This window comes from Rhamphochromis longiceps, linkage group LG14, assembly GCF_057381845.1.
Source record: "Rhamphochromis longiceps isolate RC_006_pf linkage group LG14, R_longiceps_female_GT1.1, whole genome shotgun sequence".
NCBI lineage: Eukaryota > Metazoa > Chordata > Actinopteri > Cichliformes > Cichlidae > Rhamphochromis > Rhamphochromis longiceps.
The window spans coordinates 6,597,335-6,877,983 of NC_140570.1; the positions used below are offsets into that span (position 1 = coordinate 6,597,335).

The following is a 280,649-nucleotide window of genomic DNA, read 5'->3' on the forward strand; positions in this document are numbered from 1 at the left end:
AGACTCAGAAATACATATTTATGGCTTTATCTTATAGAATTCAATATCCCCGTGCTGGGCAAACAGGTTTTGCAGCTGTTTGAGCTAAGATTTTCAAGTTATTCACATAATGAAAACCTATACTTTGTTTGGTGCGAGTTCCCCATTCAAATGCATGTAATCGTCAGAAACGCACTGTCTTGGCGAAATAAAGCGTTTTTGCACAACTTCATATAAATCGGTGTAACTTTTGATAGAAGATTCAGATATACGTTTTCATGGCTTTATCTTATAGAATTCAATATCCCCGTGCTGTGCAAACAGGTTTTGCAGCTATTTGAGCTAAGATTTTCAAGTTATTCACATAATGAAAACCTATACTTTGTTTCGTGCGAGTTCCCCATTCAAATGCATGTAATCGTCAGAAACGCACTGTCTTGGCGAAATAAAGCGTTTTTGCACAACTTCATATAAATCGGTGTAACTTTTGATAGAAGACTCAGATATACGTATGCATGGCTTTATCTTGTAGAATTCAATATCCCCGTGCTATGCAAACAGGTTTTGCAGCTATTTGAGCTAAGATTTTCAAGTTACATAATGAAAACCTATACTTTCTTTCAGGCGAGAACTCCATTCAAATGCATGTAATAGCGAGAAACGCACTAACGTGGTGAAATAAAGCCTTTTTCATGGTCTTCATAAAGACAGCTGTAACTTTTGATAGAAGACTCAGAAATACATATTTATGGCTTTATCTTATAGAATTCAATATCCCCGTGCTGGGCAAACAGGTTTTGCAGCTGTTTGAGCTAAGATTTTCAAGTTATTCACATAATAAAAACCTATACTTTGTTTCGTGCGAGTTCCCCATTCAAATGCATGTAATCGTCAGAAACGCACTGTCTTGGCGAAATAAAGCGTTTTTGCACAACTTCATATAAATCGGTGTAACTTTTGATAGAAGATTCAGATATACGTATTCATGGCTTTATCTTATAGAATTCAATATCCCCGTGCTGGGCAAACAGGTTTTGCAGCTATTTGAGCTAAGATTTTCAAGTTACATAATGAAAACCTATACTTTGTTTCGGGCGAGAACTCCATTCAAATGCATGTAATAGCGAGAAACGCACTAACGTGGTGAAATAAAGCCTTTTTCATGGTCTTCATAAAGACAGCTGTAACTTTTGATAGAAGACTCAGAAATACATATTTATGGCTTTATCTTATAGAATTCAATATCCCCCTGCTGGGCAAACAGGTTTTGCATCTGTGTGAGCTAAGATTTTCAAGTTATTCACATAATGAAAACCTATACTTTGTTTCGTGCGAGTTCCCCATTCAAATGCATGTAATCGTCAGAAACGCACTGTCTTGGCGAAATAAAGCGTTTTTGCACAACTTCATATAAATCGGTGTAACTTTTGATAGAAGACTCAGATATATGTATGCATGGCTTTATCTTGTAGAATTCAAAATCCCCGTGCTATGCAAACAGGTTTTGCAGCTATTTGAGCTAAGATTTTCAAGTTACATAATGAAAACCTATACTTTGTTTCAGGCGAGAACTCCATTCAAATGCATGTAATAGCGAGAAACGCACTAACGTGGTGAAATAAAGCCTTTTTCATGGTCTTCATAAAGACAGCTGTAACTTTTGATAGAAGACTCAGAAATGCATATTTATGGCTTTATCTTATAAAATTCAATATCCCCGTGCAGGGCAAACAGGTTTTGCAGCTGTGTGAGCTAAGATTTTCAAGTTATACACATAATGAAAACCTATACTTTGTTTCGGGCGAGTTACCCATTCAAATGCATGTAATCGTCAGAAACGCACTGTCTTGGCGAAATAAAGCGTTTTTGCACAACTTCATATAAATCGGTATAACTTTTGATAGAAGATTCAGATATACGTATTCATGGCTTTATCTTATAGAATTCAATATCCCCGTGCTATGCAAACAGGTTTTGCAGCTATTTGAGCTAAGATTTTCAAGTTACATAATGAAAACCTATACTTTGTTTCGGGCGAGAACTCCATTCAAATACATGTAATAGCGAGAAACGCACTAACGTGGTGAAATAAAGCCTTTTTCATGGTCTTCATAAAGACAGCTGTAACTTTTGATAGAAGACTCAGAAATACATATTTATGGCTTTATCTTATAGAATTCAATATCCCCGTGCTGGGCAAACAGGTTTTGCAGCTGTTTGAGCTAAGATTTTCAAGTTATACACATAATGAAAACCTATACTTTGTTTCGTGCGAGTTCCCCATTCAAATGCATGTAATCGTCAGAAACGCACTGTCTTGGCAAAATAAAGCGTTTTTGCACAACTTCATATAAATCGGTGTAACTTTTGATAGAAGATTCAGATATACGTTTTCATGGCTTTATCTTATAGAATTCAATATCCCCGTGCTATGCAAACAGGTTTTGCAGCTATTTGAGCTAAGATTTTCAAGTTATTCACATAATGAAAACCTATACTTTGTTTCGTGCGAGTTCCCCATTCAAATGCATGTAATCGTCAGAAACGCACTGTCTTGGCGAAATAAAGCGTTTTTGCACAACTTCATATAAATCGGTGTAACTTTTGATAGAAGACTCAGATATACGTATGCATGGCTTTATCTTGTAGAATTCAATATCCCCGTGCTATGCAAACAGGTTTTGCAGCTATTTGAGCTAAGATTTTCAAGTTACATAATGAAAACCTATACTTTCTTTCAGGCGAGAACTCCATTCAAATGCATGTAATAGCGAGAAACGCACTAACGTGGTGAAATAAAGCCTTTTTCATGGTCTTCATAAAGACAGCTGTAACTTTTGATAGAAGACTCAGAAATACATATTTATGGCTTTATCTTATAGAATTCAATATCCCCGTGCTGGGCAAACAGGTTTTGCAGCTGTTTGAGCTAAGATTTTCAAGTTATACACATAATGAAAACCTATACTTTGTGTCGTGCGGGTTCCCCATTCAAATGCATGTAATCGTCAGAAACGCACTGTCTTGGCGAAATAAAGCGTTTTTGCACAACTTCATATAAATCGGTGTAACTTTTGATAGAAGATTCAGATATACGTATTCATGGCTTTATCTTGTAGAATTCAATATCCCCGTGCTATGCAAACAGGTTTTGCAGCTATTTGAGCTAAGATTTTCAAGTTACATAATGAAAACCTATACTTTGTTTCAGGCGAGAACTCCATTCAAATGCATGTAATAGCGAGAAACGCACTAACGTGGTGAAATAAAGCCTTTTTCATGGTCTTCATAAAGACAGCTGTAACTTTTGATAGAAGACTCAGAAATACATATTTATGGCTTTATCTTATAGAATTCAATATCCCCGTGCTGGGCAAACAGGTTTTGCAGCTGTTTGAGCTAAGATTTTCAAGTTATACACATAATGAAAACCTATACTTTGTGTCGTGCGGGTTCCCCATTCAAATGCATGTAATCGTCAGAAACGCACTGTCTTGGCGAAATAAAGCGTTTTTGCACAACTTCATATAAATCGGTGTAACTTTTGATAGAAGATTCAGATATACGTATTCATGGCTTTATCTTGTAGAATTCAATATCCCCGTGCTATGCAAACAGGTTTTGCAGCTATTTGAGCTAAGATTTTCAAGTTACATAATGAAAACCTATACTTTGTTTCGGGCGAGAACTCCATTCAAATGCATGTAATAGCGAGAAACGCACTAACGTGGTGAAATAAAGCCTTTTTCATGGTCTTCATAAAGACAGCTGTAACTTTTGATAGAAGACTCAGAAATGCATATTTATGGCTTTATCTTATAAAATTCAATATCCCCGTGCAGGGCAAACAGGTTTTGCAGCTGTGTGAGCTAAGATTTTCAAGTTATTCACATAATGAAAACCCATACTTTGTGTCGTGCGGGTTCCCCATTCAAATGCATGTAATCGTCAGAAACGCACTGTCTTGGCGAAATAAAGCGTTTTTGCACAACTTCATATAAATCGGTGTAACTTTTGATAGAAGATTCAGATATACGTATTCATGGCTTTATCTTATAGAATTCAATATCCCCGTGCTATGCAAACAGGTTTTGCAGCTATTTGAGCTAAGATTTTCAAGTTATTCACATAATGAAAACCTATACTTTGTTTCGGGCGAGAACTCCATTCAAATGCATGTAATAGCGAGAAACGCACTAACGTGATGAAATAAAGCCTTTTTCATGGTCTTCATAAAGACAGCTGTAACTTTTGATAGAAGACTCAGAAATGCATATTTATGGCTTTATCTTATAGAATTCAATATCCCCGTGCTGGGCAAACAGGTTTTGCAGCTGTGTGAGCTAAGATTTTCAAGTTACATAATGAAAACCTATACTTTGTTTCGTTTGAGAACGCCATTCAAATGCATGTAATAGTCAGAAACGCACTGTCTTGGCGAAATAAAGCGTTTTTGCACAACTTCATGTAAATCGGTGTAACTTTTGATAGAAGATTCAGATATACGTATTCATGGCTTTATCTTATAGAATTCAATATCCCCGTGCTGGGCAAAAAGGTTTTGCAGCTGTTTGAGCTAAGATTTTCAAGTTATTCACATAATGAAAACCTATACTTTGTTTCGTGCGAGTTCCCCATTCAAATGCATGTAATCGTCAGAAACGCACTGTCTTGGCGAAATAAAGCGTTTTTGCACAACTTCATATAAATCGGTGTAACTTTTGATAGAAGATTCAGATATACGTATTCATGGCTTTATCTTATAGAATTTAATATCCCCGTGCTGGGCAAACAGGTTTTGCAGCTGTTTGAGCTAAGATTTTCAAGTTACATAATGAAAACCTATACTTTGTGTCGGGCGAGAACTCCATTCAAATGCATGTAATAGCGAGAAACGCACTAACGTGATGAAATAAAGCCTTTTTCATGGTCTTCATAAAGACAGCTGTAACTTTTGATAGAAGACTCAGAAATACATATTTATGGCTTTATCTTATAGAATTCAATATCCCCGTGCTGGGCAAACAGGTTTTGCAGCTGTTTGAGCTAAGATTTTCAAGTTATTCACATAATGAAAACCTATACTTTGTTTCGTGCGAGTTCCCCATTCAAATGCATGTAATCGTCAGAAACGCACTGTCTTGGCGAAATAAAGCGTTTTTGCACAACTTCATATAAATCGGTGTAACTTTTGATAGAAGATTCAGATATACGTATTCGTGGCTTTATCTTATAGAATTCAATATCCCCGTGCTATGCAAACAGGTTTTGCAGCTATTTGAGCTAAGATTTTCAAGTTATTCACAAACTTTGTGTCGGGCGAGAACTCCATTCAAATGCATGTAATAGCGAGAAACGCACTAACGTGGTGAAATAAAGCCTTTTTCATGGTCTTCATAAAGACAGCTGTAACTTTTGATAGAAGACTCAGAAATGCATATTTATGGCTTTATCTTATAGAATTCAATATCCCCGTGCTGGGCAAACAGGTTTTGCAGCTGTGTGAGCTAAGATTTTCAAGTTATTCACATAATGAAAACCTATACTTTGTTTCGTGCGAGTTCCCCATTCAAATGCATGTAATCGTCAGAAACGCACTGTCTTGGCGAAATAAAGCGTTTTTGCACAACTTCATATAAATCGGTGTAACTTTTGATAGAAGATTCAGATATACGTATTCATGGCTTTATCTTATAGAATTCAATATCCCCGTGCTATGCAAACAGGTTTTGCAGCTATTTGAGCTAAGATTTTCAAGTTACATAATGAAAACCTATACTTTGTTTCGGGCGAGAACTCCATTCAAATGCATGTAATAGCGAGAAACGCACTAACGTGGTGAAATAAAGCCTTTTTCATGGTCTTCATAAAGACAGCTGTAACTTTTGATAGAAGACTCAGAAATACATGTTTATGGCTTTATCTTATAGAATTCAATATCCCCGTGCTGGGCAAACAGGTTTTGCAGCTGTGTGAGCTAAGATTTTCAAGTTATTCACATAATGAAAACCCATACTTTGTTTCGTGCGGGTTCCCCATTCAAATGCATGTAATCGTCAGAAACGCACTGTCTTCGCGAAATAAAGCGTTTTTGCACAACTTCATGTAAATCGGTGTAACTTTTGATAGAAGATTCAGATATACGTATTCATGGCTTTATCTTATAGAATTCAATATCCCCGTGCTGGGCAAAAAGGTTTTGCAGCTGTTTGAGCTAAGATTTTCAAGTTATTCACATAATGAAAACCTATACTTTGTTTCGTGTGAGTTCCCCATTCAAATGCATGTAATAGCGAGAAACGCACTAACGTGGTGAAATAAAGCCTTTTTCATGGTCTTCATAAAGACAGCTGTAACTTTTGATAGAAGACTCAGAAATACATATTTATGGCTTTATCTTATAGAATTCAATATCCCCGTGCTGGGCAAAAAGGTTTTGCAGCTATTTGAGCTAAGATTTTCAAGTTACATAATGAAAACCTATACTTTGTTTCGGGCGAGAACTCCATTCAAATGCATGTAATAGCGAGAAACGCACTAACGTGGTGAAATAAAGCCTTTTTCATGGTCTTCATAAAGACAGCTGTAACTTTTGATAGAAGACTCAGAAATGCATATTTATGGCTTTATCTTATAAAATTCAATATCCCCGTGCAGGGCAAACAGGTTTTGCAGCTGTGTGAGCTAAGATTTTCAAGTTATTCACATAATGAAAACCCATACTTTGTGTCGTGCAGGTTCCCCATTCAAATGCATGTAATCGTCAGAAACGCACTGTCTTGGCGAAATAAAGCGTTTTTGCACAACTTCATATAAATCGGTGTAACTTTTGATAGAAGATTCAGATATACGTATTCATGGCTTTATCTTATAGAATTCAATATCCCCGTGCTATGCAAACAGGTTTTGCAGCTATTTGAGCTAAGATTTTCAAGTTATTCACATAATGAAAACCTATACTTTGTTTCGGGCGAGAACTCCATTCAAATGCATGTAATAGCGAGAAACGCACTAACGTGGTGAAATAAAGCCTTTTTCATGGTCTTCATAAAGACAGCTGTAACTTTTGATAGAAGACTCAGAAATACATGTTTATGGCTTTATCTTATAGAATTCAATATCCCCGTGCTGGGCAAACAGGTTTTGCAGCTGTGTGAGCTAAGATTTTCAAGTTATTCACATAATGAAAACCCATACTTTGTTTCGTGCGGGTTCCCCATTCAAATGCATGTAATCGTCAGAAACGCACTGTCTTCGCGAAATAAAGCGTTTTTGCACAACTTCATGTAAATCGGTGTAACTTTTGATAGAAGATTCAGATATACGTATTCATGGCTTTATCTTATAGAATTCAATATCCCCGTGCTGGGCAAAAAGGTTTTGCAGCTGTTTGAGCTAAGATTTTCAAGTTATTCACATAATGAAAACCTATACTTTGTTTCGTGTGAGTTCCCCATTCAAATGCATGTAATAGCGAGAAACGCACTAACGTGGTGAAATAAAGCCTTTTTCATGGTCTTCATAAAGACAGCTGTAACTTTTGATAGAAGACTCAGAAATACATATTTATGGCTTTATCTTATAGAATTCAATATCCCCGTGCTGGGCAAAAAGGTTTTGCAGCTATTTGAGCTAAGATTTTCAAGTTACATAATGAAAACCTATACTTTGTTTCGGGCGAGAACTCCATTCAAATGCATGTAATAGCGAGAAACGCACTAACGTGGTGAAATAAAGCCTTTTTCATGGTCTTCATAAAGACAGCTGTAACTTTTGATAGAAGACTCAGAAATGCATATTTATGGCTTTATCTTATAAAATTCAATATCCCCGTGCAGGGCAAACAGGTTTTGCAGCTGTGTGAGCTAAGATTTTCAAGTTATTCACATAATGAAAACCCATACTTTGTGTCGTGCGGGTTCCCCATTCAAATGCATGTAATCGTCAGAAACGCACTGTCTTGGCGAAATAAAGCGTTTTTGCACAACTTCATATAAATCGGTGTAACTTTTGATAGAAGATTCAGATATACGTATTCATGGCTTTATCTTATAGAATTCAATATCCCCGTGCTATGCAAACAGGTTTTGCAGCTATTTGAGCTAAGATTTTCAAGTTATTCACATAATGAAAACCTATACTTTGTGTCGGGCGAGAACTCCATTCAAATGCATGTAATAGCGAGAAACGCACTAACGTGATGAAATAAAGCCTTTTTCATGGTCTTCATAAAGACAGCTGTAACTTTTGATAGAAGACTCAGAAATGCATATTTATGGCTTTATCTTATAGAATTCAATATCCCCGTGCTGGGCAAACAGGTTTTGCAGCTATTTGAGCTAAGATTTTCAAGTTATTCACATAATGAAAACCTATACTTTGTGTCGGGCGAGAACTCCATTCAAATGCATGTAATAGCGAGAAACGCACTAACGTGGTGAAATAAAGCCTTTTTCATGGTCTTCATAAAGACAGCTGTAACTTTTGATAGAAGACTCAGAAATGCATATTTATGGCTTTATCTTATAAAATTCAATATCCCCGTGCAGGGCAAACAGGTTTTGCAGCTGTGTGAGCTAAGATTTTCAAGTTATACACATAATGAAAACCTATACTTTGTTTCGGGCGAGTTACCCATTCAAATGCATGTAATCGTCAGAAACGCACTGTCTTGGCGAAATAAAGCGTTTTTGCACAACTTCATATAAATCGGTATAACTTTTGATAGAAGATTCAGATATACGTATTCATGGCTTTATCTTATAGAATTCAATATCCCCGTGCTATGCAAACAGGTTTTGCAGCTATTTGAGCTAAGATTTTCAAGTTACATAATGAAAACCTATACTTTGTTTCGGGCGAGAACTCCATTCAAATACATGTAATAGCGAGAAACGCACTAACGTGGTGAAATAAAGCCTTTTTCATGGTCTTCATAAAGACAGCTGTAACTTTTGATAGAAGACTCAGAAATACATATTTATGGCTTTATCTTATAGAATTCAATATCCCCGTGCTGGGCAAACAGGTTTTGCAGCTGTTTGAGCTAAGATTTTCAAGTTATACACATAATGAAAACCTATACTTTGTTTGGTGCGAGTTCCCCATTCAAATGCATGTAATCGTCAGAAACGCACTGTCTTGGCAAAATAAAGCGTTTTTGCACAACTTCATATAAATCGGTGTAACTTTTGATAGAAGATTCAGATATACGTTTTCATGGCTTTATCTTATAGAATTCAATATCCCCGTGCTATGCAAACAGGTTTTGCAGCTATTTGAGCTAAGATTTTCAAGTTATTCACATAATGAAAACCTATACTTTGTTTCGTGCGAGTTCCCCATTCAAATGCATGTAATCGTCAGAAACGCACTGTCTTGGCGAAATAAAGCGTTTTTGCACAACTTCATATAAATCGGTGTAACTTTTGATAGAAGACTCAGATATACGTATGCATGGCTTTATCTTGTAGAATTCAATATCCCCGTGCTATGCAAACAGGTTTTGCAGCTATTTGAGCTAAGATTTTCAAGTTACATAATGAAAACCTATACTTTCTTTCAGGCGAGAACTCCATTCAAATGCATGTAATAGCGAGAAACGCACTAACGTGGTGAAATAAAGCCTTTTTCATGGTCTTCATAAAGACAGCTGTAACTTTTGATAGAAGACTCAGAAATGCATATTTATGGCTTTATCTTATAGAATTCAATATCCCCGTGCTGGGCAAACAGGTTTTGCAGCTGTTTGAGCTAAGATTTTCAAGTTATTCACATAATAAAAACCTATACTTTGTTTCGTGCGAGTTCCCCATTCAAATGCATGTAATCGTCAGAAACGCACTGTCTTGGCGAAATAAAGCGTTTTTGCACAACTACATATAAATCGGTGTAACTTTTGATAGAAGATTCAGATATACGTATTCATGGCTTTATCTTATAGAATTCAATATCCCCGTGCTGGGCAAACAGGTTTTGCAGCTATTTGAGCTAAGATTTTCAAGTTACATAATGAAAACCTATACTTTGTTTCGGGCGAGAACTCCATTCAAATGCATGTAATAGCGAGAAACGCACTAACGTGGTGAAATAAAGCCTTTTTCATGGTCTTCATAAAGACAGCTGTAACTTTTGATAGAAGACTCAGAAATACATATTTATGGCTTTATCTTATAGAATTCAATATCCCCCTGCTGGGCAAACAGGTTTTGCATCTGTGTGAGCTAAGATTTTCAAGTTATTCACATAATGAAAACCTATACTTTGTTTCGTGCGAGTTCCCCATTCAAATGCATGTAATCGTCAGAAACGCACTGTCTTGGCGAAATAAAGCGTTTTTGCACAACTTCATATAAATCGGTGTAACTTTTGATAGAAGACTCAGATATATGTATGCATGGCTTTATCTTGTAGAATTCAAAATCCCCGTGCTATGCAAACAGGTTTTGCAGCTATTTGAGCTAAGATTTTCAAGTTACATAATGAAAACCTATACTTTGTTTCAGGCGAGAACTCCATTCAAATGCATGTAATAGCGAGAAACGCACTAACGTGGTGAAATAAAGCCTTTTTCATGGTCTTCATAAAGACAGCTGTAACTTTTGATAGAAGACTCAGAAATGCATATTTATGGCTTTATCTTATAAAATTCAATATCCCCGTGCAGGGCAAACAGGTTTTGCAGCTGTGTGAGCTAAGATTTTCAAGTTATACACATAATGAAAACCTATACTTTGTTTCGGGCGAGTTACCCATTCAAATGCATGTAATCGTCAGAAACGCACTGTCTTGGCGAAATAAAGCGTTTTTGCACAACTTCATATAAATCGGTATAACTTTTGATAGAAGATTCAGATATACGTATTCATGGCTTTATCTTATAGAATTCAATATCCCCGTGCTATGCAAACAGGTTTTGCAGCTATTTGAGCTAAGATTTTCAAGTTACATAATGAAAACCTATACTTTGTTTCGGGCGAGAACTCCATTCAAATACATGTAATAGCGAGAAACGCACTAACGTGGTGAAATAAAGCCTTTTTCATGGTCTTCATAAAGACAGCTGTAACTTTTGATAGAAGACTCAGAAATACATATTTATGGCTTTATCTTATAGAATTCAATATCCCCGTGCTGGGCAAACAGGTTTTGCAGCTGTTTGAGCTAAGATTTTCAAGTTATACACATAATGAAAACCTATACTTTGTTTCGTGCGAGTTCCCCATTCAAATGCATGTAATCGTCAGAAACGCACTGTCTTGGCAAAATAAAGCGTTTTTGCACAACTTCATATAAATCGGTGTAACTTTTGATAGAAGATTCAGATATACGTTTTCATGGCTTTATCTTATAGAATTCAATATCCCCGTGCTATGCAAACAGGTTTTGCAGCTATTTGAGCTAAGATTTTCAAGTTATTCACATAATGAAAACCTATACTTTGTTTCGTGCGAGTTCCCCATTCAAATGCATGTAATCGTCAGAAACGCACTGTCTTGGCGAAATAAAGCGTTTTTGCACAACTTCATATAAATCGGTGTAACTTTTGATAGAAGACTCAGATATACGTATGCATGGCTTTATCTTGTAGAATTCAATATCCCCGTGCTATGCAAACAGGTTTTGCAGCTATTTGAGCTAAGATTTTCAAGTTACATAATGAAAACCTATACTTTCTTTCAGGCGAGAACTCCATTCAAATGCATGTAATAGCGAGAAACGCACTAACGTGGTGAAATAAAGCCTTTTTCATGGTCTTCATAAAGACAGCTGTAACTTTTGATAGAATACTCAGAAATACATATTTATGGCTTTATCTTATAGAATTCAATATCCCCGTGCTGGGCAAACAGGTTTTGCAGCTGTTTGAGCTAAGATTTTCAAGTTATACACATAATGAAAACCTATACTTTGTGTCTTGCGGGTTCCCCATTCAAATGCATGTAATCGTCAGAAACGCACTGTCTTGGCGAAATAAAGCGTTTTTGCACAACTTCATATAAATCGGTGTAACTTTTGATAGAAGATTCAGATATACGTATTCATGGCTTTATCTTGTAGAATTCAATATCCCCGTGCTATGCAAACAGGTTTTGCAGCTATTTGAGCTAAGATTTTCAAGTTACATAATGAAAACCTATACTTTCTTTCAGGCGAGAACTCCATTCAAATGCATGTAATAGCGAGAAACGCACTAACGTGGTGAAATAAAGCCTTTTTCATGGTCTTCATAAAGACAGCTGTAACTTTTGATAGAAGACTCAGAAATACATATTTATGGCTTTATCTTATAGAATTCAATATCCCCGTGCTGGGCAAACAGGTTTTGCAGCTGTTTGAGCTAAGATTTTCAAGTTATACACATAATGAAAACCTATACTTTGTGTCGTGCGGGTTCCCCATTCAAATGCATGTAATCGTCAGAAACGCACTGTCTTGGCGAAATAAAGCGTTTTTGCACAACTTCATATAAATCGGTGTAACTTTTGATAGAAGATTCAGATATACGTATTCATGGCTTTATCTTGTAGAATTCAATATCCCCGTGCTATGCAAACAGGTTTTGCAGCTATTTGAGCTAAGATTTTCAAGTTACATAATGAAAACCTATACTTTGTTTCGGGCGAGAACTCCATTCAAATGCATGTAATAGCGAGAAACGCACTAACGTGGTGAAATAAAGCCTTTTTCATGGTCTTCATAAAGACAGCTGTAACTTTTGATAGAAGACTCAGAAATGCATATTTATGGCTTTATCTTATAAAATTCAATATCCCCGTGCAGGGCAAACAGGTTTTGCAGCTGTGTGAGCTAAGATTTTCAAGTTATTCACATAATGAAAACCCATACTTTGTGTCGTGCGGGTTCCCCATTCAAATGCATGTAATCGTCAGAAACGCACTGTCTTGGCGAAATAAAGCGTTTTTGCACAACTTCATATAAATCGGTGTAACTTTTGATAGAAGATTCAGATATACGTATTCATGGCTTTATCTTATAGAATTCAATATCCCCGTGCTATGCAAACAGGTTTTGCAGCTATTTGAGCTAAGATTTTCAAGTTATTCACATAATGAAAACCTATACTTTGTTTCGGGCGAGAACTCCATTCAAATGCATGTAATAGCGAGAAACGCACTAACGTGATGAAATAAAGCCTTTTTCATGGTCTTCATAAAGACAGCTGTAACTTTTGATAGAAGACTCAGAAATGCATATTTATGGCTTTATCTTATAGAATTCAATATCCCCGTGCTGGGCAAACAGGTTTTGCAGCTGTGTGAGCTAAGATTTTCAAGTTACATAATGAAAACCTATACTTTGTTTCGTTTGAGAACGCCATTCAAATGCATGTAATAGTCAGAAACGCACTGTCTTGGCGAAATAAAGCGTTTTTGCACAACTTCATGTAAATCGGTGTAACTTTTGATAGAAGATTCAGATATACGTATTCATGGCTTTATCTTATAGAATTCAATATCCCCGTGCTGGGCAAAAAGGTTTTGCAGCTGTTTGAGCTAAGATTTTCAAGTTATTCACATAATGAAAACCTATACTTTGTTTCGTGCGAGTTCCCCATTCAAATGCATGTAATCGTCAGAAACGCACTGTCTTGGCGAAATAAAGCGTTTTTGCACAACTTCATATAAATCGGTGTAACTTTTGATAGAAGATTCAGATATACGTATTCATGGCTTTATCTTATAGAATTTAATATCCCCGTGCTGGGCAAACAGGTTTTGCAGCTGTTTGAGCTAAGATTTTCAAGTTATTCACATAATGAAAACCTATACTTTGTTTCGGGCGAGAACTCCATTCAAATGCATGTAATAGCGAGAAACGCACTAACGTGGTGAAATAAAGCCTTTTTCATGGTCTTCATAAAGACAGCTGTAACTTTTGATAGAAGACTCAGAAATACATATTTATGGCTTTATCTTATAGAATTCAATATCCCCGTGCTGGGCAAACAGGTTTTGCAGCTGTTTGAGCTAAGATTTTCAAGTTATTCACATAATGAAAACCTATACTTTGTTTCGTGCAGGTTCCCCATTCAAATGCATGTAATCGTCAGAAACGCACTGTCTTGGCGAAATAAAGCGTTTTTGCACAACTTCATATAAATCGGTGTAACTTTTGATAGAAGATTCAGATATACGTATGCATGGCTTTATCTTGTAGAATTCAATATCCCCGTGCTATGCAAACAGGTTTTGCAGCTATTTGAGCTAAGATTTTCAAGTTACATAATGAAAACCTATACTTTGTGTCGGGCGAGAACTCCATTCAAATGCATGTAATAGCGAGAAACGCACTAACGTGATGAAATAAAGCCTTTTTCATGGTCTTCATAAAGACAGCTGTAACTTTTGATAGAAGACTCAGAAATACATATTTATGGCTTTATCTTATAGAATTCAATATCCCCGTGCTGGGCAAACAGGTTTTGCAGCTGTTTGAGCTAAGATTTTCAAGTTATTCACATAATGAAAACCTATACTTTGTTTCGTGCGAGTTCCCCATTCAAATGCATGTAATCGTCAGAAACGCACTGTCTTGGCGAAATAAAGCGTTTTTGCACAACTTCATATAAATCGGTGTAACTTTTGATAGAAGATTCAGATATACGTATTCGTGGCTTTATCTTATAGAATTCAATATCCCCGTGCTGGGCAAAAAGGTTTTGCAGCTGTTTGAGCTAAGATTTTCAAGTTATTCACATAATGAAAACCTATACTTTGTTTCGTGTGAGTTCCCCATTCAAATGCATGTAATAGCGAGAAACGCACTAACGTGGTGAAATAAAGCCTTTTTCATGGTCTTCATAAAGACAGCTGTAACTTTTGATAGAAGACTCAGAAATACATATTTATGGCTTTATCTTATAGAATTCAATATCCCCGTGCTGGGCAAAAAGGTTTTGCAGCTATTTGAGCTAAGATTTTCAAGTTACATAATGAAAACCTATACTTTGTTTCGGGCGAGAACTCCATTCAAATGCATGTAATAGCGAGAAACGCACTAACGTGGTGAAATAAAGCCTTTTTCATGGTCTTCATAAAGACAGCTGTAACTTTTGATAGAAGACTCAGAAATGCATATTTATGGCTTTATCTTATAAAATTCAATATCCCCGTGCAGGGCAAACAGGTTTTGCAGCTGTGTGAGCTAAGATTTTCAAGTTATTCACATAATGAAAACCCATACTTTGTGTCGTGCGGGTTCCCCATTCAAATGCATGTAATCGTCAGAAACGCACTGTCTTGGCGAAATAAAGCGTTTTTGCACAACTTCATATAAATCGGTGTAACTTTTGATAGAAGATTCAGATATACGTATTCATGGCTTTATCTTATAGAATTCAATATCCCCGTGCTATGCAAACAGGTTTTGCAGCTATTTGAGCTAAGATTTTCAAGTTATTCACATAATGAAAACCTATACTTTGTTTCGGGCGAGAACTCCATTCAAATGCATGTAATAGCGAGAAACGCACTAACGTGATGAAATAAAGCCTTTTTCATGGTCTTCATAAAGACAGCTGTAACTTTTGATAGAAGACTCAGAAATGCATATTTATGGCTTTATCTTATAGAATTCAATATCCCCGTGCTGGGCAAACAGGTTTTGCAGCTGTGTGAGCTAAGATTTTCAAGTTACATAATGAAAACCTATACTTTGTTTCGTTTGAGAACGCCATTCAAATGCATGTAATAGTCAGAAACGCACTGTCTTGGCGAAATAAAGCGTTTTTGCACAACTTCATGTAAATCGGTGTAACTTTTGATAGAAGATTCAGATATACGTATTCATGGCTTTATCTTATAGAATTCAATATCCCCGTGCTGGGCAAAAAGGTTTTGCAGCTGTTTGAGCTAAGATTTTCAAGTTATTCACATAATGAAAACCTATACTTTGTTTCGTGCGAGTTCCCCATTCAAATGCATGTAATCGTCAGAAACGCACTGTCTTGGCGAAATAAAGCGTTTTTGCACAACTTCATATAAATCGGTGTAACTTTTGATAGAAGATTCAGATATACGTATTCATGGCTTTATCTTATAGAATTTAATATCCCCGTGCTGGGCAAACAGGTTTTGCAGCTGTTTGAGCTAAGATTTTCAAGTTATTCACATAATGAAAACCTATACTTTGTTTCGGGCGAGAACTCCATTCAAATGCATGTAATAGCGAGAAACGCACTAACGTGGTGAAATAAAGCCTTTTTCATGGTCTTCATAAAGACAGCTGTAACTTTTGATAGAAGACTCAGAAATACATATTTATGGCTTTATCTTATAGAATTCAATATCCCCGTGCTGGGCAAACAGGTTTTGCAGCTGTTTGAGCTAAGATTTTCAAGTTATTCACATAATGAAAACCTATACTTTGTTTCGTGCAGGTTCCCCATTCAAATGCATGTAATCGTCAGAAACGCACTGTCTTGGCGAAATAAAGCGTTTTTGCACAACTTCATATAAATCGGTGTAACTTTTGATAGAAGATTCAGATATACGTATGCATGGCTTTATCTTGTAGAATTCAATATCCCCGTGCTATGCAAACAGGTTTTGCAGCTATTTGAGCTAAGATTTTCAAGTTACATAATGAAAACCTATACTTTGTGTCGGGCGAGAACTCCATTCAAATGCATGTAATAGCGAGAAACGCACTAACGTGATGAAATAAAGCCTTTTTCATGGTCTTCATAAAGACAGCTGTAACTTTTGATAGAAGACTCAGAAATACATATTTATGGCTTTATCTTATAGAATTCAATATCCCCGTGCTGGGCAAACAGGTTTTGCAGCTGTTTGAGCTAAGATTTTCAAGTTATTCACATAATGAAAACCTATACTTTGTTTCGTGCGAGTTCCCCATTCAAATGCATGTAATCGTCAGAAACGCACTGTCTTGGCGAAATAAAGCGTTTTTGCACAACTTCATATAAATCGGTGTAACTTTTGATAGAAGATTCAGATATACGTATTCGTGGCTTTATCTTATAGAATTCAATATCCCCGTGCTATGCAAACAGGTTTTGCAGCTATTTGAGCTAAGATTTTCAAGTTATTCACAAACTTTGTGTCGGGCGAGAACTCCATTCAAATGCATGTAATAGCGAGAAACGCACTAACGTGGTGAAATAAAGCCTTTTTCATGGTCTTCATAAAGACAGCTGTAACTTTTGATAGAAGACTCAGAAATGCATATTTATGGCTTTATCTTATAGAATTCAATATCCCCGTGCTGGGCAAACAGGTTTTGCAGCTGTGTGAGCTAAGATTTTCAAGTTATTCACATAATGAAAACCTATACTTTGTTTCGTGCGAGTTCCCCATTCAAATGCATGTAATCGTCAGAAACGCACTGTCTTGGCGAAATAAAGCGTTTTTGCACAACTTCATATAAATCGGTGTAACTTTTGATAGAAGATTCAGATATACGTATTCATGGCTTTATCTTATAGAATTCAATATCCCCGTGCTATGCAAACAGGTTTTGCAGCTATTTGAGCTAAGATTTTCAAGTTACATAATGAAAACCTATACTTTGTTTCGGGCGAGAACTCCATTCAAATGCATGTAATAGCGAGAAACGCACTAACGTGGTGAAATAAAGCCTTTTTCATGGTCTTCATAAAGACAGCTGTAACTTTTGATAGAAGACTCAGAAATACATGTTTATGGCTTTATCTTATAGAATTCAATATCCCCGTGCTGGGCAAACAGGTTTTGCAGCTGTGTGAGCTAAGATTTTCAAGTTATTCACATAATGAAAACCCATACTTTGTTTCGTGCGGGTTCCCCATTCAAATGCATGTAATCGTCAGAAACGCACTGTCTTGGCGAAATAAAGCGTTTTTGCACAACTTCATGTAAATCGGTGTAACTTTTGATAGAAGATTCAGATATACGTATTCATGGCTTTATCTTATAGAATTCAATATCCCCGTGCTGGGCAAAAAGGTTTTGCAGCTGTTTGAGCTAAGATTTTCAAGTTATTCACATAATGAAAACCTATACTTTGTTTCGTGTGAGTTCCCCATTCAAATGCATGTAATAGCGAGAAACGCACTAACGTGGTGAAATAAAGCCTTTTTCATGGTCTTCATAAAGACAGCTGTAACTTTTGATAGAAGACTCAGAAATACATATTTATGGCTTTATCTTATAGAATTCAATATCCCCGTGCTGGGCAAAAAGGTTTTGCAGCTATTTGAGCTAAGATTTTCAAGTTACATAATGAAAACCTATACTTTGTTTCGGGCGAGAACTCCATTCAAATGCATGTAATAGCGAGAAACGCACTAACGTGGTGAAATAAAGCCTTTTTCATGGTCTTCATAAAGACAGCTGTAACTTTTGATAGAAGACTCAGAAATGCATATTTATGGCTTTATCTTATAAAATTCAATATCCCCGTGCAGGGCAAACAGGTTTTGCAGCTGTGTGAGCTAAGATTTTCAAGTTATTCACATAATGAAAACCCATACTTTGTGTCGTGCGGGTTCCCCATTCAAATGCATGTAATCGTCAGAAACGCACTGTCTTGGCGAAATAAAGCGTTTTTGCACAACTTCATATAAATCGGTGTAACTTTTGATAGAAGATTCAGATATACGTATTCATGGCTTTATCTTATAGAATTCAATATCCCCGTGCTATGCAAACAGGTTTTGCAGCTATTTGAGCTAAGATTTTCAAGTTATTCACATAATGAAAACCTATACTTTGTGTCGGGCGAGAACTCCATTCAAATGCATGTAATAGCGAGAAACGCACTAACGTGATGAAATAAAGCCTTTTTCATGGTCTTCATAAAGACAGCTGTAACTTTTGATAGAAGACTCAGAAATGCATATTTATGGCTTTATCTTATAGAATTCAATATCCCCGTGCTGGGCAAACAGGTTTTGCAGCTGTGTGAGCTAAGATTTTCAAGTTACATAACGAAAACCTATACTTTGTTTCGTTTGAGAACGCCATTCAAATGCATGTAATAGTCAGAAACGCACTGTCTTGGCGAAATAAAGCGTTTTTGCACAACTTCATGTAAATCGGTGTAACTTTTGATAGAAGATTCAGATATACGTATTCATGGCTTTATCTTATAGAATTCAATATCCCCGTGCTGGGCAAAAAGGTTTTGCAGCTGTTTGAGCTAAGATTTTCAAGTTATTCACATAATGAAAACCTATACTTTGTTTCGTGCGAGTTCCCCATTCAAATGCATGTAATCGTCAGAAACGCACTGTCTTGGCGAAATAAAGCGTTTTTGCACAACTTCATATAAATCGGTGTAACTTTTGATAGAAGATTCAGATATACGTATTCATGGCTTTATCTTATAGAATTTAATATCCCCGTGCTGGGCAAACAGGTTTTGCAGCTGTTTGAGCTAAGATTTTCAAGTTATTCACATAATGAAAACCTATACTTTGTTTCGGGCGAGAACTCCATTCAAATGCATGTAATAGCGAGAAACGCACTAACGTGGTGAAATAAAGCCTTTTTCATGGTCTTCATAAAGACAGCTGTAACTTTTGATAGAAGACTCAGAAATACATATTTATGGCTTTATCTTATAGAATTCAATATCCCCGTGCTGGGCAAACAGGTTTTGCAGCTGTTTGAGCTAAGATTTTCAAGTTATTCACATAATGAAAACCTATACTTTGTTTCGTGCAGGTTCCCCATTCAAATGCATGTAATCGTCAGAAACGCACTGTCTTGGCGAAATAAAGCGTTTTTGCACAACTTCATATAAATCGGTGTAACTTTTGATAGAAGATTCAGATATACGTATGCATGGCTTTATCTTGTAGAATTCAATATCCCCGTGCTATGCAAACAGGTTTTGCAGCTATTTGAGCTAAGATTTTCAAGTTACATAATGAAAACCTATACTTTGTGTCGGGCGAGAACTCCATTCAAATGCATGTAATAGCGAGAAACGCACTAACGTGATGAAATAAAGCCTTTTTCATGGTCTTCATAAAGACAGCTGTAACTTTTGATAGAAGACTCAGAAATACATATTTATGGCTTTATCTTATAGAATTCAATATCCCCGTGCTGGGCAAACAGGTTTTGCAGCTGTTTGAGCTAAGATTTTCAAGTTATTCACATAATGAAAACCTATACTTTGTTTCGTGCGAGTTCCCCATTCAAATGCATGTAATCGTCAGAAACGCACTGTCTTGGCGAAATAAAGCGTTTTTGCACAACTTCATATAAATCGGTGTAACTTTTGATAGAAGATTCAGATATACGTATTCGTGGCTTTATCTTATAGAATTCAATATCCCCGTGCTATGCAAACAGGTTTTGCAGCTATTTGAGCTAAGATTTTCAAGTTATTCACAAACTTTGTGTCGGGCGAGAACTCCATTCAAATGCATGTAATAGCGAGAAACGCACTAACGTGGTGAAATAAAGCCTTTTTCATGGTCTTCATAAAGACAGCTGTAACTTTTGATAGAAGACTCAGAAATGCATATTTATGGCTTTATCTTATAGAATTCAATATCCCCGTGCTGGGCAAACAGGTTTTGCAGCTGTGTGAGCTAAGATTTTCAAGTTATTCACATAATGAAAACCTATACTTTGTTTCGTGCGAGTTCCCCATTCAAATGCATGTAATCGTCAGAAACGCACTGTCTTGGCGAAATAAAGCGTTTTTGCACAACTTCATATAAATCGGTGTAACTTTTGATAGAAGATTCAGATATACGTATTCATGGCTTTATCTTATAGAATTCAATATCCCCGTGCTATGCAAACAGGTTTTGCAGCTATTTGAGCTAAGATTTTCAAGTTACATAATGAAAACCTATACTTTGTTTCGGGCGAGAACTCCATTCAAATGCATGTAATAGCGAGAAACGCACTAACGTGGTGAAATAAAGCCTTTTTCATGGTCTTCATAAAGACAGCTGTAACTTTTGATAGAAGACTCAGAAATACATGTTTATGGCTTTATCTTATAGAATTCAATATCCCCGTGCTGGGCAAACAGGTTTTGCAGCTGTGTGAGCTAAGATTTTCAAGTTATTCACATAATGAAAACCCATACTTTGTTTCGTGCGGGTTCCCCATTCAAATGCATGTAATCGTCAGAAACGCACTGTCTTGGCGAAATAAAGCGTTTTTGCACAACTTCATGTAAATCGGTGTAACTTTTGATAGAAGATTCAGATATACGTATTCATGGCTTTATCTTATAGAATTCAATATCCCCGTGCTGGGCAAAAAGGTTTTGTAGCTGTTTGAGCTAAGATTTTCAAGTTATTCACATAATGAAAACCTATACTTTGTTTCGTGTGAGTTCCCCATTCAAATGCATGTAATAGCGAGAAACGCACTAACGTGGTGAAATAAAGCCTTTTTCATGGTCTTCATAAAGACAGCTGTAACTTTTGATAGAAGACTCAGAAATACATATTTATGGCTTTATCTTATAGAATTCAATATCCCCGTGCTGGGCAAAAAGGTTTTGCAGCTATTTGAGCTAAGATTTTCAAGTTACATAATGAAAACCTATACTTTGTTTCGGGCGAGAACTCCATTCAAATGCATGTAATAGCGAGAAACGCACTAACGTGGTGAAATAAAGCCTTTTTCATGGTCTTCATAAAGACAGCTGTAACTTTTGATAGAAGACTCAGAAATGCATATTTATGGCTTTATCTTATAAAATTCAATATCCCCGTGCAGGGCAAACAGGTTTTGCAGCTGTGTGAGCTAAGATTTTCAAGTTATTCACATAATGAAAACCCATACTTTGTGTCGTGCGGGTTCCCCATTCAAATGCATGTAATCGTCAGAAACGCACTGTCTTGGCGAAATAAAGCGTTTTTGCACAACTTCATATAAATCGGTGTAACTTTTGATAGAAGATTCAGATATACGTATTCATGGCTTTATCTTATAGAATTCAATATCCCCGTGCTATGCAAACAGGTTTTGCAGCTATTTGAGCTAAGATTTTCAAGTTATTCACATAATGAAAACCTATACTTTGTGTCGGGCGAGAACTCCATTCAAATGCATGTAATAGCGAGAAACGCACTAACGTGATGAAATAAAGCCTTTTTCATGGTCTTCATAAAGACAGCTGTAACTTTTGATAGAAGACTCAGAAATGCATATTTATGGCTTTATCTTATAGAATTCAATATCCCCGTGCTGGGCAAACAGGTTTTGCAGCTGTGTGAGCTAAGATTTTCAAGTTACATAACGAAAACCTATACTTTGTTTCGTTTGAGAACGCCATTCAAATGCATGTAATAGTCAGAAACGCACTGTCTTGGCGAAATAAAGCGTTTTTGCACAACTTCATGTAAATCGGTGTAACTTTTGATAGAAGATTCAGATATACGTATTCATGGCTTTATCTTATAGAATTCAATATCCCCGTGCTGGGCAAAAAGGTTTTGCAGCTGTTTGAGCTAAGATTTTCAAGTTATTCACATAATGAAAACCTATACTTTGTTTCGTGCGAGTTCCCCATTCAAATGCATGTAATCGTCAGAAACGCACTGTCTTGGCGAAATAAAGCGTTTTTGCACAACTTCATATAAATCGGTGTAACTTTTGATAGAAGATTCAGATATACGTATTCATGGCTTTATCTTATAGAATTTAATATCCCCGTGCTGGGCAAACAGGTTTTGCAGCTGTTTGAGCTAAGATTTTCAAGTTATTCACATAATGAAAACCTATACTTTGTTTCGGGCGAGAACTCCATTCAAATGCATGTAATAGCGAGAAACGCACTAACGTGGTGAAATAAAGCCTTTTTCATGGTCTTCATAAAGACAGCTGTAACTTTTGATAGAAGACTCAGAAATACATATTTATGGCTTTATCTTATAGAATTCAATATCCCCGTGCTGGGCAAACAGGTTTTGCAGCTGTTTGAGCTAAGATTTTCAAGTTATTCACATAATGAAAACCTATACTTTGTTTCGTGCAGGTTCCCCATTCAAATGCATGTAATCGTCAGAAACGCACTGTCTTGGCGAAATAAAGCGTTTTTGCACAACTTCATATAAATCGGTGTAACTTTTGATAGAAGATTCAGATATACGTATGCATGGCTTTATCTTGTAGAATTCAATATCCCCGTGCTATGCAAACAGGTTTTGCAGCTATTTGAGCTAAGATTTTCAAGTTACATAATGAAAACCTATACTTTGTGTCGGGCGAGAACTCCATTCAAATGCATGTAATAGCGAGAAACGCACTAACGTGATGAAATAAAGCCTTTTTCATGGTCTTCATAAAGACAGCTGTAACTTTTGATAGAAGACTCAGAAATACATATTTATGGCTTTATCTTATAGAATTCAATATCCCCGTGCTGGGCAAACAGGTTTTGCAGCTGTTTGAGCTAAGATTTTCAAGTTATTCACATAATGAAAACCTATACTTTGTTTCGTGCGAGTTCCCCATTCAAATGCATGTAATCGTCAGAAACGCACTGTCTTGGCGAAATAAAGCGTTTTTGCACAACTTCATATAAATCGGTGTAACTTTTGATAGAAGATTCAGATATACGTATTCGTGGCTTTATCTTATAGAATTCAATATCCCCGTGCTATGCAAACAGGTTTTGCAGCTATTTGAGCTAAGATTTTCAAGTTATTCACAAACTTTGTGTCGGGCGAGAACTCCATTCAAATGCATGTAATAGCGAGAAACGCACTAACGTGGTGAAATAAAGCCTTTTTCATGGTCTTCATAAAGACAGCTGTAACTTTTGATAGAAGACTCAGAAATGCATATTTATGGCTTTATCTTATAGAATTCAATATCCCCGTGCTGGGCAAACAGGTTTTGCAGCTGTGTGAGCTAAGATTTTCAAGTTACATAATGAAAACCTATACTTTGTTTCGTTCGAGAACGCCATTCAAATGCATGTAATAGTCAGAAACGCACTGTCTTGGCGAAATAAAGCGTTTTTGCACAACTTCATATAAATCGGTGTAACTTTTGATAGAAGATTCAGATATACGTATTCATGGCTTTATCTTATAGAATTTAATATCCCCGTGCTGGGCAAACAGGTTTTGCAGCTGTTTGAGCTAAGATTTTCAAGTTATTCACATAATGAAAACCTATACTTTGTTTCGTGCGAGTTCCCCATTCAAATGCATGTAATCGTCAGAAACGCACTGTCTTGGCGAAATAAAGCGTTTTTGCACAACTTCATATAAATCGGTGTAACTTTTGATAGAAGATTCAGATATACGTATTCATGGCTTTATCTTATAGAATTCAATATCCCCGTGCTATGCAAACAGGTAAGATTTTCAAGTTATTCACATAATGAAAACCTATACTTTGTTTCGTGCGAGTTCCCCATTCAAATGCATGTAATCGTCAGAAACGCACTGTCTTGGCGAAATAAAGCGTTTTTGCACAACTTCATATAAATCGGTGTAACTTTTGATAGAAGATTCAGATATACGTATTCATGGCTTTATCTTATAGAATTCAATATCCCCGTGCTATGCAAACAGGTTTTGCAGCTGTGTGAGCTAAGATTTTCAAGTTACATAATGAAAACCTATACTTTGTTTCGGGCGAGAACTCCATTCAAATGCATGTAATAGCGAGAAACGCACTAACGTGGTGAAATAAAGCCTTTTTCATGGTCTTCATAAAGACAGCTGTAACTTTTGATAGAAGACTCAGAAATACATGTTTATGGCTTTATCTTATAGAATTCAATATCCCCGTGCTGGGCAAACAGGTTTTGCAGCTGTGTGAGCTAAGATTTTCAAGTTATTCACATAATGAAAACCCATACTTTGTTTCGTGCGGGTTCCCCATTCAAATGCATGTAATCGTCAGAAACGCACTGTCTTCGCGAAATAAAGCGTTTTTGCACAACTTCATGTAAATCGGTGTAACTTTTGATAGAAGATTCAGATATACGTATTCATGGCTTTATCTTATAGAATTCAATATCCCCGTGCTGGGCAAAAAGGTTTTGTAGCTGTTTGAGCTAAGATTTTCAAGTTATTCACATAATGAAAACCTATACTTTGTTTCGTGTGAGTTCCCCATTCAAATGCATGTAATAGCGAGAAACGCACTAACGTGGTGAAATAAAGCCTTTTTCATGGTCTTCATAAAGACAGCTGTAACTTTTGATAGAAGACTCAGAAATACATATTTATGGCTTTATCTTATAGAATTCAATATCCCCGTGCTGGGCAAAAAGGTTTTGCAGCTGTGTGAGCTAAGATTTTCAAGTTACATAATGAAAACCTATACTTTGTTTCGTTCGAGAACGCCATTCAAATGCATGTAATAGTCAGAAACGCACTGTCTTGGCGAAATAAAGCGTTTTTGCACAACTTCATATAAATCGGTGTAACTTTTGATAGAAGATTCAGATATACGTATTCATGGCTTTATCTTATAGAATTCAATATCCCCGTGCTATGCAAACAGGTTTTGCAGCTGTTTGAGCTAAGATTTTCAAGTTATTCACATAATGAAAACCTATACTTTGTTTCGTGCGATTTCACCATTCAAATGCATGTAATCGTCAGAAACGCACTGTCTTGGCGAAATAATGCGTTTTTGTACAACTTCATATAAATAGCTTTAACTTTTGATAGAAGACTCAGACACACATATTTATGGCTTCATGTTATAGAATTCAATATCCCCGTGCTGGGCAAACAGGTTTTGCAGCTGTTTGAGCTAAGATGTTCAAGTTATTCACATAATGAAAACCTATACTTTGTTTTGGGCGAGTTCCCCATTCAAATGCATGTAACAGTGAGAAACGCACTGTCTTGACGAAATAAAGCGTTTTTGCACAACTTCATATAAATCGGTGTAACTTTTGATAGAAGATTCAGATATACGTATTTATGGCTTTATCTTATAGAATTCAATATCCCCGTGCTTGGCAAAAAGGTTTTGCAGCTGTTTGAGCTAAGATTTTCAAGTTATTCACATAATGAAAACCTATACTTTGTTTCCGGCGAAACAGTACAGGGAGTGCAGAATAATTAGGCAAGTTGCATTTTTGAGGAATAATTTTATTATTGAACAACAACCATGTTCTCAATGAACCCAAAAAACTCATTAATATCAAAGCTGAATGTTTGTGGAAGCAGTTTTTAGTTTGTTTTTAGTTTTAGCTATTTTTCGGGGATATCTGTGTGTGCAGGTGACTATTACTGTGCATAATTATTAGGCAACTTAACAAAAAACAAATATAAACCCATTTCAATTATTTATTTTTAACAGTGAAACCAATAGAACATCTCCACATTTACAAATATACATTTCTGACATTCAAAAACAAAACAAAACAAAATCAGCGACCAATATAGCCACCTTTTTTGCAAGGACACTCAAAAGCCTGCCATCCATGGATTCTGTCAGTGTTTTGATCTGTTCACCATCAACATTGCGTGCAGCAGCAACCGCAGCCTCCCAGACACTGTTCAGAGAGGTGTACTGTTTTCCCTCCTTGTAAATCTCACATTTGATGATGGACCACAGGTTCTCAATGGGGTTCAGATCAGGTGAGCAAGGTGACCATGTCATTAGTTTTTCTTCTTTTATACCCTTTCTTGCCAGCCACGCTGTGGAGTACTTGGAAGCGTGTGATGGAGGATTGTCCTGCATGAAAATCATGTTTTTCTTGAAGGATACAGACTTCTTCCTGTACCACTGCTTGAAGAAGGTGTCTTTCAGAAACTGGCAGTAGGACTGGGAGTTGAGCTTGACTCCATCCTCAACCCGAAAAGGCTCCACAAGCTCATCTTTGATGATATCAGCCCAAACCAGTACTCCACCTCCACCTTGCTGGCGTCTGAGTCGGACTGGAGCTCTCTGCCCATTACCAATCCAGCCACGGGCCCATCCGTCTGGCCCATCAAGACTCACTCTAATTTCATCAGTCCATAAAACCTTAGAAAAATCAGTCTTGAGATGTTTCTTGGCCCAGTCTTGACGTTTCGGCTTGTGTGTCTCTTTCAGTGGTGGTCGTCTTTCAGCCTTTCTTACCTTGGCCATGTCTCTGAGTATTGCACACCTTGTGCTTTTGGGCACTCCAGTGATGTTGCAGCTCTGAAATATGGCCAAACTGGTGGAAGGTGGCATCTTGGCAGCAGCACGCTTGACTTTTCTCAGTTCATGGGCAGTTATTTTGCGCCTTGGTTTTTCCACACGCTTCTTGCGACACTGTTAAATATTTTGAATGAAATGCAAAGCAACACAAGCCCTGGTGAAATGTGGATGGTATCAACGAGTAGCACAGGCTCTGGTGTAATGTGGATGGCCTCATCCAGCACCACATGCCCTGGTGTGGTGATGATGGCCTCACAGGAAGAACTGGCCCTTCTGTGTTGTTGATGTCATCAGCCAGCAACACAAGCCCTGGTGAAATGTGGATGGTTTCAGACAGCACCAAAGGGCCTGGTGAAATGTGGATGGTATTGGCCAGCACCAAAGGCCCAGGTGTAATGTGGATGGCCTCAGCCAAAAGTACACGCCCTGGTGTGGTGAAGATAGCCTCACAGGAAGCACTGTCCCTGATGTAAAGTGTATGGCCTCAGCCAACAACAGTGGCACTGGTGAAATGTGGATGGTATTGGCCAGAACAACAGGCCATGTTGTAATGTGAATGTCCTAAGCCAGTAGCACAGGCCCTTTTGTACTGTGGATCGCATCAGCCAGCAACACAAGCCCTGGTTAAATGTGGATGGTACCAACGAGTAGCACAGACCCTGGTGTAATGTGGATGGCCTCATCCAGCAACACCACAGGCCCTGGTCAAATGTGGTTGTTTTCGGCCAGAACCACAGACCTTGGGGTAATTTGGATGGCTAGCAGCACAGGCCCTGGTCTGGTGAAGATGACCTAACAGGAATCACTGGCCCTGGTGTATTTTCGATGGCATCAGCAAGCAGCACCGACCCTGGTCTAGTGAAGATGGCCTCACAGATATCACTGGCCCTGGTGTATTGTGGATGGCATGAGCCATCAACACAGGCCCTCGTGAAATATAGGTGGCCTCAGCCAGCAGCACAGGCCCTACTGCAATTTGAATGGCCTCAGCCAGCAACACAGTCCCTGGTGTAATGTTAATGTCCTCATCCAACCCCATGGCCCCGGTGCAATGTAGATGGCCTCAGCCACCAGCACAGGACCTGGTGTAATGTGGATGGTAGAAGCCGGCATCACAGTCTCTGGTGTAATGTGGATGGCCTAAGCCAACAACAGTGGCCCTGGTGAAATGTGGATGGTATTGGCCAGCACCAGAGGCCCTGGTGTAATTTGAATGGCTTCAGCCAGCAGCACAGGCCCTCGTGTGGTGAAGATGGCCTCACAGGAAGCACTGTCCCTGGTGTAATGTGGATGGCCTCATCCAACAACACTGGCCTTGGTGAAATGTCGATGGTATTGGCCAGCACCACAGGACCTGCTGGAATGTAGATGGCATCAGCCAGTAGCACATGCCCTTGAGTATTGTGAATGGCATCAGCCACCAACACAGGCCCTTGGGTAATGTGGATGGTATTGGCCAACACCACAGGCCCTGGCGTAATGTGAATGTCCTCAGCCAACACCACTGGCCCTGGTGTAATTGGGATGGCATAAGCCAGTAGCACAGGCCCTTGTGTATTGTGGATCGCATCAGCCAGCAACACAAGCCCTGGTGAAATGTGGATGGTTTCGGCCTTATTAGATTATTCTGTTATTATATGTTACCTTATATATGTAATCAAAGTAGTTGAATTAGAATACTGCTGTAGATCACATTATACCCTTTAATATAGAGTGTGTGAGCTGTATGTAGTTTAGTTCTCATTATACTTTTGAGTTAACAGAACATATTCACATATTAGTTCATTAGATAAATGTGCATCACTCTGTATCCTTGATCTGCTGGGAATGTGTTACACTGTTTTCTTGACATGCTTAATTGTTGAATCATGAAGAGAAGGTTGTAAGCAGGAGACTCTGTGTCTAAAGACAGGGGAGATAGATAGACCACATTCCACACCCCCACCTTACAGAAAGCAGAGAAACAACTGCTGAGGTCATAACTTAGGCGCTGTAACAGAGAAAAAATGTGATGTTTTGGCTTTTACGACTAGCTGGGGGCCACTAGAGACTATAAAAAGCTGAGCAACCCGTCACCATTTTGAGACATGTGCCTGACCCTCTGGTAGCATCTCTCCCGTCCGGACGTTGTAATGCTCTTATTGTTGAATTGTATGGAAATAAATGATTGTTGATTGAGCATTTATACACCGAGTATTGTCCTTCCTTCAGCCCAAAGATTCAAAGAATTGGGAGAATTCAACAGCCTGCACCACAGGCCCTGGTGTAATTGGGATGGCATCAACGAGTAGCACAGGCCCTTGTGTAATGTGGATCACATCAGCCAGCAACACAGGCTCTGGTGAAATGTAGGGGGTGGCTGTAGCTCAGGTGGCAGAGCAGGTCAGCCAGAAGGTCGGTGGTTCGATCCCAGGATGCCTCCTGGCTTCATGCCAAATATCCTTGGGCAAGATACTAACCCCGTGTTTGCCTACTGGTGGTGGGCAGAGGGCCCGGTGGCGCCAGTGTCCGGCAGCCTCGCCTCTGTCATTGCGCCCCAGGGCAGCTGTGGCTACAATGTAGCTTGCCATCGTGTGTGTGTGAATGGGTGAATGACTGAATGTAGTGTGAAGCGCTTTGGGGTCCTTAGGGACTAGAAAAGCGCAGGCCATTTACCATGACCTGAGACAGCAGCGCAGGCCCTGCTGTCGTGAAGTTGGCCTAAGAGGGAGCACTACCCTGGTGCAATGTGGATGGCCTAAGCCAGCAATACAGGCCCTGGTGTGGTGACGATAGCCTCACAGGGAGCACATCCCGTGGTATAATGTGGATGGCCTCAGCCAGTAGCACAGGCCCTGTTGTAATGTGGATGGCCTCATCTAACAACACTGGCCCAGGTGAAATGTGGATGGTAATGGCCAGCACCACAGACCTTGGTGTAATGTGGATGGCCTTAGCCAACACCACTGGCCCTGGTGAAATGTGGATGACATCGGCAAGGACCAATGGCCCTGATGTAATGTGGATGGTTTCAGCCAACAGCAAAGTCCCTGGTGTGGTGAAGATGTCTTCACAGGAAGCACAGTCCCTGGTGTAATGTGGATGGCCTCAGCAAACAACACTGGCCCTGGTGAAATGTCGGTGGTATTGGCCAGCACCACAGGCCCTGGTGTAATGTAGATGGCATCAGCCAGTAGCACAGGTCCTTGAGTATTGTGAATGGCATCGGCCAGCAACACCACTGGCCCTTGTGAAATGTGGATGGTTTCGGCCAGCAACACAGGCCCTTGGGTGATGTGGAAGGCTAGCAGCACTGGCCCTTGTGTAATGTGGATGGTATTAGCCAGCACCACAGGCCCTGGTGTAATGTGAATGTCCTCAGCCAGAAGCACAGGCCCTTGTGTATTGTGGATCGCATCAGCCAGCAACACAAGCCCTGGTGAAATGTGGTTGGTATCAACGAGTAGCACAGGCCCTGGTGTAATGTGGATGGCCTCAGCCAGCACCACAGGCCCTGGTTTGGTGATGATGGCATCATAGGAAGCACTGGCAGTGGTGTAATGTGGATGGCCTCATCCAACAACACTGGCCCTGGTGAAATGTGGATGGTATTGGCCAGCACCACAGGCCGTTGTGTAATGTGGATGGCCTCAGCCAACACCACTGGCCCTGGTGTAATGTGGATGGCATCAGCCAGTATCACAGGCCCTTTTGTAATGTAGATCACATCAGCCAGCAACACAGGCTCTGGTGAAATGTAGATGACCTCAGACAGCAGCACAGGCCCTGCTGTCGTGAAGTTGGCCTCAGAGGGAGCACTAGCCCTGGTGCAATGTGGATAGCCTAAGCCAGCAATACAGGCCCTGGTGTGGTGACGATAGCCTCACAGGGAGCACATGCTCCCTGTATAATGTGGATGGCCTCAGCCAGTAGCACAGGCCGTGTTGCAATGTGGATGGCCTCATCTACCAACACTGGCCCAGCTGAAATGTGGATGGTAATGGCCAGAACCACAGACCTTGGTGTAATGTGGATGGCCTTAGCCAACACCACTGGGCTTGGTGAAATGTGGATGACATCGGCAAGGACCAATGGCCCTGATGTAATGTGAATGGTTTCAGCCAATAGCACAGTCCCTGGTGTGGTGAAGATGGCCTCAGCAAACAACACTGGCCCTGGTGAAATGTCGGTTGTATTGGCCAGCACCACAGGCCCTGGTGTAATGTAGATGGCATCATCCAGTAGCACCTTGAATATTGTGAATGGCATCAGCCAGGCAACACCACTGGCCCTTGTGAAATGTGGATGGTTTTCGACCATCAACACATGTCCTTGTGTAATGTGGAAGGCTAGCAGCACTGGCCCTTGTGTAATGTAGATGGTATCAGCCAGCACCAAAGGCCCTGGTGTGGTGATAATGGCCTCACAGGGAGGACATGCCGTGGTATAATGTGGATGGCCTTAGCCAGTAGCACAGGCCCTGTTGTAATGTGGATGGCCTCATCTACCAACACTGGCCCAGGTGGAATGTGGATGGTATCAGCCAGCACCACAGGCCCTGGTGTGGTGATGATGGCCTCACAGGAAGCACTGTCCCTGTTGTAATTTGGATGGCCTCATCCAACAACACTGGCCCTGGTGAAATGTAGATGGTATTAGCCAGAACCACAGGCACTGGTGTAATGTGAATGTCCTCAGCCAGAAGCACAGGCCCTTGTGTATTGTGGATCACATCAGCCAGCAACACAAGTCCTGATGAAATGTGGTTGGTATCAAAGAGTAGCACAGGCCCTGCTGTAATGTGGATGGCCTCAGCCAGCACCACAGGCCCTGGTTTGGTGATGATGGCATCACAGGAAGCACTGGCAGTTGTGTAATGTGGATGGCCTGAGCCAACAACACAGGCCCTTGTGTAATGTGGATGGTATTGGCCAGCACCACAGGCCCTGGTGTGGTGATGATGGCTTCACAGGAAGCACTGTCCCTGGTGTAATGCGGATGGCCTCATCCAACAACACTGGCCCTGGTGAAATGTGGATGGTATTGGCCAGCACCAAAGGCCGTTGTGTAATGTGGATGGCCTCAGCCAACACCACTGGCCCTGGTGCAATGTGGATGGCATCAGCCAGTATCACAGGCCCTTCTGTGTTGTGGATGTCATCAGCCAGCAACACAAGCCCTGGTGAAATCTGGATGGTGTCGGAAAGCACCAAAGGGCCTGGTGTAATGTGAATGGTCTCATCCAACAACACTGGCCCTGGTGAAATGTGGATCGTATTGGCCTGCACCACAGGCCCTGGTGTAATGTGAATGTCCTCAGCCATGACCACAGGCCCTGGTGAAATGTGGATGGTTTCGGACAGCACCAAATGGCCTGGTGTAATGTGGATGGCCTCAGCCAAAAGTACAGGCCCTGGTGTGGTGAAGATCGCCTAAAAGGAAGCACTTTCCCTGATGAAAAGTGTATGGCCTCAGCCAACAACAGTGGCCCTGGTGTAATGTGGATGGTATTGGCCAGCTCCACAGGCCCTGGTGTAATGTGGATGGCCTCAGCCAACACCACTGGCCCTGGTGTAATGTGGATGGCATCAGCCAGTTTCACAGGCCCTTCTGTGTTGTGGATGTCATCAGCCAGCACCACAGGCCCTGGTGTAATGTGAATGTCCTCAGCCAACAACACTGGCCCTGGTGTAATGTGAATGGCCTCATCCAACAACACTGGCCCTGGTAAAATGTGGATGGTATTGGCCAGCACCACAGGCCCTGGTGTAATGTGAATGTCCTCAGCCATGACCACAGGCCCTGATGAAATGTAGTTGTCCTCAGCCATGACCACAGGCCCTGGTGAAATGTAAATGTCCTCAGCCAGTAGCACAGGCCCTGTTGTAATGTGGATGGCCTCATCTAACAACTCTGTCCCTGGTGAAATATGGATGGTATTGGTCAGCACCACACACCTTGTTGTAATGTGAATGGCCTCAGCCAGCACCACATGCACTGGTGTGGTGATGATGGCCTCACAGGAAGCACTGTCCCTGGTGTAATTTGGATGGCCTCAGCCAACAACACTGGCCCTCGTGAAATGTGGATGGTATTGACCAGCACCACAGGCCCTGGTGTAACGTGAATGTCCTCAGCCATGACCACAGGCCCTATGAAATGTAGTTGGCCTCAGCCATGACCACACGCCCTGGTGAAATGTAAATGTCCTCAGCCAGTAGGACAGGCCCTGTTGTAATGTGGATGGCCTCATCTAACAACTCTGTCGCTGGTGAAATATGGATGGTATTGGTCAGCACCACACATCCTGGTGAAATGTGCACGATATCGGTCAGCACCACAGGCCCAGGTGTAATGTGGATGGCATCAACGTGTAGCAGAGGCCCTGATGTGGTGAAGATGTTCTCACAGGAAGCACTGTCCCTTGTGTAATGTGTATGGCCTCAGCCAACAACAGTTGCCCTGGTGAAATGTGGATTATATTGACCAACACCAAAGGCCCTGGTGGAATGTGAATATCCTCAGCCAGTAGTAAAGGCCCTTGTGTTTTCTGGAACGCATCAGCCGGCAACACAATCCCTGGTGAAATGTGGATGGTATCATCGAGTAGCACAGGCCCTGGTGTAATGTGGATGGCCTCAGCCAGCACCACAGGCCCTGGTTTGGTGATGATGGCATCACAGGAAGCACTGGCAGTGGTGTAATGTGGATGGCCTGAGCCAACAACACAGGCCCTGGTGAAATGTAGATGGTATTGGCCAGCACCACAGGCCGTTGTGTAATGTGGATGGCCTCAGCCAACACCACTGGCCCTGGTGTAATGTGGATGGCATCAGCCAGTTTCACAGGCCCTTCTGTGTTGTGGATGTCATCAGCCAGCAACACAAGCACTGGTGAAATGTGGATGGTTTCGGACAGCACCAAAGGGCCTGGTGAAATGTGGATGGTATTGGCCTGCACCAAAGGCCCTCGTGTAATGTGGATGGCCTCAGCCAAAAGTACAGACCCTGGTGTGGTGAAGATGGCCTCACAGGAAGCACTGTCCCTGATGAAAAGTGTATGGCCTCAGCCAACAAAAGTGGCCCTGGTGAAATGTGGATGGTATCAGCCAGCACCACAGGCCCTGGTGTAATGTGAATGTCCTCAGCCAACAACACTGGCCCTGGTGTGATGTGGATGGTATTGGCCAGCACCACAGGCCCTGGTGTAATGTGAATGGCCTCATCCAACAACACTGGCCCTGGTGAAATGTGGATGGTATTGGCCAGCACCACAGGCCCTGGTGTAATGTGAATGTCCTCAGCCATGACCACAGGCCCTGATGAAATGTAGTTGTCCTCAGCCATGACCACGAGCCCTGGTGAAATGTAAATGTCCTCAGCCAGTAGCACAGGCCCTGTTGTAATGTGGATGGCCTCATCTAACAACTCTGTCCCTGGTGAAATATGGATGGTATTGGTCAGCACCACACACCTTGTTGTAATGTGAATGGCCTCAGCCAGCACCACATGCACTGGTGTGGTGATGATGGCCTCACAGGAAGCACTGTCCCTGGTGTAATTTGGATGGCCTCAGCCAACAACACTGGCCCTGGTGAAATGTGGATGGTATTGACCAGCACCACAGGCCCTGGTGTAACGTGAATGTCCTCAGCCATGACCACAGGCCCTATGAAATGTAGTTGGCCTCAGCCATGACCACAGGCCCTGGTGAAATGTAAATGTCCTCAGCCAGTAGGACAGGCCCTGTTGTAATGTGGATGGCCTCATCTAACAACTCTGTCGCTGGTGAAATATGGATGGTATTGGTCAGCACCACACATCCTGGTGAAATGTGCACGATATCGGTCAGCACCACAGGCCCAGGTGTAATGTGGATGGCATCAACGTGTAGCAGAGGCCCTGATGTGGTGAAGATGTTCTCACAGGAAGCACTGTCCCTTGTGTAATGTGTATGGCCTCAGCCAACAACAGTTGCCCTGGTGAAATGTGGATTATATTGACCAACACCAAAGGCCCTGGTGGAATGTGAATATCCTCAGCCAGTAGTAAAGGCCCTTGTGTTTTCTGGAACGCATCAGCCGGCAACACAATCCCTGGTGAAATGTGGATGGTATCATCGAGTAGCACAGGCCCTGGTGTAATGTGGATGGCCTCAGCCAGCACCACAGGCCCTGGTTTGGTGATGATGGCATCACAGGAAGCACTGGCAGTGGTGTAATGTGGATGGCCTGAGCCAACAACACAGGCCCTGGTGAAATGTAGATGGTATTGGCCAGCACCACAGGCCGTTGTGTAATGTGGATGGCCTCAGCCAACACCACTGGCCCTGGTGTAATGTGGATGGCATCAGCCAGTTTCACAGGCCCTTCTGTGTTGTGGATGTCATCAGCCAGCAACACAAGCACTGGTGAAATGTGGATGGTTTCGGACAGCACCAAAGGGCCTGGTGAAATGTGGATGGTATTGGCCTGCACCAAAGGCCCTCGTGTAATGTGGATGGCCTCAGCCAAAAGTACAGACCCTGGTGTGGTGAAGATGGCCTCACAGGAAGCACTGTCCCTGATGAAAAGTGTATGGCCTCAGCCAACAAAAGTGGCCCTGGTGAAATGTGGATGGTATCAGCCAGCACCACAGGCCCTGGTGTAATGTGAATGTCCTCAGCCAACAACACTGGCCCTGGTGTGATGTGGATGGTATTGGCCAGCACCACAGGCCCTGGTGTAATGTGAATGGCCTCATCCAACAACACTGGCCCTGGTGAAATGTGGATGGTATTGGCCAGCACCACAGGCCCTGGTGTAATGTGAATGTCCTCAGCCATGACCACAGGCCCTGATGAAATGTAGTTGTCCTCAGCCATGACCACGAGCCCTGGTGAAATGTAAATGTCCTCAGCCAGTAGCACAGGCCCTGTTGTAATGTGGATGGCCTCATCTAACAACTCTGTCCCTGGTGAAATATGGATGGTATTGGTCAGCACCACACACCTTGTTGTAATGTGAATGGCCTCAGCCAGCACCACATGCACTGGTGTGGTGATGATGGCCTCACAGGAAGCACTGTCCCTGGTGTAATTTGGATGGCCTCAGCCAACAACACTGGCCCTGGTGAAATGTGGATGGTATTGGCCAGCACCACAGGCCCTGGTGTAACGTGAATGTCCTCAGCCATGACCACAGGCCCTATGAAATGTAGTTGGCCTCAGCCATGACCACACGCCCTGGTGAAATGTAAATGTCCTCAGCCAGTAGGACAGGCCCTGTTGTAATGTGGATGGCCTCATCTAACAACTCTGTCGCTGGTGAAATATGGATGGTATTGGTCAGCACCACACATCCTGGTGAAATGTGCACGATATCGGTCAGCACCACAGGCCCAGGTGTAATGTGGATTGCATCAACGTGTAGCAGAGGCCCTGATGTGGTGAAGATGTTCTCACAGGAAGCACTGTCCCTTGTGTAATGTGTATGGCCTCAGCCAACAACAGTTGCCCTGGTGAAATGTGGATTATATTGGCCAACACCAAAGGCCCTGGTGGAATGTGAATATCCTCAGCCAGTAGTAAAGGCCCTTGTGTTTTCTGGAACGCATCAGCCGGCAACACAATCCCTGGTGAAATGTGGATGGTATCATCGAGTAGCACAGGCCCTGGTGTAATGTGGATGGCCTCAGCCAGCACCACAGGCCCTGGTTTGGTGATGATGGCATCACAGGAAGCACTGGCAGTGGTGTAATGTGGATGGCCTGAGCCAACAACACAGGCCCTGGTGAAATGTAGATGGTATTGGCCAGCACCACAGGCCGTTGTGTAATGTGGATGGCCTCAGCTAACACCACTGGCCCTGGTGTAATGTGGATGGCATCAGCCAGTTTCACAGGCCCTTCTGTGTTGTGGATGTCATCAGCCAGCAACACAAGCCCTGGTGAAATGTGGATGGTTTCGGACAGCACCAAAGGGCCTGGTGAAATGTGGATGGTATTGGCCTGCACCAAAGGCCCCCGTGTAATGTGGATGGCCTCAGCCAAAAGTACAGGCCCTGGTGTGGTGATGATGGCCTCACAGGAAGCACTGTCCCTTGTGTAATTTGGATGGCCTCATCCAACAAAAGTGGCCCTGGTGAAATGTGGATGGTATCAGCCAGCACCACAGGCCCTGGTGTAATGTGAATGTCCTCAGCCAACAACACTGGCCCTGGTGTAATGTGGATGGTATTGGCCAGCACCACAGGCCCTGGTGTAATGTGAATGGCCTCATCCAACAACACTGGCCCTGGTGAAATGTGGATGGTATTGGCCAGCACCACAGGCCCTGGTGTAATGTGAATGTCCTCAGCCATGACCACAGGCCCTGATGAAATGTAGTTGTCCTCAGCCATGACCACGAGCCCTGGTGAAATGTAAATGTCCTCAGCCAGTAGCACAGGCCCTGTTGTAATGTGGATGGCCTCATCTAACAACTCTGTCCCTGGTGAAATATGGATGGTATTGGTCAGCACCACACACCTTGTTGTAATGTGAATGGCCTCAGCCAGCACCACATGCACTGGTGTGGTGATGATGACCTCACAGGAAGCACTGTCCCTGGTGTAATTTGGATGGCCTCAGCCAACAACACTGGCCCTGGTGAAATGTGGATGGTATTGGCCAGTACAACAGGCCCTGGTGTAACGTGAATGTCCTCAGCCATGACCACAGGCCCTATGAAATGTAGTTGGCCTCAGCCATGACCACAGGCCCTGGTGAAATGTAAATGTCCTCAGCCAGTAGGACAGGCCCTGTTGTAATGTGGATGGCCTCATCTAACAACTCTGTCGCTGGTGAAATATGGATGGTATTGGTCAGCACCACACATCCTGGTGAAATGTGCACGATATCGGTCAGCACCACAGGCCCAGGTGTAATGTGGATGGCATCAACGTGTAGCAGAGGCCCTGATGTGGTGAAGATGTTCTCACAGGAAGCACTGTCCCTTGTGTAATGTGTATGGCCTCAGCCAACAACAGTTGCCCTGGTGAAATGTGGATTATATTGGCCAACACCAAAGGCCCTGGTGGAATGTGAATATCCTCAGCCAGTAGTAAAGGCCCTTGTGTTTTCTGGAACGCATCAGCCGGCAACACAATCCCTGGTGAAATGTGGATGGTATCATCGAGTAGCACAGGCCCTGGTGTAATATGGATGGCCTCATCCAACAGTACAGTCCCTGGTGTGGTGAAGATCGCCTCACAGGAAGCCGTGTCCCTGGTGTAAAGTGTATGGCCTAAGCCAACAACAGTGGCCCAGGTGAAATATGGATGGTATTGGCCAACACCACAGGCCCTGGTGTAATGTGAATGTCCTCAGCCAGAAGCACCGGCCCTTGTGTATTGTGGATCGCATCAGCCAGCAACACAAGCCCTATTGAAATGTGGTTGGTATCAACGAGTAACACAGGCCCTGGTGTAATGTGGATGGCCTCAGCCAGCACCACAGACCCTGGTTTGGTGATGATGGCATCACAGGAAGCACTGGCAGTGGTGTAATGTGGATGGCCTGAGCCAACAACACAGGCCCTGGTGTAATGTGGATGGCATCAACGAGTAGCACAGGCCCTGGTGTAATGTTGATGGCATCATCCAGCACCACATGCCCTGGTGTGGTGATGATGGCCTGACAGGAAGCATTGTCCCTTGTGTAATGCTGATTGCCACATCCAACAACACTGGCCCTGATAAAATGTAGATGGTATTGGCCAGCACCACAGGCCGTTGGGTAATGTGGATGGCCTCAGCCAACACCACTGGCCCTGGTGTAATGTGGATGGCATCAGCCAGTATCACAGGCCCTTCTGTGTTGTGGATGTCATCAGCCAGCAACACAAGCTCTGGTGAAATGTGGATGGTTTCGGATAGCACCAAAGGGCCTGGTGAAATGTGGATGGTATTGGACTGCACCAAAGGCCCTGGTGTAATGTGGATGGCCTCAGCCAAAAGTACAGGCCCTGGTGTGGTGAAGATGGCCTCACAGCAATCACTGTCCCTGGTGTAATGTGGATGGCCTCATCCAACAGTACAGGCCCTGGTGTGGTGAAGATGGCCTCACAGGAAGCACTGTCTCTGGTGTAATGTGAATGGCCTTAGCCAACACCACTGGCCCTGGGAAATGTGCATGATATCGGTCAGCACCACAGGCCCAGGTGTAATGTGGATGGCCTCAGCCCAGGGCAAAGGCCCTTGTGTGGTGAAGATCGCCTCACAGGAAGCACTCTCCCTGGTGTAAATTTTTTGGGCTGAGCCAACAACAGTGGCCCTGGTGAAATGTGGATGGCCTCTTTGCAAGCTCCTTTGACGATGGCCTCAGCCAGTAGTACAGAAACCTTGTATATTGTGGATCACATCAGAAAGCTACACAAGCCCTGGTGTGGTGATGATGGCCTCACAGGAAGCACTGGAAGTGGTGTAGTGTGGATGGCCTAAGCCAACAACACTGGAACTGGTGAAATGTGGATGGTATTGGCCAGCACCAAAGGCCCAGGTGTAATGTGAATGTCCTCAGCCAAAACCACTGGCTCTGGTTTAATGTGGATGGCATCAGCCAGTATCACAGGCCTTTGTGTATTGTGGATGGCATCAACGAATTGCACAGGCCCCGGTGTAATGTGCATGGCCTGAGCCAGCAATGCAGGCACTGGTGTGGTGAAGATGGCTTTACAGGAAACACTGGCAGTGGTGTAATGTGAATGGCCTAAGCCAACAACACTGGCACTGGTGAAATGTGGATGTCATAAACGAGTAGCACAGGCCCTGGTGAAATGTAGTTGGCCTCAGCCACTAGTACAGGCCCTGGTGTAATGTGGATGGCATGATCCAGCAACGCAGGCACTGGTGAAGTGTGGATGGTATCAACGAGTAGCACAGGCTCTGGTGTAATGTGAATGTCCTCAGCCAGTAGCACAGGCCCTTGTGTATTGTGGATCGCATCAGCCAGCAGCAAAAGCCCTGGTGAAATGTGGACGGTATCAACGAGTAGCACAGGCCCTGGTGTAATGTGGATGGCCTCAGCCAGCACCACAGCCCTGGTGTGGTGATGATGGCCTGACAGGAAGCACTGACAGTGGTGTAATGTGAATGGCCTCAGCCAACAACACTGGCACTGGTGAAATGTGGATAACATGATCCAGCAACGCAGGCCCTGGTGTAATGTGGATGGCCTCAGCCAACAGCACAGGCCCTGGTGTGGTTAAGATGGCCTCACAGGAATCACTTGCCCTGGTGTAATGTGGATGGCATCTGCCAGCAGCACAGACCCTGGTCTGGTGAAGATGGCATTAGCCCGCAGCAAAAGCCCTGGTGTGGTGTAATGTGGATGGCATCAGCCAGACACCAACTCCCTTGTGTATTGTGGATGGCATCAGACAGCAGCAATAGCCCTGGTCAAATGTAGATGGCCTCAGCAAGCAACATACGCCCTGGTGAAATGTAGTTGCCCTCAGCCAGTAGCACAGGCCCTGGTGTAATGTGGATGGCCTGAGCCAACAACACAGGACTTTGTATATTGTGGATGGCATCAGACAGCAGCAATAGCCCTGGTCAAATGTAGTTGGCCTCAGTCATGAACACAGGCCCTGGTGAGATATAAATGTCCTCAGCATGTAGCACAGGCCCTGTTGTAATGTGGATGGCATCATCTAACAACACTGTCCCTGGTGAAATATGGATGGTATTGGTCAGCACAACACACCGTGGTGTAATGTGAATGGCCTTAGCCAGTAGCACAGGCCCTGGTGAAATGTGGATAGCATAAACGAGCAGCATAGGCCCTGGTGGGGTGAAGATCGCCTCACAGGAAGCACTGTCCCTGGTGTAATGTGGATGGTAGAAGCCGGCATCACACGCCGTGATGTAATGTGGATGGCCTCAGCCAAAAGCACAGGCCCTGGTATGGTGAAGATGGACTCACAGGAAGCACTGTCCCTGGTGTAATGTGTATGGTCTCAGCCAACAACAGTGGCCCTGGTGAAATGTGGATGGTATTGGCCAGCACCACAGATCTTGGTGTAATGTTAATGTCCTCAGCCAGTAGCACAGGCCCTGTTGTAATGTGGATGGCCTCATCTAACAACACTGTCCCTGGTGAAATATGGATTGTATTGGTCAGCACCACACACCCTGGTGTAATATGAATGGCCTTAGCCAACACCACTGGATCTGATGAAATGTGCATGATATCGGTCAGCACCACAGGCAGAGGTGTAATGTGAATGTCCTCAGCCAACACCACTGGACGTGGTGTAATGTGAATTGCATCAATTAGCAGTAGAGGCCGTGGTCGGGTGAAGATGGCCTCACAGTAAGCACTGTCCCTGGTGTAATGTGGATGGTAGAAGCTGGCATCACAGGCCCTGGTGTGATGTGGATGGCCTCAGCCAACAGTACAGGCCCTGGTGTGCTGAAGATGCCCTCACGGGAAGCACTGTCCCTGATATTTATGGCCTCAGCCAACAACGGTGGCCCTGGTGAAATATCGATGGTATCGGCCAGCACCACAGGCCCTGGTGATATGTAGTTGGCCTAAACCATGACCACACCTTGGTGTAATGTAAATGTCCTAAGCCAACACCACTGGCCCTGGTGAAATGTGCATGATATCGGTCAGCAGCACAGGCCCAGGCATAATGTGGATGGCATCAACGAGCAGCAGAGGCCCTGGTTTGGTGAAGATGGCCTCACAGGAACCACTGTCTCTGGTGTAATGTGAATGGCCTTAGCCAACACCACTGGCCCTGGGAAATGTGCATGATATCGGTCAGTACCACAGGCCCAGGTGTAACGTGGATGGCCTCAGCCCAGGGCAAAGGCCCTTGTGTGGTGAAGATTGCCTCACAGGAAGCACTCTCCCTGGTGTAATGTGTATGGCCTCAGGCAACAACAGTGAAATGTGGATGGTATTGGCAAGCACCACTGGCCCTGGTGTAATGTGGATGGCCCCACTCCCCCCCATCATCCTGACTGACACCCCCATCACCTTTGTGGACTCATTCCGCTTCCTGGGGACCACCATCACTCAGGACCTGAAGTGGGAGCCCACCATCACCTCCGTCATCAAGAAAGCCCAGCAGAGGATGTACTTCCTGAGGCAGCTGAAGAAATTCAACCTGCCAACACGGACGATGATGCAATTCTACACCGCAATCATCGAGTCCATTCTCACCTCCTCCATCACCGTGTGGTATGCTGGAGCCACTATCAGGGACAAACAGAGACTGCAGCGTGTTGTGCGCTCTGCTGAGAAGGTGATTGGCTGTAGACTCCCATCTCTGCAGGACCTGTACACCTCCAGGACACTGCGGCGTGCAGCTCGGATCTCAGCTGACCCTTCTCACCCTGGATACAGTCTGTTTGACCTGCTCCCCTCAGGCAGGAGGCTCCGGTCCATTCGCACCAGAACCTCTCGCCATAAGAACAGTTTCTTCCCCTCTGCTGTTGGACACATGAACAATAAACGTACGACTGTCCCCACCACTAACTCATGACCCTACGCTGTGTTCACTGCATCATTCCATGTTTTGGCACTGATCACCACCTGCACTCATGTATATATCTTTCTACGTAGCACTTTTAATTCTTATTCTCATGTATATATCTCATGTATATCTCATGCATATATCTTTCTACATAGCACTTTTAATTCTTATTCTTACTTTTATTTTTTCATGTCTATTTAAGCGCATTTTATGACAGCATGCTTGCACTGAAGCACCGCAGCAATTTCCTAATGTTGTAAACCTGCTCAACATTTGGCAATAAAACCCTTTCTGATTCTGATTCTGATCAGCCAGTAGCACATGACCTGGTGTAATGTGGATGGCATGAGCAAGCAACGCAGGCCCTGGTGAAATGAGGATTGTATCAGTAAGCAGCACAGGCCCTGGTGTTGTGAATATGGCCTCACAGGGAGCGGTGGCCCTGTTGCAATGTGGAAGGCATCACCCAGTAGCACAGGCCTTTTTATATTGTGGATGGGATCAGCCACCAACACAGGCCCTGGTGAAATGTAAATGTCCTCACCCAGTAGGAAAGGTCCTGTTGTAATATGGATGGCCTCAGCGAATAGCAAAGAACCCTGAGTGGTGAAGATCGCCTCACAGGAAGCACTCTCCCTGGTGTAAAATGTACAGCCTCAGCCAACAACAGTGGCCCTGGTGAAATGTGGATGGTATTGGCACAGGCCCTGGGGTAATGTGAATGTCTTCAGCCAGAACCAGAGGCCCTTGTGTATTGTGGATCGCATCAGCCAGCAACACAGGCCCTGGTGAAATGTAGATGGTATCTACGAGTAGCACAGGCCCTGAAGTGGTGATGATGGCATCACAAGAAGCACTGGCAGTGGTGTAATCTGGATGACCTCAGCCAACAACACTGGCCCTGGTGAAATGTGGATGGTATTGGCCAGCACCACAGGCCCTGGTGTAATGTGAATGGAATCAACGAGTAGCACAGGCACTGGTGTAATGTGGATGGCCTCATCCAACAACACTGGCCTAGGTGAAATGTGGATGGTATTGGCACAGGCCCTGGGGTAATGTGACTCTCCTCAGCCAACACAACTGGCCCTGGTGTAATGTGGATGGCATCAGCCAGTATCAAAGGCCCTTGTGTGTTGTGAATGTCATCAGCCAGCAACACAAGCCCTGGTGAAATGTGGATGGTGTCGGACAGCAAAACAGGCCTGGGTGTAATGTGGATGCAATCAACGAGTAGCACAGTCCCTGGTCAAATGTAGTTGGCCTCAGCCAGCAACACTGACCCTGGTGAAATGTGGATGGCATCATCCAGCAACACAAGCCCTGGTGAAATGTGGATGGTTTCGGACAGCACCACATGCCCTGGTGTAATATGGATGGCATGAGCAAGCAACGCAGGCCCTGGTGAATTCAGGATGGTATCAGCCAGAAGCACAGGCCCTGGTGTGGTGAATATGGCCTCACAGGGAGCAGTGGCCCTGGTGCAATGTGGATGGCCTCAGCCAGCAACGCAGGCCTTTCTATATTGTGGATGGGATCAGCCACCAACACAGGCCCTGGTGAAATGTAGATGTCCTTAGCCAGTAGCACAGGCCCTGTTGTAATGTGGATGGCCTCATCTAACAACACTGTGCTTGGTTAAATGTGCATGATATCGGTCAGCAGCACAGGGCCAGGTGTAATGTGGATGGCATCAATGAGCAGCAGAGGCCCTGGTGGGGTGAAGTCGGCCTCACAGGAAGCACTGTCCCTGGTGTAATGTGGATGGTAGAAGTCGGCGTCACAGGCCGTGATGTAATGTGGATGGCCTCAGCCAAAAGCACAAGCCCTGGTGTGGTGAAGCTGGCCTAAAAGGAAGAACTGTCCCTGGTGTAATGTGAATGTCCTCTGCCAACACCACAGGCCCTGGTGTAATTTGGATGGCATCAGCCATGACCACAGGCCCTGGTGAAATGTAAATGTCCTCAGCCAGTAGCACAGGCCCTGTTGTAATGTGGATGGCCTCAACTAACAACATTGTCCCTGGTAAAATCTGGATGGTATTGGTCAGCACCACACCCCCTGGTGTAATGTGAATGGCCTTAGCCAAGAACACTTGCCCTGGTGAAATGTGGATGGTATTGGCCAGCAGCACAGGCCCTGGTGTAATGTGAAAGTCCTCAGCCAACACCACTGGCCCTGGTGTAATGTGAATGGCATCAGCCTGTATCACAGGCCATTGTGTTTTGTGAATGTCATCAGCCAGCAACACAATTCCTGGTGAAATGTGGATGGTTTCAGAAAGCACCACAGGCCCGGGTGTAATGTGGATGCCATCAACGAGTAGCACAGGCCCTGATGTAAAGTGGATGGCATGAGCCAGCAACGTAGTTCTGGTGAAATGAGGATGTATCACCCAGCAGTACAGGCCCTGGTGTGGTCAATATGGCCTCACAGGGAGCACTGTCCCTGGTGTAATGTGGATGGCCTCAGCCAACAACACTTTTCCTGGTGAAATGTGGATGGTATTGGCCAGCACCACAGGCCCTGGCGTAATGTGCATGTCCCCAGCCAACACCACTGGCCCTGGTGTAATGTGGATGGCATCAGCCAGTATCACAGGCCCTGGTGAAATGTGGATGTTTTCGGACAGCACCACAGGCCCTGGTGAAATGTGGATGGTAGAAGCCAGCACCACAGGCCCTGGTGAAATGTAATTGGCCTCAGCCATGACCACAGGCCCTGGTGAAATGTAAATGTCCTCAGCCAGTAGCACAGGCCCTGGTGTAATGTGAATGGCCTTAGCCAACACCACAGGCCCTGGTGAAATGTGCATGATATCTGTCAGCACCCCAGGCCCAGATGTAATGTGGATGGCATCAACGAGCAGCAGAGGCCCTGGTGGGGTGAAGATGGCCTCACAGGAAGCACTGTCCCTGCTTTAATGTGGATGGTAGAAGCCGGCATCACAGACCGTGATTTAATGTGGATGGCCTTAGCCAACAACAGTGGCCCTGGTGAAATGTGGTTGATATTGGCCAGCACCACAGGCCCTGGTGTAATGTGAATGTCCTAAGCCAGTAGCACAGGCCCTTGCGTATTGTGGATGTCATCAGCAAGCAACACAAGCCCTGGTGAAATGTGGATGGTATCATCGAGTAGCACAGGCCCTGGTGTGATGTGGATGGCCTTATCCAGCACCACAGGCCCTGGTGTGGTGATGATGGCCCTTTAGGAAGAACTGTCCCTGGTGTAATTTGGATGGCCTCATCCAACAGTACGGGCCTTGGTGTGTTGAAGATGGCCTTATCCAGCACCACATGCCCTGGTGTGGTGATGATGGCCTCACAGGAAGCACTGTCCCTGGTGTAATGTGGATGGCCTCATCCAACAACACTGGCCCTGGTGAAATGTGGATGGTATTGGCCAGCACTAGAGGCCCTGGCGTAATGTGAAAGTCTTCAGCCAGAAGCACAGACCCTTGCGTATTGTGGAAAGCATCAGCCAGCAACTCAAGCCCTGGTGAAATGTGGATGGTATCATCGAGTAGCACAGGCCCTGGTGTAATGTGGATGGCCTCATCCAGCACCACATGCCCTGGTGTGGTGATGATGGCCTCACAGGAAGCACTGTCCCTGGTGTAATGTGGATGGCCTCATCCAACAACACTGGCCCTAGTAAAAATGTGGATGGTAACCGCCAAAACCACAGGCCCTGGTGTAATGTGCATGGCATCAACGAGTAGCACAGGCCCTGGTGAAATTTAATTGGTCTAAACCAGCAACACAGGCCCTTGTGTAATGTAGATGGCCTCAGAAAGCAGTACAGGCCCTGGTGTAATGTGGATGGCATCAGGCACGAGCAACGACCCTGGTCTGGTGAAGATGTTCTCACAGGTAGCACTGGATCTGGTGTAATGTTGATGGCATCAGGCAGTAGCACAGACCCTGGTGTGGCAAAGATGGTCTCACACAGAAAGCACAGGCCCTGGTGTGGTGAAGACAGCCTCACAGGGAACACTGGCCCTGGTGTGGTGATGATGGCCTCAAAGGAAGCACTGGCAGTGGTGTAATGTGGATGGTCTCAGCCAACAACAGTGGCCCTGGTGAAATGTGGATGGTATTGTCCAGCACCACAGGCCTTGGTGTAATGTGAATGTCCTCAGCCAGTAGCAAACGCCCTTGTATATTGTGGAACTCATCAGCCAGCAACACAAATCCTGGTGAAATGTGAATGGTATCAACGAGTAGCACAGGCCCTGGTGTAATGCTTATGGCCTCATCCAGCACCCCAGGGCTGGTGTGGTGATGATGGCCTCTCAGGAAGCACTGGTCCTGGTGTAATGTGGATGGCCTCATCCAGCAGCACAGGCCCTGGTGTAATGTGATTGTCCTCAGCCGACACCACTGGCCCTGGTGTAATGTGGATGTCCTCAGCCAGTAGCACAGGCCCTGTTGTAATATGGATGGCATCAGCCATGACCACAGGCCCTGGTGAAATGTAATTGGCCTCAGCCATGACCACACGCCCTGGTGAAATGTAAATGTCCTCAGCCAGTAGCACAGGCCCTGTTGTAATGTGGATGGCCTCATCTAACAACACTGTCCCTGGTGAAATATGGATGGTATTGGTCAGCACCACACACCCTATTGTAATGTGGATTGCCTAATCTAACAACACTGTCCTTGGTTAAATGTGCACGATATCGGTCAGCAGCACAGGGCCAGGTGTAATGTGGATGGCATCAATGAGCAGCAGAGGCCCTGGTGGGGTGAAGATGGCCTCACAGGAAGCACTGTCCCTGGTGTAATGTGTATAGCCTCATCCAACAACACAGACCCTGGTGCAATGTGGATGGTTTCGGACAGCAAAACAGGCCCAAGTGTAATGTTGATGCCATCAACGAGTAGCACAGGCCCTGGTGAAATGAGGATGGTATCAGCCAGCAGCAAAGGCCTTTGTATATTGTGGATGGGATCAGCCACCAAGAAAGGCCCTGCTGAAATGGAGATGTCCTCAGCCAGTAGCACAGGCCCTGTTGTAATGTGGATGGCCTCATCTAACAACACTGTCCCTGGTGTAATGTGGATGGAAGAAGCCGGCATCAAAAGCCCTGGTGTAATGTGTATGGCCTCAGCCAACAACATTGGCTCTGGTGAAATGTGGATGGTATTGGCCAGCACCACAGGCCCTGGTGTAATGTGAATGCCCTCAGCAAACACCACAGGCCCTTGTGTAATGTGGATGGCATCAGCCATGACCACAGACCCTGGTGAAATGGAAATGTCCTCAGCCAGTAGTACAGGCCCTGTTGTAATGTGGATGGCCTCATCTAACAACACTGTACCTGGTGTAATGTGGATGGAAGAAGCCGGCATCAAAAGCCCTGTTGTAATGTGGATAGCCTCATCTAACAACACTGTCCCTGGTGAAGTATGGATGGTATTGGTCAGCACCACACACCAGCCATGACCACAGGCCCTGGTGAAATGTGGTTGGCCTCAGCCATGACCACAGGCCCTGGTGTAATGTGAATGGCCTTAGCCAACACCCCAGACCCTGGTGTGGTGATGATGGCCTCACAGGAAGCACTGTCCCTGGTGTAATGTGGATGGTCTCATCCAACAACACTGGCCCTGATGAAATGTGGATGGTATTGGCCAACACCACAGGCCCTGGTGTAATGTGCATGTCCCCAGCCAACACCACTGGCCCTGGTGTAATGTGGATGGTTTTGGACAGCACCACAGGCCCAGGAGAAATGTGGATGGTATTGGTCAGCACAAAAAGCCCTTGTGTAATGTCGATGGCCTCAGCCAACTTTACAGGCCCTGGTGTGGTGAAGATGGCGTCACAGGAAGCACTGTCCCTGATGCAAAGTGTATGGCCTCAGCCAACAACAGTGGCCCTGGTGAAATGTGGATGGTATTGTTGAGGAACACAGGCCCTGGTGTATTGTGAATGTCCTCAGCCAGTAGCACAGGCCCTTGTGTATTGTGGATCGCATCAGCCAGCAACGCAAGCCCTGGTGAAATGTGGATGGTATCAACGAGTAGCAAAGGCCCTGGTGTAATGTGGATGGCCTCATCAAGCACCACAGGCCCTGGTGTGGTGATGATGGCCTCACAGGAAGCACTGGCCGTGGTGTAATGTGGATGGAATCAGTCAACAACACTGACCCTGGTGAAATGTGGATGGCATAAGCCAGCAAAACAAGCCCTGGTGTAATATGGATGGCATGAGCCAGCAACACAGGCCCTGGTGAAATGAGGATGGTATCAGCCAGTAGCACAGGCCTTTGTATATTGTGGATGGGATCAGCCATGAACACAGGCCCTGGTAAAATGTAAATGTCCTCAGCCAGTAGCACAGGCCCTGTTGTAACGTGGATGGCCTCATCTAACAACACTGTCCCTGGTGAAGTATGGATGGTATTGGCCAGCACCACAGGCCCTGGTGTAATGTGAATGGCCTTAGCCAACACCACAGACCCTGGTGTGGTGATGATGGCCTCACAGGAAGCACTGTCCCTGGTGTAATGTGCATGTCCCCAGCCAACACCACTAGCCCTGGTGTAATGTGGATGGTTTCAGACAGCACCACAGGCCCTGGAGAAATGTGGTTGGTATTGGTCAGCACAAAAGGCCCTGGTGTAATGTCGATGGCCTCAGCCAGCACCACAGGCCCTGGTGTGGTGAAGATGGCGTCACAGGAAGCACTGTCCCTGGTGTAATTTCTATGGTCTCAGCCAGTAGCACAGGATAGCCTCATCTAACAATACTAGTCCTGGAAAAATGTGCATGATATCGGCGCATGTAATAGTGAGAAACGCACTGTCTTGACGAAATAAAGCGTTTTTGTACAACTTCATATAAATAGCTGTAACTTTTGATAGACGACTCAGACACACATATTCATGGCTTGATCTTATAGACTTCAATATCCCCGTGCTGGGCAAACAGGTTTTGCAGCTGTTTGAGCTACGATTTTCAAGTTATTCACATAATGAAAACCTATACTTTGTTTCGGGCGAGTTCCCCATTCAAATGCGTGTAATAGTCAGAAACGCACTGTCTTGACAAAATAAAGCGTTTTTGTACAACTTCATATAAATAGCTTTAACTTTTGATAGACGACTCAGACTCACATATTCATGGCTTTATCTTATAGAATTCAATATCCCCGTGCTGGGCAAACAGGTTTTGCAGCTGTTTGAGCTAAGATTTTCAAGTTATTCACATAATGAAAACCTATACTTTGTTTCAGGCGAGTTCCCCATTCAAATGCATGTAATAGTCAGAAACGCACTGTCTTGACGAAATAAAGCGTGTTTGTATAACTTCATATAAATCGGTGTAACTTTTGATATACGACTCAGACACACATGTTTATGGTTTTATCTTATAGAATTCAATATCCCCGTGCTGGGCAAAAAGGATTTCCAGCTGTTTGAGCTAAAATTTTAGAGTTATTCACATAATGAAAACCTATACTTTGTTTCGGGCGAGTTCCCCATTCAAATGCATGTAACAGTGAGAAACGCACTGTCTTGACGAAATAAAGCCTTTTTGTACAACTTCATATAAATAGCTGTAACTTTTGATAAGTGACTCAGACTCACATATTTAGGTTCAAGGTTCAAGGTTCAAGGTCCTTTATTTGTCACATGCATAGTTATACAAGTATAACACACAGTGAAATGTAGCCTGACACACTCCTCGACATGTGCAAAAATGGGGGGGGCGGGGTGTAGAGGAAGAACATTATATATATATACATATAGTATATACACTGGGTGAATGTGCAGTAGTAGCAGCAAGCAGGTGAATTCTGTACATTAATATGAATAGACATCTGACTATTTTACAGGATAGACAATATAAACATATTTAAAATTAAAGGAATTTGAAATGTACATTGTGCCTTGGTTTAGTGTCTGGAAGAGAGTCCTGTCTCAGTCAATTATAGATGATGTGAGAGGGCGGGTGTGTGTGTTTAGGGCACGGATGGCTTGGGGATAGAAGCTCCTCTTGAGTCTCTCTGTCCTTGCCCGGAAGATGCGGAACCTTCTACCAGATTGCAGAAGTTGGAACAGTTTGTTGCCAGGATGGGACGGGTCCTTCAGTATCTGCGCTGCTCTAGTCCGGCATCTCCTGGTGTAGGTGTCCTGAAGCGGGGGGAGAGCAATCCTGCAGCAGCGTTCTGCTGTACGGATCACTCTCTGGAGAGCTTTTTGGTCCTTCACACAGCTGTTCCCAAACCACGATGTCATGTTCTGTGTGAGGATGCTCTCCACAGCGCCTGTATAGAAAATCCTGAGGATCTTTGGAGAGACCCTGAACTTCCTCAGTTGTCGTAGGTGATACAGGCGCTGCCTAGCTTTTTTGGTCTGGACCTGAATGTGGGCGGCCCATGTCAGGTCTGAGGAGATGTGGACACCAAGATACTTGAAGGACTGCACCCTCTCCACTGGAGCTCCATTGATGATAATGGGCTTGTAGTCTCTGTGCTGACCCCTTCTGAAGTCCACCACCAGCTCCTTGGTCTTGCTGACGTTCAGCTGGAGGTGGTTGTCCTGGCACCACGATGCCAGATTCTTCACTTCATCCATGTAGGCCGCCTCATCGTTGTTGGAGATGGCACCCAACACCACTGTGTCGTCAGCAAACTTCACAATGGTGTTGGAGCCATGGGTGGCCACACAGTCTGAAGTGTAGAGGGAGTAGAGCAGTGGCGAGAGGACACACCCCTGAGGTGCTCCTGTGTTGATGGTGATGCTGTTGGATGGTGATCCTGCCCACTCTCACCACCTGAGTTCTGCCAGTGAGGAAGTCCAACACCCATGCACACAGACGGCTGTTAAGTCCCAGATCCCTCAGCTTTGTGAACAGTCTGCAGGGCACTATTGTGTTAAACGCTGAACTGTAATCAACAAACAGCATTCGCACATAGTTACCCTGTTTCTTGTCCACGTGGCTGAGAGTGGTGTGTAGGACGTGGGCGATGGCATCCTCTGTGGATCTGTTGGATCTGTAGGCGAACTGCAGCGGATCTGTGGTGTCTGGGATGGAGGAGGAGATGATGTTCTTCAGCAGCCTCTCAAACACCTTCATTACTACCGAGGTAAGTGCAACTGGCCGGTAATCGTTCAGGGATGAGGGTTTGCTGTTCTTGGGCACAGGGATGATGGTGGATCTTTTGAAGCATGTGGGGACCACGGACTTCGCCAGGGACTCGTTGAAGATGTAAGTGAACACACCTGCTAGCTGGTCAGCACAGCAGCGCAGCAGACGGCCGGTGATGCCGTCTGGCCCCGCCACTTTCCTTGTGTTCACTCTCCTCAGTGCCGCTCGGACGTCATGCTCCGCGATGCTGGTCACCGGTCTCTCGCTGATGACGTCACTGTCCTCGGTAGTCAGGCGGTAGATAGCATTAGCCGCCTGGCTAACCTCGAAACGGGCGTAGAACTGATTCAGCTCGTTGGTGAATGCAGAGTCAGCGTTGATCAGCGCAGTGTCCCTGGCTTTGTAGTCCGTAATGGTGCGTAGTCCGTGCCACATACTCCGTGTGTCGACCTGGTGGAAGCGGGACTCCACACGTTCCCGGTACCGGCGTTTGGCATCTCTCACCGCGCGCCGCGCGCCGTATGAGGCCGCTTTGTAGGCGCTCATATCGCCAGTGGCGAGACCCGCGTTGTAGGAGGCGGTCCTGGCGTTTACTGCAGTGCGGATCGATCTGTCCATCCACGGTTACTGGTTTGGGAATGTGGTGACTCTCGCAGTGGGGATAATCTCCTCCACTAGCATATTGACGAAGCATACTGCTACTTCCGTAAACTCGTTGATGTCGACTGCGCATGCTCTGAACATGTCCCAGTCTACGTCGTTGAGTGCGTCCTGTAGCGTAGCTTCTGATTGGGCAGTCCACGTTTTACTTCCCTTTACTTACTTTATGGCTTTATCTTATAGAATTCAATATCCCCGTGCTGGGAAAACAGGTTTTGCAGCTGTTTGAGCTAAGATTTTCAAGTTATTCACATAATGAAAACCTATACTTTGTTTCGTGCGAGTTCCCCATTCAAATGCATGTAACAGTGAGAAACGCACTGTCTTGACGAAATAAAGCATTTTTGTACAACTTCATATAAATAGCTGTAACTTTTGATAGACAACTCAGACTCACATATTTATGGCTTGATCTTATAGACTTCAATATCCCAGTGCTGGGCAAACAGGTTTTGCAGCTGTTTGAGCTACGATTTTCAAGTTATTCACATAATGAAAACCTATACTTTGTTTCGTGCGAGTTCCCCATTCAAATGCGTGTAATCGTCAGAAACGCACTGTCTTGGCGAAATAAAGCGTTTTTGTACAACTTCATATAAATAGCTGTAACTTTTGATAGAAGACTTAGACTCACATATTTATGGCTTTATCTTATAGAATTCAATATCCCCGTGCTGGGCAAACAGGTTTTGCAGCTGTTTGAGCTAAGATTTCCAAGTTATTCACATAATGAAAACCTATACTTTGTTTCGTGCGAGTTCCCATTCAAATATGTGTAATAGTCAGAAACGCACTGTCTTGACGAAATAAAGCGCTTTTGTACAACTTCATGAAGTTAGCTGTAACTTTTGATAGACGACTCAGACACACATATTCATGGCTTGATCTTATAGAATTCAATATCCCCGTGCTGGGAAAACAGGTTTTGCAGCTGTTTGAGCTAAGATTTTCAAGTTATTCACATAATGAAAACCTATACTTTGTTTCGGGCGAGTTCCCCATTCAAATGCATGTAACAGTGAGAAACACACTGTCTTGACGAAATAAAGCCTTTTTGTACAACTTCATATAAATAGCTGTAACTTTTGATAGACGACTCAGACTCACATATTTAGTAGTGCCCATTTACATGCATGTAATAGCGAGAAACGCACTAACGTGGTGAAATAAAGCCTTTTTCATGGTCTTCATAAAGACAGCTGTAACTTTTGATAGAAGATTCAGATATACGTATTCATGGTTTTATCTTATAGACTTCAATATCCCCGTGCTGGGAAAAAAGGTTTTGCAGCTGTTTGAGCTAAGATTTTCAAGTTATTCACATAATGAAAACTTATACTTTGTTTCGTGCGAGTTCCCCATTCAAATGATTTGATTTCGCCAGAAACGCACTGTTTTGACGAAATAAAGCGTTTTTGTACATCTTCATATAAATAGCTCTAACTTTTGATAGACGACTCAGACTCGCATATTTATGGCTTTATCTTATAGAATTCAATATCCCCTGTCCAAAATGTGCCAATGTTCACATTTTGGACAGAGAGGACAGATGGTTTGAAAGAGGAGTGAAAGAAGCCATCTATGTCCACTGTGAGCGACCATCTTTGAACAGAGGCGGTGGTTTATGACACCAACTCTCTGCCATCTATAATCCAGTTTTGAGATCCCTTCCCAGACGCCTTAACGCCCACTCACATCCTGGGCCATCTGACCTCAGGAATTCGCATGATAAGGTGGGGCCAGGTTTCACAATGAACTCACCCGAAACTCTGGCTGATTGTGACCCACACCCAGTTTCACACCTTGGCTCAGGCAATTGTCCCTCTGTGGGGGATACTCCCACTAGGTTTATATCTGGGACTCTCCACCATTTGACCTTAGAACTGAAGAAGCTTCTCGGATGAGAGGTGAAACGTCTTCAAGCAACTTAAAGAAGTCCAGACGCTTTTCTTTGCAAGCTCCTTTGACTTCTATCACCCTGCTTTACTTTTATGTTAGTAACACTGTGAATATGATTTAGTATAGTTTTGTTAATTCTTTTTATCTATGGACCAAAGATATTTTGGACTTATTTCAGAACTGAAGGAGACAGTCTTCCATCATTTTGTAGAGAAACTAAATGCAGTGTGAACTAGAATACTTTTCTCTCTTGTAGAACCTTAAATATGACTAAATGCTACGCAGCTAAACTTGCTCAGTCTTTTAAAAAAAGAAAAAAAGAAACTGCACTACGCTTTTTAGAAAATTATTTGTTTTTTAATGTAATGGGGGTTTTTTAAGATGAGGGCCAACAACCAGTCAGATGAGGTTTTTAGGAAATCATAAAATGTTATCAGAAATTAACACCAAACAAAGTACTTCAAAACCTTTGGAAATTCAGTGAGTTCTCATTTTAAGGATTTCAGAGATTCTTAATTTGCAAAGAGCTTCTGCCTTCATAAACGAAGGCTAGAAGATGTAACTGCCCTGTGATAATACAGAGGCTGCATCGAACTACATATCTGTTTGCAATCATAAACGTGTTTAATTGTACAGAGAAGGAGGTGGAAAAAGTGATCATTAGTTTCCCTGCATTATGATCATTTTTATGCCCCAGTTTGTACCTTTCCTGCACCATTTCATGATGCAAATATCTGTACTTATGAAAAGCAAAATAGAAAAATTAGGCATCAGGTACTCATATACTCAATGACTGAGGCTCTCAGATTTTGACATGTAGACATGTAGACACGCCTCACTCTTCTGTGCTTTTTTTTGTGTTTGCCTGGTTCCAGATGTGAGAGTCGAAATTGTTCTGATATCCAGGTGCTTTTATTTCTTTTGACTGGGGAGATAGCTACTGATAAATAAAAGAAAATAAAATATATTTCAATTAATAATAGCTCACATGTCCCAGCAAGATTTCTTTGTTTACTTTTGAAACATGTCATGTCCAACACCATTGTGAAGTTTGCTGACGACACAGTGGTGTTGGGTGCCATCTCCAACAACGATGAGGCGGCCTACATGGATGAAGTGAAGAATCTGGCATCGTGGTGCCAGGACAACCACCTCCAGCTGAACGTCAGCAAGACCAAGGAGCTGGTGGTGGACTTCAGAAGGGGTCAGCACAGAGACTACAAGCCCATTATCATCAATGGAGCTCCAGTGGAGAGGGTGCAGTCCTTCAAGTATCTTGGTGTCCACATCTCCTCAGACCTGACATGGGCTGCCCACATTCAGGTCCAGACCAAAAAGGCTAGGCAAGCGCCTGTATCACCTACGACAACTGAGGAAGTTCAGGGTCTCTCCAAAGATCCTCAGGATTTTCTATACAGGCGCTGTGGAGAGCATCCTCACACAGAACATGACATCGTGGTTTGGGAACAGCTGTGTGAAGGACCAAAAAGCTCTCCAGAGAGTGATCCGTACAGCAGAACGCTGCTGCAGGATTGCTCTCCACCCGCTTCAGGACACCTACACCAGGAGATGCCGGACTAGAGCAGCGCAGATACTGAAGGACCCGTCCCATCCTGGCAACAAACTGTTCCAACTTCTGCAAGCTGGTAGAAGGTTCCGCATCTTCCGGGCAAGGACAGAGAGACTCAAGAGGAGCTTCTATCCCCAAGCCATCCGTGCCCTAAACACACACACCCGCCCTCTCACATCATCTATAATTGACTGAGACAGGACTCTTCCAGACACTAAACCAAGGCACAATGTACATTTCAATTCCTTTAATTTTAAATATGTTTATATTGTCTATCCTGTAAAATAGTCAGATATCTATTCATATCAATGTACAGAATTCACCTGCTTGCTGCTACTACTGCACATTCACCCAGTGTATATACTATATGTGTGTATATATATATATATATATATATATATATATATATATAAAAAAAAAACACCCAGCACGCCCCTGCGGGCGGTTTATCCTTCAAGCTCGGGTCCTCTACCAGAGGCCTGGGAGCTTGAGGGTCCTGCGCAGTATCTTAGCTGTTCCCAGGACTGCGCTCTTCTGGACAGAGATCTCCGATGTTATTCCCGGGATCTGCTGGAGCCACTCGCCTAGCTTGGGAGTCACCGCACCTAGTGCTCCGATTACCACGGGGACCACCGTTACCTTCGCCCTCCACATCCTCTCGAGCTCTTCTCTGAGCCCTTGGTATTTCTCCAGCTTCTCGTGTTCCTTCTTCCTGATATTGCTGTCATTCGGAACCGCTACATCGATCACTACGGCCGTCTTCTTCTGTTTGTCTACCACCACTATGTCCGGTTGGTTAGCCACCACCATTTTGTCCGTCTGTATCTGGAAGTCCCACAGGATCTTAGCTCGGTCATTCTCCACCACCCTTGGGGGCATCTCCCATTTTGACCTCGGGACTTCTAGGTTATACTCGGCACAGATGTTCCTGTACACTATGCCGGCCACTTGGTTATGGCGTTCCATGTATGCCTTGCCTGCTAGCATCTTGCACCCTGCTGTTATGTGCTGGATTGTCTCTGGGGCATCTTTACACAGCCTGCACCTGGGGTCTTGCCTGGTGTGATAGACCCCAGCCTCTATGGATCTTGTACTCAGAGCTTGTTCTTGTGCTGCCATGATTAGTGCCTCTGTGCTGTCTTTCAGTCCAGCTTTGTCCAGCCACTGGTAGGATTTCTGGATATCAGCCACCTCCTCTATCTGCCGGTGGTACATACCGTGCAGGGGCCTGTCCTTCCATGATGGTTCCTCGTCTCCCTCCTCTTTCTTGGGTTTCTGCTGCCTGAGGTATTCACTGAGCACTCGGTCAGTTGGGGCCATCTTCCCAATGTATTCTTGGATGTTCGTTGTCTCATCCTGGACTGTGGTGCTGACACTCACCAGTCCCCGGCCCCCTTCCTTCCGCTTAGCGTACAGCCTCAGGGTGCTGGACTTGGGGTGAAACCCTCCATGCATGGTCAGGAGCTTTCTTGTCTTTATGTCAGTGGCTTCTATCTCCTCCTTTGGCCAGCCTATTACCCCAGCAGGGTACCTGATCACGGGCAGGGCGTATGTGTTGATGGCCCGGATCTTGTTCTTACCATTCAGTTGACTCCTCAGGACTTGCCTGACCCTCTGCAGGTACTTGGTGGTTGCAGCCTTTCTAGCGGCCTCTTCATGGTTCCCATTTGCCTGCGGGATCCCCAGGTACTTGTAACTGTCCTCTATGTCTGCAATGTTGCCTTCTGGTAGTTCAATCCCCTCAGTTCTGACTACCTTCCCTCTCTTTGTTACCATCCGACTACACTTCTCCAGTCCGAACGACATTCCAATGTCATTGCTGTATAGCCTGGTAGTGTGGATCAGTGAATCGATGTCTCGTTCACTCTTGGCATACAGCTTGATGTCATCCATGTACAGGAGGTGGCTGACAACTGCTCCGTTCCGTAGTCGGTATCCGTAGCCAGTCTTGTTAATGATCTCACTGAGGGGGTTCAGGCCTATGCAGAACAGCAGTGGGGACAGAGCATCTCCTTGGTAGATCCCGCACTTGATGGTAACTTGTGCTATGGGCTTGGAGTTGGCCTCTAGTGTTGTACGCCACATCCCCATTGAGTTCCTGATGAAGGCTCTTAGGGTCCCATTGATCTTGTACAATTCTAGGCATTCCAGTATCCAGCTGTGGGGCATTGAGTCATAGGCCTTCTTGTAATCAATCCAGGCAGTGCACAGGTTGGTCAGTCTGGTCTTGCAGTCTCGGCTGATTGTTCTGTCTACCAGTAGCTGGTGTTTTGCACCTCTGGTATTCTTGCCAATTCCTTTCTGTGTCCCGCTCATGTATTGACCCATGTGCCTGTTCATCTTAGCCGATATGATGCCTGACAGGAGCTTCCATGTAGTACTGAGGCAGGTTATTGGTCGGTAGTTGGAGGGGACCGGTCCCTTCTTGGGGTCCTTGGGGATCAGGACCGTCCGGCCTTCAGTTAGCCATTCCGGGTGTCTCTCGTTAACTAGCAGCTGGTTCATTTGTGCTGCCAGACGCTCGTGGAGTGCAGTCAGCTTCTTCAGCCAGTAGGCGTGAACCATGTCGGGCCCTGGTGCTGTCCAACTCTTCATACTGGAGACCCTTTCTTGGATATCTGCCACTGTGATGGTTACTGGACCCTGTTCAGGGAGGTCGCTGTGGTCTGCCCTCAGATCCACTAGCCACTGAGCATTGCCGTTATGGGTTGCATCCTTCTCCCATATGCTCTTCCAGTATTGCTCCGTCTCCAGCCTTGGTGGTGCTGTTCTCTTATTGTTCCCTTGCCACTGAGAGTACACCTTTGCTGGTTCTGTGGAGAACAGCTGGTTTATTCTCCTGCCTTCTATCTCTCTGGTGTACCTCCTCAAGCGGCTGGCCAAGGCTGTGAGTCTTTGCTTGGCAGTTTCCAAGGCCTCAGGTATGGACAGCTTGCTGTATTTCTTAGGCACCTTATTTGTCGCACCTTTCTGCAACTCTGTTAGTTGGCTAACCTCCCTCCGTGCTACTTTGATCTTGCCCTCTAGCCTCCTTCTCCATGGAGGGTACTGCCCCTTGTGGCTGTTCAACTTGTAACCAAGCATCTCATATATATATATAAAAACACCCAGCACGCCCCTGCGGGCGGTTTATCCTTCAAGCTCGGGTCCTCTACCAGAGGCCTGGGAGCTTGAGGGTCCTGCGCAGTATCTTAGCTGTTCCCAGGACTGCGCTCTTCTGGACAGAGATCTCCGATGTTATTCCCGGGATCTGCTGGAGCCACTCGCCTAGCTTGGGAGTCACCGCACCTAGTGCTCCGATTACCACGGGGACCACCGTTACCTTCGCCCTCCACATCCTCTCGAGCTCTTCTCTGAGCCCTTGGTATTTCTCCAGCTTCTCGTGTTCCTTCTTCCTGATATTGCTGTCATTCGGAACCGCTACATCGATCACTACGGCCGTCTTCTTCTGTTTGTCTACCACCACTATGTCCGGTTGGTTAGCCACCACCATTTTGTCCGTCTGTATCTGGAAGTCCCACAGGATCTTAGCTCGGTCATTCTCCACCACCCTTGGGGGCATCTCCCATTTTGACCTCGGGACTTCTAGGTTATACTCGGCACAGATGTTCCTGTACACTATGCCGGCCACTTGGTTATGGCGTTCCATGTATGCCTTGCCTGCTAGCATCTTGCACCCTGCTGTTATGTGCTGGATTGTCTCTGGGGCATCTTTACACAGCCTGCACCTGGGGTCTTGCCTGGTGTGATAGACCCCAGCCTCTATGGATCTTGTACTCAGAGCTTGTTCTTGTGCTGCCATGATTAGTGCCTCTGTGCTGTCTTTCAGTCCAGCTTTGTCCAGCCACTGGTAGGATTTCTGGATATCAGCCACCTCCTCTATCTGCCGGTGGTACATACCGTGCAGGGGCCTGTCCTTCCATGATGGTTCCTCGTCTCCCTCCTCTTTCTTGGGTTTCTGCTGCCTGAGGTATTCACTGAGCACTCGGTCAGTTGGGGCCATCTTCCCAATGTATTCTTGGATGTTCCTTGTCTCATCCTGGACTGTGGTGCTGACACTCACCAGTCCCCGGCCCCCTTCCTTCCGCTTAGCGTACAGCCTCAGGGTGCTGGACTTGGGGTGAAACCCTCCATGCATGGTCAGGAGCTTTCTTGTCTTTATGTCAGTGGCTTCTATCTCCTCCTTTGGCCAGCCTATTACCCCAGCAGGGTACCTGATCACGGGCAGGGCGTATGTGTTGATGGCCCGGATCTTGTTCTTACCATTCAGCTGACTCCTCAGGACTTGCCTGACCCTCTGCAGGTACTTGGTGGTTGCAGCCTTTCTAGCGGCCTCTTCATATATATATATATATATATATATATATTGCACATGTCGAGGAGCGTGTCAGGCTACATTTCACTGTGTGTTATACTTGTATAACTATGCATGTTACAAATAAAGAACCTTGAACCTTGAATTTCTGTCAGTCGCGTTCAGTATAACAGTTTCAATCAGGAAATTCAGTAACATTTTCTTAACATTAGTTAACAAGCAACAGCCTCCATAAACTATAAAAGTAGTGGTTTAAAAAAGCAGACCTAGCCTTGCTTTTTCTTTTTGCCTCCCCTAAACTGATCCATGTATCTGTGTGTGCACAAAATGCAGTTGAGTGAGATCACAACACTGTGTGTGTGGCAGGGATACAAGAAAGCATTCAGTGGTGGTCTAAAGTCACATTCATAATCACATTTATTGCTTGTCCCATTCAGACAGTATCAGTGAACTTTGCTGTTTGACATGGGTTTCTTATTTCATGAAACTCTGCTCAGCTGAGCTAAATGTAGCCACCATTTAAGTTACACCTGCTGTGACAACATGTCTGCCATCATAGTAACATCATAGGAAAAGACAGCATCTGCACAAGATCATCTGCACGGGAAACAAGACACCAACAATCAGCAGCAGCAGCAGCAGCAGTAAAAACCAATACAGTCATTGGTAAAAACTCAGTGACATCATAGATCACTACACTGGGTACCTCCGGTTTTATTTTTCATGTATTTTTTTCTCATTTAATCCCATCCCGGAAAAAAACGTTCAAAAATACAAATGATGTCAAGCAAATATTTTATCACCCCCCAAAATTATTGAATTAAACAGGGGGAAAAAACGTATTTTCAGCTATCGAGCTACGTCACTTCCGGTAGTTAGGGGAGAGCAAACTGACAGCTGGTTTGTTTTCATCAACAAGGGGGATTTCAAAGTAGACGTTAAAGGTAGGCAGAATCAGGAGATTGTGAGTTATGCGGTCCTGGCTCGGTGTGTGAGCAGGCTGTCACTGTGCAGGCGATTGTTCAGTGTGTGTTTGTGTCGCTGCCTTCTGTGGTCCATGTCCGGCTCCACCGAGCTGCTGCTGGGGGGGTCACTGCGATGTTGAGCCCGGACTGGACACTGTCTGCTCCCAGGCTGTCAGCGGCACACAGTTCGCGCTCATTGTTCAGCAGCTGTTTCGCTGATTTCTTTAAGTTTGTGCTAGAACGGAAAGGGATGTTGTTGTGTTCTGTACTGGGCTAGCTTTACGCATTGGTGGACAGGCCAAATTCTATTCGAATATCTCTCAATTTTGAAGTGTAAGTGCCTTTTCGGCCTATTTGTAGTGTAATAAGATTAATGTAACACATTTGCCCAATCAATAATCCGCATTCATTACATCGGCTTAAATCCATCTGAAGAAGATAAGATGATACCATATTAAAGAAGCAACTTTTAGTGTTGTTATGTATGTTGTGAGAATTGAAAATTGATTGTAATAAGTCTGGATCGCTGTGAATATTAATGCTTTGTCAAAAGTGTTTACGCCGAATGTTCAATAGCTTCACGTTCAATCACACACAATGGCTTTTTTTTAATGGATGGACAGAGATGGAACCAAGAACTAAAAAAAGACTTTGCTTAGAAATGTGCTGAAACCCGTATTACAAAAATACACTGTAAATCTAAATATTAATATTTATTTAGATCGCAAATATTTAGATTTATGACTTTTACCCCGATTATTTATTGAGTTCAGGAATAAAATGATGATGGTACAAAATAAATGGTGTGGCCTCCAAAGAACAATATTTGCACCCAGAATACAGTAAAGTACAAGTAGAAAGCAGGTTAATGTAGAAAGCAGGTTAATATAGAAATATTTTTTACAAAGTACAAGTACATTAAAACTACTTTATTACATAAGTAAATACTAAGAGAGACCTCAGCTTCTACCACTACTCACATCCAGTGGTACTGGTTGGGAGTGCTTCTGTTCTCCCGTCTCTTTCTCTTTTATTGATACTGCCTGACGAGGCAGAAATTGACCTTTGGCCTTGTTTGCTCTCTATGTGGTGAATGACCTACCAGTCCTTCCTGTTCTGGATAGTCTGAAACAAATCCCACCCCCTGACCAAAGAGGAACCCGCATTTTTTTGCAGTCATCCGTCAGCCCCACCAGCCACTCTGGAGTAAGACCTGCTGATTAAGTCACAGTGCCTGTCCCAAAGGCTGTCATAGTTTCAGTATGGAAATGGAATAATACAGTGGACTGAAAATGAATAAGGCTTTTCTTGGTTTCTTTGACAGGCCATCGGTACAAAAGCAAAAGAAGACGGCGAGCAGCAATCGTGGTCAGATTAAGGCAGACATCGCTTCAGGTAAGACGCTGTCTGTTTTAACAATTCAGGTATGGTTCTGAATTCCTCTAATCAGGTCACTGGTTCAAACACACATCTGCTGTGGTATTTATTTGTCTTAGGTCAGTAAAAACAAACCACACCATTGTAACAAATGTCTTGATTTATTATCTGGACAGTAACAAATTGATTTCATCCTTTACTGCAATTTACTACAGCCCTTTTTTGACAAATAAGATATTGTAACAGTAGCCTTTTATTTTTTTATTTTGTCTAATCCACTACATAATTTATGCTTCCCTTGTGCAGATTCCACAGTGAGGCTCTGCCCTCCAAGCCTTGAGTGCTGAGTGAGATCAAGAAAGCACTTCTTTACTTTTTCTTTTTCTAATTTTAAACGTTCAGCAGAAACAGTCTTTTTTCTAATTTAAAAAAGTTCAGCAGAAATAGTCTGCCTTCTTGTTCCTCTTTTTTGGGCAAATCCAAGGACATTTAAACTGGTCAATGTCTCTGTGCTCTGCTGATAAAGAGAGGAGGAAACCTGCTTGTGTCCTGTCATCTAATTGTCATTTTGTAACTCAAGAAATGTAGATGTTTGTCCGCCTGGATACATTTGTGTCATTAAGGAGATGTGAACAGTTGTGAGCCTGTCATGTTCAACGTGATTATGTTGTGGTTCTAGTAAAATTGAAGATAAATAGCTGAAATGTGATGTGAGGAAGTTTCACTGAGTGGCAGAACTGCTTGTGGAATTTCTCGATAGGATGTTATTGGACTGGTGTTTGTCAGTCAAGAGCAAGAAGACAGCTGAGCTTCTATTGTGTCTGGAGCTTGAATCCATTGCACTCCACTAATAAATCTGTGGCTATAGATATGATATGGTAATTGCTTGGTTAATGATTTGATCACATCTGATATCTGTTAGTTAAAACAATTAGTTGAGAGAAAATTAGCCAACAAACTGTCAAAGTTCTTGTCTAATCTTTAACTGTTGTATTAATTGCTCAGTGACACAAGCAAAAATATTACAGGTAACTCAGCGAAACAAGGAAAAGCTGGTGTTTGGGTCTTTTTTACACAAGCATTTAAAACCTGAAAACTCTGGGCAACCACCTTCAGTTGCAAGGCAATTGCAGAGGTAATCTGGTTAGCAAAAATTTAAAAATGGCAATTGTTCTTTCATTTACATCATGTGACTGTAGGCATTTACTGCTTTTCTGCAGTTACTGGTTTTGTTCTCTGTTGTTAATTAGATTTTTCTTTTCTTTTGTATTTTTGTTCTTTGTGTATGTCTCAGTCTTTTATTGTGTATTTTAGGATTGGGCCATATCATACCGTTCACGGTAATACCGGTATGATGTTAGGGAATGATAAGAAAATGAAATATCATGATAGAATATGGGTAAAACATTCATCCGCGGTGCCGTTGTTTTCATACACACATGGCAGAAAAAGCATGGCAGCGACAGAGAATGAGAAGGGCGAAAGCGGATCATTGAATGAAAGACATGAATCAGAATTGGTTTGTAAAAATTGTGCAACTTCAGTGATGTGGAATTTCTTATTACCGTGTTTTTCGGAAAATACGTCGCTCTTAAAATCCTTTGATTTTCTGAAAAATCGACAGTGCCCCTTATAATCCAGCACACCTTATTTATGAATTCTGGTGTCTTCATCTGGTAATTTAATCTCCCTCCTGTTTCTAACTGCTCCTCCATGTTCTGGCTCTGTGTGTTTGGTTTATTCTGGCTGTGTCTTTTGCAACTCGGATGGCTTTGCTGGTTTTCTTGCCACCTAAGTGCAGCGCACTAAGTTCAAATATAAGCTCCTTGAATATAACTGAATACCTTCAGTCTGGTGTTGTCAGCTATTGAATTAATCTCTGGCTCTCTTCCCCATCATGTCTTTTATCCTGCCATCCTTCTCTCTCCCCAGCTAGTCGCAGCAGATGGCCGCCCCTCCCTGAGCCTGGTTCTGCCAGAGGTTTCTTCCTGTTAAAAGGGAATTTTTCCTTCCCACTGTCGCCAAAGTGCTTGCTCATAGGGGGTCATATGATTGTTGGGTTTTTCTCTGTATGTATTAGTGAAGGGTCTTCCTTACAATAGAAAGGACCTTGAGGCGACTGTTGTTGTGATTTGGCGCTGTGTTTTGATTGAATTGAATTGTGCATTTCTCACAGTGATTGCTTTGCTGCATAGGTAGTTTGTATAAATGTAATATTTAAAAAAGGGTTTTCAGATGTCTGAGTGTGTATGAGTGAATTACCATATTACCACCAATTTAATTTGTACTTTTTCTTCAGTTTATGTGGATTTTTATGGTAACATTACCCAAGATCTGTTTTAGGTTTTCATTTCAGTAGAGATAACGCTGTGGCTGCAGTGTACATTGTTACATTACATTATTATGAATCTAGGCAGCTGCATCTTTTGATTTCTGTTAGTTATGATAGCTTGTTCAGGTTATTAAAGCTTCTTCACACTATTACTAAGCTTTAAGTCCAGCTTCCAGTCACCTTCTAAAAATCCATGGAATTTATTGTATAAGCCAGTCTGGACCAGAGCTGCAATAATTATCTAGTTAATAGATTTATTTATTTATTTTTTGATGAGTAATACATTTTTTTATGACACCAAAGTAAAATATTTTCTGATTTCAGCTCCTGGAATATCAGAATTTTGCCTCATTTTTGTGTGCCTGTAAATTCAGCACCAAAACAAGAACACTTCACTATGTTACTTTGTGCATGTGTAACCGGTGTGATTCTGCGTTGTGTCTGATAAAAAAGGTAAAAGAAAGAAAGACCTCCAAGTAAATAATTTGCCCACTCCAGCTCCTCTCCCACAGGGGAATTGTAGAAAAAGGGCTGGCATTTATTTTTACATTAAACATAAAATATGCATTTACACGTAACATATTTGACATAAAACAACAACATGAAATCCGACATACCTGATAAAAAAGGTAAAAGAAAGAAAGACCTCCAAGTAAATAATTTGCCCACTCCAGCTCCTAGACCAAATACAAACAGTGGGGAAGAGGGTTAGCTCAACCCACCACAACTCCCAAGCTAGCAAGGAGTATATATTCTTGCTAGCATTTATGGCGCCTAAAACACATTTATGATACACACATACCACACTCTTATAACATCTTACAAAAACAGGCTTAATAATGACAATAATTGAACTAACATCGCAATCATAAACATCAGGGTGGCTAAATATGAATTATGTGTGTTTTAAGGTGTTGGAAAGAAATGACACCCACCTCTCCCACAGGGGAATTGTAGAAAAAGGGGAGAGGCAAAAGGGGTACACTGTATTTATAGTATTGCACCAAAGAAGAAGAAGAAAAGAATGAGGAGGGGCTCTAATGAATACAACTACAGGCTTGGAGGTCCTAAAAGTCAGGTATAAAAGGAGCAGTTTGGGGGTTTAGAACACATTTTGTGTAATTATAACAATGTGATTTATGACCCTGTTACACATGTTTCATGTTTTATAGGTCAAATGATGTAGTGGTTATTCAGAAATACTTGTATATGAATCAGTGAATAAAAATAAGTGTGTGTTGTAGCAATGGCTGGTTAAAATATGCATATGCTTGCAGCTAATCGCTGGGAGTGTTTGCTTTGTTTGTGGGGCAGCTGAAGGGGAGGCTGCGCACCAGGAAGGAGCTATGGAGCCACCAGAGGATAACGATGGCCGTACCTTTGTGGAGGTGATCAGTGAAAAGTATAGCCCAGAGAACTTCCCATACCGCAGAGGGCCTGGTATGGGGGTGGTAGTAGTGTCCACTGGAGGTCCTCAAGGTTCCCCTATGAAAGGTGAGCCAAGGAGAACTATTGGGCAACTGAAAAGGCTAACGGGTCCCTTTGTCACATTTTAGCACTTCCAAGTGATAACGAGCACTTTATTCAGTGTCATCACCACGACAGTGAACTCATAGACCTAGTATTAAAAATGCTGTCATCTCGTTTCCTTTATGTTTTCATGTTAATTTAGCTAGAAACTCTGATAACTCCTTCAGAAGAATTTTGGCGATGTCTGAGCTACAAACTATATATAAAAGATAGATGCAGGCAAAGTGACTCCACATTTAAGCTGGAAGTTACCATTTTTGGATGAGAAGAGGTAGTGAGGTTATCTGCTTATATTAGCAAGTTTGATTAGCAAGTTGCGACTATAAACTGTACATGCACTACACACAGGCAGAGATCTGCTAATTAGTGCTAAGTATCAGATTAGCGTCCAGGCGATTAGGGAAAGTAACAGTGAAATACTAGAATTTCACTTATTAATACTCATGCAAAAGTTTTACTTGTGTTTTTGTTGTGCATTTGAATCTGACAGTGTGTTGGGATTGAATTGCTCTTGGAGCTAGCATCGGTTAAACATTAACTATAATTTTATGCACTTTGGGTTAGCTGCATTTTCTAGCCCTGTAGATTGGCTTTTGATCTGAAGTGTGGGATCTCGGGAAATCCAAATGTCTGACTCAGGCCTTTTGAATATTTCTTAACTGTGGACTTTCCTGGGATCCTGAAATTGAATTTCTGTGGTAACTGGGTTATTCTTAGAACTTCTCCGTTTACACACCAGCTAAAGCAAGAAATCCAAAGGATTTTTCTGTTTACAGAAGGATTCTCTGGAAGAGTTTCACTTTTTCCCGGAGAATGACTGATATTTGATGATTTTCATAGAAACAATAATAATTCAGCATATGAAGTGAAATAAGGGTAATGATTCACTAATAAACAAAGAAATGTCAGTGAGTATAATAAACTTTGGGATTGTGGCACTCACTACCACAGCGAGGCATTTTTCACTGTACAAAATATTCAAGCACCTAACTAGACATCTAGTTTTAAAATAATAATGTAACATGAATAAATCTAGCCAAAGTCCTTCTTGAAGCAAGCCTTCACATTCAGCAACCACAAGGCACTTTGTTTGGACCTTTATTTTGAAACTCTGTAAAATACGAAAAATGTCAGTGGTTACAGGACATAAAAACTGCACGTATATAGTCACCAGAGCTGATAAAAGCTGCTTATAAAGTTTGTTGGTTTTGAAAATCTTTATCTAAGAATGGGGTTTTTTTTCCCTCTTGAAGGTAAACTGTGTGTGATTGAACTCGACCCACAACTGAAAGGACATGATCCAAGGATACAACACAATACTTAGCGGTTATTTTGGGAAATGTTTAAAATTTCACGTTCTTTTGTTTGGAGCATCAGCATACACTTTTCTGTTTGATTAATTCTTAATAATTCAATCCTTCCTCTTAGACCGTCTGAACCTGCCCAGTGTGCTGGTTTTGAATAGCTGTGGGATCAGCAAGTCAGGAGACCAGGCTGAGATTGCTGCCTTCTGTGCTCATGTCATGGAGCTGGACCTGTCTCACAACAAGCTGCAGGATTGGCATGAGGTGCAGTCCCTGGGTTTCTGACAGTAACATTTTTTTGTTTTAGGAAATCACTTTTCTCTTTTAAGGCTTTAACCTGTGGTGATACTGTTGACGACAGCACCAAGTGTATTTAAGAAAGATGCTACTGTCCTTTTTCAGATTAGTAAAATTGTTTCTAACATCCCCAACCTGGAGTTCCTCAACCTGAGCTCAAACCCGCTGGCAGGAATGACCCTTGAGCCACGGTGGGCTGAAGCCTTCTCCAGCGTGCGGCGCCTTGTCCTCAACAACACTCAGGTGTCCTGGGACACTGTGCTGCTGCTCACTCGAGAAATACCAGAGTAAGAAGAACAGCTACCCTAAGCTGGGTGTAACTCCAAGCACACACAGCATTGCTTTATTTCACTTCATCTCACTATGACTAGCACAACACCTTCCTTATCCATAACTAACACTGATAAATCACTGAATGCATTTGACGATGGCAGCTTAACCAAATGATAACAAACATATTTTCTTACTTACTCCATGAGCCGTGCTTCCATGTTTTAGTTTATTTCAAGATAGAAGAAAGTACCGCCTTACTGCTTCCATAGGAATTAAGAGGGTAAGTATGCTATGTGCTGTTAATCAAATATATATATATTAATTGATCATCAGCAAGTGTGAGCACCTCAATAAAAGAACTAAAAGACATAAAAGAAAAAACTAATTAAATTTTTTTCTCATCTTTGCCTCCAAATAGTGTACTAGATAACCAATGCATAACTAAGATTCAATATAAGATAAGCTTTTTTGAGTTTTATTTTCTTTGTGTAGGAATGTAAAAGGTGATAATGGAAGAATAGAAAATTTCCAGGTACAATGAATACATAGTTTTGTGCATATGATAAACAACATTTGAAGTGCAGTATTGAATTAATTTGTCTAGATGAGGAACGATGTGCAGAATCTCAGATGGACAGAATTCAACACAGGGCGAGCTGTTCATTCACACTGTTGGCCGGTTTTTCAAAAAGGGAACTGAAAACTGTAACAACTGAAATATAAAGCCTGGGAAAACACTGGGGTGAGCTGACCAGACACTCTGGAGAGCGTTACTGAGAGGACAGTAAAATCTATATAAACAGAAGGAGAATTGGGGGTTTGGAGACAGCTGTGGACAACGAGGCTGAAAGGACATGATGAGACAGAAGGGAAGACAAAGGAAGAGAAACTAAAAGTAAGGTACAAGGAGCAACTAACTATTAAAACAAAGTAGGAAGTGAGATAGCTACATGGGGAAAACACAGACATGAACTTGAAATATGGGAGACTTGAGCCAAGAGGAACACCGAGAGAGAACTAAACTCTGAAGCAACCAGGGTCTAGGAACAAAACTAAATATGCTGATGAAAAATAAATGAAGCACATAATTAAGATGAAAGGAACCAGAATTCAAAAACTCAAACACTAGCTCAAACAACCCAGGACCATGACTAGTAGACAACATGGTACATCATAGACAGTATACAATCAAAAGACACTTTATTAGGTACACCCTGATAGTTCTGGATTACAGCCATGTTTGCTCTCACCTTCATGGTTTGAATTCAGCACGGACTGAGATTCATTGGCTGCACAGGGAATCTCCCATTCCACCACATTCCAAAGGTGCTTTCTTAGATTAAGATTTGGTAACTGTAGAGGCGGTATGAGTACAGTAAACTTACTTTCATATTCTAGAAACCAGTTTGAGATGATGTGAGCTTTGTGACATTGAATGTTATCCTCCTGGAGTCAGCCATCAGAAGCCATCAATATCCAAATGCTGCAGCAGAAATCAAGGCTCTTCAGAGCAGGCAATGTTTTCCCAATTTTGTGTTGTCTAATTTTGGTGAACCTGTGCAAATTGCAGCCTTCTGCTTCAAGAGATGCTCTTCTGTATACCTTGGTTGTAATAAGTGACTATTATTTCACAGAGAACTGCAGCTCTTTGGATATTTTCTCTCAGACCATTCTTTGAGATAGTTGTGCAGGAAAATCCCATTAGATCACCAGTTTCTGAAATACTCAGACTAGCTCATGTGGTATTTATTGAGAACCATGACACAATCAAAGTGAATCGTCACCGTACCGACCATGTCTACATGCCTAACTGCACTGAGTTGCTGCAATATGATTGGCTGATTAGAATATTGTCCTAACAAGGAGTTGAACAGGTGTACCTAATGAAGTGGCCCGTGAATATATATTGCACACTATAGTACAACATACGATAGAACACAACATACTATAGTACAGTATAATCAATTCCACTGTAGTGTAGTTTAGCACAGTATAGACAACTATATGCCATGTAGTAATCTGTGAAATTCTGGAGTAGAGCAGGGCTTTATGTAGGTCTTTATTGAAAAGGTTGTGACTGAATGCTCTCTCCTTGTTGTTGTGCAGGCTGGAGGAGTTGTTTCTGTGCCATAATGAGTACAGCAGTGTGAGTTCCTCCAGCGTGGCCTGCTCCACCCTGCGCCTTCTTCACATCACCGACAACTGCCTCAAGGACTGGGCCGAGGTCCGCAAGTTTGGCTCCATGTTCCCCTGTCTGGACACTCTGGTTATGGCAAACAACAACTTGTCCTCCATCCAGGACAGCAAGGATATCCTGCAAAGGCTCTTCCCCAAACTACGCAGCATCAACCTGCACAACTCCGGTAAGTGCATTTCATTCCCAGCTTGTTCTGTGTGTTAGTTTTAGACATGAGACTATTTATACTTGGTGAGTGGTTAGCTATGATAGGGTCATTTCAGAAGGGAATGCTGAAATGTTCCTGTTCATAGCTTAGTGTGCAGCAGTCAGTTGGGTAACAACTGATAAAATTAGCATGAGTAAAGATAGCACTGAATCCTACAGGCTTTGTAGTTTATTAAAACAGATTTATCCATGTGTCAGCTTTTATCTCAGGAATTGTTTCTATTTGGAGATTATCAGTCCTGAGTCTATTTTTAGAGTTCTTTTCAGAGGAAAAAAAACCCAAAAACAAAGACATGCTTATATTGACTGCAGTCCATCCATTAGTTATATCTCCTACGCCTGAGGGAAGGAACAAGCCATTATGGGTCATATTTATCCCTTAATTCTTAAAATGTAGCATTCAAAAAGTCCAGCTTCCATTATTTAGGGTGTTTTAGAAGTGGCTTGAAAGAAGAAATGACAAGGCAGCAAGGATTGTCAGGATTTTAAGCAGCAGGTTTTTCATCAGCAAAACCAAAACTTCCTTTGTGTCATAGTACAACCGTAGCTTGCCTCCACCAGTGTGTGAATGCGAGAGTGAATGAATAGTGGTATTGTAAAGCGCTTTGGGTGCCTTGAAAAGCGCTATATAAATCCAATCCATTATTATTATTATTATTATAAAAAGGCTCATGAGGTTTTGTTGTTGTTGTTTTTTTATGGAGAGAAAAAGGAGGGATCAACAATATGAATTCAGATGCAAGTTAGCTTATATGTTATATAAACATTTTTGTACACACAATATTTTACATATTTAAATAATATCAATACTTGGCAGTAAATCAGAAATTAAAAACTGATAGAAGGCAATTAAATATTTCATGGTATGTTCTTACTCCTGAGTCACCTCAAAAACTCCGGAGTTTTTAAGGTGAGCTGTCAGTTCACTTCTACCTCATCTGTCAATATGACAGGTGCCTACATCTGTTTTACGCTATCAGTCAAAGGTTTGGATGCATCTTCTCGGAAAGAAAAGCGTCTGGACTCTATGTTGAAGGCAACTTGTCTCTCGGAAGAGCCACCTCAACGGGACAAGACTCAGCTATTCATCTGCATCCAAAGGACAAAGGTCACTCTTTCAAGCATGCCAATGTTCCTATCTTGGACAGAGAAGAGAGATGGTTTGAAAGAGGAGTGAAAGAAGCTATGTCCACTGTGAATGACCATCTTTGAACAGAGGAAGTGGATTTTGACACCAATTGTCCAGTTTTGAGATCCCTTTCCAGACGCCTTAACACCCACTCACATCTGGCACCTTGTGACCTCAGTAAATCACATGATAGGATGGGCTAGCTTTCACAATGGGTTCACCGGAAACCTTGGCTGATTATGACCCACACCTGTTTTTGCACCTTGGCTCGTGTGATTAAGTATCAGGTTCAATAGGGGTTCTGTGATTCTTTTGGGGATACTCCCATAGGGCTTAAAATCTGGGACTCTCCACCAATTGCTCTTTGAACTCATTCCATAAATACATGCTGTCTCTCTTCCACAGCATGTCTTTATCCTGTTTTCCTTCTCTCGCCCCAACCGGTCACAGCAGATGGCCCCACCCCTCCCTGAGCCTGGTTCTGCCAGAGGTTTCTTCCTCTTAAAAGAGAGTTTTTCCTTCCCACTGTCGCCAAAGTGCTTGCTCATAGGGGGGGTCATATGATTGTTGGGTTTTTCTCTGTATCTATTACTGTAGGATCCACTGTACAATATAAAGCACCTTGAGGCAACTCTTGTTGTGATTTGGCGCTATATAAATAAAATTGAACTGAATTAGAACTGAAGAAGCTTCTCGGATGAGAGGTGAAACGTCTTCAAGAAACCTAAAGAGGTCCAGACGCTTTTCTTTCCAAGCTTCTTAGACTATGATGACCTGGATGACTGAGAACCTTCACAGACATGCGACCATCACTCTCCGTCTTGGTCAAATAGCTGTTACACAGCTTGAAGGTGTGTTTGGGGTCGTTGTCCTGTTGAAAAATAAATGATGGTCCAACTAAATGCAAACCGGATGGGATGGCATGTCATTGCTGGATGCCGTGGTAGCCATGGGGGTTCAGTGTGCCTTCAATTTTGAATAAATCCCCAACAGTGTCACCAGCAAAATATCCCCACACCATTACATCTCTACCTCATCACATGCTTCAGGGTGGGACATGCATGTAGAGACCATCCATTCACCTTATCTGCGTCACACAAAGGCATGGCAGGTGGAACCAAAGATCTCAAATTTAGACGCATCAGACCAAATCACTGATTTATACTGGTCTAATGTTCACTCCTTTTGTTTCTTGGCCCAAACAAATCTCTTCTGCTCATTGATTTTCCTAAGTAGTGCTTTCTTAGCAGCTATTTGACCATAAAAGCCAGATTCGCACAGTCTCCTCTGAACAGTTAATGTAGAGATGTGTCTGCTACTGGAACTGTGTGGCATTTTCTAGGCTCTAATCCAGAGGTGGGCAATTCCAAGCCTCGAGGGCCGGTGTCCTGCAGGTTTTAGATATCACCCTAGGTCAACACACCTGAATCACATGATGACTTCATTACCAAGCCTCTGGAAAACTTCAAGACATGTTGAGGAGGTAATTTAGCCATTTATATCAGCTGTGTTGGATCAAGGACCCATCTAAAACCTGCACTGGCCCTTGAGGCCTGGAGTTGCCCACCCCTGCTCTAATCTGAGGTACTGTTAGCTTGTAATTTCTGCACAGCACAACTGATAGTCCCATCCACATTAAGAAGGCAAGAAATTCTACAAATGAACCCTGACAAGGCACACTGGTGAAGTGAAAACCATTTCAGGTTACTACATCACGAAGCGCACTGAGAGATGGCCAAGGGTTTCATAGGGTTTGTGGCTTCCACAAACTGGTCCCCTTTGTATTTTTAATGGATTACTTCTACGTTCATGACACACAGGTACTATATAACATTATGGAAAATAATGGAAATAAAATGGAAATTCTCATATATGTGCTAAGGTAATTAGCATTGTTAGCTAGACCACATGAGAGTACCAAGAATCAACACGTATATATTTCCCATGCTCTAGGAGAAATCTAGTTTAGCATTATTAATTTGTGCACTGTCACTATTCTAATCAGACTCCATTAACTTTTTTTCCTGTTTTATCTACAGAAACTTAACAAGCCCCCCTCCTCCTACTAGTGCCACTGCTGCTGCACACCAGCAGTGGCAGCATATATAGTACTTTTTTATTGTTTGTTTATTCTAAATTTTATTTAGATAGCACTGGTTCACAATCACAGTCACCTAAAGGTGATTTTAATTGTAAGCTAAAAACCCAGCAATGAGAGAAAACCCCTGCACTAATTCAATTTCCTATGAGCAAGCACTTGGTGACAGTGGAGAGGAAAAATTCCCTTTTAACAGGAATAGATCTCTGGCAGAACCAGGGTAAAAAAAAATGAAGGCCATGGAGAAGATCATAAAACCCCTGATGGACCCACTTCAGTTTGCTTACCGTGCACGCAGAAGCATCGATGATGCAAAAGTCTTCATCTTGGACTCCATCCACAAACATCTGGAGCTCCCTGACTCCTCCGCCAGACTTCTGTTTGCTGATTTTTCATCAGCGTTCAACACTCTGTAGCCTCATATCCTGGCCACTAAACTTTCCTCCCGATTTCACCTGGATGATCAGCTAATCCTGTGGATATTGGACTTTTTGACCAACAGGACTCAGAAAGTTCGGGTCGACAGCTCTTTTTCTGGTCTCCGTTCCACCTCCACTGGCTCCCCCCAGGGCTGTGTGCTCTCCCCCTTGCTCTTCATCATCTACACCGATGACTGCAGATCCACACAGCCCAACTGTCACCTGGTGAAATATGCTGATGACACAGTTCTCCTGTCACTGCTGTCAGGCCCCTCACAACACCACGGACCCGCTCTTCAGGATTTTGTAGAGTGGTGTGACAGCTCCAAACTTTAACTGAACGTGAGCAAAACCAAAGAGATGGTGGTGACCTTCTCCAGTAGGCAGAGGGATCTGGCTGCTTCAGTCACCACCACCATCCATGGGAAGCCAGTGGAGGTAGTTGAGGAGTACAAATACTTGGGAACCATCTTTGACAACCTCCTGAAATTCTCTGCTAACACAGAGGAGATTCTCAGGAGGTGTCACCAACGGCTATACCTCCTTAGGAAACAGCTCCTTTGGAGTCAGCACACCCATCATGATGACTTTTTAACTATGTATTCCTGAAAAGCATCATGACCGTCTCCATTACCTGCTGGTTCCACTCCCTCAGCCTTCAGAACAGGAGCAGACTGCAGGACACTGCATGAGCGTGCTCAAAGATTATTGGCCTGCCTGTCAGAACTCTTGCACAGGTTTTCAGCCAACAGGTCCTTAGACAGGCAGCCAAAATTATTAATGACCCCTCTCGTATTCTTCTTCGGGTAAAAAGAAGAGGAAAAAAAGGAGAGCATAGATGAACATGCACAGAGTTCTTCCTTATCAAAACCTGACAACTAGATTTCCTGCAATACATGACCTCTGAAGGTTCAGCTGCAGATATAGCTGTTCTAGTATCAGCTAATGTAGAACACTCCTTTGTAATTGACATCATGCAGAGTTAAGGGTAGGAAAAACTGTCAGGCACAAAAGCTTAGGCTACAGCAGTCTGAGCTTGAGCGTCTGGCTCAAAGGATCTATTTGTTTATGCTCTGATCACACCATTTAAAACTGTGACCAGGTTAAATATGCATATCCATCATTGTAATAGTAGATATATAAATGGGGAAATGCACAATAGGACCATTTTAAAACTAACATGAAGTATCATGTTTAAATATAGTGATATAATGTTATATGTATATTGTGTAATATGATGGAGGATTATTTGTGTGATATTATATTGCATCTGTTATATTATACTGTATATATAATGTCTTGTAAGTAAGGTAGGCTCAGGTTGTCTGTCTTAAGTGGACATGAGTAGCTACTACAGAGCCAGACTGTAGAGGTCTGGTGAGCTGGCTTAATTTTAACGTTACATCCCCGATCCCAACTCAGTTGACTCCACTTGATGGCATTTATCACACAGCTTCCTCAATAAATAAAAATCGTGCACAGTGTCCAACTTTCATCACATATGCAGTTTCACACCCCTTTTGGTGTGCAAGCTTGAAACATGACATCTATGTGTGTTTGTGTTTGTGTGTGTGCTGGTGCGCGCACGTGCACTGTCAGGTCTAAACCAGTGGGAAGATATAGAGAAGCTGAACTTCTTCCCCAGGCTGGAGGAGGTGCGCCTGCAGGGCATTCCCTTACTGCAGGCCTACACCAATGCAGAGCGACGCAGCCTCATGATAGCGCAGTAAGTCTGTGACATTAGAGAGAAATGACATCCTTCACAGCAAGTAGAGGACATTGATGAGAACTTGAATAATCCACAGATCTGAGCTGTACTCTGACCTGCAGAAGGTCAATAAACAGATACCTGCACAATATGTCATATCTCCTCTTCAGGCTTCCCTCAGTATCACTGCTAAATGGCAGTGCTGTGAGTGACAGTGAGAGAGAGGACGCAGAGAGGTTCTTCATCCGTTACTACTTAGACTACCCTGAAGAGGAGCTGCCTTATAGGTACACCCACACCCTTGTTTACACTGTATGAGCAGTGGTATGAGTGTTGGTTTATGTGTGCTACAGTAAGTGCTGTTAAAACAGACGACACACCCTGCTCTCCTCCTCAGATACCATTCCCTCGTAAACAAGTATGGCAAGCTTGAACCACTTGCTGAGATTGACCTCCGACCTCGCTGCCGTGCCCAGGTGGAGGTTCACTGTGAGGAAAAAATAGAACAGGTCAGTGTGGCATTTAATAATCTGCTGTTCTGGAGAATCCTCGAATGAAAAATACCTTTTGGAAATTATAAAATGTAACCGTTGCTTTCTTTTCCTTCTCTACTACTCATACCACTGTGAATCACTTTAGTAAATGACTTGTGCCTTTGTACTTTGCCCTTAGTGCCTGAGCACTTGACATTTAGAAGTAGATGAAATCTCTTAACACAGAGTTTGCAAAACTCGGTGTTAAAAACTAGTACTATAAAACAATTTTAATAGTTCAATCAGCACCAGTTTAACATTTTAAAATACCTTTGCTGTGAAGGACCCTGGAGATGATTTATTTTGCATGGGTATACTTTATCAATGATGTAATCAGTGCACATGTTTGTTCAAGCCCACAAAAACTCAAAACGACAAAACCTTTAAAAAATAGTTTTACATTTATTTGCAAATCCTAAATTTTCAAAAGATTGCACATATATTAGACACAATCGTAGTGAAATTTATATAAAAATATGCATTTTTGTCCCAAACACTGACATTTCAGTCACAGTTTACAGGTGCTTGAATCAGTATTTTTATATTACCAATAAACCCCACAGCTGCATGTAATGTAGAGGGAGTTGCTGATAGTGGCAACCCCACAGCTTATTATATACTTATACTTATATATTTCAGGTCTGCAAAGCATTTTAGTGCAATTTGTTTTAGTTTATTTTGCTTCATGTCACAAATCTCTTTGGGTTGTGTCAGGATGAGCATCTGGCATAAAAATTTGGCAAATCAAATATGTGGAGCTAGCCACTTGTGAATAAGGCAGCAGTCAAAAGTAGATTTTTAGTTACTTTTATTAAAACAAAAAAATGAAAGAGTTAGTCTATGCGCAGATTGTCAAAGCATTGTGTTCATGCTGATTAATATAATACTATCTGTGTTCTGGTTCGTAACCAGTGTTAGGGAGTAACGGAATACATGTACTGCTGTTACGTATTTAAAATGCAAAATATGAGTAACTGTATTCCGTTACAGTTACCGTTTAAAAGGGTGGTATTCAGAATACAGTTACTTTGTTGAAATAAATGGATTACACGGCGGTCTTTTCCTGTTTCATATATTAGGCTATGCTCCCTCTTTTTTCCTAAACAAAGCCAGCATTAAGAGGCTCTAATGCCTGTGTGTCAGTCTCGTGGCCCATGTCACTACTATTTGCAGCCCGCAAAATGACATGGAGAAATATTTTTTAAAAATTATTCACAAAAATTATTTAATAAGAAGGCAATAGGCAGAGTGTTACAGGCATAGCCCTAAAGAATGTAGCCTAATGGGCAGTGTAGTCCATGCTGCAGGGAGAATGGACTGCCATACCTGTTATGTGTCTGTGAGTCTGAGGGAGGGAGAAAAAGTACAAGTTGTCACCCACCAGAAATGGGAGATGGAAGAATATAAATATAATAATAACCACTGCAGCCAAAAAGACTGCCTGGCAAGCCCAGTTGTAAGTAAGCTTGACTGTACGCTGTGTTCGTGTTTTCCTCCGAAACAATAAGTTCCATTGGATCAGCCTTTGAACACATCTCTCTGTCTCTCGCTAGCAAAGTTGACCCAGACAACAAAGTAAAACTTTTTTTCAACTACAAGCCAGAGGTCCCTTTACTACGGTTCGGAGCCGTTTTATATATGCACGGAATAGTTTTCTATACGAGATTGCTGCAAAAAGCGCAGCCTTACCTAATGTCCACCCTACTGTTTTTCATTTTATATTAAGATTTAAAAATCTAGTTGGTATTGGTATGAAGAGTATCCTTCAGTAAAAGTAATAAATCACACAGCAATTCATGTAGTTGTAAAAAGCATGATAATATATTAAGTAATCCGAAGTATTCAGAATACGTTACACTCGTTGATTAACATAACAGAATACGTTACAAAATACATTTTGGGGCATGTATTCTGTAATCTGTAGTGGAATATATTTTAAAAGTAACCTTCCCGACACTGTTCGTAACAGCGTGAACTGCAGTTTCTTGAGTTCATGACCTGGGTTGTGTTGGTTCACTTTAACAGTATAGCTGTCAACCTACAGACGGCTCCTAACTTTAACCTGCTGTGCTCTTGCTGTTACTCTGAAAGTCGCAAACGTAGAAATTGTTTGTCTTTGTGCCAGCTGAGCATCCGTTTGGACCAGACAGTGGCTGAGCTGAAAAAGCAGCTCACGACAGTGGTCCAGCTGTCTACCAACAGCATGAGGCTCTACTACATCGACAAGGGCAGTGCCTTCGGTCCAGAGGAAATGAAGTACAACACGCGAGCTCTCCACTCCTACAGCATCCAAGATGGTGACGAAATACTGGTGGTGCCCAAAACCAAGTGAACAGCTGATGACCTGCTGGCTGACAAGAGTGAATTGAAAAAATTTTTTTTTTCTGATTGGTTAACTGATACAGCAAAAATAATTGGAAAATAGAACAGTAGCAGTGGCCCACTGAGAGAGGGCATACACAGAAATTATGAAAGCAATATGAGCACCATCAAGGAGACTAGACTAGTAGACTACAGATGGCTGCTGAGTGCCTCTGAAATATAAGTGAGCACTGGGAATGCAGCGGATCCTGTCTTTATTTAATTGAGCTTTCTCTGAGGGGGAACCACTGGAGCGAGTGCACAAACGTGTCACACTTGAGAACGGGCTGAGAAGAGCACCTCGCAGTCAGCTCGCAGTTTCAGCGGAGGGGAGGGCCGCTGCTGGACCAGCAAAGCTTCACTGCAGCTCTGTCTCTTAGCGCACGGCATGTACTATAGCACCTGCGTAGGCAAGTCTCCAAAATCACTCGCTTTCCCACTTGTCGCAAAAGTTACACTGATTGGTAGTCAGGCAGTACCACCAAGTGGAAAAGAACTGCTCTCATCTGCACTTTTACCTGAGGCACAACACGAGGAAGAGCAGAGGAAGGCTCGCACCAAAAGCACTGTAAACTGAAGGACTGGTGATTAAGCTCCATTTTGTTGTCAGGTGGGGTTTTTTGTGCCTTGTTTAATGTGGCAAATTTCTTAAGTTAGGTTGTTGAATCGCATTCACTATAGACTTTTGACATTCAGTCAAAAGGCCATAGTGACGTGAATGTCACTGTGTGAAACTAATGTAATAAGCAGATTTGGCACTTCTATACTGGATGATGATTAGCTCTGTTTAACATCCCTACAGTGAAGCTCAAACATCCACATGAAGCAACACGAGGCAAAACAGAGAGAAAAGATAAAGCACACCACCTAGCAACAAAATGGCTTCAGGAGCAACAGTGCACACTCTCTGCCAGTCCATGTTTTCCTTTGTCAGAGATTAAGAACTGATGCTACTGCGTTTCCTATCATTGATAGTGCTCTGTGCACTCTCACGGCTGCCCACACAGAGCAGCTGTTGCTGTGTCATGTTATATGTGCTGCCTTCTACAAGCTTCACTGTATTTTTGGTTGGATGTGTGTTCTGCCAGTGCAGGAAGAAATGACACACACACAGACCAGAGTACACAAAAGACATAAGGTAAGAGTCATCAGGACATCATAGCATCTGCATTTGAGATATTATTGATTACATTCAGGCCACGGTGCAACGTTGCTTCAGCAGGCCCCCTTTTGTGTAGACCTACATGATGATATTAGTTTGAAATTATAATTTTGCATTTAGGACACAGCATTCAATGTTGTCACTGCTCCATGCTTTTTTTTCACCCAAAGAATGACTTTTATGTAACTTTAAATGCATAATCAGGATAATTTATTTACAGTTTATTTGGATTTTTAAGAATATATAATCAGCAACCATTGTTTAACAGATGCTGATCTCACTTGAAGGCATTTAAGTGCACCCACTGGGTATTTATACCAGTGTTTAAAATGACTGTTTGGCCGATAGCTGACTTCTTCTTTTGATATGTAGTCTAATCAATTTATTTTGTATATAACCAGTTAGCAACAATACCTGCTTTAAGAAGCTTTATGTTATGAAGTAAAGACCCAACTGTATTAGAGGGAAAACCTCAGTGATCTCATAATCCTCTGTGAGCAAGCACTTGGCAGTGGGTAGGAAGGAAAAGACATCTGGCAGAAGCAAATCACAGAGAGGCAGCTACCTACCGTGCCAGGTTAAGGGTGAGGGGAGGAAGATATTTATTTCCACATCTGTCTGGAAAACAAAGAAATCTTAATAAAAAAACAAACAAACACAAAACAACCTCCTTGATACACTATTTTTGAACAGTTAGCCAACACAAGTATGAAGTACACAATGTGTAAGTATTGGCCACTAACATCAGCAAATGCCCGTATATCAGTCAGAAGGGCTCATACTGATATTAAGCCAATAGTTCTACTTTGAAGTGAACGCTATACAGTGAAATACTGATATATTCCAATGTTAGTGCTTCATCTGCCAAAATATAGTGTATTCTACATTATAGTCCATTCTGCACAGATATAATTTCACCAAAGATAGCTCATGATGCTGGTAGTATTATAGTAATGTGGAATATATATACAGTTATATTGATTTTAATATGCAGCATTCATCTTGTATTAGAAGAGTGTAGATGTGAGATGTTTGGTGCCATTGATTTTTCCTATAGCAAGCAACCTAGCAGAGTGCTGGATTCCTGACAGTGTTACTGCTATATTTACAGCCACAAAATGAAATATTCACAGTTAGTGGCTGTTTGGGAATGAATGTCTGTAGCGCCGGCTCATCCACTGCTTATAGAAGACTCATCTCAATGCGCTTTGATCTTTTTTTTTTTTTACCCTGTCTATAACAAATATGTAAACCCTTCTTTTCCCTTCCAACTATAAGTTCATTTTGTAATACCACTGGTATACTTGAATAAGGCACCCCCTCCCCTGCCCATTTTATTATCACACTAGTGCTGAATAAATGTTAGTGTAGCATGAACCACAGCCATAGAAACCAGCACACACCAAGACACCAACATCCAAGTCTGGCCTGGAATATCGAGCTCGACTGTGCTGATCAGTGTGTGACTATTTGAAAGTGTGTCATATATAATTGTTGCAGGGTTGGTGACGTAATGGTAAGCATGTGATTTATGTATTGAATTTACGTGTTTTTGAAGAAAGTATCACTTTGCTTGCTCAGATTGAAGGAATACTGCACTTAAAGGAATTTTGTATTATATTAAAGGGGACCTATTATGTTTTTTTTTTTCTTCATTGCTGTCACACACACACATAGATACAGTGGGGCAAAAAAGTATTTAGTCAGCCACCGATTGTGCAAGTTCTCCCACTTAAAATGATGACAGAGGTCAGTAATTTGCACCAGAGGTACACTTCAACTGTGAGAGACAGAATGTGAAAAAAAAATCCATGAATTCACATGGTAGGATTTGTAAAGAATCAGGGTGGAAAATAAGTATTTGGTCACCTCAAACAAGGAAAATCTCTGGCTCTCACAGACCTGTAACGTCTTCTGTAAGACGCTTTTCTGTCCCCCACTCGTTACCTGTATGAATGGCACCTGTTTGAACTCATCATCTGTATAAAAGACACCTGTCCACAGCCTCAAACAGTCAGACTCCAAACTCCGCCATGGCCAAGACCAAAGAGCTTTCGAAGGACACCAGGAAAAGTATTGTAGACCTGCACCAGACTGGGAAGAGTGAATCTACAATAGGCAAGCAGCTTGGTGTGAAAAAATCAACTGTGGGAGCAATCATCAGAAAATGGAAGACATAAAAGACCACTGATAATCTCCCTCGATCTGGGGCTCCACGCAAGATCTCATCCCGTGGGGTCAAAATGATCATGAGAACGGTGAGCAAAGATCCCAGAACCACACGGAGGGACCTGGTGAATGACCTGCAGAGAGCTGGGACCAAAGTAACAAAGGTCACCATCAGTAACACACTACAACGGCAGGGAATCAAATCCCGCAGTGCCAGATGTGTTCCGCTGCTGAAGCCAGTGCATGTCCAGGCCCGTCTGAAGTTTGCCAGAGAGCACATGGATGATACAGCAGAGGATTGGGAGAATGTCATGTGGTCAGATGAAACCAAAGTAGAACTTTTTGGTATAAACTCAACTCGTCGTGTTTGGAGGAAGAAGAATACTGAGTTGCATCCCAAGAACACCATACCTACTGTGAAGCATGGGGGTGGAAACATCATGCTATGGGGCTGTTTTTCTGCCAAGGGGACAGGACGACTGATCCGTGTTAAGGACAGAATGAATGGGGCCATGTATCGTGAGATTTTGAGCCAAAACCTCCTTCCATCAGTGAGAACTTTGAAGATGAGACGAGGCTGGGTCTTCCAACATGACAATGATCCAAAACACACCGCCCGGGCAACAAAGGAGTGGCTCCGTAAGAAGCATTTGAAAGTCCTGGAGTGGCCTAGCCAGTCTCCAGACCTCAACCCCATAGAAAATCTGTGGCGGGAGTTGAAAGTCCGTGTTGCTCGGCGACAGCCCCAAAACATCACTGCTCTCGAGAAGATCTGCATGGAGGAATGGGCCAAAATACCAGCTACTGTGTGTGCAAACCTGGTAAAGACCTATAGTAAACGTTTGACCTCTGTTATTGCCAACAAAGGTTATGTTACAAAGTATTGAGTTGTATTTTTGTTATTGACCAAATACTTATTTTCCACCCTGATTTACGAATAAATTCTTTACAAATCCTACCATGTGGATTCATGGATTTTTTTTTCCACATTCTGTCTCTCACAGTTGAAGTGTACCTCTGGTGCCAATTACTGACCTCTGTCATCATTTTAAGTGGGGGAACTTGCACAATCGGTGGCTGACTAAATACTTTTTAGCCCCACTGTACATAGATACACTCATATGTGTGTGTGTGTGTGTGTGTGTGTGTGTGTGTGTGTGTGTGTGTGTGTGTGTGTGTGTGTGTGTGTGTATAAACTCTTTAACAGAGAATATACAATTGAGAGAGAGAGAGAGAGAGAGATATGAACTTTGGTGCTGCACTGAAGAATTGCATAAGATAGATTATGCAAAGCTGCCAAAGTCCAAGAGTAAAAAGTGCTCAGATTTTAAATGTTGATGTAAATTTATTGTTGAACATTTTTTTCTTAATGTCATTTACTGGGAACCCAGCTTACTGAACATAGTGTCTAAGCCAGTTTATAGCCCTTAAAATCAGTGAAAAGTAATCACTGATTTTCAGTACCTCTCTGTAACAGGGATTCACAACTAATAAAGCACTGATCAAAGATGAGATCATAATGTGTAAATCCATACTCTCAGGGTTTTACTGTGCTCTTGGGTTCCTAATCTGTTCCCTACAGTGTTTTGTTCTTTATTGAATAATGTTGATCATCTGGCCGCATATAATACTAAACTCTTTAACAGAGAATATACCATTTTAACACATAAAAACACCACAGCATATGTAAGGTGGTCTTACCTACAATGCCATGAAAAAAAACTAACTAGCCATGACATTGTCATCTGGGCTGATGACATGTCCTCCTATGGTTGAATTTTTTCAGTTGTCCCTGCCTTTCCCCTATGTAGCCAAGATGGCAATAATTGGGCCTTGACGGTGTGAATCCACTTGGGTTCTCAAAATAACGAGGAAAGGGTTTCCTTACACCTGTTAATCTGAAAGATGGATTTTGGTGTCAAAAGCACAGTAACTGCAATAAAAAACTACAAAATATCCAGTATTAAATGTATCCGTAAACAACATAAAATTGTTTAAACTCACCGCTTGTTGAGAAGTCCATCTGGAAATCAGTAAGCATGGAATAAAGAGTATGAATTTACACATTTTTTTCCTCATTAAATGTACTATGTGGGGTTCCATTAAATTGTTACACATCACATTCTGATTGAAATTCTGAATGATCCAAATTACAGATGGTATAAAAGATGAAGCTAGCCACCATGACATCAGCCACTGGTTAGTAAAATCCTGTTAGGAAGCCTTAAGATGAGTGTTTTCTCTGTTGCCATGTTGGTGTTTTGAATATTGTGTATTTGTGACAAGTGAGGGGTGGCTCTGACTCTGACTCTGCACACTCATTGCCAGAAGGTTGATTCTGTTCAACTGGGTGTTGAGGTTTAAGTAGGAGGAACATTTTATCACTCATCCACGTGACTTCTACTATGTCAGATAACTGTGGGTTTCCTCAACCTTATAAACAGTTGGTTTGCATAATTATGAAGATAGCACCACTGACCAACAATGGCCCACGAGCTCAGCTATGATCATTAATATGCAAATTGTCATGACCAATGATCACAGAGGGACAGCTACCTACCGTGCCAACAGAGAGTTGAGGAATGGCAACAATCACAGCACTGTAACATGGTGAAAAATGTACCCTCAGGCCCCCTCCTCTATTCAGAAATGGTTGTTCCTTTTTCATGTAAATAAGGTGGGGGAAACCTGCAGACCGAAGAAGTCACTTGGATGAGTGACGAAACGTTTCTCCCAGTGAAAACGCTACGTCCAGATGAACAGAATCAACTTTCTGGGATGTCTTTACCTGGAGGATTGACCATGCACACTCACTAGCTAACAACTTACAACTGATCAGATAATGAGCATAATCCTCCTCTCTGATTCTGATAACCACTGAGATGCACGAAATGGACTGAATGCTACGCCCAAATGAAATTAAACTGGTTATTGAGCCAATAAATTCATCAGTAAAGCTTTTAAAGAGGTTGCAGGGCGAGGGAGTCAACAGTAGTTTTCCCATACACTTATACAACCTCAGTGGAACCACAGGGCAGATGAGTGAAAGGAATCCAGGTTCAGAAGGATTCCTTGTTGGCTTCACTTTTCAGACCTGTGAGCTTCACCCATTTGCTATACTGTCTATATAACTAAAAAATTAATGGCCATATTTCTAACAGTGACAAAAAATTATCTTCATGTGGGACCCCATCATTCCTAATCTGAATCTGGTTTACAAAATAGCTTTTCGAGGCCTTTAAGGGGGAACAAAAATCCCAGCTTAAAACTCTCTGATGTGTCATGAGTGCAGTCCTTGTTTTCTTTGGTCACACTGTTTTTTGCTGCAGTTATTGCACTACTCAGCCTAACTGGACCATAAACCTCATTATTTGGTATTGGCCCCAAAGAATCGTACAGTGAGGCTTCCTATAGTCACCTTCCATTAATCACTCAGCTGTTCTACTGGGAAACCTCTATAACAGAGCTGGAGACACTCCACAGCACTCGTGTTTCTATTTGCTGCTATCATTATTAACATTTTCACCTCTTTCTGTACATTAACACAAATGTGATATTTAAAGGAGTATGTCCACTTTTTTGGAGTTGGGTAATTTATGTTTATAGTTTAATTTATAGTTTAACTCATGCAGAAATGTTATTCGGTTACATGGCTATTGGGCCTGCCTGCTGAAATGGACAAAATAAGCATCTGTATTTGCTTTGCTTAGTTAAAAAATCAACATGTGACGTCAGACATGCAGCAGCTTTATTTACAGCGCATCCATGTTTGAATGGGAACCTGTGAAAACAAAATAGACATTTGCCATAATAGTAAGTGCACTGCTTGAGTCATCACCTGCCTTCAAAAGTGGATCCTGGATCTCAGATTGGGGCTTTGATTATAGTGTCACAGATTCTTTGTTGGTTTGTTCCCACCCACTCAGTATTTAAGCTCATCAAGTCACTTGACGATAACTTGGGACTATCTGTGGTATTTAAAGCATAACCACTTGTTTTGTAGGAGCCTATAGGAAGTCTTGAGTGGATCAGAATGAGTCATCTGTCTTGTTTTAGTATATGCAGGGAAGAATGCATCACTGAATGGTAATAAATGGCAGTTTCCCTCCTCAGTGTGTGACACTGTTTCTTCATTCACAGCAGCAGCAGCTTTGGATACATGTCAAAGGTTTTGACTGTATCTCATGATATGATTTCATGGTTATACCGCAGTATGATTTTATCACTCACTTTGATGCAGACACTCAGATACTCCAGCCTGATGTGCTGCCAGAGTGCAGCAACTTAGCAAACAATATTATACAACATCTACTGGCAAATCCTCGTTGATAGGTGATCCCAGTAACCATTCTTGGGGCACAGGGGACATGCCTTGCTATTATTTAGACCAGGAGTGGGGAACTCCAGGCCTCAAGGGCTGGTGTCCTGCAAGTTTTAGATATCACCCTATAGGTCAATACACCTGAATCAAATGACTAGTTTGGAGAACTTCAAGATATGTTGAGGAGGTAATCTAGCCATTTAAATCAGCTATGTTGGATCAAGGACACAGCTAAAACCTGCATGACACCAGCCTTGAGGCCTGGTTTAGACCATGTTCATTTATTCCCCACCAATTCGAAAAAATGAATGAACCAGAGGAGCATTACTCACTCTAAGTCCATCTTTTTCTCTCACTCCCAAAATATGACTAATGAATCCATACCACCACTGAATCTTTTACACTTGACCTGATTACCAGAAAAGAGAGTAAGTGTGAGCACATCCCAGCATTTTTAAGAGCCAGACCAGGAGAAAAAATATTAAAGTGGAATTATCTATCATTATCTGGCTACAGTTACTATACTTTGATTCTCTAGACATTTATACAAAGGCTGGGTTTTGATGCATGTCTTTGTCAGGCGTGTGTCAAAGAGAAAAAGAGGTTGTTCCTTTCTGAAAACCTCTAATCAGTGCAAATTACTGTTGACCAACAGGGGGAAACAAATCCAGCACAAGATGGCAATTACAACTCTGTATAAATGTGATCTCAGTCAGCAGAAACAGTCTCTTTTTTTCTAGGACAATAACCAGACAAGACTGAAAAATAAGGGGGTGGAGGTTTTTTCAAGGGCTTTCCCCCCTTAGTCTGAAAACTCAGTAAGATATAAGCAAGTTTTTAAAGTTTCAAACTGTGTTGTTGCTGGTTTTCTAATCAATCTTCAGGAAGTGTTGCCCAGTTTTGTTTTCTGTTGTACTTCATAAGATAACAATGATGATTGGAAGGATTCAAGTTCATGTTTTGAACATGCAGAAATGAGGACAGAAAACACTATTTTAAAAGATTAAAGTCCAGAGTTTTATAAACGAAACTAAATTAATTCTTCATCAGTGTCTAAAAACGATCGATGTACATTTAAAAGACACACTGACTGGACTCAGGCAAACACCCAGAGTGCATCAGAATATATGATGTCTATACATGTGCTGAGCCAGCGGGGATGATATTAAATAAGAAATAATACCAAATAATTTTTTGAAAGCAATACAGAATACCAGAAACCAAGCATATGAATAATTATCTGGTGCCATTTATGTGTTTTTCTTTACACTAATTGAACACAGTAGTACCAGGTTGGACCCTCTTTTGCCTTCAGAACTGCATTAATCCTTCATGGCATAGATGCTGGAAGCTTTGTGGACACGGGGCATTATCATGCTGGAAGCAAGCATCAGAAGATGGTACACTGTGGTCATAAAGGGATGGACATGCTCAGCAACAAAACTCAGATTGCTTGTGGTATTGACACAATGCTCAGTTGATACTAACGGCTTCAGTTGCATTAGGATAATGAACTTGTTGTGTAGGCTTTGACTTTTTTCCCCGCAAGCTGTTCTAATTAAAGATACTATTTTTCACTATTATTTGTAATACTAATAATACCTACTGGAAAGCTACCAGAATAGCATTTAATTTTTGATTAAATCACGGGTATCGCCAGCTCTCTTCGACGCGCTTGAACATGGCATTTTTTCAATGAAAGAAATCTCTGATGTTTACGTTCATTGCCATGACGACGGTGTAGGAGGCGGTTCACTCGGTTAGCTAGTGACGCTCAAATAGAGGTATGAACCAATCAGAAAAAAGCTTCGTTGACCGACTGACGTCACCGTTAAAGCGAAAAGAACCGTTACTTGGTTGCTGAAACTCTACAACTGCACTGGAAGGAGGATATGGCTGACTACCAGCGTACTCTTGATTAAATCGCCTGCAGGGCAAGCTTCCAGTCTAATGTTAATAGTGATGCTCTAAAAGCGACCACAGAGGTACTTTTGAGTGGCGCTTCCCTGCCCGTTTGGATCGGGATGTTCTCCAATTGCGGGGTGAGTGTATGCAGTTACCTGACACCACCATAACCCTGATAGGTGCTGTTCTTTCGTATGGACAGAAGCACAAACCGAACTCCCATCGAACTCAGAGAATGTTAAGTTTGCTTTGTGAGGGGAAATTAACATATAAACGGCACTAAAAACAATCTAGCGCATTTTAGAAGTAACAGCGTGGCGGTTAAATATTCGGTATCAGTTGTGGTAGTGTAACTGCTGTCTTTTTTTAGCATATTTTCAAGTTTTAGAACAAGGATGCTCATTGCCCGAAGCTATGCTGCAAGGCTGATAACCCCGAACAAACTCTAAAAGTTCGTCAAATGAAGTCTTAATTTTTCTTTTGGATATACGTGTGCGAAGAATACTACCCTAGTAGGTTTGGAAGTACCGTGTTATGACACGTGAAATTTGCGTGCTTGCTGCATTAATATGCTTACACAGTACAGTTTGACGCGGTACTCTGACACAGTGCTACTGTCTTGGCTACACTGCACCGTTACTGTTGACTATAGTAAGCTAGCAAGACAGCTAATTAACTGACCAATACGTCGTGGTCACGTGCTTATATAAAGACGAAATCAGTATCCAGGTTAGTTAATACGCGCTGTATTAAGTTTGTGCGTCGCCTCCTCTAGGGATGACAAGTTTTCGGTCTGTCTATTGCCCCTAAACACCCCACCACCCCCTTCACGGACAGCACCGCAAGCCTCCCATTCCATTACCGAGCAACGCTCCCGGGGTCTGACTGGTTATCTAATCACGCGCGGAATAACGTCATCCCCCACTATTAATGAGCGGCATTTAAAATGCGCGTACATCATATTTTGCATCAAATCGGTCCCTTCAGGAGCCACGTTAAGTCCCACACCGCAGTGCAGCGAGCCTGGCAACACCGGTACCAGCGCCATCTCATCTCAGTGTCAGTGTCATGTAACGCTACACCCCTCACAGAGCCCATCCACCACAGAGCCGCGTCTGTCTTTTTCCATTGTCCTGCAAACGTACGTCAACACAGTACAACATACTCCACTTCATCTGGTCCTCTCTGCTGCTCACGTATTAGCTTTTTGTTATCTGGATACCAGTGTCATATAAACATGTGGCCAGAGTGAGTGGCTGTCAGCCTCCATCAACAATATTGAGCAGTCTCCCTCTATTAGGTACTATTTAAGAACCATCTATTTACTGGGGCTGTGTACAGCTTGCTACACACACACACACACACACACACACACACACACACACACACACACACACACACACACACACACACACACACACACACACACAAATAAAATGTAGTTACTGTTACTGAGAAGCTCAGAGATTCCCATGGAGTCCTTTAAGAGCAAAGTGGAATGCCAGTGAGTGTTGAGTGACCCATGGAGGTCATAGGCGGCTGCTATATTTACTGACTCTGTAACTCGATCGGTGGCATTCTGCAGTGCTGTGCTCACGCTGCTCCCTCGCACTCCGTTACCCACAGAGTCCCAAACTAAACTGGCACCCGGTTGCCTTCTGTCTGTTGGCCTGGCCTCTCAGAACATCAAGGGTGAGCCTCTTAAACCTGCTGCTCTTCGTCCTTTTCTTCTTTTAGGTATCTGCTTGAAAAGTTGGCATATACAGTGCGGGCTGCTCGCTCAGCTGTAGAACAAGGCTCGTCTAGGAGGATAGGGGATAACCTTTCAGAAACTTCTGGAGTTTGCTCGCATGAGTAGAAGAGCTTCTGGCAGCGCACTCACCAGAAATATACAGTTAGACAGTCTTAGCTTAGCTGGGCTTCATAATGAGCAACCTTTCTGGATTTGATAGTCCAACTGGGAGAAAGCCATCAATCTTTAATGGTAAGACATGAAATCCGGAACATGTGTTGACTGCTTGCACGCTCACGTCACGCTCGAACAGCTTGTGTGAAAGTGCAGCAACTTGTCTTGAGAGGCAGATGCGTTCATAAGATGCTTCTTTCTGGCGTCAGGGTGGTTTTAATCCTGTGTGCCTGTGTGTTTCCACAGGAGCGTGTGCATGTGCATAGACTATAGGGGAGCAACAGTAGGATGAGCTGCCCCAGAGCCATCACAGTCTGCAGGGACTGACACACACCGCTACAAATACGGCAGGTAATTACTTCACACAGATGCCTTTGGACACACAACTCTGTCCCAGCTGCTATATCAGTCCTGCTATCATGTCAGCGATTGCAAGGTTTACATGCATCACAGCAGATTTACCGACAGAAAGTAAGGGAAAGTTATAAAAATAAGTTACGTGGTGTGTTTAATCTGCTCATTCAGTGACACACACAAATGTCTAAACTAGAACATTGATCTTGCAAATCAATTTATTCTCAGCTTACAACACTATTATAACATGCACACTAGGGCTGGGCGATGTGGCCTAAAATTCATATTGCGATAGAATTTGAAGCATGTGCGGTAACGATATATATCGCGATATATTCTTTTTTTTCTGTATAATGTATTTTCCACACTATAAGGCACACTTAAAATCCTTTAATTTTCTCAAAAATCGAGAGTGTGCCTTATGTATGAATTCTGGTTGTGCTTACTGACCTCAAACCGATTTGGGCGTGCAGAAATCTGTTAAAAAATGTTTTAGTACAACTTTGGTAAGCCCCACTGCTTGATGGATTGTCAGAGCACTATGGCTGCCGTAGTAAGGAGCTTTGCGGAGTAATCTGGGTCCAAAACTCCGTCGTCCTTCAGGTTCTGAGTGAGAGATTTTTGAAACTAATTAAAACGTACAGCTCTGCGGTATAGTCAAACTCTCTATCGTTGGCCAAATTTATATTGTTTCTATCGTATATAGTTTCTATCACCCACCCCTAATGCACACTGTGCCATTAAAGGGACAGCTAAAAGGCTCTGATGCCAGTATCATAGAACAGCCTTCCAATATTCAACACATTTCCACTACATTAGACAAAACTGCTGTACAGTGTAGCTTTTATGTGATACAATGCTGGTAACATGTTCATATGTTTCTATAGGGCAACACTTTATAGACATGTGTATGGATTTCTTTTCAGATTTTAGAAGAACAAAGGATGGTATAAAACCAAGACAAAGCCATAGAAAACAACAGTTTTTTCAGATGATTTTTAAAGCGGACTAACATTAACTTTGTTGAAGGCATTATTAGAGAGTGAGAGACTCACTGAATCCTATGGGAGAATTCAGTGAAGGCAAAAGTGGTGGTTGCTGATTCTTTTAAAACCCAGATTTTATACCAAACTTTAAGCAGTTTTCTGGTCATTTGAATTAAGGCAGGGCAATATGGCCAAAAATATTTATCACGACATATATTTGAAAATTATATATAACTGACGACATAACAGATGCCAGACAAAATACTTCACAACTCCACAACTTTATTAGTGAAAACACCGCCCATCAATTCATCTTCACTTAAACAAGCAGCTATATAAAAATTTAACAGTGCAAAGGCAAATTCCTTGCTGACAATTTAACCAAAAGGCATTTTCAGTGGAAATGGGCTGACATATCCTGAGCATAATCATGTATAATATCCACAAAAGTTTAGAAGAGGTGCTTTGCAACATGAAACTGCAGTGAGCCAAATAAATAAGTCAAATACGTATTTTTCGGACCATAAAGTGCGCAGGATTATAAGGCACATTAAGCGAAACAAAACAGTCAGATAAGTCAAACTTTACTCAGCTCATTCTTCTTGCTTCCTCCACTTCTGTACCATTCATTCATTAATGCTGAATTCTCTCGCAGCTGCTCTATTCCCATGTTCTACTGCGCAACTGATAGCCTTGAGTTTAAAATGCGCTTCATACGCATGTCTCTTAACAGGTGCCATTTTGGGGTCCTTATACACACACAATACGGTAATGTTATGTTGAAGCACAGTACGTATTACTCTGCGAGGCTCCTGACTACGGTAGCCGTAATACTCCGACAATCCATCAAGCGGTGCAGCTTCATAGCTTACCAAAGTGGTACTAAAACATTTTTTAATAGATTTTTGAGCGCCATGAAAATTAAAGGCTTTAAGAGTACCTTAAAGTCTGAAAAATACTGTAATAACGACGGCCCACTTGCATGTTCTACAAAAAACAAAACAAAAAAACATACGTAAAAATGTGCTTTGGTGGGTATCTGACAGACAAAAACCAAACCAGTTCCACATCACTGAAGTTGCACCATTTTTTCAAACCAATTCAGGTTCATCTGTTTCATTCAACGATCCGCTTTTGCCCTTCTCATTCTCCATCGCCGCCATCGTCTTTCCGCCATGTGCGTATGAAAACAAAGGTTTTACCCATATTCTATTGCGATATTTCATTTTCTTATCATTGCCTAACATTATGCCGGTATACCGTGAATGTCCCTAATTTGAATGCAAATAGCCACTGAGTAGCAAGACTTGCTTTTTGAAGGACTTTGACAAAGGTTTGAATCTAAAAAAAAATGAAGCCAATATGAAAGTGCTTTTTTTTCTTCTAATGGCAGCAGGGGGCAATTCCACTGGTCTGGTTATACAAAAGTCTATGGAAAAACAGCCCCATGTTGCAGTTGATCTGCAACCTTATTTCTGGTTGATTTTGTTATCTTAATGGCAAAAACTGACCTTGCTAACTTCACAGTGGATTTCAGTTGTGTCAGGAGTAAAATCCATCCCAAAAGTTAGAGCGAAACAGTAAAGAAAAGTTAACCCTGGAGAAATGTACACTCTATCTGCCTTTAGGGGACATACTGTCATTTTCATTATTCTCTGTCATTCATTTACTATTACACTGGTAGATGTTCATGACCTAAAGTCATAAAATAATAAGGTCAGTGTATGTCTAAGTAATGTCAGGCTTCAGACTGCTTTAAAAGCTTAGTTTCAGAAAGTCTATACTATTGACTCTGTATGAAGCCATTGAGAAGGGATATTCTAACATGAGCATCTTAGGTGCACAGTTCTGGCTGTGAGCCCAGAAGCCTCACCAACCTGGTATTCTAACCTTCTGTTTATGTGGCACAGCCAATCAACAGGATGTCTTTATGCATAAAAAAACACAACTGTCAGCTTTTAATTGCTTGTACTTTATAGTGTTTTGCCATAAAACAGATCAGTGCTAAAAATAAGTGGACTGAGAATTGATCCCTGCAGAACACCAGTTCACAATAGATCTTTAGTAATTGAATAGTGTTATATATCAGTCTGACTGAATTATCAGTCATACATATTTTTATGTGTCAGTTTCTGTTTCAGTGAAACATCAGCGTCAAAAGGAGCTGGATCAGCACAGGAGACTTAGCAGTATGTTGGTTTTTGCTTGAATTGGGCCAGTCTATAAAGTGTTTATCAGCAGCATGAATTACTGGATAAAATACTTTCAAATCTAAAGTAATCCAAGGCTCTGACAGTGCTGGTGCTTTATTCTGTTTGAACTCTGAGCTGGGAGTTTTAACTAGTTACGCTTGAGCTTGTCCAGTGAGTCACTTAGCGTCACTCAGGCAGCGGGCTGTCAGAGCATGATAGGTGTTTGTTTGGCCAATTATTATTTGGCCACTATTATTATTTCAATTTGCTTAATGAATGAAGAATTACAGCAATCAGCTGCACAGACTGGAGCATTAATCACTGTAGCCCAGATCCCATCCTCTTTGAGGTCACTGCTGTGTGTATGGCCGCAATGTGAGTCATCCACAGATGGTAGTAGTGATGAATGCTAATTGGTCTGTTCTTCTTCAGATTTTCATATTGCATAGGCTCGGTAGCAGATACTGTGAAACTCTGGCTCCTCAGTTGAAGCCTTTGAATGCAGGGCTTTGGGGCTGTGCCCTGTTTTGGGGTGTTTCATGTATGTTCAAGGATGGAGAATGAAAGGTGACTGAGATGTTAAATTCAGAGCTCTTATAGTTTCCACGGGCCCAGTTGGAGGGCCCCGGGAACAAGCAAAATTGTAGATGTTAATTTTTTTTCTTTCATAGCATTTTTAGGAACCCAGTGTTTTTAGTTGCTACTTTAATTTCATGGTTTATGCAGTGTATCATCTTTGTGCCAGCACTGTGCATTCCTCCAGTTCATTTCCTTTTCTACTTTGTGCAGCGCTTTAAATGCTGCATGTACACAGTACTGCACTGCCGTACACACAAGATGTGGCTGAGGTCAAAACAAAAGTGACTGGTATCTAACGACTAGTTAGGGACAGCTGGCAAAGGTGCAGCTATGGCCTGTTGGAATGGAGGAGTACTTGAGCCTCTTTTAATATGCTTGGCAGCCAGTTGTTACAGGCACAGAGAGGTAGGGTAGGGTTGTCAGTATGGCCTTCAATGGCATCAGCATGTTCTTATCTACTCACATTTCAGGGTATATATAGCAACCAGCACAGCTCAGAGACAGTCACTCACATTCCTCTTGTTGATTCTTAACATCTTTCCCTTTGAGAACCAAATTATTTTCTGAATGTCTGTGAAGGTTCTCAGTCATCCAGGTCATCGTAGTCAAAGGAGCTTGCAAAGAAAAGTGTCTGGACTTCTTTAAGTTGCTTGAAGACGTTTCACCTCTCATCCGAGAAGTTTCTTCAGTTCTAAGGTAAAATGGCGGAGATGCTTGGAGAAAACTCTCCTGAGTTTTTCTGATACACTGGCTATATAGGGGATGACAATGTTGTTGCAACATTGGAGAGAGGTGGCCTCCTTGAGTGTTCTATATGCTCACTATTGACTTGGAAATTCAGCAAAATTAGGCTTTTTTGTCGCTGTCTATCTTCTGAAATTGAGGATCGAAACTTAACCAAACCAAGTAGCTGAAAGAGGGCCATCTGACCTCAGGAAATCGCATGATAAGGTGGGGCCAGGTTTCACAATGAGCTCACCTGAAACCCTGGCTAATTGGGACCCACACCCATTTTCACACCTTGGCTCAGGTGATTAGAGGATCATCAGGGGTCCTTTTGTCCCTCTTTGGGGGGATACTCCCACTGGGTTTAAATCCGGGACTCTCCGCCATTTGACCTTAGAACTGAAGAAGCTTCTTGGAAGAGAGGTGAAACGTCTTCAAGCAACTTAAAGAAGTCCAGACGCTTTTCTTTGCAAGCTCCTTTGACTATTTTCTGAATGTTTTCTGCTGGCATGTGCTGAATTGTGCTGCTACTGCTGGTCGGTTTATACTGAGGTGATGGCAACACTGCAGTGTACTGCTGTGAGGGCCAAATAGCCTTCAGTTTACTAAGTTCACATATTTTACTTGTAAATGTGGTAAAGGTGGTCTGACAAAAGTCAGTATGTCTGTTCTTTCCTTTCTAAATGTCAAATAGCTTGTTCATTTGCAGCAGCGAATGAACTGTGGTTATGAACAGCTTGATGTTAGCAGTGAGTTTTCAGATGGAAAATCTATTCAGTTACCATCAATTCTGTGGGGTAGTTTGGTGTCATTCAACTCCTTGGTTTGGTTAAGTTTCGATCCTCAATTTCAGAAGATAGACAGCGACAAAAAAGCCTAATTTTGCTGAATTTCCAACTGAGCATATAGAGCACTCAAGGAGGCCACCTCCGCCCAATGAGTGAGCTGCTCTAAATGAAACAAAGTGGGACAATGGAAGCTGCTGTTCCTAATTGTCCGGCATCCTGAAGACTTTACTCCATGAACTGCAGATGATTAACATTTATGCCAGGAATGAACAAAATCATTTTGGGAGATAATCTTTTCTTTGTAAATGTTTGTAAATCTAAAGTAAGAGGGTTTTTTTGTTTTGTTTTTTTCCCCCAACTTTTTTTTAGATAAGTTAACACATTGTACTTTATGCCTTCTTCTGATGTATTTGCAAGTTATTAACTGTTATAGTTACCATTGTCTTGTTGATGGAATTAATAATAGGTACATCTCCCTCAGACTATGACTTGGCTATCAACAATTGGAAAATAAGTGTAAAACAAATATTTGATTGGTTTGAGTTAAACAAAACGAATCCCCTTCCAGATGCAAATGAGGCAGTGACCAAGATGTCAGGCTGAAGAACTGATTGCCATTCAGACTATGAGGACATCAGTAATAGCACATGGAAGTGGGAGGTGTGGGATTGGCAGTAGTCATAATAATCTGGTTTGGTTTCTGGCCGCCCCTCACTGAGCCTTTTAACAGAAGTTTCTTCTTGTTAAAAGGGAGTTTTTCCTTCCCACTGTCACCAAAGTGCTTGCTCCTAGGGGGTCATATGATTGTTGGGTTTTTTTCTCTGAATGTATTATTGTAGGGTCTACCCTACAATATACAGTTGGATCCTAATTGGGAAAATGTTTTCTGTCTGTGGAAACAGAGCCTGAACCAGCAGTGAGTTTCACATAGAATTTACACATAGATTTCTCCTCAGAAATGCACTGACTCAGCCTGCCATTTACTACAGTACAGTACACAGACACACTCCCACTCCAGATCAGCCCGAGTGTCTGTACTGATGTTACATTCATGCAGTACCACTCCAAGGCACGGTGCCTTTAACGTCCTGCACCATCAACAACACTGGTGGATAGCGGAAGCTTCAGATTGCTTCTTCCCTCCACCAGTCCAGGGGCACAGCCTGAGAGGACAGTGGGTGTGGGAGGAGATCTTACTCACTGACTCTTTTAGAATGACAGCATGAGCACATTTTAGTCCTATTTCTCTCTTTGTTTTTTTTTTTTTGTTTTGTTTTGTTTTTTGTGCGCCTTCATAATAACAACAGCCATTTCCAGAGGCTTTATGTTTTTATGGCAGCCCATCCATCCTTTCATCTTATTCTTATTAACGTGATATCTTTTAAATATCTTAAGGGAAGTACGGTGAAACAGTCATCTGAACTCAAAGAGAAATTGTGGTGGTTAGAGGTGAAAAGTCAGAAAATATATATTTGATACCTTGTTTTTGCCAAAACTCACCAATCAAGACTCAAGACAGGGAGCCTGGTTCTTAGAGACATAAACACGTCAAAGATTATGACATGTAGTTATTATTTTGTGTAGTCTTATTTTTATATTTTTATGACAGTATGTTTGCACTGAAGCACCGCAGCAATTTCCTAATGTTGTAAACCTGCTCAACATTTGGCAATAAAACCCTTTCTGATTCTGATTCTGATTCTGATTCTGAGTATTCAAAATAAGGCCCATGTGTTTTTGCCTCATGCTTTTCAGCTGGAGATTTTAAGTCTAATACTCAGTAGCTTGAGAGCGAGCCTGGTTCTGACATAAACGGTAGTAACCAGACCGAAAAGCAGCGCACATTTCGCTTTATTTCGGTGCTTTTTTTTTTACTGAGATGTCATACACTTTGGATTCTAGCCAATCATTTTACCTTTGCAAGCGTAGTAGGCGGGCCCTGGTACGTACGTTCTTTTAGAGCAGAGCTACAGATTAAAAATGCCCAAGGCGAAGCGGTCAAAAGTCTGGCTGTACTTCACAGCAAAAGATGAAAACTCAGCAGCCTGCAACAAGTGCTTTAAGGTGATACTGTGCAAAGGAGGTAACTCCTCGAATCTGATGAAACACCTGGTGACGCATAGCATTTTTTTAAAAGCTGAGAAATGTACCGTATTTGATAGCTTGCTGCGAGACCTCACACCGAGCACATCTACTGCGGGTGTGGTGCCTGTTATCGGTCCCGGAGTTAGCAACATCCCCCAAAAACCCGAAGAGGAGAGTCCTGGCCCCTAGCCCTGCCAGTGTAGCAGAAATGCTGACGGATGATGATGGCAGCAACAGCCGTTCTTCTCTGCGAGAGTAGCTTCATGTTGTTCGTGTGTAATTTACGTTGAGTAGGCTAACCACGTTATTACATTAATGCATGTAAGGTGAACTAGCAAACACCATCGTAGTTACATGACGCTGTCTTCTTGTTTGATGGCAGATACTCCCTTCACCCTGGCCAAAAAAGCTAAAATGACCAAAGAAAAAGTGGAAAACAGCTAAACATGAGAGGTTTTTGGACAAAGTTTGTTTTCCCATTGTTTAAGCACTGCTTCCTGCCAAGAGTGATACCATATATGCCCTATAGCTGCAGAAAAGGCTAACATTGTTATCTTTTTACAAAAAAACAGCTAAACATGAGAGGTTTTTGTACAAAGTGTGTGTTCTTCATTCTTTAAGCACCGGTTCGAGCACCGTTTAAGCACCGGCACCGTTTCAAAAGTACCGGTTTGGTACTGGTATCGGATAAAACCTAAACGATACCCATCCCTTGTGACCAGTGGATTAAACAATAGTGATGACAGGGCCTTTTTTGGTCAAAGCTTTATGCAGGTCTCTAAAATAACTATCAGTAGGAGCAGAGATCAGTGAGAAAGGGAGACTTTACCACTCATTAGATTTTTGAACACATGGTCACATGTGGGCCCTATTTTTCTGTAGATGTTTAAAGATGAACATGTATACAGTAAATATGTATGCAGTGGCTTCTTCATCAGAACCGAGGAGTTGAATGTTCAATGTTCTGTTGACCTCAGAGGAAGTGCAGAGCTTGTTGTTGTTCAGCTCTGGTCAGCACAGCTACTAATAAAGTAACTTTAATAGTGAAAGCCAGATTCACCCCAGCTCCTACTTTCATACTGTGTCATGTTGCTTCTCGCTGATGTGTGCTCTGATCTTTGCCGGAAGTAATGTTGTTGCTCTCCTCCCTCCTCATGCATTCCATGTACACACATGGAAAGGCAGGGAGATCCCAGAACAGAGCCAGGACACTAAATATAAAGTAGTTCAGAAAAAAAAGATCAGGCTTTTGTTGTTGAGGTCTTCTTCTGACTGTAGTGGTCCTTTAACCTCATGTTTTACTAAGAGGCCACAGACACTCTGTGTTTCCCCAGGGAGAATTATGGCGTTGTCTATCAGTGTTGTTAGTTTGGGGGGGGGGGGGGGGGGGGGTTAAAGTTGATTTGATTTTTTTCATCTTTCAATTACCTCTAGTGAAAGGAAGCTTCTGAGCTTGGTTTTCTGAAACCTCATCTCCTTCAGTTCTTTGCCAGCACGATGCCAGCAGTCACCTGCTGAAATCCTTTCTTGCACTGCACTCATGCAGTCACTTGTGCTACTCTGTTGACAGCTTTGTTAATACAGATTTAGTAGAAGCCAACCAGAACAGCCAAGTCTTTCACAGTAGTACAATGTTGTTTTCCTCTGGCCTCCCATATTAGATTCTATCTCACCACGTTCTGACTTTCCAGTTGCACAGAGACTTGTTAATCAGAGGGTTTTCACTTCCTTGGTGGCTCTAAAAGGGAGGAAAAGAATGCAGAGCTCTGATACTTAGTGTAAATTGGTCATGGAATATGCCCTGCTGTTACTTTTAAGTCCTTTATGCGTTGGTAGCAAGCAAACAAATGCAGCTTGTTGCCCAGTAGCTATGGTAACTGCTGGTTATCACAGCCTCAGGGGAGGCCAAAAATGCAGAAGTAGCCAGAGTGCATTTGTGTGTGTTTTTGCTCGTGACTCTGCGTGTGTTGTTGTTTCCGTGGAGACATCGCTTCAGAAGTGGGATCTGTAATTTTCTTATCAATCCACAGTGTCCATGATGTATGATGCGACTTGTTGTTCGCACTCCACTTTTAGTGGCTCGCCCACAAGGCGAGCCCAAACTTGTTTCACTCAGTTGCCCTTTGTCTTTGGCTGCGACACAGCTGCAGGATTACAGAGAGGTGCGTGCATTTGATGGGTACGCAGAGGTTCAGTTCAAGGTAGAAAGGGAGCCATCATACAGGAAACTTCACAGCCCCACACAACACTGGTAAAACCACAGAAACACATGTGAAATATTTATTTTAAGGTGCTTTAAGAATTCTGGAAAATCCCTCAGTATAACTGCCCACGGGGGAGCTTACATGAGAACTAAATAACTTTTTACATTACCTATATGTTTTTACCCCTACCCAGGACACCTACATTTGAAAATATGACAACTCAAGAAGAAGGCAACTTTAGGATTTTCAAATTCATGCCATAAGTGCATCTACTGAAAATCTCAGACAAATTTGAATCTTCAATTTAATTCAATTCAATTTTATTTATATAGCGCCAAATCACAACATAAGTCGCCTCAAGGCGCTTCATAGATACAGAGAAAAACCCAACAATCATATGACCCCCTATGAGCAAGCACTTTGGCAACAGTGGGAAGGAAAAACTCCCTTTTAACAGGAAGAAACCTCCGGCAGAACCAGGCTCAGGGAGGGGCGGCCATCTGCTGCGACCGGTTGGGGTGAGAGAAGGAAGACAGGATAAAAGACATGCTGTGGAAGACAGCCAGAGGAATCTTAGTGACATAGTGGTCATAGGATTTTCAGTTTGACGCCATAGATCTTTCTGCCAGGAGGATGAGGAGTAACTTCCTGTTTGCATTCACATTATGAATAAGAACATTGCTGGGTGCTTTCAGTTGCTCCCTTATCTCAAAAGGGGGTCACAGTGGATGGATTTGCATGTTTGTTTGACACAGCTTTAATGCCAGAGGGATATTCTTGACATATCCTTTCTATTCATTTGGTAATAATTTGGTACTGTTATTTGGAGAATGCTATTTTATGACTGGGTTTGTGTTTCTTCCCAGAATTGAAATGGAGATCTTTCACATGTAAGGCAAATGTGCCAACCACCAAACCATGGAGCCACTTCACCAGCACAAACAGTAGCATGATGTAAGGACTAGGAATGTGCGTGAGTAGTTGATAGGCAACTAATCATCGCTATTTTCACTAGGCATACTACACTTTTTAACATTGTCCAATTAACAATCTTAAAAATGAACTTAATATGCGAGCATTTCTTGCTTTTAGACTAGTCTGTTAATCACCTTTTTTCCCCCAGCTCGTTTAGTTGACTAAGAAATTAGTCGCCAGGATCATTTTTAGTGAGAACCAGGTTGAGGGTGGTAAAACAGTAACTACATCAATAAGCTATATTTGTGTGTGTCATTGTTTTTTCTTATGACAACTAAGTTAGAAAAGTCTTTGACTTTTTTCTGATGTGTTTCTTACGGGTTAGGAACGGAAACACATCAGAAAAAAGCAACCACAAAGCAAAGCAATTTGGAGTAATCACTTATTAGCAACTAACTGTTGCTTACATAGCTTATGTTTACATGGATTTTTTTGTATATGCCGGTTACCGATGTCGGACCAAAGTAAGCTTACTACTGTACCAGTCACAGTATACATATGTGGGCGATCGTGGCTCAAGAGTTGGGAGTTCGCCTTGTAATCGGAAGGTTGCCAGTTCGAGCAACAGTCTCGACGAGACCGACAGTCTCGGTCGTTGTGTCTTTGGGCAAGACACTTCACCCGTTGCCTACTGGTGGTGGTCAGAGGGCCCGGTGGCGCCAGTGTCCGGCAGCCTCGCCTCTGTCAGTGCGCCCCAGGGTGGCTGTGGTTACAATGTAGCTTGCCATCACCAGTGTGTGAATGGGTGGATGACTGGATGTGTAAAGTGCTTTGGGGTCCTTAGGGACTAGTAAAGCGCTATATAAAATACAGGCCATTTACATATGTCACTCAAAGGTTCCTCTTGTGATGGAGTACCTGCTCTGTAATATGAGATGAAAAAAAAGACATCAAAATGAATGCTCTAAAAACTAAGACGTGAGAGTTAAGTGTGGAGACAGGAAGAAGAGGGGGATTTCCTTAAAGGGTTATAAGAGGTGTGAAAAATTCCTGCAGTTTGGAACTGTCTGATGGTATGAATTAGTTAAAAAAAAAGAGCTGTGCTCATTGTTGTTTTACATTTACAATTTCTATGCATTCATTTAATTTTCCCTCACATTTTTATTACTTCTGTTTACGCATAGTAATGTGTGAACTACTGTGCTGATAAAGATGCGGTGGACTTACCAGCTTTAGCTGATGCCAGTGGATTTTTTTCCATGAAAAATGGCGTTGCTATCATCAAAGTCTGGTCTGAGCTGTGAAAATCTTGTTTGGTTTGTTTTTAGGCAACAAATTGTCCACTCAAATGCTTGTAATGCAAATAACTGACATAAGCACAGACACATTTTGGGGGGGGGGGGGGGATAAACAGTGTTAAAAAGAGAATAGAATCAGAATTAGGGCTGGGCCATATTATACCGTTCACGGTAATACCGGTATAATGTTAGGCAACGATAGGAAAATGAAATATCGCGATAGAATGGGAGTAAAACGCGCATGCGCAGTGCCTTTGTTTTCATACGCACATGGCCGATTGTTGAGTGAAACAGATGAACCAGAATTGGTTTGTAAAAATGGTGCAACTTCCGTGATGTGGAACTGGTTTGGTGTTTGTCCGTCAGATACACGACAAAGCACATTTTTTTGCAGAACATGCAAGCGGCCGTTGTTATTGTCATATTTGTCGGACTAAGATGCTCTTAAATCTGGGAGTAATCTGGGTCCTAAACTCCGTATGTTTCAGGTCAAACAACACTGCAGCATCACTTAGAGTTAAAAACTGTCTAAATTCTTTCATCTTTAATAAAACGATCAGCATTGCTGCTTTACCAGGTGTAACTATGAAGTTTAACTTCCAGGCATCCATGAAAACTAAAGTTATTACATTTAACGGAGTTAGACGTTAGCAGGAAGCTAGCGGAAGTTAGCTCGCTAGTTTCGCTAGTTACCTAAGCATGATATAGCATGTTCTGACTGAGAGATTTCTGAAAAAAATCAAACGTACAGTTCTGCTATCACTTCCAACATAAATGAAGACAGGAAACTAAACAGCAGTGACGTTTGTAGGGTTACTGAAGTTGGGCTAGCTGGTATATAATGATGTGCTACGTGATCGCTAGCGACACAGCTATGTTAGCATAACATAAACAGTGAAGCTGGAGGACTAACACTTTTCCACTTATAAAAGTTAACGTGAAGGTTCTTCATGGTTAGAGACAAATGCAATCGCATGGCAGGATGTTGTAAACGGACCAAACTTCAGTCAGGAGAACAACTGAGATAATCCATCCACAATATGAGGTTAGTCATTAATAGACTGCAACAACATGGGAATAGAGCAGCTGCCAGAGAATTCAACATTAATGAATCAATGGTACAGAAGTGGAGGAAGCAAGAAGAATGAGTTTAATAAAGTTTGATTTATCTGACTGCTTTGTTTCGCTTAATGTGCCTTATAATCCCGTGCACCTTATGGTCCGAAAAATACGTACTGCACACTGCAGTTTAATGTTGCAAAGCACCTCTTTTTAACTTCAGTGGATATTATACATGGTTATGCTCAGGATATGTCAGCCCATTTCTACTGGAAATGCCTTTTGGTTAAACTTTCAGCAAGGAATTTGCATTTGTACTGTTACATTTTTATAAAGCTTTAATGTACATAAAAACCAGCTTCTTGTTTAAGTGAAAATAAATGGAAGGTTGTCTTTTTGCGCTAGTAATGTTGTGGAGTTGTATTTTGTCTCGCATCAATTATATCGTCGGTTATATCGTTATCGCAAATTTTCAAATATATATCGTGATAAATATTTTTGGCCATATCGCCCTGCTCTAATCAGAATACTACATATAAATTACTGAAAATGGCTGAACTAGTTTTTAAATAATATTCATATATTACTGATTAGGTTGCAATACATAAAAACAATTTAAGTCAGTGGTTAGACTTGATACTCTGCTTCATGTAACCACTTATCCTGATTACCAATGTTAGGGTAATTGGATCCAGATAACGGTAAGATACCCAGGGTACGCTGAACTCATGTCATACAGGGCCTAGGCCTTTTGAGTCACGTTAATATGCGGTACAGGGTCAGCGATTTTGGATAAAAATAAGAACTTTTTGCCTGGCACTTTTGCAAAGCCTAGTGTGGCAGGAAACCCTATAGCTAACAAAAGTCCAAACAATTCATCAAATGCATAGAGCCAGCAGGAAAAGAAACCAGGAAACACTCGGGAGCAAGAGATATAACGTCTACCTGTTAAAGACACAAACAAAATATAATAAATAGTCACACTAGTGAGAAGGCGAATATGGCACAGGTGAACTCAGTTAAGATAATAATGAGGCTGGGAAAACAGCAAAGGAGGGAAGTAAAAATACACAAAGCCACATGAGAAACTAATCCTTCAAAATAAAGCAGGATGTCATCTGAAAGAGGACTCGGATACACATGTTAGTGGGGGTATCATTTCATTCAGTTAAGTGTAAATATTTTGTTAGTAGTGATTAGAGGGATATACGATCGAGGACCTTCAACATGGCTTTAAGGCTTTCCTTATGTCAGATGGCTTGGCAACTACTCCAGTAGTTAACAGGTGTCATGATGGTGGTTATCAGCTTTGTTAAGCATGGCTTTCTGTTTCAGGCTCTGTATGTGCTCACACAAAAAGGGGCGTTTCATACATCAGACTCTTCTTCATAAAATGATCCCTACGAGTGTCACCTATTCCAATCAGAGGTTATCAGGTGATGATAAAACTCTATAAAGATGATAACACCACTGCAAGACAGGAAATGAATGCTGCAGAAGATAGTTAATCTAGTGATAGTGCACAGGGCAGTGAAATAAACATTTAAAACTTACTGTCCCACAGCCTGATAAAGCAGGCGTTTGTCAGCAGATTAAAGTTAAATTAATTTGGTTGGTTGAACAGGTATTCCTGGTGCGTGTTCTGTGGTGTAGTAGTTGCCATTCCAGCCGTGTAAAACAGACTCAGCAGCAGATTAGAACCAAGTATAAAAACATTTATACATTTTCTGCATTACCAGCTGAATACATGAGAAATATACTTATAGTGCTTCATAACTGATGCTAGCAAGGTCCAGCTTAACAAGTTGCACAAAGATAATGTATTCCCCCAGCATAGAATAAAAAAAAATAAAAGAATAATTAAAAACATGCTGTTTGCAAATGACATGAAATACAGTAAGAGGTGCGTGTTTTTGGATGGTTTGTCTCATGAGCCCTTTTGCCAATGATTTTCTTCACTTAACTTCCAGCTGTACTTCCCACCATAATCACCAACTTGGTAATTATGATAAGTAAGTCCAGATTCAGGTTTTATCCTGTCTGAAAACTGTTGGCTGATATCAGACACAGAATCCACATTTTGCTGTTACCATCTATGTTACTCTGCCCAAACTAAAATAACCCTCCACATACCAGCACTGTCAAATGATTGAAACAAACCTTGACCGTCTACAAAGCGAGAGCGAAAGCGAGGCCAGCTTCTCTTTGCTGCTAGTCCTGCTGGCTTAGCAGAACTGCACTGAGTGGCCACAGCCGCCTGGCCTCCCTCTGTGTGTCTTCGCCAGTGCCGTGAGTTGGTCTCTCTCCAAATGGTGCCTGTCTGCCTGCTCCAGATCCATATGCTGAATTATAGATAAAGCTGTGTTCATAGAGACAGAGGGAGAGAGAGAGAGAGAGAGGAAGAGAACAGCAAAAAGGGATCAACAGAGACCCCGAAGGAAAGGAAATTACACTCAGTAGAGGTAGGTGCCGAGGAGGGGGAGAGAAGAGGGGAGACAGGCAGATTAAGGAAATAGGAGCCTCCCTAAATGAACTCAACATGGATCAGCATCACCAGATACTTTTATTTATTTAGACACTGCTGTGCGTGTGAACAAGAGCCTCTCTCTGCCTCAGCCACAGGAACACACTGTCCTGCCCACATGGCTTTACTTCCAGAATTAAGCTAGACTCTCCTGTTATAGCTGTGAGAGAGGGCGAGAGGGGAGACCAGGGCATGCAGGAGGAGCACTGCTGGGTCTACGCAAGCGAGATTATGTTCCATATTTCCTCAAATCTCCATGATTTTTTTTAGCGCTAAGTTAAGAGGAGGGTTCTATGTTGATGAGAGGGATTTAGCATTTGATATCCTAAACTGTGTGTCAGCAAGCATGCCTGCTGGTGTTAATTGTATCACCGTGGTTTTCCCCTGGATTTCATATCATGCTGTTTGTTCTACAGCATGATATGTTCTACTCTTGACTTTGTATGATGTCAGAGGTAGCAGATATGCATTTGACCTGTTTGGGAAGACAAGCCAATCAGGAGAAGGTTGAAACGGAAAGAGTGCTGAGGATTATTTTCTTATAACCATGATGCTACTCTAAGAGTCTAAGGATAAAAATATGGAGCTGGGAATAAATATAAACAGGTCATGTTGATCACATTTTAGTCAAAACCATCATAAATGTTTTATTTTTTCTATGTGCAGTTATGGAGAGCAGCAACAACACCCAGAACAGAATGAAGCGGGCTTCAGTGACAAACGATATAAGTCAAAGAGCTGGGTTGCAAAATGGCTTACAGGTGCAAAGTATCTGTGCTTTAGGTGGCCAGCTTGAAGAGCACATCCAGTGCAGTTGGCTAATTGAATGTGTAGAAAGGTATCATTTGATCCAACAGCCTGAGAGTGTGAGTATGAGCTTGATGTAAACACACTGAGCACAGCTGCTATATTGCAGCAATTTTCCATCTGTCTGGAGCAACAGCCTACACACCTACACACACTTAATCAAAAACACATATAATATCTAGTATGTGTGGAGTTTAAGATGTGTCCATTTAAATATGGAAGACAGTGTTGCATGTGGAGTGATGTACTACTCTGCCACAGTATGCTTTTATGATACCATTAGGACCTTTAGAAATTGCTCCATTATTTTGAGGGCTAACAGAGTTGAGTTAATGCCCATACATTTGAGTTTAATTCTTTTACTATTGCATTATGTAGCACTCAGAAACTAAACTTTGTCCTTTGCCGATAGTGAAATAAGAAACGTTCAGTCTGAGGTGGTCCTGATGATTCTTAGTGTGCCAACTGGAATCCAGTAAGTGTGGAAAAAACACTAGCGCATGCTCAGGAAATGGACTGCAGCAATGCAAAGGAAATGGGATTTATGGTAAATTCGTTTAGACATGACAAAATACTGATGTCATTCTCTAAATGGCAGGACAGTGAGTCAGGATGAGTGAATGAATCAGCGTTTGTTTTCATATTCTGCCATTTAAACTCAGTCATGCACAGCCTTGAATCATTTTGTCTCTTTAAAACACAATTAACGCTCAATGGAGCGAGGGTAAATGATGGCCTGCCCACTGCCTACATTGTTGCTGTGGTATTGATTGGATTGTTGCTGATGAACTAATACAGGGCTCTTGTGTCTTTGCTGTGTGTGCAGTCGATGCTGTCTTCCAGAGGCTATCCCTCTCCCTGGCTGAGAAACCAGCAGCAGCAGCAGTATGTCCCGTGTCTCCTCCACCGCAAAGCGATACACTGGCCCCTCTTACACCAGCCACTACAGCTCCTACAGCTCCTCCCTAACCCCAGGCCTTAGCTCCTACAGCGAGCGGGACAGGCTGTCCTCCTACAAGTCCCACACCTCCTCCTCCTCTTCATCCTCCTCCTCAGGTTACTTATCCTCTACCTATCTGAGCAGCGCCGCCGTCCGCAGCCACAACTACAGCACCTCCTCGGACCCTGAGCGTGACCGGGGTCGAACCATCCCTCGCACTGACATCCTTGGCAGCAGCAGCAACCGCCGGAGTGAGAGCCTCAGCAGAACCCCACTCAAGAGCTATGGAGGGTCAGGGCTAAGTGGGGGGTCAGCCTACACTGGCTACAGCTCCTACGCTTCATCCCCAGCCCAGTCCAGCTACCTCTCCTCTTCTCCGGTGGCCTCCAGCATCTCGCTCAGTCGACGAAAATCTGTATCCCAGAGTGACCTGAGCAGGGACCTGGCCTCTCTGAGCCTCAATGATGCTTCCTCCTCAACCCCTTCTTCATCCACCAGTGCCCTGCGGAGCTACCGCAGTCGGACCAGTGATGTGGCTGAGTTGTACGGCAGTAGCTCCCGACCCGGCTACTCAGGCCTGTCCCGAAGCACTACTCAGGAGACCCTGTCACGGAGCTCCACCCAGGAGGCCTTCAGCAGGAGCAGAGCATTCAGCTCTTCAGCATGGGACCCAAGCAGTAACCAGCTGTCCCATTCCCCAACGAGGGACTCTACGGTAAGAACAAGTCCCATGTTCTTGTTGTGCTTTAACTGGAGAAGCATTCCTTTACAGAGGATCCTTGGCAGGATCTTTGGCAGGAGCCAAGGAAGGCTGAGTACTATGAAAGCTGCAGTCATCACCACAAAGCTTTCCTTTTATTAGTCTGCACATGGTAAAGACCCACAATGCTCTGGTGCTACCAGTAGCACTGTTTCCTACCAGTTGGGGGCACTGTTGTTCACATTAATTTCAGTGCACTTGAAGTCTGGGTTTACAGTATTCTTGCACACCTTACACTCTCCTGTGGTTTTTACTGTTACAACTCTCCGCTAGGACACAGTTACAATGCTCCTTATTCTTTTAACTCTCTTATTGTACTGTACAAAAGTAGTTTGATGGTTATCTGACAGCTCTTTCTAAGCCCAGCAGTCTCTCAAAGAGCAGACGGGTCCTCTCAGCATCAAGAATAATGACTCAGGTTTCCACTGCGTGGATCCCAAAGTATGACTGATCCACTTTTCCTTTGGATTAGTCTCAGTAACTGCTTCCATGGATGGAAGGAGGAAAAGTGGGAATTAGGGAGAATTTGTGAGAAGTCTGTTTGAAAGTGGCTTTCAGATAGAATAAATCTGTCATCTTTATTGCATCAGATATGCTCCAGAATGTGACATTCTTTATTCATTTAGTTCTTCTGCTCATCATGTTCATTTGCATATATGAAAAGCAGAAGGATATCTTCTCAACTATCAGCTGGTTTGCTGGCTGAGCCTGACAGTAGGGTGACAGAACTAATACCAGAGTGCATTTTTATGCACTCTGTGCTAGCTTACTTGACATTTTTATTTCTGTCAAGTAAGCTAGCACAGCCTTTACTGTAGAGGCCCCAAAGGCCCATTCTAAACCAGGCAATGTCTAAACCCTGTAATGTCCAGTCAGCTGTATGTAACTCCCATGCGTGTTACTGAGAAGTGAATGTGTTTTAGGGCTCACCGGGTATGGTTAACACTTTTTAGCACTTTTTTTTAAACAATAACTTAATATATTAACAGTTTCATATCACCAAGACCCTGCACATCCACACAGATCTTAGCTCAGGTTGATAGTGGGTGCTGCAGTACTGGGAGTGTGTGTGTGTGTGTGTGTGTGTGTGTGTGTGTGTGTGTGTGTGTATACCCACACGGCCTTGAGGAGAGGTCTTATCTGCCAAATTACTTAAAATAACCAGCGTGGGCTATACGTGCACTGGCTCTTTAAAACTAACTGCCATTGAGAACAATGAAAAGAGAAGACATAATAGTACACTTTACAGTATTACGGCACTCTGGACTATGGAGTTTTAACAGTGGAAACTAACTGCTGCCTGCTGACATCAGGGGTAAACATAGCTCATGCAAGTCTTTATTCACAAACATGACCTAAGATAACCAAGTCATTTCAAAAGAGTGTTCCCAAAGAACACTTGGGATCATGGTGCTGCTGGGTTAACTATAGAGACAAAAAAAGTCAGGCTTTATTAAAGCAAAGGTGAAATACTGGTTATAAAGAATTCCTTGTTCTTTGCTAGGGTTATTCATTTTAACCCCTTAGGTAATCAACACCTTTTTAACACGCAAGGTCTGAAAAGTGCAGGACTTTAACTGGAGGTCACCAGCTGGCCTGTGCATATTGCTAATGAACTCAAGCACATATAATCACCATCTTCCCAGGGGCTTGGTGTCAACACTGACAGCAGAGCGTGCAGAAAGCAGCCCCAGTGGATTTTGACTTACGAAGCTGTGTAGTGCTTTAGACACGTCTTTGGGAAAACAATGGATGTACTGATTAGACCAATAGATTATATATAAAAGATGGAAGTAGCTTCCCAGTCTGGAAGGTTAAGCTAATGTTGAATGCCTTAAGCTTATATTCTTCCCAGTGGCCAGCAAATGGTGAGTTCTCTGGTTTCAAAAAGAAATCTAGTTGTAAAATAAGTATACTGACTTGCACTTGATCAGTGATCTCAGCAAATATTTTCCTGGGATCCATCCCCGAGTACTCTGGTCCACATGCTTAAGTATGATTAAGATTTTTTTCCCTCTTTCCTGCAAACAGTTTCACAACAATTGCTGTAATGTTTTTGATGGCCAGAGACTGGCATTGCCACCTATTTTGTGTGAAGGTACGCATAGCGACATTAAGAAAACCCATGGTTATCAACTTGCTAAGTCAGTACAGTGATGTAACCCCTTAGCCTGACTGCCGATGTTACAGTAAGTGAAGCCTGATAACAGAAAGATAACCTGGGTATGCTGAACTTGCTTTGCAGTACAGTGCACAGTTCCTGTTGCTTGCACTTGTTTGGTGTATGAAAATAGTGTATGTCCACCAGCCCAGACTCATTGTTTCTTACTGATTTTAATGCAGCCAACTTTGTTTATTTCCCTTCATTTTTTTTAATCTCCTTTTTTCAGCCTCTTTATGTAGAATGTGACCACTTGTCTTTTTTCTTGGGTACCTCGGATTTTCACACTGATACTATAGTGGCATCTAGTAAAAATCTGGGACGAGTTCTAGTTTGGGTGACCTGACGTCAAGGTCAGAGGTCAAATTTTCTGAAAATCTTGTGACTCTTGTGAAAGTAGATATGCTTAAATAGAACTTTGACAAATAGGCAGGCAATGAAGTGTAATCACTGTGTGGTGCATATGTGCATGGCCATGACAATGCAGGTAAGAATGCATTGTGATTAAGAGAGCTTTCAAATGCTGAGGCTTAATAGATCATGTATCCTTCTGGTGGGTCGAGTATCCAAAAGTTGTATTCAAGTACGAGTAGCAATACTTTAAAAAATTATTACTCAAGTAAAAGTGAAAAGTAGTCGTCAAAAAAGTTACTCAAGTAAGAGTAAAAAAAGTACTTGGCGAAAAGACTACTCAAGTAGTGAGTAACTGTTTGAAATATCCGATTTATTTATTAAATAAATGTTACCAGACAAACAAATATAAATAAATATACAAATTTTACCATTTTCAAAAGGAATATATGTAAAAACATCAACAAAATAAGGCACAACAATTCTAATTTCCAGATTTCAGTTTTTCACAACATAAAGCTTTTTTCACCAATACCTACAGTAAATAATATAAATATATAAACAGTGCAAACAATTTCCAGTGACAAGATATGCTGTAAACGTTATATTCATTTTTGCTCCAAATGGCACAGCAGCCTCAGAGAAAACATTAGAACGAGGCATCTTCAACATATGTTCATACAAGGCAGCTCAGTTTACCATAAGTTGTATGGGTGTGCATTTATTTCTGCATATTTAGCAAAAATGTGCCATTTCTTAACTCAGTGAGGTGATGGTTAAGCTTAAGCAGCAGTTTGCTCTCAAGGTTCTTTCTGTGAAGCTGTAACTGTTTAGCAGTGAACAGGAGTCCTGCATGACTAAGAATCCTTCACAAGCTCCAGATGCAGGAAGAGCTGTATTGACTTTGATCGACAGCTTCTTGATGTGAGGAAAGCCATGCAATAGATCCACACCTCCAGTGAATGGACACGAAAGGTACCTCTCCAGCTCCCCTGCTTCTGGCTTTCCTGACCCCATGGATCCATCATCTTCATCGAATAGGCCGCTGTTTGTGCTGGCCTCATCCAGCTCTGTGTCTAGGCAATGTTTGATGAAGTGGAGACCTGGGAAAGATGTAAGGTTTTCAAAAGAATTAGGTCTGGTCATTATAGTGCTGTATACACTGCCAAGCTGCACACTATGATCAGTGTGTGAATGTGTGTGTGAATGGGTGGATGACTGGACGTGTAAAGCGCTTTGGGGTCCTTAGGGACTAGTAAAAGCGCTATACAAATACAGGCCATTTACCATTTACCATGTTTGTTTGGAGCTAGCCTCCAAAAGCTGGCCATACACTGTGCGATTTTTGGCCCATTTAGAGCCGATTTTTCAGTTGCGCAACCGTTTTGGGGATCGGCCTGTGTTTTGCCTTAATCGTGTGTGCATCGTGTAGTGCGAGGTTTTGAATGGCATAGCTAGCACCCATGACACAATCCACATTGCACAAGCTTTTGTATTTTGGCTATCTTAACAGTTAAACTTATTAGCATTATCACAAAGCTATGCTAAAAGTGCTCACTCAACATTATTATAAGTGAGATCTGATACAAATAAGCCACCAAGCTCTAAACACACTCTTGGGTTAGTCAGACATATTCAACAGAGAACAGTATTATTATCATTTAAATGTTGACACATTTTGTTGCCACAGTTGTGTGTATTGTTGTTCTCCCATCAACAACACAGATTCAGACCACTTTCAGTCTATTGTTCAAAGTGGTAGTACTTTTTAAGTTTCTTACTGCTTTTTAAAGCCAGCTCTTTGAAAAGACACTAATGGCCCTTCACTGACACTTTTCCATGTTTGCTTGTGGAGACAAACAGCTACAACAGGGCACTGTGGCATCCTTGAGACTAAACTCAGCAGATCCATTTGTGCTTTGTGTCTAGACTTTTTGTTGGGTCAACAGTATGTTTAGACAGTCTGACTCTCGGTTTGACACCTTAGCCAGACAGCTTATGGTTTGATTTAAGAGAAAATAAACAGTCTGGTACAAGATGGAGCTTTTCCTTGTTCTTTGGCAGAGAAGGGCCAGCCTTTTAAGTAGCTCAGGTTTACAAGCTGCTATTGTAGTTCTGCCTGATTGGTAGGTTTGTGGGTGTGCCATATCTGTCAGAGCAATCATTATAGCAGGACTCTAAAACTACTGTTCACTGCCCCAGTACTAAACCTGCAGTGGTTTTTGAGTATCACTACTCGGATCTTTAAATCCAAGATGGCCTGTTATTGTTTGGACCTTGAGGTTAACACACAGAGATGGTTCAGATGTAAATCATCTGTTTTGTTTTCTAGCTGTGGCAGCTGGTTGACTACCACTTCTAAAGTGCTATGCAGATGTCAGCATATACTGTCTGGTCATTTGTGTCTGATAGACGTTCTGATCTTTCTTCCAACTAAATAGTCACTCATAGCAACTGGCTGAGCCCTGACTTTCTCTGGCGAGTTTCACCAAGAGCTTAGAATTGTTATTTCACAAGTAAACTCAAAAGATTGATGAATATAGACCGCTAAATCAAGAGCTTTGCTTTGTAGGTCAGCTTTCCCTCCTCAACCACCATCTGATGCTGAGGTTACGTCAAGCCACTATAGGAACAATGGGAATCAGTGTTTAATTGTTGACTTAATTTGTTAGTTATCTGATAGTGTGACAGAATATACTCAAGTCAAGATTCATATATTACTTAGTGCTGGCTCTCCGCCATATTTCACAGTCTTTCTTATCAGAGGGAATTAGCTTAGAAAACCATAAAGATCAATTTTCTCACCTGAACCAGTTGTGGAACTTTAGATATTTTCTTAGTTTAATGTGAGTTTTATGTTGTATTTGTGAGGAACCATGTAAAAAAACATCCCAGAAAAGAGAAGATGCCTTTTTTTATCTAAAAACTAATTTCCATCTCTATCCCTGGCAATGTAGGCACAGTATTAAATATCTAATAAATAAACTATTATCTGCTTATATATGATATATATAATTTGCAGATATTTGTGTCTGACTTTGGCATCTGTTCTCAATAATACATGCAGATTCTTAACCAAGCTAGCAAGACTGAGCTGATAACTAGAGCTTGGTTACTTCTGGCTTCAAAATCCAGACAGATGCCTCTGTCAACTTTTTATATACAGTTTATGGATTCTATTTGATACCACATGAACCTGGAGACAATCTGACTATGACAGAAAGATGGATTAATGGTAGCTGCTTTATATTGAAGGATCGCCTGCATTCTTCCTTTAGTTCTGAATCTGAATCGGTGCTAGTAAGTCAAAGTATGCTCTGTACGACGCGTGACTATAGAATGAATAACGGCGCACGAACAGCAATAAAAAGTATGAAATATGTTGTTCCTAGATTAAATTTAAACATTTGAGCGAGGAGATAATCAGCCTGATGTGCCTAAGTAATAGAACAGTCCTCCCAAGGTAACTGTACACTGACTTCTCCCAGAAAACACTGCTCAGACTCATTTGTCCCAATTTTAGATTATGTAGCTTTTTGCATCACATATCAGAATACAGACCCTTCTCACATTGCAGGTTTCTTCTTCAGGGATTTAGACTCTTTCTCTCTCTCACACACACACACAGACACACACAAGTGTTTAGTCTGCAGATGGACTGTGCTCTTTGGTTATTTGTTGTGTACACACACTTGAGTCTGGGTTATGATATTGTTGTTGGGTACATGTTGCACTTCCTCCACTTCACACACCGGATCAGCTAAAATCAGCTTGTACTTATGTTACTTTTGTCAGCAATTCGCCTGTTTGATGCAATGTTGAATTATACTGCCCATACGTGGAAGGGCAGGTACAGGACATTTGGTTGTTTTATTAACTACATTCATTGGGAAATTTCTTTTTAGCATGAATATAATTCCGGGTGTCGGGTGAGCTGTCATCAAAACCTTATAGTCACAGGTGCTTATAGTCAACAGACCTGTGTGATCACAAGCATTACTGTAACTTGTAGCTCTCAGTATTTCTACGGCAGGTCTATTTGGGGTTGCCTGAAGTGTAAAATGTGACCATCATTCACTTAGAAAAAAGGATGAGACAGAACATTAAGTCCTCCTTACTCACAATAATTCCACCTTTGTGTGCCACCTGACTGCCATCATGGAAACACTTGTTTTTCTTTAACACTTTTTCTGTGAACTCCACGAAAGTCCATGAGTGTACTCTGACACTAAGAGGGTTAGTCTGTATTTATCTTACTTTTGCGTTCCTCAACTTTGAACCTTAGACTTGAATTTTTACCATGAGTTTTGTTATCTTATTAGTAATCTTTGGTATTTTGATGAATGTCATCATTGATCAACTAGTTATTACTCACTATAACCCTTGTTACTTTTGTCTAAGTAAACCTGGAATAGCCAACAGGAGTTATTCCTGTGATCTGTGACCTAATTAAACACTTCATTGATGGGTTTACAGGATTAATTCATAGTTTCAGGTCAGAGAATGTTATATGGTGTTCATTTTGTAACTTCTGTTACTAATACAGTGTACCATTTGGACATTAGTTGTTGTTAATCTGCTACATGCGGACTGTATGGGATATTTAGCAGACTGCTGAGCGGCACTCTGTGCTTGCTTGGGTACTGCTGATAGATCTAGGCTGTCATTCTACTACACCCTCTCATTAAGACAGACCAGAACTAACACTAATGTGTCTATGTCTTTGCTGGTGATTCACCGGAAACGTCATTAACAACCGTTTCTTTTTAGGACTGCACATCCTAATTTTAGAACTACTTGTCCCTGCCATCACATTAAGAGTGTATGCTGTCTTTCCCTTACAGCCGATGTTTCTTCCTCACTTTAGCTATTACCATACTATTACACTGATTTTTATACAGTAGTTGCCCTTATGGGTGACTTTTGTGTCGTGATCGAAATGGAGATGCGTAGTCTCCTTGGAGCACAGCGTTTAGTCCTTCAGACTGTAGCAGCAGCGCGGAGAAGGCTGGACTGACGTAGCCAGCACGGTTGGAGGCGGCCGCTGACGTTTGTTGTGGGCCGATTTTTTTTTTTTTCTTCACCCGAGCCCAAAGGGGGCGGGCCTGCAGTCCGGTAAAACGGAATGGGAACACAATGTGCATTTATTTGCATTTACAGACCCACACCGCCGAATGGACCCTCACCTGCGTAGAACGACACAGCGGCCAGTTGCTCTTATAACACTCGGCTTTACCACGTGTTTGTCGCTTTTAGCGTGTTCATTGCAGTCTGTAGTAGCACGGCGTGGAAGGAGAAGCCACAGGTCGTCTATATCGATGAATGAATGACTACAAGCAGAGAAAGCTGGTGAAACGTGTGATTGGCTTCCCTGAGATAGAAAGCTCATCATCCAGTCAGCGGGAGCACTCGGAGACCTACGCCGTTGTCTGAGTAACTCGTACCGGTGATCGGTTTCATTCCTCCGCCAGCATGCCGAGCATGCGACAGTCCTACACGGTGACAGTTCCCGAGGAGCCGCCCGCCGCTGCTTTCCCGTTCCTAAAGCAGGAGATGCGAAGAAAAGGCAGCATGTCCGGGTCGGTGCTGGTGTCAACGTTCGTGGGGCTTATCATCAACCAAGCCAAGGTAAGAGACAGCGAGAGTGCCTGCTGTGAGCTCTGAGCTCCGCCGGGAGTGCATCACACCAAACTCCATTCAAAAATCTGACAATTTAACCGTTATATTTATAATGCTCCATTTGTACTTCAAAGGTTCCAGCTAAGATTGTATATTTGTCAGTGGTTTATATAATGTGAGTATAATAATAATATGTGGTATTTGATATGTATCTACTGTGGGATTCCACTGTAACAAACTTCAGAAAGTAAAATATACAATATATTCGTGTAAAGTTTCATATTATACTGAATGTATGAAATTCTCATTAATTTGCAAGTGTATTTTATCATCATGTTTTATTATCTGTGTAAGTGCTGGGATGTGTTGGAGGGCTAATGATTCCTGTGGGAGGATTTCTCGTTAAAATAGGCCACAGATCTTACTTCACTCCCGGTGTTATGCATGTTGTGAAAGATGAAGCGAGTTTAACGCTGAATGAATCATTTGCAGAGGTAAGCCGCTCTCTTAAGCCGAGCTGTACTCTGCTGGGCCAGGATCAGTAGGGCTGCACTGGCAGGTCACTGGTTATATAACCAGCATTTAATCCCCTTCATACACTACAGCTGCTCCTACTATACTGCTCGTATGAATCCCATTGTAGTGTTACAGTGGAGTTAGATGCAGGAATAAATCATTCTGGCTGACCTGTATGTATGCAACACAAAGTATAGGAGGAGGAGGTTGCCTCTTGCTGTTTCTGTATGGGCTCTATCACATGTACACATAAATGTAGGTGTGAGGAAAATTCTGACAGTCAGTTCCGTCTGTTGAGGAAAAAAGTGTGTGGTACTTTCTACTCTAAATATCTATTGATGTTTACTCCTCAGCCAGTCATGTGATCGCTGGCTGTGTTGTTTGCTCACTGAGTGCCCTTGTCAGTTTTCTTTGTGTATTGTTGTTTTTATAGTTGAAAAGTGTTCTCTGTAATTTGGATGAGTGCAGCCAAAAACACAGTGTGTTTTATGCCAAGTGAAGAACTAAACAAATCCACTAAGTCGACTTGCTAACTGCCCTGATACAAACAGAAGAGGAATGACCTTAAGTGCTGTGAGGCTTGCTGCTGCTGCTGGTGTGTGTCTGTGTGCATGTTCTTGGGCTGCAGCGTGGAGTGGCTCTGCTGTGTGCCAGCTTCTGTTATGTAATGACAAATCACATTAGAATACACTTTACAGCTGGCCCAGCCTGGTGCTCTGCTGCGCTCGTTGCTGTTGTCTGTTCCGCTGTCAGCGTCCCACCTGCTCTTCCCGTCCTGCCCCTCTCCTTCAGCTCTGGCTCAGCACCTCCTCCATCTCTGCAGACCACCGCTTGCCCATTGAACATGTCGTATCCTTCTGATGGTGAGCTTACAGTGGGTAATGTGTGTTGTCATCTGTGATGATGCACGTGTTTGTACACTGCAGGCTCAGGGTGAACCAGCTGGTAGATTAAAGGTTGCTTTCTACCACAGCTTACCAACTCATTCTCACTGAGTTCCAACTTCAAAAGTTGTTTGTTGACAGAAAATAATATCCAGCCACTTTGAAAACCATCATGTGTAAAATTTGATCACGAATCTGTCTTTTCAGATAAGTGTTAGTGTAATTCTATGACTTCAGTTGCTAACAGTGATGTTGGTTGGTTAAATGAAACTCTGAGATCATGACTCGCTGCTTTGTTTTCCATAAAGATTTTAATGGCAGGTAATCACCACTCTTAGTCAGCACCAGCTCGACAGCTTGAGCAGCAGCTCTTCTGTCTTCACAAAGAACAGAGCATCGTCTCTGTTCTGGCTCCGTGCTAACACAGTAACAGTCATCCACCCAGCAACACATGTTGGTCATGGGTGATTGTGGCAAACACAACCTCAATAACTGAGCTGTACACTGTAGACCCAAATGCTTAAAGTAGTTATGAAGATTAAACTTGTTTTTGATTTGATTAAACTCATGTTTTGATTACCTTGAATTATTATGGATTATAGACTGTAGTCAGTTTAATTAAGATGGGCAGGAGTTATGGCTTGTTCATGCTCATCATTCTTACTTTTAGTTCAAACATTTTAAAAGTGTTTTCTGTCCCCACTTGTTTTAGTTTTATCCTACTGTGAGTTAGAGACATTGGGAGATACTGTGGATCATAAAGATGTTATTGAGTTGACTTTTTCACTGCCAGCCCACAGTTCATTTCCTCTGTTCTTCTACATGTGACAAAGCAAGCCTCAGCTAAGATAATCTGTATCTGTAGATAAAAAGGAATGTTTATGTGAATAATGAATCCCCCACAAGTGATTAAAATGAGTACATAATAACACTCTTTTAGCTCTGGCTATAACCTTTGCAAGGGACACACAGAATTTACATACACATATCTACACACAAATCAAAGATTTTGCTGTAGTGTTCATATTGTTGTAACTTTTCCCGCAGCGTATACAGTGTTGTAACATACATGCTTCCATGTAGTGAAACACCTGACTGTGAAAAGCATTTCATTTGCTGGGTGATTATAGACAGGAGACAATAAGAGTAGTTATTTTTATCTATAAAGAATTTCCAAATAGTTATTCCCTGATATTACCAGGGTATAATTGATATTTTTGTATAAATTTATGTAATGTAAGAAGGTGACCCAGTTTCACTCTCTTCAAGATATGCAGGGTAGAAAAATATCATCATTATGCAAACCCTCTCTTAATAGGGAGTAACATCATCATTGTTAAAACACATATACTGACCATGTCTTACATTTATCATGTGGTCTTTGATATATTTTTTCTTGAATGCCTGTCAGAGGAGTAAAAATCTCTCTTTCTGTTGGTCACTTTCTGTCTTCCTATGAAGTCATTCTGGGAAGCAGAGCCAGAATCTGGGATTACTTATCCTTTCCATCCTCCTCACCTTGTTTTGACCCATTTTGCTCCCAAGCCACCCTCCTCTACCCAGCAGTCCAAACATCTTTGAATTAATTGAGCATAGTTGATGGACAGATTTTACCTGCACCGAGCTGGGCTTGTGCCAAAATGCTCATTTCCTGTGTCTCTTATTCCCATCTCTAGGGAGCAGTCCAACCTGGCCTCTGGAATGCTTTTTAAAGTGGCCTCCCTGTTCCTGGTGCTTTTTAACATAAGAGGAGTAAGATTTCAGCTCCCCTGCTTGCCTGAGCTTCTTCTGACATTTATGAATAGAGCATTTATACAAATTTATCCCTCTGGGCTGCCTCTGTTGTGCACAGTGTGCTCACATGGAACAACAGGGAATATGAGGAGTGGATTCATATTCTTTCCTGTGCCTGCTCTTTTTTTTATCTCCGGTCTTCTGCTTTCTTTATTTTCATCTTTTTAGTCTTCGCAGCACACTTTGGTTTTGTGATGATATTCCCTGTTCTTGTACTTGCAGGTGTGTCATTTTTACACCACCTTAATGTTTTTATCAAATACACCAGATTAATGCAGTGAATTTAGGATATGTTGCTTAAAAGTATTCAGATTTTTTTTTAAAGTGAGAGACGTCTAAATATATGTAAATATTGTGGGGGACCACTGGAGGGCTCCACTCACACCCAGTTCTCAGGAAGTGCTGTTGCTGTGTTTTGGAGGGAAAAATATTCAGTTGTGTGGTGATGAGTAATAAACCAGCAGTGTTAATCGAGAGCTCTCGTGTCGTCTGTGTTTACCTCCACATTGGTGACCCCTGACTCAAACATGCTGCAGTCCGATGGTGGCACCGACTCCGCTCTGGATGCATCAGCTGCCGTCAGCCCTCTGCCTCCGGCTGCAGCTACGTTTGCTGTAGCGCTCGAGCTGCCGGACTTTTGGCTTCACGATCCCCCATTGTGGTTCGTGCACGTGGAGGCTCAGTTCGCCCTTCGTGGCATCTCGGCTGACGACACGAAATATCACCATGTGGTGGCCTCTCTCGACCCGCTAGCCACCCGTCGTGCGTTGACTCTCCTCCGGGACCCACCCACCCGAGGGAAGTACGCCGCCCTTAAGGAGCTGCTTCTTCGGCGTTATGCCCTCTCCGATGCAGAGCGAGCCGAGAAGCTCCTCTCCCTCTCAGGCCTGGGTGGCGGTACAACTCTCGAACTGATGGAGCACATGCTATCCTTTCTCGGACCGGACGACGGGGGATTCCTCTTCGTCCACATCTTCCTCTTCGCCCAAGTCAGACGGTCGGTGGCGACCGTGTGGGGATTTTCGCCGTTTGAATAATGTCATGGAGAACGACCGTTACCCCATTCCCCACATCCAGGATTTTTCCGCCCACCTCGCCGGCACCTCAATTTTTTCTAAAATTGACTTGGTGCGGGGGTATTACCAGGTTCCCGTGCGCGCCGAAGACGTCCCCAAAACTGCCGTTATTACCCCTTTCGACCTGTTTGAACTTTTGCGCATGCCGTTCGGCCTGAAAGGCGCCGCCCAGACTTTTTAGCGGTTGATGGACTCTGTCTAGCGCGGGCTGCCTTTCGTCTTCGTGTACCTTGACGATATATTGGTGGCCAGCTGTTCTGAGAGTCAGCACGCGTACCATCTGCATCAGGTTTTCCAGCGCTTGGCGGCACACGGCCTGATCGTCAACCCCTCCAAGTGCCAGTTCGGCTTGCCGGTTCTGGATTTCTTGGGCCACCGCATTTCCGCTGACGGTGTGGTTCCGTTGCCAGACAAGGTCCGGGCCGTCTCGGCTTTTCCGCGTCCCGCGTCCGTTAAAGCGCTGCAGGAGTTCTTGGGGATGGTCAATTTCTACAACCGCTTTCTCCCCAGAGCTGCGCACCTGCTGCAGCCTCTCTATGCTGCCTTGAAGGGTAAAACAGCTAAGGACCAGATTGATTGGCTCCCTGAACGCATCCAGGCATTTTCTGGGGCGAAGACCGCGCTGGCTAATGCCGCCCTGCTGGCTAATGCCGCCCTGCTGGCTAATGCCGCCCTGCTGGCTCACCCGTTTCCGTCGGCGGAGATTGCGTTGACCTCTGACGCGTCGGACGTGGCGACCTGTGTTAGAACAGCGGGTCTCCGGTATCTGGCAACTGCTCGCTTTTTTTAGTCGCACGCTTAGGGACAGTGAGCGCAAATATAGCGTTTTTGACAGGGAGTTGCTGGCCCTGCACCTCGCGACGTGGCATTTTCGTTTTTTTCTCGAGGGTCGGAGCTTCACCGCGTACGTCGATCATAAACCCTTGACATTCGCGATGTCCAAGGTCTCTGATCCATGGAGCGGGCGCCAGCAGCGCCAATTGGCTGCCATTTCCGAGTTCACAACTGACATTGAGCACGCGGCTGGTAAGTCCAACTGACTGTCTATCCCGCGTGCTGGTTTCTCCCGTTTATGTTGGCATAGACTTTGAGGCTTTGGCCGCTGACCAACAGGCCGACCCGGACGTCCCAAGCCCTTCGGTCTGCGCAAACGGGCCTTGTACTGGAGGACAGACCTGTGTGGAACGGCGGGCCTAGCCTGTTTTGTGACGTTTCCACCAGCCGTCCACGCCCTGTAGTTCCCCTTTCGTGGCGTCGTCGCGTTTTTGACTCCGCACACGCCCTCTCTCATCCAGGCGTCCGGGCCTCGGTCAAGCTGGTCAGCTCTAGGTTTACGAAGGCCGGGCCTTCATAAATCGGTGAAAGACTGGGCTGCCGCGTGCATCCCATGCCAACGTGCTAAGATCCATAGGCACACACAGGCGCCCCTCGAATCTTTCCGCGTTCCAGGGAGGCGTTTTGATCATGTACATGTGGATCTGGTTGGTCCTCTGCCGCAGTCACAAGGTTTCACGCACCTTTTGACTGTAGTGGACCGCACAACCTGCTGGCCCAAGGCAGTGCCTCTGGCATCCACTACAGCAGCAGCAGTGGCCAGGGCATTTTTGTCAACGTGGGTTTCGCGTTTCGGTCCCCCCGCCGACATCACCTCAGACAGAGGCCCCCAGTTCGTTTCCGAGCTTTGGTCTGCCATGGCTGACGGCCTGGGGGTCAAGGTCCACCGGACCACTGCGTACCACCCGCAGGCCAACGGGATGTGCGAACGTTTCCACCGGTCGCTTAAGGCCGCGTTCCGTGCTTCTCTCACAGATGGCAACTGGGTTGACCGCCTTCCATGGGTTTTACTGGGGTTGCGCTGTGCGGTTAAAGAAGGCCTCGGGGTTTCCTCGGTCAGCCCCTCCGGGTCCCCGGGGAATTCTTGCCCGAGAGCCCACCCCGTGCTTCGCTCCCTCTGTGCTCTCTCTCCGTCCCCCAAGAGACTCGTTTTCTCTTCCTGGCCCAGTGCACCATTGTGTGCCCGACACCTTTGTTCCGAGGTCGTTGGACTCTTCGCAGTTTGTGTTTGTCAGGCATGACGCTCATAGGCCTCCGCTGCGTCCACTGTATGACGGCCCCTTTAGGGTTATTCAACCGAGCCAGAAGCATTTCCTTTTGGATTTTGGGGGTCGGCAGGAGGCTGTTTCTATTGACAGACTTAAACCAGCATATGTGCTTCTGGATGATCAGGTGGTGCCGGCTCAGGCCCCCCGCCGTGGCCGCCCGCCTTCCACTGGACTGGACAACCCTGCTTCCTCTGGGAGCGCGCCCACCTGGCAGGGCCCGAGCTATCTTCAGCTTTTCCTGACCGCCCATGCCAGCCTGGCCCTCAGGCTCGTTTCCCCTCCGCCAGCTCTCCACCTCCACGGTTCAGCCGTTCTGGACGTTTAATTAAAGCAAGGGTTCTGGACTAGGGGATGACCCTACTGGGTGTTCGGGGGGGGGGGGGGGGCATGTGTGGCGGACCACTGGAGGGCTCCACTCACACCCAGTTCTCAGGAAGTGTTGTTGCTGTGTTTTGGAGGGAAAAGTATTCAGTTGTGTGGTGATGAGTAATAAACCAGCAGTGTTAATCGAGAGCTCTCGTGTCGTCTGTGTTTACCTCCACAATATATGTCATTGACCTGTTCTCCCGAGGTCACTAGCTCCAAACTGGGCAAGCAAGAAACAAAAAATCCAAGAGTACTGAGGGTGAGTGATGTGTGAGATGAATATACCTATTTAAATTATGATTATGGAGGTATGCAGATCTAGGGGATTTGCATGTTCAGGCTTGTTTCACTGTCATAAGTAGTTACTCCTGTGTGTGTGTGTGTGTGTGTGTGTGTGTGTGTGTGTGTGTGTGTGTGTGTGTGTGTGTGTGTGTGTGTGTGTGTTGTAGCGTTAGAAAGCGTTAGAAAAGAGAAAATTATGTGTGAAAATATCACTTATATTTGACTCAACACCTGCATTTTGTAAAAAAGTAAAATATTTGGAATTTATTTTGAAGAGTTTAACATCAAACAAGCCCGTTCTTTTCTGGTCCAGACACTGCTCTTCCTAATCCACTGTGCTCACTTCTGTTTACAAAATAGGCTGCATAGTTTGTCCATAAACTGTACCTAAAAGATGAACATAACATCTGTAACATAACAAAGCCTGTGAACTTTTGCCCACCCAAGCGGAGGAGTTCATGTGTCTTGGGGTCCAGTCCACGAGTAAAGGGGAGGGAGGAAGCAAGAGAGTCAGAAAATTCTTCTCTATTTTCGACTGAATTAGTATTGTAGACTCCAGGTAATGTCACAGTTCTCTTAACACTGTATGTTATGATATGTTTATAGGATGAGCACCTAACTGAGCATTTAGCTGCTTTGTTAATTGAATGCATACATCTGTGCATTTGGCCCCCTCGTCGGTTTTCTGCTAGTTAAACAGTGTAAATGCAACTGGTAGAGCCTTCCATGAGTGTAATCCCACACTCACAGCCTGTGCTTCTGTACAGTGCTCACAGAGAAGAATCGCTGAATTAGCAGAATTAGCAGAACGGGTGTAGCTGTCATTAAAGTGGTCTGGTATGATTCCTGCACTGTTACACACAAATGTTTAAAGGGTTCTGTTTCATACACTGTTTAGTCACTAACATTCTAACTGTATTTTACACTGAGTCTGAAGTCAGGTTGTAGGATGAAAGAAAAATATTAAGTCTTTTCTGCACAGTATATTGCAGAATCACAGTATAATGCAAAGAGGTCAGTGCTCCACGCTTGTTCACTGATATTTTTCAATTTTCCTTTTGAATAATGGAGAGAGCAGAGAACCCTGCAACCCCCCAATCCAGTGTGATTTGGGAGATTTTCCTCAACAGTTCGTAAAAGCTGCTTTGCTCTGCCCTCTGGAGAGCTTCTAACTCATCCAAAATGATGTCATCAGTGTGGCTTTTAGTGGACAGCTTTACTGTTCCATAATGCACTAAACAAAGCCTTTAAAAGAACACGAGTTAGAATCTATGGCGGTCCAGTGGGTTAAAAAAAACTAAAACAAAAAAACCCCCCATTATTCTTGTGAATAATCACAAGAATAAATTAAGGAAAAGCATTTAATTGAAGTGGAAATAGCAAATAATTTAAGAAATTGGCTAACTACCATACAGTATTTTATTATATTTATTAAACAACTTTATTTTATTACATATGGAAGGAATTGTCAGGGCTCTGTGTGCGGGCAGGCAGAGATGAGGATCCAAATGCAGGACTCGAACACAGAATTGAAACTCAAAAAACCTCAGCTTTATTGCTGGCAGAAAAACAAACATGGAGTGAGGATGGAACACTGAGACCAAGGACACACAGGCATAAATCTGAGGGTTTTTTGAGTTTCAATTCTGTGTTCGAGTCCTGCATTTGGATCCTCATCTCTGCCTGCCCGCACACAGAGCCCTGACAGTACGACGCGACCACAAGATGGATCCAGCGGTCTTGGCCGGGGAGAGCGACCTCACACGTGCCCTACGCCTGGTGGACTGGGTAACCCACACCTCCAATGCACGAGCGAAGGTTGTGGGGATAAATGCCGTTGAGGCTATCCTGGCCGGAAATCCTTATCTCCACCAGGTCCGGGGATTTACAGACTTAATCGCTGAGCTGCATAAAGCCCGGGAAGCGGTGCAAGCTCGGGAAGTAGCGGATTCTGCCCAGCAACAATGGACTATGACCACCACAAAGCATCCGTCTCAGATTCACCCACCGGAGGTTTCACGGCCCGACCCCCCAGAGGATTTTCCCTGCCTGTCGGAGCCGTCAGCGGTGGGGAGGAAACATTCGCGCCACCGGCGCTTCACCCCACAGCCGGATTCAGGGACTCCTGTGCAACCAGCTGTGGTGAGTTTTAAGGACGCTGGTGCTTCTGGGACTGTGTTTTCTGGGGCTGTTCATGGGGAGGGTAAAGACAGTACACGGTGTTTACCTACCTTCGTGGTAACTAACCTCTCACAAGTAACTGACTGTGTTTCATCCACTCCACCACCAACTCCAGTCTCACTTCAACCTGTACATCAGCCTTTAGCCAGTTCATTAGCCCAGCCTGCATCTATTCCATTAGCCCGGTCACCCGCTCCCTCCATACTGGACGCTGTGTCTGTGCCACCCATTTTGAACCCCGTTCCTAGCACCCATTTTGAGCGGAGAGACAAACGCATTAAAACCACTCTAGTTTCTCAGAAACTGGCTAATTTAGAGACTGTTACTCGCCCCAGGGCCTCCCCAGAGGCTGGGTCTCAGCCCCCAGCAGACTCTGGACCCCTGGCGGTCAAGAAGCCTGCTGAGGACCGCACCCAGCCGTCGCTGCCTGAGCAGACTCAATGCTCTGTGCAGCTGCAGTCTGCCATGTGTTTGCCAGAGGCCCGTGTGCCTACTGGTTCTGTTCTGTCTCTGCCAGAGGTCTCCGCACCTGCTGGTTCTGTTCTGTCTCTGCCAGAGGCCCGTGTGCCTGCTGGTTCTGTTGCGTCCCTGCCAGAGGCCCGTGTGCCTGCTGGTTCTGTTCTGTGTGTGCCAGGGGCTCCAGTGCCCACTGGGTCTGAGACTGTTTTTGCTGGGGGGCCCGAGGAGCCCGTCCAGCCACCAGCTGCAGTCTCATCACCAGCTGCAGTCTCATCACCAGCTGCAGTCTCATCACCCTCGCCTGCTGCGGCCTCAGAGTCTTCGGCCTCGCCTGGTCCGGTTTCAGCATCTGCTTTGTCTTCATCCTCGTCGCCTGGTCCAGCCTCTGCTTCATCCTCGTCTGGTCCAGCCTCTGCTTCATCCTCGTCTGGTCCAGCCACTGCTTCATCCTCGTCTGGTCCAGCCACTGCTTCATCCTCGTCTAGTCCAGCCACTGCTTCATCCTCATCTGGTCCAGCCACTGCTTCATCCTCGTCTGGTCCAGCCTCCGTGTCTTCATCCTCGTCTGGTCCAGCCTCCGTGTCTTCATCCTCGTCTGGTCCAGCCTCCGTGTCCTCATCAGCTTCGTCTGGTCCAGCCTCCGCCTCGTCTGGTCCAGCCTCCGCTTCGCCTGGGGCTGCAGGGGCCACGCAGCCTTCAGGTCCCCTACTACCACCTCCACATCGTCGGTCATCTGCCAGGCCGCTTGTTGGGCATCTCCGCCACCGTGGACGCCCTCCTGAACGCCCTCCTGAACGCCGCCACTACCTTCCACGTGGCCGGCCTCCGGACTTGTTTCCACGCCGCTGTTGCCGTCCGCACGGTCGGCCCCCAGAGCTGTTTCCACGCCGCTGTTGCCGTCTGCACGGTCGGCCCCCAGAACTGTTTCCACACCACTGCCTACTGCGTGGCCGGCCTCCGGACCTGCCCCACTGCCGCTGCCTTTCACACGGTCGGCCCCCGGAACTGAACTGTTTTGGCCTCCGGGTCGGCCCCCTGACCTTGTCCGTCTGGGCCTTTTTGGACTGTGTCCCTCCGTCCTGGACCCCCACCGCCCGCCCTGGTCGGGTCGTTTTCTGTTTTTTGGTTCGTGGGGTTTTTTTTTGGTTTTGGTCCGTTTTTGTGTTTCTGTTGGGCTGTCTGGTGCCAGCCCTTGAGGGGGGGGTACTGTCATGGTCCTGAGTCTGAGGACTCAGTGTTTTGTGTTTCCTTATGCTTTTGTTCATTCCGAGTGTGTATTCTGTTGTGATTTTGCCATTTGTTAGGTTTCTGTTCTTTGCCTGCCTGCTCCCACTTCTCTGTGTTCCCTCTGTCTGTCCATGGTGTTATTGTGTCTGCTCATGAGTCTGCCTGTCATGTTCAGTGTCCTGTCTGATTCTCTGTGTCTGTTAGTTTCCTGTTTTATTCTGAAAGTTCATGTCTCATGTCAGTGTGTTCAGTTTTACCTCTCCCCTGTCTCGTTAGCCTTATTGCTCCCAGCTGTGTCTCCCTCCTGTGGCCCATTCCCTGATTACTCCCCGTGTATTTAAGCCCTGTGTTTTCCTGTGCTCTCTGTCGCGTCGTCTGTTTAGTTCCATGTCAGTCTGCATTATTCTGTTACCTGGTATTCATTCTGCGTCTCTCTGCCATCTCTCTTTGTGCATTTCGCTCCTCCTCCCGTGAGTGTTTGGTTTAAGTTTTGTTCTTTAGTTTTCCCAGTTTAGGTTTGTTTACTCCCCGCTCTGCTCTTCCTGTTTTGTCACCTTCTCACCGCTGTAAATAAACACTCACTCGCACCCCAGCCGGTACCTGCATTTTGGATCCTTTTTTCAATACACCACACGACTGCTGTGCAGCCGTGACAGGAATTTTCTTCCAAAATGTCATTTCAAAACAGTCTGGGTTTTTCCCCTGTATTGTCACTTTTTACTATATGACTTAACCTCCCAGCCTTTTTTACATGGTTCCTGCCTCTTTCTGATATTTTATGTTTCATGTAATATTTTCATCGAAAACACATATTAATTATTTTTGTTATTATGGGATGACAGGATTGAAATGCTGACTACCAAGACTAAATAACTTGTGTTTTCAGCTTCTAAAACTTGTCAAAAGTCACATCTGCTCCAAGTTATTCAAAGCCATTTCTCCCAGAAACACACATACACACACCTCACTCTCTCTCTGAGAGCGAGATCTCTCTATGCTCAGTCCTGTCACAGTGATGTCACAGTGTCCTCTAGTTTTCTATTCTGCAAAAAAATAAATAAAAATAAAAACAGTGTTGCCACGGTGACAAAGCCAAGATGTTATTTCACTGTTATGAGTTGCACTGGGCTGGCCAAAGCATCAGTCAATTGTGAGTGGACAAGCAGCCATTACTAAAAACAAGGCAGCTATTTTTGGTAGTGACCGTGGCATTACTCAGCAATGTCCACATTCCAGTTGTGTGTGTGTGTGTGTGTGTGTGTGTGTGTGTGTGTGTGTGTGTGTGTGTGTGTGTGTGTGTGTGTGTTATGAAATAAAATTTGCAGCAAGCACAGAGGATTTGTCCTCCATCCTGTCATCGCTGAGATAGTGGCGAAATCACAGCAGGAAGTGTGTGCATGTGTCTGTGTATTTATGTTATATGGCCGTGGCTAATAAAATGTTCCAGTCACTACAGAGGAATTTACAGAAAGGGGGATTTAGGTAAGCTGTAGTTAATTAAACTGCAGATATTCCCCTCCCCCATCCTGTATGACTGTGTTATTGGTGAATCAGAGGCAGATGGCAGGGGTTATTTATATAAGAGCAGAGAGTTTCTCCTATAAAAGCATCATAACAAGATGAGCTGGAGGCGCACGTTACTCGTGAACAAACAGAACACACTTCCAATCATGTGAAGCTACAGAAGGCTGGCAGCAGAGCTCAGGGTGGGAGTAGTCACTTTGATTTCTGTTGTCACATTCAGCATTCTTTCTCCCAGCATGCATTGCAAGCGAAGCTCTTCTGTGCGCAGCTGAAACAGCAAAAAATTCCATCAGCAGCTACAGTATTCTTAACATCAGTTTAATATGCACTATCAGTTATTTCCCCCCCTATCAACAGTGACTCAAAGTGTGCAGAGTGTGTTTACAGCTCATTATAATGAACCCATGGAGATTTAAGACCAAAATAATGTAGCCATTGTTTAGATTTCTGGATTCCCTATTCGGTCTCAGTGGTCTCATTAAACTTGTTTCCAGTGCCAACGAGCAGCTGTTTCTGGGGAAAAAAAGATCTGATGAACCTGCTTCACACTTTTTGCTTTTTGCTGATGAACAAATCTATTTCTCAGGAGTTTGTTGAAAAAAAAAAACAGCACTAAAAAGAATGAAAAGCAAAAGGACGGGCAATAATGGACTTGAATCTGTGAAGAAGGTAGAACATTGACACCATCTGAATCATAATGTTACTGTAATGGAGCTGCTGAATGTGTAAGTTAACACCATAATAATTTTACAAGCATAGCCTCTGCTCAATTCCATCTCCTTAGGTCTGTTCTTGGACTCTTAACACTGTAGCTTTGCCTCATTCACAGTTCAGAATAAGCCCTACTTATTGTATGTACTGAGCCTTGGTGCAGCCTCACCTCTAGCTTTCTTCTGATAGGTTTCTCCTTATGAAGTGAGGGTGTATTTGATAGCCAGTCCCACCTGTACCTGAAATGAAAAAGTTCCAACTGTGACTTCATACATACTTTTCCTTCCAGAGCCTCTCAGAAAACGTCCTGCTCTGGTAGTAATGATGTAAGTCTGTTGCCAGTTAAACCCTGACAGTTTGACTGTTAAGCCTGTTCACGTGCGACCGTAGGAAGTGTTGATACCATTATGAATGGTCACTGGGTTCAGGAAGGTCATTAGGTACGTGATGTGTGGTGACTCATATATTGGTTGTCAGGTCAATTCCAGGGTGAAGTTGAACACGGGATTGAGTGTGTGTGAGTGATGAGCGGTCTCTGGCCTCTCAGGCATCATCTAGTTTGTGTTCAGACCCAGAGAGGAATTTGAACACTTCAGCAACTGAAATAGGAGAACATCTAAAGTAACAAACTGTAAACGGCACCTTTACCTGCAGTTTGACGTGTCCTGGACCAAATCAGTGAAAGCTAACTCTCCTTCCCATGCTGCTTTTGATTTAATCACTAAACGGTTTGGTGAGCTTGCCTTCTATGCAATTTGGCTGATTTTCATTGTGGTCCTGTTACATAGCACTCTCATTTACCACAGGTGAGGGTAACAGCCAGCACATGAGTACATACCCACAGCCATCAAAGCCCTGAATAGACAGGCTCCTGGGTATTTATCTGACCTCTTGCAGCTTTTTTGTGCCCTCTAGATCTCTTAGATCAAAAGATCTTTTACTTTTAGCCAGACCAAGGGTAGGCTGGTTCACAGAGGCAAATGAGCATTTGGGGTCGTAGCCCCTAAACCAGGGGTCAGCAACCTTTAACACCCAAAGAGCCACTTGGACCCGGTTTCCACACAAAAGAAAACACTGGGAGCCGCAAATACTTTTTGACATCTAAAATGAAGATAACACTGTATATATATATTTTTTTTACCTTTATGCTTTGTGTGAACAACTAAAGTAAGTAAGTAAAGTTTATTTATTAAGCGCTTTTAACAGACAGGCATTCACAAAGCGCTGTAAACAATTCAATCAATAGACATTATACACAATGTAAAAGATCAAATGTAAATAATGTAAAGAATATAAAATACGTAGATCAACAAAAGGCTTGTTTGAACAGAAAAGTTTTTAACTGCTTTTTAAAAGAATCCACAGAGCAACTAAGGTGTGTTGCTTATGAAATCCATGAAGTGCTACAGAGAAAATTACATTTTATTTATGTAATTAACACATTTTGAACTCTTAAAGAAATATAACAAAGGGAAAGACAGCCAGCTGAACTAAAATGATCCATGTAGCAAACAAAAACTGTTGTGAGCCGCCACCCTCATATCACCTTTGGGCTTTTGGAGCCTTGACCTGACTTTTAAAAAATTATTGGAAAAAAAGCACTATGCTGCTAAAAAAAATTGATATTTGCAAAATTCTGCCTAAATATGTATTTTAAATGGTTAATGTGTGTGGCGGGGCGTGGTCTGCAGTGCCGCTGCATGGGAGTCGGACGCACCTGAGCGGCACCCGCAATCACACCTCGCCACCTTAAAGTCTGTGCTCTCTCTGCTGTTGTGTTGTCGGGCTGTGAGCTGAAAAGCTACCCATATGGAAAAGATATATATAAATCTTATAAACTTTGTATCTGTCTTGTGTGAAACTTGTATGAAAAGCATATAAGTGTGAAAACAGATATAAGATCCCTTGAAAAATTATATAATGAAACTTGTATATTTCTGATACTTACTTAAACAATGTATGAAAGTAATGCGAAAGTGGCCACTTTCATGAGTAAATCATGTAAGCCTTATATGATTTACTCATGAAAGTGGCCACTTTCATGAGTAATCACATATAAGTTTTTACTATTTCTTTTCCGTATGGGTACAGCCGGCTGTATGCGTACAGCAACCCTGTGTGAAAAGTGGTCAATAAAGAAATGTTGAAAAGCAGCGGGTCTGCCGTGGTATGTTTACAATGGAACTTCTGCTCCTGAACCTCTGCACACAGCGTCTGCAAATCGGGGCTGTACGAAGTGACTTTCATCTTTACGCAGGACTCTAAGCTGTCATCTGTGAGGCGTGAGCGGTGTTTGTTTTTAACATAGTTCACGGTGGAGAATAGCTGCTGACATAATGTGGATCCGAAGATCCATAATTGGCCTACCTGGAGTTGAAAGTCTCAATAAATGCTGGCGTTTCGGTGGGTACGCCAGCTTCCGCGAGTGTGCCGCTTATTTTGAGCAATGAAAAATAAGAAAATATAATTTTATTTTTATATTTCAATATCACAATAATCTTCCAGTTTAGAACTACAAGTTAAAAAAAGAACTAAACACAAATAAAATACACTTCAGCTAAATACTTCTAATTTATTTTTCCAAACCACCCGGTGCCGCAGTATAAGGACAAAAGTGCCACAGGTTGCAGACCCCTCGCCTAAACTGTGGCATAATCTACCCCTACACATCAGACAGCCTCCTACTGTTAGTCTTTTCAAACCTAAAACACATTTGTATTCACTGTCTTTTAATACAGTATGAGAGTTATTCGGTACTAGTTATTTTGTAATTCTGTACAGCAGGTTGCTGTTGTATTCAAATGTGCCATATAAATTTTTAAAATGAGCCGAACAAAACAGTGAGCTCAGGTGACTGATGTCAGTCTGCCGACACTCTCAGTGCCTAAAAACACAAGTTTACCCACACGTTTTTAGTGAGTGTGTTTTCACAGTGACTATAAACACGATTAGTACAGCAGCACTCTGGTTGATGGAGCATTATGCACAGTGAATTCAGTCCTACGCGTCTTTGTAAAAATGCTTCTGCCTTTTAGCCAAGGGCACCAGTGCATTCCTTATCCACCCCCGTCTTCTTTGTTTGTTCTTCCTCTGGTTACACTATTATATAACCACTAATCTTATGTAATGAAATTGAACTGCAGCGAGTGATGACATAAGTTCTTTAAAGCATTTCAGACCATTTTAAGATTCTGAAAACATGATAATATGCCGTGCCATCTGCTGTGTTTCACTGAGCTTAAATGTGTCTGTTTCATAGTTTCCTGCCTAAAGAACAGTGAAAGTTACAGTATGAATTAAACTCGGTGAGGTACAGTGACTTTGCTGTTGTTGATCAGATCTCAGCCATCTGGGAGTGATTACCCAGAGAGGAAGCAGCTGTGAAATCACAAAAACAAGCTTCTGTCTACAGATAATGCTCACCAGGAAATGCCTCCTATATGGCATTCTTAGAGGGACACAGCGCAAGGTCAGGTCTCTAGATTCATGAGGATATCATTAAAGTGCAAATTCAGCCTCAAACACATCAGCACTGTTGGCAGTGGCGAAGTAGCTCACAATCCCGGCTTATTCAGCAGAAAGACTGCCAGATTAATGGATACATATTCAGTTATGTAAGGATTTTCACCCATTGGATTCAGTAAAAAAAGAATCACATTCTGTGGGTGTGTATATGTGTGTGTGGTTCCTCATTGATTGATTTTTTTTTTTTTTTTTTTTTTACATTTACTAATAAATCTAAATGCCATTTTAACTCATCTAAAAGCAAGAAAAGTACTGGAAACAGTCAGCATTCAGCACGGTGTAACAGATGGTATTAAATCTTATGTGTTCAAACTTAAGTTCCATTTCAAACTGTTAATTGCATTCTTACATCATATTTAAAAATTGCTGAAATGTTTCAAAAATCCACCATGCTGTCACGGTCTGGCTGGCAGACTGTGGGGAGATGGGGAAATAGGACCCAAACGCCGGACTCTTCAGTGCAACAGTGTTTATTTACAAGGTGGTGAAGTAAACAACAATGAATCCCCAGTTTCCCAGACTCCCGTGTAGTGTCTTCTTCCCTAAAGTCCCCGTGTAGTGCTCTCTGCTCCAGTGTCCCTGCACTCCCCGTGCTCACTGCTCCTTCTTGTCCCACACTCCTCCTGAGGGGAAAACAATAGAGGCAGCCGTTACACACTTGTCCCAGCAGGCATACACTCAAACTTGACTATGCTAGAAGACTGACGTGTAGTCCAACGCAATAATCCCGCATCGGTGGAAGCTCCATCGCTCATCTAAATAGCTCCCCCGACGAGCCCAGATGAGGAGCAGGTGTGCGGCCAGGACTTCGGGTGTGGCCAGCCCTCAAGTTAGGCCACGCCCCCAGGGCTGAAGGTGCCTGTAACTTGGCCACAGCAGATAGGCAATACACACACATACCTGCCTACACACAGATGTGCACAGGGGCAGTGCAGACAACACACCTAATAATAATAATAATAACAACAACAACAACAACAACAGTCATAGTCCCCCACTGCCCACGGACCCCAAGTCCCCAGAGCCGGGTCCGTGACACATGCATAATAGTGCACCCACAAGATGTCAGATTAGCAGGGCTTCAGTCCTTCTGTCCTTAAAGGTTAAAATCTACACACATACACACCTGTCCAGCATTCGGTAACACATTAGTTAAGACATTGCATGTCTAGACCACACAGGTTCTGAAGAGAGTGCACCTGGATTATTGTTGTTGTTGTTGGCCTTTGTCTGCTACTCGCGGCTAAAAATCTTTAGCAAAATCAGCTAGCTGAGAGAAGCTGAAGATAAGATGCTGACTCAAGATTGCATAAATAAACAATTCCAGCAATTAGAGAAGTTTTCAAAGAAAGTGTCTTGATGCATGCTCAATCATCCAGGTAAGTAAATCCCAAAAGGTTGATTCAGTTCATCTGGACTTAGCCTTTTCAATGGGAGAAACATTTCATCACTCTTCCAAGTGACAGAAACGACGATACCCATTGAAAATGCTACGTCCAGATGAACAGAATAAACCTTTTGGGCTTTACTTACCTGGTTTTATCTTTAAAATTCTAATACTCTGTAAAGTATTGCTAAATGCCTATACATAAATGGTAACTTTTATTTTGAAACTCATACAGTTACAGCATGTGATAATGGTGTCTAGTGCAAAAAGGACACGCCAAAGGATACTGACAAATTCCTTGGACTATTTTAAAAATCTAACATTTCACAACCACCAACCAGTGGAGGCTTTTATTTTTGAGAATTCAGCATGTTTTAAATAACATTGGTATTCCAAGAAGGAACCGGACACTTTGGTTATGAAAATTTAACATAAGTCATCCTGAAAACATCTGGTGTATAACTGTGGGCTTTCATTTTTAAAGTCTGACACACACTAAGACTTTCCTGTTAGTCACTATTAAGGCCTTTGCACTGTAAACTGTTCCATTCCATTCTAACTCAGTGCAGACAAAGCTCCACACTAAGCTAGAAGGACTTTGTTAGATTTGGTTGAGTAGTGTTATTTCTGAAAACAGCTGGCTGTGACCAATAGTTAACTGGTGTTGTACTTTAATGCACTACAAATTATTAATTTAACTGACTAGTATTTCTTATGCAGCATGGACAGTGACACGAGAGATAACGTTGATGCTGGGAATGGGAATCTTCTGTTTGGAGATTCCTGAAGGCTAAACACTACCAGAAAAAGCTGAATGCTTCAGTTCATTCATTCAAACCGCTACATGGAGTGCTCTTCAAGTGTTTTTGCTTCAGGAATAAAATGAAACATTTTAGTACTGTCAGTGGTGGTTGGGAGTCACCAGCCCTCACTGGTCTGATCAAAAGACTGTACATATGATCTGAAAATGGTGTTTTGTTTTGTTTTTAAATTTGATATTTATTTATTTATATTTTCAGAATTCAAAGAGCGCCCAAGGCCTGGTGGGACTGAAGAATTTAGGAAACACTGTAAGTACAGCAGCCACATGCTATACATGTAATTACATCTGTTGTGAGACTAACATCTTGAGTAGTGTTGCTCTTGTTCTCAACTGATTTGCAATAGCTTTCCAAAAATCCAGTGAGTGTCACTGTAAGCACAGTGTGTTGCGATCTGTTCGGTCTGCCAGGCAACAAGCATAAGGACGACTCCTAAAATAAACTGTGCACTGTGTTGTGTGCTTGTATAGAGTAACCTAATCAGAGAGCTCTGAACTATGGACCAGAGAGATCTCATTCCCTCCCTCTCTGACTGGCTTGTTCTTACCAAGCTGCACATGTGTCACATGAACACGTGACATGAGACAGTGCTGTGATACTTCTTTGTACCCAGGAGTTACACTGCTGCTTCTCTGCTTCTTTAAACATTCATCAAGGACAAATGACTTCACATTTACATTGAAAAATCCTTCTCTTACATAATATGTAGATTTAGCTTTTATTACATGACTGTACACCACCTTTTTTCAAAATGATGTGAACAGAGTTCTGGCGAAAACACTTGATTGCCTTTGTTCTATGAACTTGATGATGCTCAAGTCTGAGGAGTAAATCTGAGTTGCTTGGCTTTTCACTAAGACTTAGAACAGTTAAAGTAAAAACAAGTATTTGTACAGTGAGGTTAGCAGATACCCAGCTATGATGTGCTCACCCGAGGAATTAGTGCACAAATCACATTCTGTAAAGTCCCAACTTTTTATTCTTACTCTTTGAGCACACCGAAGTCAAACAAGACAGCATATTCTTCAGTGAGCTTTGAGTGCCTATATGGAGATGTTGTTATCTTTATACATGCTAGCTGTTTTTTTCATCTAACTCTAGGCAAATAAGCACATCACTCAAAATGTTGAAGTATTCGTTCAAGCTGTTAAGCTACTGTTTTGTCATCTTTTAACACTGCAAATTGCGCTCAGAAATATATTTTGGTAACATATTGGAACAACATTAGAAATCACTGTTAGACATGATGCAGGGTGTCTGCACATCTTCAGAAAGGCCTAGAATGTCTTAATTGTGAATTATCTTTTATTAAAACACCTTTAAAAGTTTTCAGCCATCTTAAGTTCAGTTTAGATCTCAGTTCATCTGGTTGAGCTGGTAACCAATATACCAACAATATACCTGCCACATTGCTTGTGTGTCATTCCCCCATGCTCCCTTTCTGCTTTCTTGTCTGTCCTGTATCTTATCTACTAAAGGATAAATGGCAAAAATAAATCTTTAGAAGAAGGGCAGCTCTCCTGTTGGTTTGTGGTCATGGGATGCTGCGGGTTTAACCCAAAGACTTTGTATGAAGGTTGGCCTTAGCCTCCAAAACATTCACCCCCTGTACAGCTGTTATGAAGTAGAAATGATCTGTCACAGCTAAATCCATTTCCTGTGCCATTTTCAATGCTGCAGAGTTGGACATTGTTACATTATAGTCTATGGGGATTGACTTACTGTTTGAGACCAGCATCTGTTGACCAATAAAACAACTGCAACTCTTAGCATGTGTCCATATTGGCTTAATTTTCAGCCATTTAGTAAGCAAGAAGTTGCTGCTTGATATAATAGCAAAGTTGAGTCCTGATGATTAAAGTTTGTAGATGTTTCTGGAACAAACAACATTGCCTGTCAAAGGTAGGTAAAGGATTTTTGAAACTAGTGCTAATATTTGGTGATTTTAAAATGCCATATTCCAATATATATGCCAGTATTTCTTTTCCATTTAGACATGGCAAAAGGATTTCCCTAAATTTGTTATGTGTAGTTATTTATTTACTCGTGTACATTCTGCCCGACTGTGGTCAGATCAGCTGTTTGGTGTGAGTGTGGCATTCCAAACAACATGCCAGCAGTAGCATATTGCTGGTTTCAGCCAATAATATCAGATAAATTGGTCAGGCTTTCAGGAGTTTGACATTTGGGTGAACAAGGTGGTTGTCTGTTTATATTAACAAATACATTCAGACAGTTTTTCAATTCAATTCAATTTTATTTATATAGCGCCAAATCACAACAAAAGTCGCCTCAAGGCGCTTCATAGATACAGAGAAAAACCCAACAATCATATGACCCCCTATGAGCAAGCACTTTGGCGACAGTGGGAAGGAAAAACTCCCTTTTAACAGGAAGAAACCTCTGGCAGAACCAGGCTCAGGGAAGGGCGGGGCCATCTGTTGGGGTAAGAGAAGGAAGAAAGGATGAAAGACATGCTATGGAAGAGAGACAGAGGTTAATAACAGATATGATTCAATGCAGAGAGGTCTATCAACACATAGTGAGTGAGAAAGGTGACTGGAAAGGAAAAACTCAATGCATCATGGGAATCCCCAGCAGCCTACGTCTATTGCAGCATAACTAAGGGAGGATTCAGGGTCACAGTTTTTAATACAGTTTTTCCTGTATTAATTTGACCTTATTGTTCATTTTGAACTGACAACAGTGTGTTTGTTGCTTTTGATGTCCATGTCAAGTTTGGTCTTAAATCTTATTAATTAGGACTTGAATAGTAATACGTTTAACTTAACAGTATTAATTAAGTAAAAGCATAAACTGATTTGATTATAGCATCTGGAATCAAACCGTTTTCTCTGCTTTGTCCTGACAGTGTTTCATGAACAGTATCCTGCAGTGTCTTAGCAACACACAAAGCCTGCGAGACTACTGCCTGCACAACTCCCACCGCAGAGACCTTAACAACAACAGCCGCACCAACACAGCCCTCATGGAAGGTGAGAGACATGTCACACAGGCCCCTTAGAGTCCAAAACAAACTCTCCTCACAGCGGTCCACCAGCAGCACACTCATTCCCCCCTACCCCCCGCATCTCTGTAAGATTTGCACATTTCACCTGAAAGCATGTTAGAAGAGGTAAAAACAAGAGTGGTTTTCTTGGTCTTTTAAGAGTTTGCATGAAAAAGAGTCCTACCTTCATTTCATTCCACTGTGACACAAGCATTTTACGTCCCAGTATGTGTGAATAACCTTAGCTGCTGCTGTGTTGGTAGAATTTGCCAAGCTGCTACAGACCATGTGGACATCATCCAGCAGTGAGGCTGTCAGCCCGTCCGAATTTAAAACACAGATCCAGAGATATGCTCCCAGATTTGTGGGATACAAGTAAGCTTTGTAATCATTTTATTTTTTATTTTCTGTTTTTTTGTGACCTGATTTTGATTTTCATAGCCCTAACTGTTTTGGTGTATCACAGCCAACAGGATGCTCAGGAGTTCCTGCGCTTCCTCCTGGACGGCCTGCACAACGAGGTCAACAGGGTCACTGTGAGGCCGAGAGGCACTGTGGAGGACTTCGACCACCTGCCGTGAGTAATCAGACCGACACGTGCGCGTGTACCTGCACTGAGTCACACTAACACTGTTTTGTTTTGTTTTTAAAAGTGGACTTTGTTAGCTGGAGATGAGGATGTGTTTGGAAGTTTCACAGATGAACAGTACAACTGTTTATTGTATTTTATTAGCGTTTTTACTCATACGTAACCAGCCTGAATCACATTAGCTTAGTAATTCAAAAACATCAGGGCCAAATCTCTGAATAGGTTATGTGCAGCGTACAGTATGAATACAAGCCCCAAACCAAGACAGCACTAATCACTGAGGCCTCATCATTAATCTTTAATTCAAGGCCATGTGCAATAGTTTCACCTCCCATGCTGATTTGTTTCCTCTCTGGGGGCCACAAGCACTTAATGCTCCAGTTTTTCATTGATATAATTAACAGTTATCTAACCACGGTTTGTTTAAGGGTCAGAGTTAATTCCAGCAACTTCCAGTATTGCCCTAAAAACACATCCTCTCTGCTGCACTGTTAAAACTGCAGGAAAATATCTGCACACAGCATGAAAAAGTGTTTCACAGGAGGAAGTGTTTCTGTAAAGCATCTTTTTAATCCCCTAAAATGGTTCTTGGACACCTTGGTAGTTAAGATAAATTAGGCCAGGTTCTCTTGTTGCTTTTTGTTATTTTTGAAACCCTTTTACAGTGTCACAACAGCTCAGTATGATTTCCCCCATCTTAGCCATCTTCCTAACTATCAGCTGCCTGCTGGGGGCTCAGGCATTACATATGTACATGAAGTGTAAGCCTTACACTTCATGTAAGGCTTACACTTTCTAACTTCTAACTCATACTCCCCCCTCAGAGATGAGGAGAAAGGGAAGAAGATGTGGAGTAAATACCTGGAGCGAGAGGACAGTAAGATAGTAGGTGAGTAAATGGGCTGCAGCTCAGTTTTATTTGTCACCAATGTGAAAATTCACCTTGCACATACAAGACATAAACAGAACGTGGTTAAATGGAAATGAAAAGGAAGATAAACTTTCTCATCTGTTTCTTTGATGTACTCTTTGATCTGTGCTTCTCCAGACCTGTTTGTGGGACAGCTGAAGAGCTCATTGACCTGCAGCCACTGTGGTTTCTGCTCCACTGTCTTCGACCCCTTCTGGGATCTCTCTCTGCCTATCGCCAAGGTTAGACCACAGACTCACAGGTCCAGACAGGGACCTGTGTTTGTCCTTCTTACGTAACGCGTACCAGAAGGGCAGCAGACACAAATGTCAGCACAATCAGTGTATGAGTGTGTGTGTGTGTGTGTGTGTGTGTGTGTGTGTGTGTGTGTGTGTGTGTGTGTGTGTGTGTGTGTGTGTGTGTGTGTGTGTGTGTGTGTTTTATGATGATTTGCACTAAATATTGAAACACTTCCTGTGTCCACAGCTCCTAATATGAGCTTCTTCATTTCTTTCCTGTCTCTATTTGTTTTTGCTTCGTGTGTGTGAATGTAATGTGAATGCATCTGTGCTCAGAAGGGCTATGGTGAGGTGAGTCTGATGGACTGCATGCGACTCTTCACCAAAGAAGACGTCCTTGATGGGGATGAAAAGCCGGTAGGTGTTCACTGCTTGCACTGACAAAAAGAGCTTATGATAATCACCACTTTGACTTCATACTTTTCCTATCCAGTGTTGAGTTAGCACAGCTAACACAGAACATGAAATTTGTTTTATTTGTGCGTATAAGAGTTTATATTGTTTACTTTATAATTAAGCTAATTTCAGCTCCTTTTTTATTCTTAGACGATGACAGAATTGCATGATTCACAATTTAAAATAATCCCTATTAACATATACAGGGCTCGTTGCTGCCCCTAACTCAGTTGAGTTGATCCTCTGTTTGAAACAAGCTGCTTTAGTTCCTGTCCTTTTACGTCCACCCTTTCACTTCTATATTATTGGCTGCCCCTCGCCTGGCTTTAAGCCATTAAAAGAAGCCATAAGACTTCCTCCTGAACTTGCAATTGTAGGATTTCCAAAACCAAACTGCAAACCTAGAATTCAGTTCAATTTTATTTTTACAGTGCCAAATCACAGCAACAGTTGCCTCAAGGCACTTTATATTGTAAGGTAGACCATACAACATAAATACAAGTAAAAAACACAATTCTCAAAACAAATTCATACTTTGACGCACAAAGTGCACAACAATATGTTTACATCTGAATGAATCATAAATGACAGTAGAACTGTTTTTACAAATGTAAAGGTGTTGTTGGTCATGTTTAATGTGAGCATCCAGCAGTGTGACAGGACAAATATAAAAATAAGAAAAAACTGTATTTCTTCAGAAACTCTTCATATACATGTAATTAGAGGAGTTACACTGCCCTACAAAGGCAGAGCAAAGTAACTGCAGAAGCAGCAAATTTAGGAAAACTGGTTTGGAATTTTCCTGTTCAACAACAAACTGTAAAATGCTTATAAAGTAATTCAAATTAAAAAATCCCTCCCACAGAACTTACACAGCATCTAAAAGGGAAACTATCTATAAACTGCAGTTTGTTTTATGCTCAGTACAAATGTAAGCTGCACATAGATGGTCAGAGATAGTTTAGACTGAGTGAGTAACTTGTGCTTTTTATCTTGTGTGGTGGTTCCTCTATGATTCCTGTTCTTAAACACTGACTGATCTTATTCTGTTTCTTCTCAAAGACGTGCTACAGATGTAAAGCCAGGAGGAGATGCACTAAAAAGTTCACAATACAGAAATTCCCCAAGATTTTAGTGCTGCGTATCCTTTGCTTTATTCATCACCTGCTGTGATGCTGTGCTGAGGCATGTGGGGTAGCTGAATGCTTTATTGAGATTTTATGACTTACTGCTTTGTATTCTGTTCTACTGAATTGCAAAAAGTGTTTTTCTAGTAATTAGCTGACCCTTAGCTATTCTGTTGCAGCTATGACAATAGCTGCAATAGAAAAGTGCTGTGAACAGTTAGCAGCAGACAGCTCTGCCATGGAGGCAGGAAGTTGTCATGTGTGTAAGCCCAACAGTATAATTAAGTGAGTGAGCGCTGACAGTGCACATGATCAGATGTTTTAACGAGCTGCTAATTGGCTGTTATGAATTTGTCAAGTCACTGAGGTGATGGATGTGTCATTCTAAAGCCTCAGTGGAGTGAAGCCGTTCCGAGTAGTCATGTTGAATGTTGGCTTGATGTACAGTTTACTGTATGCAGAGCATCTGTTCCTTGACTCCCTTTCCTCTAAAGACCTGAAGCGCTTCTCTGAGGCACGAAGAACCAGCAAACTGTCCACATTTGTTAACTTCCCCATGAAGGATCTTGACCTGCGGGAGTTTGCCTCTGAAAACAGCAGTAAGTAATGAGCTTGTACTCTCCACGAGTGGACTGCCACAGAACGCTATGTTTACACTAAATGTAGAACTTTTCTCTCTGGCTCACAGAGAAGTTTATTCAGTGTTTAGGTGTGAGCTAGTTTCTGCCTTTGTGCTGTGAGGCAGCAGTTCAAGCCAATGCCCCAGATCTACAACATTAAACTAATGGTTTCTACATGAAACTATTCTCCATTCAGATTTTTTTCTAGTTCCATTATACTTTAATGGAGTATAATGGAACTAGATGGCCCCATATTCAAGTCATGGCCCATTGTGGTGAGCAATCACTACAGGCTATTGAGACAATATCTAGATTTGATTTTTGGGTGAACTGTCCCTTTAAACATGTGTTTTGTCGCCTTGCAGTAAATGCAGTGTACAACCTGTACGCAGTGTCCAACCACTCAGGCACCACTATGGGCGGCCACTACACAGCCTACTGTCGCAATCCCAGCTCGGGAGAATGGTACACGTTCAATGACTCCAGGTAGGTTCGCCACAAATCTCACACAGACACACACATACACTTAGTGTTACTATGACAGTTCACTGTTCGTGTAGAAGATCATAGGAGCTGTGTGGAGAAGTCAGCTCGTTGATAATGATAATTTTACAGGCTGTTATTGCTCTCACAAGCACACAAACACCCCCTGGCTAAGATAACAGAGTTGAGGAGTGATAGTAAGAGTTGCGGGTGCTATCTGCTCTGCTTAGCATCCCGTTGGTCACTCCAGGCTGTTTCCTGCTGCGCTGCACTCATTCATACCCTTCCACGCTTCCTCTTACTCAACACTGTTGTCAGGTCTGATGCTGGTTCTCCGTCACTCTTGGGGGGTTGTACTACACATAGCTGATGACTACACATAGCTCACGCTGTTCTGTGTGTGTGTTTGGGAGTGTACAGCATGCACGCTGGCACTGAAACCATTTGATAGCTTCATGAAAGATAAATGAATTGATGATGATTCTGAAAGTTACTCCAGCATGGAAACAAAGCAAATTAGATTGACTAAGTGAATTTGTTTCCTTTACCTCCTCATACACTAGCATGCATACAGTATATATACATATGCATTACTGCAAAGTAAGATTAACCCTGTGAAGCCACCATAAAGAGGCAGTGAATCGTTAGTGTTGTTTTTCTTTTCTACCCGTGTGTGTCTGCTTTGTTCTAACATTACATCGGAAACTGAGCTACTCACGTTGGAGCTGATAAATCTTGAACAAAAGTAACTTTTACTATAACAGAAGACAGCCGACTGAGTGCACACTGATGATTTCAAGCTCAGAAAACAAGAACGCTTGTAGATTTCGACACTGTTCCACATTGCTGCATCAGCATAATGAGCAAGCTAGAAACAATTACAACTGTGTTACATTTAACAGATGCTTCGTACTGTATTCTACACTCACACAACCAAACAGATGTTTAAGGGAAGGCGTATGTCAGGCTGTAGCGTTGATTTAATGCTCTCCTATTAATCAAGCATCAAAGTCGTTCCTGGAAGGCATACATCATTTGTTACACATCCTCCTGGCATCAGCACTAGCCAACAGAATTAATCCATTTGGAAACCATGTTAGCACGTGGGCTCCCTCAGACTTGACATCTCATCTCAAAATCACCAAATTCAGACATTCTGCTTTTAATGCGGTGCTCTACTAAATGTACTCACACACATATGAGGCTCAGGTGGAGCTTTCAGCTAACTCAATTAGTCATTACATTCAAAGTCTGGGCAGGTTGTTTTAGACAGCAGTGTGTGACTGAAGTAGCAACTATAGTGCCTGACAGCTTCATTCCCTTCGTGCACTAACTTTCAATTTGACTTTTTATCCCATTTATCATGTTGTAATTTCTATTAGAGTAAGATAGGAGTTACACTATATGGCATCCTACTGCATACTAACTGCTCAAACAGACTGTGATTATGTCTACAGTTAATATCTATAAAGACACCCTATAGCTCACTCAGAGGATCATGAGATCATTTTTGCTTGAATAAAATATATAAATGATACATTATAAACAAGTGTTCAAAGGCTTAAGTTTAATTTTATTTTATTTATATACTTTCAGAGTAACGCCAATGTCCTCCAGCCAAGTGCGCAGCAGCGACGCCTACGTCTTGTTCTACGAGCTGGCTTGCTCCTCGCGGATGTGAAGCGTCGTAGAGGAGGGCAGGCCACAGCACCACTCTGACTCACAGACAGACACTGGACGGATGGACACGCAACACATGAAAGTGCTGTTGGAGCCTGGCCTGTTTGGAAATTTTACTTGGACATACATTACATGGCTCACACAAACACACACACACACACACATACACATCACTCCACAGAAACTGCTGGATGGGGGGACAGGCTGGAAACCACTGGCTTTTTTAATTCTGCTCTCCGTTTGTACTCCCACATGTTGCTGGTTGCGGGTGGACGTGCGTTTACTGTGTGTGTGTGTGTGTGTGTGTGTGTGTGTGTGTGTGTGTGTGTGTGTGTGTGTGTGTGTGTGTGTGTGAGGTTGACAGAGGGCAATAATCCCATCTGAGTGAACCAACCAGGTGACTCAGTCTCCATCTCAGAAGCCCCTCTCTATGCACTGCAAACTGAACTCTGGTCCTGACCACGCCTTTCCTTCTTCTTCGTCTTCTCTTTGTGATCTTCTTGTTTGCCTCAAACCATTAAAACTGAGACGACCCAGTTTATTATTTTTCTTCTTGCTTTCTTTCTTCACGTTTTTCTGCTTTGAATTCATGTTGAGGGTTTTCCATTGATAGTTTTTGGGGCGGGGTAGGGGTTAATAGAGGCCCCTAGCATCGTTACCATCCTGGACTGTGGATGTACAGTGTTTAGACCGTGTCTATAACTGGACTGGTCATGGATACGAGAAGCTTGCAGCCCACCGGCCTGCTTGGTTTTCCCTCCCACAACCCTCCAGCACTCCCAGGTCCCTATTAGCATCTCCATCACTCTCCTGTTTTTCTTTTGTTCTCTAAAAGTGGTTGGGAGGGTCGGTGGCACTGTGAGCGTGAAATGTTCCAGAGAAGAAGTCTGCCTCTAACTCGTGTTTTATTTTATTTGTTTCTCCCACGTGTGGCTGCTACTGATGTTTTTAAAGTGCTGTGAACGGATGAGCGCACGGTCCGCTAAGGGTCGGCTACAGATTAATAATACAGATGATAACGGTAATAATCCTCATTGTCAGTATGGGGTCTTTTCTTCCTCTCTTGTTTCATGCCATTGAACAACATGGAAAGAATGTTTTAAAAAACACTATATCTGTATATTTTTATATCCTGATGCAATATAGAGAATGTACTATTCAATGGTGCTGAAAATGACCCGTAACTGTTTTCAGTTGGTTTATTTACCAGGTTTCAAGAGAGAAAAAAAAGTCATTATTTATGCTTACAGGTGATAATGTGATGAGTCACACTTTTTAACTGTGGCAGTCAAACACATGACTATATATATATATATATATATATATATATATATATATATATATATATATATATATATATATATATATATATATATATATATATAAATAAAAGTGAGCGCAACAGTGCTTTTACTTTCTGTCTTTGTATTTTTTTGGTCTCTGCTAGAGAGTCTGCAGCTGCCTGAATCTGGTCTTATAGTTAAGACAGAGATAGCTACAATAATGTTTGTTGTTCCCAAAGAGAACATTTGTTCTAGTCACTACCAGTACAACCTTTATAACCAGCACATTCAACGGGTAAAATACGTTTTCTAAGTAAATATATTTCTAAAGGTGCTACTGGCATGAAATTCTCACCAGATGTTGGTAACAACCCATCCAATCCACACATGCAGAGAAAACAAACCGTAGATGTCCATAAATTATGTGTAGTAATGAGAAATGGGAACAGGGAAAAAGGACTGAGCATGGGAAGAAAGGGAAGTGCAGAAAGTCATGACAGCTGCTGAAATCTATCAGTAATTAGAAAGCAACGCTGCCACTTAGTGGAAATTAATATCAGCTAGTTCAGTCCCAGCTGATCCATTACAAAACGGTGTCACACAAGCACCATCTCATGATGGGTAAAACCAGCGAGCTCCCTCAAGACCTTCACCACATTATTCTTGCAAAACATACAGATGGCATCGGTTCCAGAAGTATTTCTAAACTACTGAAGGTTCCGGTGAGCAGTGTTGTGGCCATAATCTAGAAGTGGAAAAAACATCCACAACTAGGTGCTCCCCACACCAGATTTCAGACAGAGTGAAAATGATGAGAATCAGAAATCCAGGAACCTACAGGATTTGAAGACAGAATCACATTTAGAAATGCATATGACTGTTGGTGATGCCAGCTTCAAGATGCCTACTGTATGGAGAAACCAAAGGCTTTTGTATGGAGTATTAAATACATTCGGTAAGCATGTTCAATACTTATTTTACCTGCAGTACATAAAAGCACAACAAATCACTGATCGTGTGACCTGCACACTGCAGCATTAAGTGAATCTATATCTTTTAAATGTAAAATGTGGAACCGTGTATCTTCTACCTGAAAGTAACCATTCAGATTGATAGATTTCCATACTGTTCTGTTATAACTTATCTAATTCTACTTTGTGAAACAACTGATAGGGCAAACACATTGAGAAATCCAATTCACCAACTGCAAAAAGCAGAGCTGAAGCCAAGCAGACAGCTGCATCGACACTGTCAGGAAGCCTGTCAATGAAATTCCAAACTGTGAGCCTTTGCAAAGTTTAATGTGGTCTAATAATAGGAAGAATGTAGCACACAGAGTTCAGAGAGAAGTTGAGACAGGCGACTAGGGCAGTAGAGTGTGTAGTGAAGGAGGACATGCAGAGGGTTGGTGTGGCAGAGGAGGATGCCAGGATATAGTGAGATGGAATCAGACGATCTGCTGTGTCAACCCTTAAAATGACGCTGAAAGAAGAAGATGGTCTCATAAAGTTCACATGTATGATAAAGTACAACTAGCACTGAAGTACAAATCCAACAGTCAAATTAAACACTCAAGTGTATTTATTTAAACAGGCAACTGTGAGGCGTTCCTGTGAAAGTGCTGCAATATTCTAAAGAAATAAATTTGATTTCAAAAATGGCATTGTATTATAGGTCACAGTCACAGTCTGGTTCTGCAGTTGAGTATCCTCCAACTGCTGAGAGTTTAGTCTAGTTTATCTATACAGTGCCAAATCACAATAACAGTCACTTCAAGGCGCTTTATAATACATACAGAGAAAAACCCAACAATCATAAGGGGTATGAGCAAACACTTTGGCGAAAGTGGAAAGGAAAAACTCCCTTTCAACAGAAAGAAACCTCTGGGAGAACCAGGCTCAGGGAGGGGCGGCCATCTGCCGTGAACGGTTGGGGTGAGAGGAGGAACACAGAATAGAAGACATGCTATGGATGAGAGCCAGAGATTACTAAAAAGTTTTAAAACTTTGTACAACTATTAAAACATAGTGAGTGAGATAGATGACTGAAGAAGAAATACTCAATGCATCATGGGAATCCCCCAGCAGCCTATGCCTATTGCAGCATAACTAAGGGAGGATTCAGAGTCACCTGATCCAGCCCAAACTATATGCTTTAGCAAAAAGGAAAGTTTTAAGCCTAATCTTAAAAGTAGAGATAGTGTCTGTCTCCTGAATCCAAACTGGAAGCTGGTTCCACAGAAGAGGGGCCTGAAAACTGAAGGCTCTGCGGCCACGCGGTCAAACATAATCAACACAACTGGAAATAATGCTTGATGTAGGAGATTAGCAAGTTGCCAGTTTGCACTATTTCTAAGCTTTAGGTCAAAGACTGCTGCCCCGAGGTCACAAAGAAACTCCAAACCATTGTTGCAGCAGTTCTCTGGGCACTTATTGGGCACTTAATTTGAAGTATGTAGCTTTCATTAGCTACATGCTTTCATTTTAATTGGCAAGAGGAAATCAAGAAGATCATTAACTGAATCTTCTGTCAAATCTGTTAAATTAATACTCAGAATTTTGCTGACTTTTCATTAAAATATGGTTTTAAATAAGCTTTTCTTCCCTTGGAAGTTATATTTCTGTCAGCATCTTTGCTGGTACAGGATTCTTCTGTACTGTAGGTTCCAGTCCAGGGTCCTTTCAGTACCATGTCTCTCTCTGTTATAATGCCTCTGGAGAAAGGCTGGAGCCGCCTTGCATTCCTGCTCTGTGAGAACCAAGCACACTTTCCTGCTTGCTGCCTGTAAATATATGACACGCTGGTTCTACTATATGTTGGTATCGCAGACTGCATACTGGAAACTGTTTAAGCCCCTGTGTTTTATTTCATTTGTAATTTTTCAATGAGTAATTTAATCTAAATGGACATGAATCCATAATATTGTTAAACGAAGACTTATCTTAGACTGGACTGACATGTCCCGTTATTGGTAAGTCACTGTCATTACGACATTTTCTTATAATTTTATTAAAACATAGAATTTCCTAAAACTTTCTCTTTAAAAAATAAATACATAATATAATCCTGTAGTACTGAATCACCATTACCTTCCCACGTGCATTTCTTTTTCAATGAAAAATGTGAAAAGGACATTATAAAAATAATAATACAAGTACAGATGGGTAGTATTTTTTAATAATTTTAAATATCATTAGCTTTTAAATATTATACATATTTCAATCACCAAAGAAGAGAAGAAACGTATTGAAACAGATTCGAATAAAGTAGACTGAGAAATTCAAAGGTAGTTTAAAGTCAAGGATTTCTATTGGTTTAAAGCTCTTCTCCTACAGCCAATCATAGCCCTCTAAATAAAGGTTGACGGAAGTTCAACAAACCATCAGAGAAGCTAGTTGCCGTTAGCTTACTGAAATACGATGGTGTCCCTACGGCAGGTGTTGGTATGTAGACTGTGTTAAAACGGTTACGGGGACCAGGAGGAGGCCGGCTAACATAATGCTTTCTGCTCTGGTCTGTGGCGCTCTGGTGTTCCCTGGACTTTTCTGCAGCTCCAGAAAAGTCCTTAAATCCACTTTCACACAGTGGAGCGACGCTGACGTGGTTTGTGTCAGTGAGAGGTCAGCATCCACACGGGTCACCTCATCAGACTACGTTAACACAAACGCCAGTTTAATGTTGTGTTGTTTATCTGTCTCGTTACACACACTGCGGAGATTTGCTTCCTTTGTCACATTACTAACAGGAAAGAGCAGCTAAATTCGGCACATATATAACAAACCATAGAGGCGTTTTTGACGTAAGGAATCCTCTGATTCCCGTTAAATATAAGCTTGACTTAGATTTTAGAATTTGACATAATAATTTGGTTATGTGTTTGTAGGATATGTGCCGAAGGCACCACATTACACGCCTGTGAGGGTTTGAATATTCATTGCGTGTGCAGTGGGGACTATTAAAAAGCCAGACAACAAATAAACGTGCATGTATTCCAGTGCAGTTCTGTCTACCCAAACCGTTGCTTTGCTTACTTTAGGCTGGTTTCTGCCATACATGCTTCTCTGGCTACTGCAGCTGGAGTCACAGTCATGACATCCTGCAGGGACGTCATGGCTGACAGGTTAGTGTTTCATAGTTTGTTGCACATGAAGACATGAGTTATCATTAGATTGTCAGTTTGTTAGTTCAGTGAAAGTGTTTCCTGTCTCTCTTCACAGTCACTGGCTGGTGAACGCGTTTGTATTGTTTGGAGTGCCCTACATGGTCTTTGACATCTATGCCATGTATCTGAGCCACTACCATACTCAGAAGCTCAAAGGTCATTCCAGCTCATACAGCGGCCACTCTCTTCAGACAGTGAAGGCTTTTCTCATCAAGGACTCCATGTTGGTTCTTCATCATATGGCCTTGCTTCTCATTTTCATGCCCATCACTCTGGTGAGAACACTGAGGAGTCTCTTCCGCTTTGTGTGTTCAGGCTGACTTGCCACTAAATGTTTGATTTGCAGTTCTTCAGAAGAGGACTGGGGGACTTCTTCATCGGCTGCCTGTTCATCACAGAGTTCAGCACTCCTTTTGTCTCCATTGGAAAGATTCTCATCCAGGTAATGCATGGGATTTACCTTTAGAGGAAGGCTGACATCAAGAAATCCCACTAGTGGCAAGAAAAGGTCTGCTTAAAGGACAGCACAGAGGCGTCGATCTTGGCAGCACAGGAACAGGACCTAAGCTCCCGATCCATAGATCGAGGAGTCTCCCACAGCTGACAGGACCAGAGTGGCAGACTGTACAAAGACACCAGAGACTAGCCAAAACATATGGGTGTGAAAATCTGTCACACTAACAATTTCAGATCATCAAGCAAATTTACTGTTAGAGAAAGATAATTGATTTAAATACAAAATGCAGTTTTTAATGATGAACCTACCTGGTCCTGTGTTTTTATTGTGGGACCGTGTGCAGGGTTTATAATGGTCATGTACAAAAGATTGTGTTGTAGTACGACAAATGGCATAAATTCTTATCATGTTTGCATAAAAGTGTTTTGTGTTACGCACATGGATGTATTAGGGAAGTCCCCTCACCATCTTTCTGTGTTTCATATCCAGCTGGGTCTCGACAACACCAGACTCCACAGGATCAACGGCATCATTGTCTTGCTCAGCTTCTTCACATGTCGGATCCTGCTCTTCCCCTTCATGTATTGGATGTATGGCCGGCAATTTGGGATTCCTCTGCACAGAGTGGTCTTTCACCTGCCACTGCAATGCAACGTGGGTAACCTAGTGCTCCTGGCTCCACAGATCTACTGGTTTATACTTCTGTTGAGGAAAGCCAACAGACTGTACCTGAGGCAGAGGAAGGGGCTGGCCCGCAAAGACTGAAGACTCCATGATTTTCAAAAAAAACAAACAACACAAAACCCTCAGATTATTGCTACAGTTAATGAAAAAATAAGTTTATTATTTTCATAATAAACTTAAGTCAGATTTAACAGGAGAGAGTTGTTTAACTGTGACTCTATCACATAGTCTGTCAGCAGTGCTGTTTTCCTTTTGTCTGTTCAGCTTTTATATGTTAGAGCCTCAACAATGTTACCCAACTACACAGAATCTGTTTGTATAAATTAAAGTCACTTTAATGAATATAGGATGAAATAATAACACACTGATGATGACTGAGTGCCCCTGGTGTACAGTACACACATTTAGCTTACGTTTTCATGCTGTCTACAATGTTAATGCAAATAAGAATAACTGCTCAACGTGTTGCAAAATATGATTTTAAGTTTGGTTTTTAATTCACAGAGAGTTCAAGCTTGTTACTTCTTAACTTGAGTTCAGTGTGACAGATTTCCTCCTTATTTCCATCTCCATGCTTTCATTCTTGCACCCTACATGAGTAGTTTTGTGTCCTGCCCTCACATACAGCAGGTCCGTGTCTCATTATATTAAAAATATATTTTCTATGACATCACATAGAGCCAAGAATAAAAAAATAAAGAAAACTATTTAGAGTCGTCTCCAGCCTGAGCTTCTGGCTCACAGGGATAACTTGTACATACACTGACATCATTAGCGGATTATTAGAGAGGTGCTCATATTAAACATGACCTTAACATTACACTGTTGTTAATCAGCAGGCATATTCAGGATTGAGTTTTTGGAAACTCAAAGTGCTCAGTGGGAAACAGCAGATAGATCAGTGTGTGCATAATGCTGCTGAGGACACGAGCTGAGCAATTTTCTGCTGCAGCACAGCCTTCATCTCCAGGTTCTCCAAGTTGTCTGAGATGGTAGAGAAGAAGTGGCGGGTGTTGTCGCACTCCAGTGGGGTGCAGCTGTTTGGGAAGGCGGCCATAATGGCCTCGTACTGACTGAGGATCTCCAGACTAGAGAGGAACAGAGGCTCACATTGGCCTCCTGGCATCATCACCTGAAGGGAAGACACATTTCACCAGTGAGCCTGTAGTCCTGACTCAGGAAAAGAACACACCGAGAGAACTTTGTAGCAGTCAAATACAATGGCATATAACACATGCTGATCCAAGTGCATTACTAAATTTGAGCAAACATGCTGCTTGGTTATAAGAGGAAAAAATTAGCCAATCAGAGACAGAATGGTGTAAAGAAGTCGTACCTGGACGTGCTGAACATGGCAGAAGAGCTGGCTCAGAACAAAAAGAACTTCCTGGCTTGGAGCAGTCTCCTTCTGTGAATCCTTTGATATCAGAGGAGTGTCTCTGGCTTCTTTGGACTTTGGACATATGAGAGTTGGATTTGAGTCTGTGGTTGCTGGCGTTTTAGGAGGAGTTGAAGCAGAAGCAGTAAAAGCACCAGATGAAGGAAGAGGCAGTTTGGCTCGTAGTGAATTCATCATGTCCCTCACAGCGTGGGCGTATAACCTGCCTACGTGTGCCCAGCCATTCGCCGACAGCCAGTCAGAGCAGCTGGAGCCGCAGAGTAGCTGCAGGACTCGAAGCAGGAGGACTGACAGGCGGAGTTCACATGAAAACTTCCTCAGGTCCAGTAGGGGCAGAAAGTCCACGTACTCCAGAGAGAAAGGCACGTGAAGGCGGCTGGATGTGATCAGCTCACGGAGGCCTCTCAGCAGCCTGCTCCACTGGGAGACGGAGCACCAGGGCAGCATCTGAGTCAGAGCCACTAGCAGGCCTTTGCTGAACATGCTGACGTGGTCAGGTTTGTGCTGGTCCAGAGTGAGACAGGACAGCATGGTGCTCTGCAGAGAGTCAGATATGGAGCAACACTCCATCCAGGCTAAAAGACCTGTGCCCAAACCGTACGAGGGAAGGTCCACACCCAACCATTCCTACAGGACAGACATAGTGTTCAATGCAAACAGAGCAAAAACAATCAGCTCTAGAGAAACCACACAAATAACAGTATCACATATTTTTTTTCTCAAAAAGTGAGCCTGTGAGCCAGATTTCAATGTTAAAATGCCCAAATTTACAGCATTAAAAATTTGGTTTACAGCCTGCTACAAAAATGGCTTAAAGGTCTACAGGCTGAGCAGCATCTGCTGATTGAAAGCCTAAAACTTGTACATTACGGTGGCCCGCAGAGGTCAAAGAACACCAGCAAATAGAAAAATCATTAAAAAAATGGAAGTGTTTTTGTGGACATAATAACAGATGGCTGTTTAACAGCTAATAGCAAACATGTACAGTATCTACAGTTTTATATGAATCTTGTGTTATCCTGCATCGTCTTCTCTGACGAGTCCTCTTCTTTTAAGCATGTCTCAGTGTGATCGTGTGCATGTTTTGGTTCTGGTCACTTCTCTAGCCGGTCCATCACATTATTGTGTCCTGATTAACACTTCAGTTGTGGTTTGTGTGCTTTTACGCGTTTTTCTATTTTCTGTTTTTTAAAAAAAAGTTTCAGTTAATTTGACCTTTCAGGGCTTTCGAGTTTTGATTTATCTGATCACAGAACAGTTTGGATCTATCGATCCATTTATGAGCTTTGCCTCAGAGAAGACGGCAGTGTTTCTGGATCATATTCACAAACAGTGATTTCTGGAAGCGTTCCTGATTTCTATGATGGAATCATGGCTGTTTTTTTTTTAATCCATTGCTTTCTGAGGGCCTGTCCTCTGCCACAGAGATTTCTCCAGATGCTTTGAACTTTTTTGAAGTTATGTACCAGAGATGATGAGATACTCAAAATCTTTGCGATTACATTTCTTTGCAGACTGGTATATCTCTGCCCATCTTTTACTTCTGAGAAACACTGCCTCTCAAAGATGCTCTTTGTACTCTGTATTGTTACTGACTTGCTTCCAGTTAACCCAATTAGTTATCAGCCACTTGTTTTAGTAACACTGACTTTTCCAGTCTTTTAAGGCCTTGTCTTAAAGTTCTGCCTCCAAATTGAAAAGGAGATTTTTTTTCTTCTTCTTCTTTTTTTTTTTTTTTAAAAAAAAGGTACATTTTCTCAGTTTAAACATTTGACACGTTGAGTGTTGTACTTTGAATAAAATGAGGGTTTAAGATGTTTGCAAATAAATTCATTCTGTTTTATTTATGTTTTACCCAGACCTGGGTTTGCATTTTCACAGATTGGATGTTGATACTTGACACTGTTCTTCAAAGAAATTCAGGAGTAGGCGGGTTCCGCAGTAGGACATACCTGTTCAGGTAGATCACACACAGCAAGTAGAGAGGAGGGCACTTCATTTTTAAAGTGCTCCCCCCACACAGGGTTCAGCAGGAACTGAACCGTCCAGTCCAGCTCTTCCATCTTGTTGTGGAGCCAGAACAGCGCTCGGGACCAGCTGCTGGGGGCCGCTGCCACCTCCGCACCCACCACCTGCCCCAGAGTGGTCAGCACTGACAACAGCAGCTCCTTCATATCCATGGACCAGATGTGGTGGTCTGGTGGTTGCTCCCAACATCTAGGAGGGATCAGGTGGGTTTAAGTTGAAATCAAATGATGTTAAACGCTATAAAGGTTTAACAGCTCAGAAATAAAAAAGTGGAAAGCTTTACTTATGATACAAACCTGAGAGTCTGGTTGTGTAGCTGGGCCAGCATGTAGAGGAGGGGGAAAGGAGAGCAGTCGAACACCCAGTGAGGAGTGGTGGCTGCTTCCTGCACGTCCACAGACAAAGCAGTCTGAAGAAGCTGGATACTCAGCTCTGCATCCACAGAACAGTGAGCTGGCAGAACCACAGAATAACTATCAGTGACAAATAATTTACTTTACATCCCAATGCATTTATGTGACAGCCTTGGGTTATAGGTAGATTAGCCAAATGTAACTTAAAATGAATCTACAGCTGTGGTCAGAGGTTTCCATCCACTCATGTCAGGTTGATTTGGGTGACTTTTCATGATTTCCTTAACCTGTTTCTTTTCTAGGCTGGAATGCTTGTATAGCATCCATCTGTAATGACTTTAAAAAAAGAAAAAAATAGGGTGCATGTCTGAATGCAAGTTTGAATTTATTTTAGATTTTCTTTGATGCACACAGGGCCAAGATTTAACATACAGGCTCTCATATATACATGCACCTTACTAATATTTGATTAAATGTGCCTTTAACCACACTTTAACCAGATGCTTTTAGTAGTCATCTGCCTTAACTCTGGCTGCTATTTAAACACTCTTATTGGCAGAATTGGTATTTAATTTAAACACATTTCATTTAAATTGGTTGGTCATAGTGCACAACTTTTAAACAGGGTTCAGTTCAGAACTTTAGGAAGGTCATTCCAGATACTTAATGGAGCCAGCTTTCAGCAGCTAGACTCTGTGATCACCAGTTCAAACAACTGTATGTAAGAACAAGTACACTGTAATTGAACCGCTGTTCCAATTTCTGGAAAAGACAAACAGTCAATCTCAGATAAGATGAAAGTGGTTCAGGGACAACCCAGGGACCATCAAGCCTGCCTTTAACTGGAAACTTCTGGAACAGCAGCATCACTGTCCACAGTGAAGAGTTGTTGTTTTTTTTTTTTACATCGCCATGGACCAAGAAGGTGCCGATATAGAAGCCCCTGTTCCAAAATCGACATCTTCACACTTAACTGACACTTGCAGCTGCAGAGGCTTTCAAACCTAAGAATGCTGTACCTGCTGTCAAGCATGGTCGTGGTAGCATCATGCTCTGTGGCTCAAATCAACAGTCAGATGGTTGAAACGTGGATAAAGAAGGCTGACGTTACCGTAACCTTCTGGAATTCCCTTCCTAAAGCCCAGACCTCAACTCTAGTGGTCTATGCCTGGAAACCAATAATTTTGAATAACCTATCAATTCTGCCAAGAATTATGCCAGATGCTTATTGGTAACTACTAAAAGTGTCTGATGAAGATGCAACATGCTACGGTACACTTAACCTTTTCATTTAACATTTAGAATTTTGACCCTGTCAGGATCAGTGAAAATAAATTAAAACCTGTGAATCCAATTCTTGTTTGGGTTTTTTCAAAGTCATCACACATGTATGCTGTACAATCATTCCACCCTGGAAATGTTAAAAGCCCAGACGTGATGGAAGCACCACGTTTACCATGACATTCATATCCATGACGAGTGGATCTAAACTTTTGATCACAACTGTAAAATGCTAATAAAATAGCTAATGTAGGTTGTGGTAAACATAAACATGTGATATTCACCTGTAGCTGAGAGGTTAGGCAGGACAAAGGTTTTCACGACTTCCTGAGGTGACAGAACGCTTTCCCTCTTTCCTTCTCCCTCAGCTGAAGTGACGGGCTCCATGAGCAGACCCAGAAACTTGAGGAACTGTTCTTTTTCAGTTGCTAACAGTGACTTGGTCTGGATCATGTCCTGTAAACACTTGCAAAGTAAACTGCACACCACATTTTTCCTCCCTCCATCTCTTCTTCCCCTCTGCTCTCTGAGTCCTGGCAGCTGTTCCAGGATCTTAGCCATTAGAGAGAAAGCTCCTTTGTTGAAAACAGCCGAATGACAGCAGGACCTCAAAGTGGCTTTGGGGTTCTGAAAGGCCACTCTTGCAACTAGAGAGGCTGCCGTAGTCAGATTGCCCTGTGAAGCTCCCACTGAAGCTCCGCCCGCCCCCTGAATGATGCAGTTGAAGGCCATGTTGAGCTCCTGTTCAAACCCATCAGCTAGAGCAGCAGGTACAGAGCACTCGAAGAACCCCCTGCTGGATAATCTCAGCATGGCAGCCAACGCTTTGTTCTGGTCTTCTAATGTGAGTGTGGAGAAAATACCTGAAGTGATTTTCAGCAGTTTGTGACACTGCCTCACATTAGCGCTCTCACTATGGAGTCTGCTCATTAGGGTGGAGGCGAGGCTCATGAGGGTGCTGTGCTGCCGGAATGCCCCCTGGTTTTTTTCCAGGCAGTCGAGCCAGCGATCCGCACGTTCTGCCCATAATGGCTCGCTGGCAAACAACGCTGCAAAGTCCTCACAGTCTTCCAGGTGATGGGTGATGATGACAGCAGCAACCTCTGCGCTCACTTCAGGGCTGCTCTCTGCGGCAGGGAGGGACAGTGACTTCAGCACACCTCTGAGTGTATCATTCTCTCCTTCAAAGTCGTCACTACCAGCTCCGGGTGCTTCCTCTAGAGAAGCCAGGACCCTCTGGATGCTTTGTTCTAGCTGGAAAGCAGAGTAACTAGGGCTGGAGTGGTCACACTGACTGAGAACACCGCTTTGCCAAAACTGTGCAAGCTCTGTGATAATCCTCAGGGCTTCACTCAGCTTCATCTGCCGCAGATTAAACTGAGAAGGTGTGTGAGAAGCACGCAAGTCTTTCAGAGCTTCCTGAATCATTTCAGGACTCAGCTTCTCCATGTTCTCCTCCCTGGCTCGGAGGATTTTACACAAACAGTCCAACTTCTCTTTAGCTGGAAGCGCCACGTTTTGGTCTATCAGGAAGGTTGTGTAAAGAGCATCGAGGGAAATGGATAAGGCCTGAAAGCAGAGGTCAGGTGAGGATATGTGACCTTTCATGTCTTTGAGTGCGTAAAGAAGAATGTGCAGAATATCTGCTGAATTTGGCGTGTCTAACTTTAACCTCTTTGCAGCCTGAGGGGACAGACTGGAGGACTCAGAGGAGAGGCGAGCAAGCTGGCTGGCAAACATCTTCTCTATGCTCTCTTCTTCTCCAACCTCCTCTTCCACTCTGCCTTTCCACAGCTCCCACCAAACCTCCAGAAGGAGTCGGACATCGTCTTCCCCTATGGGATCGCTCCTCACATGTTCCACCAGCCTTTCCAGCTCAGCACAGATTTGAGCGTGAGGAAGATGCAGGAGGAAACTGGCAAAAACACCCGCAGCTGCTGCTGACTTCACCAGCTCCAGCAGGACGACACGGCTGACCTCAGGGAGGCTGTTTTGGAGAGAGAAGAAAGGGTTCTCCCTCCAAGCAAACTCAACGTTCTCCTCAGCCTCTCTGCACAGCAGCTTCAGCCACACAACACAAACCATCCTCTTTTTCCAGCTCTCAGCTGCTGGGTTGGGACAGTCACTGACTTCATCCTGTCTGCAGATTTCTTTGAGTGCTTCCAGGATCACATGTCCCACCCGGCTCCAGTCTGCTTTCTGAATGGTGGACAGAGATGAGGGGGAACACAGCTTATCAGCCAGGAGGAAAGCTCCCTGAAGCACTGTCGAGTCTGAAAGAACAAGAGAAAAGGCATCAAAACTCAAATTTGCCAGAGGAAATGGATTTTTTTCAAAATTTTTAACTGTCCTCTCGGCTCCTTAAATTAGCCTAAAATGGCAAAGCTGCGCAAAAAACAACACAGTTGATCTTAAGACCAAAAAATGCCACTTTGAAAATGGCTTTTGACTGGAGATAAGCTGAAGTTCAACTCTGGTTCATCTTAAGTTGACAGTGGAAGGAACATGGTCTGAAGCCTGAGCTCAGAGAGGTTACTTATATCTCATTATTTTAAATCGTGATCTTGTATATGAACATCCACACTCTGTAGAATAAGGTATTGGTGTCTATTTTTCAGTTCCACACAGAATGAATACAAGCTATATAAATATATATAGAAAAAAATGTCGCTGCTCTGTCATTCTCACACACATACAGCAGAGCGGTTAGAGAACAGCATTACCTCTTAAACTGCTAAAGCTGATACTGTTTAATTTTGTGGGGGTTGATTATGGCGAAAAATATCTGCACATGCAACATTAACTGTAGCAAAACAGAAATTGTGACTCGTGATTTCTGTATGGGAACGTGAGGAGTGTAACGGTTACCTTTGTTCATTATTAGTGCCAAAGCTGCAGAGTGGACCTGGATGCTGAGAAGCTAGTTTGCTAATTTTAGTTCCAACTATAAGCTGTACCACAGCTCTAATACTTTACATCAGAGTATAATGAAGTAGAGAGCAAACACGATACTACCTCCCAGCAAAGGTTTCTATCAGAGTGACACAAACTTCGTATAAAGCGCTTCCGCTGTTAGCGTCAGCGTGTGCAACCAGAGAGTATTCATGATCAAGAACTCCCACTCTGTGGATTTCCGGTTTCATAGAGGGCGCTCTAAGCATATGGCAGAATGAATAGAGCTCTATTCAGCCCCAGAATGTCATTTTTGTTGGGTAAACAATTTTGGTTATTGTTTTTTGTTTTGTTTTTAAATATTTTCCTTAATAGTTAATAGATGTAGCTTCATTTTCACATTTTTATGGTTTCCAACATTTCGGTGTAATACAAACAGCACCAAGAGCCGCATAATGCATCGACTACTTTACTTTCAGGCATGAAACACACAGCCGCGGAAAACGTCTGACAGTAACTTCCTGACAGTGATCACCTTCGACCACCACTTTTTTTTTTCCTATTTCGTTTGGTTTCTTATTCAACCTTTTCAAGATGTTGTTGCACTAATGTTGTCTCCCAACGAGAGATTGTAATATGTGCATAAATTTAATTAAAGTACGAAAAAAAACAAAAAAAACCAAAAACCTTCGACCACCACAAGCAGCGTGTTCTCATATGCATGATAGGTTTTGTTGTGGTTTAACTACGCTCCCAATATCTAAATAACGTATGATGTAGATTATTAGACCTAAAATCGGGCATGGAGAAATAATTATTTGAGTGCTTTCGCTACATTCACAGCTATTATTTGAGGACTTTCAGGCGAACTAAATAGTGAAACGAGATTAACAGGAAGTGACATGACTCTCGTCCATCAGCTCTGGTGCCGGAAAGACTAGTAAGGCTGCTGTCGTCATGCCCTCACAGCGACATCTCAGGGCAAAGTCAATACTACGAGTTTTATATAAAGTCAAAAGCAAAAGCACCTGTTGCAAGCTGTTGACTCCTCATGAACTCCTGTGAACTATTTATTAAACTATGTGGTGCGGTGGTTCACATAGTCACATTACAGCAATCCTGAGTTCGAATCAAATATGGAGTACATTTGCCCCGTGACTCCAAGTACACCGGGTACCGCTCACAGTTTAGAGTCCGTTTGTGTGGTAATGGATAAAGTAAAATATGCACCTACCAGACAGACCTCTGGCCACGTGGCAGCTGGGATAGGCTGCAGCTACAATAATGTTACGTCTAACATTAAAACAGGAACGCTGTAAAAAGAACTAGGACATTGTATCCTGATTTATTTATTTATTTATTTGCAACTTCCTAGCATATATTCTCGATTTTATTAACTTTTTTGATTATGATTAATGTTTTTTTAAAGGTTATGTTTTCGAGCTGCTCATCACGCCAGAAATCGCACTCCTTTTTTCTTTTTCCTTTGAAATGAAAGTGAAAGTGTCAAGAGAAACTTTGTGTGGACATCGGACAACAAGGAGTTCGACAGTGGAGAAGAATGAGGGTTTTAATCTTGAGGATTTTTGTTTATTTGTATCTAAGTGCAGGTGAGTTATAGTGCAACACGTTGTCACAGATTAGCTTAGGTCAGTTTGTGCGTGTTAGGTCAACAGTGACTATAGATATTCTAGTCTACCGCATGAATTCCAACGGCTATGCTGTCTGACTGATGTATTCGTGTCATTCAGGTGTGTGGAGTGTCCATCAGATCCAGTGGCTGCCTTGTTACTTCATTGATGAGCGTTTATATTTGAACAAGGACAACCACACTGAGACTCGGGTCATCCCCAGAGAGGCTATACTTCAGTTTGGTCAGAAAGGAGATGCTCCTGTTAACCCAAACGCCATCACTTTCCTGGTCATCAGTGAGTTACTGCAGCCTGCATGAGGAGAAGGCTGAAAAAACAACTACAGTGTGTTAGTGTTTATTTTATTGTCTTCTAGGATCAAAGTTGGATCTGCTGCAGTATGTGGAGGGGGTGGAGGCAGAGCAGCTGAAGTGTGAGCTGCACAGATACAGCACAGAGGGCGGTTACGTCCGCTGGCCTGTCCTCGGTGCCCGGGAGTACAACCACTGGTTTACCTGCATCCTCAGACACAGCAGGGGCCGCTTCACAGTCGCTGGCACCCTTAGACACCCCTCTGACCAGCCTCCCCCAGGGCAGCCAGACTACCACAACTGGTCTGTCATCGCTGACAAAGAGGTACTCACCACCGCAGGTAAACTCACATATGAGGATTCAGTTTTTTTCTTTTGAGCCATACAGACCATCTCCTAGGGGTTTGTTAATTGCCTGCCTGTTGCAGTGGCAGAAGTTCAAGGACAGAGTGCTGAAAAGAAACTGTGTTTGTATCTTGGAGATTAGAGTAGAAATAGAGAGACAGTTATAGTTATATTGACTTGGAATGGTGGATGGCCAAATAATTGTCATGTCATAGATACAGGAAGTGGTTGTCACCTGTTTGAGTAAAGGACACTTGTGTTGTTTGTCACACTTTTTCCACAGTCGCCATGGTCATCAAAACACAGACTCCCTCAGTTAAAGCACGCCTGAAGTCCCAGCAAAAGCTCCACTGCCAGTTTGATGTTGACCACAAGGGTGCAAAGGTCACTGTAGAGTGGCATAGGCACCGCCCTGGTGAGAGGACCAAGCTCTTCAGTTACAACAGGCACACAAGACAGACTGAGGGGAGCGGTGTCGGACTACGTGCCCTTGCGGCTGGAGATGCCTCTTACACCCTCGCCTCCACCACAATGATCAGTGAAGGGACCTACATTTGTTCAGTGTCCGTGTATCCACTGTTCACCAAGGTGGATATATATCTGCAGATTGAAGGTACATAGGATTGGATCATTCCCTAAATGTCTATACTACCAGTCAAAAGTTTGGACACACCTTCTCATTTAATGGTTTTTGTTTATTTTCATGACTATTTACATTGTAGATTCTCACTGAAGGAATCAAAACTATGAATGAACACATATAGAATTATGCAGTAAACAAAAAAGCGTGAAATAACTCAAAACATTTTATATACTTTAGATTCTTTAAAATAGCCACCCTTTGCTTTGATTACTGCTTTGCACACTCATGGCATTCTCTCCATAAGCTTCATGAGGCAGTCACCTGAAATGGTTTTCCAACAGTCTTGAAGGAATTTCCAGAGATGCTGAGCACTCCTTGGCCCTTTTGCCTTCACTCTGTGGTCCATCTCATCCCAACCCAGCTCAGTTGGGTTTAGGTCAGGTGACTGTGGAGGCCAGGCCATCAGGCACAGCACTCCTCACTCTCCTTCTCAGTCAAATAGCCCTTACACAGCCTGGAGGTGTGTTTGGTGTCATTGTCCTGTTGAAAAATAAATGATGGTCCAACTAATAGAAAACCGGATGGGATGGCATGTTGCTACAGGATGCTGTGGGAGCCATGCTGGTTCAGTGTGCCTTCCATTTTGAATAAATCCCCAACATGTCACCAGCAAAGCACCCCCACACCATCACACCTCCTCGCCTGCTTTTCCTTAGTGGTGCTTTCTTAGCAGCTATTTGACCACAAAGGCCTCATTCTCACAGTCTTCACTGAACAGTTCATGTAGAGATGTCTGCTACTGGAAAATCTGTGTGGCATTTATCTGGGCTCTAATCTGAGGTGCTGTTAGCTTGTGATTTCTGAGGCTGGTGACTCAGATGAATTTATCCTTAGCAGCAGAGGTGACTCTTCGTCTTCCTTTTGTGGGGCAGTCCTCATGTGAGCCAGTTTCATCGTAGTGCTTGATGGTTTTTGGGACTGCACTTGGGGATACATTCAAAATTTTAGCAGTTTTCCAGACTGACTGATCTTCAGTTGTTAAAGTAATGATTGACTGTTGTGCTTGCCATAAGAAGCTGTGTCCAAACCTTTGACTGGTACTGTATATGTTGTCAGTACAAACAATGAGAGTAAGAAACCTATTTTTAAATAGCTCTTTATAGCATTTTATTACTTTGACCTTCAGATCAATCTATTGACCTTGAAGGAAATGTAAGAGGTCAAATGTGACATGATATTTGAAATCTTTATATGGTACTTTTTATATGTTGTCAATATACAGCACCCTTTTAAGAATCTCAGTTTTAATGAACTGTTAAATCCATTTGTTGGATTGTTACTCCACTACACTCCACTAAGTGTGGTCAGAAACTTTTTTTTTTTAAATTATTCTGTTAAGTGTGTAACCTGAAATGCATCTTACCAAATTTGACTTCCTAGAATTCTGGAACTCAGACCAAATCTCAACTTTTAAATGTCACCAGTTTTGACCTGAAAGAATATTAAATTAAAACGAGTGAATTAAATAAAACAGCCCAGTTACTATAATAAATGTCTGCTGTTAGGTATTGAAATTACTATTATTATTTATTTTTCTCTCTCCTTTCCTCAGAGTCTCCCCATGTCTCCCTCAATGTTGCAACCACCCTGTTATTGCAGGAGGGCAAGGACTTGATGGTTAAGTGTGAGGCAAATGGCTACTACCCTCGGGATGTGGAGATAATTTGGTACGAGGAGGATCCAGGCACTCCACATCCCAAGCCACTAAACCATAGTGTTCTGTTCAGCCACAAAGTAAATGGGGACATGACCTTCTTGCTGTCAGGTGTCTTCTACCTCCAGGCTGCGCTCAGGGACTCTGGGAAAAAGTTCACATGCAGCGTCTCCCATCAGTCCCTGAAAGTGCCCATAACAAAAAGTTTCACCCTGATTGTGGAAGGTGAGTGTCAGTATAAGATAAGATAAGATAACCTTTATTAGTCCCACACGTGGGAAATTTGTTTTGTCACAGCAGGAAGTGGACAGTGCAAAAGTTATGAGTATAGTATAGTACTAGGAGCTAGCAGCTGGGAGGAGCAGAGCCTGATGTGTGTTCTGTTTCAGAGCCAACAAACTGGATTTTGTACCTCGTTGTGGGCTCTGTTGTGATCCTGCTGTTGTATGTGAAGCGGCGCTACCTGCACTCAGGTGAGTGATACAGAATTCCAGCTAAATCACACCTGAGGAGCACGTGCTTGCTGTTTGGGATCAACTGACATATAAAGCATGTTCAACCCCAATTTTAAAAAAGTTGCAAAGTTGTGTGTAAAATGTAAAGAAAATAATATAAATAACATATATTAGAGAAAATGATATTTATTCTACAGAAAATAGTTATTAATATAGATAAATAAACAGAATCGATGATTTGGAATTTAAAAGAAAATGGAAAACATGTAAAAAGACTAAAGTGACAAAACTTACGGAGAAAAATACTAGACTATTGAATTTGATGACAGCAACATATCAGAAAAAAATGTTGGTGCTGGGCAAGAAAAGTCTGGAAAAGTCTGCAGTACTGAAAAAAAGCGGGAGAAACATTTTTGGAGTCAGTAACATGACTGGGTATAAAAAGAGCATCTCAGAGGGGCAGAGCTTCCCAGAAGTGTCTAAGAATTGTTTGACAATTTCAGAATAATGTTCCATAAAATTGCAAACTTTAAACATGTCATAGTTTCCTGTACATAATATCATCAAAAGGTTCAGAGAATGTGTCTAAGGGACAAGGTCAATTTCTTTTTTAAATAGTTGCATTGAAGCATTAAATTTGATAGTTAATCAAATAATATGCCACCTGGCAAATGAAAGGCAACAGACGATAGACAAGGCAGAATATCCAATCAGAATTGGGCCATGCTTTAAAAACAGGGATTCTGTCATGGAAATCAATGCAAAGCTCACGAACGCCTCTACAAGTGAGTGTCTGTGAATACAGGTCACATCCACAAATGCAGGTTGAAGCTCTGTCACACAAAGAAGAATCTAAATATGAACTTCTGTTAACCCAGAGCTTCCCAAAGTGTGGGGCCCGCCCCCTAGAGGGGAGCGCGGAGCCATTGCAAGGGGGGGAAATATGAAATATGAAAAGGGGAAAATAAAACCCAAAACACTTGGAAACTGCTAGCACAGGGCGCCCACACAAACGCAAAGCAGGAGATGAAGCATCGCATTGCTGAATATATTTCCAAACCAACTTCATTCTAAGCCAAAGACTAGAAAATATGGTGAAGCATATTTTCCCTTTGGTTTCACCTGCACAAGTGCCGAGGTTGGTCTCCCCTGCATAATTGGTTTTCCCTTTGTCGGGAGCAGCGCTGGGCTCTCCAAATCACGGACAAACAGTATCCCACATTCTTGAGTTTTAGTTCACAAACACTTATTGTAATGACTAACTACTCCTGACATTTCGGAGATGTTAGCTCTTTATACAGTAAAGTTACAGCGGGATAAAAATAATATCAGGCTCATCCTGCCACGATTTGTTCCCCCGGTTCAAATCGCGGACAAACAGTATCCTACAGCTGTTTATGTTTTTGAACCCATTTTGCACAGAGAGGCATTTTTTGAAAAATGTATTGATAGCAATGTTGAATATTATTACACAGGAAAAAAACAACTACACGTAAAATAATCACACCGTGACGCCTCTGCCTTTCTAAATGGAGGGACAGTAACTGTGTGTGTATATGTAAGCGTGTAAAAACTGAAGATAGTCAGATTAACAGTATTTTGTCTCTATCTGCGATTCTGCAATTCATCTCATGTAAACAATAACGTGGCGCACAGCGTGACGTGAAATTAGGCACATACCTTTGACGTTGCGTGACGAACTCTGTATTCCTCGTCCACACGTAAACGCAAAAAAGGAGTTTTAAAAAATCTCAGTTTTCGGTGACTTGAACGCCGTTTATGTGTGGACGAAACAGCTGCGTTTTCAAAAATACCCGTGTAGGTGTGGACGTATCGTAAAGGAGTTAGTCGTTTATTTTATTACTACCTGTAATTTATTGCAGATTACTTTTATTTGCTTAATTGTTTACTAAATGTTTGAGGCGTGAAATAAACCGCAATGGAACAAAATATGGGTGTGTGTGGTTGGAGGATGGCGGGGATGGGAGGGCAACATTTGTCTTGTAAAACAAAGGGGGTCCTAGCAAAAAAAGTTTGGGAACCACTGTGTTAACCAAAGCTTATGAAAAATGGACTGAAGCTAAAGGAAAAAAGATGTTCTGTGGTCAGATGAATCAAAATGAGAAAGTCATGAACCAAGGTTCACACTCAGTAGGGACCCAAACGCAGACTTGATACAAAATTCACAGGAACTATGTACAGATTTATTTCTTTAACATAAATGATCAGGAACAACCAGGGGAACGAGAATATAACTCAAGTCGAGGAAACCGGGAACTGAAATGCCCTGAGAATCCGTGATGGGGACTGTGGGAAGCTGCAACAGAAAGGGAACAATTACTTGTGTGCAGGAAAACAGAGAGTTAAAACTAAACCAGATTAAGAATGCTGTGGGTTACAATCAGAGTCAATATTCAATACTTGAATAAACACAGAGGTTAAGAGAGCCAAGTTAACTAAGAGTGAATAAAGGACTGGCGTGGAGCAGCCATCCACGGTAAGTGAAATAGTTTTGGAGTAATTGCCAGGGATGGAATACAGGTGCGATACTGATGGCCCAACCCAAGGGCGTGGCCACCGAGGCAACCTGAATGCTCCCCGGCTAGTGTTCCCATTGACCATGACAGAGAAATTCTTTTTGGAAAAAACAAGTTCCCAGACTTGTTATCAGGGAAGTTCAAAAGCCTGCATCTCTGATAGATTAGAGGTGCATTAGTGTTTATGGAGTTGCCACCTTCCAGGCAGTTCTGGGACTACAGGTGCAGCAGGTGGTGCTTTTCTATTTGTGCTCTATCCTTTTATCTTTGATATTTTCTCCTATTTTCTCCCACTTGCTTTTTTTTCTCCTGCCTGTTAGCTTAGAAATGGTCATATTACACTGTAATAACTGAAATAACACTAATAGAAATGAATACAGAAACGAATACAGAAACACACAAAATGGAGGAGCATATAGAGATTTTATGGCGCTCATCTTGGAAAAGCGAAATATGTTTGGCACAACATGGGAGTCAGCTAATAATTCGGATTACAAAAGCTGCGAGGCAGGACAGGTTTAATGGGGGGAAAAGTTGTTTTTCTGATCTAGTTCCCTTCTGGGTTTTTAGTCTATTTTGTATCCATTTAGTTTGTTATGTGTTCCTGCCTCTGTTGTGTTCTTGTATCAGACCTAATCTCATTTCGGTATTGTGGCACTTGCTCCTTGTGTTAGTTTACTGATAATTGTGTAGTGTTTCTAGTTTGAGGCCTTAGTTTTACTTCTCTGGGCTCTGTTCTGGGTTATTAGGTTGTGTTCCTTTCCTCTTTGTAATTCCATGTTTAGGTACTTCATGTTGTATGTTAGGCGTTGTTTGTCTCCTGTGCTTGTGTATGGTTTAAAGCCTGTGGTGTCATCATTCCTGATTTTTTTTATTTTTTTTCCTTTATGTCCCAGCCTTATCAGTTCACTCCCGAATCCTGATTTCTGCATTTGGGTTTGATACACTCAATACACAGCTCTACACCATAGAGTTACTGCCATCAAATTCCGTCCACCCATTCTCTTACATTTATCCTTATCAGGGTTGCAGGGTATCTGGAGCCTATCCTCAGTCCAAAGACATACAGTTATTGGGGTTGAGTTAAGTGGTAATTCTAAATTACCCATGAAAGGTTGTATGTCTCTCTGTGTTAGCCCTGTGACAGACAGGCAGCCTGTCCGGGGTGTACCCCGCCTCTCACCTTGCAGTAGGTGTGACAGACTCCAGCCCCCTGGGACCCTCACAATAAATAAGCCATTAAAATCAAAATGAATTATTTGTGTTTCTTTAAATTTTCCATTTTATCAGTTTTAACATTTGATATGTTTTCAATGTTTGTGAATAAGATATGGGATCATGAGATGTGTAAAGCATTATATTCTGCTTTTATTCAGATTTCATACACTGTCCCAGCTCTTTTGGGACTTGTTGTATCACATGTGAGATGCTGAAGTTCTTTAAAGTAATTATTGTTTTTTTTCCCTCCACAGTGTGGAGAAAGTTGGTGCAGGTAAGGTGATATAAAAACAAAAAACAAAAAAGGGAATGGCAAGCAACTTGAGATGACTGTTGTTTTGGTGTTGTACAAATAAAATGGAATTGAATTGAAAGGAAGAAAGGAAGAGGTTGTGGCCACAGACTGAATAAGAGAGGTGAGCTGCTAAACGAGTCTTCCTTCAGAGTCTTCACAGATACATCGACGGACTGAGGGCTGGTGAACTCCTGCATTCCATGTGTGACAGTGAGGCAGTGCATTACAACTCTGCTTAAAATGATGGGTTACCAGCTAGTGAACTGGTTGACTTGAACAAGTGTTGTATTTTATTTTATTTTTCTTTGTTAAAATTCATGGTAAACATTACAGTTTTGTTTGGGTCATTAAATTTCAGGGCTTTTTAAGAGAGGCCCTTTTTTTAGTTTGCAAAAGGGCAAAAGTTTGATGGCTTCTTTTTTATCAGGTATGAAGAGTTCGTCATGTTTTATTAATTTAGATATCAGTGATTGAGACATCCAATGTAAGTCAATCACAAGTCTGTTGGCAAATAGTTTTCTGAAGTACTAACAAATAAGTAGTTACTTTTTATTACAGTTTATGCTCCACAGATTACTCTTTTGGATTCAGGATGTTATCCTGTATACTCAGGACTCTTTCAAAGATTATGTGAATCAGAGCTGAAAACTGAGGATCTGAATTCAGTGATCCTGATGATGGCTTCAAAGAAATATACAGGGACATACCAGCTCACAGCTATTTTAGAACAGATGGTCAGTTGTAATAACACTGGACTGATGTCAGATTGTACTGATGGAAGCCTATTTAATTCAAGAGCATGGATATATTGTATTCTTATATTTTTGTAGTGCATTTGATGATGTCAGACATCTTTTTCAAATGAAAACTTTGCACTACTTTGGATTTGGAAAGAAGCTTGAACACGCAATCCATAAACTCCAAATTCAGTTGCATTTATACCAAATGCATCAACATTTTTAACCACATTTATTTTCTTTGTATAACAAAATTTGTTTACTAAATTAAACAAGATATAGATAATTGCATTATCTATATCTTAAATCACTTTGAGACATTGGAAAAGAGAATGCTGCATAGGTTAAACTGGACAAACCATCCTTCTGAGATGAGATAAAAACTTATCCCACTGCCTTCAAGATGGATGGATAAAGAAGACATTGTGTACTCCGAGACTTCTCCTGGACTCAGACAGCTCTGCATAGCAGCAATTGACTTTTGTGATGATAAATGTACAAAAGGTTTTTAGAAGCATTCAGTTGCAGAAAGTCTAATCTTCTTTTATTTTGAAGGAATTTGAGGCTGAGGAGGTTCATGTAACAAGGAGTAAGCATATTTCACTTCCTCTTCCTCCCAAAGGGAAAGAAGAGAAATTCAAAATTGTAAATGAATTTACCAACAAAATAATCATTCAGGCTTTAGTTGGTTTTACTTGGATATGACCACCTGAGTATTCTGTGAAGATGATATAGAAAGTGTGGATTGTCTGCTTTTTCCACACTGGCTTTCTGGAATCACAGGAGGAGTTGGTTACAGTCCAACAGGATTCAATAAAACAGTATGGAATATGTTTTGGGGCTTTGGTATCAGGACTCTTTTTTTCTTTAGGAACTTTTTTTTAATGCTTATGCTTTTTTCATGTTAATTAATATTTTTAATATTTATTGTATTTGATATGTCTCTTGATATGTCTCCTAAACACTCAGCCTTAGTATAATTTATTTTTGTTTGGTGGATAAGCGCCTCATCTGTTCGTATTGCTATTGTTCATTAATAAAATTGGGTGGAAAAGTTCTCTTGTACGACGTGTGTTGAATTTCAGGACTTCTCTCTATTGATCTGGTATTTTCATGCGGTCAGTTTTCACAGCGACACTTCAGGACAACAAAGGTACTGCAAGTTTAATACAGTTAAAAAACAAAAAAAGACACCCCCCACCAAAAAACAAAAGACAAAAACAAAACTATTCGCCGTGAATTTACAATAGATCTTTGTGGGAAAACGAATCGGTAAAAATCCAGCTTTTATGTATGACACAGCACAGACAGTAGTTTACACAGGACACACAGTCATCCTCATAATGACTGACAATAAAATAATTAGGACACCTGTACAGGCTATCCGGGGAAATTAACGCAATTTAACAGCAAATATTCTAGATTTTTTCTTTTTTGTTATTTTCTTCTGTGAGCAGCTCGTTATCCTGTTCTGCACAGCATTCACCCCTGCAGAGTGAAAGTGAAAGTATCCCGACAAACTTCCTGTGACAATCGCGCAGCAAGGGGTATGACCGTGGAGGGCACCGGGGAAGAATCATGAGTTTAATATTCACGATATTTATTTACTGGTCTCTAAGTGCAGGTGAGTTATTGTCACAGATTACAGCTTGTGTGTAGGTCAGCAACAAGTATCGGCACTACAGGCTACCACATGAACTTAACACTGTTTGATCTTCTATGCCCGTGTGTGTCATTCAGGTGTGTGGAGTGTCCATCAGATCCTGTGGCTGCCCTGCTACTTCATTGATGAGCGTGTGTTTTTGAATAAGGACAACCACACAGAGACTCAGCTCATCCACAGAGAGGCTATACTTCAGTTTGGTCAGAAAGGAGATGCTCCTGTTAACCCAAACGCCATCACTTTCCTGATCACCAGTGAGTTACTGCAGCCTGCATGAGGAGAAGGCTGAAAACAACATGAACAACAACAACAACAACAGTGTGTTAGAGTTTATTTTATTGTCTTCTAGGATCAAAGTTGGATCTGCTGCAGTATGTGGAGGGGGTGGAGGCAGAGCAGCTGAAGTGTGAGCTGCACAGATACAGCACAGAGGGCGGTTACGTCCGCTGGCCTGTCCTCGGTGCCCATGAGTACAACCACTGGTTTACCTGCATCCTCAGACACAGCAGGGGCCTCTTCACCATCACCAGCTTCCTCAGGCGCCCCTTCGACCAGCCTCCCCCAGGACGGCCAGACTACCACAAATGGCCCCCCATCCCTAACAGAGAGGTACTCACCACCACAGGTAAACTGAACATATGAGGATTTCAGACTAAAACTGAATATATTTGTCTTAAAAGTTTGTTTTTTGTTGGAGTTATGACTAGTCGTTAGTATTGCTGTGCCAGACCCCATAAAGGAAGAAAATATAAATATTATGGGAACAAACTTTGACTGAAGGAAAATAAAACAATTAACTTGATTACAAATGACTAACCATCCATTAAAACAAATAATAAAATGTTCATAAAATAATTAAAATAATGAAATAATAAAAATGTACTTAATTCTTCTCATAAAATACATTGATTTGGTCAGTCTGATTAATAATTAAATGAAGAACTACAATCAAAGTTAGACATCAGCAGTCTCACCCGATGACATATTTACATATCTACAAAATGTATTACACCAGCACATAACCTAGAAATATTAGTATTTGTTTGAGAGAGAGTGCGTCCCAGAACAAATGTGTATTTGTCCTATAAGATGTGGTTGAATGCATCATTAATGACAACAAAGAGCATCTGTGGCAGGTGCTTTGGATTTCCTCAACGTGTGCAGGAATTTTTAAGCTAATTAAAGATAAGAAAGTGTTATCATGTGGAACAATGGTACTGAGTTAATGAGGAAGATTGCATGCATGTAACAGGAACCTGTGTCTGTGTAACTAATATCAGCCAGTTGGTGTTAATGATTACATGGATGAGACAAATAAACACATGTACACAGATAAGAGGTAAGGATCCTTGTGTTAAGCTATATGCACAGTAGGCTGTACCCAGGTGGTTTGTTAACTGAGTGGTATATGTACCCAGCTAACCAGGAATCTTCAGCCGTAATGGCCTAGAATTAGGGATTGCCAGAGGTGTCACATTTCAGATTTAAGAAATGTTGCACCACTTAGGGTTCATCTTCAACTTTCAATACACAAATGAAATATGGCCTTTCCCATGGCTCCTACACTGTTATTGGACACTTGTATTGAGAAATGTGCTTAACAACTCGCATGTGTTCATGTTTGTCACACTTTTCCACAGTCGCCATGGTCATCAAAACACAGACTCCCTCAGTTAAAGCACGCCTGAAGTTCCAGCAAAAGCTCCACTGCCAGTTTGATGTCGACCACAAAGGTGCAAAGGTCACTGTGGAGTGGCACAAGCAGCACCACGGTGAGAGGACCAAGCTCTTCAGTTACAACAGGCGCACAGGACAGACCCAAGGAAGTGGTGTTGGACTACGTGCCTTTGCAGCCGGAGATGCCTCCTACACCCTCGCCTCCACCATGATAAGCAGTGAAGGGACCTACATTTGTTCAGTGTCCGTGAATCCACTATTCGGCAGGGTGGATATAAATCTGCAGATTGAAGGTGAGGAAAACAGTCAGAGAGTTCATAGGCCATGGACAAAAGTACTAATACTAAATTGTGCTTATATGCTTTCAACCACATTTACTGATGGAGTTTAAGGTGGACTGTGAAAAAGCTGTTTGTGATGTGTACAGCATAGTGTGACAACCATAAATACTCTTATTATTACTGTTTAAAGTTTGCTGGAGATGTTTACTGCTATCAGGAGCAACGTCAAAAATATGTGGTAGAACCAGTCCGTCACTGTTTCCTGTTGCATGCCTGCTGTCACTCACTCTGCTGTTCACGCCCACTTTTCAGCATTATCAGCATAGCGTCATCGCCATCAGGCTACATGCTGTTGGAGGGCTGCACATGAACATGTCTGCAAAACCATGTCTCCTGAATAGGACAAAATAGCATGTAAAAGTATCTTTGTAAATGCTGACAAAAAATTTTTTTAACTCTTTTTTTTTTTTATTCAGTCTTTTTTTCTTTTTTTTAAAAAAAAAAAAAAAGCAAATCAGGCTCTTAAAGTGTTCATTCTCATCTTATGTGATAAAAGTCGTATGGTGTGGATGTGTTTTTTAGAACTTAGAAATATAGAAAGTCAGCAGAAAAGCCACTGTTCGTTTCAGCTTTTAAAGTAATGTTTTTTGCTTTCCTCAGAGCCTCCCCATGTCTCCCTCAATGTGGGACCCAGTCTCTCACTAGTGGAGGGTAACAAGAGGAAGATTGTGTGTGGGGCAAACAGCTACTACCCTCGGGATGTGGAGATAATTTGGTACGAGCAGGATCCAGTCATGTTGGACGCTCCACATCCCAGGTCACTGGAGAATGTCTTCCTTTCCTACCACAAAGAAAATCGGGACATGACCTTCTCGTTGTCGGGCTTCTTCTACCTCCAGGCTTCGCTCAGGGACTCTGGGAAAAGGTTCACATGCAGCGTTTCCCATCAGTCCCTGAAAGTGCCCATCACAAAGAGCTTCACCCTGATTGTGGAAGGTGAGTCTCAGTGTAATACTAGGAGCTAGCATCTGGGAGGAGCAGAGCTTGATGTGTGTTCTGTTTCAGAGCCAACAAACTGGATGTTGTACCTCGCTGTGGGCTCTGTTATGATCCTGCTGTTGTATGTGAAGCGGCGCTACCTGCACTCAGGTGAGTGATACAGACCTGCTGCTACATCAAAACACACACACAAGGAAAGAATACAGTCACACGAGCTTGCTGTTTTGGAGTCACTGACATGAAAGCATGTAATATGAAGATCATTATGACATAACTCGTTGATGTTCTAGAGGGTAATTGTCATTTTTCTTCACAGCATGGAGAACGTTAGCGGGTAAGGCGATATAAAAACAAACAAACTGGAGGACTGGGATCAGAGCGAGAGGATGTGGCCCCATTCTCAACACACAAGGCTGGCTGGCAAACTGTCCTTTCTGGGGTCCCCATAGAAACACCAGTGAAAGGTAGATTTGTGTCGATGTGTAAACTCCTGCATGTATGAATGTAAAACAGTGCAATAACATTAAAACTACTGAAGATTACGGGTTAGCAGCTGCTGAGCCAGTGGATTCAGGAGCCAGGACTGATTCTTCTGATGCACGAGACACTTTTTGGACTAAACACTGGGGAGACAAGGTTCTATATAGAGCTGAATAAAAACAGAATATTGGAAACTGAATGTCAGTTTACTAAATGAAGATTACTGTAAAATTAATAAATATAATAAGGATGCTGAAAAGAATGAATCCACTGTAGATTCAGGTTAGTAAACAGGAACAGAAAGATCTCTTTCAGACTGGAATGAAATGCAAACCAAGCTAGTGTACTTCTAGTGCTGGTTTATCAAGGCTGGATAAACAGGAGGGTTGCATCAGGAAGGGCATCCAATGTAAAATCTGTGATAAATAAAATATGCACTACCTTTACTATAAGCTTTTATTTAAACACTCAGGTGAAAAATAAACCAAGTAAGATGATGTTTGGAGAGCGCGGGCAATTCTAGGTTTAAACCTTTTTTTTGGGGGGGGGGGGTTCAGCTCCCAGTCATGCATGCAGTGCCTTTATTTATTAGTAATGGAACATGCTGTTTGCAAATGTCATCAACCTTTTTCACACTTGCAAACCTTAACTCATTTTGATTAACATCACAATGTCACCTTCAAAAGGAAATGAGTTCCTCTAAGAATAATTCAGAGTGAATTGTGAGAGATTTCAATCTAATCCACCCATTTTAGCATGGATCCAAACTGAGGCAAAGGCTCAGTCATTAAAGAGGCACTATTTCAGTTTCTTAATCACATAGAGCCAGCTCACTGAGTCACCAAGCACTTAAAGTAGCATTACATAGTATAAACAATGGAAAATCCCTGCATAGACCTTGTACGTGAAGCAAACTTGTAATAGAGTTGTTTTATATGTTTTTGAATTCATACAAATGCTCCCTTTGTTATGCAGACTCAGCACAAAGCATCATGTACCCTAATTTCACGAGTGGAGAACAGATTTGTAGTCTGTTCCCTCTGACTCTGTGTGTCTCTCTCCATATTCCTGGAATTGTATTTGTTGGAAAATGATAAAAATATAATCTTATAATTACTATAACAGCAGGTTGGTGTTCCAAATAATCAACAACAGTACAACCCACTACTTAGATACGTGAAATCATCATTAATAAATGTGGGTAAAAAATGAAGCTACAGCTTTATAATTTTTGGTGAATGTGACTACATTGTCCACTCTTACCTGTTTCTTTTTGCTCTCTCTCTTTGCTGTCTTCACCCTACTCCCTCTCTATCCTCCTCTCTCTCAGTCTTTGTGCCATCACCCAAATGTTAAATGTTGCAGTGAATAAAAGATAAACTGATCCTACAGTAGCAGTTTTGGGAAGGATTCCAGAACTTATTGACTGCAAAGCCAAAACTTACCTCACTGCAGCCCTAAAATGCATAATTATTAGATGGTTAAAACCAGGACCTCCCACATATAATATATGGATCCAGAAAGTGTACGATGTCTATCAACTAGTCAACTTTCACAAGTCTATTAACCAACCAACCACGTGACTTCATGTTCCGTAGTGACAGAAGATGGCGCTTTAAACTTTAACTTTAAGCACTTATTTCTTAAATGCAACTTTACAGACAGAGTTACATCCATGGCAGTTTTTCAGAGCAGGGCTCAGTGGTTAGCCTTTATATGTATAGCATTTCACATATTATGTTTTTCTTTTCTCACAGTTCACCCACTCTTCCATGAGCTGGTCCTGGACTTTTGATCTCCTTTTTTAAGCATTCTTCTTTTTGCTTGAGTTCTTTCTCTTTTACTTGTTTTGCTTTTTTGTCAATTACTGCCTGGCTTAAGTTTTGCTTCAGGGTAAATTGTTTCTACCATCAGCGTTTTGGCGCCGGAGCGCACCGCTGCCTGCTGCCTTGCGCTTCTCCGACCCTGGGACACGGGCCCCGCCAGCGAGCTGTAGCGGCCGCGACCGCTGGCGACAAAGAAAAACTGCTCTTCATAGAAGACTCGCGCTCTGGGAGACGTTTCCTCGACTCCGGCTCCCAGAAGAGCCTCCTTCCCCCGTCCGGAGCCGACAGTTTAGCAGCGGGCTACGGACCGCAGCTTATTGCGGCTAATGACTCTCCCATCGCAACGTTCGGGGAAAGGTTCGTCACTGTTTGTTTTCATGGTCGGGATTTCCAATGGACCTTTGTTGGTGCCGCTAGCTCTGTACCTATTTTGGGCACCGATTTTTTTTGTGCCCACGGACTGCTGGTCGATGTCGCTAACAGACGCTTAATCGATGCCCTGTCTTTTTCTTCAATACCCTGTTTCACTCGCGCCACCGAGCCCCTGAATCAGGCTAATTTAGTGACTTCAGGGAATGTTTTTCAGCGTTTGCTCTTGGAGTTCCCTTCACTAACTGTTCCTAATTTCTCGAACACGGCAACGAAGCACGGGCTTGAACCTTATATTCCGACGGTCGGTCCCCCGGTGTTCGCACGCGCGCGCCGCCTCGACCCCGCGAAACTCTCCGTCGCTCAGGAAGAGTTTGCTGCAATGGAGCGCCTCGGCATTGTGCATCGCTCGAATAGTGCCTGGGCTTCTCCTCTACACATGGTGCCCAAGTCAGACGGTCGGTGGCGGCCTTGTGGGGATTTTCGCCGTTTGAATAATGTCACGGAGAACGACCGTTACCCCCATTCCCCACATCCAGGATTTTTCCGCCCACCTCGCCGGCACCTCGATTTTTTCTAAAATTGATTTGGTGCGGGGGTATCACCAGGTTCCCGTGCGCGCCGAAGACGTCCCCAAAACTGCCGTTATTACCCCTTTCGGCCTGTTTGAATTTTTGCGCATGCCGTTCGGCCTGAAAGGCGCCGCCCAGACTTTTCAGCGGTTGATGGACTCTGTCTTGCGCGAGCTGCTTTTCGTCTTCGTGTACCTTGACGATATATTGGTGGCCAGCTGTTCTGAGAGTCAGCATGCGTCGCATCTGCATCAGGTTTTCCAGCGCTTGGCGGCACATGACCTGATCGTCAACCCCTCCAAGTGCCAGTTCGGCTTGCCGGTTCTGGATTTCTTGGGCCACCGCATTTCCGCTGACGGTGTGGTTCCGTTGCCAGACAAGGTCCGGGCCGTTTCGGCTTTTCCGCGTCCCGCGTCCATTAAAGCGTTGCAGGAGTTCTTGGGGATGGTCAATTTCTACAACCGCTTTCTCCCCAGAGCTGCGCACCTGCTGCAGCCTCTCTATGCTGCCTTGAAGGGTAAAACAGCTAAGGACCCAATTGATTGGCTCCCTGAACGCATCCAGGCATTTTCTGGGGCCAAGACCGCGCTGGCAAACGCCGCCCTGCTGGCTCACCCGTTTCCGTCGGCGGAGATTGCGTTGACCTCCGACGTGTCGGACGTGGCGCAGTGTTAGAACAGCGGGTCTCCGGTGTCTGGCAACCGCTCACTTTTTTTTAGTCGCACACTTAGGGACAGTGAGCGCAAATATAGCATTTTTGACAGGGAGTTGCTGGCACCTCGCGACACGGCATTTTCGTTTTTTTCTCGAGGGTCGGAGCTTCACCGCGTACGTCAATCATAAACCTTTGACATTTGCGATGTCCAAGGTCTCTGATCCGTGGAGCGGGCGCCAGTAGTGCCAGTTGGCTGCCATTTCCGAGTTCACAACTGACATTGAGCACGCGGCTGGTAAGTCCAACTGACTGTCTATCCCGCGTGCTGGTTTCTCCCGTTTATGTTGGCATAGACTTTGAGGCTTTGGCCGCTGACCAACAGGCCGACCCGGACGTCCTAGCCCTTCGGTCTGCGCAAACGGGCCTTGTAGGGGAGACCGGGGATAGTTGTAACATTTTTGACATTTCTGTCTGTAAATTGAAGCTCTTTTAAGGTAGTGGATTCAAAATGTAATGCAAAGTATTTACATGTCTCTGCTATTAAATAGTGCAGCTATTTTCTCTGCAGCACAATTACCCATTGCATGGTATGGTCTCAAACACGAAGAGTGAAATGTTACAATTACCGGTAACCCCATAGTCTGGGTTAGTTGTAACATATCCTGGGGTGAAATGTAACACAATGAAATAAGGGTACTAACAAAATATTAACATGTAATCTTTGTTTATTCAACACATGAATGCACTTGGAGCCATTTATGTAGCTGTGTGTGTGTGTGACAGAATGCAGAAATCTAACTTTGAACATATTCCAACCCCCCAAAAAAGTTATGGAATTTTCTGCAACTGAATATTTCATTAATTTTGGTTGGTCTTCCTTGAGTTTGGCCTCATTGGCTCAGTGGGCATTATAACCTACAACTCTTGCACCAATTTTGAACATAACAATGAAGCTGAAAAAATATAGTTGTTCACCAGCATCGCAATTCCATTACTTTTTATCATGGCTTACCTTGGTGTGGTTTGCAAAGTGCTTCAGAAAGATGAGGAAATCTGTTTCTTGCACCCATCCTGATTTATTTCCACTACCAGTACTTCCTACTGGTCCATCTCTGACACAGTGGTCTGCATAATGTATGTGTGGGAACACAAACAGTGGAGGAATTGTGTTGCCAGTGGCATTAACTGCATATACAAAGGTGACCAGTGAACCTCTCTGCTGAAGTCGTTGCCCCAACTTGTTTAATATAAGTTAAAGTAATAGTGTGGTAACATCTGCATTATTGTTACAACTAACCCAGACTGTTGCTGTTACAACTGACCCAGACTCCTATAGCCATGAACTAGCTAACATTACAGTCAACGGCTAAAACATTAGCACTAAAGACCTACACAGAATATATCCCCATAGACATACAAATAACATAATTCAAGTTTGATGAGTTTAACTGCAAAGCAGATAATGCTATTAGAAATTGAAATAAAGTAGAAAAACTTACTTTTTGGTATACAAATTACTTTTTTTCATGTTAAATTGTCTGTGTTTGACAAAATGTACTGATTTTTCACATGTGATAGCAGAACTGAATTGGGCATGCACAGGATGAGTCACATCATTTGAAACTTAGCCCTGATTGGAGAAATTGGAAGTGTTACAACTGACCCACGTTACAACTATCCCCGGTCTCCCCTACTGGAGGACAGACCCGTGTGGAACGGTGGGCCTAGCCTGCTGTGCGATGTTTCCACCAGCCGTCCACGCCCTGTAGTTCCCCTTTCGTGGCGTCGTCGCGTTTTCGACTCCGTACACACCCTCTCTCATCCAGGCATCGGGGCCTCGGTCAAGCTGGTCAGCTCTAGGTTCATTTGGCCGGGCCTTCGTAAATCGGTGAAAGACTGGGCAGCCGCTGTCATGTTTTTAATAAAACATCAATAGTAGTGAGCAAGCTTCTTTGTTTTAACGTGGCTCACATCCATGCATGTAAAACAACACACCACCTGTTGGTTCAGGTGGTGTGTTGTTGTCATCACACTGTCCTTCCGATGGTCCCATTGTCTTTTGAGTGTACAGTAAACTCCTCCGATTTCTCCTTAATATCAGTCCATCTTCAGTTTTCACATTGTATGTCATTATATTGAAGGATCCCCGCCTCTCAATTTCAAGTTTGGCTATTTGTTCATTTTTCATCTGCAGGACTTTCTCCAGGTGTGTTAGAAAGCTGCTTTGAGGCTTCCTTTGTCTGACTTTCTACTTCCTCTTGTTTTTCTTTTAACTCTTTTACTAGTTTGTTATTGTCCAAGTCCTTTCCCAAAAGAAAATCTGACAGTTCATTATTTTTCATTATCAATGCGCTTTTCTCCATAATGACCCTGTCCTTTTGCTCTTCAAAATCCTCTGCTTTTTTTTGCCATGTTTTAATTTCAGCTTTTAATTTCTCTTCTAGTGCCTCCACTGTTTTAAGTCTGTCTCTACATTGAAACAGCGTGCTAGCCTCTACAAGATATTCTGATGTCCTTTTTTCAAAGTTGACCCTCTCTTCTTTGAGCTGGTCCTGGACTCTAAGCTCATTTTTTATCTGTTCTGAAAAAGGAAAATGCTTATTAACTTGTAAAATAAAAACATGATGCATTTAAGGTTATCCTGTTTGGTTTTTGTTTAGGAAGAGAATTTGTTCCACTGTGCGATGGCCGAGTCTGTTTCTTTTCTTGGAGATAATTTCTCCTGCCTTAGAGAAAATCCTCTCACATGGAACAGAAGAGGTTGTAAACTGAAAGCGAAACAACTTAGCTTAGGTGCTCCAACATTCTGAAGAAGCAACTGCTATCCCAATTGGAGATCGATGATGTACAACACAAATGCTATGGCAACGACAGGGCCAGGACATCACGTCAGGGGGGAGATATTATCACCCTCATCCCATATTGGAACCAAGCCCCAAGTACAACTAATTCGATGAAGGTGTTGAGTGCTAGAGAGAGAAGATTGTGGCTAAGCTGCGGCTGATTATCAAGTCTATAACGTTCAACTTTCAAAGTAATCTTTGAAGGACTACTAAAAGATGTGAATGCAGCGTTACAGACAAACTGAAACCAACCAGCTGGTCTAAACCACAGCAGCAGTGATCACTGAGATGCTTTGCTAAAAGATGAACAACCACAAGAAGCAGTGCCCTCCATGGAGAAGGCGGCCAAAATCAGGGCAGTGTGGAGGGAAGTTAGCCCTCCACAGAGCTGCAGAAAGGAGTGTCTAAGAAGTACAGAAGTGGCTTGGAAACTGCCAAGCAAAGAATCACAACCATGGCCAGATGTATACCAGAGAGATAGAAGGCAGGAGAATAAACCAGCTGTACTCCACTGAACCATGAATGGTTCAGTGGAGTACAGCTGGTTTATTACATTATTACATTATTACAGTTCCCTCTCAATGGCAGGGAAACCATATGACAATGGCCCACCAAGGCAACATTTGGTGGAAGCACTGGAAGACCATATGGAAGAAGGATGCAACCCCTAATAGTAATGTTTCAGTAACTAGTGGAGCTAGGACAGCACCCTCCCTGAACAGGATCCTGTAACTGTCACAATTCAGTTAAGATTAATTCAGTTAAGTTCAGGTAACAAGGAGATGAAATTCAGAAATTTCAAGTTATTATCCAAGTTAAACCAATTTAAACTGGTTTAACTTGGATACGACCACCTGAGTATTCTGTGAAGATGATATTGAAGTCTGGATCTTCTGCTTTTTCCACACTATTTCCACATTATTGCAATCTCTTTATGAAATGGAGCTAGTTACAGTCCACTGGGATTCAATAAAGCAATCAAGTATGGGATATTTGTTTGGACTCTGTTGTTGTCAGGGAATACTGTATCCACAAATGTAAATATTTTAAAACCAAACAGTGAAAAACTGATTGCTTAATGAATTTAAATTCTTGAGTAAATTGCTAAAACTTGCAAGTGATAGGAAAGCCCTTACTTTAGAATAGAATAGAATAGAATAATCCTTTAATTGTCCCAGAAGGGGAAATTTGGTTGTAACAGCAGCAAGAAAAACACATACTGTATACAAACAAATAGGACACACAGGACACAGAACAGAAGCATGCACATTTTTTTTTACATATTTACATCATGGACAATAGTTACCAAAAACAGAGTATTGTACAGTTATTAACATTAAATAAAAATAAATACAGAAGTTGCTTTACCTGGCCATTTTAAATTAATTTGAGACAAGTTACTGCTTTCTGATAGTTTATAACTTTGTTTTAGCTTCTTAAACACACAGTTTTTACACATGATTTTTATTTGATGAATACTCTAAGTTTCTTGTCTGTTTCTTGTGCTATTGTTCATGAATAAAAATTTTTGTAAAACAAAACAAAACAAAACAAACAAAACCAAAACAAACAAAAAAAAAAACCTTCCTGTGCTGTGGCTGTGGATGTGCTCTGGTGCACTCACAGCAACACCTCAGGTCAAAGGCAGTACTACGAGTTTGATGGCGTAAAAAAAATGGAAGCATAACCTACAGTTGACTCGTTGAGACGTGTGGAGAAACCTCTGTAGAAATACAACTGTGGGCATGATTATGGATATTTTGTGAGTAACTTGTCACACAGTAGTGCGCACTGGACACAGCCAGATTACTACTAAACAAAACAATAACTAGGGGTTTTAACAATCTAACGTTGAAACTAGTGCAATTTAACGGCGAATATTATTATAATTTCATATTTTCCCTCTTACTTTGTGTGCTGCTTGTCACGTGATCGGAGCGTCTGCAAAGCCAGTTTTTTTTCCTTGAAAATGAAAGTGAAAGTATCCGGAGAAACTTCGAGTGGCAACCGAACTAAAGGGGATTTTCTGCGGGGTCACCAATGAAGAATCATGGGTTTAATCTTAAATATCCTTATTTACTTGTATCTAAGTGCAGGTGAGTTATTGTGCAAGGCTTTGTCACCGCGTTTTTAGAGCTAGTGTGGACGCTACACTCGACTGCATGAATGGAATCATATGCTTAATGATGATTTTGTGCATATGTCTGTGTGATTTAGGTGTGTGGAGTATCCAGAACCCGTGGCTGCCCTGTCAGTTCACTGACGAACATGTGTTTACTAATAATGAGGGGCACACTGAGACTCGACTCATCCACAGAGAGGCTATGCTGCAATTTGGTCAGAAAGAAGATGCTCCTGTTAACCCAAACGCCATCACTTTATTAATCACTGGTGAGTTACTGCAGGCTGCATGAGGAGAAGGCTGAAAGACATTTGATTTGACTGCATGTGTCCTATTCTAGGATCAAAGTTGGACCTGAGGCGGTATGTGGAGGGGGTGGAGGAAGAGCAGCTGGAGTGTGAGCTACGCAGATACAGCACAGAGGGCATTTATGTCCGCTGGCCTGTCATGGGCGCCCTAGAGTACAACCGCTGGTTCCTCTGTACCCTCAGACACAGCAGGGGCCTCTTTACAGTCACTGGTTTCCTCAGGCACCCCTCTGACCAGCCTCCCCCAGGAGAGCAGGACTACCGCAAATGGCCCCCCATCCCTGACAGAGAGGTTCTCACCACCACAGGTAAACTCACCATATGAGGATTTCAGAATCAGAAAAATATATCTATCATATGATACTTATTGTTGATGATGCATGTGTAGTTATGGGACATGGTGGGCCACTTGTTTTGAGAAATTTGTGCAGACAGTCACCAGATCTGTTTCCACAGTCGCCATGGTCATCAAAACAAAGACTCCTTCAGTGAAAGCAGGCCTGATGTCCCAGCAAAAGCTCCACTGCCAGTTTGACGTTGACCACAAGGGTGCCAACATCACTGTGGAGTGGCACTGGCAGCACCGGGGAGAGAGGAATAAACTCTTCAGCTACACCAGCCGCACCGGGCACACCCAGGGGAGCGGCGTTGGGCTGAAGGCTCTGGCGACTGGCGATGCCACCTACACCCTCCCCCTGTCTAAGATGAGCAGTGAAGGGACCTACATTTGTTCAGTGTCAGTGAATCCACTGTTTGGCAATGTGGACATAAATCTGCACATCGAAGGTGAGGAAATCAGATGACACAAAGTACTAATACTAATTCTGCCTGTTACATTAGTTAAACTGAAAAATGGATTATAAAGGGGACTGATTCTGTTTGTTTTTTTTAGTTTTTCTGTCATACTGTTCCATATTAAACATGGTCAGATTTTCAGATTTTCATAACAAGTATCCATATCTAGACTTTAAACAGTTTTTCTACTTTTAGATCTGTATGAAGTCAGTGAGAGTGGATATCCCTAATGTGGTTGTAAGGAGAGAAGCCCAACACATCCACTCTTTTAATCTTTTGTTCATAAGGTCCAACCAATCAGAAGAAACTTGGTGTAAAGGAGTTAGCGCTGAAGAGCAATTTCAAGACCCAGTTAAATCAAGATTATTTTGAACTGTGCATCATGTAAAGCTGCTCTACTGTACAGCAAGAATGAAACAAATGGGGCTGGAAATTAGTTTAATGGGTTCCCTTTAGTTAGGGATAATGGGCACTTGAATGGACAGTGGACCCTGAGAACTTTTAATGAGCCTCAGCTGAGATTTCATCTACTTTCATTTCATGCTCTTCACAGCTGACACCACCAGCTCCTTTCAGTGCTTCATGCTCAGGCAGCATATTACCTGCCCTTCTAGGTCCTGACTTCATCCAAACATTGCCTAGCGTTGTTTGACATAAGGTCAGCTAGGCAAAGACTCTAATCGGCCACTGGAAATGTGAAGAAGAGCTTTGAAGAAGAAGTTTTAAAAAATACAGTTAAAACTGTATTTTTATAAATGTTATAGTTATCCTGCTGATAAATGGTAAATGGCCTGCATTTGTATAGCGCTTTTCTAGTCCTAAGGACCCCAAAGCTCTTTACACTACATTCAGTCATTCACCCATTCACACACACATTCACACACTGGTGATAGCAAGCTACATTGTAGCCACAGCTGCCCTGGGGCACACTGACAGAGAACAGCTGCCGGACACAGTCTCTGACCACCACCAGTAGGCAAACATGGGGTTAGTATCTTGCCCAAGGATATTTGGCATGCAGCCAGGAGGCAGCCTGGGATCGAACCACCGACCTTCTGATTAGTGGCTGACCTGCTCTGCGAGAACTCCCCCATAGCCATTCATGCTACAACAATAAAATAGCAAATAAAAAATTAAATGACAGAAAAGTTACTGTATTTTTACTGTCTGCTCTAGAAATGTCAGCTTTTTTAAAAAACAAAACAATGCTTCTAGAGTAAAATAAATAATAAAAATAGGAAATTTAACTTTCTGCCTTATAATTATAGGGCACTACAGGTAAGGAGCTACCAGAGTTTTCTCTAATGTTACACTTTAAAAAAAAAAAACTTAAGCCAAAAAAGTTGCGCTAACAGATTAATGTAGTTTATTACAGCAGTATGTTGTATGTCTCATGTAGAACAACAGAGATGTATTGTTGAAATTAGTTAAACTCATTTACACTGATAGAAATGGTAATTTAACTGGTCCAGCTCGCTTAAGATCAAAGTGGGCTCTATGTGGCTCAGTAAGTTGTGTCTTACTGTCAACTTTTACAAATATTCAGAAATTTCAAATGTCTCCAATTCAAATGATCATCAGGGATCACAAACACTTTTCCTTATGACGGCCCTATGACAGCTATCCAGCCCCCCCAGTTTATCCTTCATTGCTCCTTCACAGAGACCACACCTCTTGGCTACTACTACATATAATCACTGAGTTATTCTTCTCTAACTCCAACTGAGTTACACATTGTTCTCATTCATTTGTTATATTGTTAGCTTGAAATTAAAGCAGTGGCTTCCTGTGTCAGTTATATTCACAGCAACAGTCAGTTCAAGCTGCACTTGGTGACAGTGGGGAGGAAGAACTCCCTTTTAACAGGAAGAAACCTCCTGCAGAACCAGGCTCAGGGAGGGGCGGCCATTTGCTGCAACCGGTTGGGGTGAGGGAAGGAAGACAGGATAGACGACATGCTGTGGAAGAGAGACAGAGATTAATAACAATTATCCATCCATCCCTCCATGATGGTTAATGAAATTCACGTGTGATTTTTTTAATGTTTCCATCACTTAGAACACAGAAGCTGTGGATTCATACATTTGGGATAACTTTTTACATTTTCCATTCTTTCTCTCCTAAGAGCCTCCTCGTGTCTCCCTCAATGTGGGACCCACCTTCTCACTGCAGGAGGGCCAGGAGCAGAAAGTTGTGTGTGAGGCAAACAGCTATTACCCCCTGGATGTGGAGATAGTTTGGTACGAGCAGGACCCGGCAGCGTCAGGCCAGAGGGTTGGTGCTCCTCTGCCCAAGGTACTGGATAACATCCTACTGTCCAGCCACAAACATAACCAGGACAGGACCTACTCGCTGTCAGCTTTCTTCTACCTCAAGGCTTCGCTCAGGCAGTCTGGCAAACAGTTTACTTGCAGTGTCTCTCATCACTCCCTGAAAGTGCCCATCAAAAAGAGCTTCATTCTGAATGTGGAAGGTGAGAGACGTCTCAGTGTAATACTGTAAACTATCAGTAGGGAGCAGCAGAGTCTCATGTGTGTTATCTGTTTCAGAGCCAGGGAGCTGGATGTTTAACATTGTTCTTGGTTTGATTGTAATCCTGTTGGTCATCCTGTTTGTAATGCTGCGCTACCTGCACTCAGGTGAGTGATATAAACAGGCCGCAAACCCACCAGCGCTTCCTGGAAACATATACAGCTTACATGTGTTAGCTGTTTGTGGAGCTACATGAGGTGTTGATGTCCTAAAGAGTAATTCTCATTTATTTTCTCCACAGTAAGGAAAAGGGCAGTAGAGGTAAGATTATATTATTTAAAAAATGCATTTGATGTAATGACACCAGTCACAATGATATTTAATTACCTTTGTTTTCAATGATGTGTGTGTTTTTGTGCCTGTCACGAGCAGAAGAAGCCATACTGAGCAGCGCTGATGGCCTGAGCAGAGCATCACACCCATCAGTGAGAACAGCAGCACCCCCCCATCTTTTTTTTTTAATTTTAGAAATGCTGAAATGCTTGATTTTAGTTTTTAGGTGTATTTGGGTTTCTGTGAAACTGATTGTTTTTGTGTTGCACTGATTTAAGTTTAATTTCATGGACTCTGAAAGTCTGATTGTTTTGTAGTAAAATATGGTTTCTTTGGCCAAGAGTAAACCACGTCCATACAACCTAAGTCCGCCCCTGCTGTGCATTTCCTCCTATTTGTAATTAACTGGGTTTGCTTGGCTATCAGTGTGTTCTTGTGTTTATTAGAATCCTGAGAGAGTCCTATTCATTTTCCTGTTTTCTTCTTACTATAATATTAATCTAAATGCCTTTTCTTTTACCCCAGGAACAACAAATTAGCAGGACAGCACTGCTGCTAGGCAATGGCTATATTCACATGTTTATTCATGTGAATCATCATCCACTAAGAGACACCTTAAGCCTATTATTATCAGGCTTAAAGTTGTTTGGCGCAACCCACAGACTGTATGTAAAAGATGGATGTAGCCACAGTGATCTCACCCAGTAGTTTCTGGATTCCTCACTTTGAAGGTTAAGCCTTGGGATTTTGGACGATACCAGGCTGTCTTTTAGGAGCAGTAAGAGACAATATTTGATGATGGGGGTAGATTGTAGATATTAGCTAGCTAACTTGGTTAGCAAGCAATATTCATTAAATTAAGTATCTGCTAAATGGGGGCTTCAGTTCTGGAGAGTGAAATTCCAGTATTTTTACAAACTTTTTGAACATGCCAAACTACACAGCAGGTTATATTATTTGTCGGACAATTATATTACAAATATAACATCCCTAACTTAAACCTTACTTGTGTCCAAATAGATGAGTTATAGAAAAATATCACACATTACATGACATTAAGAGAAGGAAAGGTCGAAACTATCCATAGAGGAGACTTTCCTATACCAGTCTGTAAACATGCTTTTTAACATGGAAATCTATGGGGATTGATTTGTTTTTTTTAGCAAACCTTAATTGGCCAATAGTGGAACTGCAGCTTTTTTATTTTTATTTTTTTTACTCTTGAAGGACTGTTGCTTGGTCTGAACTGCTTTTTAGAGACTGGTCTTAACGAAACCCATTTTATCAATTGGGATCAGGGGTGGTAAAGAACAGCTGGAGCAACCACTCAATGTTCATAATGCAGCAATCACATTTTGAAGGTGCCTTGTGGTGTTTTAGACCACTTAAAGTGCTGCAGAGAAAGGTTTTCTGAACAAATTTGAACACGTTCATGATCTTCAGGTGTGTGTTTTTTTTCAAACAAACAAATCAAATCCATGCTCCGATAAAGAAATGAAAATGTTTTGTTCGATTTTGTGGAATTACAGAATAGTTTTGATTAAAAACACTGAAGATAACTGGAGTGTTTGTTATTTACAAGAAAAGTGTACCAGGCACTTGGAATAACTGCGTATCTAGCGATTCTACTGCTGAAAACCTGTTGAATAATGGGAATAAATGAGAATGACGACCACTAACTTAATAGCTTATGGAGTTTATATTATGAAACATTTTTGCACTATCTTGGCAGCACATGGTTAAATAATAAAATGTTTTGGAATTAAAATGTATTTTCTGAATATTTTGGACTTGGAGCACTCACTAACTCAACAATGAGGGTGTTTCATCAGATTCCTCAGGTTGATGTGTGCTGCTGAATGCTAAATAGTTGCTGCAGTCTTGTAATGCAAATAGACAGTTTTTCAACTTTCTATGTTGGCTTTCTTACTTGTTCAATCATAGTTTATGAAAACCAGATTAACTCTGTTGCAGAAAACAATTTTTACATTTGTGTATCTGTTTTTGCATCATTTTGCAGCTGAGACTTTTGGATTGAACCCAAATGTATTCTTAAAAATGTAATTAAACACATTTTAAAAGAATTTTTAAAAGAAAGAACAAGAGAGGGCAATTGCTAAATTCTTTTGTGGGAAAATCTAACTTTTGCTTATTTATGTGATTGTTTTGTAGATGCGTTTCAATGTTCCTCTCATACTTACCTTACAGATCTTATAGCTTTGCTTTAGAAAAGTTGTCTTCATGTTTATTTAAAAAAAACCAACAACTTTACTATTAATGTCTAAGTTCCTCTGCTTTTCAGTTGTATGAGCAGAATGTTGTATGTGTGAAATGAGAATTGACTTTTTATTTGCAGTGTAACATATTGTTGACTTAAACACACACATGCCACATCCCAACTTGTGACATGAATCTCCTGCTTTCATCTTGCTCATGGGAGCCCAATTGGGGTCTCTGAGCCCTTCCTTTATAAAATACATGACTTGTGCATTAATTTTTGAAACCAAGCACACCATTGTTTTTCTTGTGACATTACCAATAAGTTTGATGTGTCACATGGCCCTCTTCCTATTGAAAAAACAAAAGTTGTATCCAAGATGGCCGACTTCTAAATGGCCACCACCCATCTTGAGGAGTTTGCTCCCTCACATATACTAATGTGCCACAAACAGGACTTTAATATCACCAACCATTCCCATTTTATTACGGTGTATCCATATAAATGGCCCACCCTGTATATTCATACACATTCACACTCTTGCAGACTGGAGGAGCCAGGAATCGCACTACTAACCTTCCGATCAGTAGGTGACCAGCTCTACCTCCTGAGCTACAGCCACCCAGTGATAAGCATGAGTAGGTGACTAGGTTTTGGATAAAGTGTACACTCACAAACCTGTCAAACCTGCATTTGAAATGTTGTCTATCATAGCAGTATACTATTGCAACATGGCATTTGGGGCGATTGTGGCTCAAGAGTTGGGAGTTCGCCTTGTAATCGGAAGGTTGACGGTTCGAGCCCCGGCTCGGACAGTCTCGGTCGTTGTGTCCTTGGGCAAGACACTTCACCCGTTGCCTACTGGTGGTGGTCAGAGGGCCCGGTGGCGCCAGTGTCCGGCAGCCTCGCCTCTGTCAGTGCGCCCCAGGGTGGCTGTGGCTACAATGTAGCTTGCCATCACCAGTGTGTGAATGTGTGTGTGGATGACTGGATATGTAAAGCGCTTTGGGGTCCTTAGGGACTAGTAAAGCGCTATATAAATACAGGCCATTTACCATTTCTAACTAAAATAAGAAAATAGGAACATAAATAGTGCCATCATTGCCAGACCTGGCCCACATCTGGTTGGCATACACTTCGCCATGACATAGTGTGGAAAATACAGTATGTCAGGTATAGGAAAAAAAAGTCTTAACAACTACATGAGAAAGATGTAGCTATATTTGTAAGTAAAGTTCAATTAGTGAGAAATCATCTATATTGTTAAAGTCTGTTTCATGGCACAGTGTTGTTTAAATGGACATTCATGAACTGCAGGACTGAGGAGAAGAGTTGTGTGAAATAACCCATTTGTCGCTCTCCTTTTAAAAAGAATTTCAGAAGAATAATGGTGTTATCACATCCGTTTTGATGTTTTAGACTGTTTTTACAGCACAAACACACACAAAAAAAGAAAAAAAAACCCCACAGCTGCAGAATTATTAAAGAAAGAAATATTCAATCCAAACATCATCTTGCAGACTCATTGCATCCACCTTTTTACCCAAGACTTCCAAATTCTGGGTTTCGAAAAAACAAAACAAAAAAAACAAGTACTTGAAAATTCAGCAGCTCTTGATGATTTTTGTGATTGTGGACAGAGGTCTTTTCCATAGACTCACATGTATTTGTGTGCATACACACGCGTATTTATATGTCCACATACGACAGGGGAGGAATGTAAGTTTTGTTTTTCATATAAAATCTGTGTATTTGTAATCTTCTTTGAACATTGTCTCTCGTTACAGACAAGGACTCAGTACAATAAAAAAAAAAGGTGCTTGTAAAACTTGCTGACCCTCTCTGCTTGTATATGTCAGCCATCAGCTTTGATGTGCACTGATGAAGAGGAACATATAGGATGGAGTCCACAGAGACCATTTGCAGGGATAAACTGGACTTAACTTCGATTGATACGAGATGTGGGTTTGTGTGCGCGCTGCCTGCCTGCCTCTGGTGCCCTAAGGGATAAAAGTGTGTGTGTGTGTGTGTGTGTGTGTGTGTGTGTGTGTGTGTGTGTGTGTGTGTGTGTGTGTGTGTGTGTGTGGCCCAGGGTTTGATCACAAATGTTTAGGAGAGACAAACACATTAAAGCAAATTTAAAGCTGTCTAAGATGTGCCACAGGCAAAAGGGAGGAAAGGAAAGAAAATTAATTTAAAAAAATATAACAGACTTCGCTTTTCATATTCTTTGAAGTAATGCCATGTGACAAACGAGAGCAGAGCAAAAACACAGCCATTAAAAATTACAGACAAACCAGACAAAGGCTATCAATCTCAGGATAAATGATGACCAGATACCATCAAGATTTCATGATAAGAGGGATGATATGCTTACACATATACGTCATGTTTGAAAAAAACAAACAAAAACAAAACGTTATCAGTGCTGCAGTGTTTTTAAAGTAAAACCACAGTTCACATAAATCCTGCTCCTACCTTCTCCATTCTGATTTTATCAGTTGTCTCCTTGTGAGATGTATTCTGTCTGTTCACAGGTGTGAGAGTCTGCTAGTCTGTGTCATGACCACAACCAACAGCCAACCAAACTTGATTTATCACTCAAGTGAAAAAGACACTTTCAAAATACTTTTTTCACACCAGTCAAAACAGGGATTGTAAAGAATATACATGGCATCAAACCTTAATTTTTTGCCACTTTATGTAAGAAATGTATAATATAATACAGCGTTTCCCAACCATTGTGCCACAGCACATAGGTGTGCCACGAGCAATGATCAGGTGTGTCGTGGAAGATTATCTCAATATAGAATATTCTCATATAAATCATGGATAATGGATGTAGCGTTGGCCTCTCTTCAAAGATAAAGGCCAAAGAGCAGGAATATGTAGCTGACAGTAAACAAGTTTAAAAAATGGTTAAAATGACAGAAATCTTGGGTCTTTATCAATATCTATCATCAAATCTAGCTCTAGAGGAGCTGTTTGTCTCTGGCTGTGTGCTCAAGTTTGAAGTGAGGTCTACAATTGCAGTGGAAGCTCTGCTGGTAACCTCCATTTATTGGCCAAAGAAATGTACAACATGCTAGTTGTGTAATTTCAGTTAAAACGACATCAGCACTTACAACATCATCAACGGCTATATCAGTTACAGATTATCATTCCATAGAAAAAGATGAGCATGACATTTGTGAAATTCCATGATGGCCTAGTTCTGTGTAATTACTGCAACTTTATCCAGTCACAGATCTTAAGATGATAATCCAGTTTGCAGAGACAGGCAGCAAGCTGAGGCCGGTGCTGGATGGGGCCTGATTTCACTGTTGATATACTGAACCACACACACTCTCTGATCCCTGGATGTTGTAAAAATACAGGGAACAATTAACTCACCGTAAGGCAGGAGGCTGAAGATGATTTAATGTTGATCTAACACTATTCTTCTCTGTTGTTTCAATGCTTATCTGTGATCTTATGTCTGTGGACTTGTTGGTACAAGTCACTGGGAAAGAAAAGACAGACCCGACTGTGGAGAAGTCAAATATTAAAATTTGTACAAATATGCAAAACTGGCTGGAGTCCCCTGTCATGAAAAAATATTCTGCAGTAACTGAATCCCGAAGAAAGTGAAAGAGGAGAAAGGCTGTGGCTGTAAATACCCATAAATGCTCAGTAGTAGATAGTAGTAGATCCAAAAACTTGACTTTTTTCCTGTCTGGCAGCTCCATCTTCAACATGCTTTGTTCAGTATTCATATGTTCACGCCATCTCAGCCTCACCTCTCTATGGCTGTGCCCCAATTCAGGGTCTGCACGCTTGAAGTACGCGCACTACGTACGATGCGTACTATACGTACGAGAAGTGCGGAAGTGAGAGGCTTGTGAAATGGGACGGTCTAGCCTTCGTCGCGCTGTTCAGGTTGCCTAGCAACCATGATACTGACCGCGAGAAACGTTTCATACAGCTTTGTGTGACAGAAATGAAGGAGAAAAATGTTTTGTTGGTCATTCATTTTTGTCATGACATCACTTTGATTAGTTGAGTATCTGAGGCTGAGACCACCGGACTGTAAAACATGATAGTTGGGCTTCATTTCTGTACTGAAGAGTCATTTCAAGATTAGTTAGTAAATAACAATTAGCTAATGTTGTTCATGAGACAAAAAATAATCTCACTGTGGTAATGTAAATATAATATGGCCAATTTTTTATCTATCTATCTATCTATCTATCTATCTATCTATCTATCTATCTATCTATCTATCTATCTATCTATCTATCTATCTATCTATCTATCTATTCTGTGTGGATTTCATTGCATGTTTTTAACAGTTTGAGTTAACTGCAAACTGTGAACCAGTAAGATCACAAGACACACTGATCACTGATCTCTTACGCCTCCCTCCATTACTTTCTTTAAAAACACTGGAAACACAGTAAAAAATGATTATCACATTCAAGTGTTGTTAAAGTCAGTGGGTGCCACAGAAACTGCAAATTGCTGTTATAGCTACATTATATTGTAGGTAAACTGGTAAAACACTGAACTATCACTCAGCCTCATGTCTGCTTTGATGATGTAATTTCTATGAATTTAATTTAATTTAATCTCTGATGTCAATAATGAATGAGAACCATAACATACAGCACACAATGTAATTACCATACAGCATGGTAGGTGGCACAGGCTTAGCCAGTACCTTTGAACCGGTGTTTTTCTCTTCAGGACCACGGCCCTGTTTCAGGAAGCCGGTTTAGAAAACTCAGAGTGAAAAACGATACGCAGGGTTGAGTAACCCCGAACTGTCCAACTCGGAATATTCGGTTTCAGAAAGGCTGATAACAAGTAGTTCAGTCAACGCGGAGTTGCTTTAACCCCAAGTGAAGCGCGCGGACGAGGATACATAAAGCCCTGATCAGTGGAGCACAGATTAAGTGAGTCACCATGGAGACGGAGGGAAAGAAGGCGCGGTCAATGTATTTTACAGCGCTTGAGGCCGAAATTCTGATGGCAGCATATGCCGATAACATGCAAATTCCGCGGAAAAAAGTAACACAGCGACAGCTGCAAAAGAAAGTGAGCATGCATGGCAAAACATAGCCGACAGAGTCAATGCGTGAGTGTTAATTTAAACATTGATCTAGGGATTTCCACCCATTTAACACGTTATTTTATCATATGTTATTTTATTTGTTATTTTATACATTTTATTTTGTGACGTGATGTGAGCGCAGGTGCAACCCAACAGGCCCCAAACGTTCCTGGCAGCAAGTAAAAATGAAATATAAAAATATAGTCCAAACAGGTAAGGTGTAATTGTATTATGAGCCATAGTGCTTGGTCTGTTTGTCCGATGTAAATCAATTGCAGTTAGAGGCTACATTAATTTTCTGTCTGTAAGCACTTATTGAAATTATCTGAGCACATTACAAGTACATATTTGCTTACTCTGTATGCTCAAATGTGGCCCGTTATAGCCAACAGAAAAAAAGCGGAGGCCCGAAAAACAGGTGGGGGTCCTCCACCACCACCACCACTCACAGAGGCTGAGCAGTTGGCCCTCAGCCAAAACAGTGGGCGCCCTGTGGCCGAAGGCATCTCTGCGGGGACATCCTCTGAGTCAATAACCCCGCAAGACACAAGTGCCTACATAGGGGGTAAATTCAAAATAATACATGATGTGCATACATCCTTTCTTCACAGTCACCTTTGCAGTGCTACTCATTCATTTGATAAACTCTTTACCATAATGGATTATTTTGTAGTGAAGTTATTTTCCTACTGATTTTGCCTTCCCTCAGTCTTGGTTGTCTTTGAGAGCATAATGACAATGAAGTGTAAGGTGCTTGGTATGTTTGTTAATTGCCATTTGGTCCCTTGTAAGTTATAAGTGACCTGTATAAACCTCATATTCTATCAGTTGATGGTGATGGTGTACTGCATCTGGTGCAGCCTCCTGTTGAGCCAGACCAACATGCAGTTGTGAGTAATACTCCACAGATTATATGAGTTTACAGTAGAACAGCAATGTTGTTTATTTCTTTACTACAGGAAAATAATGAAGAAACATTGACAGCTGTTACAGAGGAGGAAGCAACAGAGACACTTTATGAGGTTTACATCTTTTAATACTTTGTGTACAGGAAACACAGGTGACCAATAAAGCCAGTTGAACAAAAAATCTGTTTATTCTTCTTTCAACATGTTGAGGTGATGGGTCAAAAGAAATGATTGTGACATATGGTGTCTCTGACTGCTCTTCCATCTTGTATGTCCGTGGGAGGGTCAGGATGTTCATGGTTTGGATCACTGCTGTTTGGTTCAGAAGGACAGTGTTCTCCTCTAATTGTGGCAATGTTGTGAAGAATCACACATGCCACAATAATGTCACATGCCCTTTCTGGGGTGACCCTGAGTCTTTGCAGGCACTGGAACCGGGCCTTAAGCATTCCGATAGTCATTTCAACTCTGGCTCTTGTCCTGCAATTAGCCAGATTATATCGCTGCTGTGGGCCCGGTTCAGGGTCAGAGTAAGGGGTAAGCAAATAGGGTAAACATGGATACCCCCTATCACCAAGCAAGTAGCCAGTGAACTCTCCTAAGACAGAAGGATACACTTCAGTTCAAATGTCCCTGAAGCAATTGGTCTTTATATATTTTAAAGTATTTTCAACTCACCATGTCCAAATTTTGTGCTCAGTGTACATTCACGGAATATTTGTGAGTCATGGACAGAGCCTGGCCACTTGGCTTCCACATTTGTGATAATGTTGGCAGCATCACATATGATCTTCACAGTGCAGAGAACACAAATTAGCATCCATTACTATGATGAAATAATTTGTTAGTTTGAAATGCTACAGGGAACTATGTACCTGTACATTAATGCTGTGGAAAGACTTCCTGTTCACATAGTCTCCTTCATTTACTGAAGGAGCAATGATTGGAATGTGAGTACCATCTATACAGCCAATCACGCCTGGGAACCCTGAAAATAAATGTAAAATTTAAGTAGTAGTTCAAGTATCACCACATCATAAATTAAGTTTTGGTCATCCTGATACCTGCAATTTTGTGGCATCCCTCTTTGATGAATCTTGTGGGTCTATGACCGGGGAACACCACAAACGTGTACAGGAGACGTTTCAGTGCAACTGTAACATTCCTGACTGCCCGACAGACGGTAGCCTTGGAAACGTGCTCAGCGTCACCAATATTATACAGAAAGCTCCCGTTTGCAAAAAACCGAAGTGCAATACAAATAATATGTACAGAACTGAGAGCATGTCCGCGATGTGTCACATGCGTAATATATGGCCTGAGGATGTTATCCAAATAAATTATAGATTGTGCTGAGAAACGGTAACGTTCGCACAGACAATCATCAGGAAATGATAAAATGTCCAAACGCGCTCTGATCACTCTCTCCCGGCGGAGAGCTCTGCGGAGAATTTGGGCTTCACGATCTACTGGCTCTTCAAGGAAGGGACACGCCATGTCTGACACTTCCTACTGTCAGGTTTCCGACAAAGGGGCGGAGACAGTCAGGGTTAGTTGTAGTAAACCTGCTAGGGGGCAGGTTAGCTTCACGGCGTGTGTCGTCATAGTGACTCACTCAGGCTTCAGCTGAACTCGCTTTGTGAAACCGAAAACCCAGAGTTTTCGTTAACTCAGGGTATACTTACTCAGTTTTTCCACTAAACCGGCTTCCTGAAACAGGGCCCACATGTTGAGTTTTACATGTTTTTGTTGTTGTTGTTGTCATAGTCCATGGAAGGTGTTTTATTAATGGTGTCCTATCCGTACAGACTGTACTGATCCTGCTGTGTCTCCAAAGAAAAACTGGTATCTTAAACTCATAGGCAAATTCATGTCAGCTGCTGGCTACACTCTTCACGGCACACATAATGAAGATCTGGGAATATCGAGTAGAAAATCAGTGTCTGAGTGTGTTTAGAGATCATGTGGATATTACTTTACTGTTTGGGCTTTAATCTCTGTGCGGCAGCTTTGGTTCTTTTCTCCCCACAGTTACTTTGGATTTCTTCCTTTGCCTTTCTTCCATGTGCTTCTTGAGTTCAGCTCAGAGCTCTCAGAGCACTCCTCCTGTGATGGTGAAATAATAAACAGCTCTAACGGCAGCCTGGCTGTCTGGCTCTCCTCTCCAAAGCTGTTGTGACACATCAGTCAGATTTCTAACATGTAGGGTGTTTGGAAAAGCAAAGCAGCTAATTGCCGTCACGGTTCTCACTGACAGAACCTGACTCGTGCAGTTTATGTTCAGACTTAACTCTGTGCCCTGCCAGTTTCTCTGGTGAGGTCAGGGTGCATGGAATCTCAGCACGTAGGGAAAAAAAACAAACAACGAAAAAAAAAAAACCCCCAACATGCAGCAGCCTGGAGAGCATGAGCTCATGCTTGCAGTACCTGGCCTGGCTGACAATGGGGTACTATCAGCCAGGAGCTATGGATGCTTCAAGTTTTCATGTTGAAACATCACGGTTGCGCAAGAGAGTGAAATATGATTTGTATGACATGCCTCAAACCCTATGTTTAAGTTAGATCATAAAATGGGGATGTGTCACTGGATAGCTATGCAGTCAGTGTCATGAACATGTAGGAAGAAAATAGCTAGGATCCGCTCACAGGGGAACGCTTGGTTTTGTTTTTAGGAAAACCTTTTTAGATCTGTATAGTAAAAAACAAAAAAAACAAAAACAAACCAAAACAAAAGATACAATTTATGTTGTAACTGGGCAGCGATAAGAACTGACGACTTAATGGGGAGCAAAATGGGACGTGATTAAAAGAGAATCGGTCATGTTAATCACATCTGGCACTTTGTATTTTTAAACTTCTCCATCTGTTTGTGTTTGCATGGAAACTGGAGGGGAAGAACTGTAAATGAGAGCGACCTTCAGTGATTAGAGTGTGACACAGTTTATGTTATCTGATCTGATCCCCATCTGCAACCTACTACATGAGTTTTAAATGTCTTCATTGTGTGCCATACCTGTGTAACACTTGCTTCCAGCTCAAGTCGGCTTTATTGTCACTTCAACCATATACAGTTTAACAGTACACAGTGAGGCGAAACAACTAAGGATGACTTTTTTGTTATCAGACAGCAGACAAAGTGCACGTGCAAATGTGCAAACAAGAGCAGCAAGTGACAGTGTGACAAAAAAAACAAACAAACAAAAACCCCACAACGTAACATAATAATAAGGTTTTGTGATGGTGAGTTGAGGTAGTGGAGGAACAGTAAACATTCCTTAGTGTAGCAGCAAAAATTAGGAAGTGCAGAAGTTAGTGCAAAAAGTCCAGTAATAATATTGTGCAAAAGAGCATTTACAGGTTGGTGTGTACGATGGTTTGGTGGTGTAGGTCAGTGTGTTTGCGCTTGTGTTGATTAGTCAGTCCAGTCTCAATGTTTTGAGGTAGTTGAGTTAAGCTGAGTGATAGTGTGTGTGTGTGTGTCAGTCAGTCCCTTTTTGCTGAGGAGACGGATGGCTTGTGGAAAAAAGCTGTTGCACAGTCTGGATGTGTGTGCCCGAATGCTTCGGTACCTTTTTCCAGATGGCAGGAGTGTGAAGAGTGTGTGAGAGGGGTGTGTCCGATCAGCCACAATGCTGGTGGCTTTGCGAATGCAGCGTGTGGTGTAGATGTCCTCAATAGAGGGGAGAGAGACCCCGATGATCTTCTCTGCTGTTCCCACTATCCGCTGTAGGGTCTTGCGGTCTGATATGGCACAGTTCCCAAACCAGACAGTGATGCAGCCACTCAGGATGGTCTCGATAATGCAGCACCACTTGGGCTCCGGAGTGGCCGCTGCGTGCTACTGCCGCGCCGCCATGTAAGAACCTAGGGCCAGCTAGGGCCTGGCTCTAGGGCCAAGAAGGTATAGCACTCTGAGGGTAGGCCAGGGTTTCATGGAGCTGGGAAAAGTTTTGAGTCAGATGATAGATGCTTTGTAAAGTGTTGTGTTTGTTGTGGTGTGTGGTCAGCATAGCAACAGGTTGGTACTCATTTTGGCCGTCATCCTTTGAAAGCTGAACTCTGAGCCTCACAGTTCCTTCTCTCCGGGGAGACATTCAATCTTTTTCATGCTTGGATGAAATTAGCATCTCCTCAAGAAGAAAATATATGTGCCCACAACTCTCGAGTAAGACACATTTTGCTAGCATTATGCCATATTCCTTGTACGTTTTAAAAAAAAAAAAAAAAAGCGCTTAAGGACAAAAGACAAAGCACAGACAAAATTGGATGACTTGTTTCAATTTGACCTGTAGGGTTTTTTGCCATACAAAAAGTTTGCAGTCTCTTTTTTCTCTCTGCAAGCTAATGAACACTAATCATACACACTTGATAGTTAATTATGTAGAAATGATTATCCAAGATGCATTTCAGCTTAACAGAGGCGGGCTTGGGTTACCTTGTGCTGCTAGAGGTGTGCTCTGGTTGTGCCGGCTGGTGGCCTTCCTGGACTTTGGGTCCGTTTGATCTCCTTTTGTTTAATATGTGCATTGAAGGACAATATCCCTAATCAAAAAAATACTCCAGGATTCCTCAGTGTCATGGGAGGCCAAGGTAATGCCATCCAGAGTATCTGGTTAGATATAGTACCATATTTCTAAATGTTTTTAGAGCTGACTACAATAACCCAAGTTTTATCTGAATTTAGAAGCGGGAAGTTAGAGGTCATTCAGGTCTTTAAGACAGTCCTGCTTTTTGGTGTGTCTTCTGGCTTTAAAAGAGAAAAAGAGCTGGGTATCATCTGCATAACAGTGAGATTGTATGCCATCCCTTCTAATGCCTAGGGACCATTTATACCATTTGTTCTAACTGACAACATAATAATATAAAATAATTTTTAAGAAGCTAGATTTAGTTTCTGAACCATTTATGTTGAAGTGTTCACTGGGATTGTAATGCAAGGCCCTTAACATCATTATCTCATTATCTGACACACAGGGATACCGCTTTAGCCTTGAGAATCTGCTTTAGGATGTATATAGGGTGGTGGTAATCAAACAAGCTCCAACCCAAAGTGTAGTTTGACTCAAATCTGGTGCAGTTTCAGTTTAATTTCCCAAAGTCGGACCTATACTTGTAAAAGTTAAGGCGTACTGTAGCCGTTACAATGTGAAGCCAAAGGTCTTGGCCAAGAGTCAGTTTGCAACAACTTGTGAGTCAGAATAAGTTGAAAACTGAAGCCACAGGACCAAAGACTGCAGATACCCACTTGGTCTGGTTTTATAGGTCATCCAGTCCCCAAGTACTTGAAAAGCATTGTTGTTTTTACCCCCCCCCCCAAAAAACAAAAAAAAACAAAACAAAACATGAACATGTAGGAACAGTAAAAGTAATGAAATAATGAGTGAACCAGAATTCTCCATAGGCTGTGGCGCTTGGTGTTGTTCTTGAGGAAACTGAACTGTACATTTACATTAATGGTTCATCATGCACTGTAATTAAGAGAAAACTACAGACCAGAATTAAAGAAAAACTAGTTTGAAGGTATTTTGTATGAAAACATAATTGCAGTTACACTAACATCCCCATTACTGCAAACTTGTCAAGAAGTGAAACCTCTTCAGTTGCACAGCTGTTGTCAGTCAGCTGTCCTCTTGCCCTTGGAAGATTTAAAACATCCAGATAACAGGTTGTGTGAATTATGCTAATTAGAAGCTGAGAATAAATGAGTCTTCTGTATTGTCCTCATTGTGGTGTGGCAAAAAGCTGAATATGTAAAAAATAAATTTAAAAATGAAAGCTGTCAAATGATTCAGTGTAGCCGTTTATAGATAAAATTTAATTTGTCCTCAGTTTAATGTTAAACTAACGACTATATTCATGAATTCAAGAATGGCAGATGTCATGATTTTTAATGGTCTAGTCAAAGGCATTTCCTGTCCAGCTGAAAACCTTCTACAGCATCTCAGGTCTCCTCTAAAAAGTGGAATAAAAAAAACAAACAAACAAAAAAAAACCCCACTTCATCGCTTATCCAAGAGTAAGTCCTGTATTTGTATGTGAACAGCCAAGTTCAGACATGAGGATATCTACAACATAAAGTTTCCAGGACTTACTCTGTGTGGAAACCTCCTTAAACCCAGCATTTCTATGATTAGGTTATCAAAGAAGCTTTGTCAGCTGGAAAACTGACGCTCTAAAAAAGCCTCTTCGAGACAGGTTTGAAAGATGGTGTTCCCCTTTTCCAAACTGCATCTCTCCACATGCTTTACACTATAATTTAGAGGCAGGCTTCCGCAGCTGATTTTACGAGTAGGTGGTATTCAGTGCGGACCCATTCAGACGGCTGAGTTAAAGACCTGAAGGCACGGAGGATCAGAGGGGAGAAAAAAATACTTTGTGGTAATGCAGCATGTACTAACCACACTGTAAACCCAGCTGAAACTGGCACCACACGCTTTGCGCACACCACACGCTTTGCGCACAGTTCCACAATGCACAAAAGGTCAGGATGATGGATTCCCAGACTGAAACAGCAAGAAGGGACATAATATTCTGTTTGCATGTGTGCGTCTGACATACGCATGGTGTAAAGACAACACATTCCTGAATTTATTGGCTCTCTGGAGCCCTGATAAAACTCATCATGAATTAGCTCATTTGTAGACAGAGCAGAGTGTGTGTACCGTGTGTATGTGTGCATTTTGGGGGTGAAAATTGGCGAGTAGGAGTATTCTTTTGCAACACTTGTGTTTTGGTTAATTAGAAACAACGCAAGTCTTGTCATGAACCAGTAAATCAGTGTTTTCTGCCACTGACATGTTTGTTCAGGATTTCTTCACTTCCTCTCATGTTTGTCATTACTCTGCTCTTTCCTGTTTATCTTGTGTATGGGCTTTTGGCTTTTAAAGCTGAACAATCCCCACCAAAAAAAGCTATGAAAGTTGCATTTGTTATCATTGCATATACAATCCTTTGCATGCCCAGGGAAATGTAATAAATGTAAGCTCTCTGCATGTGGATGTCTAATCAGTCTTCCTACTTACATCCCCCCCCCCATCAGAAACCATACAGCACCAGAAGATTTTAACGCCGTTCCACTGCGTCCATTTCACACTTTTCCTCTTCAAAGCATGAAATAGACATGCTTTTGTCATGAGCTGTGTGCAACCAGTAATGGTGGATCCAATGTGCAGACAGTTTGAGGCAAAAACATGAACTCAAATGTAACAAAACTGAAAACAAAAAATAAACTTACATACGTAAGACGACCGAACACACAGCATAGGACAAAGGAGATCACAACACAGACCAAAGAAAACACAGGGCTTAAATACACAGAGGGAGCAATCAGGGAATGGGAGACAGGAGGGAACCACAGCTGGGACAAATCAGGGCTAATAAGACAAGGGAAGCAAAGCCAGATACATTATCGTGAGACACGGACTTTCAAAGTAAAACAGGAAACACAGAGACATAGACTTGATAAGGGCATAGTATGGGCAGAAATCTGTGCCATCAGAAACTGAATTTGAATAAGTTAAATTTGAATTTGAATTGCTCAGATTGAATCTGAATTGTAACTTGAATAAATGCTTTTGAAAACTGAATTTGAATTAGTCTAATTTGAAATTGAATTTATGGTTTGAAAATGATCATCACTAAATTGAAATTGAATTTTATATTTTGAAAATGAATTGATTTGCTTTGAAACTGCATTTTATCCTTTAAAAATTCAGCTCTCGAATAATTTCAGTTTCACTTCTCACCATTCAGTTTCAGTTTTGGAACTTACATCCGGTTCCGGTTCAAGCGCAGATTAATAGAACTACGTTTTACTAGCGGACCGAAAGTGTTACTGACAGGAATCTACAGCGTCTTGAGCTGAAGTAAGACTTCAGAAGTCATTCGTCATGTCGAATGACCAGCGGATAAACTCTCAGGTTGGTAATAAATGTATTACATGTATGAGAACAAGCGTCATGTTAACAAATGATAGCCGTAAGGTAACTTTTATGCTTATTGTAGCTGTTAGCTAAAAACGCTAATTTAGCGTAGTTTGCCCTGAATTCAGCTTTGACAACAAATATGATCGACTGTTTCTAGTAGAATTCCAAAGTTGTCATCTTGTACCCTCTCAGAGTACCCCCTCTGTATGCTTGCAGAGACCCCTACAGTAGGGAAACATGCAAAACAGTGTCCAAACCTTTTGTATTTTAGCTTTATTTATGTCTTACACAGCATCCCAACTCTTTAGCTAACTTAATAACTTTAGCTAAAGTGAATAGTTAGTCTTATTCATTAGTGCAGCATTACTGGATCACCTCTGTTTGAAGTGATATAATATGATATACAACTATCACTGTGTTTAACTACCATAATAATTCTTAGGGTACTGAGTGCATGCTTAATTAGATTTTTTTTTTTTTTAAAGCATACTGCTCCATTACTATGTTTGACAGGCTGAAGTTGTCGGGTCACCTCCTAAATCGACCATCTTTTACAGGTGTTTTGTGCCAGAAATGGAGTGTCCACTGAAGACTGAAGATACTGAATCTCTACGCCTTGCCATTGATCCCTCTTGTGCCTTCATCTAGACAAGAGACATTAACTTAACCACTCTCATATGCTCTGTACCTACATCACCTTCCCTGACAGTTGTAGCTTGGCTCATCTGAGGGTGAAATTATAAGAATGTGTTATTTTGCAAAGTGCTCTCTAGGGTGCCTAAATAAAATATGGCATTGAGGTCATTTCTTTTGAATTAATCCCTTCTTCTGAAATATAAGAACCTCTCCTGGTTTTAATGGCACTTTGGATTTCCTTACTTTCTGTTCCACTTCCAAACCCAAATAGATGCTGACAAGCTGACACAGTAACATGGAAGAGGGAAAGAAGTTGGAAAGGACTACTACAAATAAACCCAATGCCTAACAATGAAAAATGTAAAATAAGAACAATGATAATAATAAAGATAAAAGATGAAGTAACAAGTTTTTAGTTTATTCCAAATGATCATCCAGATGTCTGTGACATGTGATGACAAACACCATAATGGAAGGCCTTAGTCATCATATGCTTAAACTCATCATATATTTTTGCATATGCTGAACAGGCAGTCAGACATGCTGTAACTGTGGGGTAGAAAACAGCATGAACACCATACGGCAGGTGTCTCAAACTCCAGTCCTCGAGGGCATGGAAAAGTTGCATGACACTGGCCCTTGAGGACTGGAGTTTGAGACCCCTGTCATATGGAATATGACAGGTGTGGTTGAACTGCATGAAGACTCTGAAGTTTCTCTTCTCTTCTGGCAGGACAGGAATGTGGCCTTGTCCTGTGAGCCACCGTAAGGATGTACTTAGAGTAGAACTGGACTGTCACCGGCCTCAGGCTCTTCACCCTTTTCAAAGACAAAGCAGTCATTTAGATAAAATATTAGATATTGTTTACCTGTAAATGCACAAAGTAAATTTTGAAATGTAATTATTGTCAAGAGTGAACAAGCACTGATAGTGTAATCTACAGCTGTGGCCAAACGTTTAGAGAATGAGTAGTGTTGTTTGCTTATTTACAAAGTTTCAGTGATAGTTGTATATCATATTATATCACTTCAAACAGAGGTGATCCAGTAATGCTGCACTAATGAATAAGACTAACTATTCACTTTAGCTAAAGTTATTAAGTTAGCTAAAGAGTTGGGATGCTGTGTAAAGCTAAAATACAAAAGGTTTGGACACTGTTTTGCATGTTTCCCTACTGTAGGGGTCTCTGCAAGCATACAGAGGGGGTACTCTGAGAGGGTACAAGATGACAACTTTGGAATTCTACTAGAAACAGTCGATCATATTTGTTGTCAAAGCTGAATTCAGGGCAAACTACGCTAAATTAGCGTTTTTAGCTAACAGCTACAATAAGCATAAAAGTTACCTTACGGCTATCATTTGTTAACATAACGCTTGTTCTTATACATGTAATACATTTATTACCAACCTGAGAGTTTATCCGCTGGTCATTCGACATGACGAATGACTTCTGAAGTCTTAATTCAGCTCAAGACGCTGTAGATTCCCGTCAGTAACACTTTCGGTCCGCTAGTAAAACGTAGTTCTATTAATCTGCGCTTGAACCGGAACCGGATGTAAGTTCCAAAAAACTGAATTTTGGAACTGAAATTGAATTGTTGAATTGTAGAACTGAAACTGAATGGTGAGAAGTGAAACTGAAATTATTCGAGAGCTGAATTTTTAAAGGATAAAATGCAGTTTCAAAGCAAATCAATTCATTTTCAAAATATAAAATTCAATTTCAATTTAGTGATGATCATTTTCAAACCATAAATTCAATTTCAAATTAGACTAATTCAAATTCAGTTTTCAAAAGCATTTATTCAAGTTACAATTCAGATTCAATCTGAGCAATTCAAATTCAAATTTAACTTATTCAAATTCAGTTTCTGATGGCACAGATTTCTGCCCATAGATACAGCTGACAGGGGAGAGAGAGCAACTATGGAACACAGAGATAGAAAGCAGAAGACAGAACTCTAAGAAACCAAAAGACTAGAAATGATAAATAATGGCAAAATCAAAGTTCAATAATAATGATTGAACTTTGTGATTTCCCATAAAATGGCAAAGAACAGTAAGCCATTCTCTGAGAAGGAATTTATCAAGTGTTTGTGTAAGAGTGTTTGGTGGACTATGTAAGTGCTTATCTGCCCTGTGGAAAAAAAAGCATTTCAGAGTGTGTGAAAGCATAACAAAACAGATCGAGGACACTGTGGGAAATCTAGAGCTTCAGCTGTGAAACAACACTTTCCAGAGAAGAGCCACGATGTCTCTGATACAGTGAAGTTAATCATCTTTGTACATGGGATAGAGTTTGAGATTACGGACAAGTTGGAAGGTGTGTGCTCAGTGAAAGGGACTAGGACGAAGAGTGATTTATTTAAAGGTAGCTGCATGATTTCGATAGGCTGGGGGATTAATGTGACAAACTGGCAGATGTTACATGGCTGTCCAAATCTAACAAGGAAAACTGTTGGACTTTTGAAGCAGATGTAAGATAAACTGAAATAAATGCGGACATCTATGACAGGTGCGTGACATTTATATGATTAAAAAATGTAATATTTTTTAATTTACAAATATCATGTTATCAACATGATATATATGAATACTGATTATTTATAAACAAACATTGTTTTTGTTTATACATAATAGGCGATAGGCGTATATATCAACATTATTGATTTATTATCAGAATCAGAGAGACATTATTAATCCCAGAGGGAAACTGAGTTGTCATACAAATATACAACAAACATCAAGCACTCCTATAAAATGAAGTCTAGAAACAGAGATATTGATTAATAAATATTAATATAAAAATAGTGATATAGGTATAAATATAAATATACATCTAAATATAAAAGGACACAAATATGTGTGCAAATATATGTCATGGCGTACACAGGTAACAGGGTGCAGTGTGGTGTGATTCATTCTGTTTTGCATATGTGGACCTGACCCAACTGGATGAATTAAAGAGTCTGAACGTCCCCTCAGACAGCGAAGCTGAAGGAACCCTTTGCTGAAACTGCTCTTCGGATTGCCCGGTGTGTTATGGAGGGGATGGGAGTCATTGTCCATGATTGCCAGCAGTCTTGCTGCAAGCAGCCACCCTGCTGCTGGCGAGTTTCATGCCAACAACAGACTCAGCCTTCCTGATGAGTTTGTTCAGTCTGTTTGCATCCTTTGCTTTGATGCCTACACCCCAGCATGACACAGCAGATGGTGCTCGCAACAATGAACTGATAAAACTTATATAGCAGCCTGCTGCATACATTGAAGGATCTGAGCCTTTGTAGAAAGAAGAGCCGGCTCAGTAGGCAGCATCCATGTTGGCATTATGTGTTAGCCTATTGATTTATTCAGTACACGTAGGCAATTTTGGGGGATTATGTTACATTTTCCTGATTTTCTTTAACTGGTTTATTTATTTTAGTTAATCAACTTATTTGTTTGTATCCATGTGAATAAAAACACATTTTATTAAAATGTGTTGAAATCCATGTTAAAATGTAAAATAATGATGGATCAAGTATTTTGAAAAATTTGAAATCCCTTTTGCTCTTTTAAACATATGAAACAATGTGTTTCATATGTTTAACAGCTCCATCCATCCATCCATTCGCTACCGCTTATCCTTTTCAGGGTCGCGGGGGGCGCTGGAGCCTATCCCAGCTGTCATAGCTGGACAGGTCGCCAGTCTGTCGCAGGGCTAACACATAGGGACAGACAACCATTCACACTCAGATTCACTCGCACATTCACACCTAGTGGCAATTTGAATTATCCAATTAACCTATCCCCACAAGCTGCATGTCTTTGGACGGTGGGAGGAAGCCGGAGTACCCGGAGAGAACCCACGCAAACACGGGGAGAACATGCAAACTCCACACAGAAAGACCCCGGCCTGATGGTGGAATTGAACTCAGGACCTTCTTGCTGTGCGGCAACAGTGCTAACCACCGTGCCACCGTGCTGCACCGTGCTCATTTGCATTATATATGGTTCATTTTTTACAAGTATCTGGCTTTTATTTGAAAAGCTTTGCAAGAGGAAGTGAATGTTGTGATCGGCAGCCTGCTCTGACAGAAGTTACGACGGAAAGTAAGCGAAGTTTGCGCAAGTGTGTATGAACTGAGCTATCTGCTCAGCAGTCTTTGTCGATGTGCACATTTTGCAAACTGTCTGTGAGAAGCTCGGGACATTTCTGCTCCAAATCCACTGTGCAGCTGCTCCCTTTTGTTTTAGTTCAAGAGCCCACGCCAACTTGGAGATGCCTGCTGATCACTCTGCATTCCTTCACACATAGCTGTTTCTCTACAGAAAACCTGCCCTCCACCCTCTGAAAACATGGGATTACAGAGCCTATACATGTAGAACCATTGTTAAAAATGATGTCTAAAATAAGTCTAAGTTTGACTTTGAAAAGACGTCCACAACAACCGCATTTGGACTATAAATAGCCTGTATATGTAGGTCCTGCCAGCGACAACACTAGACATTCAGCAGATGTTGAAAAAAAAAAGATGTCGCCTATAGTGTTAAAAAAACAACCCCTTTAGTGGTCCAAAAATGACTTATAAAAGACATAATTACAACGTCACTTTCCACAGTGGGAAGTGAATTGTGGGAGTGAGTCAAAGCACTTTATATTTTAAGGTAGACCCTACAGTAATACACACAGAGAGAACCCCAACAATCATATGAGCCCTGCGTGCAAGCACTTTGGCAACAGTGGGAAGAAAAAACTCCCTTTTAACAGGAAGACACCTCCAGCAGAACCAGGCCCAGGGAGGGGCGGCCATCTGCCGCGACCGAAGCTGAGTGTCTGCATAGCAGTGAAAAATGTAAGGTATGTTTTCCAATGATGCTGCTTAAGGGAAGCATGTATAATGTAAACAGAACTGGTCCTAGCACAGACGCCTGTGGAACTCCATAATTACCTTACTGTGTGAACATGACTCTCCATTTACTCCATTTATTAACACTGTTTTAGTATCTAGTTTGAGTAACACCTGATTGTTTATGTGACCATGGGATCTAAGTAAACACTAAAAGGAAAAGCAAGGAAGAGATTACAGCATATGAAATATCTAAAGGTGAAGCAGGTATTGGTTAAGGTCAACTTTGTCTATGTATATTTCATAACTGAGTATTTACAACATTTATAGATTTCTCAATATATTCTGTATTATTCTTCAGTGTCAGCCACGAAAATGCTACAACATATATGTACATGTATCTATCTTTAAGCTTTCCACTCTTTTTACTTTTTTTTATTTGGCACTGTATATTTGTTTTATATACATATAATGATACTTCTATTCCCCTATTTCATTTTTAGTGTGAATTCCTCTTCCATAAGTAACATAGTTTTGAAAAACAAAAATCATTGAGAATTAAAAATGTTTGAATGTAAAGACTAAGACAAAAATTGCAATGTGTTAAAATTAACAATCGAAAAAACACAGGCTTTTTGGGCATGTGGCTTGTCATGTGAGGGCAGTTTTTCCACATTGCATGCTGACGTCACTTTCTATTTTCATGTAGTCTGCTTCCATTACATGCAAACATTCTTTTTACATGCAATGGCGTTCGTGGAGCTGTGACGTCCACTTGAAATCAGCGGCTTCAGTAAATCTTTTTTTGTGTTTGCAGAAGTGCTCACAATTACATGTTCCTCTGCTGCTGGCTGGAACTAATGATGTTGTCTTTCCAAACTTTGGCTTTGAGGAAATACGTGGCCTCAGCTTGATGGATGTTCTCTAATAACGGTACTAATTGGCTCTGCCTGCAAATGCGTGAGCATGTGTGGTTGAGTTTGTGCATTCAGCTCCAGGGTCTGGACGAGGAAAGGGTGATGTAATGCTAAATCGGGGCCTTGCTGCCAAGTTGCAGGGCTGATGTGGTAACACAGAGAAGTTTTGATAAGACAGAGTGCACGCGCGCGCGCGCGCGTGTGTGTGTGTGTGTGTGTGTGTGTGTGTGAGAGAGAGAGAGAGAGAAAGAGAGTGTGTGTGTGTGTGTGTTTGACTGCAGAGAAAGAACAATTGATGGATATGACTGAGATATATTTTGGCTCAGTGTGCTTGCATGACATCATCTTGCACTTACACATACACGCAAGTGGTCTTGCTTAACCGTCAGTCATCGTTTATCATTGGGTTTTTACTGATTAGTTTGTAGGAAAAAATGCAGGACGTGCATACAGAGTTTATTTTTTTCTCACTCAGTTTGATTTTTTCCTGTGATTTTAAAGTTCAAGTTCAGTAAAAAGACAATCCAAAGAAGAACCTTTAAGTACTTCACAGTTTTAGGCATGCATGTGTAGTTTCTGCTTATCCACAAAACTTCCCCAAAGTCACATCCAGTTCTTGAGGTCATATCCTTACGGCAGTCTCGAGTATCCTCTCTACTGTTGAAATTAGGGGCCCGTCCACTTCCACCACTATCTAATCCTGCCACTGTCGCACAGAGGACACCCCGTCCAGACTCATTCACTACATGTCTCCCACCCTCTGCACACTGTATCTGACTCACCTCTCTTGGAGGAGTTAGTCAGCTAGTGTGTGTGTGTGTGTGTGTGTGTGTGTGTGTGTGTGTGTGTGTGTGAGAACCGGTATGTGCGTACTTTAACATTCATGTTTTAGATCAGGGGTGGCCAACCAGTCAGAGACCAAGAGCCACTTTTTTTTTACTGTGTTACCGCAAAGAGCCACATCATACGCATGGGCACACATGAACATCACCCATCCTTTCCTCTCTCTCTCTCTCTCTCTCTCTCTCACACACACACACACACACACACACACACACACACACACACACACACACACACACACACACACACACACACAAAATACACACATCTCTGCTCAGCCAGATTTATTGTAAATGTCACACACCAACATGATAATGACAGAAATGGACTCCTACAGTACTAAAACCACAGGCCAGTCATTTTCAACAATGAACATTGTGTGCACTGTCTCACACACACAAACTCTCAGTTCAACCAAGTCCACAAACAAAAATATAATAATCTACAATAGCATTTACTTTTATAATGCATGTTGTTTAGTGGGACTTCTGGCATTCCTTGCCTTGAACAATCCTCTTTAAATCTGGCTTGTATTCCGTTGTTGTCACTCGAAGCAATTCTTTCACATGTGTGTCAGTCAGAACAGATCGATGCTTTGATTTCACATGTTTTAGGGTAGAAAACACAGACTCGCAGACGTATGTTGACCCAAACATTGACAGTATCTTAAACGCAGCCCGTTTGACATTGGGGTATTTTTCCATTGGCACACTTTTCCAGAACTCAATGGTCCCTTCCCTTAAAGCAGGTTTCAATTGGTCCTCTTCACAAAGATCGATCATCTCCAACTCAGCCGCAGCTTCATCTGTGACTAGCGGGACTTTCAAACAGCCGGTCTCTGCATTAAATGGGTCGACGAGGAACGTAATCTGTGGCCTTTTCAATTGTAGATCATGGAACCGGGTCACGAAGCTTTCGTGCAAGTTTTCAATCAGCGTTGCATATCTGGCTCTTTGCTTACTCAGGGCAGCACTGGCGACTTGCCCGCTGGCTTTTAGCAGAGTGGGAAAATGCGTTAAATCTCCCTTTTGAATATGTGTCTTGAACAGCTTCAGTTTGTTGACAAACGCAAACACACTTTGCACTAGGTCAGGGAGCATTTTTAACTTACCCTGCAGGGTCAGGTTCAGTCTGTCCAAGTGACACAGCATGTCGACCAAAAAGGCCAGATCCATAATCCACTTGAGGTCCGAGAGCTCGGGATAGTCCTTGTCCTTCTTTTCCATAAACAGTTTCACGGCATCCAAAAGCTCAAAGAAGCGAGAGAGTACCTGGCCTTTTGACAGCCACCTCACAGTGCAGTGCAGCGGCAGGTCACCTGGAAGCCCTTGGTCCAGCTCAGCGATGAGATTCTTGAATTGCCTGTGGTTAAGCGCATGTGTGCGGATATAGTTGACGATTTCCATCACAGGCTTCACGACGTTATCTAAATTCAATGATTTAGACACGAGTTGCTCCATGTGGATGATGCAGTGGAAATTCCAAAAGTCAGGAATAGTTTGGTCAGCTTTGCACAGCCCCACAAGCCCGTTCACAGATCCCATCATGGCTGGTGCTCCATCCGTGGCTATTGCAGTTAATTTTGTTATGGGCAGATTTGCTTTTTCAAATGCAGCCATCATGGTTTCTTTCACATCTATGCCACGGGTTCTGTCTTTTAATGGCACAATATCCAGGAGTTCTTCTTTGATCACACAATCGTTTGAAACAGACCGTGCAAATATTGCCAACTGAGGCTTGTCTTGTATATCACAACTCTCATCCAATGCGACACTAAAATACTCACATGCTTGAAGGTCAGAGTGCAACTGTGATTCAATAGCCGTGTTAATGTCCGATATTCTGTGTTCAACAGTGTGGCGGGACAGTTGGACGTCTGATACCATGCGTTTTAATTTGTCGTTTTCAGGAGACAAGATTTCAACAACATCACTGAGGCATTTTTTAACGAACTCCCCTTCATTGTATGGCTTTTTAGCCCGTGCAATGTTCCAAGCCAGCTGATAGGATGCGAGCGTTATGGTCTCTGACCGCTTCGTAAATTTTTGGAAAAACTGTATCTGCTTTTCTGCCTGACTTTTCAAAGTGGCCAACTCGTACTTGCGAAGTTCAGTCCCTTTTGGAAATTCCTGGTCGATGTTAGCATGGAGTGAGCTGAAGTGGCGCTGAAGATTTGAAGCTTTGAAATGTGCTAATGACGTCTGACATATAAGGCAGAATGGCTTACCATTGCGTTCAACAAAAAAATATAAACTCTCCCACTCTGTTAAAAACGTCCTGTGTTCATCTTCATATTTTCTTTTTGCTGTGCATTTTTTTCCTGCCATTTTAAGGGCGAACTTGCTCCTACTGGGAAACTTTGCGGTATTTTCATCTCACACACATGCGCATTTGATGAAAATACCGTATTGAACTCAAGCGAAGCGAACGCGCACATTTTAAAACAACAACATAAAAAAAATCAAAACACAAACTTTGATATGAACGTAAGAGCCGCATGAAACCAGGCAAAGAGCCGCATGCGGCTCGAGAGCCGCGGGTTGGCCACCCCTGTTTTAGATGCAGATGCAGATATTGCACAATATCTGGTGGAGAATGTAATTAAAGGTTAGGAAACAGCAGAAATGCTTGTTTTGTCTTAATTTTGCCTGCAGGCAAACCAAAGGTGCACATGGCTCCAAAAATTGGCTTTTAGAAAATGTATCATTCACATCTTTTGACCACTGACTGTGTATAAAAGATGGAATTAGGCACCATCAGGTCCCTCGGTAGTTTGTAAGGTGAAGCCTCAAGTCGAATTGTTTGGGTAGCCACTTTCTTGTCGATTTAAAATGCACTGTTACACTCCGAGGTAAGTTCAAGTGTGCCTTGGAATTTTCTGTTAATCATATATTATTATTGCAACACTTGTTGCACACAAAGCAAGGAATAAATGTTTAGCTTGAGTTATTTACAAATACACAGTCAAATGTTATAGTTGTAATATATACTTAACTTACTTACTTAGACTTAGTTCCTCCTGTGCCGGATGGCGCATTGGGCTGCAAGGGATCGCCAATGAGCTCAGTTTGCAGCCACATCTTCAGCTTCGTCCCATGAAAGATCGACTGCTTTCAGGTCCTCAATGAATGACCGTCCTCACATCTGTTTTGGTCGTCCACGGCTCCGTGACCCCCGGGTGGGTCTCCACGACATGGCTATCTTCGGTAATCATTCCGGATGTTGGTGAAGAATGTGACCGACGAAACAAAATTGTCGCTCCAATACCATGTCCGCTAGCAGTAGTGAGGCAATGCGCTGAAGTACCTCCTCGTTGGTAACATGATCTCGATACGAAATCTTGAGAATCCGTCGGAGGCCGCGCTGTTGGAATATATACTTAAATGGGTCTTCTTTTTTTATGGTGCAAAGCACGACTAGCCAGCGGTCTAGTGTGCCCACCGCTGACAAGCGAATTAAAAAATTGTCAATTGCTAACCCTTCTTGTGGCTTTAGTTTGTACAGGAAATGTCATCTTTCTAAGGAAGCTGACAAACACCAGAAATGATTAAAAAAAATCTAGAAACCAAACGTCTCTTCTGATAGAAACCTGATCCACTTTAAATGAGCGCCAAGTCTACTGTCATGCTCAAACCCTTCTTCTGACAAATACAGTCAGAAGAAGAACTGATGACATGTCAGACGGTATATTTTGTGTTGATATGAATACAGGTGTGTGCAATATTTTAGCATGGCCTTGGGCACAAAATGTCTGAAAAACACTTACCTAACCTGAGCAAGAACATGAGCAGACAGCTCCAGATGTTTTATTGGACTGTGACAGAGCGGCTCCATCAGTGACTGTGAGCAGTGAACACTCACGCACAAGCACACCACGCGTTTCCTGTTCACTTTTACATGTTTTACATTATGTAACTTTTACATTATGTCTATTATTCCACTTTGCTGTTTTCAGCGGTACCAGGCTGCAAATTTGGTATCACCATCTATGTTTTTATAAACACAGCACTGTCTCCATTTATTGAAACACTGCGCAAATTCTCCCCTGCTGTGTCCACGAGACATGCATGTTTTCTGAGTAAACTAAGTAGATTTGGCAATGCTAACGTATCTCAACTGTCTTTCGTCCATACTCACTCTTACTATTTTGAATACATAATTGTGTTGAAGTATCAAGTATGGCCACATGAGGTATTCATCTGTGAATACCAGGGGGGTGTTCCCAAAATGTTTTCAAAGCTTCTGACTTTTGGTGCTCAATGTTGCTGTATAGCATAACAGGAGGAACCACCAAACAATTTTAGGCTAGTAGAAGGAGGACACATTATTTGCAGTTTTGGTGTTAAGATTTTTTTTCTCCATGTGTTACAAGCAAAATCACACATTACATGTGTTGTGGCACTGTTTTACATTCTCCCCCAACCACTCAAAGTAGATGTTTCCTGCTTAACTCCTCCTTCCAGTTAAGAGGGAGTTTTGAGTTTTTCCTTTCCACTGTCACCAAGTCCTTGCTCTTAGGGGGGGTCATCTGATTGCTGGGGTTTGCTCTGTATTGTTGAAGGGTTTTTACCTTACAATATAAAGCACCTTGCCAATGATGTTGTGATTTGGTGTTATATAAATAAAATTTTATTGCATTGTATTTATGCATGTTACATTGTAGTGTTCAATATTATGCTAGCATATGGACAACAGGTTTTGTTTTGGCCTTCTCCCAGTAACACTTTTACCTACACAGTGGTTGGAAACCACAAACTTCTGACAAACTGTCAAACTGTCAGACTGGGATCAAAGCCAACAGGTAGCCTGTCCTTCAACCTGGAGGCTCACGCAGCGGACAATCTGCCACAACACTGTGTGTTATTGTGTTATTGTGTCATGCTGCTGGTTTCCAGGCAGAAATATCACAGCCAAGCTGTTTTGAATTTACAGAGTGTGAGTTAAACACGATGTAAAGAGAATGACCTGGTTGAATGCCTTTCCTTGGGGAAAGTGTTCCGACAATGAATAGACCAAAATAGGACTTTTATAAAGTGCAAACTCTGACACATCACTGCTGTTAAGAGATGCACGTATGCGTGTTTTTCCATATTGAAAGAAGTTGGATAAGAATTACATTCCTGAACTCTTTTTTTATACAAGGTGAAAACAGCATTCTCTGGCAGTGGACAGATTAGCATGGCCAAATAATAAATAAAATAACCTGATAAATAAAAAAATAAACAATAAATATAAATCACATCATAGTAGAAAAACATGTTTTTGGGCATCTTTATTTAGCTTGAGTAATTTCTTTTCTTTCAGTTGACCTCTGCCAATGCTGCTCCAAAGCTAAAGACAAAGCTGAAAACAAAAGCTAATATTGAGAAATCTGGAGATGATTTGTTGCTCTAAATTGGCCCAGCTTATTTAGTCCTCTCCGAAGGTGATTCTTAACCTCCAAAGGTGAAGCTAAGGTGTGATTGTAGTTTTGTTTTGGAACCATGGGTGCTACTAGATTTCTCCCAAAGTGGCCCAATTCCTTGGATTTCAAGCTCAACATAGCCCCACAAAATTATGGCAGTCTGGTTAGAGGGACGACAGAAAACAAAGCCCAGATCAAGATGGAAACTGCAGTAATTTTTTGCAAGGAAACTGTTCCATACAGTGTTAGCCCCAAACACAGTTATTCTACCACTCTCACCATGGGACATCTCACAACTGAAAGAAATTGTCCCACAGAGGATGTTGTAAATTTTCTCTCTCCGTCCAACTTTTCCTATAGCGGAGCGCCCAGCAGCTGTGAAGAATTCTGAAGGTGCGCACATTCTGGTTCCTCCTAAGCACAGACAGAAAGAACGGATCGGGAGCACTGAAATCAAGATCAACACTCCACAGAGCGACAGATGAATGAAGAGCAGAAGCCAGATGACATACCAGAGAATTGGCAGTATGGATTTTCCCTCACAATGCAGTCACATCTAAAAGCCTCTGTGATACACACTCACTGGTCACCGGAGTTGGTTTGAATGAGCAGATCTTCAGCCTTGATGTCTCGATGGGACATAGCTTCTGTGTGCATTTTTAAGGCTGCATCTACTAGCTGCTTCATGATGTCCTGACACACAGAGAGAAACAGTTACAAAGCTGGAGAAAGAAACTATCAAACAAGCTAAATAATAAACCTCTCTGAGGAGATCCTCTGTGGGCTGGGCTACAACTTTCCACTCAAAGTGTTAAAGCTCGAAAACAGTTAAACTGCCTTCATCTGCCTTCAGTAGCTTTGCAACATCTTCCTTCAGAGCTCCACCACTGTTCATTATATACATAAGGAGGTCCACACAGAGGAATGGTCAAACCATCATAAGAAGAACCGCTTTCTCCAGTCCACTAATGACACGACTACAGACTCCCAGACTAAACTTGGCCCAGCTCCATTTTAAGCATGAGAACCACCAGTGGCCCTGCATGTCTACTCATGCAAGACCTAAAAAAAGTAAATGGGTGCATTAGGTTACTGGTTTCTGGTTTTGTCATCAACAGCCAATAATTAATATATATATATATAAATATAACCTTCAGATAATGTCGGGTCAATTCAGGTTTCCTGTTCTCACATGTAGGATCCAACAGAAAGTAGTCAAATTCACACATTTGCACTTCTAGAAATACTCTGGTCCGTTTGAAGGAGCTTTGAATTTGCACATCAGCTCCCCATGTGGACTTACTATAAACCTAGCTTTTCTAAAAAAAATTAAAAAGGGAGTCCTAATAAAGAAATGGCAAAACTGACCAAACAAGCTTAGGCTAACAGTTAGCTTTGGAGACCTTGAGAGTGTAGTAGGTTTCAGGTCTGTGACAGGGCACAGCCACCTGTCTGTGGTCTCAAGTCAGACATTCTGCGGTACATCCTTCAGCCTGCTGGAAAGTACCTGTCTACACTGACCTAAGTACTGCTAGTACTACAATTATTTCAGGTCTTTACTCAGGTATACCTTTTGCTACACTAGCAGATGAAGTATTCAGCAGTGTGGACCTCCTTTACCTGGTAATAACCTCAACAAACAGAGGCATAAAAATGCACCTTGCTGCACTAAATCCTCACTGTAGAAAATACCTGAAATAAAATGATTTGCATTTCAAAGAGTTTAATGCACTGGCAGTTTTTTAGGCTGTGAAGCTTTTTTGCATTGCATGAAAAGCAGCAACAGAGTTTCTTGCAGAGGCTGCAGGACAAAGGATGTTCACTGTCTTAGAGGCCGTGTTTTTCTAAACTTATTCAATCCAACTATTCAATAAAATCCACCACTGTAAATATTTACCATATTTTCTGCACTATAAAGCTCACTTAAAATCCTTTAATTTTTACAAAACTCGACAGTGCGTCTTATAATCCACTGCACCTTATGTATGAATTCTGGTTGTGTTTACTGGCCTCGAACCAATTTTATGTGGTACATGACGTTCAAAAATCTGTCAAAAAAGTACAACTTTGGTAAGCTACAAAGCCGCACGGCTTGATGGATTGTCAGAGCATTACTGCTTGGTAGTCAGGAGCCTCACAGAGTAATCTGGGTCCAAAACTCCGTCCTCTTCAGGTCCCAAAGTCAAAAGAACACTGCGGCATCACTGAGAGTTACAAACTGTCTAAATTTTTTAATCTTTAATTAAATGTTCAGCATTGCTGCTTTACCAGGTATAACAATTAAGTTTAACACCCAGGCATCCATGAGAGCAGAATTTATTAAATTTAACAGTTAGAAGTTAGCAGGAATTTAGCTCACTAGTTTCCACCTAAACCTGATATACCATGTTCTGGCTGAGAGATTTCTGAAAAAATTCAAACGTACAGCTCTGCTATCACTTCCAACATAAATGAAGACAGAAAACTAAACAGCAGTGACTTTTGTAAGGTTACTGAAGTTGGACTAGCTAGTATATGATATTGTGCCACGTGATCGCTAGCAAAACAGCTATGTTATATGCTAACATAGCTGTCACCTAAACACAGTGAAGCTGGAAGATGAAGGCTAACTTTTTTCCACTCATAAAAGTTAACATGAGGGTTCCCGATGGTTAGGGACAAATGCAATCGCGTGGCAGGACGCTGTAAACGGACCAAACTTCAGTCAGGAGAACAACTGAGGTAATCCATCCACAATACAAGGTTTGTCATTAATATACTGCAACAACATGGGAATTGAGCAGCTGCCAGAGAATTCAACATTAAAGAATCAATGATACGGAAGTGGAGGAAGCAAGAAAAATGAGTTGAGTAAAGTTTGACTTATCTGACTGTTTTGTTTCGCTTAATGCGCCTTATAATCTGGTGCGCCTTAAACAGACCCATTCATCGACAGTGCGCTTTATAATGAGTGCGCCTTGTAAAACTTAATATGTTTATACAGTCATAGAGTATAAAAATGTCCTAGCTGCACTGACTATGAGGAATGGTCTAATTTTAATGGTCCAGTTTCTACAAGAACCAAGCCTTCTTGGCCAAATCAAGGCAGCCATGGTCTCATATTCCGTTTAACTTTGACCGTAGTTTTAGCAACATTTTCTTATGTTTGTTGTTGTTGTGTGTGTGTATCAATGTATGCTTCTACACTTACCAGCTATTTTATTAGTTACACTTTGCTTGTGTGGTCTTAAAGGCTTCTGCTGCTGTAGGCCGTCTGCTTCAAGGTTTGATGTGTGTTGCCTTCAGACATGTTCTGCTGCATCTCTTGGTTATAACAAGTGGATATTTGAGTTACTGTTGTCTTCCTTGTTGCTTCCTTGAAGCAGTCTGTCCATTCTCTTCTGACCACATTTTCTTTTTTTCAGCTCATTCTGGGTAAAACCTAAAGACGGCTGTGCTGGAACATCCCCATAAATCAACAGCTTCTAACATACTCAGACCTGGTCACCTAGAAAAAAAGGTATGAAAGCCACTTCCTGTACAAGAAAAACAAGCTTCTATAGAGCTGTGTCAATAAATGATGACAGATGTTTTAATATGCAGGTGATCAAATAATTTATATTCATCCATATATTAATCTCTATGCATCATACTTTGTAGAAGATTAAAAATGTAAATGCAAGAATTATCTAAATATGAAGTTCGTTTTAAATTTAAGTCCACTGTCTTACTTAAAGGCCACAAATCCTGACTGAGTAATGAACTGAATAAACAAGTGGGAACTAAGAAAGATAAAACTACTATAATGTGCACTAACATCGATTATCAGTAGCAGTATTGTTTAAACTGGCCCACATGTAGTCTGACTTATTGTCATGTTTAGACAAGGAACTGTTTGGTAGCTCTGCTTTCTGCATGCATTCTGTGTGTGTGTTTATGGGAGTTTGAGCGAGTGTGGACATATTTGTGCTCTGTTTAAAGCAGCAGTGACTTACACTGTTAAATGCTGGCAAGCTCACGGCCTTTTTGTTAATGTTAACAGTCTGTAAGCAGAAGTCAGAGTGTGTGCTGTGAGTGAGTGCAACAATGATGAAGTGAGGACACTGTAAGTGTTTGACTAAGTGCGTGCATGCGTGTACACGTGATGACGCAGGAGAAATGAAAAGGGACGAAGGCGTAACGTGGTTATCTTTAGCATGTTTAGCCGTATAGTCTCACCATGTTCATACTTATAATTAACATCTTAATTATAAACAGCTTGTTCTTTAATGACCACACATCACACAGCATTAGCTTAAATACAGCGCTGAAATTGTTGCCAGCTGTAAAATAAACCAAAAATGTATTAAAATGGAAACCACCGGTAACTCTTCTATAAACAGAAGTTAGAGAGTTGGTATTTAAAACAAATAAGTATTTTAAAATAAGTAGCCAAATCCAGATTTGAATACAGATTTACATCTTTCATTTCCATGTTTCCTGGAACAATGTAAATTTCAAACTCTGACATTACATCCAAAGCAGCCTGAAGTTAGTAGGATCAGTGACAGTACAGACTATAAAACTACTGTACACATTAACATAACCAACAGTCATGAAAGCATCATCTAACAACAAGAAGGTTGTTAGAGGGTGGTTTGAAATCAATCTCTACTGGCTTTAAACATATATTACGCCAGTTTCCTGAGAACTCTTGTGAACTGTATCATGAAGTCATCATGTTTTCCCATAAAAGCCACAAGGAAAACAGTGTGAGAACCTTCCTCGCATCTGATTGTGTCATCCACCTGTGTTTGTCTGTCTTGTTTTGACTTATTGCACAACACCCATTTACCTGAGGGCGGTTAACGCTACCAGGGAATTGACCTGATTACATCTACATTCTTTCATTTTTGTTTCACTTTTAAACGTCAGAGATGGTCCAGTGAAACATCTCTCATAACAAGCGTGTGACCGAGAATCACAGAGAATGAATGTTAACATATTTTTTTGCCAGAATATGAAAATTAAATCACAATGTGACAACATGAATGAAATGGTTGTGTAAATAAAATAACTGTGTATCTTTTGTCTGTTTGCTGAATCTGCCTGATTTGCTGCATAATCCTCCTATTCGCTGTTTTGTCTACTCTCACAAATGTTTTCAGTGAAATCTCACCATGCACCTCACTCTTAGCACCAAACCGCATGCACACAGTTACTCACTGCTAAAGATAAGGAATAAGAAGCAGTCTCTACCCATATGAGTGGGTAGAGACCAAACCTTGAGCTAAAAGAGAGTAATAAAGAAACATTAAATTGAATGGCTGTTAACCGCTAAAAAAACCCCATTCATGAAGCATTTTATTTAACTAAAGAAGCCAGTGTAAAGGAGAAGCTAGTCCACAGGTGAAATGAAGAAGTTCAGTGTCACTCAGCTCATATTACTTTGTCAATATTGCAGTGAAAAAGTTCATTTATTTCCCAGAGAGAGAAAAAAATTAAAGTCACAGTGTGTAAAATCTCACCACTAGATGTCACTAGATTACAAATTGCAGTCAACTGAATTCCGTTTTGTTTTACCCCTGGCACGTCAAGCAATTAAGCTGTGATTTTTAGGACACAAGAGCCTAATATTAGCTGGCATCATGTTAGCTTACAACCAGCTGTTTTTGTTGTTTGGGCAGCTCATTGTAATAACGAATGAGCATGTTTTAGAGCCCTGACTTCAGTTCATGAGATGGGGCTTGAGGTTAGGAGGAAGAAGATGGCATTATATCTAGATGCCATTATCTCTTATGCTTTGGATTTTCACTTCTTTGGTGAAGGGGATCCCTTCCCCTTCACGTCTGAATGTGCAGGCCTCCACGGAAAACAAACACCAATGACTTCTCCTCTGCCTCTAACCACATACACAAACAGCATTAGGCAGAACAGTGATGTCTACTGTATCTCAGCTACTGTATTCAAGCTGGTTTTGTGTATTTTAATGGATTATTTCTAAGACAGTTACAAACTAATCAATGTACAATTGATAAATGTTAAATTGACTGATTCTTATATAGCCCTTTTCTACTCTCCCAGAACACTCAAAGCACTTAATACAACATCCCACATTCACCCATTCACACAAGCAGTTTCTCTGATTTTAAGTGCTTAGTAACTAACATTCACACGCCGATGGATGCATCAGAGAGCAACCTAGGGTTAATATAATGCCCAAGGATATTTGGCATGCAGACTTGGGGGAGCCAGGGATCGAACCACCAACCTGGTCAGTAGATCTGCCTTTAAAGTCTTACAGATTTAGAAATCTGTAAGAAAGAGGGAAGAGGAAGCCAAGATGAGAGATTTTTTAAGGTAAATACTGCTCAGCTACTGAGAACTAATAAAATTAGAAATTTAAGTTTCACTTTTAATATCTTTGTTCATTTTATGATGTGCTTCTGAATTCCTTTTTTTTTTTCTTTCAAATTTGGAAACGTGTTGCAAAAAGTTTGCTGTGGTCTTCATGGTTTGATGTCATGGGAATTTATGTAATGTAAATTTCTTCAGCCGCCAGTGAGCCAGTGTCATCTCAGGCTACATCCACATTAGCCCGGATAGATCCACACTGGCGTTTTCAGTCGTTTTCACAGAGTTGTGCGTCCACATTGAAACGGCCAAAAACGCTTACGTTCCAGTACTGCGCATGCGTGAAACGCAAGAAGATTCAGCCTGCCTCATTTCTGTCTGCCGTTTATTTACTTTCCGGCTCTTTGAAATGTCGCAGAAAAATGTTAAGGAAAAGCACAGTTTTTTAAATGGACTAACAATGAGGTGGAGTTGTTGCTGCGAGTAACACAAAAGTACAAAGTTGCAAAAGCGAGTGAGAATTAAAAAATTCAAAGAAAAGCTATCTGAAGCATGTACAAACTGATATCAATCTTTAATAGGGCTGTCAAAACTGAGAGCAAACAAAACAACTGCTGTATAATGGCCTCCGCTATCTTTGTTTAATTGGTCACATGACTGTATCATATGACTAACATGCGTCATCGTTTTCGAAAGTCCACACTGCGACGCATAAGCACCGTCTTCAAATGTATGTGTTTTCGAGAGCGTTTTGAAAACGCTGCATTTTCCTTTGGGGAAAATGCCATCTCATTGTGGATGGGAGGCCAAAACGGAGAGAAAGCGACATAGCCTCAATGCCTGCCTGTGTTTTGTGACTGCATGGACTCGTCTGTGGGGAATTTACATTACAATGCACCAACTATGCATACACCCAGGCATGACAGGAATGACTACTAATAAGTCAGGTCTACGTCTGCACCCAAGTATAATTCAGGCTTTAATTCAATTTAAATTTTAACTGACGATGGTGGTTAGACTTTGACCTTTCATACTAGCTAGGAGGTGGAAATTAACAAAGATTGATGAACAAAGATTCATGTAATATCTGCTCATGTGCTTTTGAATGAAATCCACATATTGGGATGTGACTTATTTGTAAGTAATTCTTTCGTCCACACTACATCACAAGATCAATGTTAGGGTTCCTCCGCCTTCCATACCCCACCTGTTCAAGTTAGCCTTTGTCAGTTTCTCACCATGTGCAACATTTTTACATTCATCATTTATACCATCATTTACATGAAAAAGTATTGCTCAGAGTGGCCTGTGATGGGGAGCTTTATCAACTTAACAGCTTCATGCTTGGCAGTACAAATAGTTTTCAGATCGTTCCCGTGTTGAAGGCATTTCAAAATAACAATGGCTTTCTTCTCTTTTTTACTCTTTACTTTTTTCCAGATGTTGGGCCCTTGACAAGTGTGATATATGTTAAACCATAAGTGTGTTATATATCGCAAACCTCAGATATCCTTCGGTCTGACCTAATCCACACTTAATCACTTGGGGCAACGGCACTGCATACGGGAAGAAGTATATGTGCAAATGTGTCTGTAATATCAACAGATAGTTACGCTGGCTGAAGACCAGATGAGAAGAAAATCAAAGCATATATCCTTCTCCCTTTAATAATCCCAGTGGACCTGTACAACCTCAGCTCTGTGGAGGCAGAGCCAGTCAAAAATGTTTGATGACTGTAAAACAATGAATAATCTCAAGCGAGTAAGTGAGTAAGACTACACTATGGTGACTACAGCTGAGGTTTTTGTATTTCATACCTTCTGATTAAACAGCGCATTACCTGCTGACTCACTGATACTTCCAGTAACAATGAGTCAGGGCCCCACTTGGACCCCACAGGTTGGCTTCAGGGACTTTCAGTGTGCCCTGGGCAAAATGAACAACAGCTTGCCTTCATTACAACAAAGCTGAATTAAATTTTATAATGTAATGAGGCAATGATGTCACAAAATGAATGGTAGATGTTGCAAAGCCATATTTTCTTTCTTTGAGCTTTCTGTAAATACAACACTAACAAGATATTATAAAGCGGATGAGGTGAAAGTGAGCCAAAATAAAAACAAAGCAATGAGCAGCCACATTTACTATATTCATACTCCTTTAATCAGTTGTTACAATTCACTGTTACATAGTAACGGTGCAGTTCAACTCAAACATGGATTAAGCATCAAACTGGCTTATTTGTACCTACTGTTACTTAAAGAATAAATAACTAAAGATTTTGAAAGGACATAATGCTGCATTAGTGCCGCCATCTGGCAAATGAGGTAAATAGTACAGGAATGTCAGAATCTTTTGTACAAAGCTCTGGTTGGAATTTAATCCATTTGTGTAATAATAAAACTCCACAAGATTAAAAACACATGGTAATTTAATCCAAATCGTGTTTTCTTGTTTGTTATCTTGTTTAAATGGGCAAAATCAGAAAGCACAAAGAGAAACAGGAATCTATTCCAGATGGTGATGTTCGCAGTGATTTTGGGTATTTTTGATTTTGGTATTCAATATTTATTTCTAACACTGGCAAAGAACTAATTCATTGATGAGCACGGCAGTTTTCATTAGATCAGAGATTTTGGGTTTCCATTCTTTTATTACATAATGAAGATATTTGAGCTTATATTCTCATAGCTACACCTCAGTCTCACACTCTGTCCTTAACACACACGCACACACTGTTGACAGTAAGCAGGAGGGTGGAGTAAAGTATTAGCCTGACTCTGTTTGTTGCACATGCACACACACACACACACACACACACACACACACACACACACACACACACTTGTGGAATGTTTGCTGTGTTGGGGTCTAATTACAAAGGGGGGGGGGCTCGGCCTGTGTCCTCTGGCCATCAGGCACAAACTACAATAGGACAGATTTTCTTTTGAAAAGTGACAACATCTAGGGAAACAGTTAACTGGCTTCACTTAATCTCTAATCGTGATATAAAACCTAGTCTTCTACCTTGTAAAAAAACAGGTTCCAGGGAATTTCATGTCCAGTGGACACAAAGCAGCATAACAGCAAAATGCTATGTGATTGTGATGATTTGGTAATAAATGGCTAGCAGATAGTGTAGAGTATCTGTAGCAGAGCTTTTCACTGAAAACAGCTGCTTGCTGTTTTGATAAATGAGCCTGATGAGAGCCTTAGACTGGAAATTTGCAGACCACAGACTCAGTTTTATAAGTTGAAAGATGCTAAGGCTTTAGCACAGAGCTGAAGGGAATTGCAAGATTAGTGGAAAATTATTTGCGGGTTCTTCTCTATAAGTACAGCAGCACACATTTCAAGTATTTCAACCAGCTGTATGAAAAACAGAATCGTCAGTTCAGCTTAGGAGAATGTCAGTGGTGTTTAACCAATTTGTTGTGAGTGGCCACTATATAATACGTGCAAAAAATACATTCAAGTTACAGGCTTTGATAAACACGAATACTCTATTTTACAGCAGTCATATTTCATTGTTTCTTCTTCCAATATCGTCTAACATGTATACATTTAAACAGGGAAAACTTGCTGTAACATAAAGGGTAGGAGGAGTAAGACAGTTTAGACAGTGTTAGGACATAAAATCTACCCACTGCACCGCCCCGCTTCCCCTCCCCTCACATTTACTACTCTTTGCATGCAAGTTCTCCACTCCACCACTACCCTCCTCCCTCATCCCTCCCTTTCTCCTCCCTCCCCAAGGCCAGAGGAGTGATCAACCTTTAAACAAACCAGAGAGCCAGCAGAGCAGAGCAGAGCTCGCACACCCTCACACACAGACATACAGCTGCCGAAGAAAGTCTGGTGAGCTGTAGCAAAGAGCAAAACCGAGGTAGGTTTTTTGCAGCTGTGGGTGAAGATGACCTCATCGTTGTGTTTCTCAGCAGCTGTAAATCAGATCAGGCTCAAAGAAATGAATGCTTTTATTCTGTTCTTCTCAGTTCTTTGAAACAATGTAGCTTTTTTCAGTCTGAACTTTTGCTTAGAATCAAGTTTGCTGTGTCAGTTTTTGTTAGATATTAAATTTTCCCCTAATTATCCTCCACAGACAGTCATCTCAGTTGAGCTTCAGCAGATCTTTGAAGAGTTTAACAGTGTGTTTGCATTTTATTCACTTTGTATTTTCAGACAGAAGCTGGCGTGAAGTTGGTACCTGGAAAGCAGACCTTATTGAGCATCCTATCTCGGGACGTAGCTGAAGGAGTGGTAATAACACAGACCAGTCCTTTGCAACCCCTTTCAAACTTTCACCTCTTAACTCCTGTCCATCAGTCCCCACCCCCTCCGGCAAAACTCTCAGATCACTGACTGAGGCAGACCGTCACCAGGGAGTCATTAACTTGCAGACTATCTGGCCTGTTCCCCAAGGGTCAGCAGTGGTGGCATCTGTGCCAATGGAAGCCCCAGCAGTGGGTGACATGGGAGAAGTGTGCTGCCCAGGATCTTGCTCTCCAGAGGGCGAGACTGTGTGTGCAGCACTAGCCCGTTATGAGAACACTCTAAGGGATGCCATCAGGGAGATCCATGTGGATGTGAGTACTTTTAAACTGGGTATGGAGCGTCGTCTGGAGGAGACGAACAACTTGAGTGGGCCCCTCGGACGAGCCGTGGTTCATCTCCAGCAGGAGAATCGGCAGCTCAGGAGTCAGCTGGATTCTCTGACTCGACAGGTGGAGCTCCTCAGTGGCATCACATGTGACAGGAGCACCTTGCTGAACAACAACCACCACACACATGCCCAAAACCACAAGAACCACCTAGATGACATTGAGGAGAATCACCATGAGATAAAGGAGGTGATCTACGGAAAAGGTGAGGCTCACACACAGAGTCAGGCTCATCTACACATGCAGACCTCCACCTTGGGAAGCCAAGCCCAGACCTACAGCAGCCTCAGCAATCAGACTATCCCTGCATCCCCCCCTGCCACTTTTTCATCCTCCTCCACCTCCAGTAGTCCTCCAGCTGGCTCCAGAGTTTCCTCCATGGTGACAAGCCCAGTGTCTGGGAGCAGCCCCTCCATCACCCGCTTCTCCAGCCGAGCCACTTTTGCTGTGTCCAGCAAGACAAATGTGAGTACTTCATAGAGCAGAAATCCATTCATGAAGAGTTCTTTAGTGGTTCAGAGGTTTTTGATGTCTAGAGTGAACAAATGTGCCGAATGAACAAATGTGAAAGTTCTTCAGTCAACCTTGCCATGTCGCATTTATTTTTATTTTAAGATAAGATAAGATAAGATAACCTTTATTAGTCCCACACGTGGGAAATTTGTTTTGTCACAGCAGGAAGTGGACAGTGCAAAAGTTATGAGGCAAAAATTAGAATACAATAAGAATAAATACAGTACACAACTGTACAGAATAGAATAAAATAAAATGCTATATACAGTAGAATAAAATAAAATAAATATACAATAAGATAAAAATAGAATACAAATACAAATACTATATACAACTGAGTAAAAATACAACGATGACAGAAAGGATTATTGCACTTAGTATTATTGCATATGTATGGATGTGTGTGCTTGATCAGTTAAAGTCTTTATTATGGAGTCTGACAGCAGTGGGGAGGAAAGACCTGCGAAATCTCTCCGTCCCACACCGTGGGTGCCGCAGTCTCCCACTGAAGGAGCTGCTCAGTGCTGTCACAGTCTGCTGCATGGGGTGGGAGATGTTGTCCATCAGGGATGACAGCTTAGCCGCCGTTCTCCTGTCACTCACCACCTCCATTGGGTCCAGAGGGCATCCTAGAACAGAGCTGGCCCTTCGGATCACCCTGTTCAGTCTCTTCCTGTCCCCAGCAGAGATGCTGCCGCCCCAGCAGACCACGCCATAAAAGATAGCAGAAGCCACAACAGAGTCATAGAATTTCTTCAGGAGTGGGCCCTCCACTCCAAACGACCTGAGTCTCCGCAGCAGGTACAGCCTGCTCTGCCCTTTCCTGTAGAGGGCGTCTGAGTTATGAGTCCAGTCCAGTCTGTTGTTCAGATGAACACCAAGGTACCTGTAGCTGTCCACAGCCTCAATGTCCATACCCTGGATGTTCAGTGGTTGCAGTGGAGAATGCTTGTGCCTGCGGAAGTCTACCACCAGTTCCTTGGTTTTACTGGCGTTGATCTGGAGGTAGTTCAGCTGGCACCAGTCCACAAAGTCTTGGGTCAGACCTCTGTACTCCTTGTCGTCCCCATCAGTGATGAGGCCGACTATTGCAGAGTCATCAGAGAACTTCTGCAGGAAGCACTGGGTGGAATTGTGGGAGAAGTCTGCAGTGTAGATGGTGAAGAGGAACGGAGCCAGAACCGTTCCCTGTGGGGCCCCCGTACTGCAGACGACCCTGTCCGACACACAGCCCTGAGTCCTCACATACTGTGGTCAGTCGGTGAGGTAGTCCAGGATCCAGGTAGTGAGGTGATGGTCCACTCCAGAGTTCACCAGCTTGTCCTTTAGAACCGAGGGAAGAATGGTGTTGAAGGCACTGGAGAAATCAAAGAACATGATTCTCACAGTGCTTCCAGCGGTCTCCAGGTGAGCGAAGGAACGATGTAGGAGGTGAATGACGGCATCATCCGCTCCAATGCCAGGCTGGTAGGCAAACTGAAGTGGGTCCAGTGATGAGCTTATTAGGCGCCGAAGCTGAGCCAGGACCAACCGCTCCAGGGTCTTCATCAGGTGGGATGTCAGAGCCACCGGCCTGTAGCTGTTGAGGTCCTTGGGGCGTGAAGTCTTTGGCACTGGTACAACACAGGAGGTTTTCCAGAGCTGTGGGACTCTTCCCAACCTCAGGCTCAGGTTGAAGAGGTGCTCCATCACCCCACACAGTTGGTCCGCGCAGGACCTGACGACCCTCGAGCTGATGCCATCTGGACCCGCTGCCTTCTTGCCATTAATCCTCGTCAGTTCCCTCCTAACCTGGGTGGTTGAGAGAGACAGGCTGGAGCCTTGTGTTGAGTGTGTATTGGATGCTGTTGTTGGGGGTGGGGGGGAGTGAGCAGGGTGAATAGAGGAGGCGTGAAGTGTCTGAGGTGGAACAGCAGCAGTGGGGGTGGGTGAGTCTGCAGCCGATGTTGCAGACTGCCTCATGGCTGAGTCAAATCTGTTGAAGAAATGATTCAGTTCATTTGCCCATCTCACATCCCTCCCAGGCAGAGAGTTCTGCTGTTTGTGGCCCGAGATGGTTCTGAGGCCTCTCCAGACTTCACCAACGTTGTTTTGTTGAAGCTGGTTCTCCATCTTCTGCCTGTAGCTCTCCTTCCCAGTCCTTATCAGTCCCCTCAGCTCTCTCTGCATCCTTTTCAACTCCTCTTTGTCTCTGGATTTGAAGGCCCTCCTTTTCAGTGATATTGAACTGGTTTTTACTGACAACAGTAACCATCAGCAACCTGTCAGGGAATATACATTTTTCCGTTTCTACCTGTCTTGGCCTAGGCCTATGGTGCCTCTGTTACCTTAAAATGTTGTGCTAACTTAGCTAACTGCTAACTTCCATTAGCATATATTAGCAGATACATTTATATAGATGGTTATATATCTGTAGTTCACAATTTCAGTTTATCTGTTATATTATTGGTAATAATTGAAACTGTAGACACATTTAAATATCTCAGTTTTATAATTACATTTGGCTAAAAATAGAGTTTTACTTTAGCTAGCAGTTAAATTGTTGTAATATTACTGCAATATATATTGTTTCTTTAACTTTTTAATTGTTCCTTAAAAAGTTTCTTGATTGTTCCCTGGCAGTAACCTGACTGAAAATCATTGCTTTAGCCTGCAAGGGAAGAAATGTTACACTCTTTCAAGGAATCTATTCCAAAAAAATGTACACTTGATGCCCTCCAGGGTTCTTGTAGAAGCTCTTCGCATATTTTTATCTACTCTCTAGTTTACAGTTCAGATTTGTCATGTACTTTGTAACATGAATGGAAATTTAATATAGTGCAACTGCAAAGTAGCAGTAGTTGCAATGGCCACAGTGGTAAAGACACAGATTTATGAGTTTAAATGAAGCAATGTTGAATTGTGGGTGTGTAGATGTGTCATACGAGGCACTGGCTATGTCACTGTGGTTGCACAATAGCCCTCTGCCAGGATGCTTAAGGATTTATGAAGTGCAGTAACATGAGTCAAGAAGGCTCCTGGGAGGTGAAGTTAGTGCGGTTGTGTGGTTTTTCAGACCTGTACTAAATATTTGAAGTCAGCATTGTGAAATGTCGGCTCTGGTTAGTCATTATTGCCTTAGTCCTGGATGTACCACGTTTATCCAGTTTTGGTTTGATTTTCATGCCTTAGCTTCACCTGAATGATTACATAGTTCTCCTTTGGTCTTGTGAAAGTCGTTTGAAACTCTAATGACTGCATCCAGAAACTGGTGGGTGAAGCTAACAAAACAAGCTTGTTCTCTTAGTTTCTGTAAAGCTGATATTTTTTCAGATGCCAAGAATGTTTTAGAGCTGGTTTCATGATGTGTCCATGTGGGTTACATCACAATACATCAATGAGTCTGTGAGTCAGAGTTTTAGTGTTTTGTGCTTTCTGAGCTATTCCCAGTTATTTTAAGTTCAACTTGGGATGCAGTTCATGAAAGTATGTCTTCTGTCTTATGACTGTTCTTAACCATTTACATCAGCTGGTTTTGTTTTCTTCCTTGGCTTGTTTAGCCTCTGATGAAACCGAAAGAGAATCTCCTGGCTTTTATCCATCCTGTGGTTTCTGCATCACTCAGCCGGTTGATGATGAGCGTGTGGTTTTCCTGGCCTTGTCCTCATGATAAATTTATGGGTTCCTTAGAGAAATAAGGAAACTTTCTAAATATTTAGGCTAGACAGCAGCTTAAGACGATCAAGATGCTTTTTAATGTCTTCCCGTTCCTAGGCGATTGAGTGGTTTGGAGTACTGATTATACCCTTCAAGTATTTGCAATTTCAGAGCGATAGAATTAAATGGAACTTGAGAATATTAAATGCATTTTTAAGGCATGCACCAATCTTACCTATGACCCCCAACTTATCCCAGCTGAGAGTGAGTGAGATACACAAGTTGCCCTATCAAAACCTAAACTTGTTCAATGTGCTTACATTTATGTGATTGTATAGTATATTATTAAAATCTTGGTTCTATTTTTTTCATTTTCTATGCCAAAGATTTTTGCAGAGCAGATGTTCGCTTTGCTGAACTCAATGACCACCATTGTGAGTCCATCAACAGTAGATAATATGTGAAGTCACATGTCAAGCTGTTACTAGTACTTTAAAGTGGCATTGGGAAACTTGTATGGCAGGAGGAGGTCCTGAGAAGACACACCATAAAGTTGTGGAAAGTGTGACAATCATGAGGTTAGTATTAAGTCTGCTTTTTATTCAGAGCAGGGCAGTTCCCGAATTTAGCCTTTCCTGTGCACTCAGCGCTGACACAAAGCTGGGAGATACACATACCATCATGGGAAGTAGTAAACACATTGTATGGAAACGGCTGACATAACTAGTCAGCGTTTTGAAAAAGTGGTTATTTACATCCAAGTAATTAGAATTCCAGGTTATGTCAACTGGACTGGCATTCAGATAGTTTGAATGACTCACTCAATGCACTACACTACACCACATTAACACACATGATCATGAAGTATTTATCTCACTCCTATGAACATATGAGAGGCAGTTTGGAACTCCTTAAACATAGACATGGACATGCAGCATCCAAAATGGTAGTCAGTGAAATAAAATATTTATATTATTATTTTATTAATGTCCAACAGAAGTTAGATGTTGGCTTTATCAATGGAGCCATCCACCACCAGCTGGCACCTTACTGCTTTGCTGGCTTCTTACTACTAGTACTTGAAAAGAAAGCTGCTGGTGCTACCTCTGCTAACTTTAACTACATTCAGCAAGTTAGCATTGCGCATGTGCCATCTGCTGCATGTTGAAAAGTGCCACACATACTGTAGCATTTAAAATATGATTTGGTTCACAAAGAATGTCATTGACAGCTTCAGAAATACACATGCACATCAATCAGAATGTAACTTTAGCATTTTAGACCAGCTGACTTGTCTGATCTTTTTTCTTCCTTTTAAATAGGCCAGAGCATCACTAATTTGAACCTCTCACGTCTTTGGGGTCTGGTTTTCTCCTTGCTATTCTAGCATGTCATCTTGCGAACATCTAAAATGCTAGATAGAAAAGGTGGATGTAGAGTTTTTTTTAAGTAAGGAAGGACTTGACCACCAAATTAAGAGTAAATAGTTTCTCCAAAAAGCCCCAGATTTCATTGTAGGATTTATGTTGTGTTTCAATGGCTTTTAGTGTCAAAGAGCACTATATTTCTATATATTTATATCTCCTTACAAAACAAATAACTAATGAACAATTAGCTGGAGAGCAGGCCTTTTGAAATAATTTAGTCTGTGTTGACAGACACACTGTGCAAATATTTTGTGAGAACCAAAGATAACTTTGGGTCCTCATACCACACACCAAGCACAGTGGTCTTAAGAAGTCTTGCAAATCCACCACGGAATGTCTCAAAAGAAATGCAGCATTATGGAAGGAGCTCCATTGATATGTTGCTGGAGAAACAGGCAGTACATGCAAGACAAGCATCTTGCATTTTTACCTCGAAGGGTCATCAGAAATTACCCACAAGCAATTTATTTCTGCTAAATGGGCACTGCTAGCTTTTGAAGCCATGGGTGCACCTATACATGATTACATCTGTTGATGATATGATATTCATGCAGAGTTACAAGTCTTACAAAAACGTTAAAAGCACTTGCACACTTTATGGTAATAGCTGTTGCTCCTGTATCCGTGATTACCAAACTATGTCGTGGATACAACAGAAGAATGTTATCTTCTGTGAAATCATGTGGTCAGAGCTAAACAACACAAGGGCACCTTTGTTTCTGTGTATCTCTGCTGTGGGAGATCCCCCACTGTCAGCCACACACAGCAGAATAATGCATGTGTTCACAGAGGTTGGCTGTGTGTGCTCTGTGTTGTGGTAATTAGCTTCATGGCTGCTGTTTGAAATCATAATTGCAGCTCGCTCAGGTGCCACATCCTCACCTGGCTGTCAAGGTGAGATGGGGAGGATACGGTGCATAGAGTTCAGTTTCTGTTAAAAAAAATACAAAGACTGCAGGCATACTTCACAGCTCGTGTCCAGGCTGAAGCTATCTGCAGCCAGAGAGATGTGTACAGGCGTGTCGTCTTCCATCCTGCTCTCCAGCTGTTACTCCTCACCATCAATGTACATGCCAAGCGGTCACAAGCGGACACACGCACCTGTGTGCACACATTTCACCTTCGCTCTGGTAGTGAAGTGAAAGCACCTGCAGCATGTATCTGTGAGTGAGTTATGAGCGTCTTTATTCATGATCAGTCTCTTTTTTTTCGCTGCGGTCTCCCTTCTCTTTAAAGAAGAAGCTGAGTGGAAATGTACTTTATGTATTTTTATTTTCACTGAGGTTATTAGTCATGTCCATCTGCCTCATCAAGATGATCATAACTGTGTATATGAGAAGTTCTGTTTCATCTGATTAAGTTCGGTGAAATTCGTTTAAAATGGAAACACATTTGTGTGTGTGTGTGTGTGTGTGTGTGTGCGTGCGTGCGTGCGTGCGTGCGTGCGTGCGTGTGTGTGTGTGTGCGTGTTTTGTTTTTTTTGTTTAGAGTTGTGGCTGTTACCAATGATGACCTCAGGTCGTCGTGCTCCAGGACCACTGTTGCAACTGATTGAGATGCTACAGCTTTGCAACTTGGTGATAGGGACAGTTAAATGTATTGGGAGATGTTTTCCTTCAGCCTTTAGAATGTCAGATGAGATACTGAAAAGCAACATAGTGCACAGCACTCATTCTATGTTTGACCACGGGATCTGTTTTGAAACCAAAAATCAATGTTGATCTACTAATTTCATTGGTTAGGTTTGCACAACAAAACTACTTCAACAAAAATTTGTGGTTTTGGATGAAACAGATTATTTTACATTGTTAACTATTTTAAAAAGAGTCAGCATTTTAGAAAGCCTTTCTCACAGAAAGAACAAATTCTCCACTGTCTTTCCCCAGTCACAAAGCAGCATTATTGGTCAGTGGCAATGCACAAACAACAACAGAGTTGTGTTTTTTCATTAGCTAGTGGCCTTTTCTTATTCCCAGGGTGTCTTTTATTGAAGCAACAGTGTCCTGGATTTGGTGCTGAGGTATAAGTATATTTATAAGATTTTAAAAATAAAATCATCCATTTACTGCTCTTAACTATAGACTTAAAGTCAAAACAGTCTTATATCAGACCATAAATAAGCTTACTAATGGTCAGTTTGGGCAGTATTTTGGTCATTTTAGATGGCAGTCTATGGAGACCACTACAGGAACTGAAGCTGATGTTTGCTTTGCCTTTATTTTTCATCCCTGGAGGCTCTCACTTGTTTTTAGTGTGTGGAAAATGGGTGTGCTTGATTTATGACTCACAATGGAAAAGCTGCATATTGGGCAGTTGCCGATGTGTTGTTTTCATGCACCATCTAAAACATCAATAAATCATTACCAGGCACATTTTGAGGTATTTTTGTTCTTGTCAGCAGTCTGGTACAAATTCAACAAAGGATTTTATTGGTGATGGCAGACCTAGCAGGAAGCAACAGGATTTATGGGAAATGTGGTTTTAATTTTAAAGAACATCTGCACTCTACCACTGCTTCAAGACAGAAGCTATCCACTGGCTCAACCCATGTCTTATTTTACAGCAATTATACCAAGCTCCTAAACTTCATATGACAGTAATAATATACTGGCAAGCTGAAGGGAAATCTTGTATATTTATCAGAGTTTCGAGCAGCTAAGCTGTGGTCTAATCTTTAGATTTGTTACACCCCCTCAGTCCCTCCCCATACACCCGTGATATCCATCTCCCACTAACATTATAAAATCCAGCACTGATGCTATCTACACAGTTGAGCAACAGACCATTGTAGCAGTCAGCCTACACTCTTTTAGTTTAGTCACAGACTGAGAAGAAACTGATGATTGCATGTTCAGGCCATTTAAATGCACTGACCCAAGTCCAAACTGCAGTACACATCCTTTGCCAGGATTACTGCCTGCTGCTGCACTCATTTAGCAGTAAATTAGTAAAAACCGCAATAGTATCGTTCTCGCTTTGTATGCGCACATATAAATTATGCATATATGGTGATTCAATGTACACACACATCATGTTAGCCAACTTCATTTTTCTGGGTTCGTTGTAGTTTGATTTAAAAAGTAGATCTATCGTAGTATTCTTTATTTTCATGCCACTAATATAGCCAAAGTTTGCAATAATAACATTAGCAGATATTAGATGTGAGTCCATCTGCTTTACGCTCTCAGTTTGAGACAGTTTCAGGGATGGAGCTGCAAATGGCAGTTTTCTAAAGGAAATGGAAAGAGAACCAAAAACGGCTTGTTTTAAATATCAGTTCAATGCATCCATCCACTTTCTGGGTGGCTGGGTCACAGAGGAAGCAGCATGAGCAAACAATCTACCTTCCCCTACCCACCTCCTCCAGCTTATCTGGTGGGTACACCAAGGTGTTCCCAGGCTAGCCAAGAGATATAATCTCTCTGGCGTATCCTGGGTCTACCCCAGGGGCTTTTTATGCAGGGACATACCTTGAACACTCCACCTTAACTGGTTCCTTTCAATGTGGAGGAGCAGCAGTGCAACCCACAATTGCATTCCCACCTCTTACTTTTATCTATATAGCTCCAAATCACCAAAACCTCATGTGACTTTACATTGTAAGGTAAAACCCCTACAATAACAGAGAGAAAAGCCCAACAATCTGATGATCCCCTATGAAAAAAAAATGGTGACAGTAGGAAGGAAAAACTCCCTTTTAAAAGGAAGAAACCTTTAGCAGTACCAGGCTCAAGGAGGGACAACTATCTCCTGGATTGTGGAGGTTAATGGAAGAAGACAGGACACAAGACACACTGTGAAAGAGATTAATAATAACTAACTTTACACAGAGGATAGGCTAACAGAGTTTTCCAAGACCCAGTCTAAGACCAACAGGGATTATTTGAAACTCTGAATTAGGCAACAGTGATTAACCCTCTTGAGGCAGGCGTTGCCGATTTACAACAGTTAAAAACTAACAACCTGACTCCACATACATATTTTATGAGGTTTTTTTACTCAGAAGTACCACTGCAGGACTTTAATTTGAGCCTGAGAGGGTTGCATTGTCCAAGACTTAAAGTTAATCGGTTTGCTTAATTACTTTACTCAAATTTTGGTCAGATTTTAACAGACTGAAAATGTGTGTCTGGGTGCAGAAAGACAAATAAATGAGTTAGAAGGCTACACTGCAGGGTAAAGAGCATGGTGTTGTATACTTCTGTGATAAAGACAGCTGACATTTACACACCCGCCTGTGGAGACTCCCCACAGTCTCTGATAGCTGTGACGAACAACTCCTGATATCTGTCTGCCATCCATACATGCATCCATCTATCTATTCTCTCTGTGTGGCTCTGTGGCCCCTTCCTCACCCTTTAACCTTCCCCCATATTCCCATCCGAGCTGGGCTGCACTTTAAGGCTGGATTCCTGGCACCAACACCCCATCCTCCTCTTTGTGGCTATTAATACAGTCATGAGTGAGACAGAAAACAGAGTTTAACCTTTTAACATCCACCAGGTCACTAGTCCCCTAAACACCACTTCATTTTTACAGGAAGGTATAGGGTTACTTATGTCCACACCTTAATATGGGATTTTCTCTTATGTAGTACAACTAAGTAGAAATCTTAGACCAGAAGCACTGTAAGGCCAGAATGACACTTAGTGTCTCTAAGTGATGGATGTTAAGAGATCATAACTCCTATCTTGGAGTCAGTTATCAATACACAACATATTATAGAAGTATGTCTACCCTCGTGATTGGCTGTTATTAAGCAGGTTTGGAGGTACACACTGCTTATCAGAGTTATTTTGAACAATTATTCTCCTAAACTGAAGCTATTGAGTCTGAACCAATATGGAAATGCAGAACAGAAACTGAGGAACAGCTGAAAAGAAACCAAGTATTGCGTGCACACGTGTGTGTGTGTGTGTGTGTGTGTGTGTGTGTGTGTGTGTGTGTGTGTGTGTGTGTGTGTGTGTGTGTGTGTGTGTGTGTGTGTGTGTGTGTGTGTGTGCGCGCGCGTGTGTGTGTGTGTACACATGCTGGGGGTTTAACAGAGGTATGCAGCCACTCCCAGAGACTACCCCTGGCTCTCTTAATGACTTCCAGACAATAGGCCGTGTTCCTGTCATCATCTCTCTGGAAACAGGTTAATAACTGACCAACCAGCCTGTGGGACCACTCACTCTCGCTGCCCTCTGGAAGTCAGCTTCAGGAGTTGATAGATTTTAAGGTTGCCTCTTTGGCTATCTCAACTCAGTCCCATGCTGGGAATACTTTACAGATTTCATTTAGCAGCACTCTGGCTTTGTTGTCTTGGAGCAATGCCCAGAAGGTACTTTAAGGAAAACTGGTTTTAGGGGTTAGGTGACACTTTGACAAGGTCCTGGTGAGAGTGCACAAAAATTTACATGTTTTTTCAGAAGTAGAGTCTTCCGGCACAGACAGCTGAGCCTGATGTTGTAGCTGCTTTGGACATTTGGGAAATTAATAGATACATACTTGGTGCCACACATCCACTGAGTGTTAACTGGGCATAATTCATCACATATTGGCACTGGAATACTAAAGTGAGGTGATTAGTGAAGCGGCCTTCCTTTTTCACCTGGTTCTCTAAACATAACAACACACCTGTCTGGTGTATTCAGCTGTATGCTACAAATGAGAGTGAAGGGAGAGGAGATCCAGACCGTTCATGTTCACCAACATAGTAGAGGTCAGCATGTCAAACTCCCCCGTTTATGCTGACATCCTCTGCCTCATTGCCTGGAAAAGAGGAGGATGGAGGAGGGGAGGTCTTTATTGCTTCCACATGTTGGAGCGAGATGTTACTGTGAGAAATGTCCATTTCCAAAAGCCCACCTGGACCCATTTGTCATCAGTACTTGGCCTGAAAGACACAGAACAAACTGTGTTCTTATTCCATTATTCTTAAATCACAAATGAATCCGACGTAACCACCAACACACAAGGAAAAGCTTACAAATGTCCTTTTTTGAGATGCGGCAGGTAGTGGATTGTAAATTATACTCTTAACATAGCTTACATTCACCGAACAACAGGTTCACTGTTCAAATGTATTCACTACATTTAGCCACGTTTTATTCCTTTGTCTCTGAGAGACACAGGATTATCAGAAAATTCAGAAAAGTCTGAAAAGCACAAGTGAAACCACATGCTGGCAGCAGCAGCTAAGACTGCATCTTGCATTCAGTGGTGCTATGTTAGTGAAGTAAACCTTTCCCTGTACAGTAATTCTCACCTGCAATTAGGTTTTTATATTGTCTCAGTTCAAAGGCTGTGCATATTTTCAACTCCCAACCCTAAGTGGTGTTCCCTGGGATTTTTCTTTAAGAAATTGCAGGCTGTGTGAATGTATTTGAAGAACAGGTGGTGTGAGTGTGTCTATTTCCTTCAGAAAATGATTCCTCAGTAGACCCCAGTAAGGAAATTACAGAGTTGGAGTCCTGTGTAACTGTTTCCTCTGATAGCATTACAGTAGCTTCTGTACATGATAACATGCTTCTTGCTTCATATGTTTCTGGACAGTTTGCTGTTATCTGTATTCTGCTTTGACCTTTTTCTTGCTGCTATAGAAAAATGGAAGGTCGCATTCACAGTGATGTATGATAATTTGCAAGCTCTGTAAAAATTTACAATATGTAGTTTATAGTCCTGTATCGCTACAAGCGCACAAGTCTTCACTCTGTAATCATGCGTGTATTCATGGAAATCTTTGCGTTTGGGCATTTGTTTTGCAAATAAGTAGCTACTAAAGTTAGGTAATGGGTAACACATACATACACACACACTTTCCTTCACACTAGCACTTGTTGGAAGGGCGCCAGCTTGCCTCCATTTTTTAATGGTTGTTTCTTTCCTCCAGCACTCAAAGGTCACTCTAAGAGAGTGAAGGACAGAGGACGGCTTACAAGATGGAAAGATGAAAAAACAACAGATATAAGAAAGACATTTAGCTATACACCTGGTCAGCCAACCACATTTTAAAAGCAACATTTTCTGAAGTACCAGGACACTGCATTAGCATTATTTTTCTCCTAGAGAACAAAGAAAGTCAAGTTAGGGTTGACTGTGATGGCTTGGAACTCAGAGAGGGCTAAAGCACAAGATGTCACCAAGCAGAGCAGTTTATCTTTGGCCTCAGAGACCCTGATGACTTCATTAATTGGAGATAAATTATCTGAAATTCAGGAGCGGGACCACGCCTCCAGACACGCACCTTGCGGGTCTTATCTATATATGAGTCCCCCCAGTTCTACAAGTTTTTCGTTCTTATCTTTATGCCCCTCCCTCCCCTTTTTCAATTCTTTCGCTTCTTATTAGTACTCATTAGTACATGGGGATCTGCCAGGCCGGGGAGCCACCGCCAGTCCTCTTCAAGGCCTTCCCCAAACCGCAGCTATTCAGAGTGCAGATTATTAAGCAGACTATTCGCTTAAAGAAAATAGACTGGTGCTCATAGCGCTTTTCCACTTAAGTGAACGGTCATTTTTACCATAAGCTTCATTCACCCAGCCAAGCACTATTTTCTACTTGTCTGACAGGCACACATTTTCATCGAGGGCAGCTCAGGGTTCAGTCTCTTTCCCATCCTCACCTCACCCCCCACCCTTTCAGAGTCTTTATTAAGGTGTCATTGATGAAGACGCTTCTGACAGCTAAACAATGTCTTGTGACTAAACACAGGATATGGCGCTCAACCATCACCCTCATACCTCGTCCTGTTTGAACAGACAGGTTTACATGCCGGGTGTGTTGTCCCAAAGCAACAGCTGACATTTGCAAATATTCTGGTATATACTTGCACTAGAGGAGGGATGGTAGCTGTCTTCAGTTTGAGCTAAATTGCAAACATTTACACAGTTGTAATGATTAGATGTGTGAGTTTTTCTGAAGGTTAACAAATAAAATATTTAACTGAATACCCTGATTTCAAATCAGCTATTTGACTGGGGGTTAAACGAAATGATAGTGTTTTGTACAGTTTCCTTCAGTGGAGGTCGGACACTTATCCACGGGGTACCTCAGAGTGCAAAAATCTAATATGTTCTCCTTTTCCTCATATTTCCTCCTCTGTCTCTACTCTCAGACTGGGGGCTTCATTACATTTTCTGCTCTGCTTTAACAGTTTGGTCCAGATATTTTATAGTTCCTCACTCACGATGCAGTGACGCACTGGTGGATTTGTTGTACCTCTAAGAAAGAAAAAGGAGCTTTTATAAATGTGAATATACATGTGCGTTCATGCATATTCACATTTATGCTAATAGTTAGCAGTTACCTCTGAGCTTTAACATCATTAATGTAATTGTGCAAGACTAAAGCAAAACAAGAAAGCAGACAATGTAAGCTGACCTCCTTAAAGTCCATCCACTTTGGCTTTCTCTGTGTTTTTATGATTCCTGCTTACAGCTACTATTACACACGTGTCTGCCAGTACAGGGAGACATGACTGTTGGATGTTAAAGGTTCATGAATCTGGAACCAGAGGAGGTGATGATGTCTTTAAAATGTGAGGCCTAATTAACAAGGATACAGGATTTCAAGCAGATGCTAATTCTTGGCATGGGTGTAGTTATGCTGAGTGTCATGGCACAAAAATACTGCATTTGTAGGTGGCCTGTCTAGCAATAATTTAATTGGCTGGAAGTGGTGAAGTCTAAATCTAAACATACAGTTTAAAGTTAGTTCAGGTGACTTTTAATGAAGATTTGGATTGGGAGGTAAACTATGCTCACAACACAGACTGTAACAACATTTGCATTTTTATGTGAAATACAGGTTCAGCTCCTGAAACTACTTCGGGGGTTTCATGAAATCATGGAGCAATCTCGCAAAATCGTAGATTTTTACATAGCTGGGAGTAATGATGTCCTAGTGAGCTATGCTAATGCTAATCCTGCTCAGCAACTTGAAACTCTGTAATGTTTGCTTGACCTCATTGTCAGTACTACATGCGTATTCACTCGTGTGTGTATAAATATTAGCTGTGTAGCAGCTGCTAACCTGAGTCTTGACCTTCACTGGTCAAAAAATACCCCTAAAGAATAGTACTAATATTTATCTACTGCACACTGACATTCAAAAGACTCATCACGTTACAGACATTTTAGTACTTCCAAATGTTAGGAGACACTGTCTGGCTGACATCCAGCTTTTGATAAAATATCAGCACATCAAGTGCAGAGCAATCCAACAGATATCAGCTGACTGATTTCCTACTCATGAGGCTCTTGTGCCAAAGTGTTTGTTTAACCAAATGCATGCAGAAATGTGATGAGTGCGGCCTGTCCTGTGGTCTCTGGTCAACCTTGTGCCACGTGAAGTGTGCAGAACACAGCGTTCAGCTGCGCGCTCTGCCAGCAAATAAACCTCGAGATGCCAGAGAGTTTACAGGAACCTCAGCAGCTATGCTCTCATATTTCCCCCTCTGACCTAAAGTGGACATCTGATGATCTGAGTACTTAAGTCGGGGAAGCTCCCCTCCCCAAAGCCAGACATTCTGCAATTTGTCTCCCTCCTCCTGCTGGATAGCCAGCTGTTTCCACCTCACTACCCTTATTCCCAGCCCCTCTACACTATTTCCCATCATGGAATATAAAATCACTCCCTGTCTTTTGCTTTCCTCACTTTATCATACATTACCCTTATTGAGTGTGTCATCACAATTTAATAAAATGACACCACCCCTGTCCGTGCACACATTCTCTTTTGTTGCCTTGCTTTCACACACATGACCCAGCAGCATTCCTATACGTTGAGCTCACTCTGTCTATCATGCACACATATACACGCCCCAAGATTTCCTCAACTGAGCACAGTGTGCTGTCTCACAGCCAGAGCAGCACATTGTATATACATGTATGTACAGAGGGGATGCAGAAGTTTCAAGTTTCTGTCTTCTGAGACGTTGCAATTGAGGTTGTTTCTTTATTCTTTAGGTGTTGTTGGGGTTTTGTTTATGGTTCCAATACCTAAACACATTATCCAGTGAATATATCTCCACTGTATTGGGTGGGTCGAGATCTCAGCAAACCGATGGCTCCAGACTGCTACAGTGAAGTAATAAGCCGTTTTATTCTATAATTTGGGTCATTTCACACTTGAAAATTCTTTCCAAGGTTTTAAAGTCTTGACAGTGTTTGCACTCTTATTTCCTTGTTTGAATGTTTATATTCACATCTGCTCAATTGCATGGCGACGTGCATATGTGCTACGCTTTTCTGGGTTTTCTAGACCAGCAAAGTGTTGATGACGCTTTCTAAACAGCGTTTGTGGCCTCAAGCTTTTGGCTTGTAAAGCACTGATTTAAGATAAGACCCTGGCTCCAGACCAGCTGCCAAACTGCCTGGGTGAAAAAAAGTTTTTATCAGCGGGTAGATAGAGCTAGATACTTTGTCTAAGGAGTTTTGAAGTCTGAACCAAAAAGTGAATTTTTAATTCAGTACAGTTTGAATGTATAATGCCACTTGTCTGTAAAGGTTCTCAGTCATCCAGGTCATCGTAGTCAAAGGAGCTTGCAAAGAAAAGCGTCTGGACTTCTTTAAGTTACTTGAAGACGTTTCACCTCTCATCCGAGAAGCTTCTTTAGTTCTAAGGTCAAATGGTGGAGAGTCCCAGATATAAACCTAGCGTTAAGGCGTCTGGGAAGGGATCTCAAAACTGGATTACAGATGGCAGAGAGTTGGTGTCGTAAACCCCCGCCTCTGTTCAAAGATGGTCGCTCACAGTGGACATAGATGGCTTCTTTCACTCCTCTTTCTTGCTGTACAGTGCAGCGAGGAATGCCCAGACCTCTACATTGGAGAGACCAAACAGCCACTTCACAAGCGCATGGCACAACACAGAAGAGCCACCTCCACAGGACAAGACTCAGCTGTCCATCTGCATCTTAAGGATAAAGGACACTCTTTCGAGGATGCCAATGTTCACATTTTGGACAGAGAGGACAGATGGTTTGAAAGAGGAGTGAAAGAAGCCATCTATGTCCACTGTGAGCGACCATCTTTGAACAGAGGCGGGGGTTTACGACACCAACTCTCTGCCATCTGTAATCCAGTTTTGAGATCCCTTCCCAGACGCCTTAACGCCCACTCACATCCTGGGCCATCTGATCTCAGGAATTCGCATGATAAGGTGGGGCCAGGTTTCACAATGAACTCACCCGAAACCCTGGCTGATTGGGACCCACACCCAATTTCACACCTTGGCTCAGGCGATTAGAGGATCATCAGGGGGTCCTTTTGTCCCTCTGTGGGGGGATACTCCCACTAGGTTTATATCTGGGACTCTCCACCATTTGACCTTAGAACTGAAGAAGCTTCTCGGATGAGAGGTGAAACGTCTTCAAGTAACTTAAAGAAGTCCAGACGCTTTTCTTTGCAAGCTCCTTTGACTATAATGCCAGTTCACAGCAACAGTTGTAACAGAGAGCTTCATAGGTAAACACCCTAAAATATTAGAGAGAGAACCCAAAAGATGAGACAGGGAGTGAGAACTCTCTGGGGGATGCTGGGGGATTCCCAAGATGCAAATGAGTCTTTCTTCTTCAGTCACCTTCTTCACTCACTATGTGTTTATACACCTCTCTGCATTTAATTATTGGTTATTACTAATCTATGGCCCTCTTCCATAGGAATTATTTGTCCTGTCTTCATCTGGTAACCCCCATCCCTCCCTGAGCCTGGTTTTGCTTGTGGTTTTTGTTAAAGGGGAGTTTTTTTCCTTCTCACAGTTGCCAGTGCTTGCTTGTTGGGGTTCATGTGATTGCTGGGTTTTTCTCTGTTTTTCAGTAGTCTTTACCTTACAATCTAAAGTGCCCTGAGGCAACAGATTTGGTGCTATATAAATACAATTGAATTGATTTAAATTGAAAATTAAAACATGGCAGAAAGTGGCAATTCTGGGAAGGAAGAACTTCCTTTGAACAGGAACAGGGAGCGACAGTCATCTTTTGTGAAAGATTAAGCTATCAGGGAAAAGAAGATTAAAAATTTCATGGAGTGAACAGAAACTGAAAAATGCTTCCAAGCACACTGATGTTATCTAAACACACAATTGGTGCATCAGATGCATCACTGAAGATATAATATTTTCAGTCAAATGCTGTGCAAGAATCGGCCCTGTCTACTTAATTCCACTGTGACAGCCAAGTCTGAAGTACAACCAGCTGCTCAACAAGCTGTGGCTGCCCAACATGGCTGCCCGAAGGTGCGTTACGTCTGTGAAGAGCTCTTTCAGGATCACTTAGGGTAAAATTTGCACATCATATATAACATTTTACAAAAATATAAAATAATAGAATTTAACAAGGCCCGAGGGAATTTCTATACGATCGTCATAATAAAAGCTATAATAGTAGATTAAATTTGATATGATGCCATTTCAGACATTAACTATCTGAGGCAGTTGCTGACACAGGCGAACCAGAGACCTGTGACCTTGAGCAAATACTGTCAGTGCTGCACTGTTGACCTGAGCAGTGTTGCTCTGACGATAGTCACACTAAACTCTGCCTATCTATCTGACAAGGCCACATGGAAAGTACAGCAACTTTGGCCACAACCAATGTGGAACAGCAGCTCCATGCATTAAGCGTGTGAGATAGAGGTAAGGATGGTGATTAGTTGTCCCATGTGGCCGACAGGGTGTGGTGAGAGAGAAAGGACAGCCTCTCCTTAGCTACAAGACTGAACTGATTCCAGAGGCAGGAAGAAAAGTGGGGTCACATAAATGCTGAAATACGAACTCTGGATACTGATGATGTTTGACATTAAAAACTTGATCCCAGTCACTTTAGCACTCAGAACCGGGTGGATTTTGGCTGTTCTCCCATCCCTGAGCATGTCGCTGACATGCAGCACCCGATTTAAAACAAAGACTTTCCGAGTCTTATCAAAGGAGGGGGGGGACGAGCATGGAACAAAGCATCCCTCTGCCTCTTGCACTTGCAGGCCTTCACTGAGGTCCATGTGCAAAATAAATGGCTTTGAAGTGCACTCAGTTGTGGCATGCCAATTTGTTTTGTTTTGTCTGAAGCTGTGTCAAAAAAAGCCATATGTTAGAGAAAAAGTTGAAAACTTGAAAGGAGTGAAAGAGTCCAACAATGACTCAGTGAGCATCTGGATTTCTTTTCTTCTTTTTTTTGTTCAAGCCAGAGGAACATGAATTGTCTACAATCCAAACATAACATATTGGTGTTTGAAAAGCTAAACATGAAACTAAGAGGAGAATAAAAAGGTGACCAAGTGCAGTTTTTAGTCCACTGGGGAAGGCAATTCCAGTAGACAATCGGCTGATCAATCCTACAACGATTAAATGGCAAGAGTCTTAAGTTGCTGGTTTTCATCTTACGTGTATGACATTGTGTTGTGGCAGTGAAGAAAAATGGCCCTCCTGTTTGTCTGTTGTTGGCATGCCGTTGACTATGACTTCATGTGTGTTTCAGAGCATTGAGCGAGAGGAGCCAATTGAAGTCGACCCAGCCCCGACACATTCTGGACAGGAAAATGGACACGCTGTTTCTAAAGGTAATCACACAGCTATGGTCTCACATCCTCGCAGTGCAGCTTGTCCCCGCAGTTAATGATGATACAGTCACAAAGCATTGTTTCAGGGAGTTTCCAGTTATTTTACCCAGCGTGCTTAGCCAAAGGAAACAGATTTATGATGTTTTGTGGCTATAGCGTTAGGAAGTGTATCATTTGTAGACCATAAAAATCAAAGCAGAACCATTTTTGGAACAGAGGGTAAAGTGGGGGAGTTATCAGCCAACACTAGCACCTTAAGTAATCTATATTTACAGTGTAAGAAGGTAAGGTTAGGAAAGTCTATAATACAGTAAGAAGGAGACACAGTGTTTGTACTTTTTCTATAAGTCCCCAAATATTTACAGTTTAGTTTGTGTGTAATTTCTCATTTTTGAAGTCTCCTGTGTGTCCTTTCCAATTCAGAGGAATTCATGGTAAATGTTGGGGAATGACAGCAAGTTATTATGAAGTGCTGTCTGTCTTTCTTTGCTCCTAGATTGTATCTTTAGCATGCTTTATCAGCTTTTTATACCTTTTCATCCAATCAGAACATTCAGTGCTGGTACATGGAAAGATCTCTCCACCCACTGACTCTCCACATGAGAACGCTCCCATTGTCACCATGCGGATGCCCCACCTGCCCATTACTGCTACAACCAAGACAGCAGAAATCAAAAGCTCACCCATTGTTCCAAGTAGCCCTGCAAGTCCTCTGACCTCTCTGGCCTCCTCCGAGGCCTCACCTGGTGGCCAGCCAGCTTCTAGCACCACCCTGCCTGAGCCAATAGAGGAGTCTCCGATACAACCAGGTAGCTGACAGTTACATCATGAAGTAATGTTATGACACATGAACGCAGCATAAATTGTAACTAAATTAGAATTTCCTTTGAGCAGCACCTTCTGTAAAATCCTGGACTCCTACACCTATCAGAGCTTTGGGATCTCCTTATCTTCAGGGTGAGTCATTGTTTCAGAAAGTTCTAGACATAAAAGTATTGCAGATATGCATAATTTACTTTTTGCCTTGTCTATTCCAGAGAAGGCAAATTCAGTTCCTGCTAAGTCTGTGACCTACTCAGGTCTACAGGAGTCTGACAGGTAATTGGATGGCAAACATCACACTCTCAGAACAGAGGAAGTATCTTTTTGCTTTGTCTGACACTTGTGCATTGTCATCCTGCAGTGACAGCTCCTTTGGGCAGATGGGAGAAAGGAGGCGGGAGCTGGTGAGATCACAGACTCTGCCCCGTAACATCGGTGCTCAAGCCCGTCGAGCTATCTTTGAAAGACTGGATTCTGAGGCCAGGTGAGAGCATCGTAATGCTACCTTTGGCAGCACATCAACACAGCGGTCTTATTTATCTTTGTTTCCCCTTTCTTTCTGTGTGCAGTCGTCTTAAACCAGTGGAGTCGAAGCCCAAGTTGAAGCGCTCGCAGAGTTTCGGGGTGTCCACTGCCAGCAGCATCAAACAGATCCTTCTCGAGTGGTGTCGCTCCAAGACCATCGGCTACCAGGTAAAACACTCATTATCATTAGTCTCACCAGCCAATAAAGCCTGGAGGGGAACGTGTCACACTTTTGTAAACGTATATGTTTTTTAAATGTATTAAATTATCTGTAGCTATTGAATATTTTGACAAATAGGCTTAAACACTGATTTTCTACGTTTCACCTTCTCCAGAACAGATGATGGTCAGTTACCTTCGTCAACTGTTTCCTGCTCTCCACACAGTCACTGACATCACTTCACTTCACCATAGCACAAAAACAAACTTTCAGAGATGTGCACCACATAGATAATCCAGTGTGCCTGAGTATATTTCAGCCAGAGTTACTTTTTTCTTCTTTGTTTATTTTTTTTGTTGCACTCTAACGTAGTGGAAACTTGACAACATGTTCGTGTGCTGATTAGATGTTTGCAGCTGTGCTTTACAGTTGGAAGCACAAGAACACAAGGCTGCTAATGGAAGACGCAAATACATTCATACTGTCCTCTCCATAATGTTTTACAGCTGTTGGTCTATCCAGTTTGACTTTGTGGTAGTTTGTAAGGTTGCTTCTCGAGCCCCACAAAATCCTGCTAGCAAGTGAGCATACTACGTTACACAGCGGTATAAGGATAAGTAGATAATGGAATACTAAATGTCATCGGAATTTTTGCATCTAGGTTCTTTTGTTTTGTGTTTTTTGATCATCCTGACATTTTCAGATTTTTTTTATAAATGACTTGACATAAGGAAGTCATTGGAGAACAAGGTAAATTCATAGGGTAGAAAACAGGCCTTGGTGAAATTAGCTTTCGCTACAAGAGTTAATAAATACAAGAAGGTAGATATTAACCTTACTTTTATGTGCTTCCAAATAAAATAGTCCTAATTACCTCAACGTTTTGACAAATAGACTAATTAATTTTTTTCTGAGAGTGACACGGTGTCCAGTACAAAGCAGTGGGCAAACCAGCAATTAGCCCAAATTAGCATATTAAGAAAAAAAAGCTTCATGACCCTAAAAAATTACACACCAGACGCATATAATATTTTGTGTGTTTATTTTATTCAGATCCAAATAAGCAGATATAAACAATCAGACCTCTACATTTGGCAGTAAGTTCGCTTGTAGCTCAAAACATGGGCTACTGCTGAATACACAATGAGATGGAAATAGTAAAATAATCACACCTGCTGCTCCGGTCAGTCAGCTCTCTAAAATGATTACTCTGTCTCCTCAGATGTGATCCCAACTCTGCCAACATGAGGTCAAACTGTCCCACTGGCATCCTGAAATATGTGTGAAAGTAGTCATGATACAACTTCAACCCCTGGATCAAACCGTGAAATCTTCTCTGCTGCTGCCTTCTTGCGAGAATTGGATAGATCCAGAAACTGTTTCTTCTTTTTCTTGTCATTTTTTCGCAGTGTGATGAGTGTGTAAGGGCTTTTAGGAGCTTGAAAATACAAGTAAAGTCGTTTGGAGGTGGTTTTAATCCTGGTGATGGTAATGAGCCACACCTTTCCTGACGTAATGACTCACATGATCAATAGCGGGTCAGTAACCAAGTCCAAAGGGAACAACCTCTACTCAGGTTTAAATACCTGGGACTCTCCACTCTTTTTTTAGACTGAAGAAGCCTCTTGGATGAGAGACACATCATAAACTTAAAGAAGTCCAGTCCCATTCTTTTTTTTCAAACTCCCAAGACTACAATGACGTGTATGACTAACTTAAAAACTTTACAAACTAGTGGCTAATGTCACGCTAGCTATAGCCATCTTTCATACACGTTGACACTGCACTAGAGCTCCTGGAGCTGCTGCTTGTTGTTTGGACACACGTGACAGCAGTTCTACTGACTGACTTATAGGACTCTTGGAAGTGACACAAATAATTGTACTTCCCCAAATAAACTGGACAGGGTACATAATGTGTGTCAGAGATAGAAAACTATAAATTAGAATACTCGACCTAGATACATGCAGCTGTTTCATGCTGATTTACCCTGTTGGTACACAGAGGGACTGCTAATGTGCTTACTGTGTTCCTTTCAACTACAGTAGCAGTGAGCATCCTTGTGGTAAATAGGTGCGTCTAATTGCACATGTGTGTTTTGCAGAGGTGTGGAGGCGTGGTTTATGCTGAGGTCCCAAAGTGCAAAGTGACACTTTGCTGCACTCTGAAAGCCTTTTTTCTTGACTGCAGCCTGAGCCAGCTGCTCCATGTGGTTTTGGTTACAGTCAAGCAAGCAAGACTCTCATTAACTTGTAGCAAACTCTTACATACACACACAAGAAGAAGAGGGAGACGTTCATTCGATTACGTGACGTGTTGCATTTCATTCAAGCCAAACTCCAGACCAATAAAGGGGTATCCTTGAAACAGCGTGATTTCAAGAGCACGTCAGAGACTGAGAGAAGCAGAGCAGGGGGAAGTCTGTTTTAGCCATCATAATTATGGGTTAGACGCCGGATGGGGAGACACCTTTATGAAGCTGCAACAAGTCACGTGTCTATCTTTTACCTCTCACTGCTCTCCTAAATGCAGTATTCTCACACACTCATCATCACTTCTTCCTATCCTCAGAACATCGACATCCAGAACTTCTCATCCAGTTGGAGTGATGGGATGGCTTTCTGTGCCCTGGTTCACTCCTTCTTTCCCACCGAGTTTGACTACACCTCTTTGTCACCGGCCAATCGCAGGCACAACTTTGAGCTGGCCTTTGGAACTGCAGAGTGAGTGATAACAATATGAAAATAGGCTGTGGATAATTTATTTTTGAAGATATGACAAAGTGCTGCTTCACAAGCTTAAAAAATACACTTTCTGTCAATTCGTAGGTTTTACATATTATATGTAGAAGACGTTATGTTTCTCATTCTTACCAGGCCTTAAATTATATTCTTAATGACATTCACGTATATTTTATTTTTAACAAGACACTACAAGAATGTTTTTTTTATTTCATTTTAATGTTTTTTATCTTCTCTCAAACATTATGTTTATTTTCATTCTGTTTTTTTATTTTTTTTATTTTTCATTTCAATATTTCATTTAGTTTTGTAAAACCAAAATATTTCCTTTCATTTTGCTTTGATGGAAGGTTAATTCACTAAAAACAGATACATTTTCACACGGCTCTTTGCAGTACTATAAAAAAAATTCCCTTCTACAGGAGGAGGAGGATAGATAGTAACCAATAACCAAATGCCCTTGACTAACTGATCAGAGAGTGTGAGCGCATCTGTAAAAGCAGGTATGTGTGTGTGTGTGTGAACACAATGCCACAACCTTCGCAGGATTAGATGTCCAACCAAATTCTCTCAAAGGTCCAGCACTCAGAGAAACTGCAAGAAACCCAAGAGCTCCATCTCAGCATGTTAAATGTACAGTAAGCTAATTGTGTTTGACATAAATTAGCCCAGATGTCACAGTTTTCCTTTAACTTCCTCCCACTCTTGTTGTGTTACAAACACAAACAGTTATTAGTTAGCTGGAGCTCAGTTGTGGTGTCTGGATTCTGCTAATATGGCTTTAAAAGATTTATGAGCCTTAACTCCATCAGCCATGCATGTCTGCTTTATTGTGGTTGGATGTTTCTGAATGGCTTTTCTCTCTTGGTTTGTTTTATAGCTCTCCACAAAGACCCAAATGTACGCGTTTTAAACGATCATTACTCCTGCAGATCCAGTCCTTTTTATTTCTCCATGCTTTTTTTCCCCTCCCTTTTTCACATTTGATGAAAGGTGTGCATTCCTTTTCCCTGATGTTACACCCCGGCCTAGGCAACCGGAGTGCAACACGAAAAAAAGTAAAAATAAAGAAAAAAAAAACACACACACACACACAAAAAAACCCCACTAAAGCTCACCACCAAAATCCCGAAACGAAAGTATCGACAAATCTATTTACAACAAACTATTTATTTACAACAAAACACCAAACTATTTACAACACGGGGGAGATCGCGACCATGACACACTGAAACACAGGGTTTAAATACCTAGAGGGAGCAATCAGGAAAATGGACAACAAGAGGGAAACACAGCTGGGGCAACTCAGAACTGACGAGACAGGGAAACGTAAATTGAAAAGACTAAGATAACACAGACTTTCAAAGTAAAACAGGAAACACATAACAGTCACGCCAAAAACAACACACTGACAACACCGAAACGTAACACTGACCAAATGGCTTCATAAAGCCCAGCTTATTATCCCACTGCACTACACAGACCTACAGCGTGGACGTGCACTACTTGATTAAAGACAAGTTTATTTTGTGCCTGCAGCAGAATTAAGCTGTTTTGACTGAAAAGCATTATTCAGTGGGTTCAGTGACCAGCTTTAGACTTGACCTCTTAAAGAGATCTGAGACTTACAGGACAGTGAATACACATATCAGGATGATTACATCCACCATGTCATTCTGTAACAAACTGTAACAAAACATGTTTGTTAAAAATCCATTTTCAGCAGCTTTACAGGTTCAGAACACGACTGGCTGCTGTGTATTTTTTGCATGATACAGTTCAGTCCTGTAAATCAATAATTAGGTAACTTCAATCTTCTTCTTTAGAAAGTTAGAAAGTCCACTCTTTGAAATACCCCTGATGCCACTTCTCTAGCCTTCCCTTTTCTTAACTTGTCTTCCTTTATCTCCACCTCCAGAACGAAGGCAGGCTGTGACCGGCTGATTGAGGTGGACGATATGATGATCATGGGCCGTAAGCCAGACCCCATGTGCGTCTTCACCTACGTGCAGTCCCTCTACAATCACCTGCGGAAGTTCGAGTGACGCTCAAAGACCTCTTTGAAAACATCAACATGCTATCAGCTAATTTCTGGTTTGCTGTCAGGCAGAGGCCTCTGCATGTAGGGCTGGTGGACAGAGCTGGCACGTTGGAAGGACTAGGTCGCCCCCTAGTGGTGGATAAATAAACAATCCTCTATTGTGCTGCAGGAGAAGCAGCCCAGAGGGGAAGTGCTCACAGCTTGGGTCACTGACAGAGTGGACAGTGTTTCATCCATGCTGTGTATGAACAATCATGAAGATGGATTCATACACAGCGGTCAGCAGTTTTTGTGTATGTGTGTGTGGTTTATATTTAGGTTTTTACTTTGTGTATGAGTATTTGTGTGTATGGCTGAGATATACTGGAGAGAGAGCAGAAATGTTGCTGTGTTCATTATTGTCACACATGCTTGTAGGTTAACCTCCATATTAATTTCAACTTGCGCACCTGTGGAGAGGAGGTATGTCTCAGAAATGTCACATTCCGTAAAGCTGTACGTCCGACTGTTTAGGGCATATATGACGCAGTGTTGTAGAAAATAAAATGATATTTTGATATGATGGTGAGCAATCTGGCAGCACGGTGGCAGCACGGTGGCACGGTGGTTAGCACTGTTGCCACACAGCAAGAAGGTCCTGAGTTCAATTCCACCATCAGGCCAGGGTCTTTCTGTGTGGAGTTTGCATGTTCTCCCCGTGTCTGCGTGGGTTCCCTCCGGGTACTCCGGCTTCCTCCCACCGTCCAAAGACATGCAGTTTGTGGGGATAGGTTAATTGGATAATCCAAATTGCCACTAGGTGTGAATCTGTGAGTGAATGTGAGTATGAATGGTTGTCTGTCCTTGTGTGTTAGCCTTGCGACAGACTGGCGACCTGTCCAGGGTGTACCCCGCCTCTCGCCCTATGACAGCTGGGATTGGCTCCAGCACCCCCCGCGACCCTGAAAAGGATAAGCGGTAGCGAATGGATGGATGGATGGATGGTGAGCAATCTTTCAATCCACATATGCTGGATGACACTTAGATGATGCTGAAATATGGAAAACAACATCAAGAAATTTTACTTCTCTGGGAAAACTGGGTTTTTTTTCTTAATATCTACTTCTATATTATGACACAAGTGAAACGAATTTAAATAAACAGTGAAATTTATATGTTGCAGTTTTTTTTCTATCCTGGATTCATTGGGAACTAAGCAACGCTAAATTTATGGTCACTCAAGTTACAATGAAACAGTAACATAAAACATAACAATTGCAAATAGTTGATCATGTGATCAGGCTTTTGTAAATCCATCAAGTTGTGTGATTGTTTGGGTCTGTGTGGTTTTTAAGTGTCTCTTCCAGTTGTTGGAGCTGATTGCAGCTGGACAGCATCGGTTTCCAGACCATCTGCAATGTGTGGAGATTTTATACCATGTGTATGATATGATCTTAGGTTCCTCCACATCGTACAAGCTCAAATATATTACCTAAAGATCGATTCTGCTTGGAAGTTCCAGTTAACTGGATAGACTTTCAGTGTTACTTGGTCAGAAAGCCATAGTGCTGTGCTTCTGTCTCTCCTAAATTATAACAGCTGGCAGGTCAGGTTTGTTGTTATGACCATGATCTTCTTCAAAACCTAACCAAGTAGTTTTTAAGCCTGACAATTGAGTAGAAGATTAAGTATAAGTATTAAGCAAGAAAAAAAAAGAAAAGAAAGAAAAAACAGCAAGTGAGAAAAAGCAAGTGTAAAACACAAAGGGATGCCCAACTCATGAACAAACCATGATCCAACCTCATAATGTGGACTGTGCCTGACGTCTAGAATGTAAATTATCTCATGGGAACTGTAGGAGCAATGTAACGGTAGACACAGAAGACAAAACCTACTATGTGACACCCCAGGATAGTTGGGATTCCTGCTTTTCTTGACCTGGTTGAACAAAATCAGCACAAGTTACTGAAAAAGACTGAATAATAAGATTATTTTTCCATTATTGTCTTTCCAGTGTCCAACTAGTGTTGACACCAAACTGTGTAATGGAAAGGCATCTACATATATTGTGTTCTCAAGCTTTAAACAAAAACATGACCCTAACACCTGTACACTCTCAGAAATAGGGCTAAAGTGAAAAGTTCATTATTTTTCTTACATAACCAAACTCCCTACGAAGGATTTAAAATTCAAATAAATATTTCCCATGGGCGCCGTCAGGGGGAGAAAAATTACGGATTCTAAGCGCCCGTAACTTTATTTTATTTTTTTATTTTTTAACAAAAATTATTAGCCCATCAATATGGCTTCCATACATGACCATAAATGCGGTTTGCTTCAAAGGTGTTTGTTTCCTAATATTGGTTTTGTTTTGTTTTTCGAAACAAAGAGTAAATCCAGTCAACCTCTGACCCCACCTCCCCCGTCCTTATTTCGTGATTTGGTTTAGTCCAGGTGCACGCGCTGACGCTGAACTTTGGAGCGGTAGGAAAAGAGACAGGTGGAAATATACTTGTACATGAAAGAAACTGCTTGACTTTCCTAGTGTTTGCTAGCTTACCTCATTTCTTATTTTATTATTTTTTTTATACTTTAGTCAACAAGTAATTGGTGCAGGCAGACCTTCTATGTATACTAAATCACATATCTGCCGGCTTGCTGCAAGAACCAACAGACCAAACCTCTGGCTCAGGCTTGGCTGTCCCACTCATATCACCCCACACCCACACACCTGACACTGAACCAGCCTCACTGATATCTGAAGAAGCAGGTGAGTTATTTTATGTCAAACATGTGTCTAGTTGCAGCAGGCCTCTTGAGAATTTTTTTTTATAATAATACATTATCTTTATAAGCCACATAAACAGCATTTTTGGAGGAGTGTGACTGTTGCAGGTGGTGAGCGCTTTTAGTGAGCAAAAACAGATTAAACCTATTTGAGTTCCACTAGGTCTCAGGGCAGAGATATATTTTAGTTCAATAAGGTACTTTATTTTCTGTGTGTGCTCAGTAGTTTATTTCAGTGTTCAGATGTACTCTGCAAGTACAGTCACACTGTTTACTGGTGACATTTATCACATTAGCTGTTAGCTTGAGAAGGACGATGTAGCAGAACACAAAGATTATCAAGTGTCATAATCTGACATCACATGAGATGTTTTGTTTGGTGGGGGGGGAAAGAGGTCATAAAGACTGCAGCAGATTAAATAGTCTAACGACCTACTTGGAAAAAATGCAGAATAATTCAATGTACGATATATATATATATATATATATATATATATATATATATATATATATATATATATATATATATGTGTGTGTGTGTGTGTGTGTGTGTGTGTGTGTGTTTCTGCAAGATGGACTTTAAAGAATATATGATCTGTATCATGATGACATTTGGCTGAGAAAAAAAAAAATAAATGTAGGCTCATTTCGGAAATCTTCTCTCAGGACCTATAAAAATGACTCTATAAATGGTGCCTGAGCAGGTCCGGAAGACTTAAAGAGGCAGGAAAACAAGTCAGTAAGTAATTGGAGATTTACTGGATGCAGAGGGCTGGGTGTCCCATCTGATCTGAACGCGGTATAAGAAGCTCCTGACTCCTCCTCAACTCTCAGCATCGGTGAAGGCGAGCGGCAGAGGTGTGTTTGTGTGTGTGTGGAGTTATGGCTCTGTTCATGGACTCAGACTTCTCTTTACTCAAGCAGAACCAGCAGAAAGACCTGGCAGATTTCAAGGCATTATTCGGAGAACAGAAACACTCAAAAGGTGAGTCACAGAGAGCAAAAAACACTTTTGACTTTCTGACCGGCTGCTTCATAGAATCAGCTTTTCCCAACAAAACTCAATGAATGGTTGAATTATATTGTATATTACAATAAAATAGTCTAATAGGATAAAAGTAAACAAAAAGATGGCTGAGAAAATAAATCTGAAAGTTATTATTATAAATTTTTTTTATTCTTAACAGATACACATATTCCTAGGTTCAAGGCTATAATAAAATGTATTCTATAAAGTAAATAATTTCTAAATTACGAAAATATTTTTTTTGTTCTTTAATTTCTTGTTAATAAATAAGTGTAATAATAATTATTATTATAATATAATAATGATAACAATAGTTATTATTACAATCCACGGTCAAACACAAAAGAACCTAAATGTTGACAAGTTTATGGGTTGTGATATTTTCCATCACCACAACAAGATTTCCCTTTCTGAAAGGCTGTTTATTTATTTATTATAGACCATTATTTTTTCAACTGTTTGACATTTTTCTTGATATTTGCATTGTAATTGGAAGATGCCCGCAGTGGGAGTGCCGTATCCTCTCCGGAGCCGGACAGAGGCATCGGTTTGATGGAGGGTCAGAGGAAAAGGAAGAGGACCATCTTCAGCCGTGCGCAGCTGTCTGAGCTGGAGCAGGCCTTCGCTGTGACCCCCTACCCGGACATCACCCTGCGGGAAAGGCTGGCCGCGCACACACACCTGCCTGAGAGCAAGATACAGGTGAGGCTGCTGGTCGGATGTTCAGTCTGAAACTCCAAGTTTCTCCTAGCCTATTTAAAGTGGCTGTAATGAAACAATTTACTTATTTTAATTTAATTTACACTATCTTGACTGATTTGTTGTTGGTCACGATGAACCCACAGAGAATAGGTCTCCTTTAGACCATGGAGACAATAATTGGGACCACTACAGCAAAAAAAATATCTTCAGTACATATTTTGTAGCTATTCTTTATAAATGATACTGTTCTTCTTTTTCTCAATTAAAGATCAAAATCATTAAAGAACTTAAAATAATAACAAATGAGCCCATATGACTATATATAGACTATATATATGACTCATATAAGGATAGTCATACCTGAAGTTAAGTCTGTTTTAGGCAGGCAGAGGATGATGTGATACCCGTTTTCTCTTTCTTTTATATTTACCAAGCATCTATCTGCCTTCTTTCCTTCTAAATATTTCTGTCCATGTTCTGTGTTCCTTTATGAAGTAAATGTTTATGTGTGATAAACGTTTTTGTCACACATGAAAACTCCAATCAAAGTCAGGAGACAGCTTAACCATGTCACATGTTAGCAAAGTCTCAATGTTACCCCAGCATAGGACCGGAGCTAACATGTCAAACAGCATTATAAAGTTTCCTCTACTCTTTACTGTTAATACTGTTAAATACTTCAGCATTATTAGTTGCAATATCTGGCAGAGCTTGTATGCAGAGTCACAAAAGAGGGTAAAAGTGTGGAGAGGATGTAAGGAAATTAGGAACTAATCCCAAATTGTTCTAATGCTTTATTGGATTATGAACATTAGAAAGAAAGCATTTAGGTGCACAAAAAGTGTTTGTGTGAATGGCTGAATGTGGCATGTTGTTTAAGATGCTTTGAGTGCTCAAGTAGAGTAAAAAAGCTTTATATAAGAGTCAGTCCATTTACGAAGACAAGAAAATTACAACCCAAAAAATCTATCTAACCCCAGTATTTGTTTTGATGAACATGGTACCCTGAGCAGAATTTGGATGCATAAACTGAAATTGGCTATGTAAGACTAATTCATTATAAATTTTGCCATTTCCCACAGGTGTGGTTCCAAAACAGAAGAGCTAGAAGTATTAAGACCGGTAGACTCTCCAAGTCCACCAAGTCTGTCCTTGGAGTTAGAGGTTTTGTGGATCCCTCCTCCGGCCCTGCGACTTCCACGTATTCAAACACTCTGGCAGACATGTTCAGGCCAGAACAGAACCACTCCTGTGAGGAGGTCCCGCAGATTTACTCAGATTGGATGCAAATCTACAGTAACCCCATGTCATCGCCACCATGTTCCTCATCCCTCCATCAGCAGTCCACTCGTAGCTGCTCCAAACCCTCAGAGTCTCGTCTCTGGGAAGAGGAGTACCACGGGCAGCAGCAACAGCACTTAGGAGCCTCACTCACTGGTTTCATTCCTGGTTCGTTTCATCAGTCCATCACCAGGCAGCCTCACCACGCTGCATCTACATGCTCCTATCAGGCCTTCAGGAACTTCAAGTCCCGGAGCTTGGCTCCATCTGGACCTCATCAGGCACTGTGCAGCGGAGGCACTGGAACTGGCGGTCATGCCTCAGTAGATCAGGTTGTCCCTTCCCACCCTCAGCCAATGTACTGGGAAATCTCTCAAGGTCAGGGACAGAACCACCACCACCACCATCATCACCCACAACTGGGACCACAGACCTCGATGGGATATATCTCAGACCTGATCTATAACGCTGCTATTGTTACCAATTTTCTTGAATTCTGATGAATGTATCAAAATCTGTCCTGTGTTTTACCACAGCTGATGAATTTCAGACAAGGCTGTAATACTGTGAAGTAGAGTAGAATTGTTACGATGCTGATTTGTCCAGTTGTATATTTTATGTTTTGAATTATGTCTTGTATATTTTGGGGAATAAACTGAGGCAACTGATCACAGTTTTGAATCTTACTGTTACTTGTCAAAAACAATTGTTCTTGTTTTTATTTTAATAGAATCTGTTATTTTTAAAATCTAATACAAATTAATTAAAAATGTTTTTTTTTAAGTTAGTTTTTAAAAATTTCTGATAGTATAAACTGCATTTTGTGAAGCTGGAAGTAAGCACATACAACATATGTAACATGAAGCTTGTTTCTTGTTTTCTTGTATAATCAAATAATACAACCGCAAATCATATTTTCACATAACTGTTCAGTTGTGTAGTTTATTTTGTTCAGTAGCAATACAAAGGTATTATTACCAAAATATGCAGAAAATATCAGTTCATTGAAATTATTATTATTCATTATTGTTAACTGTATGTTGTGTTTTAATATTGTAGCTTGCAAGGCTGGAACTACTTTACAGTACTAATATTACCAAAAACCCCACATTTTTTTATCTAGTTTTGAAAATAAATAATATTTAGCGAACATCATAGGTTAAAGTGAAAAAGTTCCCATTAGTTTGTACCACTGTAGTTCCCAAACTTGAAGCCTCATAAACTTGTAACATGTACTTTTTGTCAGTATTTTTTATTAAATTTAAGTGTCAGTTTTTAAGTAAGTCAAGTTTTTATAATCAAGTCACTTATTATATCCTTTTCAACCATTATATGCTACAGCTAATGATTTATCATGTATTTTTATTTAACCAAGTAACAGTTTGCCTACTAACAGTAATTAGGGGACTTTTAGGGGACAGCATGGCTTTAGGTAATATCAATTCTCTAACAATTAGCTATTAGGGTATTTTGGCTAATAGTTACCTAATTCCAACTAAGTGATTTTAACATTTACCCATTAGTTTTAGCAGCTCACCATAGCTTTTAGCTTATATCCTTTTTCTAGACATTTATCAAGTAGTTTTAGCATCTGTACTTTTTGTTATTTGAGCTACTTTTGGCTAACTACTTGAAACTGATAGTTGTTATTAACTGTTTCATATCTTTGTCAGTGGTGTCATAGACAGTATAAAGTCATCAGCCAAAGCAGTATCTTTTGTAATGTATTTAGTTCAAGCACAATCTTCAAGCCCCCCCCCCCCCCAAAAAAAAAAAAACCCAAAAAACTACTTGAATCACACAATTTGCCCTTTACCCACAGGGTATGTTGATGTCCTATCGGCATTTTTAATGAAACTTGTTCTTATTAACATTTTTTTAAAGAGCCAAATACACAAAGCTCTTGAAATTTTGAAAATGTATTAATGTCAGAAGTTGTATAACCTATGGTCAGATCTGAGAGATCTGACCATGAGAGATCTCTCCATCAGAGAGATACTGCTGTATACAGCAGTATCTGTGGTTTCTCCTCACAGAAGCCAGCTCCTGTTCTCCTGCTGAACCAGGACATGTTTAATGCTGTGACCCCAAGAGTATTATTTTTCAAAACATCCAGATTAAAATGATTCCTTGTGGTAGGATACCACGACAGGAATAATTATTTTCTAAATCAAAATATATTTTTATCATATCTCTTTGTGCTGTAAGTATCACAGGGTTTACATGGCCTAAGGGGAAGGGGAAAAATGAAAGCAAAATAAGAACTAAATTAAAGTCAGAGCTCTGGGTCTATCAGCTTACCGCCTCTGTAATTTGACCTGGATTTAAGTTTTGAAATATTACATTAGAGGCATAATACAGAGGCAAATATGACAGACGGGAGTGCCCACTGTTTGTCCAGAGCTGGACAGAGATCTCTGCATATCATAATCATTTTTAATACCAAATAATCTTTCAATAAACCTTTAATCCTGGTGTCAAATCTCAGATCTTAGGAAGAGACTTTTTTTTTGGTATTCCAGGATGCAGTCACATCTTTTAATCCTTCCACTGATATGACAGAACTTGACGGGGGGGCATAATTTACAGAACTATGAAACCTTATCTGGAGAGGGGATCAGTAAAAAAGGATCTTCTGTGTTGTAGGATACATGGTGTTGTTGTTCTCAGCATGATGATCTTAAAGCACAGCTACTGTACTGGACAGTAATCGGTTGTTTACGTGTTGTTCGGCTTGATATTTCACTTCAAACCAGATATAGTAAGCACAGATCAGGAGATTATTATTAGCACATCTGTCAGGTGGAAACCGTCCAGTAAACATTATGACTGACCATTATTACTGGCCACAGATGGTGACTTTTCCAGAAAAGTCAACACAAGGACATCCTCGTGGCAAAACAATAAGCCAAATGACTTAAAGTCTGTATGCTAGCTTCTTTTGATTGTTTAAAAAAAAACTTGCATTTATCATTGTTGGTTAGTTTTCTCTGTATATGCATTGGATCTGCCAAATATATTAAGCTTGTTGACTGGTTTTGACGTACTGGAAAATATGACTCTCTCAGTGTCAGGAGACAATGTTCATCTGTTGGGTCACATCACTTTTGTGCTGCCCAAGTTTTCATAGATGAAATAATAAAGAGCTAAAGGTGGTTATATATCTGAAAAGTTGTAAGTGCAACGAAGACTTCATGGTACCGACAACTTGTCCAAAGCATACGATTTGGCCTACACCATGTGAAATAGGCTATAGACCCCTCCAACATTGCAGGTTTTAAGAACTTTGAGTATCAATGTTTTCATCAAGCTAATACCACATTTAATGCGTGCAGGTGTCCAAGATGCAAATCTCCCCACTTGGCAGCCCTCTTAAAATGCTTTGGGACATTTATTGTTATTTGTTACTGGACTGCATGATCTAAACTAAATTTTTTTAAGGGTTGTCATCCGTTGCCACCTCAAGCTGCTCTTTTGTCTTCCCTGTGCTCCCCCCTTTGGTTGTGATCTACCAACAGCAACAGGCAGAAAATCCACAAATGGACATCTGAGATGAATGGACTGTTTTAGATGATTTATTTGATAAAAATCATATGAAATATGATTTCATCTCAGAGCAGAAAAGAACCTCATCATTCATTTTACACAGCAGAGAGGAAAAAACTACGCTGTAGTTTTAGAGTAAAAACAAAAATCTGGGAAATAAATACGAAGTATTTTGAGTATTTTCATTTCACTAGAAAGGGATGCAGAATGTCAAAGAACAAATACTTTGGAGCTTGGAACCATTTCTATTTAGAAATTCTCAGGACGTTTTATTTTTTCATCAATAATTCCTGAAACAATTCAAAAAGAAAGAAAGACCACAGAGGTTTCAGAGTGAGCGTTCTGCTCTGAACCACGGGCTTGGCTGTGGCTGCCAGAGGCCTTACAGACTCCTGCCTACAAGGTGTTGATTCCAAAGGTAACAGCTGCTATGGTTCCCCTAGGTCTCCCTCCATGGTCCGGACCAGGACATACAGCTCAGCAAGCCCAACTACTGATGCGGCGATCACCGCTGAGATCACCCGCTGCAAAACAAATGTTGGAAACAATTTCAGTAAAGCAAAACAAGAACGTCACAAAATACAGAGAAGTTTTATAATGGGACGGACAGCAGCAGGACCGCTTCTCTTACCGCCGTAGTCTCAGTGAACAAGTACTGACTGCCCATGTAGGAACAGGCAAAAGCAGCAACTATTGTAACCAGGAAGTTGAATATGGTGACCACAACTGCTTTGACTGACCGCACTGCAGAGAGAGAAGGTACATAAGCTAAGGATGCACAATCCAGCCTCTATAATGAGATGCTCAACAGTACACTCACCCTGCTGTCCGAAATCTGACAGCACGCCATGGCGGTTGATTTCCTGGAAAATCAAACAAAAAAAAGAAAACTGTTAAATATTTTCAAAATATAACTTGTGTGTGAACCCCACAATCAAACTCAGCACTTTGGAAAAAATGAGCACATTTTCTCTGTCTTTGGAAAAATGCATAATTTTAAAAAAAATGAATGAGAACAATTTAAATCGTGGCTCAAGAGTTGGGAGTTCGCCTTGTAATGGGAAGGTTGCCGGTTCGAGCCCCGGCTTGGACAGTCTCGGTCGTTGTGTCCTTGGGCAAGACACTTCACCCGTTGCCTACTGGTGGTGGTCAGAGGGCCTGGTGGCGCCAGTGTCCGGCAGCCTCGCCTCTGTCAGTGCGCCCCAGGGTGGCTGTGGCTACAATGTAGCTTACCATCACCAGTGTGTGAATGTGTGCGTGAATGGGTGGATGACTGGATATGTAAAGCGCTTTGGGGTCCTTAGGGACTAGAAAAGCGCTATATAAATACAGGCCATTTACCATTTAGGCCATTTTAAAAGACAGGGTTAAGACAACGGAAGAGAATTCCACAGCCTTGGTGCCTGAAAAGCCCAATCCCCACGTGTTTTGAAACTAGTACGTGGACCAATAGTAACTTCTGACCTGAAGACCTAAGTGCTTGGGAAGATGCATGAGGTTTCAACAGGTCAGAGATATACTGGGGAGCTTCACCATGTAGAGCTCTAAAAGTTAAAACTAAAATTTTAAAATGAAACCTAAAGTTTACTGGCAACCAATGAAGAGAAGCCAAAACTAGAGTAATATGTGACCTCTTCTTAGTGCCAGTTAAAAGTCTTGCCGCAGAATTCTGTAAAGTCTGAAGGCCATCCAAAGCTGATTTGTTGAAACAAGTAAAAAAGACCGTTAATACAATTCAAATGAGAAGAAATAGAAACATGAATAATCATCTCAAGTTCTGCCTTTGACACCAGTAGTCTGAGTTTAGACATGTTTCTTAGATGATAAAAACAGTTCAGAACCAGCTGTTTGGAGTGACTCTCTGGCGACATTGAACTGTCAAATATGACACCCAAATTTCTATATAATTTCTATAAGACTTGCAAAATATTCTGTTCTGGCATTTTTTTTTTATCATGTCGTTAAGTGAGAAAGTAGACTTCTTCAGATGTACATTATGAACCTCAAGCTTGGAAGCCATCCATAAACATTCTAACTTGCAATCTATCTATATTTTTTTATTTGCATTACATCACCATCCCATCGTTTTAAGAACTGGCATGGACGAGGATGGTTTGTACTCCTCACCATGAGAAAAACAAACAAACATCCAAACATTTCAACAGCACACCCAGTGTATCGACCCTGAAATGGCAAAGATGCTTTTAATATTAACAAAAAATGTACCTGAGCATTGACATTTCTTGTGATCCTTTTGTATTCTTCATTGGCTAGTTTAGCTTTAATCTTCTCAAGACGGGCGACCAGCTCAGGGTTCTGAAGTGAGAGGAAGAAGTCACAGTTTAGTTTTTCTCATTACACTGGCTGGGCCTTCTGTGAAAACACTCTAATTACACGGGGCCAAGTTGCAGAAATTACTACATGTTAACACTGCAGTAGGTCTACAGACCTATGGTCTATCACTCACATGTGAATACAGTGTAACAGCAAAGGATGCGCATGAGTGTACATCACAAAACGTGCAGGAATTTACTTACCCTAGGAGGCTTCACGATTTCAGGCAGGTGAAGCGAGCTATCCTCCAGCAACTCATGCAGGTAGAATGGATGCCCTGGATAAATGCAGGCACGGTAAAAAATGTTATGAAATTGTACACACACACACACACACACACACACACACACACACACACACACACACACACACACACACACTTTTCAGTTTTTTCTTTTTTCACCATTGTCCTGAAGATATTTCTTGATCTTCCTCGCTGTACTGAATGGCAGGATTGTTGGTTCCGGTTTTTCAAGAACCTCCTCCAGCTCTTCTCCCAATGCTCGAGGAAGAGCTGACTCCGACTTTCCCAGTAAATGTGTCACTTTATTTCTGAATTTATCCCCCACCACAAATGCAGAAGCCATGATGCACCAAAAATTAAACGAGTTTTTTCGAAGCAACTATTTAAATAACGTTTTCTGTCAAACCTGGCCTCAATATAAACACGGGCTTTACTTTATATCTACTGAAATGTACCGTTTAAAAACGAAACCCAGCATCTGCTAAAAACAAATAAAAACCCTGGTACGCAGCCATATTGCTTGTCTTGTGACAGGCTGACGTAATCGCTCACGTGACCATCTTCCTGACGTTTTATTTACGTTTTTTTTCTTTTTTTTTTTGTAAAACATCAGTCATATATATATTATTGTGAAAACGCCAAGACGCCAATACGCCAAGTTTATAATAATGATTTGTTTCATTTTTAACTTAAACGTTTCTCACGACATGACACCTTACCTTTTGTGCCCCACTGCTGTCAGACTCCATAATAAAGACTTTAACTGATCAAGCACACACATCCATACATATGCTATAATACTAAGTGCAATAATCCTTTCTGTCATCGTTGTATTTTTACTCAGTTGTATATAGTATTTGTATTTGTATTCTATTTTTATCTTATTGTATATTTATTTTATTTTATTCTACTGTATATAGTATTTTATTTTATTCTATTCTGTACAGTTGTGTACTGTATTTATTCTTATTGTATTCTAATTTTTGCCTCATAACTTTTGCACTGTCCACTTCCTGCTGTGACAAAACAAATTTCCCACGTGTGGGACTAATAAAGGTTATCTTATCTTATCTTATCTTATCTTAAAGGACTCATCATAAACTCGTAGAACTTACCGCTTTTGCATTACTAAGCTTTGACACAAATTTAAGCAACAGTACTTTTGATGGGACACAACTTTCCAACACTAAATTGTCCCAAACTACCGGTGCGCAATCAGCATTTTAACCAATGTAATGGTGGAATGAAAATAAAGGAGTGTTAAACTTTTATTTTCAGACTACAATGAAGGTCATATTTGTTGTAAACGAAAATAATTAAAAGAAGGTTACTGAACGTTAAGCGTTTGGTTCTGTTATTACAGTCGTTCCATGAAGGCAGCTCAGCTATGATTGGCTCTCAGCGCTGGAGGACAAACGATATAATACGTGTGTGACTGTGCTAGTATTGGAAAGATGGCGGCTAGTGCATTACGTCGAGGGTTGTTGAGTAGTGTCAGTAAATACAACAAGAAGCATGCTCACAGAATACTGAGTGTCGTTGACACCAGCTGCGGGTTCGAGGCATACAGACCGCGGTTACTATGCCGAGCTTGCGGCCTGCCTGACGGTGTTCAGCAGAGGAGGTTTATGTCGTCACGGTAAGAATCCTCAACTGTCCTAATATGCCAGAGCTAGCATGCTAAAGACTTTAGCTAAGCACGAGCTCTTCAAAATGGCACCGTTAGTTAAAGACACTGGCCATGCTGCTATTAAGTGGACAGTTGCCTGTAGGTAGATGATACCTGCATAGTGAGTCCGATGTGCAAATGAATTGGGACTCAGAGCAAGGGTGATGTGCAGAGCTGTTGTAACTACAGAGGAAGAAAGCTGATGAGCCATACCATAAAGATATGTGAAGCAGTTTTTGAAGTTAGGTTATAAAGAGAGGTGGTGATCAGTGAGCAGCAGTGTGGCTTCAGAGCACTACAGATTTGATGTTTGCTTTAAGAGTGTTGATGGAGAAGTATAGAGAAGTTTATAAGGCGCTTCACTGTGTCTTTGTGGATCGGAGAAGACGTGATTGGGTGCTAAGAGAGGAACTGTAGTACTGCATGTGGACGTCAGGAGTGTTAGAAGTATAGAAGGGTGGTGCAGGACATGTATGAGGGCAAGCCAGACAGTGCTGAGGTGTGTGGTTGGAGTAAAAGGTGAGATTTACAACTGAGATCAGATCTGGGCTCCTTATTTGCAGTGATGATGACAGGCTGATAGTTGAGGTCAGGCAGGAGTCTCCGTGCCATGTTTGCAGACAACACATTAGAAAGCGAGGTGTGATCTGTAGTGAGAGTAGGTAGGAGCAGGTGGTAGAGAGCCTGGAGAGGTGGAGGTATGCTCTGGAAAGAAGAGACATGAAAGTTAATAGAAGCAAGACAGAATGCATGTGTGTGAATAAGCAGGAGGCAGGTGTAAGAGTGATGCAGGCAGCAGAGGTAGTAAAGGGAGATGTTTTAAAATACATGGGTCCAGCTGTCCAAAAAAGGGGAAGGATTACATGGTAGTAACCGAGACCTGCTGTGATGTATAGTTTGGAGATGGTGGCACTAACATAAACACATTTGGCAGAGCTGAAGATGGTAAGATTTTCATTTGGAGTGACCAGGACGAAGACCTCAGGGGGACAGCTCAGTTTGAGCAGGTTGGAGGCAAAGCTAGAAAGGTGAGGCTGAGATGTTTGAACATGTGCATAAGAGAGAGAAAGCTGATTAACTGGCTAAAGCACATTGAATATGGAGCTGCCAGGCAGGAAGAAAAGTTGAATAACACATAAAAGATTCATGGATGTAGTGAGTGAAAGAGAACATGGTGTGACAGAGGAGAATGCTGGGATATGGTGAGATGGAGGCAGATAATCTGCTGTGGCGACCCATGGGTACCTCGAGTTTTTCCACGTACAATAGTTGAAATGTCTTTATTGTAACCATCGGGTATCAATTGCAATAGCATTAATAAGCTATCTGCATGTAATTCGCTGAAATGTTTTTTTTCTCCCACACGCTGCGAATGCATCTTTAATCTCCCCCTTCTTTTCTACCTGGCACACTGCACTGAACATGCATGTTTATATTTTACCAGATAGGAAAATACTGCAAATAAAATGTTAAATAAACCAGCTGTGATTTCTAGGGGTGCAACGATATTCGTATCGATATTGAACCGTTCGATACAGTGCTTTCGGTTCGGTACGCATATGTATCGAACAATACAACATTTGTAATTTATTTTATCAACTTTCCTTCTGACGATGCTGTCTGTGTGGAGCGCTCAGTGAATCTGCGTTCGACTACTCCGCCTAGGCTGCACTGTCGAGCGCAGATCCACTGAGCGCTCCACACAGACAGCATAGTCAGAAGGAAGAGCGCAGGGCAAGCTAGCGAGACAGAAGTTAAGCTCTCCTTGCAACATGGACCTCCCCCACCCTCATTCAGATCTGGCGTTTGGAATTATTTTGGTTTTCATGTGACGTATGACCCTGAAGGTAAGCGCGTCATGGACTAAAGTAAAACAGTATGTTGGATGTGCCACGCAATGCTCAATTACATGGGTGGGAGCTAGTGTGTTAGCGCAGTTAGCTCGTTAACGTGTTGGCCGTCTAGCCCCATGCACGGGGCTATCAGGGCTAGCTCGTTAACGGAGATTTGCCGTGTTGTGGCGTTAAGGTCATTTTAACGAGGTTAACCTGAAAGCACTAGTGGGAACACAACGAATATGACTGCACATTTACGCCGACATCATCCTAGTGCAAAGACAAAAACAACAAGCATGCATGCTACAAACTTTACCTGAGTCATTTAGACAGCTGTTAGCACAGGATTCTCCTTATGGGGACCTGATATGTTTAATATGCTGCTGAGAATATAGCCCAGAAGAAGTGGATAGTATAGCTTTTATTTTGGAAAGAGCCATTTCTCTGTAATAAACTCTTTTCCAAAGATGAGTGATTCCTCAATCAGATACAGGGCTTGCAATATCGCTAGCCCGACGTCCTGGGGCTAGCGATTTTTCCAGTCGGGCTACCAAAATCTATCTCTGCCCTGCCTGTCCGGCTATTGTAGGAAGGAAAAATATATGTCAATGCTTTTGCATTCTTTCGGAAATGTAGCTGGGTAATTATGTCATTGGCATCGGTGAGCCACTGTCAATATGTGACATATTGAAATCGCATTTGAATTTGCGCTTGTTTTTTTGCTTTCACTTTGCAATCGCGTGAACTGTGTATAGAGAGCGACAGTACTGATTGGTGAGTGATGATAATTTGTGCACCAATTCCTCTGACATCGTCTTATCAATCGTTAGCTTACTATGCAAACATGACAAGTGAAATCTCCCGCAGCTTAAACATGTGAGAGGTTGATCGCGCAGAGAATCGCTGAGCTTATGTGAGTGCGTGTGTAAAAGCAGCAGGATATATATTTTAGTTCTGCTGAGCCAAATAAGACAGGTCAGGGTGAAGAAGTGACAGCCAAAGAAAAGCTTACCGCAAAACGGAAAAGTTATGACACATCAGACTATAAGGCAAAAAGAAAGTGCAGCTTTATGGTTTCATGACCAAAATAATTTCTGAGGCTGCGATATGATGAGCTAAATAACCAGGGGTGCACATAAGTGGTCCGCAGGTGCGCATTCGCTGTCAAAATAAAAAACACGCACAAGGGTTAGGGTTAAATTTAAAAACTGTACTTTTGAGTTAAAATATATATTTATAATTTTAATAAATGACAAATTAAAAAGGCATGAACATTTTATTTTGTATCGAAAAAATATCGAACCGTGACACCAAAGTATCGAACCAAACCGTGAATTTTGTGTATCGTTGCACCCCTAGTGATTTCCTGTGACTGTTCTTGGTCAGTCCTTTTTGTAGTCACTATCTAGACTTTTGTTTCTGTAATTTGAGGTCATCACATTTTTTATTGTATAGATTTTATACGTCATAAGCATAAAAAGCACCCTTTTCATTTCGGTTGTTTTATATTGTCTTGTGAATTATTGCTTGATGTCCTTTTTTGTTGCTATGATATTTTGTTAAAGGTCTAGTGTTGACCACAGAGAGACTTACTGTGACTGTAGTCATTTGTGAAAAATCTCTGTGTAGAACTAATGGTTAAAAAGTAGTTGAAATAAAACCTTTCATTTCATTCAGGTTTTTTGTATTCAAAGAAGGGAAAAAAAGAACATTGAATGGTCGATTTGAATGCGTATACCAGTGCAATTTTAGGCTCTATATGGATTTTGGAGGTTAAACATATCACTGTGTATATATGGTGATGTAGCCAAAAAAATATTGTGATTTTAGATTTTCCTCATATTGCCCAGCCCTACTTTAGAGTCCATCTGAAAGAGGAGGATTTACCAGCAAGAAATGAAGAAATCACAGATATTGGCTGTTAAGTAGCTTGCCAGCATTAGTTGAGCTGCACTTGATGTTGTTACTGCTTCCAACCTATGGCGTCAATTCAGTACATGTTTAACTACACAGTAAACATTTGGGAAGATTCTTCTTCAGTGGTTTGGCAGTTTTGAAAGAATTTAGTAGCACAAATATAGGCTTTGAAAAGTTATTCAGCAATATCTGCGTTATCCTGATAGTGTATTGTATTATTTCCTTATTATTAATGCTGGCACTGTCATTTTAGTGAAGAGAACAACTGAGAGACCCTTAAAACATTTGGTGCTGCACAGGCTGCAGTTTGCAGGCTGCACAGAGGCACTGTCTTATTAACATCATTCAGACACCTGTTGGCTCCCTGTCAGTATCTCAGTTTTGTGTGTTAATATTTGCCTCTCCTGTTATTTAGGACTTAAATCAACCCAATACTTAATCGTTGATGATTGGTGGACTGATCTTATACAGTCAGACCTGGTAATGGGAGAATTACCTTGGTGTAAATAAAGTTAATTGTCTTACTGCTGACAGGCTTGTACCAAATATTATATACTGAAACTAAAAATGGAGTTGTATTAACCACCGACAGCATTGCAGCAACCACAAAAGCAGTATTTCTTTAAGATTAACACTTAATCTAGTTATTCTTAATTTTAAAATTGGGCATATAATTCCCCGGGTCATTATCAGGCCTTAAAATTCAGTACAGGCTTGCAAGTATTAACTGTAAAGCTTGTATAATATTGTAAATTTATACATGACTTCAGTGATCTAATGTGTACAGTAAGACTGGCAAGAAGAGCCGTGAGCTGACATCCAAGCACTCTGCAATCTTTCCCTGTCTCTGCAAGACTGGGATGTATCAGGAAGACTCAGTAGCAAACACAGGCAGGAATCAGAGATGTGTGCTTGGAAGAAATCCAGGCATGGACTAGCTGGTTAAAAATATAAATATATATGAACTGACATTGTTTGTGCTCAGGAAAAAAATGCTGAAAGGACGTGTGTAAACAGGCGTGCCAGTGAAATTGATGTTAAACAGGTTAACGTGTCATCTCTAGTAGAAGCAACAGCAAAATTAAAGTTTCAGATTAACTGGATCAGTATGTATCTGTAGCTCAAATTTATAATGGAACTGCTCTGTAAACTGGGAAGTGCAAGGAACAGAGCCGCAATGGAGACAATAGAAAAGAGCCAGCAGACAAAGTACAGTTGTGTCAGCTGAAGGAGGAAGATGAAACACAACCTACTGTAAGAAAAGACCGTAGTAAAGCTCCCAAGGAGTAGTGAAGATTTTAACTTTGCTTACTGCTCATGCTTTTATTGTACTGTAGCTCTGGCTTTCAGTCTTTTTCTAGATATTCTTAATGTTTATTAATTAGTTGTGTGGACAGTGAAATGGTTAGCTCATTATTGATTTCTCAGCTTTGGTTTCACGTCCTCAATGGTCACCAGTGAAAGCCCAAAGATTGCAGGTGTGGACAGAAAGAGGCAGAGTGTGCTTGATTTATCTGTTCTGTGAGAGAGAGTAAAGGTGGGTGGACAGGTGGGTGAGTGCCCACACGCTGGTTGGAATAGCAGCGGTGAATCAGCACACTCTTGTATCGTTAAGATTTGTTTATGCAACCTTTTCCTTGTGTAATGATATCTCATGACATACTGATATTTTTATATTTTTACCAAGCTTTTCTGTGATATGTTGACTGCTCAATGGCACAAATCCCCAACCCAAATGGATGGATAGTGACATGGATAGTTTCTGTTCTTGGCAAGGCGTGTTGTTGACAAGGGCTAGCTGTTGGCTGAGGCTGGGTCCAGAGTTTGTAGCAGTGTGGCTAAATTTAGATTGGCGATTATCTGTGGACAGTGTATCGACTTGTCTCAGATTGCTGCACAAGTAGAAAGTGAAGAGGAGCCCAGAGGGGTTAAAGAGTAACTTAGGCCAGTTGTGCATGTTTGCATAGGCTCATTCTTGTTCTCATCATTTGACATCTTTAAAGTGTTCATCCATATTCTAAAGTCTTTGGGCTGGAGGCTATCCCAGCAGCACAGAGACTGCACCACCCTGACCTCGGGGCAAATACTGCACTCTCTTGTTTCTTATTAGTGGGACAACAACCCTAACCTGTTTTGATAAAACATTGTCACCAAGTGGTTACAGTTTCGCAGGTTCGTATTGCACTGAGTGGCCATTATACCCCCTGCAGTTTTTGGCACTTCCACGTTGACTCAATTTTCAGCCCTCTCTCGTCATGATTGACATTTCTGCCTGGATTGCATCTGAACTTGGTTTGTCTTTCAAGCAAAGTTGAGATGGTCACCCATCAGAACTGAGTACAGTATTGTCCTCCCGATCTTACCCAGAGGTATTCATTCAGAATCTGCATGTTCGTTGTTTTGTAACCATATTTCTAATAAAAGCAGCTTACCTTGTGATTATTCTTGTGCAATACAACTTGTCCAACTTGGTGTGTAATATTAAATCTCCCCGTCCATATATCCACCTCATTAATCCCTGCTCTTCATTTCTGTTGTGAAGATTAGCTTTGCAGGAAGCACAGAATAAGAGTGTTATTTATATGAAGTGACCAGCTGTTGTTATCGGTGCCAACACGTATTGTTTGTTTTGTTCTGAAATAATGATGGGGGCATGGAGTTTGAGACCAACTGTATTTGAACAAAACACCTCAACGGTCAAGTGTTAACAATATTATCAAACTGTGATTGAGATCAGGGCTGAAGAGTCTGCAGGACCTGTCTTCCTATAGGGCTTAATGCATATTTTTTCCATAGGATGGCAAATTCCAAATTGCTGTCGTTGCATCTATGGAATTTCCCGACCCGGTGTGCTGTCCCATACATGATTTGTTGGTTCAATTTTTGTGTAGCATGCAGACCCACACAGATTCAGAGTGTAATGATGTTGCCTGTTTTTGGCAGGAACAGGCCTGAGGGGAAGATTCTAGAGACTGTGGGAGTGTTTGAGGCTGTGAAGCAGCACGGCAAATATGAAACCGGACAGGTAAGACCTTCACACTTTATTCATGCTTATACCGAAGCTGATGATCTGGTTTAGCTGATGATCTGGTTTAGCTCTTGTTCTTTCTCTTGTATTAGACAGATGACTAACATAAATTTCATAGGCCCTTCTACTGCACACGGACCATTACAGTGTTACAGAGTTAGATTACTCTGTAGCCTTGGTGAGTTTGGGCTAGTGGCTCATGAAGCAGTTCTCTGCCTGCTGCAGGTCACAGCAGACCTCCAAAGCAGTGCACTTGGAGTTTGAGAGTGGGAAGAGGCTCTGGACCAAAAAAATAAGTTCCATATGAGAATATTACAAAAAAAATATTAAAATTGGGGGCAGAATATACTTTAGAAGCCTGCCCAGGGAGGCTGCATGTGGAACTGCTTAGTTAACATAACTCCCAGAGATGAATAAGAAATGCCCTTTGACTACCGCGTGTGTGTGTGTCTCCCTTGCATGACTTTCTTTCTTTGTTCTTTAATCTTATTACTTTAGTGGTCAGACTTTAATTCCCTACTCTGGCACTGTATGATGGATCTTAAGTAGTGCAGAACAAAGCAACAGTGTGGAGAGGATAGAAACAGCTCTGCTCCAGTGTTCAGCATTACTGCCCATACCTTTGTCTATAGTTATACATGATGAACGACGCCAGAACAGTGAGTGAGAGAGAACAGGCCTATGAAACAGTTTATGTAACTCAGTGTTGTCCATATAACCTGTTTGCATCATCTCTTCTAGTGACTGTAATCCCATACAACATTGTGTGTATTGAGCGTCCTACATCTATAATTTCTGAAAGCCTTATCTCGTCGTTGTTGTTGTCGGGCTCTCCCCTAGCTGTTTCTCCACAGCGTGTTTGGCTACAGAGGCATCGTCTTGTTTCCATGGCACGCCCGCCTCTATGATCGAGACATCACCCCTCCCATGTCTGACAGGTAGGGTGGTCTGGGCTAAAATGCCCATCTCAGCTTGACTTTCTGCGTGGTTGTTTTGTGTGTTGTGTACTGATTTTGTAGTGCTTCTTCCTGCAGCAAACCTGAGCCCCCAGGGGCCCACGGCTCCAAGGAGGTGAAGGGGAAGACTCACACTTACTACCAAGTCCTCATTGACACCAGAGACTGCCCTCATATAGTAAGTATAACTTGTGCTTGTACTGAGATCATGTAGTTATTCAGAGCGTCAACCACTGTTTTGAGCTCAATTGTGGACACAGTCTGTGTGATCTCAGGCAGTGCAGTGGGTGGAAATGTTGCTAGGTGACAAGCCCTCCACTGTGGTGGACTCAAACTGTAGGTATTTATTAGTGTTGAGGTCTGCAGGTATGTAACTGTTGGTCTGTGCGCTGTGACAGTCTCAGAGGTCCCAGACGGAGGCAGTGACGTTTCTGGCCAACCACGATGACAGCAGGGCTCTGTACGCCATCCCAGGTATGCACACTGGTCAGGAGCCACTCACTCATACATCTGACTCACATTCTGATTGTTTTTCATTTATTTCTTATGGAGGCTTTTGTCATAATAAAAGACGGGAGATAGCTGGTGATTAGGGCTGGGTATCGTCACTGATTTCTAGAATCGATTCAATTCCGATTCACAAGGTCCCGAATCGATTTGATCCACGATTCGACTTAATTCGATTCAATTCAATTTGAATCTGGGAAATTTTGACAGCCAGAAATATTATAACTCAGATCAGTACATTTACATATTTTTGTATCTATAAAAAGGAAGCTGACACACGCAAGACTTTATCAAAGGTGTAAGCATCACAGCAGATGCCTTTGTGTCAAAGTAGCTGAGGATAAAACACAGAAAAACATGAATGTGATTTTCCTGGCCTGGGATTTTATAAAAATATTCTGCAGTAGATCAAAAACGAAAGAAAACCATTAATCAACACATGAACATTACCTCGGAAGTTACAGCGGTTTTATTAGAGACACGGCTAAGCGTTTTGCATTTTGCATAATTTTAAAAAGTTTAAATTTGTTCAGTATTGAACGGCAGAAATTAGGTTTTCTTTTCGGAAGTATATAAAACGAAAAAAAAAAGTCAGCCGACAGCGCTGTACACAACGGTAGACTTGTGCGTAACAAGCAAGCGAATAATGAAGAAAACTGATTTTTAGACAGGAAACTGTTCTTGAAGTACAGACAGACAGAGAGAGAGAGCTGTGCATCGTGGTCGACGCAAAACAGTAAAAGTAAGAGTGAATACATGACGATGTTTATGTGAAGCGTAGTTTGGATCTTCTTTTGCTGCTGGTTCGGTCAATATTGTTTGGCGAGACATCAAATTAACAGCTTTAGAATCCGCACATAAAGGGAACACAAAGCGCGGACCCGCCGACAGATCAGAATCAGCGAGCTGTCGGCTTTCAGCCCCGACTGTGAGAAAGGCGACACTCACTGATTCTGATCCACGGGTTTTGTCTTTGTGCAGAATCCGTGTTCCTGCTCTCATTTACTGTCTTAGCTGTTTGGTGGTTATTGAAATTTTGTGAGATTTCACCAGAGATTCTGGCAAAATAAATTTATATTAAAAAATCGATTCAGGATTTTAATGAATTGATTTTACGTTATCCAAGCCAGAATCGATTTTAATCGATAAATCAATTATAAAAACCCACCCCTACTGGTGATGTCTATCTTGGGGTCTTACAGTTGGCATTAGAAACTGGCGGTCATACTTTAAGCATTAAATTTGAGTCTGGCCCGAATAGAGCACACCTTATTTTTACACAGTCACATCCAACCTGCTGTCAGAGAGAAAAGGGCAAAAAAGCAGCTGGTGTTCTTTTATCAGTGCTGAGGAAATTACGTAATTTACTCAAAATGTTCAAATATTGAATTCTGTGAAAAGAGCATTTTTGATAATGGTAGTTATTAGGGCTGGGCCATATCATACCGGTCACGGTAATACCGGTATAATGTTGCGATAGAATATGGGTAAAATGCGCATGCGCTGTGCCTTTGTTTTCATACGCACATGGCGAAAAAGGCACTGCGGCGACGGAGAATGACAAGGGCGAAAGCGGATCGTTGAATGAAACAGATGAACCAGAATTGGTTTGTAAAAATGCTGCAACTTCAGTGGTGTGGAACTGGTTTAGCTTTCGTCCATCAGATACACAACAAAGCACTATTTTTGGTAGAGCATGCTAGCAGACCGCCGTTATTACTGTGTTGTTTGGAAAATACGGCACACTTAAAATCAATCCTTTGATTTTTCTGAAAGTCGACAGTGACCCTAACCCTGGACATTGGCCGACATATCCTCAGCATAACAGTGTATAATATCCACAAAACTTAAAAAGAGCTTATACACACGCAATATGGTAATATTATGTTGAAGCACAGTACGTATCACTCCGCGAGGCTCCTCCCTACGATAGACGTAATGCTCTGACAACCCATCAAGTGGTGCAATGTCCACTGGAAATGCCTTTTGGTTAAACTGTCAGCAAGGAATTTGCATTTGCACTGTTACATTTTTATATAACTTTAATGCAAAAAACAGCTGCTTGTTTAAGTGAAAATACATTGATGGTTTATTTTGCACTAATAAAGTTGTGGAGTTGTAAAGTATTTTGTCTAGTGTCAATTATATCGTCAGTTATATCGTTATCGCAAATTTTCAAATGTATATCGTGATAAATATTTTTAGTATCGCCCTGCTCTAGTAGTTATGATGGTTCTGTTTCTGGCTTTCCTCTTCAGGTCTGGACTATGTGAGCCATGAAGACATTCTGCCTTATAACTCCACAGAGCAGGTCCCCATCCAGCATGAGCTGTTTGAGCGCTTCCTCATGTACAACCCTTCAAAAAGTAAACGCAGATCTTTTTTCAGCTCTGTGGTTTTGTATAAGTCCAACAGGTTTCTTCTATATCTAACAGATGTAGTCGACATGTTTCCTTCCATAGCATTGTTGTTTCATAAAGTTGTGACAGACCTACATATCTTATGTATGTAGGTCTTATCTTGTAAACATGACGATCCTCTGGGCAGTTTCATGAATAAAGGTGGTGGTAATTTCTGCAGGATTGAGTGCTTGAGTGGCAAGTTTTGTAATGTTAAAGTTTATCCCTCCTATGTGAAACTGTCATTTGTAGTTTGACTTTTGGTTCCGATCCTTATAAGATCCACTCAATGGCCACCTAGAATGCCTAAGAAGCAGACTATTTTTAATGTGATTGTTTTTTGTTTTTGTAGTTCCTCCATTCACAGCCAGAGACACCCTTAAAGCATGGCAAGAGAAGAACCACCCCTGGCTGGAGCTCTCAGACGTCCACAGAGAGACAACTGAGAACATCAGAGTCACTGTCATCCCCTTCTACATGGGAATGAGGGTAGCTGGATCTTTACGGATATTACTTATATATTATTTGTTATTGCAGCACAGCCTGAGCCCCACCACCTCACAGCTCAAACACATTTCATTGGTGTTATTAGGTGTACTTGGCAAGATGTTGGCTTACAGCCTGTTTCTTTTTAATTTGTAGGCTTAAATGCTCCTCTGTAGTTTGCTTGAAATCTAAGGTTAATTCTTTGTTGTCCTTAGGAGGCCCAGAATTCTCATGTTTATTGGGTGAGTAGTTTTATATTTTATCATGTAAATTAAAGACAGTGAAACACAGAAATAAACAGCTCAAATCTGTTTGTGTTGTCTTCCTGCAGTGGCGCTACTGTATCCGTCTGGAGAACTTGGGCAACGAGGTGGTTCAGCTGAGAGAGAGACACTGGAGGATCTTCAGCCTATCAGGAACTCTGGAGACGGTCCGAGGACGAGGTGTCGTAGGCAGGGTGAGCATGCTTACAAACACGAGCAGAACCACAGACAGCAACGAGATGTGGAGTTGGACAAACGCAGCCGGCCACAGAACGACAGACACGATTAGCAATGACACACAATCCCTCTAAGATAATACTATTACATTAGTAATATTACACACCATATATGCATGCATGCCATATATTATATTATATTATATTACTTGTTTTTGACACTGAGGTATGTAATAGACTATGTGCACGTTAGCATATGCTACTTCCGGTGTGGAAACTCCTGTAGGGAGCTTTGTTTCCGGTGTCCTATTCGCGCCTTGTTTACGGTCCAAAACAAGTTAAGCAAATAAATGAATCAAGCGGCGATTTACATTTGGATTATAGAATTCTGATCTCATGCTTCATAAGACGTCCTTTAACCAAACATAGTCCACTTAAAGGACATCTGAGATGTAATTTTTTTTTTTTACTGTATTCTTTCATTACGTATCATTACATTGCATATTACATAGGGATGGGTACCGGTGTCCGGTGCCATGATGGCACCGGTTCTGACATAAACGGTAGTAACCAGACCGAAAAGCAGCGCACATTTCGGTGCTTTATTTCGGTGCTTTTTTTTCCTGAGCTGTGATACACTTCTAGCCAATCATTTTTACGTTTCCGAGGATAGTAGGCGGGGCCAGGTACGTACGTTCTTTTATGCAGAGCTACAGATTAAAAATGTCCAAGGCGAAGCGGTCAAAAGTCTGGCTGTACTTCACAGCAAAATATGCAAACTCAGCAGCCTGCAACAAGTGCTTTAAGCTGATACTGTGATACTGTCAAAGGAAGTAACACCTCGAATCCGATGAAACACCTGGCGACGCATAGCGTTGTTTTTTTTTTGTTTTTTTTAAAAGCCGAGAAATGCGCCGTATTTGATGGCAGCAGCAGCCGTTCTTCTCTGCGTGAGTAGCTTAATGTTGTTCGTGTGTAATTTACGTTGAGTAGGCTAACCACGTTATTACATTAATGCATGTAAGGTGAACTAGCAAACATCATCATAGCTACATGTGGCTGTCTTCTTGTTTGATGGCAGATACTCCCTTCACCCTGGCCAAAAAGGCTAAAATGACCAAAGAAAAAGAGGGAAACAGCTAAACATGAGAGGTTTTTGGACAAAGTTTGTATTTTTTCCATTGTTTAAGCACTGCTTCCAGCTAAGAGTGATACCATATATGCCCCATAGCTGCAGAAAAGGCTAACATTGTTATCTTTTTACAAAAAACCAGCTGACCATGAGAGGTTTTTGGACCAATTTTGTGTTCTCCATTCTTTAAGCACCGGTTCGAGCACCGTTTGAGCACCGGCACCGTTTCAAAAGTACCGATTTGGCACCGGTATCGGATAAAACCTAAACGATACCCATCCCTAATATTACATATCATATTAAAAATAAACATGCCTGACTGATGCAAAGGCCTCAACACCAGAGTATGAATGATGAATTTTTTCAAGACCCCAGTTCTGATATGATACAGATGCCTTGGCTCCGCTTGTCTGTTAGTATTTTGATCTGATTCCAGAGTTGAATGAACAGACTGTCATCCTGGCTGTGAGGAGGAGACTGTCGCGTTTGTTTAGAAATGCTCAGCTCTTTGTACTTACCTAACAGGAGCCGGTGTTGTCTAAAGAACAGCCAGCCTTCCAATACAGCAGCCACGTGTCTCTACAAGCCCCAAGTGGTCATATGTGGTGAGTCTACATCTACCTCTTTCTTCACATGCTATAAAATCCAAAGTATCTTCAGCTTTTCTCACTTAGTGTTTTTATTATTGTTGTTTTAGGGGAACGTTTCGCATCGAAAGAACTGATGGTTCCCACTTTGATGTCCGCATTCCTCCCTTCTCCTTGGAGAGCAACAAGGATGACAAAGCGCCTCCTGCTGGCTACACATTTTAAGTGTGTGCTACCACCCTCAAGCCCGGGATACGCTGCCAGTCCTGCTTGTGTCATTATCTAGAGTTGCCCCTGACTTGTAACATTGCTTCAGCCTTCAACCTGAGTCTAGCATCAGGAAAGCTAAGCAAAGGGGAAATTATTAGCAGTTTCTAGATTATCTAAATGCAGGCCCACCTTGCCTATTTTCTGCCCCCCCCCCCCCAGCATTAAATTCATTTAGGCTAGAAAATCAATCTGCAAGCCTGTGCACTGGAGGAGATCAGCACAGTGAAGTGGAAGAGAGCTGAGAGTTTGGAAGGTGAATTATTGCTGCCGAGCTGAAATATTGACCAGTTTATTTTTATACATGATGCAGTACTCTTGTCCTGAACCCTTTTTCGTTCTCCCCCAATTGTTGTTGTTTTGGGTTTTTTAGACACTTAAAGAGACAGAGAACGTGTCAAAGTGTGGGCCTGTTAGTGTAAAAGTACATAAGATTTACTGTGTCACAACAATGAAGCAAACTGGAAATTTAAAAAATATCTCACCCTGAAATGTCAAAAATGAAACCACATCTCTATAAATCTAAAGTACAGAAAGTCAAAATGGCAGCATAGCAGTATTTGGTAGTTTAGAAGTGGTCAGCAGTTACTATCTTGAGTTAGTGCAGAGTGGTCTGTCTGCTTTGCATGTATTAATTTGCTGTTGGCTAAAACTTCCCCAGGACGCCAAAAATCGAGTCATAAAGGAAAAACGTTAAACCTGACCCAGATTTGTTCTAATGCTGCTGTTTCTGGGGGGGGGATGATGATGATGATGATGATGATAAAAATAAAAACTGCCATAAACATTTCCAGATGAAGAATTTGGGTAAAAAAAACTCTAGAATTCTTCACTTGTGTGATCATTTAGGTGTCCGTGATTGGATAAATGCCTATAACTAATGGTGTGTTATTGATGTAGATTTTTGGAGATCTGATTTCTAAATGTGCTTCAGACACTCTGAAATGCATCCACTTTTGTTCAGTGTTAAGTAAAACTAAAAGTCACAAGGCTAAGACTTGTGAACTCTCCTCCTGCTGGTGGCAGGTCAGGTCCCCACTGACTGTGAACAGAAGCAGCTCTCTGTGGAGTCATCAGCGATGATGTTACCAGAAGATGAGTTTTCTGTGCAAGCTGTCCGCCTTCCTCCCGCCGTCTGCGCCCTACAAAAACCAAACCGTCATCTTGATCCTGTGCACATGTGGATGTGTCGTCAAGGTTGACTGTGACTTTGTAAAAGAGTTATGAGCCTAAAAGTTGTAAAATGAGGAAAGAAACTAACTTTTTTTTTTTTTTTGCTTTGATAAAGTGATTTTGATGGTTGAAATACTACTGTAAATACCGATGTAATTAGAAGCAAAATAAATACACCTTTTGAACAATATTCAGACTTTCTGCTGAGTTTGAGCTTGTGTGAAGCTATCAGACTTGTGTAATTGTTTCCTGTACGTGGGCAGGAAAATTGGCTTAAACCTGAGTCCTAGTAACCGGTGGTTGCCAGGGGGTCACCGACCCATCTCTAGGGCTATTTGAGAGAGTCACTATCTAGCTCAAGAAAAGTAAGGCCTTACCACAATTATTAGGGATGCTAAATATAACCACATTGATGTAATGGTTCCACACAGCTGCCACCAGATGTCAGTGCAGGTCTTTCCCTGGTAGTATAAATAACTGACAGCTGTTTCAATTTGTTTTTTGGAGAAAACACTCATGTATGTGTTTTAGTTTATCCCAACTAACTAAAAAAACAAAATCAATTAAAACTAGATTTCACAAAAACTTGTAATAAACTTTCAAAAAAAAAATGCTTTGATATGAAAATCATTTTGGCTGACACTTAAACTTCTAGCAACAGGTTTAAAAATAAAATGTGGGCAGAAAAATGTGATGCTAAGAACACCTGACTACTGTCAGGTGTTCTTAGTTCTTTGTTCACCACGATGAGCGTGGGTATAGAAAAGAGCACCCCTCCAATTATGTGTCAGGGCTCAGGGAGGTGCAGCCTTGAGCCT

The 280,649-nt window shown here is 42.0% G+C and overlaps 12 protein-coding genes across 26 annotated transcripts; 9 read left to right on the forward strand and 3 right to left on the reverse strand.

Annotated features, from left to right (window-relative positions):
- The first annotated feature begins 60,989 nt into the window (after positions 1-60,989).
- On the forward strand, positions 60,990-86,450 carry tbcela (tubulin folding cofactor E-like a). 7 transcript variants are annotated; one of them, XM_085379351.1, is made up of 11 exons: positions 60,997-61,061; positions 62,188-62,288; positions 62,407-62,477; positions 66,069-66,285; positions 67,750-67,889; positions 68,028-68,209; positions 70,302-70,558; positions 75,845-75,971; positions 76,124-76,240; positions 76,351-76,462; positions 78,612-86,450. In XM_085379351.1, the coding sequence occupies exons 4-11, from the start codon at positions 66,138-66,140 to the stop codon at positions 78,816-78,818; spliced, it is 1,290 nt and encodes a 429-aa protein (XP_085235477.1). In that variant the 5' UTR covers positions 60,997-61,061; positions 62,188-62,288; positions 62,407-62,477; positions 66,069-66,137; the 3' UTR covers positions 78,819-86,450. The 7 variants fall into 7 exon arrangements, with proteins under 7 accessions (XP_085235480.1, XP_085235476.1, XP_085235477.1 ...); XM_085379349.1 differs by having other exon boundaries at positions 66,106-66,285; XM_085379354.1 differs by lacking the exon at positions 62,188-62,288 and having other exon boundaries at positions 60,990-61,061.
- Positions 86,451-88,323: 1,873 nt separating this feature from the next.
- usp2a (ubiquitin specific peptidase 2a) lies at positions 88,324-145,409 on the forward strand. Of its 7 annotated transcripts, none has more exons than XM_085380756.1 (15): positions 88,324-88,541; positions 90,557-90,661; positions 101,091-101,193; positions 107,654-108,482; positions 135,712-135,762; positions 138,386-138,509; positions 138,787-138,898; positions 138,990-139,100; positions 139,937-140,001; positions 140,161-140,264; positions 140,598-140,678; positions 141,780-141,858; positions 142,339-142,443; positions 142,830-142,950; positions 144,544-145,409. In XM_085380756.1, exons 4-15 carry the CDS (start codon positions 107,715-107,717, stop codon positions 144,626-144,628), a joined length of 1,806 nt encoding a protein of 601 aa, XP_085236882.1. In that variant the 5' UTR covers positions 88,324-88,541; positions 90,557-90,661; positions 101,091-101,193; positions 107,654-107,714; the 3' UTR covers positions 144,629-145,409. The 7 variants fall into 7 exon arrangements, with proteins under 7 accessions (XP_085236882.1, XP_085236883.1, XP_085236879.1 ...); XM_085380757.1 differs by having other exon boundaries at positions 101,091-101,178; XM_085380758.1 differs by lacking the exon at positions 88,324-88,541 and adding an exon at positions 90,112-90,388.
- A 3,868-nt stretch (positions 145,410-149,277) lies between these two features.
- On the forward strand, positions 149,278-151,920 carry LOC146653478 (ceramide synthase-like). The gene is made up of 5 exons (XM_085381021.1): positions 149,278-149,530; positions 149,947-150,030; positions 150,128-150,347; positions 150,419-150,514; positions 151,019-151,920. The coding sequence occupies exons 1-5, from the start codon at positions 149,409-149,411 to the stop codon at positions 151,292-151,294; spliced, it is 798 nt and encodes a 265-aa protein (XP_085237147.1). The 5' UTR covers positions 149,278-149,408; the 3' UTR covers positions 151,295-151,920.
- Positions 151,689-159,354, reverse strand: gemin4 (gem (nuclear organelle) associated protein 4). Its single transcript, XM_085381019.1, has 6 exons — positions 159,143-159,354; positions 156,559-158,547; positions 154,937-155,093; positions 154,565-154,829; positions 152,550-153,239; positions 151,689-152,345 (listed from the first exon to the last, which is right to left on the reverse strand). Exons 1-6 carry the CDS (start codon positions 159,150-159,152, stop codon positions 152,112-152,114), a joined length of 3,345 nt encoding a protein of 1,114 aa, XP_085237145.1. The 5' UTR covers positions 159,153-159,354; the 3' UTR covers positions 151,689-152,111.
- Positions 159,355-160,333: 979 nt separating this feature from the next.
- On the forward strand, positions 160,334-170,029 carry LOC146653480 (tapasin-related protein-like). The gene is made up of 7 exons (XM_085380779.1): positions 160,334-160,776; positions 160,918-161,094; positions 161,174-161,449; positions 161,737-162,066; positions 163,649-163,975; positions 164,140-164,223; positions 168,215-170,029. The coding sequence occupies exons 1-7, from the start codon at positions 160,728-160,730 to the stop codon at positions 168,241-168,243; spliced, it is 1,272 nt and encodes a 423-aa protein (XP_085236905.1). The 5' UTR covers positions 160,334-160,727; the 3' UTR covers positions 168,244-170,029.
- Positions 170,030-170,512: 483 nt separating this feature from the next.
- On the forward strand, positions 170,513-175,249 carry LOC146653481 (tapasin-related protein-like). The gene is made up of 7 exons (XM_085380093.1): positions 170,513-170,616; positions 170,733-170,909; positions 171,005-171,280; positions 172,296-172,625; positions 173,274-173,609; positions 173,679-173,762; positions 173,929-175,249. The coding sequence occupies exons 1-7, from the start codon at positions 170,571-170,573 to the stop codon at positions 173,958-173,960; spliced, it is 1,281 nt and encodes a 426-aa protein (XP_085236219.1). The 5' UTR covers positions 170,513-170,570; the 3' UTR covers positions 173,961-175,249.
- A 513-nt stretch (positions 175,250-175,762) lies between these two features.
- Positions 175,763-188,636, forward strand: dhrs13b.2 (dehydrogenase/reductase (SDR family) member 13b.2). 2 transcript variants are annotated; one of them, XM_085380727.1, is made up of 8 exons: positions 175,763-176,275; positions 182,575-182,748; positions 182,820-183,095; positions 183,244-183,573; positions 185,708-186,055; positions 186,132-186,221; positions 186,356-186,375; positions 186,487-188,636. In XM_085380727.1, the coding sequence occupies exons 1-8, from the start codon at positions 176,245-176,247 to the stop codon at positions 186,499-186,501; spliced, it is 1,284 nt and encodes a 427-aa protein (XP_085236853.1). In that variant the 5' UTR covers positions 175,763-176,244; the 3' UTR covers positions 186,502-188,636. The 2 variants fall into 2 exon arrangements, with proteins under 2 accessions (XP_085236853.1, XP_085236852.1); XM_085380726.1 differs by lacking the exon at positions 175,763-176,275 and adding an exon at positions 182,009-182,453 and having other exon boundaries at positions 186,487-188,634.
- Positions 188,637-210,232: 21,596 nt separating this feature from the next.
- On the reverse strand, positions 210,233-211,216 carry LOC146653483 (general transcription factor II-I repeat domain-containing protein 2A-like). The gene has a single exon (XM_085380614.1). It carries the CDS (start codon positions 211,214-211,216, stop codon positions 210,233-210,235), a length of 984 nt encoding a protein of 327 aa, XP_085236740.1.
- A 13,984-nt stretch (positions 211,217-225,200) lies between these two features.
- Positions 225,201-252,688, forward strand: smtnl2 (smoothelin like 2). The gene is made up of 10 exons (XM_085381020.1): positions 225,201-225,358; positions 225,655-226,598; positions 245,166-245,247; positions 245,796-246,056; positions 246,142-246,204; positions 246,285-246,345; positions 246,431-246,553; positions 246,639-246,762; positions 249,326-249,477; positions 251,414-252,688. Exons 2-10 carry the CDS (start codon positions 225,921-225,923, stop codon positions 251,538-251,540), a joined length of 1,671 nt encoding a protein of 556 aa, XP_085237146.1. The 5' UTR covers positions 225,201-225,358; positions 225,655-225,920; the 3' UTR covers positions 251,541-252,688.
- A 2,232-nt stretch (positions 252,689-254,920) lies between these two features.
- sebox (SEBOX homeobox) lies at positions 254,921-257,999 on the forward strand. The gene is made up of 3 exons (XM_085380955.1): positions 254,921-255,287; positions 255,826-256,031; positions 257,114-257,999. The coding sequence occupies exons 1-3, from the start codon at positions 255,185-255,187 to the stop codon at positions 257,810-257,812; spliced, it is 1,008 nt and encodes a 335-aa protein (XP_085237081.1). The 5' UTR covers positions 254,921-255,184; the 3' UTR covers positions 257,813-257,999.
- Positions 258,000-260,871: 2,872 nt separating this feature from the next.
- Positions 260,872-263,989, reverse strand: vma12 (vacuolar ATPase assembly factor VMA12). Its single transcript, XM_085379645.1, has 6 exons — positions 263,596-263,989; positions 263,396-263,469; positions 263,085-263,174; positions 261,679-261,721; positions 261,490-261,602; positions 260,872-261,382 (listed from the first exon to the last, which is right to left on the reverse strand). The coding sequence occupies exons 1-6, from the start codon at positions 263,777-263,779 to the stop codon at positions 261,287-261,289; spliced, it is 600 nt and encodes a 199-aa protein (XP_085235771.1). The 5' UTR covers positions 263,780-263,989; the 3' UTR covers positions 260,872-261,286.
- An 877-nt stretch (positions 263,990-264,866) lies between these two features.
- On the forward strand, positions 264,867-279,413 carry poldip2 (polymerase (DNA-directed), delta interacting protein 2). 2 transcript variants are annotated; one of them, XM_085379643.1, is made up of 11 exons: positions 264,867-265,075; positions 271,801-271,882; positions 272,726-272,823; positions 272,920-273,019; positions 273,240-273,315; positions 275,607-275,714; positions 276,100-276,236; positions 276,449-276,475; positions 276,565-276,690; positions 278,330-278,409; positions 278,502-279,413. In XM_085379643.1, exons 1-11 carry the CDS (start codon positions 264,891-264,893, stop codon positions 278,614-278,616), a joined length of 1,134 nt encoding a protein of 377 aa, XP_085235769.1. In that variant the 5' UTR covers positions 264,867-264,890; the 3' UTR covers positions 278,617-279,413. The 2 variants fall into 2 exon arrangements, with proteins under 2 accessions (XP_085235769.1, XP_085235770.1); XM_085379644.1 differs by having other exon boundaries at positions 271,807-271,882.
- The last annotated feature ends 1,236 nt before the right edge of the window (positions 279,414-280,649 follow it).

Bases quoted from the DNA above. Each gene is read 5' to 3' on its own strand.
- dhrs13b.2 (XM_085380726.1), top strand. From the start codon at position 182,408: ATGGGTTTAATCTTAAATATCCTTATTTACTTGTATCTAAGTGCAG. The intron at 182,749-182,819 runs GTGAGTTACTGC...GTCCTATTCTAG, and splicing joins CATCACTTTATTAATCACTG to GATCAAAGTTGGACCTGAGG. The intron at 183,574-185,707 runs GTGAGGAAATCA...TTCTCTCCTAAG, and splicing joins CATAAATCTGCACATCGAAG to AGCCTCCTCGTGTCTCCCTC.
- smtnl2 (XM_085381020.1), top strand. From the start codon at position 225,921: ATGGAAGCCCCAGCAGTGGGTGACATGGGAGAAGTGTGCTGCCCAGGA. The intron at 246,057-246,141 runs GTAGCTGACAGT...TCCTTTGAGCAG, and splicing joins GGAGTCTCCGATACAACCAG to CACCTTCTGTAAAATCCTGG. The intron at 246,763-249,325 runs GTAAAACACTCA...TCCTATCCTCAG, and splicing joins CCAAGACCATCGGCTACCAG to AACATCGACATCCAGAACTT.
- poldip2 (XM_085379643.1), top strand. From the start codon at position 264,891: ATGGCGGCTAGTGCATTACGTCGAGGGTTGTTGAGTAGTGTCAGTAAA. The intron at 265,076-271,800 runs GTAAGAATCCTC...TGTTTTTGGCAG, and splicing joins AGGAGGTTTATGTCGTCACG to GAACAGGCCTGAGGGGAAGA. The intron at 278,410-278,501 runs GTGAGTCTACAT...TTGTTGTTTTAG, and splicing joins GCCCCAAGTGGTCATATGTG to GGGAACGTTTCGCATCGAAA.
- gemin4 (XM_085381019.1), bottom strand. The intron at 155,094-156,558 runs GTGAATATCACA...TGGTTCTGCCAG, and splicing joins GCCTAACCTCTCAGCTACAG to CTCACTGTTCTGTGGATGCA. The intron at 154,830-154,936 runs GTTTGTATCATA...GATCCCTCCTAG, and splicing joins CTACACAACCAGACTCTCAG to ATGTTGGGAGCAACCACCAG.
- LOC146653478 (XM_085381021.1), top strand. From the start codon at position 149,409: ATGCTTTCTGCTCTGGTCTGTGGCGCTCTGGTGTTCCCTGGACTTTTC. The intron at 150,031-150,127 runs GTTAGTGTTTCA...CTCTCTTCACAG, and splicing joins AGGGACGTCATGGCTGACAG to TCACTGGCTGGTGAACGCGT. The intron at 150,515-151,018 runs GTAATGCATGGG...TTTCATATCCAG, and splicing joins TTGGAAAGATTCTCATCCAG to CTGGGTCTCGACAACACCAG.
- sebox (XM_085380955.1), top strand. From the start codon at position 255,185: ATGGCTCTGTTCATGGACTCAGACTTCTCTTTACTCAAGCAGAACCAG. The intron at 255,288-255,825 runs GTGAGTCACAGA...TGTAATTGGAAG, and splicing joins AGAACAGAAACACTCAAAAG to ATGCCCGCAGTGGGAGTGCC. The intron at 256,032-257,113 runs GTGAGGCTGCTG...CATTTCCCACAG, and splicing joins TGCCTGAGAGCAAGATACAG to GTGTGGTTCCAAAACAGAAG.
- LOC146653480 (XM_085380779.1), top strand. From the start codon at position 160,728: ATGAGGGTTTTAATCTTGAGGATTTTTGTTTATTTGTATCTAAGTGCA. The intron at 161,450-161,736 runs GTAAACTCACAT...CTTTTTCCACAG, and splicing joins AGAGGTACTCACCACCGCAG to TCGCCATGGTCATCAAAACA. The intron at 162,067-163,648 runs GTACATAGGATT...TCCTTTCCTCAG, and splicing joins TATATATCTGCAGATTGAAG to AGTCTCCCCATGTCTCCCTC.
- vma12 (XM_085379645.1), bottom strand. From the start codon at position 263,779: ATGGCTTCTGCATTTGTGGTGGGGGATAAATTCAGAAATAAAGTGACA. The intron at 261,603-261,678 runs GTGAGTGTACTG...CTCTCTCTGCAG, and splicing joins GTCAGATTTCGGACAGCAGG to TGCGGTCAGTCAAAGCAGTT. The intron at 261,383-261,489 runs GTAAGAGAAGCG...TTTGTTTTGCAG, and splicing joins TGTTCACTGAGACTACGGCG to CGGGTGATCTCAGCGGTGAT.
- LOC146653483 (XM_085380614.1), bottom strand. From the start codon at position 211,216: ATGGAGCAACTCGTGTCTAAATCATTGAATTTAGATAACGTCGTGAAG.
- usp2a (XM_085380756.1), top strand. From the start codon at position 107,715: ATGTCCCGTGTCTCCTCCACCGCAAAGCGATACACTGGCCCCTCTTAC. The intron at 108,483-135,711 runs GTAAGAACAAGT...TTATATTTTCAG, and splicing joins CCCCAACGAGGGACTCTACG to AATTCAAAGAGCGCCCAAGG. The intron at 140,265-140,597 runs GTTAGACCACAG...ATCTGTGCTCAG, and splicing joins TCTCTCTGCCTATCGCCAAG to AAGGGCTATGGTGAGGTGAG.
- tbcela (XM_085379348.1), top strand. From the start codon at position 62,375: ATGAATAAGGCTTTTCTTGGTTTCTTTGACAGGCCATCGGTACAAAAG. The intron at 68,210-70,301 runs GTAAGAAGAACA...GTTGTTGTGCAG, and splicing joins CTCACTCGAGAAATACCAGA to GCTGGAGGAGTTGTTTCTGT. The intron at 70,559-75,844 runs GTAAGTGCATTT...GTGCACTGTCAG, and splicing joins CATCAACCTGCACAACTCCG to GTCTAAACCAGTGGGAAGAT.
- LOC146653481 (XM_085380093.1), top strand. From the start codon at position 170,571: ATGAGTTTAATATTCACGATATTTATTTACTGGTCTCTAAGTGCAG. The intron at 173,610-173,678 runs GTGAGTCTCAGT...GTTCTGTTTCAG, and splicing joins CTTCACCCTGATTGTGGAAG to AGCCAACAAACTGGATGTTG. The intron at 173,763-173,928 runs GTGAGTGATACA...TTTTCTTCACAG, and splicing joins GCGGCGCTACCTGCACTCAG to CATGGAGAACGTTAGCGGGT.